The sequence below is a fragment of the Orcinus orca genome, chromosome 6, assembly GCF_937001465.1.
Source record: "Orcinus orca chromosome 6, mOrcOrc1.1, whole genome shotgun sequence".
Taxonomy (NCBI): Eukaryota; Metazoa; Chordata; class Mammalia; order Artiodactyla; family Delphinidae; genus Orcinus; species Orcinus orca.
The window spans coordinates 113,047,719-113,270,795 of record NC_064564.1 but is presented as its reverse complement, the minus strand read 5'-3'; the positions used below and the strand labels follow the sequence as shown (position 1 = coordinate 113,270,795).

The 223,077-nt window shown below is 54.1% G+C and overlaps 12 protein-coding genes, 4 long non-coding RNA genes and 1 other non-coding gene across 48 annotated transcripts; 9 read left to right on the top strand and 8 right to left on the bottom strand.

Moving 5' to 3' along the window:
• Positions 1-4,728: 4,728 nt before the first annotated feature.
• SLC27A4 (solute carrier family 27 member 4) lies at positions 4,729-17,632 on the bottom strand. The gene is made up of 13 exons (XM_012532822.3): positions 17,422-17,632; positions 15,935-16,101; positions 13,933-14,327; positions 12,489-12,647; positions 10,970-11,039; positions 10,771-10,862; positions 9,841-9,950; positions 9,362-9,571; positions 9,066-9,192; positions 8,363-8,500; positions 8,072-8,236; positions 7,835-7,981; positions 4,729-5,600 (listed from the first exon to the last, which is right to left on the bottom strand). The coding sequence occupies exons 2-13, from the start codon at positions 16,093-16,095 to the stop codon at positions 5,443-5,445; spliced, it is 1,932 nt and encodes a 643-aa protein (XP_012388276.1). The 5' UTR covers positions 16,096-16,101; positions 17,422-17,632; the 3' UTR covers positions 4,729-5,442.
• Positions 17,633-18,081: 449 nt separating this feature from the next.
• Positions 18,082-18,171, top strand: TRNAR-UCU (transfer RNA arginine (anticodon UCU)). Its single transcript is given in 2 exon segments — positions 18,082-18,118; positions 18,136-18,171. It is a non-coding gene; the product is annotated as a tRNA-Arg (tRNA).
• A 1,532-nt stretch (positions 18,172-19,703) lies between these two features.
• COQ4 (coenzyme Q4) lies at positions 19,704-29,737 on the bottom strand. The gene is made up of 7 exons (XM_004269155.4): positions 29,390-29,737; positions 29,154-29,285; positions 27,969-28,065; positions 27,341-27,443; positions 22,152-22,281; positions 21,444-21,537; positions 19,704-20,914 (listed from the first exon to the last, which is right to left on the bottom strand). The coding sequence occupies exons 1-7, from the start codon at positions 29,457-29,459 to the stop codon at positions 20,743-20,745; spliced, it is 798 nt and encodes a 265-aa protein (XP_004269203.1). The 5' UTR covers positions 29,460-29,737; the 3' UTR covers positions 19,704-20,742.
• A 24-nt stretch (positions 29,738-29,761) lies between these two features.
• TRUB2 (TruB pseudouridine synthase family member 2) lies at positions 29,762-45,859 on the top strand. 5 transcript variants are annotated; one of them, XR_007478192.1, is made up of 9 exons: positions 29,762-30,018; positions 30,505-30,636; positions 32,426-32,500; positions 33,637-33,698; positions 34,798-34,879; positions 37,344-37,416; positions 37,937-38,073; positions 42,446-44,106; positions 44,426-45,859. XR_007478192.1 is itself a non-coding variant. In XM_033427101.2 (9 exons), exons 1-9 carry the CDS (start codon positions 29,910-29,912, stop codon positions 39,347-39,349), a joined length of 732 nt encoding a protein of 243 aa, XP_033282992.2. In that variant the 5' UTR covers positions 29,762-29,909; the 3' UTR covers positions 39,350-39,483. The 5 variants fall into 5 exon arrangements, 4 of the variants coding, with proteins under 4 accessions (XP_033282992.2, XP_033282989.2, XP_004269204.2 ...); XM_033427101.2 differs by lacking the exons at positions 42,446-44,106; positions 44,426-45,859 and adding exons at positions 39,170-39,212; positions 39,331-39,483; XM_033427098.2 differs by having other exon boundaries at positions 42,446-45,859.
• Positions 45,860-49,354: 3,495 nt separating this feature from the next.
• SWI5 (SWI5 homologous recombination repair protein) lies at positions 49,355-56,375 on the bottom strand. Of its 4 annotated transcripts, XM_033427104.2 has the most exons (6): positions 56,056-56,375; positions 55,680-55,728; positions 53,825-53,946; positions 52,919-53,013; positions 52,061-52,132; positions 51,104-51,414 (listed from the first exon to the last, which is right to left on the bottom strand). In XM_033427104.2, the coding sequence occupies exons 1-6, from the start codon at positions 56,358-56,360 to the stop codon at positions 51,350-51,352; spliced, it is 708 nt and encodes a 235-aa protein (XP_033282995.2). In that variant the 5' UTR covers positions 56,361-56,375; the 3' UTR covers positions 51,104-51,349. The 4 variants fall into 4 exon arrangements, with proteins under 4 accessions (XP_033282996.2, XP_033282995.2, XP_033282997.2 ...); XM_033427105.2 differs by lacking the exons at positions 51,104-51,414; positions 52,061-52,132 and adding an exon at positions 49,355-49,867; XM_033427106.2 differs by lacking the exon at positions 52,061-52,132.
• Positions 56,376-56,437: 62 nt separating this feature from the next.
• Positions 56,438-72,807, top strand: GOLGA2 (golgin A2). Of its 4 annotated transcripts, none has more exons than XM_012532851.3 (27): positions 56,438-56,586; positions 57,873-57,995; positions 58,945-59,025; positions 61,899-62,015; positions 62,290-62,333; positions 62,435-62,498; positions 63,266-63,325; positions 63,524-63,604; positions 64,414-64,452; positions 64,727-64,789; positions 64,876-64,969; positions 65,073-65,179; positions 66,174-66,232; positions 66,534-66,675; positions 67,427-67,513; positions 67,620-67,727; positions 67,923-68,010; positions 68,515-68,852; positions 69,156-69,269; positions 70,004-70,228; positions 70,310-70,385; positions 70,595-70,686; positions 70,946-71,164; positions 71,254-71,356; positions 71,452-71,558; positions 71,632-71,782; positions 71,872-72,807. In XM_012532851.3, the coding sequence occupies exons 1-27, from the start codon at positions 56,503-56,505 to the stop codon at positions 72,087-72,089; spliced, it is 3,084 nt and encodes a 1,027-aa protein (XP_012388305.1). In that variant the 5' UTR covers positions 56,438-56,502; the 3' UTR covers positions 72,090-72,807. The 4 variants fall into 4 exon arrangements, with proteins under 4 accessions (XP_012388305.1, XP_004269205.1, XP_004269206.1 ...); XM_004269157.2 differs by having other exon boundaries at positions 56,451-56,586; positions 70,598-70,686; XM_004269158.4 differs by lacking the exon at positions 58,945-59,025 and having other exon boundaries at positions 56,451-56,586; positions 70,598-70,686.
• A 608-nt stretch (positions 72,808-73,415) lies between these two features.
• DNM1 (dynamin 1) lies at positions 73,416-118,374 on the bottom strand. Of its 6 annotated transcripts, XM_049711613.1 has the most exons (23): positions 118,098-118,374; positions 102,944-103,017; positions 102,580-102,729; positions 102,005-102,208; positions 101,621-101,719; positions 101,357-101,517; positions 100,178-100,320; positions 99,909-100,044; positions 99,649-99,716; positions 98,381-98,519; positions 91,071-91,157; positions 88,515-88,585; positions 88,291-88,342; positions 88,074-88,085; positions 85,593-85,706; positions 81,695-81,804; positions 80,846-80,957; positions 80,374-80,385; positions 79,829-79,999; positions 78,501-78,742; positions 77,919-78,134; positions 75,664-75,700; positions 73,416-74,726 (listed from the first exon to the last, which is right to left on the bottom strand). In XM_049711613.1, exons 1-22 carry the CDS (start codon positions 118,256-118,258, stop codon positions 75,679-75,681), a joined length of 2,556 nt encoding a protein of 851 aa, XP_049567570.1. In that variant the 5' UTR covers positions 118,259-118,374; the 3' UTR covers positions 73,416-74,726; positions 75,664-75,678. The 6 variants fall into 6 exon arrangements, with proteins under 6 accessions (XP_049567570.1, XP_033282983.1, XP_033282985.1 ...); XM_033427092.2 differs by lacking the exon at positions 75,664-75,700 and having other exon boundaries at positions 73,416-74,723; XM_033427094.2 differs by lacking the exon at positions 75,664-75,700 and having other exon boundaries at positions 73,416-74,061.
• Positions 118,375-120,403: 2,029 nt separating this feature from the next.
• LOC117201063 (uncharacterized) lies at positions 120,404-124,527 on the top strand. Its single transcript, XR_004482988.2, has 3 exons — positions 120,404-120,848; positions 121,133-121,270; positions 122,867-124,527. It is a non-coding gene; the product is annotated as an uncharacterized LOC117201063 (long non-coding RNA).
• On the bottom strand, positions 123,470-126,677 carry LOC125964869 (uncharacterized). Its single transcript, XR_007478153.1, has 2 exons — positions 126,530-126,677; positions 123,470-123,890 (listed from the first exon to the last, which is right to left on the bottom strand). It is a non-coding gene; the product is annotated as an uncharacterized LOC125964869 (long non-coding RNA).
• Positions 126,678-126,731: 54 nt separating this feature from the next.
• Positions 126,732-144,040, top strand: CIZ1 (CDKN1A interacting zinc finger protein 1). Of its 6 annotated transcripts, XM_012532882.3 has the most exons (18): positions 126,756-126,993; positions 127,553-127,670; positions 127,915-128,030; positions 129,800-129,871; positions 131,732-131,958; positions 134,313-134,406; positions 134,587-134,695; positions 135,196-135,532; positions 135,617-135,824; positions 136,085-136,206; positions 136,777-136,974; positions 137,735-137,859; positions 140,206-140,293; positions 140,743-140,856; positions 141,055-141,204; positions 142,910-142,979; positions 143,204-143,325; positions 143,696-144,040. In XM_012532882.3, the coding sequence occupies exons 2-18, from the start codon at positions 127,558-127,560 to the stop codon at positions 143,909-143,911; spliced, it is 2,481 nt and encodes an 826-aa protein (XP_012388336.2). In that variant the 5' UTR covers positions 126,756-126,993; positions 127,553-127,557; the 3' UTR covers positions 143,912-144,040. The 6 variants fall into 6 exon arrangements, with proteins under 6 accessions (XP_049567503.1, XP_033282999.1, XP_033283002.1 ...); XM_049711546.1 differs by having other exon boundaries at positions 126,732-126,833; positions 135,196-135,824; XM_033427108.2 differs by having other exon boundaries at positions 126,754-126,993; positions 135,196-135,824; positions 141,055-141,180.
• On the top strand, positions 137,866-139,488 carry LOC125964868 (uncharacterized). Its single transcript, XR_007478152.1, has 2 exons — positions 137,866-138,994; positions 139,028-139,488. It is a non-coding gene; the product is annotated as an uncharacterized LOC125964868 (long non-coding RNA).
• Positions 144,041-144,700: 660 nt separating the features above from the next.
• On the bottom strand, positions 144,701-148,740 carry BBLN (bublin coiled coil protein). Its single transcript, XM_004269166.4, has 2 exons — positions 148,465-148,740; positions 144,701-145,605 (listed from the first exon to the last, which is right to left on the bottom strand). Exons 1-2 carry the CDS (start codon positions 148,541-148,543, stop codon positions 145,433-145,435), a joined length of 252 nt encoding a protein of 83 aa, XP_004269214.1. The 5' UTR covers positions 148,544-148,740; the 3' UTR covers positions 144,701-145,432.
• A 99-nt stretch (positions 148,741-148,839) lies between these two features.
• On the top strand, positions 148,840-154,938 carry LOC117201064 (uncharacterized). Of its 2 annotated transcripts, XR_007478150.1 has the most exons (3): positions 148,840-149,025; positions 149,512-149,687; positions 154,442-154,938. It is a non-coding gene; the product is annotated as an uncharacterized LOC117201064 (long non-coding RNA). The 2 variants fall into 2 exon arrangements; XR_004482989.2 differs by lacking the exon at positions 154,442-154,938 and having other exon boundaries at positions 149,512-149,867.
• On the bottom strand, positions 152,087-155,942 carry LCN2 (lipocalin 2). The gene is made up of 7 exons (XM_033427113.1): positions 155,742-155,942; positions 155,080-155,216; positions 153,806-153,885; positions 153,491-153,610; positions 153,153-153,254; positions 152,377-152,406; positions 152,087-152,269 (listed from the first exon to the last, which is right to left on the bottom strand). Exons 1-6 carry the CDS (start codon positions 155,877-155,879, stop codon positions 152,384-152,386), a joined length of 600 nt encoding a protein of 199 aa, XP_033283004.1. The 5' UTR covers positions 155,880-155,942; the 3' UTR covers positions 152,087-152,269; positions 152,377-152,383.
• A 5,729-nt stretch (positions 155,943-161,671) lies between these two features.
• On the top strand, positions 161,672-173,719 carry PTGES2 (prostaglandin E synthase 2). 3 transcript variants are annotated; one of them, XM_004269167.4, is made up of 7 exons: positions 161,680-162,807; positions 163,994-164,191; positions 164,865-164,923; positions 165,295-165,444; positions 165,712-165,912; positions 166,250-166,367; positions 166,834-170,600. In XM_004269167.4, the coding sequence occupies exons 1-7, from the start codon at positions 162,538-162,540 to the stop codon at positions 166,954-166,956; spliced, it is 1,119 nt and encodes a 372-aa protein (XP_004269215.1). In that variant the 5' UTR covers positions 161,680-162,537; the 3' UTR covers positions 166,957-170,600. The 3 variants fall into 3 exon arrangements, with proteins under 3 accessions (XP_049567509.1, XP_004269215.1, XP_033283011.1); XM_033427120.2 differs by lacking the exon at positions 166,834-170,600 and adding an exon at positions 173,451-173,719 and having other exon boundaries at positions 161,683-162,807; XM_049711552.1 differs by lacking the exon at positions 165,712-165,912 and having other exon boundaries at positions 161,672-162,807.
• A 2,224-nt stretch (positions 173,720-175,943) lies between these two features.
• On the bottom strand, positions 175,944-209,078 carry SLC25A25 (solute carrier family 25 member 25). 9 transcript variants are annotated; one of them, XM_033427114.2, is made up of 12 exons: positions 208,592-209,078; positions 183,954-184,080; positions 183,774-183,861; positions 183,056-183,091; positions 182,683-182,794; positions 181,317-181,475; positions 179,556-179,708; positions 179,097-179,204; positions 178,830-178,997; positions 178,124-178,274; positions 177,903-178,012; positions 175,944-176,866 (listed from the first exon to the last, which is right to left on the bottom strand). In XM_033427114.2, the coding sequence occupies exons 1-12, from the start codon at positions 208,844-208,846 to the stop codon at positions 176,825-176,827; spliced, it is 1,509 nt and encodes a 502-aa protein (XP_033283005.1). In that variant the 5' UTR covers positions 208,847-209,078; the 3' UTR covers positions 175,944-176,824. The 9 variants fall into 9 exon arrangements, with proteins under 9 accessions (XP_033283005.1, XP_012388238.1, XP_004269217.1 ...); XM_012532784.3 differs by having other exon boundaries at positions 175,944-178,012; positions 208,592-209,076; XM_004269169.3 differs by lacking the exon at positions 208,592-209,078 and adding an exon at positions 192,651-193,766 and having other exon boundaries at positions 175,944-178,012.
• Positions 209,079-209,203: 125 nt separating this feature from the next.
• NAIF1 (nuclear apoptosis inducing factor 1) lies at positions 209,204-214,751 on the top strand. Its single transcript, XM_004269173.3, has 2 exons — positions 209,204-210,552; positions 212,199-214,751. The coding sequence occupies exons 1-2, from the start codon at positions 210,042-210,044 to the stop codon at positions 212,669-212,671; spliced, it is 984 nt and encodes a 327-aa protein (XP_004269221.1). The 5' UTR covers positions 209,204-210,041; the 3' UTR covers positions 212,672-214,751.
• Positions 214,752-223,077: the final 8,326 nt, after the last annotated feature.

Genomic DNA, 223,077 nt, shown 5'->3' with positions numbered 1-223,077 from the left:
TCGTCTCCTTGCTAAGCTGATTTTGCAACCCCACGTTCTTCCATTCTTCCACCACTGCCACCCCCATCACCTCTCACCTGCACCTACTTCTCTGGCCTGCCTGCCTCCCACTCCCTCCCTCTGGCCTTGGCTTCCTTGTATAATTCGACTCCACAGACATCCCTGAGCACCTTCCGTGTATCAGGCACGGTTCCAGGTCACTGGCAAAATGAGGGCAAATGAGACAGCCCTGGTCCTCGAAAAGCACAGAAGAATCCTGTGGTAAATGGAAAGGCCCCAGTGGAAACTGTGAAACTCAGTCTCCCCAATCTGTAAAGAAGGTTTTGGGGCCAAATGATCTCTTAAGGTCTTTTCAGCAAAAATATTCTAGGGAATTCCCTGGCGGTCCAGTGGTTAGGAGTCTGCACTTTCACTGCAAAGGGCCTGGGTTCGATCCCTGGTTGGGGAACTAAGATCCCACAAGCAGCACAGTGAGGTATTAAAACACACACACACACACACACACACACACACACACACACACACATTCTAAGATATTTCCACCGGCTCCTCCAAGGGCTGAGCTCTAGAAACCTTGCCTGATTCATCCTAGAGCCTTAGCTCATAATAAAGAGCTTCATACATTGTAGAGATCTGGTAGGTGCTTGCTGAATGAGTTAATGAATGAATGCATGAGCAAACACATATCAATCCCCTGCTCAAAGCCATTTAATGTCTTCTCTTTGCTGACAAGGTAAAGGCCTCTGAATTTAGCCCACCTCTATGAGTTGAATATCCTCTAACCCTGTGAACCGCTGCCTTCTGAGGCTGGAATGGGAAAGCTAAGGAGCTTTTGAAAAGCTTCATCCATTTGACAAACATTCACTGAGCACCTATTAAGTGCCAGGTCCAATGCTGGTGCTGGGAACACAATGGTGAACAAAACCAAGGGGTCCCTGCCTTCCTAGGGCTGATGTTTTGGAAAAGACACAGATGTGAAAATAGACTACACAGTGCAATCAGTAGCATGAAGGGGGAACACGGGGGCCTGCGGGAGCTGGAGGACGGCCCTGTCCAGCCCTGGGGTTAGGCAAGCCTTCCCAGAGGAAGTCACATCGAAGCCCAAGTCCCAAGGAATTGTGGGACGTGGAGGTGGGCAGGAGAGGGCATGTAGGGAGGCCAGAGAAGTGGGAACCCTTCCCACATTTCAACAGGCAGGGGGGCCTCCAGCTTCTCCTGGCAAAGCCCCAGAGACTGGGAGCTCACTTCTCGGTAAGTCAGCCCACTCTGAATGCCTGGCTCTCATTCTTAGAGAGTCCTTTCTCCTGACCCCAAGCCTACCCTACTCAACCTCCTAATTAGTAACAATAACAGTTTAACATGTTATACTCATTCAGCGAGTACTGACCCCCACTCTGCCTCTGCCAGGAGCTTCACATGCATGACCTGATTGATGCCTCACAGGGGCTACTATTAGCGCCATTTTTCAAATGTGAAAACTGAGGCTGAGAACCGGTGACTTGTTCACGGACCCCTACGTGTCAGGCCTCGACCCCAGGTTGTTGCGCCTTCAGGATCCCTGACCCTCGCTGCGTCCTGTTGGGCTTGGCTCACCCAAATGCCTTCCCCTGGGATCCACGCAGAAGAGGGGCTTGGGCCCCAACCCTGTCCCTCCAGCAGGCCGGCTAGCCGGGTGTTGGCCTCCATCCCCTCTGAAGCTCCTAGGGAGACAATGGCGGGGTCTGCAGGGGAGACAAGGGCGCGGGGGCCCCCCTGCCCGCTGCCCTTTGTCTCCCCGCCTGCTCCCCTCGTGCGCCCCGGGAGGCTGGGAGGCGCCTCTTGCAGGCTTCCACCTCCCATTCTTGTGCTAATTGGGTGTCAAGCTGAGATCAGTGAGAAAGAAATCCTCCCCGGCTCGGGTTAAACTGCCGCCAAAGATGAGGGCTGAGCCCAGAATATCATTAGGCTGGGAGGAAGCAGGGCCCCCTCCTCCAGGGGAGGGCTGGCCATGCATTCAGGCCCCTTTGAAAGTCACTCGGTCGCCCCTTCCCTTGCCGCCAGCGCCTCAATAGGCCCCTCAGAGGTATTTAACCTTCTTCCCAGGGATTGAAAGTGATACACCAAGCACTGGCCTGGGCAGCCACTCGCCTGTCTAAGGGTGGTAGGACCTCTGGGACGCTCAAGGCAGGCCCCTTCCAGCCTCCCCGGCCCAGCCTGCAGATGGGAACACTGAGGCTCTGGGAAGGGGGGCTTGCATCCCAGCACTGCTATTCACAGGCCCTGTGGTCTGTGGAGAGACTTAGCTTCTCTGAGCCTCAGATTCCTCATCTGTGGAGTGCGGGTAAAAATTGTAGCTGCTCTGTGTGACGGATTTAATGAAATAACGCACATCAAGTGCTTGGCCTCACGTCCTGCACATAGGAAGTGCTCCACACGTGGTGGCTGTCAGCAAGTCGAAGGCAATGGGTTTGGCCTGATACAAGGATTTCCTAGCTGAGCCCCCAGTCCTCAAGTGTGCAAGAAACGCCCACAAAGGATTCACTCTGCATACCTTGCCTCAACTCTCCCCCCAGTCCCACCGCTGCAGCCTCACTGCCCTTCTTTCATCTGCCCTGCTCGCCCTTCCCTGCCCTTCACCTCCAGGCCTTTATGTTTTGTGGCTCCTTCTGTCTGGGCCATTCTTCCCTCTCCTATTCTTGGATGATTCTTCCGTGAAAAGCCTCTGTGACCATGAAACGCGACTTCCTCACCTCCCCCACACGCCGAGCAGGGCTCTGGGTTAGGGTGCAGCTAAGCACACACCCTTTGCTTCTTGACTGGCTAGGACCCTCTCCTCTGCCCCAGATAGTGGGCTCCCTGAGGGCAGATCTGACCATGCCCCGCCCCCCTGCACAGAGTAGGGCTTTAGCATCTGCTCCGTTGATGTACTTACACAGTGCTTTGTAAACTGTGAAGTGCTATGTAAATGTCAGGAAATGCCCAGTAAACAGTAGCTATCCTTAACTTCACAAGCAGGTATTGGGCACCGACTGCAGGCCCGGGGGGGTGGTGGCGGGGGGGGGGGGGTGGCGGGGGATGACTCACACAGCCATGGTTTGGGATGACCAAAGGCAGACAGGAGAGCTGCAAGGCCCAGGGGCCCACCAGCCCCGTCCCTTCATGGAGGGGCTGGGGGCGGCTGCTGGTGCAGAAGTGGGAAACGGGCCTAGTCTGGGGTCTTAACACCTCAACACTGCTCCTTTTTTCTTTTAACTACCACGTACTGCACAGCTATCAGCATGAGACCCCGTGCTGAGAGATTTCCAAGCACGATCTCATTACACGTTCACAATCGTCCCGAGGTAGGGATTCCCAGACCACCATTTATGGGAGAGGAAACTGAGGCCTAGCCTGGCAAATGGACTTGAACTCAGGCCTGACTGGCTCCTCAGCAGGAGCTTTTAACCACCACTCCTTACTGCCTCTGGGTGACTGTGTTCAACCAGGGGAAAGGAACAGGGACCACTGGGGGGCTCCTTCCCGTCGGAGAGCAGTCATTGCTGCGGGTTAAAGACACAAAGCTTCACTGTCAGCCAAGTCCAGCCCCTTGGGAGCCTGATCAAAGGCCCACCACAGAGTCCTCTGGGATGAGTACCGCTGGGGGTGAAGTGGGGACTTGCACTCCCTCCTTCCAGCTTCCCTTGGCTGAGCGCCAAAGGCTGGACTGGATTCTGCAGGACCCGTGCGCCCTCTGCTGGTCACACTAGGGCACTGCAGCCATGCCTGCCACTCCCAAACCCCACCCGCATCAGCCTCGCTCTCCAGGGGCCAACTCCAGCGCTGCCTCCCTCTTCTCCCAAGAGTGGCACCAGACTCCACTATCTTTCAAAGGTCACTCCCCCAGGAGGCACCCCAGATTTCTCACCCTGGTCACCCACCACCCAGTCAGCTGCTGGCCTGGGGTGTGGCTCACAGTTGGCTCCACAAGCATGCGTGGAATGGAAGCCCATCTGGCTTTCCTGTTGCCTTCTGCACCAAGGAGCAGCGGGAAGGGCAAGGGGCTGGGGCTGGCATTCCCGTCCCCACTACTTGCTGTGTGACCTCAGTCAAGTGACAGACGGTGCTGAGGGTTAAATAGTGAAGATGATGCCCTGGGGCACACACGCTGCCTGCTGCCCTGGCTTGGGGTGGACCCCCTTTCCATTGGGCTGTGCACATTTCCAGCCTGCGTGCGACTCCAGGGGTTGGGCCCTAGGGGACAGCTGGCCCTCCGCTGGCACTGCTGACAGCTCTGCAAACACTGTTCCAGGAAGCTTTCCTAGACTCTACCCAGACGGTTAGGCAGCCCTGCTCTGCCTTGTACAGCCCCCCTGCCAAACCCTCTGGGAAAATGCACCCCTGGCAGAAGGAACAGCATGGGCAAGGGTCTGGAGATGGGACCCTGTGCTGGGTTAGGGTTTCCTCCCTCAACGGCTCTGAACAGCCCTTTCCTCATACTGGCTCCCTTTAGCTCTCTGAATCCTAACTGATCATTCCCTTGTCACAGAGACAACAAAGTCACTTGCCCAACGCGCAAGCTCGTGACACAGCTGGTTTAGACTCTCAAGATCATGCTGTTAAAACACCCTGCCAGGCTCAGGTGGGAACTGCCCCCCATCTAAGATAACCTGCTATATCCCTCAGTCCAAATGAACAAATGAATGGAGGAGTGAATGGGGCAGAAGCTGGGGCCTGAGAAGGATGGGGTGAGCTCAGGTGGCATCACACGGGCAGGGGGAGGAAGGCAGAGTTTATTGGCCCCTGAGCGCCCCCCACCCCTTCTCCCTTCATAGCCAGGCCAGGACGGAGACGGAGGAGGGGACAAGGACAGACCCACAAAGACAGAGAGGCCCTGCCTGAGGGACAGCCAGGCAGGTACCCAGAGAGAGGGGGATGAGACGGGTGCCCCGTCCAGGCTGCCTGCTACAGGTCCAGGCTGCCTGCTACAGGTCAGTCCCTCTCCTGCCCTCCTAGAGGCACCGGCAGGGCTGAGGACGCTTGAGTGGCTCCAGGGCCTGGATCCTATTCGGACACCTGATCAACGGCCACTGCTGCCCCCGCCCACTCTGCTGGCTTCCTGGGTCTGGGGGCTTCTGCCCTGGTCCCGTTTACAAGCTGCCTGTTCTCTGGAGAGTGCTTGGTGACCCTCCACCTCCCCTGTCCTGCCCTAAGACATCATCCTGAGGGGCCCAGTCTCAGTCTCAGCCTGGGGCCCAGAGGCCCCCTGAAGACACAACATGGAGATGAGGCTTTCACAGAAAGCCTTGGGGGGAGGGGGAGGCAGCAGTGAGTCCCTTGGCAGTTTTGAGGGGTGGGGGTCGGCACCTCGGGGTTGTGAGGCCAGGCCCTTCTTGCTTTGGTCTGGCTTTGCCCAGGAACCCTCTGGGGTGGGAGCTGGTGCTCTGGGTCCAGCATCCGGTGGCCCTCAGAGGGACTCGGGGCAAATCACAGCTTCTCCTCGCCTGCCTGGATGCGAGTGTAGGCCTCTCGGTCCAGAGGGACATAGCGGCCCTTCCGGACATCCAGGTAGAACAGTGGGTCTTTCACAACTGTTAGGTCAAAGCCCTCCTTCCGCAGGTCTGTCTTCTGTAGCTTGAAGGTCCCTGAGGGAGGGAGAAGACAAGGGGGAAGAAGGGTCAGAAGGGTGTAGGGCAGGGGCCTGAGCTCTCAGAACCCGCCCTCCCGCCAGGGTTGAGGAAGGGAGAGGAGGGCTGCAGAGGACACCGGAAACGGGAGGCATGGGAGGAGGGGCACCGCCCTCTACAGTTTGCAAAGGCTCCACCCATTACATTATGTATCACTCCTCAGAGCAGCCCCGGCGAAGGGGAAGGGGCCGAGTTCCCCACGCCTTTTTGCAGACAGGGAAACGGAGACCTGAAGAAGAGAAGCTATTCTTTCAGGGCCACATGCTGAGTGACAGCAGAGTGAGGACCAGACCGCAGGTCTTCCCTGATGGCTCCCCCTCATCTGAGCACCTCCCAGGTACAGGCGTGATCTCATGCAATCTGCACATCAACCCCAGGGGCAGGTGCACAACCATATTCTATGGATTCTAAGATGCACAAGATTTCAGATTTCAACATCTCTGAAATAGCTCAATTCGTGTTTTTTCCCCTTAATAGTATGTAATATAAATTATGCATCTTTCAATCAACGGTCTTAGCCCCTCTATATAGATGAGAAGACTGACGCTCAGAGGCACATATCTGAGCCAACGTCACACAGCTCGTAGGCAATGGAGCTGGGATTTGAACCCAGGTGTGATAGATGCCAGAAATGGCTACAGCTTCTCCCCAGGTACTCCTCTGCCGCGTGGACTGGCCACTTCTCCCAGCAAGACATGGAGTCTTTCTCAACGGCTGCTTGAATCCAGACTGGCCTTACAACTGGTTCTGACTCACAGAATGCGGAAGAGGCCATGTTGTGGGTGGTCTAGGCCTCAAGGGGCCTTGCAGCTTCCATCCCCACCCTCTCGGGGTGCCCTGAGACCAGTCTAGCCTCTGAAGGAGGAGAAACCACATGGAACAGAGCAGAACCACCCCAGGAAGGGCTGCTTAGATGGGCGCTAAGTGGGTAGTCACTGGCCATATGTGGCTACGCAAATTTAATTAAAATGAAACGAAATTTAAAATTCAGTTTCCGCGTCACACTGGTCCCACTTCAAGCGCTCGGGGCTGGTAGCTGCCGTGACGGAGAGCGCAGAGCGCAGCTAGAGCACACTGCCATCACCACCGTTCTGTGGACGTCACTGCAGAGCCAACCAGCCGGAAGCCCCACGTGAGGGTGGCCCTCTTACACCCGATGGCACTATTTGACCCTAGATGGGGCCAACAGAAGAACACTCAGCTGGACTTAACCCCAAACGGCTGACCCACAAATTGTGAGCAAATAAAATGGTTGTTCTGAGCCCTAAGTAAGTTTGGAGGCAGCCAGGACTGAGGAGAGTGGAGGGGAGGTCGGGGCATGAGCCTCAGAGCTGCCTGCCCAGAGAAGCTCCCGAGAGGACCGACAGACAGAAGGAGGGCACCACCCCGCCGTGTGCCGGTGGACCCACCACTCGCCCCTCCCCCTGGGCCACCTGCAGCCTCCCCCAGCCTCCACACAGGACAGGAATCTGACCAGGTCACTACCTTGCTCAAACACTTCTGTGGCTCCCTACTGCCCCCGGTATAGTCCAAGCCCCCTTCCCCGGCCCACAAGGCCCCCATGCTGCCCTTGCCATCCCACCTCACGCCGCTGCCCACCCCTCACTGCTCCAGCTTCAGGGGCCTCCTTTCATTCCTCTAGCAGCCAAGTGCCTCCCTGCCTCAGGGACTCCGCAGTGGCTGTTCCCAGAGCCCGGAAGGCCTCCCACCCCCACGAAGTCCTCCCTCTCTCCCTCCCTCTCACTCTCAGGTCTCCGCTGAAACCGCACCTCCTCAGGGGAGCCTCCCAGTCACCCCCAACCCCCTCATTCACTTTCCTGTCAGTTTGATCTGCATTCCATTCTTTATCTTTGGAATTCCTCATCCTGTGGCTGCCTCCCCTGCTGCTCTAGAAGCTCCCAGAAGGCACAGGTCCTGCCGAAATTTGTCACCTGTACCCCCAGGGCCTAGCACAGTGCCTGGAGCAGACTAGACACTCGGTCGGTATTTGTTCTCAGCTGTCCCACTGAGAATGGGTGCCCCCTCTCTCCCTGAAGACTGGGTCTGCCCACAGGTAGGTCAGGTTACCAACCACTTGGCAAGGCTGTGGGTGAAGGCAAAACGACAGGCACCCCGGCCTCTCAGAAGGACCCAGGAAGGGGCCTTGGCCTGGCACCTGCGAGTTGGAGCTGGGGTCGGGGGTAGGGACAGACCTGTTTTGTGCAGCTCAGGCAGGAAGCGCAGGAAGATGGGGCGGGCGTACAGGGGCAGCTCCTTCTCCAGGAGCTGGGCTAAGCGCTCCAGGTCACAGCTGCCAGAGGGGTTGGCCACAGCGGCCATGCCGGCCCGGCCCTCGGTTCCTGGGGGTGGCAGAGTGGGCAGTGAGCGGCTGGCGATGGCCCCTGCGGCCCCTCCGCACACACGCCGGCACCTCCCGCCTCCCCGGGTACCTGGCACCTCGACGCCATACACGGCCACGTCGGCCATGGCCAGCAGGCGGCTGAGCGCGCCCTCCACCTCCGTGGTGGACACGTTCTCGCCTTTCCAGCGGAAGGTGTCCCCCGTGCGGTCCCGAAAGTACAGGTAGCCCAGCTCGTCCATCACCAGCACGTCGCCTAGAGGGGAGCTGGGTGAGCTGGGTCCCGGGGGTTCCCGGGGAGGTGCTCTCGGAGGGTGGCGAAAGGCCCCTTCCCCCTCCACCCCAAGGGGCGGCAAAGGCCTAGGGAGAGGTGCCCACCCACCGGTGAGGTAGGCCTGGTCCCCCTTCTTGAAGACATCCTTGGCGATCTTCTTGTTGTTGGCGCCCTGGTTGAGGTAGCCGTCGAAGCGCCGCAGGGGGTCCTGCTGGACGATGGCGCCCACCAGCTGGCCCGGCTCACCTGTGGGCAGGGGAGGCGGGGTCAGACCTGCCCTGGGGTCTCTTTCACACTGAGTGCACCCTGCAGCTGTCCACAGAAACGCCCACTTCTCCCCGCCCCACCCCGGGAGCCCCGAGGGCAGGGAGCGTCTTGGTAAAGTCTGGTCACTGAACAGATGGATGGAAAGTCGAACAAACAAATGACAGGGTGGTCAAGCCCTACGCGGACGGCCTAACCAGAGCCAGAGCCGGCACTCCCAGGGCCCTGGCTCTGCTTAAAGAGCTTTACGTTCTGTACCACATGGACTCCTCAGGACAACCACGTGCAGGTGAGGGACTCAGGCACAGAGCTGGGGGGCTGAGGCGGCCTGGGCCCAGGGTCCACAACACGAAAGTGCACGAAGGGACTGGGTGGATGGGACAGTGACTGAACGGATGCACGGATGAAGAAATAAATGCCTGGAAGCCCTCAGAGAAGATGACTTCTGGCTGCTGACCAGGATGGGGCTCCCCACCCACCGGCCCCACCCCCCTCCTGAGTCAGCCCCCCTCCCACTCTCACCCCCAACTGCAACCCTAGGGTAGACCTGGCTGGCATGGAAGGCAAACGCCATCAGGCCCCCGGATCAGCTCCATGGTGTCCTCGTTGACACGAACCAGCCGGATGGGGTACACGAAAGACAGGATGCGGCTGTTGAATCCACAGGCCCCCACCTGCAAAGGCCGAGACTCAGGCCCAGCTGCTCCCACCATGGGCCTGAAACTGGACAGTCTGGGGGCTGCGGGGGGCCTCCAGCACCCACACTCCCACACTGGAACTCTGCTCTCCCCTCTGCCACCCGTGCCTTCCGTGGTCCATCTGCGTCCCCAACCTGGGCCGCACCTGGCCATCGAAGTTGCCCAGGCTGCAGTTGCACTCCGTGGCCCCGTAAAACTCGGCCACCTGGGAAATGTGGAAGCGGCTACAAAAGTTGGTCCAGATGGACTGCCGGAGGCCGTTGCCAAGTGCCATGCGCACCCGGTGCCGGTTTTCCGCCTCCCGGGGTGGCTGGTTCAGGAGGTAGCGGCAGAGTTCGCCGATGTACTGCACGATCTGGGGATGGACTTGGTGTGAGTCTGGGCCCCTGAGGCTACTCTTACTTCACTGCCCCCCAACCCCCCAAGCCCCTACCCCTACTACCCCAGGGGCCGGCTGTGCAATCCCTTCCCTCTCTGGGCCTCAGTCTTCCCATCTGAACAATGGGAGTGTTGCCCCAAATAAATGGCTGGCTGCCCTCAGCTGTCAGACTGATGTCCCTGGGTAGACCTGGCGGGAGGGTCCCGAGGGGATGGGGATGCTCATCCCCTTCCCCTCTCACTCACTGTGCAGTTGTATTTGATACAATCGTCCCAGAAGCGGGAAGCTGAGAACTTCTTCCGGATCACCACCGTCATGCCATGGAGCAGGCACTGCCCGATTCCCACGATGTTTCCTGAAGGCAGAGGGGTGGGCCTCAGAGGTCAGGTAGACAGGAGACCCTTCCCTCCAGAGCCTCCTCTTGTACAGCCCAATCTCCTCAAAGGCTCTTTCCCTTTCTCTCTCCTGTCCTGTCCCTCCAACACTAACTGGTCATATCTCTCTCGCCAGTCAGACACCTTCCATGGCTCCCCAGTGCCTATAGGATTGAGTACGCAATCCTTAGACTGTCCTCTGAGGCCTCTGGAGCTGGCCCCAAGCTCCTGCTCCCATACCCGTAACGCTACCATTCAGCCAGGGGGCACTGAGCTAGCCTGCCTAGCTTCTGCACCTCACATCTGCCTGCCTTGGGTGTACCTCCTCCAGGAAGCCTTCCAGGCCATCACTGGGCTCTTCCCTTGAACTGAGCTCCTGCTCCCTGCCTCTCCCCATACTCAATGCCATTTCTTGTATTAAGAGTCAGGATAGGGTCCCATCATTCATCCTGCCCCAAACACACACAGCCAAACCCTAAGCACCTTGAGGGCAGGAATTACATTTATTCCATCTCTGTCTTTCTAAAAGCTCCTAAGACCAAGCAGCTCCTAAGACTGTGCATACCTGTGGAAGCGACCTGAATGGTCAGACCAGCCCAGGTGCCCTGCGGGACACAGCCACACACACCACTTTTGCTGGTGTGGCCACTTTCATTCAGAGATCAATGCCCACGTCTGTATTTGAACCCAGATTTGACTCCAAAGCTCAAATGTTTCTACTGCAACATGCTGCCTGCCAAGAAGGGTGGGGCTTCCAAGACTCTGGGGGTGCTGGAGGCTGAGTGGACAGGCCTGGAATACCTGCAGAGTGGTAGAGGGGGAGACAGTCGTAGACGATGTCGTCGGGCCGCATGCGGAAGCCGTAGTACACCAGGGCAGCCATGCGGTAATACCTGGGAGGGCAGAGGGCCAAGGGCTCTGTGGGCCACTGGAAAGGCAGGAGGAGCGGCTCCGAGGCCCCACCATCCCCAGGCCTCCCCCCAGGGCACCTTCCCCTTACCTGCTGTGCACCACGATGGCAGCTTTGGGCAGCCCTGTGGTGCCTGACGTGTAGATGTAGAAGAGCTTATCTGAAGAAAACAGACACAGGAATGGCTGTGAGAGGGGGCAGCACAGGGCTGGGCAGAGAGTCAGGCAGGCAGACATCTGTAGGTGTACATCACTCAACACCCACTCCCATCACACCTCCTCCAGAAAGCCTACACTGATGACCCCAGGCACCACTCTCTGCTCTAATGCCTGCACTGCTTCCTTCAACGAACTTTTTCCGAGCCCTCGCTCTGTGCCAGGCCCGGGGAGACATCAGTGACTAAGATGAGCACAGGCCTTGCCTGGGTGGAGGTGAGAGCCAAGTGGGACAGGAAGATGAGGACACGGGTATTTCCAATACTGAGCGCAGAGTGTTGGGAAGCACAGGGCCTGCCAAAGCCCAGCTGCAGCGCTTGACCCAGGCTCCAGGGAGGAGAGGTGGCACCAGGGAGGGCTTCTCGAAGGAGGTGATGCCTACTGCGTGGGGAGGGTTAGCTGCAGGAAGCCGGGTGCAGAGGTAGCTTTTGCACCACTGACCATTTCTGTATTCCCCCACTGCCAGGACCAGGGATTGTCACGTTATGGTTTCTGTGTGAGGTCAGCTCCACCAGGCTGGAGGTTCCAGGAGGTCAGGAATGCCTCTGCACGTTATATAGTAACTATCTCAAGTTCTCAGGGCGCATGCAGTATGTCAGCCCTAGGCTTGGTGCCAGGTTCAACCAGCCAGAGTCCCGCCCTCAAGGAGCTTAAAAAAGCACCCGGCGGACCATATCCACACACGGCAGAGGTTAAACGATAATGACAATGACGGCCAGTTACTGAGCACTTCCGGTCATACCCTAGCTTTCCACTGGACCTTTTCCAACCCTCAAACACAGGTTCTGTTGCCATCCCCAATTTTATGGCTCTGGGAACCGAGGCTCAAAGGGCAGCTCAGGTGTTCAGGGTCATACATGGGAAGCAGTAGAGCTGGGATATGAACTTGGCCCAGGCTCTGAACACCCAGGCGATGCAGCAAGCCGTGGGCTGCAGGAGGCGGGCTGGAGTGGGCAGGAAGAGAGGTGAGAGGGCCTGGAAGGCTGCTCAGAAGTCGGGGGGAGGCAGCCCAGAGCAGGGAGGGGATCACAGACCAACAGGGGCCTGCGCTGAACAGGTGGTGGGTGACCATGCAAAGGGTCTCGCCCCTGGTCCAAGCGCAGCCCAAACTCAGGCGAGGCAGCCTCCTGGGTTCCACGTGATCCTGCGCGAGTCAGGCGTCAACGAAGGCTGTTCAAGAACTGCGTTCTGTGTGCCTGGCACTTTCACACACATCAGCTCATGCAGCCTTCGTAGTAAGCCCAGGATCACTGTCCTCATTTTCCCAGATGGAAAAGGGAGGTGACATGACTCACTCCAGGTCACGCAGCAAGTTTACAGAAGAACCCAGGCCTTGAGGCCACTGCTCTGTCCCTGGCCATCTTAGAACCCCCCCGTGGGGGTGAGGGGCCCACCTACGAAGCCCTTGTTGGGGCGGCTGGGCAGGTGCTTAGGGGCATCTTCTAGCAGGGGGTCCAGGTGCTCCGTGCCGGCGGGCACTGCGCTGGCCTCCCAGGGACCGGTGCAGAAGAGGCTGATGGAGGGGTCCAGGCTGGCACAGATCTCAAGGACAGCTGTCGGGGAAACAAGGCAGATCAGCAGGCAGGCCAGGACACCCCGTGTTCCCAGGACCTCTGCTTGTGCCGGGGCTGAGCATGTTGTCAGGGGAGGCTGGCTGGGTAGGGCAGAGACATGGGTGAAGCACCTGGGACCTCGTCGTAAGGAAGATGCTGAGAGGAGCAACGGCTCCCATTAGCTGCTGGCTAACTACACCACGGGCTCTTTACATGCATGCTCCTGTGCACACACCCCAGGAAACAGGTACCAATAACCGCCCATTTTACAGATGAGAAAATTGAGGCTGAGAATGGGAGGGATTCACTCACAGCTAGAATATGCTGGAGCTGGGACTCAAAGTCAGCTCTATCTCACACCAAGGCTTACTATGGCCCTACCCACTGTACTATGCTAGTCTATGGGGGACTGGTTAGGAGGGAGGAGTGGGGGGTCAGAGGCCGGCAGCCCTCCAGCCTCTTCAGAGGGTGGGAACCTTCTCTCAGGCTCTCCTGTGCACTACACATGTCCAGATACTCACCCGCCCTGAGCGTAGGCCAGTCTGGCCCACACGGCCACAACTCCTCTGGCTTCCTCTTGACTTGTCCAACCCTCTCCCCTCTCCCTGCTGCATCTTTCCTCCTCCCCTTTCAGCATCTTAAGAACCTCTCCTGCCCATTATTCCACAGTCACAGCAGCATGGGGAGAGAGAACAGGGACACTGTGGTCAAAGCCAGAGATCAAACCCCGGTTCTGTCACTTAACAGCTGTGTGGCTCTGGGTGAGTGCCTCACGCCACTCTGAACCTCAGTCTCCTCATCTGTGAAGCCAAGATGACAATCTCTACCTCACCAGGCTTAGTGGAGATTAGAGCTGCTTTTGTAAAGCCCCAAACTCAGCACGTGGTCAGTGCCCAACGCGGTGGCCAATAAACATAAGCTCTGCAGGAGAGCAGGGAACAGATTCTTGTCCCCATTTTATAGATGAGGCCTAATTAGTCACAAGAACAGTTACCATTATGTCTGAGGGGTCACCTAGCATCGGCCACTGTGTTAATACTTCAGGTGAAGTGTCTCCCTGGAAATAGCAGGAGGCAGGTGCTATGGTGAGGAGACTGAAGCACAGGGTCTCACTCGGGTCTCCAGCCTACCAGGGGCACAGCCCAGGCCATCTGACTCCAGGGCTCATGCCCTTAACCGGTGAGACACACAGACTCTCCCAGGGCTGGAGGCGGGGGGGGGAGGGGGGGGGGTTGTGGCAGTCCCGTGGGACTCCCTGCCTATCCCCTGCCCCTTCGGGGCTCACCTGGGGCCATCTCGCTGCCAAAGATGAGGGCCCGGGCCTGGGAGGAGGTCAGGCAGTGGCGCAGCGCGTCCCGCCGGAGGTTGGTGTTGATGAGCGCCGCCTCCACGCCCAGCTTGGCCATGCCCAGCCACAGGCCCACAAACTCATTGCAGTTCTCCATGAAGAGGGCGACCACGTCGCCCGAAGCCAGGCCCCGCGCCTGCAGGAAGTTGGCCACGCCGCTTGAGTAGTCATCCAGCTGGCAGAAGGTCCAGTGGGTGTCCGTGCCCTCGAAGATCAGGGCCGTCTTGTTCGGGTGGCGCTGGACCGTGGAGGCGAACAAGATGGGCACCGTGCGCCGCTCCCGCAGGTAGCGTCGGACCTTGGCCTTCACCTTCAGGAGCACTAGGCCGCCACTGGGTGTGGGGTGGGAGAGGGATGAGCAAGGGAGCTGTGACTGCTGGGCTTGGGAGTGGGGGTCCGGAGGCCCTGGTCTGATCACTTGTGACACCCCTTTCCCAGCACCTGTGTGCGGGGCAGCGATACATGCAGCGGCTCACTGATGCTGCACGATAACATCAGGGACCCGATAACACCAGGGACCCGGGCGATTACTCCCTCCCCGGTACAGAGGAGGAAACCGGTGCCAGGGTTTGCCCTGGGCTTTACGGGTGGAACGTGGCAGCGCTGACATTTGAACCTCAGTCCTGTCCGGCTCCAGAGTTCAACTCCAAGTACACTCTAAGCTCTGCTCTGAGTCTGCTGCTCTGTTGGGGACTTCCACGACTACAGGGCCCCAAGTCAAAGTCCAAACTCCTCCTCCTGGACCTCCCACACCCCCGTATTGTCCCTCTCCCCGTAACTGCTGCAGTGAAAAAGGACGAGTTTGCGATTTGTCCCGTCTCCCTCCCGGTGAGCCCAGCAAGGTCCGCCCTGTTCACAATCTTGCCCCCGGGCGCTGCTCAGTGCCAGGCACAGGGTAGATGTTCAATAAGTGTTTGTGGAATCACTTGGCAACATCCTCCTTTCCTGCCCCACCCGTGCCACCTCTGACCCCTGAACTCTCCTGGCCCCCCAGCCTCTGTGCCTTTGCTGATGCCGTGCCCTCTGGCTGGAGTCCCCCGCTCCCACTTCCTTGAGATGACTCTCAAGTACAACTGCTTTTCCTCCAGGAGGCCTCCTCTGATTCCCCAGGGCCCGGGCCTGAAGCCATCTCCCTTTGTTCACGCTCCCACAGCTCTCTGCTGCGACCACCCTTCCTGCAGTGGCCACTCGAAACCTCCTTTTGCAATCAACTCAGACTGACAAATGCCGAGCCACCTGTTCTGGGTGTGGGTCGGGGTGCTGGGCACTGGGATACTACCGTGATTAAGACTGCCAGGGTCTCTGCCCGCATGGCACTGCCAGTTTAGGGATTGACTGTGTCCCCTCCGGTCTCCCTGACCAGTCTAAGCTTGGCCCAGGTCTGGGGCTGCCTCATTCCCCTCCCCACCCCAGGCCCCAGAGTCAGCTCAGCGCTTTTCACAGAGGAGGTAGCAGCAGGTGTTTCTGGTACAGGATATCCCCATGGACCATCCCTGACTTTCTCTGGGAAGCAGATTCTCCCTGACATGATTCAGGGCCTGCTCTAGAACTCAGTGCCCTGTCAGACTCATGCCAGCTGGAGGACAGGGCCTCCTCCACAGGGTTCTTCTTCACCCTCTCACAAGTTAGAGCATGTTCTTAGGACTCCTTACAGATGTCTCCTCAACACGCCCGGTGTTTGATGTATGTCCCAGGACCCCAAGTCTGCTCCAGGATAAAGAGCACCAAGTTAAGGAGATTCCCTGGGAGGAGACTTTGACCTTGGCAACGGAGGTACCACATACTATTGCAAGGGGAAGGGTGTGGAACACAGACTGCTCCTTTGGGGCCTGGGTGCCCTGTGCTGGTAGAGACCATAGGGTCTGGCCTGGGGAGATTTGGGGGATTAGGAGCCCAGCATAGTGTAGGAAACCCAGGAAGGGTTGTACCAGGTACTCACAAGACATCACGCCTGACGGTCTTGACGAAGACTCGGACGAAGCGCCAGCCGCCAGACCCCAGGTAGAGGAAGAGCAGGGAGAAGCCGACTTGGGTCCAGGGCAGTTTCAGCACCAGCTTGGAGAACAGCAGCAGCCCCACCAGAGACGCCCCAAGCAGCATTGTGGCCTGTGGGCACAGGGCAGTCAGTGGACCCAAATGCCTGGATCCCCTACCTACTGGCTTGGGCAACCAGGCCACTATCATCTCAAAGGGTTAACCTGTAGTGAGGCCATATTGAGTAGGGTAGCCGAGGACTGGGTCCCTTTCTGGGGCTGTCGGGAAGGGTCAGGCTAGAGGCATGGGACTTGAGGTGAGGAGTTCCAGGGCTGAGAGTCAGAGGCTGGGTTCTAGCCCCTAAGTCCCATCTCTGCCTATGACTCTCTGAATAACCTTGGGCAAGTCCCTTTCCCACTTCAGTCCTTAGTCTTCCCCTCTGTGCAATGGGTGTAATGAGAATTGCTCTCAGAGGCCCTTCCAACCAAAAGAAGACAGTCCACTCTCCTGACATCCAGGATCCCAACCAAAATGCCTTGAAGCGGGTATGGACTTGAGTGCCTCGGGCTCGACTCCCCACCCAGAGACCTACGGAGTTTCTGTGGATGATCAGGCCAAGCCACAACACCCAAAGGGGCAACTTCTTGAGAAGGGGCCCTGCTCAGTCCCTGCCCATAGGTCCAGGCAGTGCCATGCCTCTGTTGGCCCACAGAGGGCGATGGAGAAAACAGGTGAGAGCCTGGAGGTGCCTGAGAGGTGACCGCACAGAAGGGAAAGGTGATTGAGGGAGAGGAAGAGGGGCTTGAAGTCACCCCCACAAACACACTCAGCAAGCCACTTAGATGAATCTTAGGGGATTGGGGCTTAAGGGGAGAGGAACGGCTGGCAGGGCTGAGATTAGGACTCTTGGACTCTATTCCTGGTGCTTTACAGACTTGCTCAAGGGGCAGCAGATGGGACTGTTTTCCTTCAGGTTCTCCTGTTCCTGGGGAGGGGCTGAAGGTCACGTCTATGAGGTAGCCTGAGATTCTCCAAGCCAGGACGAAGACATGGTCTGGACCACAGGGAACCCTTACACCATCTCTCCCTCCTCCACACGAAAAGCAAAAGCCGGGAGGGGGACGAACCAGCGCCTCCAACTCCAATGCCAAGGGTCTCCAAGGTCCTCAGACCTCTGGACTAACAGAGCCCGCCAGGGCAAAAGACAAGGACCCGTCCCGGAAAGCTGGGGGATGGGACGAGGAGGGAACGGGATGCCCAGATCTCCCGGGCCCCGATCCCGGGTCACTGCGGACCGCCTTGACCCCCAGAAAAGCCAGGGTAGCAGAGCGCCCGGCGAGGAGACAGAGCAGCAGGGCGCGCCCCCCACCCCAGACCGGTACCGCCACCTTCCCCGGACTCGGCCGGGCACATTCTCCCGCCCGGGGACCCATTGTCCTAGCCTGTGCTCACCTGCTGTCGGCCCCGCCGCGGAGCACGCAGTCCAGATGCGGCCCGGCTGCTGTAGCAGAGTGGGGAGCGCGGAGGAGCATCAGCCGCTCCTGGGCGCACAGAGCCGAGTCTCAGCAGCGTTTCCCCGGCTCTGCGCCCTGCACGGCCCAGCAGTTCGGCCGGCCCCGCCCGTCCGCGGGACTCCTCCCCTGCCCGTCTCCCGCCCGCCTCCCGCCCGCCTCCCGCAATCCAAACCGGCTACGCCGGCCGGCACCGCCGCCTGCCGCGCCTTGCCCAGGGTGAGCACGCCGCAGAGCTGGCAACGCCGCGCAGCCTCCGCGAGCCCTACGCCGCCCGACCCAGCCCGTCCTACGCGCGCGACGGCTCCTGGCGGCGCCCCGCGCGGCACGCTGGGAGTTGTAGTCCGCGCCGCGCAGCCCCGCCGGACAGCAGAGGCCCCCGGGGCAGTGAGGAGGCAGGCGGGCTCTGCCTGGACCCCGACCCCCAATCCCTGGGCGTCCGGACGTGGGGGAGAGCACCCCCACCGCACCGTTGGCGGGGAATCTGGAGTCCGCGCCCGGACCCAAGCAGAGTTCAGCAAAGGCCCGGCGCCACACCTAGAAGAACGCTAAAAAGTCTGTTTCAGGCAGAGGCGAGTCGGGTGTGAAGAATCTAGCAACTGGCTCTGTGGCGCAATGGATAGCGCATTGGACTTCTAGCTGGCCTCGTGTGGTTATTCAAAGGTTGTGGGTTCGAGTCCCATCAGAGTCAAATTTTGACAGCTCCTCCTTCACTTCCATTCGGAAATTTTACGGCCTCCAAGGCCACAAGGTTCAGAAGACCCAAAGGCTCCTGCAGACCTCAGATTGGCACCTGTGCTTCTGGGACAGCAATAAACTTGGTGTAGGGATTGCTGCGTAGGAACCCTTTCCCATCCTTGGTCTCTTGAAAGCAACCCGGCACACTTGGTGGCACGAAGGGCACGGATCTGGAGACCCGTAAGTATCTTTGGCCTCTGAATGGTCTGGACCCTGAGGGCTGTGACCACGTTTGTCATGCCACCCAGTTCTGGGCCATCTGCCAACTTCCCACCCACTGTGTCACTCTGGACCTCTGAAAACTGGGTTCCTTGATAATCAAACACGTTGGGCATCCACAGTTGCCACTTGTCCTTAAATAGATTCCTTAATCCCTTAGTCCAGTCAAAGTCCTTAAAAATGAGGAAGGACAGTTTTCAGGGTATGTTTATAGGAATTAAAAATGAAATTTTGGGGCTTCCCTGGTGGCGCAGTGGTTAAGAATCCGCCTGCCAGTTCAGGGGACAGGGGTTCGAGCCCTGGTCCGGGAAGATCCCACATGCCGCGGAGCAACTAAGCCAGTGCACCACAACTGCTGAACCTGCGCTCTAGAGCCCACAAGCCACAACTACTGAGCCCTCATGCTGCAACTACTGAAGCCTGCACGCCTAGAGCCCATGATCCACAACAAGAGAAGTCACCGCAGTGAGAAGCCCGCGCACCGCAACGAAGAGTAGCCCCTGCTCGCCGCAACTAGAGAAAGCCCGCGCGCAGCAATGAAGACCCAACACAGCCAAAAATAAATAAAATAAATTTATTTTGTTTTCAAAAAAAGAGGGCTTCCCTGGTGGCGCAGTGGTTAAGAATCCACCTGCCAATACAGGGGACACAGGTTCAAAATCTGGCTCGGGAAGATCCCACATGCCGCAGAGCAACTAAGCCCGTGTGCCACAACTACTGAGCCTGCGCTCTAGAGCCCGTGAGCCACAACTACTGAGCCCACGTGCCACAACTACTGAGCCCACGTGCCACAACTACTGAAGCCTGCGCACCTAGAGCCCGTGCTCCACAAGAGAAGCCACAACAATAACAAGCCCGGGTACCGCAACAAAGAGTATCCCCCGCTCACCGCAACTAGAGAAAGCCCACGTGCAGCAACGAAGACCCAACACAGCCAAAAAAAAAAACCCACCATAAAACAGCTCCTGCTTGGGCCCTTTCTTTGGGCATCACCTCACACACCCCCACAGCAACCCTAGGAGGTGGGTGCTGTTTCATCCCCCTTTTACTTATGATTAAACAGGTCTAGAGAGGTGAAAGGACTTGCCCTAAGTCCCTCAACTAGAAAGCGGAGGAGGAGTGGGGAATTTGAATCCCAGTCTGCCCGACCTCAGACCAGACAAGGGACAAGCAGCAGAAGCTCAGGCTGGAGGGAACATCTGCCCTCAGTGCTCGAAGGCCCAAGGCTGCCAGAGTCAGGGAGAAGCAAAGGCAGGAGAAGCAGACTCTTGACCTGATGGGAGCCTTTATTCAGACAGCAGAGACTCGCCTCTCCCCCTGCCTCCCTCTTCTCAGGCCTTGGGAGTTGGCTACAGCCCTCCCTCCTGCGAAGAGCCCCAGCCTGGCACCCAGAGAACCCTGGCTGGCAGGGAGGGGTTGGGAACAGGGGTTGTGGACCTGAGCCATCTGGGCATGAGCCTAGACAACTGATTCCTACGCACACATGGTTCTGAAACCGTGCACCTCAGATTGGAACTTGAACCCACATGCCAGGACTCGAACCCGACCAAAACCCACACTCTTCCAACTGAGATCACACACCTGGTTTCAGGACTTAATGAAGCTCAGGTTCTTGATGTTTCATTGCAGAAAGTATTCAATGAGACAAAGTGATAGGTAAGAGGTGGATTTAGTTAGAGAGACACATACTCCACAGACAGAGCGTGGGTCACCTCAGAAGGCGAGAAAGGCCCCAGGGTGTGTGGGTTGCCAGTTTTTACAGGGGTGGGTGATTTCATAGGCTAATGAGTGGGGGGAGTGTTCCAGCTATTTTTTGGGGGGGGCAGGGATTTCCAGGAATTGGGCCACAGCCCACTTTTTGATCGTTATGGATCCTTGGAACTGTCATGGCGCCTGGGGGTGTGTCACTTAGCTTGATGACGTGCTGCAGTGAGCGTATACTGAAGCTCAAGGACTAGTGGAAGTTGACTTGTCCGCCATCTTGGACCCATTTGGTTTTAATCAGTTTATGTCCTGTCCTCGGGCTTTGTTGTTCTTTCAAAGGTTGTGCCCTGCCCCCTTCCCTCCTGTTTCAGTTCTCTTTGGGCAGCTCCTGGCTCCCCTAGGAGCTCCACCACTGCCTGCTCCCTCCCGAGTTGGCCCTCAAAGCCACTGAGCAGTGGTTATGATAAATTATGATTAGTGGCATCCAAGGGTCAGTGTTCAAAGGTGATGGCAAAGGAGTGCTCCACCCCCAGGGGAAGCATGGGTGGGGGGTTGGGAGCCAGGCCAGGCCCTCTGGCTCAGGGGCTCAGGGGCTCAGGGCCTAGGCTGGGCCCTGGACGTGCATGGGGGGCTCTGTGATGCTCAGCTCCTGCCGTAGAGCCTTCAGGGGCTGCTCCCAGCGCCGCTCGTAGTACAGGTTGAGGACACACGGGGCTCTGCGCGCATTCTGAACTGCCCATGGGATCAGCTTCGAGACCAGCACTTGCAGGTTTCTGTAGGGCAGCAGAGGAAAAAGAAGACAAAAGACATAAGGTCCTGAGTGCTGGGCACACCACGTTCCCTGCAGTGGATGTGCATTTTCTCAGTTAATCCTCACACAGACCCAAGAAGGAGGTAGTTGCTATCCCCACTTTTCAGATGAGGAAACAGAAACTCAGTGAGGTAAAGCCCTGTGCCTAAAGCCACTCATTTTGAACATGCCAAAGCCCAGCTTTAAATCGAGGGCTACCTCACTGCAGAAACTAATGCCAGATTGCATCCCCCTGGCCCCCCCAGTTCCCTGACTCTACTGTTCTCAGCCGATACTGAGGCCTGGCCCCAAAGACCCTAGAGTCCTATGAAACGTCCAGGCTTCATTCATAGTCCTGGAGCCCCTGTGCCAGGCCAGTTTCACCTCTCTGCCCCATTCTTCCCATCCTGGATTCCTGAGAACCACTGGGGCTGCTCAGAAAGGCTGTGGGCTCTTCTCTATTTCCTGGAGCCCTGAGCCTTCCCCTGACCCCTCACCACTTGAGAACTTACTGGGCACTGAGCTGGATCGGTCCGAAGAGTGCACTCAGGATGCACATGGGCAGGCCGGTCTGGACAGCCTCAAACCACTTCACCACGATCTCCCCTGGCAGGCAGGGTGGGGAATGGGGTGGGAGGTGAGCAGGGGCCAGGAGGAGAGGCCAGTGATGCTGCCGCTCAGGGCAGGACACAGTGAGGCATCTGCTCTGCTCCGAATCTCTACTAGGGGTCAGCAGTGCCCAGTCCCAGCCTGTGCTGGGCCCTGGGGCACTTGGCTTGGGGTTGGGGAGAGGGTGCAAGAAAGAGCAGAAGGAAATAAGGGCTGGAAAGGAAGCTTGGGGTCAGAATGCAGAGGACTCCGAAAGCCAGGCTGAGGACTCCAAGCCTTAGGGAATTGCTGAGGGCTTCAGAGCGCAGGGAGCTAACAACCGGAACAGGGCAGGGAGCCCTGGTGTTTGGATGCTGCTACATCAGTGTAGGAGCCGTAAGAGGCAGTGGGGATGCAGGATAGGGGATGCGCGGCACAGGTGCACCAAGATGTTTGGGTAAAGCAAACAATGAGGCACTGGGCCAGCTGATTGGTGGGTGGCTGGACAGGTGTGCCCTGCCCTTGCCCTGAAGACAGACTTGGGAGACACGCTGGCTGGCCGGAGCGCCCTGCCCCACCCATGCCCCACGCCCACTCCAGATGCACTCAGCAGCTGGCTGGCTGGCACTCACCCAGGATGTTGGTGGGCATCCCCAGCAGTGTGTGGAGCATGTCGTGCACCTCCCGGTACCGCTGTATCACGTATGCCAGCTCCTCACTGTCCACGAACCGGGTGGGCGCTCTGGTGTCTGGGGAGACCCTCTGACAACCATGAACCTCCCCTAGACCCCTTCCTGATGGCTCCCAGGGTCCAATTTGCCAGCCTCTCCTTGACTCTCAACCACACCCACCAAATTCAAACCCCACCAAAAATCTCTGGGGACTTTGTTTCTGTGCATAGCTGCTGACAGGGGAGTCCTCAGGCAGGGAATATGGTGGATTGGCGCCCCCTTTGCCTACCCCAACTCACACATAATGTACACACCCTGTTGGAATCTATGGCAAAGAAACCCCTGGGGGTGGGGTGGGGGGAAGCAGGAGTTGTTTGTTTAATGATATAGAGTTTCAGTTTTACAAGATGAAAAAGCTCTGGAGATTGGTTTCACAACAATGTGACTATACTTAACACTGTTGAACTGCCCATTTAGAGATGGTTAACACAGTAAATCTTAGGTTATTATTATTTTTTAAAACCACAATTAGAAATAAAATGGGGGGGAAAAAACAAGAAGCACCCAAAGTCCCGAATTCGTCAGATGAGCTGCTCCCAGCCTAGGATGCTCTTTCCCTCCCCCCTCACCTTCACCTTGACAATTCCTACCTATCTTATGGTCTCTTGCAGCAACCCGTACCTTTTTGTGGCATTCGACATGATTGTATCGTGACGTTTAGTGCGTGTGATTGTTAACGTCTCTCGTCTAGACCTGCACTGTCCAGTACAGCAGCCAATCATGGCAGCCACTGAGCCTTGAAATGTGACAAGTTCCAACTGAGATGTGCTGTACATGTAAAGTGCACCCTGGATTTCGAAGACGGTATGAAGAGAATAATGTGAAATCTCAATAATTTAAAAATATTGATTACATGTTAAAATGACATTTTAGTATGCTGGATTAAACAAAATATCTTATTGAAATTAATTCCACCTGTTTCTATTTGCTTTTATTTATCTGCTAGCAGCAGATTACCTATGGGGCTTACACACTATTGCTATGAAGAGTGTTGCAGCAGGCTGTCAGCAGCACAGGATGCACAGGACGGGGGCTCACTGTTCTATCTCCAGGGCCTGGATGAATAAACATACCTTAAATGCAGGAGTAAAAGGCCAGCCCCAGGCACTTTTCTGACCTCAGGTAGGGATGGCAACTGTCCTCCTTTACCCACCCTCTCTGAGTCCTTGGCAGCACCCATGCACAGTAGGGACACCCTGGTCTTCCTAGTGCCAAAGCATGGCCTCAGCCTGTCCAGAGGCCAAGGGATTTGATGCCTTTATTGCTTGGGGCTGCTGGCCCTGTGCCATGGTCTGTGTCTGTGACTTCATTGGGTCCCAGGTCCTAATTTCTTCTACAGAGTTCTACCTGCTGTGTGAAGCTGAAGGTGGTCAGTGACGGCCTACATTTATTGAGTACCTACTATGTGCCGGCACTGTATGAAGTCCTTTACACATATCGTCATTCTGCATCCCTGAGACCACCTGGGCGTAGATACTGTTATGAGCCTCAGATACAGATAAGAAAAATGAGGCTCAGAGATATAAAGCAGCTTGCCCAAGTTCACACAGCTGACTAATCAAGTGGCTGAGTCAGGATTCGAAACAAAGCCTGCTGGATTCCAAAGCCAGTCGCCTTAGCGTCCATTATTAATCAGCCATATAAGTGCCTTGGACGATAAACATGAGGTTTCCTTACCTCAGATAAGGAGTCTGAGGCTCAGAGGTCAAATGATTTGCCCAGGGCTTTAAAGCTGGGAAGAAAGACAGACTTCTAACTCAGGCTACGCCAGAGCCCATGCCCGCCAGAGCCCATGCCCGTAATCTTGATGCCACAAGGACAACCACCCACCCCTCTGAGTCAGCCTCAGGGAGGGTGGCCTCACCTTGAACTCTGATCTCAAGCTCTGCTGGGACAAAGGTGTTCTTTTACGGTGTGTGGGCTGCTGGTTTCCAGGCTCCAGAAGTGTCACAGTCTCTAGGGCTGTTACCACAACTAAGGCTGTGGCTGAACAAGGCGAACCCAGGGGGGCCTTGGCAGTCCCATACCCTCCACAACAAGAGGACAAAAGGCTCTAGGAGAACTTCAGAAGATTCTCCATTCCTGGGTGGCACCTGGAGCAGGTCACCCTTGTGGGTTTCCCACTGATGAAATAAACTTGCATCTTGGTGAAATCTCCGGGTGATGGTATAAAATGGGGCAGAGGCAAGTGTTAGGAGAGTATGTGGAACAGATTATTTTCTCAGGGACAATAATCTCCTAAAGCAGGGGTTCTCAACTGTCCACCATGGGACATCTGCAATGTCTGAAGACATTTATGGTTGTCACAACTTGGGAAGGCGAATGCTACCGTCATCTAGTGTGTAGAGGCCAGGGATGCTGCTAAACAAACTACAATGCACACGGCAGCCCTACAACAAAGAATTATCCAGCCCCCAAAGTCAACAGTGCCAAGGCTGAGAAACCCAGTTCTAGAGCAACCTTTGCTCACTCCTTCACCTCCTCCAGCCTGGCTGGCTCCTGCAGCTGGACTGGAGAGCCACTTGACAGAGGCGCTTTGATGGGAAGTATTTGTGTTGGGGCAGGGAGGGGAAGGGACAGGGAAGGTGCCCTGCTATATCCTTGGGTCCTTCTATAAATCAGATCATGTTACTACCCTGCTCGAAACCTCGATGGCTTCCTATTGCTTCTATTACAAAATACAGACTCTGTCTCTAAGCAGATAGGGTAGGGGATCCCTGGAGAAAAAGAACGAGGCATGGCATTCTTGACATTAGAGAAGCCATTTTGACCTAAGCCATTTTGTGACCTAAGCCTAGACACAATGCTTGCCCTTCAACAGGTCTCAGTAATTAATGATCTTCAAGGAATAAAGGAATGTAGGAACAGAGGAAAAGCAGTCAAGAAACAATAGCTCAGGGACTTCCCTGGTGGTACAGTGGTTAAGAATCTGCCTGCCAATGGAGGGCACACGGGTTCGAGCCCTGGTCTGGGAAGATCCCACATGCCGCGGAGCAACTAAGCCCATGCGCCACAACTACTGAGCCTGCGCTCTAGGGCCCGCGAGCCACAACTACTGAAGCCTGTGTGCCTAGAGCCCGTGCTCCACAACAAGAGAAGCCACTGCGAAAAGAAGCCCGTGCACTGCAAGGAAGAGTAGCCCTCGCTCGCCCGCCGCAACTAGAGGAAGCCCGTGTGCAGCAAGGAAGACCCAATGCAGCCAAAAATAAATAAATAAATAATAAAATAAAAATAAAAATGAAAAAAAAAACCCCAATAGTTCAGCAATAAAACAGTGTCCTCGTTCCTCCTCAAAGAATATACATAACAATCTGATGTGTATCTTTAAGCTTTTCTATAGGAACGAAGGCCCACACCCAGGTGGAGGATGGTAACTGCATGCTAAGATCCCGGACTAGTCAGTACCTAAGAAATGATGATGTTGACCTTTCCTGACCCTCCTGACTTCAATCAACTAAGACTTGGACTTCGTTGACCTCTGCCCCAATTCTGCGCTGAATTCTCCTCTGCTCGAGCCCCTTTATGAATACGCATATACCCTTAGCTTAAAACTTCCCCAATTTTGCTGTTAACAGACACTGCTTTGGGAAAGCTCCCCAGTGTTCGCCTTACTTGCTGCAAGTAATAAATCCTTCCTTCTCCCCATCTTTGGCTTGATTGTTTCTTTTGGCTCAGCACCCACCAAGAGGCAAACGCAGTTTTCGGGTAACACTTCCCGTGGCAGGCAGGGTCTGGCTGGGCCAGGCTGACCTCCCAGCCCATTGCCTGCTTCCCCCCAACTCACTCCTCTAAGGTCATACTGGCCACATTGGACAGTTTTCCTTTTCCTAACCACCAGAGCCTTGCACTTGCCAGTTCCTCTGCTCGGAATGCGGTTCCCCATCTCTCCTCAGAACTGGCTCCTCCCCATCTTCCAAGTCTCCCCAGCAGGGGCTCCCATGACCACCCTGTTAGAAGTGGCCACCTGCCACCCCCACTCCGCCCCGTCCTCTATCATGTTGACTGCTGTCCTCACAGCACCACCCGCTAGAACAGTACTAAATAAATATTTTGCCTGAATTTTTATATGAAAATTTTCTTCTTTTACTGCTTTATAGTCTACCTCCCCAGCTAGAATATTAGCTCCATGAGGGCAGGACATTGTCTGTCTAGTTTGCCACTGTATCCCCAGCACTTGGAACAATGGATGGCACATGACCGATTCTGAACAAATGAATGAGTCCCTTGATAGATGGGACTCTGCCCCCAGTCCCTGTCTTCTCTGCCTGGGGTTGGAGAGTGCCACACTTGTCAAACCCAGGGAAGACACTGTCTCTAGAACAGGGGGACACAATGCAACAGTTAAGAACATAATCTGGGTTTGAATACTACCTCCATTAATACTGGCTTGTGAAATCAGTAAGTTGTTTAACTGCTCTGGGCCTCAGTTTCCTCATCTACGAAAAGGAGATGGGGACTTCCCTGGTGGCGCAGTGGTTAAGAATCTGCCTGCCAATGCAGGGGACACGGGTTCGAGCCCTGGTCCGGGAACATCCCACATGCCGCGGAGCAACTAAGCCCATGCACCACAACTACTGAAGCCCGCGCACCACAACTACTGAAGCTCGCGCGCCTGGAGCCCATGCTCCGCAACAATAGAAGCCACCGCAATGAGAAGCCCATGCACCTCAATGGACAGCAGCCCTTGCTCGCAGCAACTAGAGAAAGCCTGTGCGCAGCAAAGGAGACCCAATGCAGCCAAAAAATATATATAAATTAGGAAATTTATAAAAAAATAAATAAAAATAAAAGGAGATAATAATAGAACATACTTGGCAGGGTTGTTGGGAGGATTCAGTGAGATCATGTATGAGCCTGGCACCTGGCACGCAGTAAGAGGTTAATAAGTGCTGGCCAGTGTAATTGCTCGCAGCGATGTTCCCGGCCCATTTGCCTGTCCCATAGAGAATGACAAAGCCTTGGCGCAAGAGACTGCAAGGCACTCCTGCCCATGCTGGCAGCTCAGGCTCCTCCTTCCTCAGGACATTACTCCTGTGCCCTTCCTCTCCCCTTCCTGGTGACTCCCAAATGCACAGAAGCTGGAAACTCACATTCACATCCAGGAAACGGAGATACTCGCGGCCAAGGGAGCCCTCAGGCAGACTCCGGAGCTTGCCCAGGTCAAGGGTGGACAGCGAGATCCGGGGACGCTCCCTGTGGGGCAGAAGGCAGGACTTAGGTATTGGGAGGGCACCAGCAAAGGCAGGTGAAAGGTCCAACTAGATCAAGGGTGTGAAAGGTGAAGGGGAAGAGAGCAGCAATGGGGCCACAAGTCCCAATGGAGCACTTACTACTGGCCAGGCCAGTGGCAGGGACTGAGGAGACTACCACAAGCTAAGGCTATGGTTCCTGCCTTAGGTAAACAGGCCTCAGATGTGATCAGGGTATTCACAAAGGGCACTGAGGGGTGGGGGTTATAGGCAGCATATGTTATGGGACCTTAGTGAAGGCACAAGAGCCCTGTTGCTGGAACTGGGCTGAGGCCACCATATTGCACTACCCAGGGGTCATCACAGTGTCTATGTGAATGGTACCCACGGAGTTGGGCAGTGCCCAGCCTGTGCAATCATCCATGGCCAAGGTATCAAGAAGAGCTCCCTAGAGGAACACAACGTGATTCCAGAGAGACCAGAATCCCCAAAGAACGCCCTCAATCCCCCAGGCAAAGCTGGGACCTACTGCAGGATCTGGGCACCCTCCGGATCCCTCCTCATCTGGTCCCTGAGGACCTTCAGGGTACGGCATCCTGTGGTCTCCCCCAGAACTGCAACCATGTCTGAAAGGAAAGAAATGGGGACAAATGGAGAATATGATCTTAGGTAAGTTACCTGACCTGGTCTGAGCCTTAATTTCCTACACGATAAAACAGAATATCTACCTCTTAGTTATGAAGATTCAAGTTAGACACTTAGTGAATCACCTGGCACACAGTAAAAGCTCAATATATCTATAGTTACTACTATGGTTGTTAGTTTCATGGGGTGAGATGGCTCTGGTTAGCACAGTGCTCTAAAGAGTCCATAAATCACTTCCACATCCATCATCACGACAGAATACCATGTCTCCATGGATGGGTATAGGCTTTGGTATCAGAGAGAGCTGGGTTTGAGGGCTGGTGTGATCACTATCTAGGTGACCGTGTGCAAACGGCTTCACATTTCCAAGCCTCAATGTCCTAATTTGTGAAGCGCAGGTGATACCTTTCATATAGGGTTAATGCGAAAAATCAATCACAACATTCATATAAAACAGCACACTGAGTAAGCAAAACAAGGGCTCAGTGAGCAGTTAGCATTATCGTTTTTACTAGAAGGAGTAACAGTACTTTCCAGACTTAAGAATCCTGGAGGAGATGAGAAAAACACTGTAGGATCCCAAAACGTTCTATTAAAACATCCAGCAAACATTTATTGAGCATTTATTATGTGCCATGCACTATCTAAGATGCTAATGGGATGTTATAATTTGATAGGCCCTCATAAATCATCTAATCCAGAGGTTCTCAGTGTGGTTGGATGACAGAATCTCCTAGGAAGTTTAAAAAGTTTAAACTTTTTAAGTTTAAAAAGGCAGAAGCTCAGATTCCACGCCCCTTCCTCCCTCCCCTCCCCTCCTCTCCCACTCCCGGCAGATTCGAATTGAGTAAGTTTAGGGTGGGACCCAGGCATCTGCATTTTTATGAATGTTGCGGGTGATTATGAGGTGCAGCCAGGGTTGGGTACCCTGGACTACTCTAGTCTCCAGTTACCCAAAGCAAACGGAGGCTTTGACAGTGTCCGGGACCTCCCCGGGCTTTCAAGGCAAGGCAAGGGCGCGCCCAGACCCCAAGCCGCCCCAAGGAAGCGCCGGCGTGGGCTGCCTTACCGTGGCGATACGGGTCATAGAGCGCCATTCCAGCAGAGCCCGCGGCCAGCAGCGCCTTCTGCAGCGGGGAAGTGGGGATGTGTTCGGGGTAGAGCAGGCCGGTGCCATGGCTCGTGGCTCGAAGGGGAACATCTGCGGGGAAAGAAAACAGCCGCGGTGAAAGGAGCGGGGGGGGTGGGTGGGGGGAACAGCGACGTGGCGGGTCCCCAGCACTCCTTCCCGGCCCCACCACTTGCCTGCAGCGGGCCAGGGACGGCTTCGGAACGCGCGGAGCGGGCGCAGGACCCCACGCAGCAGCGTCCTCATGGCAGCGGGCACTGTAGGACTTCCCAGGGAGGATGGGCGGGGCAAGGCCGACTCCTCAAGCTCCTTTGGCGACGACGCGCAGGAGAAGTCACAAGGACTCGATCCCTACTGCGCTAAGTAGGGCCTTTTATGCGGGAAAGATAGCACGGACAGGGAAGGTCTCTAAGTATGAGGAAACCCAGGCAACCTACTTCCACAGATATAAAATTCTCCCCGTTTCACCTAACCCCAAAAAGTGTCTCCAAGTAAGCTCCGCTAGCTTTGGGGGTTCAGCTCCGGACCCTACTCCCTTCTCGGAAGCACGTTTTCCCCGAGGACAATAAGACAAGAACCTCTTCCGGCTGTGAAACATGGCGGCGCCCATTGGAAGGACCACATTTGGGAGCGGGACCATAAGGCACTTCCGTCCGGGTTCAGCTCTTCCGCGAACCCGGGACACGGGCTTCAGGCATGGGGTTAGACGGCCTGGCGCGGCTGCATGGGCTCTTCGCCGCCTACAAGCCCCCGGGACTAAAGTGGAAGCATCTGCGCGATACCGTGGAGCTGCAGCTTTTGAAAGGTGAGTGCCTCTAGCGAGACCCACGATCCCGCTCCCATTTTCCCGGGAGGCCATCTACGCTTCTGATCCTTGCTGCAAAATAAAGTCATGTGACCTAGTCGTCTGGGCAGAGCGGTTTCCTAATCGACTGTTCTATACACTCCTCGCCTTCCCCTGTGTTCATATGGGTAAACAGACTCAGTATTGTCCGTTGTCATAAATAGTTAATAAGTAGTAAAGTCAGGATTTAAACCCAAGTCTGTTTCTTAACCTTTGCTTTCAGAAGTAGAGTACTCTAAAATCTCTAAAACCCCTTGGACAGAAGCAGTCAGTGAGTTTACAGTATAACAACAATAACAAGGATAATGTGTTAAGGACCTACTCTGTACTAGGCGCTGTGTGGGCTTTCATCTGTCTTCTACATTTCCATACTTACCTGTCCCTCTATCCCCCACCCCCGGTGTTCAGACAGAATCGACAAGATGTTCTTTACTTGTGTGTGCTCAGGTCTCAATGCTGGGAAGCGTCCTGCCTCTGAACATCGTGTTCGCTTCCTGCTGGGCCCCGTGGAAGGCAGTGAAGAGAAGGAGCTGACCCTCACAGCCACCAGTGTGCCCACCCTCATCGACCATCCGCTGGGTAAAGCACATTCAGGAAGGGGCCTGGATGTCACTTCCCAGGAAATCCCTGCCCGGAGTCAGTGTCCTAGCCAGAGCTCAGACTCCTTCTGTCCCAAACCAGTGTAGGGCCACAGTGGGGATGAAGTATTTGACCAGGGATTGGCAAAATTTCCTGGAAAGGGCCAGATAGTCAATATTTTAGGCTTTGCAGGCTCACCTCTGCCGTAGTGCGGAAGCAGCAGCTATAGACAGTATGTAGAGCAATGAGCCTGGCTGTGTTCCAATAAAATTTTACTGGTGGATGTTGATATTTGAATTTCATATAATTTCATATGTCATGAAAATTATCCTCTTGATTTTTTTGAACCATTGAAAAATGTAAGAACCATTTTAAATTGTGGGCCATAAAAAAAAAACAGGCTTGAGGATTTGACTTGTGGACTATAGTTTGTTGACCTCTATTATTCTGGGACTCCAGGTAGGAATTGAGACCCTCAGGTGGAAGTCATAAGGAGGGAGTTTTGGGCTCCTGTGAAAGAGTGATTTTTTAAAAAATTTATTTTATTGAAGTACAGTTGATTTACAGTGTTATGTTAATTTTGCTGTGTAGCAAAGTGATTCAGTTATACATATATGTACATTCTTTTTCATATTCTTTTCCATTATGGTTTATCACAGGATATTGAATATGGTTCCCTGTGCTATATGATAGAACCTTGTTGTTTACCCATTCTGTATATAATAGCTTGCATCTGCTAATCCCAAACTCCCAATCCATCCCTCCCCCACTCCCCCTCCCCCTTGGCAACCACAAGTCTGTACTCTATGTCTGTGAAGAGTGACTTACTGTAGTCAACAAAGGTGCCCAACAGTGAAACTAGTTCTGACAATGAGCCCCTGTCATTAGACATGATTAAAGCATGCGTTGGGGAGGCTCTATAGGAGGGCTGAGGAGCTTGACCAGGAACCTCTAAAACCCCTTGGAGAGAAGTAATCAGTGAGTGTACAGTGTAACAACAATAACAAGTCTGATGTGTTGAGGACCTAGTCTGTACGGGGTACTGTGTTAGGCTTTTCCCAAATACTACCCCACTGAATCCTGTGAGGTGGGTCCTAGTCCCATTTCACAAATGAGGAAACTGATGCTCAGTGTTGACTAATGTTAAGTCATGTAGCCTGGATTCAGTAGGCTCTTAATCGCCCCATACTGGTCTCCCAGGTTCCTCTTGATCTACAGAAGTGTAACAGCATCTAGCTCATTCCTGCATTCATTCATTTTTTTTTCCAGCTTTCTTGAGGTATAGCTGATATACAAAAAAACTATACATACTTAATGTATATTAATTTGATGGGTCATTCATTCTTTCGGGAAATGGGTTATTTCCCGAGCAGTCAGTGAGTTCTGGGCTGTGGGGGCAGAACTGTGAACACAGAGACCCAGACCCCTGCCTTAAGGAGCTCACAGCCTCCATTTTCTCCCTGGGAGAGTGGCCAGGACTCTCCTTCCACAGGAGCTGGATAGGGAACCCCCCCCAGTCTTGATTCCAGTGTTCTGCCCAGTCCACTCAAAGTGTCTCATGGGGGGAATGGTGATGGACGGACTTAACAGGCCCCCTGGGTTGCCCTTTCTCTGGGCCCAAGAAACTGAAGAAGTGGTTTTGGGCCCCAAATTCCATGGTGAGGAAACCTGAAAGTCCAGCCTGATGCTGGTTTTGGACCTCATTCTAGGAATGAGGTCACCATGCAGCCCAGAGCCATCCTGGAGGCTGGATTCTTTGAGGAAAAGGACCTCGTTTGTTTCTTTCCAGTACGTGGACCAGCATTCACCAGCCTGAAGATTGGCATGGGGCACCGACTGGATGCCCAGGCGTCTGGGGTGCTTGGTAGGTGGTGTGGTGAGCCTGGGGTGCAATGATAGAGGCTTGGGAGAGGATCGGGGAGCTCCCAGGAGCGCAGCCCATTTCTAACCTGACAGCCATTTCCCGCTACTGCCTCACTCCCTTGATTCCTGCCAAGTCTGATCCCCTGGAGAGGTGACTGGTGGGAAGGGGGAAGTCGTGATCACCCACGTTTATCAAGTGATTCCTGCCTGTGACGTGTGGTTTGAAACTCTTTGTGCACATGCATTCACCATAATGACCTTATTTGGTAGATACCATATGATTTTAGGAAGAAAGTAAGGCTCCGGGAGCGTAGGTAACTCATCCTGGGTCATGTGACTAGTGAAGGTCCCTGGACCAGAGAGGGAAAACCATCATCGCTTGCATGGGGTAGCCAAGTGTGTGACCCTGGCCCCACCGGCTGGGCTCTGGATGTCGCTGGAGCTGGACACACAAAGCCCTGAGTCATGAGCCATCTGTGTCCCCAGGGTCAGGCGGCGGCCACATCCTTCATACACAACAGTCACAGCAACTTGTCTTGTTTCCTGGGACACAGGCAGGCGGACGTGATCTCATGCCCCGCTCCCTCCAGGAGTGATGGATGGTCATTCTTTCCTTCAGCCAGAGGGAGACACAGACCGGAGGAAAGGCAGGGAGTGGCCACAATGCCCCCATTTATTTGCCGGCTTCTTCCTTTGTGTGCATTGCCTCGATCATCACAATACCCACAGGGATCAGACAGTATTTTTATCCCCGTTTTACTGATGGGGAGCCTGAGACCCAAGGAGGTTAAAGGACATGCTTAGAGCCACCCCAGATGTGAGTGCAGGTCTGTGTGACTGGGCCAGTGGTCGCCTACTTCTGAGTGCATCAGGACCCCAGGGAGCTTGCTAAGGATCCCTAGGCTCCCACCCCAACCCAAGTCAGAGTCCGTATATGTGGGTGGGTCCCGGAAATCTGCATTTTCATATATGCACAGAGGAGCTCACTTGTTCCCTGTAGAAGCAGCTCTTCTTGCCTCCTTGCTGGCTTCCACAGCCTTGGAAGTGGGAGTATTCTGCTGGAGGGGGTGAGGGTTGGAGGACCCAGGGGAACGGGAAGGGGGACCCAGGTGTGAGACCAGGCTGGGTGCCTTTCAGTGCTCGGCGTGGGACGTGGACGAAGGCTCCTCACCGACATGTACAACGCTCACCTCACCAAGGTACGGGGGCTGGGGACGGCCTGCTTTTCCCTTAGCCCTTTCCCTGGGGGTCACTGGTACGATTCTGAAGCAGAGATGATTCCATGGAGAATACCCAGGCCATCAGCAAGCATTTTGTTTTCAGGTCATGTACCAAGGGAGGCTGTAACATCATAATGACAGCTGGCATTATCGCATGCTGGCTACTCTGCGCTGAGTACTGTACGCGCATCCCCGTAAAATGGGATCTATTGTTAACCCATTTTACAGATGAGAGAATGAGGCTCAGGAGACGACGCTTGCTCGGGGTCACACAGCCTTTAAGGGGCAGAGTTGGGATTTGAACCTGGTTCTGTCTGACACCGTCTGGGTGTCAGGAAGCTTACATCCATGCTGGGCTGCAGGCTCTGGCATCACGATCATGTGTGGAGACGCCATATTAGAAGGCCCGTGTTTTCAGTGGTTAAGAGCACAGATTCTGCAGCCAAGTTTTCGCTTCAAAACTCAGATTGTACCACTCTGCCAGTTCTGTCTCCTTGGGTGAATTACTTAACATCTGTGTGCCTCCGTTTCCTCATCTTTGAAATGGGAGTGATTGTAGTACCTCCTCTGTGCGGTTGCTTTGAATATTTAGTCAGTGACCGTATGTAACGTGCTCAGCACAGCCACTGGCACGTGGTGGATGCTCAATCGATGTCACTGTTGTCGTCCTCTCTGTTATCGTCATTACTGTTATTGGACGCAGAGGCAGGCAGCTGCCCAGATCAAATTTGGAGGGGAGAGAGAAGCTGACAGAGCATCCTGGGAGGGGCCTGGCATTACGAGTTGTCAGGTTGGGCAGAAGTGGAGAGGTGCGGAGGCCCGGGGTTGTTGCGGGGTGGCTCGGGGCACCCTTCGCAGGCTTCTGATGCTTGCTGTCATGGGAGAGGAAGTCGGGTGTCCTTCCCCAGGGGCAGCTGGGCAGGGGCTGAGCACCTGAACTCCCTGAGGGGAGACCAGAGGGCCCCCCAGCCTCAGTCTAGCGCCTCGGGGGCCTGAGCTGCTGGGCCACATCTCCCTCCTTGCCATGGCGCCTTAGAGCCGAGAGGCTGATCATACCTCCCTCTCCCTGTCCTCGCAGGATTACACAGTGCATGGCCTCCTGGGCAAAGCCACAGACGACTTCTGTGAGGACGGGCGGCTGGTGGAGAAGACGACGTATGGTGAGAGCCCACGGGAGTCCAGGGCGGGCGGGAGGGGCGGGCGCGGCTGCCTCTTCATTTGCTTCCTTTGGTTCCTCACCCTGAGGTGGGCTGTGAGGGCCCCCGCTCAGTTATTCTCAGACACACCAAGCCGGGGCTGGCTGTTGGCACGGACGTGTGATTCTGACTTCCAGGAATGCCCTGTGCTCCCCTGTGCTCTGCTTAAATGTTACCTCCTTAAGTGGTTTCAGTGTACTGTCAGAAAAGTAATCAACTAATGATTAGTGATTATTTAATATCTGTCTCCCCACCAGAATGTCAACCATGAGAGCAGGAACTGTGTAGTTCCACTCCTGTGGTCACACACAACACAGCGCCTGGGACATGGGAGGTGCTGTATTGATGGATGGATGGATGGATGGATGGATGGGTAGACGGGTGGATGCATGGGTGGGTGGATGGATGGCTTATTCTTCATTTCTCACTCTCCTCACGTTCTTAGACGTCCTATATGATCTGTTGTATTTGCTTATTTGACGTTTTTTGAGCACCAACCACGTGCCAGGCACTGGGGGCAGGGGCCGGAGGCATATGATGAATCAGATGGGGTCCCCAATCTTAGACCTCACAGTCTAGCAGGGAGAGCAGACACACACCTCTGCGTCTCCTGGAGAAGATTAAAAACATGTGGCGAAGCAGTGCTGTCTATATATTTGTACTTGTATGTGTGTGTCAACATCCAAAACATGTCTAAAGACAACTACCAAGTTGACACTTCTGAGAGGGAGGAAGCCAGAATTTGGAGGAGGGGAGATGTTTGTTGGTGTTGATCTAAATTTTTTGAAGAAGATTCTTGTATCAATTATATAATTAAAAATAGGACTTCCCTCGTTGTGCAGTGGTTAAGAATCCGCCTGCCAATGCAGGGGACACGGGTTCAAGCCCTGGTCCAGGAAGATCCCACATGCCGCGGAGCAGCTAAGCCCATGCACCACAACTACTGAGCCTGCGCTCTAGAGCCCATGAGCCACAACTACTGCAGCCCGCGCGCCTAGAGCCCGTGCTCTGCAACAAACAGAAGCCACCGCAATGAGAAGCCCACGCACCACAACGAAGAGTAGCCCCTGCTCGCCGCACCTAGAGGAGGCCTGCGCACAGCAGCAAAGACCCAACACAGCCAAAAATAAATAAATTTAAATAAATAAGTAAATACTATAGGGACTTCCCTGGCGGTCCAGTGGTTAGGGCTGTGCGCTTTCACTGACGGGGCCTGGGTTCAGTCCCTGGTTGGTGGGGCCTGGGTCCAAAAAAAATAAATAAATAAAATAATAATGACATAAACACTAAAGAAAACTAAGTGCTGGGAAAGAGACCCAGGTGCAGAAGGAAGAAGCCACGTGCTGTAAGAGGGGCTTCCTGGAGCAGGTGGCATTTGAGCTGGGCTGTAAATGAGTGGGGAGGAGGCTGCAGCAGGCGCCTCCAGATAAGACAACAGCATGAATGAGACCAGACAGAAGGGATGAGAGGCCCAGGCCCTTCCCAGCTGGCCAGGCCTTAGTCAGTTACCACACCTGCTCCCAGAGATTCTGGCCTGTGGAGTGAGAAGTTGGTGGCTGCCCCAGCTGGCCTGCAGGCTCGGCCTCCCTGCAGTCCGTGGGCATCCCCAGGCTTTGCAGCTGCCTGCTCCACAGTCACTTGGTTGGACCAGCAGGCAGAGGAGCCACTCCCACTTCTTGCCACCCATTTCTGCATTTGGACAGATGGCACCCTCCCTCCTGGTGTCCCTGGCCTGAAAAACCCCAGACTGGGGCTCAGGGGACCAGGCTTACAGTGTGGGGCAAGGCGCTTCCCTGGTGGTGCAGTGGTTGAGAATCCTCCTGCCAGTGCAGGGGATACGGGTTTGATCCTTGGTCCAGGAAGATCCCACATGCCGCAGAGCAACTAAGCCTGTGCGCCACAACTACTGAGCCTGTGCTCTAGAGCCCGTGAGCCACAACTACTGAAGCCTGCACGCCTAGAGCCTGTGCTCTGCAGCAAGAGAAGCCACCACAATGAGAAGCCTGCACACTGCAACAAAGAGTAGCCCCCGCTCACCGCAACTAAAGCCTGCGTGCAGCAACGAAGACCCAACACAGCCAAAAATAAATAAAATAAATTTATTAAAAAAAAAAAGAATATGGGGCAAATCACATTACATCTTTGGAGACTCATTTCCAGAAGGAAGTGTTCTTAACTTGGGGTGTGTGAGCCCCTTGAAAATGTCCTCAAAATGTTGAGTTCATGTGTATCTTTCTGAGAAGCGGGTCCACAGCCTTCATAAGATTCTCAAAGGACTCTCAACCCCCTAAATGGGAACCCTGGGACCAGAGGATGCTCTGGGACCCCAGCTAGGTTCCAAGGACAGGGCTGGTTGGTGGGAAGGGAAATTGCCAGTTTTGCCTCCTCAGTGCGCACCTGTGTGCTGACCATCCCCTGGCTTTTCCAGACCACGTGACCAGAGAGAAGCTGGAGCGAATCCTGTCCCTGATCCAAGGTTCCCATCAGAAGGCTCTGGTGATGTAAGTGAGGCCCGACCCACACCTCCCTGAAAGGGGACCCTCAAGGAAGTGCTGGAAGGGCAAGAAGTTGCCCACAAGGCTCCCTGTAGGCTCCGCCTACTCTGGGGCAAATTCCAAAACCAGACACAAGCACCCATTCCTTTCACAGCTTGCAGAAGTGTTTCTTTGTGCTGGGTCTTGGACCAGCCCCTGGGGAGACCAAGGGGAACAAGAGATCCCAGCTGGCCTCCTAGGGAGTATATGAGCTAAGGGAAAGGAGAGCTAGGGGTCCGCACCATCACGGCACAGAACCAGGGGGCGGAAGTGGTCAACACAGGTATGACCGTTGAAGCCAAGGAGAGTGTGAGAGGGGGTCAGAGCCTGCAGTTAGGGATTGGAGGGGACAGAACAAGGCTGCTGCAAAGGTGGCTAGAGGGGCAGGGAAGGTGGAAAGCGAATGAAGAGCTTCAGGAAAGGCATGAATAGGGCAGGGCCAGGGGTAGGCAGTCAGCTGCCCACTCTGGTGCCTCCTGATCCCCAGGTACTCCAACGTTGACCTACAGACCCAGGAGGCCTATAAGATGGCCGTGAGCGGCGTGCTCCGGCCCATGAACAAGTCCCCAATGCTGGTAACTGGCATCCGATGCCTCCAGTTTGCGCCTCCAGAATTCCTCTTAGGTAAGTTGCTCCAGGAAGTTGGGAGCAGTGCCACCGGGCTCCTGGGTTGGGGGCGGTCACTGTGGAAGGCCCTTGCAGAGGCCAGCACGTGTGAGCCCTAAGCTCCGCTGGCCAAGGCACCGGGGCCGACTTCCTTCCTAGCCTGAGGCTGGACTTGGCTGATCACACAGGCACAGAACAAATGATGTCCTATCTCCTGCCAAGTCCCCCTTTGAAGCCAGACCTTAACAAGCAGAGATTATATTTAGTGGCTCGTTTCCAGAGCCGCCCAGTGTTTCAAGGCATTGTGCGGCATCAGGCACCACTCTCCCCTCCCGGATCCCACCCAACTCAGCAACCCGACCACCACTTCTTTCTTTGTTTATCGTATTAACGAGGGCTCCTTGCTCCTTTTCTTTCTTTTTTTTTTTTTAACAGCTTTATTGCAGTATAATTGCTTTACAATGGTGTGTCAGTTTCTGCTTTATAACAAAGTGAATCAGCTGTACATATACATATATCCCCGTATCTCCTCCCTCTTGTGTCTCCCTCCCACCCTCCCTATCCCACCCCTGTAGGTGGTCACAAAGCACTGAGCTGATCTCCCTGGGCTATCTTGCTCCTTTTCTTGAGTGCTGACCAAGACTCTTCTGATGCTAAGTGCCTTATAGAAATTATTTCTTAGATTCCTCACAAGCACTCATTTTACAGATGAGCAAACCAAGCCTTAGAGCAGCACTTTGCGAACTTTAACCTGCCCACAATCACCTGGGGTTCTTCTTTCCCCCCGCCCCCCGGCCATGCCACATGGCTTGCGGGATCTTACTTCCCTGACTAGGGATTGAACCCAGGCCCCGGCAGTAAAAGCGCTGAGTCCTAACTGGTGGACCGCCAGAGAATTCCCAACCTGGGATTCTTCTTAAAAGGCCAATTCTAGGAATTCCCTGGTGGTCCAGTGGTTAGGGCTCAGCACTTTCACTGCAGGGGGGCATGGGTTCAATCCCTGGTTGGGGAATTAAGATCCTACAAGCTGCGAGACCAAAAAAAAAAAAAGGCAAATTATGACTCAGCAGGTCTGGGTGGGGCCTGAGATTCTGCATGTCTAACAAACTTTCAGGACCCACCCTGGGCTACACTTTGAAGAACAAAGCCCTAGAGAAGTAAGTTGTCTTGCTAAGGTTATTACATAGCCAGGAGGTCTCAAGGGATGTGGATCTAGATCAGCGGACACCAGAGGCTGTGCTTCTGACCACCACCTCTGTTGTGTGTCCCTGGCAGAGGTGCAGTGCATGCATGAGACGCAGAAGCAGCTGCGAAGGCTGGTGCACGAAATCGGCCTGGAACTGAAGAGCACCGCTGTCTGCACCCAGGTGCGGCGTACACGCGATGGTTTCTTCACCCTGGACGATGCCCTCCTAAGGACCCAATGGGACCTACCCAGCATCCAGGATGCCATCCAGTCCGCAGCACCCCGAGTGGCAGCAGAGCTGGAGAAGAACTTGAGGCCGGGGCTGGGCACCCAGTAGCCCTTCAGTCCAGGCTGGCCCTGGGACTCCGAGGGGCCAAGCTCTGCCTTGGGGCTGGAGAGCCATGCGGGACATTGAAAGGCCAGGCTGCTGGGGGAGCGGTGGGTGTATAAAGATAAGAATTGTTCATGAGCCAGAACTGATGACTGTGCAGAATGTGGGGGGTGGGCGGGAGCTTTTTAACACGTGACAGAAAACCAACAGGGACTTTCCTGGTGGTCCAGTGGTTAGGACTTGGTGCTTTCGCTGCCAGGACCCTGGGTTCAATCCCTGGTCAGGGAACTAAGATCCTGCAAGCTGCATGGCACGGCCAAAAGAAAAAAAAAGATCAACAGACTTGGCTTAGTTAAAAAGAAAAAAACTTCTGTACAGTGGAAAAGATGCTAAACGAATGACAGACTGATAAAAATATTTGTTATATACTTAAGAATTAATATCTATAATATATAAAGAGCTCTTATAAAACAATAAGAAAAAGATGACAAGAAAATGGGTCAAATGACATGCATTGTGTGTTTATACAGCAAAAGAAATCCAAATGGCCAGTAAACCTGAAATGATGCTCAACCTCTCTAATAATGAAAGACATTCAGATGAAAATGAGATGACTTTTCCTTGCCTTTCAAATAAATTAAGAAAAGATAACACCCAGTATTGGGGAGGATGTGAGAAGATGGGCAATCTGTACTGTTGGTAGGAATATACAACTGTGTAACCTTTTAGGAGTAATTTGGTAGTATGTATCAACATTTGAAATATTCCTGCCCCGGGGAATTCCCTGGTGGTCCAGTGGTTAGAATTCAGCACTTTCACTGCCGTGGCCCGGGTTCAATCCCTGGTCAGGGAACTAAGGGTCCTCAGCAGCCATGGCTCACGGGCCCAGCTGCTCCGCGGCACGTGGGATCTTCCCGGACCGGGGCACGAACCCGCGTCCCCTGCATCGGCAGGCGGACTCTCAACCACTGCGCCACCAGGGAAGCCCAATTTCCTCCTTTCTATTTGATAATTTCCACCAGAATACAAACGTGCTATTTAATCTCCTATCTTAAAAGCAAACAAACAGAAAACAGCATGGCAGGTCCTCAAAAAATTAAACATAGAATTACCATATGATGCAGCGATTCCACTTCTGGGTATATACCCAAAGGAACTGAAAGCAGACTCAAACAGATGTTTGTGTACCCATGTTCAGAGCAGCATTATTCACAGTTGCCAAAAGGTGGAAATAATCCAAGTGTCTATCGATAGATGAATGGATGAGCAAAATGTGGTCTATCCACACAACAGAATATTATTCAAACACTAAAAAGGAAGGAGTTCCTGACACCTACTACAACATGGGTGAACGTTAAAGACATTATGCTAAGTGAAATAAGCCAGTCACAGGAAGACTAATACTGTGTGATTCCATTTATATGAGGTACTTAGAGTAGCCAGATTCACTGGGACGGAAAACACAATGGTGGTCGCCAGGGGCTGGGGAGTGGGGAGTTAATGTTTAATGTGTACAGAATTTCAGCTTTGCAAGGCAGAAAGAGATATAGAGATAGACAGTGGTGATGGTTGCACAACAATGTGAATGTACTTAATGCCACCAAATTGTACACTTAATGACGCTTAAAATGGTAAATTTTATGTGTATTTTATGTATATTTTACCCTCAAAAAAGCTCCACACAGAAAAACAAGCATACTCTTTCTTAACCTTCCATCTCTCTCCAGTTGCTGCATTTCTCTGCCTCCTTTTTTTTTTTTTTTGAGAAGTCAGAAGTTGTTTTTTTAATTTCAATTAGGTAAATATGTCTGTAAAAACCTTGGAAAATGAATTTTTACCTAAGGTCTGTTTTGATTAAAAACAAGGATACATATATTCTAAATCATTTCAGAATTATTTACAGAACAAAAAATTCACGAACGACAGAACAAATACACTAGATAAGGCAAAATGTTATGGTTTAAATTCTGTTTATAGGAAGCAAACATTTGAGATTGTATCAAAATACAAAATTGGGAAAAAATCTGCTTCTAAAGAATTAGATTAAAACGGAATGATGTGGAAGAGCTTAAAGCCAAAAATATATGTTACAGAAACCTACACCCAATTAAGGAAAAGACAATATTAATATCCAGCAAAAATAATAGAAGAGAAGCACAGTCAGTGATGAATACCAATCAAACTTGAACTTCAATGCACCAAATTAATCGGCATGCAATTAAAAACAAGGTTAGGGACTTCCCTGGTGGCGCAGTGGTTAAGAATCCACCTGTCAGTGCAGGGGACACAGGTTCGATTCCTGGTCTGGGAATTTCCCACATGCCACGAGCAACTAAGCCCGTGTACCACAACTACTGAGCCTGTGCTCTAGGGCCCACGTGCTGCAACTACTGAAGCCCACACACCTAGAGCCCACAACAAAAGAAGCCACGGCAATGAGAAGCCCGTGCACCGCGAGGAAGAGTAGCCCCTGCTCGCCACAACTAGAGAAAAGCCCACGTGCAGCAACAAAGACCCAACGCAGCCAAAACAAAACAAAGAAAACAAGGTTAGCCACTGAAAGACAAACCAACAACTTTCTAATTTTACTGGCATGCTTTAACACATGACCTTATTTCACCCTACACAAGAATACCTGAATTTAAAACAGAGGATTTGGTTAATCCAATCAACATAATGGAACTAACGGATATGCAAGTCCTTATGCTTTACTAAGATTTTACTCACATTTTACATCTCTATTTGAACATATGTTCAATGGGCTATTTATATAACTTTTCTTTATAAATTTTTTAAAAATTAAAAATAATTGTGTACATTAAAAACCTAAAGTGCTTTTCTTTTTCTTTCTTTCTTTTTTTTTGGCCACGCAGCTTGCAGGATCTTAGTTCCATCACCAGGGATCCAATCCTACCCTTTTAAGAATAAAGGTGGGGCTTCCCTGATGGCGCAGTGGTTGAGTCCACCATGGGCGCTAAGCCTGCACGTCCGGAGCCTGTGCTCCGCAACAGGAGAGGCCACAACAGTGAGAGGCTGCGTACTGAAGAGACACATAAGCAATTGCACATCCAAGGGGAGAAAGATTCCAGAGAGTATATCTTTTCTTCCCTTCTTTGCCCTTATCCATCAAAACCAGAAAGGGGTATGAATTCCAATGATCAGGAATTGGCTCTCGAACTTGTTAGCTGACATCTCAGTGTCCGCTGGCTCTAGTGGCCTCAGGCAGCTTCTGTTCCTCGGCCTCCGGCTGCTCCCACATCACCGAGTTGCACAGCTGCAGCCTCGGCCTCCTTTAAAAGTAAAACTCCAGGCTTCCCTGGTTGCGCAGTGGTTGAGAATCCATCTGCCAATGCAGGGGACATGGGTTCAAGTCCTGGTCCGGGAAGTTCCCACGTGCTGTGGAGCAGCTGAGCCCGTGTGCCACAACTACTGTGACCACGCTCTAGAGCCCGTGAGCCACAACTACTGAGCCTGCGTGCTGCAACTACTGAAGCCCACGTGCCTAGAGCCCGTGCTCCGCAACAGGAGAGGCCACCACAGTGAGAAGCCTGCGCACCGCAACGAAGAGTGGCCCCCGCTCTCTGTCACTAGAGAAAGCCTGCACGCAGCAACGAAGACCCAACGCAGCCAAAATTAAATAAATAAATAAATTTATTTTTTAAAAAAAGAGTAAAGCTCCTGGAAAGATTGTCTCTAGTCGCTGCCCCCAGTTCTCACCATATGCTCCCTGGAACCCACTCTAATCAGACACTCACTCTCCACTGCTTTCCAGGAACCGCTCTTGCCAAGGTCAAGGACGACCTCCTCCTCTTTAAATCCAGCGGCTCCTTCTCAGCAGGGTCTGACACAGCCGGTCACTGCCTCCTCCTGGAACAGTCTCCTCCTCCCTCCCTGGCTCCTTCTCAGCCTCTTTGCTGGGGCCCCTCCTCCCCTGCTCTCCTCCGCGGTGCCCACAAGCTCCAGGCAGCTCTACTCTCGGCCCTCACTCGCTCCTTGAGGATGTCAGTCTGAAATCACATGGCTTGAATCCCATCAATCTGTCATGCTCCTGGTGCCCATATTTATGTTACCTCTCACCGGACCCTTCCCATGAACTCCATTCCTAAATATCTGTTCTTTAGCATTTCCACTTCCGTGTTGAGCTGGCATCTCAAACCTAACAGATCCCCAGACTGACTGCTTATCTTCCCCTGCACCCTGCTCTCCCCCAGAATTCCTCACTCCAGTAACTCACAGTTCCACCCTTCCACTCGCTCAGGCCAAAATCCTAAAAGCCCCCTTTTCCTCACACCCCATATTTAACCCATCAGCAAATCCTGCTGGCTCTACCGTCAAAAGACTGTTGTTTCCAGAATCTGACCCCTTCCTTCCTCCCTCCCTCCCTCTCTTTCTTTAGTTCCCCATCTGGGATGAACTGGTGCCCCCTGCAGTGGAAGCGTGGAGTCTCAACCACTGGACCGCCAGGGAAGTCCCAGAATCTGACCATTCACCTCGGTCCACTTACCCCCTCATTTTGCTGTACACCTGAAACATTGTAAATCAACTATACTTCAGTTAAAAAAATGCTATTTATAAAATTTAAAAAAATATATGTATTCGGCAGGGAGGGGAGGGAGGCCCAAATTTTCTGAGCTTCGGGTCCCAACCCTTTTTGGCCTCGTGGCATGCAGGATCTTAGTTCCCCAACCAGGGATCAAACCCGTGCCCCCTGCTGTGGAAGCATGGAGTCTTAACCACTGGACCGCCGGGAAAGTCCCTGGGTCCCAACCCTTTTTCATAAGTGCCAGCACTTACCACCATCTGAAGAATGATTTATTTTTTATTTGCTTTATTGTCTGTCTCCCCCACCTTAGATGAATGAATATCAATACCCAGATAACCGCAGTTTTCAAGGTAACGAATTTTCTCTTCTTACATTCCCCAGCTCACTCCCCCCACCCCACCCTATTGCACCAAGAATGTTAGCTCATTAAGGCCCCACTTTGAGCTGTAAGGACCTTGCATTCCCAGGGGAGCCAGGAATATGCTTAGAACGCCCAAATCTATCATCCTAACAATGAGCTGACATTTGCCTATTTCATTAGAGTCATTAATCCAGCTTTTATATCTATGATCATTTGTGAAGTGGCCACGGCAGGTATTATTTTACCTACTTTATAGATGAGGAAACTGAGGTCTGGGGAGGTCCCGCCACCACCAGCCCAGCCTCCTGCATCTGTCTACACATGGCATGGCCTGCTGAGCTTTAGCTCTGGCCATAGAATAAAAACAAACAAAACCCCGTTCCCACCACCGTATCATCATCTGATCTCTTCTGCAGTATCCAGTCAGACCCTGACTAACCCCCTCCTTCGAGCACTTCAGCAGGAGGCGTGGGACTCACCTGGAGGTGGGCTGGGTAACCAGAGGGACAGACATTAGTTACTCCAAGAAGTTTCCCTCTTGGTGAGACCTGGATCGGGATGCTTTCGGGGCAGTGGACATTGACTAAGAGAGACAAGCATCAGGTGGGTGGCCGGGTGTGATGGGTGGGGTGGTGGGCTGTCCCGGGGCCTTCCAGCCCCCTTGTGGTCTGCAAAGCAGCCTGTGACCCCCTGCCCAGCAATCTTCTCCAAGTAGTCCCCGCCCCCAACCCTACAGGTACTTCCTGAGCCCCTAGTAAATCAGAAACGAGAAGAGCCCTAAGATGGCAAAACAGGCCAATCTCCTTCCGGGCAAACCAGCTGGGCAGGTCTGCTGGTGCCAGGGTGGAGGTCGGAGGAGCAGAGCTAGCAAATGCCTGGGCCTATGAGAAGGCTCTGGGGAGAAGCCAGATACAATCTCACCTAGGTTTGATCCAGAGCTGGCTCTTAGGGTCTGGTGGCTCTGTAGATGGGCTTGAAGATGGCTGGTTTGGAGGCAGGATTTGATTGGATGTTATTCCTGGTGGTTAGAAGCAACCTGTCAACCATCCAGGAATGCTCACCGGAGAGGCCAGATATCAAAAACACCTGGGGAGCTTGTTACAAAAAATACAGGCCTGCCCCCCTACCAAAGCAGAATCCCTAGGGAGGAGTTAGGGACCCATATCTTTTCCTTTAAAAGCCCTCTCAGGTAATTGTGACACTCAAGAGGTTTGGAAATTATTACCTGGTCTTTAAAGAGAATGACTGTGGGGACTTCCCTGGTGGCAGTGGGTAAGACTCCGTGCTCCCAATGCAGGGAGTCCGGGTTCAATCCCTGGTCGGGGAACTAGACCCCTCATGCATGCTGCAACTAAGACTCGGTGCAGCCAAAATAAATAAATAAATAAATATTAAAAAAAAAAAAAGAGAATGATTGTGGAACTTCAACCTTGGAGTTGGCCACTTAGCTTTGTTTCCTTGGGAAAGTGACTTAACCTCTCTGAGCTTCATTTGCCTCATCTGGAAAATGGGGCTAATGATGTACCTCTTAGGGCTGCCATTGGAAATACTTGTTGTAGTCATGCTGAGCTCTAGGCTTGGGGCCTGGCACAGAGTATGTGCTCCCAGTGTTGGCTGCTATGAGTATCATTGCCGCTGAGATCCTCTGGGATTCTGGAATGAACACGAGAGGCTGAGGAAGCTAAAGGCCAGGAGAGGATCTGCTCCTGTTCAGAGTTCCCAATGTTGGGGATGAGAGGCTCCCTGGGAAGGGAGCGAAGTCTCCTGCTCAGAGGAATCAGGAGAGAGGTGCCAAGGCCAAACTCAAGGTAGAGGCCTCTAGGTCAGGGCCTTGGGCAGGTACAACTTCGAAGAAGCACAGTGAAGATTTGTGGCTAAGACCTTGGGCTTAAAGGCTCAGAGTTCTGGATTCAAGTTCTGACTTCTTTTATTAATGTATGACCTTGGGTGAGACTCAAGAGAGGCTGAGCCTTGGGCTTCCCTGGTGGCGCAGTGGTTGAGAGTCTGCCTGCCGATGCGGAGAACACGGGTTCATGCCCCGGTCTGGGAGGATCCCACATGCCGTGGAGCGGCTGGGCCCGTGAGCCATGGCCGCTGGGCCTGCGTGTCCGGAGCCTGTGCTCCGCAATGGGAGAGGCCACAACAGTGAGGGACCCGCGTACCGCAAAACAAACAAACAAGAAAACAAAACAAAACAAAAAATATTAAAAAAATCTCAAAATTTAAAAAAAAAAAAGAGAGAGGCTGAGCCTCGGCTGGGAGGAAGACAGCTCACCATCAGCCAGGCTCTGGAGCCAGACGGGCTCAGCTGCTTCTTGGAACTGTGACCTTGAGCAAGTTACTCTGCCCCTCAGACCTCAGTTTGGAAATGGGGATACTCCACCTAACCACACTCTGGTTGGGAGGTGCCAGTGAGATACTGCCCATGAAGCACTCATCTCCCTGCTGACCCACAGGTTTCAGAAATGTTAGTTATCTCCATCAACCCTTCTCTGGGGAAACCTTCAGCTTGTGACTGGTTTGAATGGTGGCCGTCACCTTTCATCTGGTGACAACACCTGACTTGACAGTACCCAGAGCTTTCATCACAGAGCCTCCAGGCGTCAAGGTTGCGGGCCCCTCAGGCACCACTCTTCCATAACAGACGCCCCCGATCTGGCCTTCCTCCCCTCTGCAAATTGTCCTCTGTTTCTGAGCAAAGCTAAAGTGGGGTGTTATTTGGTGACACTGCCTCGATGAGGTCAGGCTGCCCGGAAACGACCCCTTTCTGCCCTCAGGGATGAGAATACAGGCTGTTTTTCATTAGTGTTTTGAACTCTAGTATGTACCAAATGATGAATGTTTTGGAGTAAGGTTTACACTGAATGTGATCAAACAATGTTCCTGCACTCACAGTGTCAGTTGCCCTTGGTAGCCCGTTTCCTAGCACCATCAGGGCACGCCCTGACCAATGGCACGTGTCACTATGCACATCTCACCACCAGTTGGCTCCTTACTGCCCAGGGTGGCGGTTGGGGTCACTTCAGACTCTGGGAGAGGTGCTGCCATAGAGAACCCCCTCTTCTATGTGGGGCATTCTGAGGATCTTGTCTGTGGCCAGTGGCTTGGCAGGACCAGACCTTCCCAGGCAGAGCCCTGCCAGGGGCAGCTTCCCCGGCAGCTGGACGCATCTCTGAGCAGACACTGCCCCCTTGAGGCCTCTGCTTGCCATCACACCTGGGAGCGCTGACTTCACACAGAGGGAAGTGGACCCAGATGATGCTTTCCAAGCATCCTCCAGGGGTGCCTTAAAATTGGCCCCAAATGCAAAAGTCTTTGGAGCACTGGCAGTGTATTCATTCTCAATTTGAGAACCTGGAATCTACCTTAGTGCCTTTTGTTGCCTTCCAGAAGAATGCAACTCTGGGCGATCATCAGAAAACAAGTGCATAGCCACAGGAGGTCTGTAATTTGTAAAGAGGCAGGGGGATCTCCCTGACGGTCCAGTGGTTACGGTCCAGTGGTTAGGGCTCTGTGCTCTCACTGCCGAGGCCCCGGGTTCGATCCCTGGTTGGGAAACTAGGATCCCACAAGCCGCATGGCAAGGCGGAAAAAACGAAAAACCGTAGAGGCAGGGATTTTAGGGAACTAGTGAGAAGTGTCCTTGCTTTCTAGTAACATTTGGAATTACGGCTGGAATTAGGGTTGAGGATAAGGTTAGAGTTAAGCAAAATGACTAGTATAGAGTTAAAGAGGAAAAGATATCTTGCTATAAGTTTTTTTTAATATAAATTTACTTATTTATATTTATCTTTGGCTGCGTTGGGTCTTTGTTGCTGTGCACAGGCTTCTCTAGCTGCGGCGAGCGGGGGCTACTCTTTGTTGCGGTGCGCAGGCTTCTCATTGTGGTGGCTTCTCTTGTTGTGGAGCATGAGCTCTAGGTGAGCAGGCTCAGTAGTTGTGGCACATGGGCTCAGTAGTTGTGGCTCATGGGCTTTAGAGCACAGGCTCAGTAGTTGCGGCATGTGGGCTCTGCGGTGCGCAGGCTTCAGTAGTTGTGGCTCGTGGGCTCTAGAGTGCAGGCTCAGTAGTTGTGGCGCACAGGCTTAGTTGCTCCATGGTATGTGGGATCTTCCCGGATCATGGAAGATGATCATGGATCGAACCTGTGTCCCCTGCATTGGCAGGCGGATTCTTAACCACTGCACCACCAGGGAAGCCCTCTTGCTATAAGATTTGAAATTAGCTACCAAAACGAGGTGGGAGAAATAAATAAAATAAAAGGAAGGATGAATTAATTACAGGAAGGTCAACATTAACTAGCTAGATTGAGAACTAAGAGAGTAAGAAGTGGTGGAGGTGTGGAGACGTGGTCCTACAACTGTGGTACTGACGACAGTATAATAACATTGCATGCTGTATAGAGAAGTGGGAAAAAAAGGGGAAAACCACCAATAATCCTACCATCTTAACTAAGCTTTATTATGGTTCATTCCCTTTGTTTTTGCTTCCTACATGTCTGCTTTTAAAGCCTTTATTGGATTTTTTTCAAATCATAAGAGTTAAATTATAGGGACTTCCCTGGTGACACAGTGGTTAAGAATCCGCCTGCCAATGCAGGGGACACGGGTTCGAACCCTGGTCCGGGAAGATCCCACAGGCCACAGAGCAACTAAGCCCGTGCACCACAACTACTGAGCCTGAGCTCTAGAGCCTGTGAGCCACAACTACTGAGCCCGCGTGCCACAACTACTGAAGCCCGCGCGCCTAGAGCCCGTGCTCTGCAACAAGAGAAGCCACCGCAATGAGAAGCCCTCGCACTGCAACAAAGAGTAGCCCCCACTCACTGCAACTAGAGAAAGCCTGCGCGCAGCTACGAAGACCCAACGCAGCCATAAATAAATATAAATAAATTTATTTAAAAAAGTATTTAAATTATGAAACTTGTAAGTTGTGGAAAGTAAAAACCACACCCATCTCAAAAAAAAAAAAAAAAAACAAAGACTGGCCCAAAATGCAGAGTTGGGTTACAATTGTGTTTGGGAGAGGCTTCGTTCCTAATCACTCTGCAACCAGAGTCCCTTGGAGTCCTGGGTCCACTAAATTCTCGGCCTCTGGGCCTTTGTAAATAGTTTCCCCCCTGGAATACTACTCTCCCACGTTCTTGTCTGGCTGACTCCTTTTACTGTGCAGGCTTCGATGTCTCTTCTCCCAGCGTTTCCCCAATGTCCCGAATTGGCTGGTGCCGCTTAAATGTGCTCCTGTAACCCCATGACAACCTTTATCACGTTGCACTGTCATTGCTTCTTACTTACTGCTGGCAGAGAAGCGCTGTGTGGCAGAGACCCAGACACCGTGACTCCCAGCTCCTCCTTCTGCGGACAGAGGCAGGATAATCCAACTGTCTGCGATCTGCAACAGAACCAGAGCATGGGCCTGGGTCACGCCGTCCCCTGAGCAGGACGGGTTGCTGTCCAGCATTAAAGGGGAGCTGGACTGACGTTCCCAGGTGCTGGGTCCCAGGCAGTTGCTCATCAAATCCCTGAAGCACTCTCTGGAGGTAGGTACTTGTGGCTGAGACAGCAGCTGGTCCCCATCAAATACCTGGGTGCTCACCCAGAGCAGTTCAGGCCACATGACTAGTTCTGGACCACTGTCTGTGAGCAGAAGTGACGTCTGCCCATTTGGGGGTGAGTCGGTTCAGAGCTGACGTGTCTTCTCCATCTCTTTCCCCCAATTGTGGGTTCCAGTGGTGAAGCTCCAAAACGTAGGAGGGCCACCAGATCCTCATTGGACTTTGTGAAACAAAGGCACATTTACTGCATTTAGCCAAGGAGGTTTGGGGGTCGTTGAGGCAATTCATGCTAATTGCCCTGATGCATACGGCACTACTATCATTTCTACTCATCGAGGCCAAGACAGCTGCCCACGGTCACACAGCTTGTAAGCGGGCAGAGCTGGAACTCAAGCCCAGGCCTGACTTGCATGGCTGGTGTTTAGAAACTAAACGTACTTCACCTCATGAAAGCCTGTCCCCAAGCACTGCTCTAACTTCTGAAATCTCATGAGAATGTCCAGCGGGAGCAGTCAGAATACTTGGCGGGTCCGAGTGGACTCCTGCTATTCTGGATTGCACTCCGCAGTTGCAACACTCAAGCTGTACTTCTGCCAGTGATGGTCGTTCAGGATGAGCAACACGCGGTGAGGAAATGACAACAGCTCACCCATGCTTGGCAGAGAATTACAACTGGGGAGTGGAACCCTGATTCTATAGATCAGGGAAGAATTCCTCCCAATGTCACTATTTCACTCTCAGCTCTTACCCACTTGTTTCCCAGCCCAGAAAGGCAGTGTTGCACACCAGAAGCTTCAGAGTTAAGACCTGGGCTCAAATCCCTGCTCTGCCACTTACTGGCTGTGTGACCTCAGGCAAGTTACTGTGCCTCTCTGAGCCTCAATTTCCTCATCTGTAAAACGGGGATAGTAATACTAATTCCTCATAGGATGGATTGAAGCATTAAGAGATAATGGATATAAGGCACTTAGTACAGTGCTTGGCACATGGAAGTTTGTTATAATCCAAGGCAGGCTCTCTTTTTCCAGGGTAGGATCAGGGGGCTATCAGAGGAGAGGGAATCAGCATACAGATTCGCACCAAAATCGCTCATATGTTTATTTACAAACAGGATACATATACACATACACAGGTATCACTGGAACATTTCAGGAACCTCAGGGCTGGGAACACCCCTTCCTGACTCGGCTTGGGCTCTCTAGAAAAGGGCTTCTGACACTTTCTCACTGGAAAGCCTGTAGGTGCTCTGGTTGGGCTTTCACTGCTTCTCATGTCCACATCGGCCTCTCCCAGTGGGCCGTGGACAAGGGGCTGTGAGCTCAGTCATTCATGTCCAGGTCAAATTCTGGATACAACTCTTTGGTGGTGACACCTCGGATCACAGCTGAAAGGAAGGAAGGAAGGAAGGAAGAATGTCCAGTGGGAGAAGTAGGAGGGAAAATGGCCAAAACCCTGGCCTACCCAGGACCCTCTCCAGCACTTTCTTCCTGCTCCCCTAGTTGGCCCAGATAACCCTCCTGCTACCCCTTCCAGGCTCCTCCACGGTGGGCCCTGTCTGGTCCCTCCAAACTAGACTCACTTAACCCTCACCCACGTGAAGCAGCAGCAAGAGTCATGTGCTGAAAGTGTAAGTGTACACTCACATTGCATCAGTGGCCAGCTGCAAACCCTGGCCCATGTGCATGCCCTTGCCACTTGGTGATGCCCTTCCTCATGCCTCCTCACAGACTCTTCTCTCCTCCCAAGGGAAGGGGTCTCCTCAGAGGCCTGCCCTGACCACCCTGTCTCATCCCCACCTGCCACCCTGTTCATACCTCAATATTTTCCATCTGTCTTTTGTCTCCTTCACTGCACTTAACACATTTTATAATTCATTTATTTGTGTTCCTTTACTTCTTGACCATTCCCCTCCCCCACCCCAACACCAAAACGTAAGTCACATGAGAATGGAGACACTCAAGTGTCTGGTTCACCAAAATGTCCCCATACCCTGTTGAGTAGCACAGAGTAGGTGCTCAGGAAATACTCACTGAATGAATGAAAGAGGACACTCCGCCTGCTCCAGGTCCTATGACCTGGAAGGACAGGTCTCAAACTGGGTTCTGTCGAAACAAGAGCTTATTCCCCTTGGCCTCTAGGCGACAGTCCCCTCACATTCCTTTCTTCTTGGGCCCTGATCGTCCTCCACCCACTTCTGTTTTCTCCCTCCCCTCCTTTGAGACCCATTCCCCACTGACACACGGAGAAGCCCTTCCTGCCGTGGAATCCCGGATGCTGATGGGCAATTCTGCGACAAGAGCTACAACTCAGGCAGCCAGCGGGCAGACAGCCCAGCTCTGGGCACTGTCCCAAATGGTCCCTGCTGGTTGAACATCAGAGTGCCCACCGATCCAAGCCAGGTGATGGAACCAAGGCCACCTACACATTTCCTCACCTCCAAGGTGGGCTGTCCCAGCCAGCTCAGACACACAGGTGCCTGTGTCTCGGCTCAGCCCTCTAGATAGTGAGACTGTGTTCAAGGAGGAACAAAATACCCCTTTAAGCCACAGAGTTCCCCTTGCACTTTCTGCCTCTGTAGCATGTCGGCCACCTGAGGCGAGGCTGGGGTCTCCATTGGTCTGAGTAGGCCCCGGAGGACTGGGAACCCTAGTCCTCAGGCAGGCGGGTGAGCCCAGACTCAAACCTGCCTATAGCTCCAAAGCAGGCTCTATACCCGAGGGAAAAACCGCAGGCACTCAGGTAAGAGCTGTACAGCTGCTTCGCGAGGTGGCCAGGAAGGGGAAGGGCATTCAGGGAGCGTGGCAGCTGAGAATGGTAGGGGGGTTGGGTAAGTTTAGAAGGCCCAGGAGCAAAATCCCACCACCCCTGGGGCATGGGGACTCCCTCACCTAGTTTGCCTAGCAGCATCTGGCCTACATCCTTGATGTCATTATACTCATGGAGCTGGGAGATGTGGTCCTCCAGTTCATCGACACTGTAGCCTCTGGGGTGAGAAATGGAGAGAGAGAGAGAGGGAGAGAGAGAGAGAAAATATCGTTGAGAAAGCTGCTCCAAGGTTCAGAGAGTAATGAGGCATCTATTTAACAAATGTTCACTAAGGGCCTACTGGGTGCTTGGCATTGGGAACTAAGATAGTGATGCCAAGATAGACCCTGCCCTCATGAAGCTTAAGGTAGGGCAGGAGATCTGCCTACTCCCTCACTCCTGGCACATTCTCCCTGTACTCTTAGGGAGGCAGCCTCAGCCACGCTGGTACTATGTAACCCTGGTCACAGCCAAGGGATTCACAGATGGGCACATGAGTGGCTAATCAGATCCCCTCAAGGGTGACATGCACATTCAAAGGCTGCTCAGTCTGTGCCATGTGACTGGAGCAAAGGGCATGGGAAAACCCAGGAGTTGTGGAAGAGCCAGCTTCCCCTGGGCACTGAAAACCCCACCTGCGGAGGGAGGACAGAGCCCATGTGCGGACAGAAGCAGAGGTAGAGACCGTGGGCCCCAGAAAAGACTGGGAGAGCCATGGCTTTCCAGTTCCCAGGTCCCCTTATTCTCCTGGGAATTCCTGGCACAGTCCTGTTTTCATGCTAAGCTAGGTTGCAGTTACTGGGCACTAGTTAAATGTTATCTAGAGATTCCCTGGCAGTCCAGTGGTTAGGACTCGGTGCTTTCACTGCCATGGCCCAGGTTCAATCCCTGGTCAGGGAACTGAGACCCTGCAAGCTGCATGGCGTGGCATGGCCAAAAAAAAAAATAAAAGTTATCTTAAGCACACTGAGGAAGCCAAAGAGACTTACTCAGATATTAATTGGGAGATTTCCTTGTCCAGCATGTCCTTCTTCTCCTTCAGCTTCTGAACGTCAAGGTGCAGAGAATCCTCGCTGGCCCCATCAGCCTGGCCAGACTTGGGAGATGGCCGCTGCGTGGCACAAAGAGTCATAAGCCAGACTGACCAATTATCTACAATTCAGAACCTACACATTATCCCCCAATATCCACTCCCTGCTTCTGGTTGGTAATAGACACCCTCCACCCCAGAATAAGACTACATTTCCCAGCTTCCCTTGGAATTAGATGTGGCCCTATAACTAAGTTCTGGCAAGTGGAACTTAACTAGAAATAGCATATGCGATGTCTGGGAACTGTCCTTCCAGGGAAAGGGCATGCCTTTCTCTAGCCTTCCTCTTTCTTACCAGCTGGAGGGATGCTGGAGTTGGTGTCTTGGATGATAGAGGTTATGGGTCCCTGATGACTGTTGGTCCCTGAAGCCACCATTATTTGGGGTTTTCTTTCACTCCCAGCCAAACCCAACTTTAACTAAAGGGCCCATCCTGGTTCCCAATCTGACCCCAGAGAATCTTGGATTCTCCTGTCAAGTCTATGATGTCACTGGCTTTATAATCGCATTGGGTAGCAAAACCCATCCCTGGGGCTACAGTTCATCTTTGTCCTTTCTGCGTCTACAAGCTGTGAAGGGCGGTGCCTGGTACACTGCTAATTTTCAGGAAATGTTTGTTGGAGCAACTGTAATACAAGAGACCGAGGAAGATGTGGTTCCCATTCTTAGGACAGGGGATTTTAACCAGTCAGTCAACACATCGTGAGTAAACACTAGCTACCATGGCAAAGGCTCCAGGGGTTCAGCAATGGATAAGACATCAAGCCCGGCCCCCTGCCTTCACGGAACGTATAGCCTAGTCCCAGACATAGAACCCCCAACAGTCACGCTCTTCCTCCAGAAATTTCCGTTTAAAGCTCTGCTCACAGGTCACACGTCATCAGAAAGTCCTTTCCTGACCACCCCGTTTACATGGCCACACCTCAATCACTATCCTTTTGTCCTGATGTTTTCTAACATCTATCACCACCTGACATATTGTATATTTCATTAATATTATTTTCACTGACGGCCTTATACCACTGGAGTGTGAACACCATGATGGCAGGGACTCTGTTTTATTCACCGCTGATTGCCCTGCGTCTACAACAGTACCTGGCACATAGTAAGCACTGTTTCGAATGAATTGGTCAAATTGAATGAGTGAATGACAAATAACCAATCAACTAACTACCAGTCTGAAAAGCGCTTTGAAGTTGACGTACAGTGTTCTAGGGGAGCGGCTAACAAAGCTATTGGCCTGAGCCCGAAGTGGGCCTAAGACTTCTCCGAGGAAGCTCAACTTTAAAGGATGAGTAGGCATCAGTTTGGCAAAAAGCTGGAAGAAAAAGTATTCCAGACAGTGTATAGAAATGCCCTAAGGCAGGAGAGAGTACACGTATTCGAGGAAAACGGAGTGGTTTCCATGTGGGTAGAATGGGTGAGGGAGGGATAGTGGTGTGAAAAGAACAAAACCAACCAGCCACTTGTGGTGCTGTCAGGAAGGATGAGAGACAGAGCCCATCTGGAGAGCCTGGGGGGACCACTGACAAAGTACAGGACGCTGTTTCTTCTTTGAAGCTTGGTGGGCACGAGGAAAAGATGGGGAAGGACTGAGGAATGACCTAGAGTTTCTCAGCAGAATGAGGTCAGCTGGGGGAAGACCTGGAAGAGGACTGGGGGTGGGTCAGCTGCTGCTGGGGACGGAGAGGAGGGCTGGGAGCAGCAGTGGGGTGCAGGGTGGAGGGCAAGGAAGGGGGCACAAGCATACTCACAGGGGATCGGAAAGCCCCGCGGCAACTTTTGGAAAGTCCTGCTTGAGTCCTGTAGAGGAATCCGAGGGAAAAAGGCTGATTGGACCTAGAGGCCGCTTTGGGAGGAAAGGGGTACTGTGAGGGTGTGAGAGGAGGAACTGCTGTGAAGTACAGAGACCGGGACTGGATCCGGTTGGGAAGAGGGTAGATAAGGCTCCCGGGATCGGGGTAGGGATCCTGGAGGAAGGAGAGATTCTGATGTGGAGCAGGGGAAGGGGGGGGGTGGTCTCTGGAGGCGATCTCTGGGGAGAGAAAAGTCTGGGGCAGAGCTTCGGGGAGTCAGGAAAACTGACTGGGAAGAGATGTGCTTTCCCCCTGCTGTCCGCTCCTCGCCCACCTCCTCAGACCTGGGGTCCGGGGCCCCTGACTCGGGGAGCTCTGCAGCGCCGGAGGGTCCAGGGCGGGTGCGGAGAAGCGGCCCCTCAGGTCCGCCCGGTATTCGCAGTTCTCTGACGCACACCGAAACTCCACAGAGCTATAGCTACGTAAGCACGCTGCGAGATCCGGCCCCGCCCTTCCCCGCCGTTCGTCGACCAGGTTGACGAGGAGAGCGGCTGCGCACGCAGTCTTTATTAGGCCTTCCCCCGTCCCTCCTGGTAAACTGTGGTTTAGCCACGCCTCTTTCCCTTTCAACTTTCTCATCGACTAATAGGATTAGGGATTTGAGGCTCTGCTCAAACCGCTGCGGCCTAGTAACGCCCTGGTCCCTCCTCTTTTGGCTTCGTCTCACAGCGGCGCTGTGGCTGCCGGAAGCGGTTCCGCAGTGCTTGCCGGGATCGTGCTGATGTGGCCCCCCCCCTTTCCCCCGACCCGTCCCGGGATGTCGGAAGAAACCCGACAGAGCAAATTGGCTGCGGCCAAGAAAAAGGTAAAACGTGCGGGGTCGCGGCTCCCTGACCCAGCCCGAGACCCCTCCGACGGCCGGGCCATGGCCAGAGTCTGTGCTGCCTTCGAGGCATACGGGGCGAGCCTCTCGGCGCCCCTTGGCGTCCCCCTCCAAAAGTATTCTCAGCCAGTCCCGCCCCCCGGCAGCCCAGCCCCCGCCCTCGCTCGTCACCCCGGGGTGACTTTGGGCCGGTGACCCCGGGGGCTTCCCGCACCAGGCTCGGCCCTCGCCTCCTGCCGCCCAGAACCGGACCTCCTGGGTTCCCTGGGCTCCCGGTCTCAAGGACCTCGGTCCTGGCCTTGCGTTCCCCTCCCCCACCGCTGAACGGCGACTCGGGCATCGGTAGGGAGGAGTGGAAAGTAGTTACGTCATAATCCCCCTCTGAACTGTCATTACCGCCACGAGCCCGGTGTTTGATCTGACTACCCAGTCCCCCTGTGTCTTCACATTCTTTCCGGATTCTCTGGTCGCAGCACAAATTTCTAGCTTGAAGGGGACTTGGGACTATGGGACCTAGGTCCCACCTGGGTTTCAGGCTCCCTCACTCTAGACTGTACCCCATCCTTTGGTGTCGATAGCGTAAAAAGCCAGTGATCTCGAAACATTGACAATATCTCTGGGTGGCAGTGGGGAGAATGTGCTTTGTTTAGTTTGGTTTTTTCCCAGGTTTCTATCCAGAGAGACTTTCACAGTTTTAATCTGAATCTTCTACCTTACATTCTAATGCGCTGTGATTCTGAGACCAGAATGCCCGTCATTCAGTGCTCCTTTGGAGTGAGATCTGCTTATCCTCTGTGGAACAGATCGAGTGAAACTGAACTTCACAGCTGGGACTCTTTCCCAAATCATCATCTGAACATGGGTTGCCCTGAGTGCCACAGGATAAACATGGGACTGGAGCATCAGTTTTGCTTGATTCTCTTGAGAGAGAAAAAGCCTTTTATATTAATGTGCTTAGGGATGACGTTTGCATAGATTTGTAAGATTATAATAGACTTCTCTCTGAAATGGTGTTTGGGTTGTCCTCTTTCTGTTACGTTCCCAGATTCACTAGGGGTGTGTGCCTTCACTGCCTTCTGCCATTAGGATACACTGATGTAAAAGTTTGAGAAGCAGTGGTGTGCAGCTCTAAAAGAGGTGTAAGAAAGGACCCTGATGTCTGATTAAATGTTTACTTTTCCACCTCTGCTTCCTGTAAACTGTAAAGTAAGATGTGAATATAGGGGGCTTATAGGTCTCATGAGCCTCACTGCTTTTCCTTTTTGCAGTTAAGGGAGTATCAGCAGAAGAACAGCCCTGGTGTTCCTGCAGCAGCTAAGAAAAAAAGAAAGATCAAGAATGGCAGTAGCCCGGAGAAAACCACTTCTGGTGGTTGTCCCTCACCTGAGGATGTGAGTCTTGCCACCTTCCGGGGATGGGGTGCTCAAGGGACAGCAGGAGAGGGTAGTGGTTAAGATTGTGGAAGAAATGTCAGATATTGGCTAAGAAGTTTGGGTTTGAATTCTACCTCTCCCTCTGTTGGGGATATGGTTTTGGGCAAATTGTTTAAGCTCGTTGGGTCTCTGGTTCCACATTGGTAAAACTGGGGTAATACTGTCTTACACTTATGAAGTTTAAATGAGATTGTTGTTGTTTTTATAACAATCCCCTAATACAGGGCCTGGTGCAGAGTAAACATTCAGTCAAGAGTAGTTGCTATTTGACTTACTGCTCTGGTGATCTTCCTCAGCCCCGTCCTCAGTGGGAAGCCAGGCAGTGAGAACAGCCTCTTGTCCTCAGGCTCTCCATTTAGAGGCACCAACAAAACCCCAGGGTGTGGTGAGGAGAGTCCCTAGTCCCTTGGATTAGGAGATCATCTGAGTTTCAAGGCCATCTTTGCCACCAGCTTGCTGGGTGACTTCAAGAAGATCACTTCTTCCCCTGGGCCTCAGTTTCCTCATCTGTAAGATGACACTGTTGGATCAGATCCTTGTCTTTCAGACTTATTTTTTAGCTGTAGCCCACTTTGTTCAAGCGGACCCTTATTCTGAAGTCTGGTTTTTAAAAGTCTGGGCCTGAGGGTCTAAGAAGCTATTAAGAGCTGCACTGTTGGCCTAAGGAGCTATGTGACTGCATTGTTCCGGGGACTTTTCCATCTGTTTACCTTGATTTCTGCCTCTGGCAAGGCAGCAAGTGGCTGTTTGGATAATGGCACAGGCTGTGGTATTGATCCCTTTCTGTCTTCTCCAGCATTCCATTGCCCTGAACCCATCTCTTCTTCCTTCCCTGACTCTCTTGCCTCTCTAAGCCACTTTTCTCTTTCTCTCCCTGCCCTTGTTTTTCCCTTTTCGCCTCCTATAGATTCAGGACATTCTGAAGGTGCTGGTGTCCGACCTTAACCGCTCCAATGGGGTAGCGATCCCCCCATTGGACAAGTGGAAGGTGAGGCAGTGCCGAGACCCCCTCTCTGGCTTGCTCCCTCCCAGCTCTGCATGCCCTGAGGCTTCTCTGGTTTGGGGGATACTTGGCCTCTGGCTTATTTTATGTTGCTGTCATTAACCCTGGGCCTGTTCATGTCTGCTTTTCACCTGCTTGGTTGATTGGGTTCCCCCCTGACCCCCCCCCATCTTTTATCGTCTTGGAGAAGGTGAGATGCTCCTTGGAGGTTAAAGGTAACTTGGGAATAGCTTCCAGAGCAGGTGTGTGGGATTTGGTCTCTTTGAGCCTCCAGTCTGAATGTCCGTGGTGCTATCAAACTAGGAGAGGTTAAATAAAACCAAACCTTCAAGTCTTGGCCCCTGGGCATCTGACCCCAAAAGACCAATAGACCACAAAGTAGTTGGTGATTTTTTTTTGAGTTGATCAGTTCATTTTGGTTTGGCAGTAGGGAATGTAGGGTTAAGAGAAAAGGAGTTTGCATTATAGTTACAAGGATTGAGGTTATTTTTTTCAGTGGAGCTATCTGTAAGGGATGTGAGGTTAACCAAACACATGAGTGGTCAGGACATTCTGCCCCTATTCTCTTTTAAAAATTAACTGGACATTTAACCATATTCAGTGGGCCCTTGAGAGCAGAGGCATGTTGCTAGGGGCTGTAGAAAACAGATGAAAGAAACATTTGGAATATGGCAATATTCCAAATGCTCGACAAGGCAGAGCTTGGTTCTAAATGGACTCGAGGCTGGAGGGTGTGGCATTTGAGGCCGGTTTGAAGATTAGAGGTGGGTAGCAGTCATCCACATTGAGAGTAGGGGAAATGGGAGTCCCAGGCAGAGGGTGTAATACAGGTAACAGCCAGGATTATGAGCTCGCAGAGTACTTTCCAGAAAGGCGGGGAGCCTGGGGTGCCCCTGGACTAGGAGATGACCTCCTCCGGACATGATGTTGTCACTTCCTCCTTAATTAACTTCCTCGGGGGACATCTGCCAGGCTAGAGGAGTAGGGCTGGAAGGGGGCCAGGTCCTGCTGGAGATGGGCACGGGGAGAGGGGCTGGGACGGGGAACTGTTGGCTGGGGTTAGAGAGTCTTTCAATCATCAGGACTGCTCATGCCCAGTCGGTCGGGTCTGTCCAGGTGCTGTGACTCACCTTGTTGACTCAGAGGAGATGCTGGGTGGCACGGGGAGGGGAGCGCAGGCCTACAGGAGTCCCGAAGCTGTGCATCTGTACTCTTGTTCTAAGACCCTAGGCCCGCATCCTTCTGCTCTCCTGGAAATGAAGACGCAGATCCCCATATTCCCTTCTTGTCGTTTTAAAATTCTCTCTATATCAATAATTGTTTCTCACTTAAGTTTTCTGCTCTAGTAGTGCAGGCCTGTGATTGCAGTATCCTGGGCAGAGCTGATGACATTTCCAGAACTGAGGACTAGTGGATAGAAAAAAAAGGTTTTTTTTTTTTAATGGGATGGGACATTGGAGGGGAGTGGACAATGTTTTTTAAAATTCCATACTTAGCTATATGACTCAAAATTATGAAATAACTTGGTTGCTCACAAAATTGTCATATTAAGTATATTTAAGTCCTCAGAAAAAGACTTTTTTCCCCTTCTGAGCTTTCTTGTTTCTAATGCTAGGGATCCGTGGGCACCCAAGAGGCCAGGAGGGACCCAGGGCTCGCCAGGGCCCGTGGCTAAGAGTGTGCTCCCCTCCCCCAAAGTCTCATGCCTAGCCAGCTGCTGAACCCCCGCTCTTACCTATTAGATTCAGTAGTCCAGGTTGACAAGGCAACACCAGGTTCTGGCGTCAAAGGTCACAGCGTGGACAGTCACCAAGCAAACAGCTTGATTCATCTTCAGCTCCCCAGGCTCTGTGCTGCTTGCTCTAAGGAGGGCAGTAGCTTTGGGTTTTCAGAGGCCAGGGCTGAGGCTCCAGAGAGCAGGCAGCCCTTTCCCCCAAGAGAGGTGCAGCCTCTTCCTTCCAGACTCAGCTTCGTTGGCCAGGCCTTGGCTCCCCGGTGCTCTTCCCTCGTCAAGCTTTGGCTTATCAGCCCTCTTCCCCATCTCACCTATTGAACATTAGATCCCTCGAGCCAGAGGCTTGGACTAAGTGTCAGGCCTGAGCCTGGAGAGAGGCCGAGTGGGGCTCTGGTCAGGCAAGTGGATCCATTTGGGCCAAGAGAGAACTTCTCCGTGGCTCCTGGCCCTCAATCCCACGTTTGTTCTCCAGGATGACAGGAGTCAAAGCGTAGACGTCTTACCTCTTGTTTCTCAGATGTTTCTTGGTTGGGTAGGTGTTTTGGAGCCAGGAGGTTGGGATGGGTAGTGGCCATGGTTTTCTTTTTACCTGTAAGAGCAGGGAGAGCCTTCTCGTTGGGCAGCTTCTTTCCCAGCAAAGGCCTGAGTCATGGAGACACACCAGTAGTTGCAGGAAGGAGGGAAGGAAGGAAGGGAGAACAAGAAGAAAGAGGCAGATCGCTCTGCTCCTTCATCACTGCCACCCTCTGCCCAGCGTGGGGCCCCGGGTGAGGGGCCCTCTGGGCACAGACTGGCTTTCTGGAAGAGCAGGGCCTTGCTTCTCCCTGACTTGGCACACCTTCCTTCCACCTGCTGTAGCTGCCGTAGGTCAGCCAGGGAGCTGAGCTCCAGGGAGAACAAGGCCCTCGTGTTCTCGAAGGAGGCTGTGCAGTCCCGGAAGGCTGCAGACTGGCCCGAGGTCTGGGCGAGCCGTAGCCACCCCCCAGAGTGGCTCCCAGCATGTGTGACTGTCACTCTGACTGCAGCAACACCTGTCCTACCCGCTCTGCACCCCTCCATTCATGGCAGTGAGACGACTTTTGCCCTGCGTGGCCCCCTAACCCCCTGCTCTGTTCTGTGACAGGCGCCCAAAGACCGCGCCGCTCCTGTTACACCGTCTGCTGATGACACCGTGTCACCTGGCGGTGTCCCTTCCCCCTGTGCTAGTCCCCCCCGTGTCACTAGCATGGCATCAACTCAGGTTCGTGCCTCTTCCCCCTTGGCCTGCTGCCCCACTCTGTGCTCACCCCCTCCTCCTTCCTGGAGGACTGGACCTACCGTGGAGCCTCTTCCCCTTTCTTCAGGTAGCTTGGCTCCTAGAGCGAGGCGCCCTTCCTGAGGACTGGGGTGGGGGAGGCCAAGAGCAGGTTCTCCTTGAGGTGCGGGCAGACGGAAAGCGGTTGGAATGAGCTTGGCGCCATGGGTGGTTCTTACTGGAAACTGAATGACCGATTCATACGTTTCTTTCCAAACAGAACCGTGATGCTGACAATGATCCTAGTCCCGTTGACGAAAGCACGTGAGTGTCTCCCGCGGGGCCAGCAATCCCTAGGCCACTGCCCGTGACCCCCTCTTTCCCATCGAGCCTCCTGCACCCCTGACTGCTGTGTTCATCCTCAGATCTTTCTCATCCACTGAGAGCCTGCGACAGCTATCTCAGCAGCTCAACGGTCTTGTGTCCGAGGTACCACCCCCAAAATTGGAGCCCGGAGTGGGCTAGAGAGGGAAGGAAAATATGACGGAAAGAAACCGAGACAGAGGTTCCCAAGAGGAAGGGAAGGTCCTGGGACCAGGCAGCTTGGCTGGATGATGTTTAGCTAGTCATTACTTCTCTGAGTCTCTTTTTTTTTTTTTTTTTATAAATTTATTTATTTATTTGTTTGTTTGTGGCTGCATTGGGTCTTTGTTGCTGCACGCAGGCTTTCTCTAGTTGTGGCGAGCGGGGGCCACTCTTCGTTGTGGTGCGCAGGCTTCTCATTGCGCTGTCTTCTTGTTGCAGAGCACGGGCACTAGGCGTGCGGGCCTTAGTAGTTGTGGCTCGCGGGCTCCAGAGTGCAGGCTCAGTAGTCGTGGCACACGGGCTTAGCTGCTCCGCGGCATGTGGGATCCTCCCAGACCAGGGCTCGAACCCGTGTCGCCTGCATTAGCAGGTGGATTCTTAACCACTGTGCCACCAGGGAAGCCCTGAGTCTCCTCTTTGACGCTGTCCAAATGAAGGGGTTGGATCATGAGATTGGTTACATCATTTTATCCTGTAGATGAGAGCTGCTTGGGAGGGGGGGACAAGGGGGAATTAAGAACAAGGAGAAATTGGCACAGGAAGGGGTTAAGGGGCGGGTGGCAAGTTAGGCAGAAAAGGAAATGTTGCCAGTTGATGGGGAAGATGTTGGAGGGCTTAGGCCTTGAGGGGGATAGATCACGTTTCCATGTGAACCCTTTCATCTCTCCTAGTCTCCATCTTACATCAACGGGGAGGGTCTAGCATCCTGTACTGACATAAAGAATCTGGAGGTAAGGGGGCCTGCACCGTGGCCCGGTGACCCTGCAGGCCAGCCCCCACCTGCCCCCACCTCCCTCCTCCCACAGCGGGGGCTGGGTGCCCCACTACCAGCTGACACAGCCCAGACACCCCCCAACCCTAGTGATCGCTCTCTCTGCCTCCCCCACCCCTCCTCCAAGTCCTCCTCTTCCTCTCTGCATGCGCCTCAGAGCCGGTACCAAGAACTATCAGTAGCCATGGACTCCAGCAATCTAACAAACAAACAACTCAGTAGCAAGATAGAGCAATTGGTAAGAGTCCAGCGTTGTCCCCGGATTCCACGCTGCCAATCTGGGGCCCCAGTCTCACCTTGGGGCTCTGAAGAAAGGGGCTGGGGACCCCGGTGCCAAGGGAGAATGGGGTGCAGGGGGGCCTAGGTCTCAGCTGGAGGGACCCCGGAGCATGGCACGCAGCATGGCTCTCTCTGTGGCTGCCCTCTTTGCCTACTCTGTTCTCCAGAGACCCCCGCTTGAGTCCTCCCCACGCTTGCCCTGGGGCTGTTGCCTGTAGGGGGAGCACTAGCTTGACCGGTGTGTCCCAGCCCTGACTCAGCCCCTGATTTGTTCCGACTTGGACCTTGGACAAGTCAGCTGTCCTCTCTGGGCTTTAGTTTCCTGAGGAGGTAGGATTAGAGGGTGTCCAAGGTCCCTTTAAGCTCAAAAAATCAGAGATTTAAAGGTCCTTTTCGTTCCCATATGTTTGCTCTTAAGAACAGAACCTGGCCTGCAGTGTGTGCTCAGGAAACATTCCTTGAGTGAATGAATGCCCCCTTCCGTATTGTGAGCTGGCAGAGGGTGGTCTGACCTTCTCAGACTCCATTTCTAGAGGTTTATGTCATTGTCCCTTCAAGGGAATCAGATCCAGACTCTCACTACTGTAGCCGTGATTAAAACTTCCCAAGACCCAAAGTCTCTTAGCTTACGAAGCGTTCATCCATTTATGTCCCCATGAACTCTCCCTTTCTAACCCATTCCTGGCCCCTGCCCGTCCCTCCTCCTTGGTCTGAGGATCGTGAGAAAGGGGGACAATCTCAGTCACCTTCCTATGACTCTCCCCACAGAAACAAGAGAAACAGGAAACTTTGGATCGACTGGAAAAAGTAACGCGATTTCTTTGTCTGCTCCTCCCGTGGCTGATGGGTTTGGGGGAGGAGTCAGATGTAGAGGCCCATTCTCCTCTTGCCTGCTGGCAGCCTGGAGAAAGAGGGGGCCTACCCCCTGCCCCTCCCCGCCCATCCCCTACTCCCGGGGTGGCCAATTATCTGTTCTCATCGGTGGGCCTGTCCTGGGCCAGTGATGACATTCTGGGGGCTATATCCTTTGCTATTTCACCTCTGCCTACCAGTAAGAGCTGTTTCTTCTCTTTTCCTGCAGGAGAAGAAGGAATTTGAGAAGAAGCTCGTGAAGGAACAAGGGGCTCTGAGAGAACAGCTGCAGGTGAGTGGGCTGAACCAGGGTCCCTCACGGCCCCCAGGAAACATTGCTTTTCTGCTTTTAGCACTTGTTTGCCCTTTCTCCCAAAGGTCCACATCCAGACCATAGGGATTCTGGTGTCTGAGAAGACGGAATTACAGACAGCTCTGGCTCACACCCAACAGGCAGCCAGGCAGAAAGCAGGTGGGAATCTAGGCACCCTTTGACCCCTCGGCCCGAGGGGCGCACTGGCTGGCCTTCAGCGGGATTCCTTCTTTGGGCTTCCCTTCTCATGCTGTCATTTCAGAAGAGTTGGAGGACCTTGCTAATTGCCTGCGGTCATCCAGGCAGCGTGTGGGAGAGCTGGAACGGACGCTGTCTGCCGTCTCCACGCAGCAGAAGCAGGCCGATAGGGTGAGCCCAGCAAGTCTGCCCATCCGCTGGAGGTGGTACGTGGGTGGGGTGAGCCTAAAGGTCCCTTCGGCAGCATGGAGTGACTTGCTGCCCAGAAGGCAGCACTGGCCCTGTGTTGCTGCTTTAAAGTTGTGTGATTGTGAGAAGCAACCCCGGGCGCGAGTTGGTTGCTATGGCGAGTTGTTGGGGGAGGGGGGAGTGCTGTCTAGAGCGAGCGCTGGATGCAGAGCCCACAGCCAGAGCGCCAGCCTTCTCCTTTACTGGCTGTGGGCTCTGGCCCAAGTGCTAGGTGTTCGGGCTGTGAAGGTTCAGAACAGTATTTTTATCCATTACCGCGCTAAGAGAGAGAGAAGTACGTGTGTGAAATACGTATAAGACAGGTGGGAAAGGATTCATAAAAGCCCAGGGGACAGGAACAGGATGGCTGAGAGACGTGGCACTTCGGCACCTTCTGAGTTAGGGGCTGTGTGAGTGTATCATCCATTCAAGAAATGAACAAGAGATTACAATACAATTTAATCCCCCCATCATATCTGTGCTCCCGCCCCGGGGAGAGAACATGGTTCAAGAGTCCCAGCTCTAAGTGATGTTAGGCGAGCCACTTAACCTCTAATGCTCCGTGTCGTTCACCCGTAAAATGGAGGTAGTAATAGTAACTGCCTCCCAGGGTGATTGTGAGCTTGAAATGGGAATGTTGGCTGAGAGAGTGTTCAGGAAAGGTTCAGACGTGGGGCTGATAACAGTGAGAATGATGGCAGTGTTACCTGCTGTCCCTGGGCCTGTGAGCCCGCCGTGAGTTAGAGCTCTCCACCTGCCTTTTCCACCCTTCCCGAGTTCTTATTAAAACCAAATGAGAACGTGAGCTTGGAAGTGCTTTGAAAAAATATAAAGCCTGACACCAGGTGAGGACGTGTTGCTGGGAGTCGTCCTGTTGCTGCTGTTAGTCTGCATCTTCCACCTCCCTTCTCCTGACCTCGCCTCTCTGTGTTTGCAGTACAACAAAGAATTAACCAAAGAGCGAGATGCCCTCAGGCTGGACTTATACAAGAACAAGTAGGATAGGGATAGTGGGGGAGGGCTGGGAAGTGGGGAGGAGCCGAGGGAGCGGGTGAGGAGCTGGTACAGCTTCGCATGCGTGCAGAGCCAGGCTCTGCTGTCCCAGCTGTGCCACCGACTCCTGCTGTGGCCTCAGGCCACTCATGTCCTCTCTGTGGCCTGCCACTTGTGACTCTTGATCCTGGGGTCCCTTCCAAAGCAACTGTTCTGTGGTTCTGTGGCAAAGGTAGTGGGTTGGTCACCGGAGTGACCCTTTCTGTTCTTTACTCACGCCTCCCTCCACTACCGCCGGTCACAGCAAAAGCAACGAGGACCTGAAGCAGCAGACCTCGGAGCTGGAGGAGAAGCTGCGGGTCATGGCGAAAGAGAAGGCGGCCATGCAGCTGGGGATGGAGGAGCTGCAGAAGAAGGTGGAGATGTCCGAACTGCTGCTGCGGCAGGTGGGCCTGGAGCCCCAGGGAGTGCGGGCCCCACCTGGCGGGGCCCGGGCCTCTTAGGGTCACTGTGGGTGGCCTCCGGCCAGGAGCCAGAACATTTGGATCCTCGTTCTGGTCCTGCCATAGACTCCTCTAGAGATAGGAGAAAAACTGGGGCCTTGCCCAGACCTCTGGAATCAGAAGCTCAGGGATAGGCCTTTTTTAGTTTTATTTTTAAAGCATCCTGGTTGAAAACCATTGTTTTATGGATGACAGTTACAAGGCTAGCCCGAGAGTCCGCTCCCTTCCCCTCGGGGCCAAGCCTCCAGGTAGACAGGGCGCTCAGGTCTCAGAGAGCCTCCTCTTTAGTTTTCCTGCATGCACAGTGATTCTCTGCCTTCCTGCCCTCAGTAAGGGTACGGTTAAAGTATGACATGTTCATTTATTGGACTACTATGTAACCATTACAGAAATTAAGTATATCTTGTTTGCAGCAAAGTGAAATTAAGGTGCAGAACCATATATGATACACCCCGTGACAGCACAACTGCACTGTGCGTTAATTAAACGTGTTTGCGTGTGTATGGAGAAGGGTCGAGAAGGATACACACTGGATTGGGGTGGTTGGGGAGCCATGAGTATTTAGTAAAAATAAAGCCTGTGGACCTGGTTCTAATAACACGAGGACAACCCTGAGTTGTACGTTGACTTTTTGGGGGGCATTGCGTGGGGCAGCCTGGGCTTCCCAAATCCAACCTCGTTTTTCACCATCCAGTTTTCTAGTCAACCTACCGCTGACAGCAGCCAGCAGTTACAGCAGGCCCTGAACGAGCAGGCACAGCTGGAGACCCACGTGGAGCGGGTGAGATTGTGCAGGGAGAGGGGTGCGGGAGGACGATGACCCCAGGTGACCGGGAGCAGGTGAGGCCCCAGACAGCCCGTGGTAACTTCTGCGCCCACTCTCGCAGCTGAAGGATTCTCTGAAGCAGCTGCAGGCAGAGAGAGACCAGTATGTGGTGAATATGAAAGAAGAGAACGCCGTTTGGCAGCAGAAGATGCAGCAGATGCTGGAGCAGGTGAGAGGTGACCTTCTACCCCCCCTCCTTAGACAGGTCACCTGGGCATCTGTGAAATAGGAATCACGACACTTGCTGTGTGCAGCCAGAGGTGGAAGTGTGTATCTAGAGGGTGGGGGTGGAGAGGGAGGTGGTCGCCCGGCCTTGACCCCCTCCTGTGCTCTCCCCCCACCCCCCCACCCATGCTTTGGGCAGATGGGCAAGTTGAGGGAAGAAAAGGAGTGCAGCATGAGTCAGGTGCGGGAGCTGGAAACCAGTTTGGCCAAACTGAGGACCGAGATGGGTAAGCCAGGGCCAGGGGATCCGGGAGCAGGGTTGTGTCGGTGCTGGTGAGGGCGGCTGAGAATGGAGGTGAGTGGGTGGAAGGGCACCGTGGCCAAGGGAAAGAGGTCTGTCCCAGGAGTTGGCAAGTCTTGCAGTTTCCCTGCGCCTCAGGGTCCCCATCTGCAAAAAAGGGGTGAAGTGCCCACTGTGGTCTTGAGCATAAAGATGTGAGGAACTCTGTCTGAACGTGTCTTGAAAGATTGAGCCAGGAAGCCAAGATTTGGGGCAAGGAGGCTGAATCAGGAGCTGTGGACCAAGAAGAGGGTGTTTTGGAGGGACTTCCCTGGCAGTCCAGTGGTTGAGGCTCTGTGCTTCTGCTGCATGGGGGCACGGGTTCGATCCCTGGTTGGGGAAATAAGATCCCTCATGTCGCACTGGTGTGGCCAAAAAAAAAAAACAAAACCAAACCGGTTTTTGGAGACTGCAGAGGCGAGAGGCCCTGACGGTGTGCTCCCTTTCTCAGCTGTGCCTCCGCCTCAGGAGCCCCCAGCCGGGCCCTCGGAGGTAGAACAACGGCTACAGGCGGAGGCCGAACAGCTACAGAAGGAACTGCAGAGCCTGGCACAGCAGCTGCAGGCTCAGGTGAAGGACAACGAAAGTCTGAGTCGCCTGAATCAGGAACAGGAGCAGCGGCTGCTGGAGCTGGAGCGGGCGGCCGAGTGCTGGGGGCAGCAGGCCGAGGAGCGCAGGCAGATTCTAGAGAGCATGCAGAGCGACCGCACCACCATCAGCCGCGCGCTGTTCCAGAACCGCGAGCTCAAGGAGCAGCTGGCTGAACTGCAGAATGGATTCGTCAGGCTGGTGCGCAGCCCTTCGCGGCCAGCCTGCCCTCCTCCCTGGCCAAGTCCTCTGGGGGCGGGGCGAGGCACTTAACCTGTCTGGGGCCTTGGTTTTCGCACCTGTAAAATGGGTGATATGGACCTTTTGTGAAATGGTGCCCACGAAGGCACGCTGTGAGTCGGAGAGCCCTGCTCGGAGGGTTATGGGGGGAAGGGGCAGACTTTCCTACCTGCCTCCACCCTTCCCTGAGCTGTGGGTGGCAGACACCAAGTTCTGGGGTCTCCAGCTGCATTGGGTGGCCGCTGATTGCTTCTCTCTGTGCAGTCCAACGAGAACATGGAGATAACCAGCGCGCTGCATTCGGAGCAGCACATCAAGAAGGAGCTGGCCAAGGAGCTGGAGCAGCTGCAGGGGAGGCTAGGAGAGCTGAAGGAGACGGTAAGCCCTGCCCCAGCGGGAGGGCCAGGAGATAGGCACCAGCCTCTGGGGAGCCAGGGACCTGGGGCCAGGACAGGTGACCCCAGAGTCCTTCAGAGCCTGTGACTGCTTGTTGCCCCCTGGCCTCTGATTTTCAGAGTTGAGTAGCCCTGGGCCATAGGTCATTGTCCCCGCTAGAGGCATCGAGCCCCTAATTAGAGGGGAAGAGAGTGTGTACGGTGGCCAGCTCCTTGGGTTCAGCCCTGGATTCAGCCCTCGCATCTCTAAGCCTCAGTTTCCTTATCTTAAAAGGTTAGCGGGACTTCCCTGGCAGTCCAGTGGTTGAGACTCCACTGCAGGTGGTGCGGGTTTGATCCCTGGTTGGGGAACTAAGATCCTGCGTGGTGGTGTGGAGCTACCAAAAAAATAGAAAAGAAAAAAAAAAGGAGGTTATCATTTTCCTCCTAGAGGTGTTGGAGATTAGAGAATCATGCATGTAAAGCCTTAGGCGTTCAGTGTGCACCTCACAGATGTTGGCTGGAGCTCTACTTTTCCACCTGTCTGCGGCCTCAAGTTAAGATAGAAAGAAGCTTGCAATGAGGGCTGGGTGAAGGCGGCATGGGGCTCTGGGCAGCCAGCAGAGCCTCGCGGTGCCTGCCTCAGGCAGAGGGGTCTGTGCCCAACCTCCCCCGTCTATGGGCTCCGACTGCGGAAGTGAGCCACAGCCTGTCCTCACCCCCAGGGTCTTCCCGCAGGTGGAGGTGAAGAGCCAGGAGGCTCAGGATCTGCAGCAGCAGCGGGACCAGTACCTGAGCCACCTGCAGCAGTACGTGGCTGCCTATCAGCAGCTGGCCTCTGAGAAGGCGGGGCTGCAAAAGCAGGCGCTGCTGCAGACGCAGCTCATGGACCAGCTGCAGCACGAGGAAGTCCAGGGCAAGGTGGCGGTCCAGATGGCCCACCAGGAGTTACAGGAGACCCAGGTGAGGGCGTCGGAGTGCTGGGCCCCTGACGGGAAAGCCTGCAACCTGTGTCCCTCCTCACTTTCTTTCCTGGCCTCTTAGGAGCGCCTGGAAACAGCCAACCAGCAGAACCGGCAGCTACAAGCCCAGCTGAACCTCATGGCTATGCCTGGGGAAGGTAAGTAGGACGGCCCGCAGGGAGAACACCCAGCCTGAGGAGCAGGGGGACTTTTAGCAGCGTGGAATTGAGTTAGAAGAGACCTTTAGGACAGCGAATCCTCTTCCTGCAGCGAGTGAGGTGAGGGGCAGAGCTGGGCGGCACGCTCTCTTCCCGGCCTGCTCGCCCTGCCGTGTCGGGTTGTCTGAGGCCCCTCCATGTGTCCCCAGCAGGAGGTGGACCAGACGGTGAGGAGAAGGATGAGGAGGCCCCCCGGCCGAAGCTGAGCGTGCCGGAGGAGCTCGACAGCCGAGAGCTGCTGGTGAGCTGACCTCCTACTCCTTGCCTGTCTTACTTCCTACCTCCTCCTGTGCTTCCTCTCAGACACTCTTTGTGGTTTCCCTCCCTCTGACTTCTCTGGACCCCCAAGCTCCCCTGGGAGCCATAGTCAGATGCCATGTCATCCTTGAACCACAGGCATGCCCACAAAGACCCCGAGAGGAGGAGCATCCCTCCGCCCGCCGCCCCTCGCTGGTCCTCAGTCTCCCCCACAAAAGCATGCGCACACCTCTTGCCCGCAGGTGGCATTTTTTAACTCGGCCTTAGCCAGTGCTGAGGAAGAGCAGGCCCGGCTGCGCGGGCAGCTGAAGGAGGAAAAGCTGCGCTGCCAGCGCCTGGCTCACCTGGCAGCCGCGGCCCAGGACGGGGCGGAGAAGGAGGCCCCAGCTTCCGGGATCGGGGGGGACAGTGTGCCTGCGGAGACCCACCAGGCCCTCCAGGTGGCCATGGACAAGCTGCAGGTGAGTGGGTCGCCCCCAGTGGGGTCCAGGAAGGGTGGGGGCCTGCGGTCAGATCGCTGCCGAGCCCTGACCTGCTGTTGTGGCTTCAGGGCCGTTTCACAGCGCTCATGCAGGAGAAAGTGGATCTGAAGGAGCGGGTAGAGGAGCTGGAGCATCGCTGTATCCAGCTGTCCGGAGAAACAGACACTATTGGTGAGTGGAGAGGTGGGGGCCCGGGGCGGGGGGCCGAGGGCTGGATCGCGGCAGCCCCGCACCTGAGCCCTGTTCGCCCTCCCCGCTCCCCGCAGGAGAGTACATCGCCCTTTATCAGAGTCAGAGGGCGGTGCTGAAGGCGCGGCACCAGGAGAAGGAGGAGTACATCAGCCGCCTGGCTCAGGACAAGGAGGAAATGAAGGTAGGGGTCCTTGTGACCATCTCTGTGGGCGGGGGTGGGGTGGGGTGCGGGTGCTGAGCGCCTGTCCCTCCAGGTGAAGCTGCTGGAGCTCCGGGAACTGGTATTACGCCTGGTGGGCGAGCGAAATGAATGGTATGGCAAGTTCCTGGCTGCCCAGAACCCTGCTGGTGAGCCCACTACAGCGCCCCCAGCCCCGCAGGAGCCTGGCGCTGCCGACGACGGTGGTGAGTAGCGCCCTCGGGGAGGACCGGCGGGCGGGCAGGGGAGAGCTGGCACACCACTCCGAGCCCTGCCTCTCTCTTTCTCTACAAAGGTCTCCGCGAGGTGAGCCTCAAGGACAATGTGGACCCCACCCAGGGGGAAGCCCTGCGGGGCCAGACGACCCCTGAGAACCCCACTGCGCAGCAGATCATGCAACTGCTGCGCGAGATCCAGAACCCCCAGGAGTGCCCAGTCTTGGGTAGCAGCACCTGCGTCCCCTTCTTCTATGAGACTGACGACAACGATGAAGTGAAGATCTTGGTGGTCTAACTGCCTGACACTAGCGGGCAAAGACCGGAGACCTGGGGCTGGGGCGCTCTGCCCCTGTCCATACCTGCTGCCCCGTCCCTCCTTCCTGGCACCCCTTCATCCCTAAAAAAAACCCCTGAAAAGGGGTATAGCCCCCTGTCTAATGGGGGGAGACAAATAGGTGCAGACCCCTTGCCATCTTGGCTAGGGCTGTGTCTTGATCTCTGGGCTATTAATAGTTCCAGAAAAACAAAGAGCCGGAGGCTCAGTAAAGGTAGTTTATTTAAGAGGCTGCCGTTCTTGGGGAGCAGGGGCTCCCTGCTGGTCTCCTCACCCCCACCAAGCAGTCCTCCATTCAGAGGCACTTTGGGGCACAAGTGCCCCCCCTCCCCCTTGCCCAGCCAGACAACTGGGCAGCACTCTCACAGGCCTTGGGCAGGTTGGGCAAACCGAGGCCAGGCAAGGACATAAGCTGGTGGCGGGGTGGGCTCCCTCCCCAGTGTTTATACTGTAACTGTGTAACATTTTGTATATTCTGGAGGTAGGGAAGCCCCCTGTATCACATTGGAGGTTGGCGCTGGTAAATGGGGAGGACCTTCTATTAAATATTTGGGGCTGGGGAAAATTATTTATTGATAGTGTAGGTCGGAGAGAGAAGGTGGAGGCGGGGACGGGTTTGTGCCCGGGTGATTCGACTCCTGTTTCACTTTTTATTTCAGAATAAATGAATTTAGCCATACTGCTTGTTCTTGCGTGTTCCTTTTTCTTCTGTCGCTGGGTCCTGTGCCGTGAGCACTGAACAGGGAGTGGGTCCTGCCAGCAGAGGGCAAGCTTCTGGTTGTGCTGGTCCCCAGTGTGTCTGAGCACATCCAACCGGGCTGTTAAGAGATCTTCCAAGGCCTGTCACCTGCATGCTGCCTGGTGAAGACTGGGGGTTCCTGGGGGACCGCCGTGGGGCTCTCGGGGCAGTCCTGCCTTAATGACGGAGAGACTCAGAAGTCAGATCAAATCCAGGGAGGGAAAGCAGGGTGCCACAGCACCCTGAGTGCTGACTTGTGGTCCATCGCCCTGCCCCTCTGGTGGCCTGTTCTGCCTGTCCTTCCACAGTGCCTGCCTGGCCAGCACCTCACGGTCCTCCCTCCGCGCCCCCTAGTGGCCAGAGCAGGTTTCACAGGACGAGGATCAGCTGACTCCAGGTGCTTTCCCAGTAGGCCTCGGAGAGGATGCGGCTTTTTTCTCCACATCTTACAGCACCCTAGCAATAGCTGGGCCCTTCCCCATCCCTCACCCCAATGTTTAAACCTTTACCTCTCCCTGAGTGCCACAGAGAACACAGGCCACAGAGGACACGCTGTTCCCCATCATCCAGAAATGGGTTTTATTCTCAGCCAAGAGACAGCAAGACCGGTAGTGGTCAGAGAACCACACAGCTGCCAGTACGGCACCCCCGTGTTCGGGGGGGGTAGGGACGGGAGGGCGGCAGGGGGGGCTGGCTGTCCACAGGCTGCGTACGACGGGGGCTCATTGGAGGTGGCACGCTTTGGAGGGGGATGTCAGGGTGACAGCGTTCCCTTGTAGTTGGGCCACAAGACTCCTCAAGGACAGCATGGTGATTGATTCCCGACACTAGAGGTGAGGCTTGGCCATATATGTGTGTGTGTGTGTGTGTGTGTATATATATATATATGTGTATATATATATATATATATATATATGAGTATTTATAGATATTTATAGAACTGGGCAGGAGCAAGACCACAGAGGGGCACAAGTTTCACCAACGTCACGCCTGGATGTGTCAGCTCACCACTACAACAGACTAAGTCACAGATGAAGGGGAAGCTCTGGGGCCGGGTAGCCACTGTCAAGTCACAGAACAGCCGTCCAGGCAGGCTTGGAAAGGGAGGTCTCCGAGGAATAGGAGGGATCTGGTTAGAGGTCGAAGGGGGGCCTGGGGCTCTCAGGTCGGGATGGACTTGCCTGACCCGATCGGCTGGCAGTTGGAGAGAAAGCAAAGAGAGAACGGGAGAGAGAAAAGGGGGAGAGAGCTGGTAAGGCAAGGGCAGCCTAGCCCGGCAGTCAGGGGAGAGGAGGGGAGGGGCAGAAGACCCAGGTGTGGGCAAGGGTTCTGGAATAGAGAAGAGAGACGAGAAAGGGAAGGTAGAAGGGCAGGAGATGGGCAGGGGCCAGAGCCTCACGGGGGTCTGGGGTAAAGGCTGGGGCAGCGCCCACCCCTCCACACACGCTAGACTCTCACACACCACCAGGCAGTGCACCCACAGCTCCAGACACGTGCTCGGCCCCCTCTGGCTTCCCTCTTCTCTGGCCCCCTGTCTTTCAACCCACTGGCGCAGGGCCATCCCTAGCCTCAGGGAGTATGGGGCCTTGAGCCCCACGCGACAGCCACCAGGCCTGATGGAGAAACACACGAGAAAGAACACTGTTTGAACCAGGAGGGCAAAGCTAACAGAATGGCTGGAGGGAGCGCTAGAGGCCCCTCTGGGTGGGCAGAAAGCCCACGAGTCCTCTAAAGGGACCCTGGGGAGGCAGGGAGGGCAGGCGGCCGGATGCCAGTGGCCACAGGCTTATAAGTCTAAGAGGGGAGCCTCAGCTGGTCGGGGGGCCGCAGGTCGCGTAGGTGAGGCTGGGCCCTTCCTGCTGGGGAAAAGCAGAAGAGCAAGAGTCAGCGCAGGCGCGGAGTGGCAGGCAGGCTCGCTGGGCAAGTTTGGGGCCCAGCTGGGGCGGAACTCAGAGAAGCTGGCTTGCCCAGGTCCGCAGACACCGTCATCCCCTTAGCGGAAAAGTGGAGGTCACCCCTAGGAGCAACAGGCCCAGGTGGATGAGCCTGCGGGCCGGCTACGGTGCTCCACCTGGGGCTGAGGACGCTGCCTTCAGTCCTGCACCAGCAGGAGTGACAGTACCGCGGAGGCAGGGGAAGGGGCGGTGTGACCTGCCTGGCCTGTGAGCTGTGCTCTGGGCTGATGGTGGGGGGGACACTCAGGCTTTCCCAAATCATCAAATAACCAGAGCCTTCACCCCCAGCTGCTGCTCGCTTGCTGGCTTGATAAAGGAGGTGGGACTTTGACTTCCTCTGCCCTATCGTGGATTCGGTTTCCAGAGCTCCCAGGCTGGGAGCTGGCTGCCCTGCCCCCGCAGCAGGGCTCAGATCGGGGAATGAGTGTGGCACCCCAGGGTGAGATCGCACCCCAGGGTGAGACGCCAAGGCCTCTGGGTGCCTGAGTCCAGCCAAGCTCCCTGCCCCTAACACCACGAACCATGAGCTCTGCGCTCTTTCTGACGCCTCCAGAGAGCACCCAGCTTTGCCTGCTTGGGTGCGGAGCCTGTCCCAAGACCTCCCCAGGCTCAGCCATGGAGGTCTTGGGCAGTGGCACTGAGTCCCGAGGCTCGCTGAGAAGGGAGGTGAGAGAGCCAGCTGGCAGCGAGGACAGAAAGAGGAAAGAATAAGTCTGGAGCTGCAGAAGGGAGAGGGAGGGGGCCTGCCTCTGAGGTCCCAGGTTCGCCCTGCAGTGTGGAGCTGGTGCAGCAGGGGGCAGACACACCGGTTCATGCAGCAGGTGGAGAGGCCTGTACCTACCGTGGCTGACGCTCCTCAGGGGTCACTGATAGTGATTCTGAAAGACAGCACGAAATCAACGTGGCAGTTCACGCTCACAGACGGGTCAGGCCTGGGGGTGGGGGGACACGCACACGCACACGCCCGGGCGTGCACACACATGCGGTGAGGCCCCACGGCCCCGCATGCACACGCTGACACACATGCCCACAAACAACACGCATACACCCCACCCCCCAACACCCAGCAACCTCGCTGGCCGGCACGTGCAGCATGGATCTGGGGCATGCAGCCACTTGGCACACTGAAGCACACGCGGGGGCGGAGTCACAACACAGAAGCTCGCCCCCACACAGGAGGCATTTGCACCAGCTCCCTGCACACTCGTGCCTGGCGTGCTCAGAGGGCCACCTGCATTGCTCCAGAAGGGACAGGTCTTGCTTTCTTAGGGTCCAGCTGTCATGTCTCCACCCAAGAGCCTTCCATGGCTCCCTGCTGCTCACAGCACTGAGTCCCAAGTCAACCTCTTCTGTGGACTTTGAAGGTTCTCCTACCTGCCCCACCTTACCCAGGGCAAATTTGTTTTTCTTTTTTTTGGCCGTGCTGCGCGCCATGCAGGATCTTAGCTCCCTGACTAGGGATCGAACCCGTGCCCCCGGCAGTGGAAGTGCAGAATCTTAACCACTGGAACCTCCAGGGAAGTCCCCAGGGCAACCTCTTCTTATTCTTCCTCATTCTACCTGCACTCTGCTCTGGCCAGCAGCTCTCAACGCATTCCACACTCAACTTTCGCCCACCTGCTGCTCCTTACCCAAACGCCCTCCTGACTCCTCACCACCTGAGCCTTATCTCCATCAGCCCTGGGATCTCACCGAAGTCAAGCTGCCTTGAAGCTCCCCAGACTGCTCTCTCCTCTGAGGCTGTGACTTCCCATGTGTCAGCCAGACTAGAGCAGAGCAGGTACCAGATCTCACAGTTCTCATGTCACACCTCAGCACAGGCCTGGGCATGTCAAATACCCTTAAGAATCTGAACTCACATTGGAAGTTAGCAAATAGTTCCTATAGCCACTTTTGCAGTTAATGTGGCATCCCTATAGCCACTGTCTCCCCTGATCCCCACACCAACCCTGGGAGAAAGGCAGAATGTTAAATGTAATTTGGTGGAAGGGAAACTGAGGCCCTGGAAGGGAAAGTGACTCGCCTAAAGGCCCACTCCAGTCCAGTGCCCCTGACCGACACCACGCTGCCTGCGTTACCCCATCTGCCTTGGCCGTCAGGTCACCATAGAGCAAGCCCCATCTCTGCTTCACTGTAGGTTCATGGAGGTTAGACCCATGGCCCTACCCTCCAGCCATCTGGAAACATAAATGGATATTATTGGTCTGATGTGTTCTTCCTCAGAGAACATGGCCAGTGGAAACAGGGCAGACTGAGTTAAATATCAGAGTGAGCTTCCTTGAAAGAGGGTCATGGATCAAGAAGGCAAAGGCAAGGGATGAAGTAGAACCCTTTTCCCTGGAGATTTCTGGGAATGGGGCAGCCTCCACTCCTGCCCGCACACCCACCACGTTGGTCCAGGCCAGCTAGGGCCAGAGGCAAGGGGAAGGAAGGAAGCCATCAGGCTGTCCCATGGCTCCCAGGCCCCTTTCCCAGCTGCTCCACGTCCTACCGCATGCCTGGGTGCCATTCTTACACTCTCACATCCGTGTGCACGCCCACACACACATCACACACCTTGCTGGTCACACAGTCACAACCCTCGGGGACAGGTCCAAAGAGTCAGGACTGGGAAGTGCGGGCACCAGGGTAGCCCTGAGTGTAAGTGAATAAAATCTACCCATCCAGAGAGGATTTGGGTTCAGATCCTCAGACCTGAGGTAGGCTCACTAGGAGCTAGGAGACAGAAGTAGAGGACGGAATGGAGAACGGAGGAGAGCGGCTAGAAGGGGAAAGGAGAAGGGAGGCAACGCGTGGGAGAGAGAGAGTGAAAAAGGAGGTAAGCGCCATGCAAGTGCTGGAAAGAAGAGGGCAGGTGGGATGAGCCCCACGGCCCCCTCCCCAGAAACGACCACCTGCGGAACTCAGCGCTCCCTGGGGGCAGGCTCCGCCAGCCCTCGGCCACACCCCCGGTGGCTCTGGCACCCACGGTCCGAGTGACCCGGACAGAGAGGGCCGGCTCTGGCGACCTGGGCCGATTCTCCGGAATCCGGCCCCACCTCCCTCCCGGCCACGCCCGCCGGGCGGTCTCTGCCGCCGCTTTCAGCCCCTACTCACCTGGGGACCCCGGGCGGGGCGCGGTTGGGGCGCGAGGGCACCTGGGGGGGAGGACCGAAGGGGTCAGGGGAAGCCCCCGGCCTGGAGGGCACGGGGGGCGCCCCCCCTAGGGCGGACCCAGCAGGCGGAGGCCCAGGAGCAGGGCCCCGCGACCCGGGCCGGGCTGGGGGCACCGCGGGGGCTCGGCGCTGCGGTGTGGGGCTGGACGTGGGTGACCTGCGGGCGACAGGGAGCGAAGGACAAGGAGGGGAGATGAGCGGCTCCGCCCCACCGTGAGGCCCCGCCCCCAGCTGTGTGCCGGTCACGCCCATGCGCGCAAGCTCCGCCCCTCCGCGCCTTAGGTTTTCGCCGGAGTTTAAGCCCGCCCCCAGAGGCTCCAATGTTCCAGCTCCACCCCTCCCGGCAGCCAGCTCTCCACGGCAAGCCCCGCCCCGCGATAAGCCCCGCCCCGCGATAAGCCCCGCCCCTCGCTCCAGGTGGGAGCTATCCCGGTGACGCCGTCGCGTCACTGCCCGGTCTCGGCCCTCCTCCAGCGGGCCCCGGGCTGGGGGGCTTTGGGGCCGTGGGAGCCGGCCCTGGTACCTGCGTCCAGCCGGTACGCTCTGCACCTGCAGCCAGGAGTCGTCCACGGGCGGGGGCATGGGCGTGCTGACAGTGGTCGTGTTGATGTCGCCGATGATGCTGAGCGCCTCTTTCAGTGCGTGGTACATGCGCAGCATCTCGTCGCGCCGCTGCGCCTGCTCGGCCGACTCCTCCATCAGTGTGTTCTGGTCCCCGCACGAGTACAGGTTGGCCAGCAGCTCCGAGAAGATGAATTCCTTGGTCTGCGGGCGGGCAAAGAGAGGAGAGGGCTGGGACCTGACGCCTGTACCAATTTGCCCTCCCCGCCGGGCCCTACTAGCTCGGGGATGGGGCTCTGCCACTGCCTAAACTCAGAGATCTCCCTTGCTTCCCCGCCTCCCCGCTTGCCCTTTTTCTCAGATGGTCCAGAGAAGAAAAGTGAACTGTTCAAGGTCATAGATCTAGAACACTCAGGGCCTATTATGCACCAGGACACCTGGTTACTCAGCTTATTTCAGCCTCAGTTTCCTCATCTGTAAAATGGGGTAGTTACACCCTTTCCAAAGACTTGTATGCTCCACTGGACCAAAATAAGGAAGACGACAGTTTAAAATTTTCTGAACCCTTGAGTAGCAGGTGTGAATGTGTGCCTGGATCGGGTGAAATGTGAGTGTCTGTGTGTAGGGCATGGGTTAATGTTCTCCTTAAAAATTCCCAGATGTTACCTGGGCCAGGCTCTGGAATATTTGTGGAGAGATGCTGAGGTTTTTTATGCCGTAGGCCTGTGTCTCATTTATTCATTATCTAAATTTATGTTGAGCACCTACTACATGCCAGGCACTGTGTTGTTATGCACTTTATATTCATTTAATCCTCAACTCTATCATTATCCATATTTTACATATAAGAAAACAGAGGCTCAGAGAGGGTAGTTCGTTTGCTCAAAGTCACACAGGGTTGAGGCAAAGCCAGGATTCCAACACAGTTCTAATTCCCTTCAGGCCATGCTTTTTCACTAAGCCATGGGTGGAAGTGGTTCCGTGGGGTGTGTATCTCAAAACATGGTGTGGGAGATCTCAAAACATGGTCTGGGAGTTCTCAAAAGATGCATATTCCTAGCCCCTCCTGGAAAGCATTTAAGCATGCTTGGAACAACTTGGTTATGTGAATCTACAAAATAATATATGAAGCTCACATTACATTTCTATTGGATACCTCTGGCGTGGACCCATGCCTCCCTCCCCAGACTTGGTCCCACATGACTAGCCCGTGCCTACTCCAGGCCAACCTGGCCACCTGCCTCCCTGGTCCCACGAGAGCACCCGCCCCCCACGCGGTGGTGCACCCACATTGTTGATCATGAGGTGCATGATGGTCTTAGGCATGAGGTCCCGGACAGTCTTGTTGACGATGGCCATGTATGAGTCCACCAAGTTCCGGATGGTCTCCACCTGCCGCTCCAGCTGTGGGTCCATGGAGTGCATGAAGCTGTCTGAGCCATTCTCCTCCGTCTCACTGGCCTGCCATTGAGGACAGGGCATCAGGATGGCTAGGACCTCAAAGCCAGGTTCCAGGCATCCCCAGGGTCCCAGCCCCTTCAAGGATGCCTGGAACGCTAAGATACAGAGAGAAGCAACTGGCCTGTACACAAAGACACCAGCTCCCCCATAGCTCTGGGTCTCTGGGCTCTGTCCACCCCAGTGCCTCTCAGGACCCCAAACCCTCATTCAGCCTTATCTTGGCTCTGACTCTAGTACCTAGAATTTGCCTTACTTTCCCAGTCCATAAATTAGGAAAGGACATCTCCAAGGACCCTTCATGATTCTAAAGGCCTGGCCAGATCTGTCGCCAGGCTAGAGATGCCTGGCAGAAGATGAGAGAGGGACACACTCACTTTCTCTTTGTCCTGGGAGGCCCACACCAAAGCCATAGAGGTCACCACACCAGCATTGCCATCATCGCCGCCGCCACCAGCGAGCATAGCCATAGCAGACACACACAGGAAAAGAGGAGGGACTGAGTAAACCCAGGGCACTGCACCCCAACTGTAAGGCAACTCTAGACATTGTCACAGTGAAAGAGGGTAGAAAAGTGAAGGCAGTCAGAAGAAAGCATGATCATATGAAAGGGATGTCGGAAATGCCATCTGTGTCAGACAAAGAGTCATGTAAAACTGCACTGGAGAAGGATGGGAGGAAGGGTTAACTCTGATCCCACCCCAGAGCAGGTAGGGGGAGGATCCCTGCTATTTCTGAGCCCAATAAGAGCCGGAAAATATGGAATGGCTTGGCATCACTGTAGATGGCTTCCCCCGGAGCCCCTTATTTTAAGCAGCTTGCCCCTCCCCTACCTCCCCTGCCACTCACCCCAACACGCTCGGGGTACACGCCAGCTCTCAGGAAGGAGGCCTTCCAGCTATCCACCTCCTCCTGTGTCTCGCAGGCCAGTTCCAGCTGCCGATAATCCTTGTAGACGTTCCTGCAAGATGGGGCAGGTGGTGAGGGGAGATGGGGGGCAAAGCCCATTCACCTTGGTGGTTAAGGGCGTGCGTGGACTGGGGTCATCGTGCCTGTGGGCCAATCCTGGCTTTCTTACTTGCCAGCTGTGGCAAGTCCCTTCTTCTCTCCCAGCCTTAGATTTCTCATCCGGAACATGGGTTAATAATAACAATTCCTGCCTTTTAGGGTCATTGAGAGGATTTAGTGAAATGAGCAGTAAAATACTCTATTAGAAAGGGACTGAGCTCTCATGAAAGGGGGACCCATGACAGTGCAGCCCCTGGCTTAGATCTCAACCCCCATTGGCCCCCTCCCAGGCTATCCCCTCTTGGCAGCTGTATTGAACCCTCATCTCTGAGTAGGAGAAAGTCCACTAGAGTCAGCCCTGGGTTGGGAGGGGAGAGGCCTGGTACTGCCAGTATCTCATGCAGGGCAGGTACTAACCGAGTGATTGCAGAAGGACAGGAGGGGAGGAAGGAGGGAGGGAGGGAGAGAGAGAGACGGAGAGGGAGGGAGGAAAGGCAGGAAGGAGAAAGGAAGGGGTGGCGGGAGGGAGGCCAGGAACGAGATCTGGACATGAGTGTAGCACAGATTAGAAACTCAACAAATATTTGTCAAGTGAATGACTTGCTGGGGAGCCTGGGCAGATCTCTCTGTCTTCTGGATCCGTGGGCCCGTCTTTACTCCCCAGGGCCCCGTGGGAGCAGGCAGGCGCACCTCTGCTCCGTGTTGAAGAGGGCAAAGATGTGCTTGCTGGACATGAAGCCCTTCTCCACGTCCCGCAGCTTCAGGTTGTCCACGGACAGCATGTATTTCTTCTCTTTCTCCTGGGGGAGAGGGAGGAGCGATGGGTGAGGTTGGTGCTGTCTGTGCTACGCCTCACTCCCTAAGGATGCTCCATGTTGCGGCACGGGGGGACCTGGGGCTGTAGACCACCAGCCCCCTTGCACTGCGTGGGCGCTGTCTGATGAAAGCCTGGCCACGGGGCCCCGGGTCTGCTGGGCACCTTGGCTCCCCACGGCGTTCAAGCCCTTCCCGCCGCCTCCGCATCCATGCCAGAGCTCAAGAGCCTGGGGTGGCGAGGCTGAGCTTGGCTCCCACATCCCGCCCCAAGCCAGCCCTGGACGCAAGCCAGGCCAGCCCCAGCCAGGGACCCCGCACTCGGCCTCTCTTGCCGCCAGCCTGGCCGATGGGGCCTGCTCTGGATAAGCCTCTGACTTCATTTCCTGACTGGAGAGACGGGGAAGGGGGGCGGCCACCAGGCCTGGCAGCTTCAAAGGGCTGGCTCAGCCCACTCCCCACAGCTGCCCATGTGTTAGCGATCAGGCACACAGCACAAGCCTGGAGATGGTGAGTGTGTGTGTGCAACGTGTGTGGTTGTATGTCTGTGCAAACATGTGCATGTCTGAGCACGTGTCCTCTCACCACTGTGCGTGTGCCCATGTGTCCCTGTGTGTGCACGAGGGTGCCTGAGGAGGTGCCAGCCCGGCTGTGTGTGCGTGTGAGCATGTGTGTATATGTGGCAACTGTAAATGTCCATATGTCTGCATGAATGTACCTGCGGGACCTGCGCTGTGGGTGCACGTACTTACGTGCATAGAGTTTTCGTAATGGGCTGAGTCTGTGTGGTTTATCTGTATCGTCTGGGAGGAGTTACGCTTATCTGTGGATGGCATGTGGGTGCCAGGCCTGTGTGCACATGTGTGTACGTCTGGTGGGGGCTGACACGTGACTGTAGGCTCCTCTGTCCTACAGACAGAGGGGAGGAGCTCAGGGATCTTCAGAGGAGGTACCCCAGGATGGGGCTCTGGGAGGAGGGGAGGGGTTTCTGCTGCCTGTACCCCACTAGTCAACCCAACACCACAGGGCCCACACCCGGGGGCCCGGGCTGGGGTGACTGTGTGGGTTTGGAGGACTCGGGGCTTGGGCATGAGCCTCGCCACGGATCTCGGGTCGGGGGCTGGGTTTCGGAGGACCCTGCTCCACGTCCTGGCGTCATCCTGCCCACCTCTCTCTGCCCCCCGCACCCCCCTGGCCCGTCCAGCCACATAAAGCCCTCTTTATGCCAGGCGGGTGGCTGGGAGCCCCAGAGGGCGGCTGGGGGAGGAGAGGAGGAAGTTGCACACGCGGCCAGGGAACATCTGGAAGCATTCGAGGGAGGCCCCGCCGCCACCCGCCCTGCGCTCTGCTCTGGGGTTGGACACTAGGTAGGAGCAGCCCCCTCCTTCCCGCAGGCCGGCCCGTCCCCAGGCCCCTCCTCCCCAGCCAGAGCTCCCGCTCACCCCTGCCACGTCAAAGGAGGCAGAAGGGGAGTCAGAGCAGAGAGGGGACCCCGGGCTGGCTGGGCTGGGCTGGGGACCTTGCATCTCCAGGACATGGGGCTGAAGCTCTCACCCGACGGACAGACACTGCAGCCTGGATGGATCAGAGGACACCTCCACTCCGTCTACCCAGTGTTTAGACTATCTGTTCAGGACTTCCAAATTGTACAGTAGTCTGCACATTGGTTAGGCTGGGCTGGGTTAGACCCTCGGCACCGCCGCTGGAGAGCTGGAGCGGCCCCCGCGCGCCATCCCAGAACCGGAGCCTGGAGCCGGGGCAGGGGGCTTGGGGGGCACAGGGTGGGCTGGGAGGAGGCAACAGGGATGGGGGCACCACCATGCTGTGGGACGGGGTGGGGTTGCTGATGGGTGGCGGAGGAAGAGTGAGAAGATGGGGGGTCAGTGAGGGCTGGGGATGTGGGCGGCTGCCTGTCTGCCCAGAGGATCACCCAAGTCCCAAAGACCAGACGGTTGGTGGCTGGGTGGAGAAGGGGGACAGATCACCCTCCGCCCAGCCCGGACCACCTCCCTGTCCCCAGCTGTTTTAGGGCAGAAAGATCCACTCACAACCCCACACACACACGCAACTTTACCTCGGCACGAACACACCTACAACTCAGAGACATACATTCCCACACTCGAATTTTAAACCACACATCCGTGTCCCAAGCACACACAAGTGCATGCACACACATGCGCACACAGACGCACACACCCGCTCACAATGGAACACCAGCCCTCTCCCATCCTTACATCCCCAACACGTACAATACATATCCTCAAACGTGCCACACGCACGCCCTCCCTCCTCAAGTCCACTCGCCACACATACACACAGATGCTTACACACCGGGCACGGGCACACACGCCTCAGGCACACATGGTCTGCCCCCAAACACACATGCAAACCCTCAAACACCGAACACGCCCCGAAGCTTATACCCCAGACACTCTCCTGTCAAACACCCACACCCCACGTCCACAAGCCTCACACACACCCTCACCTCCCAGCACTCACTGCCCAGCCCTCCCCCACCCACACGTACACTCAATGCCGGGGTCACACTCGACTCAACTCAAATGTACACACGAAGTTCCACAGAGACCAGCCCCCCGATACACACACACACACACACACACACACACACATACAAGGACGGGGGCCCTGCTCAGATATACTCCCTCCTCCCCCCAGTGTAGCCCATCTCTAGCCCCCAGCCCCAGTCACACTGTCCCCTGGCCCTGTGCAAGGAACCTCAACACAGGAGCCCAAGGAATGGTGGGGCACGGGCACGTCTAGGAAGGCTGCCCAGGCGGTAGAGCAGGAAGCGGTCCCCACACCCGTGCCCCGCACAGCCTCACGCTCCACCCTTCGAGGGGCCCCATGCTCTGGGAGAGGCCAGGGTTGGGGTAATGAGGTCCAGATGGCTTGGCGCCCCCGCCGGTGACGACAGAGGGCCCCGCCCAAAGTGAGGAGGGGGGCCCTGCCTGGGGAGACTTGGAGGGGGCAGGGATCAAGGAGGGGGGCTTGGAGAGCGAAATCAGAGGCCACTGCCCCAGGCTCTGCTCCCCCATGGAGAGCACCTTCGCCTTCAACAGACCCCTCAGGAAGAAGGGGGTCCCTCCCCCCACTCCTTGGCCAGCTGGAGTTCATTACCACAAGCCCCCTCCCCCCCAGCCCTCCCTGCTCTCTCTGGTCACCTCTGGAATCCAGATGTGGAAGCCAAAGGGACTCGTTCTTAAAGGAGACCAGCAGCAGGGAAGGGGGGTGGCTGGGCTTCTCTGTGCCCAGTGGGCAGGGAGGGGTTTGGGGTGGTGCCTCTGTGGGGCCCCATCGCTCCTTGCCCCTCTGGCTGGAGGCACCCTGGGCATCCCCCTCGGACTGCTGGGGGCTGGGGGGCTGGGGTGCAGGGGTTAACAGCGTGTCTGGCAGCTGGACTCGTGTGTGTCATGGGCCTGTGGAGGCCACGGAGTAGGAGGCACGCCCTGGAGCAAGAAAACAGGAAGGCTGCGGGGCTGGTGGGGTCAGGGAGGGATGCCCAGAACCCCTGCCACCCCAGGGCGCTGAGCCCCAAGCTCCCCAGTCCTGCCAAGCCCTCTTCTCCATCCAGCCTGGATGAGCCCCCAGGATTGCCTGCCTCTGGTCCTGACCTCCCACCTCCACCCAGAGGTCTTTGATGAGAGTTTTAAATCCCCCTTTTGGGTGGTTCAGTACACTCCAAGCCTGTGGTAGGGTCTCAGCCTGCCTCTGGCCACCAGCCAAACCCCTTGATGACCAGTGGCCCTTTACTTACCTCGTCATCCTTGTACCAGGACAGATTCTCGGCGGTCAGCACAAACCAATACTCCTTGGAGCCCCCCTTCATGATACCGATGTTGTTGATGGTCAGCCAGCCCTTCCGGATGACCTGGAGGGTGGGGGGGTGCAGGAAGTCAGTGGACAGAGGCCAGGATTCCCCATGGAGGATGGGGTGGGCAAAGAGAGACCCTCAAAAGCTCACCCCTCCCCCAGCTCTTCAAGGCCTGGCTGGTCAGAGAGGGTGGGGGCCAGACCTGCCCTGGTTTGAACCACAAGTGAACAGAGAGGAAGACAGAGGAAGGCAGAGGTCAGCTCAGGATAAAGAGCCTTCTGACAGAGCCATCTGAGTAGGGGACTGGTGGCTTTGGTAGGGGACGAGCTCCCCACTGCTAAAAAGTATGCAAGCAGAGTTTAGGTGGCTGATTGGGCAAGATAACTCTGAGTATCTTTTCAGGTTAACAGTCAGTTTATTCAAAGACTTTTTCTGACCTCAGGGACTTTGCACGTGCTTCTGTTGACTCTGCCTAGAAAGCACTTCCTCCTGTTGGCCTGGCAAATCCTACTCATCCTCTGGGTATGAGCTCAGAAGTCACATTCTCAGGCAGACTCTCCCTGGCCCCCCATATAAGTCAGGACCCCTATTATAATCTCTCATCACTCCCTTAAGCTTTCTTCTATGACGATGACTGGAATTTTGAATTTGCGTGCGTGTGTGTGATTATCTGTTGATGTCAGTCTGTCTTGCTAAATTGTGAACTCTCTCCCTCACTGGTGTATCCCAGCACTTGGCAGAGTGCTAGGCAAACAGTAAGTTATCAATAAATATTTGTGGCATGAATACATGAATGCTGTGATAGTAGGGTTCTAAGAGTCTTTGCCTCCAAGCCCCAGGACAGGGGTGCGGTGGTAGAGCACAGACGCGGTGGGGAGGAGCTGAGCACAAATTGTCCAGACTCCTCTTCCCTGGAGAAGCCCAGAGTAACAGGCAAAGGTCTCTTTTCACAGCAGGAAGCAGCTGTCTCTGGGACTGTCCTGAGCGACTGACGCAGATTAGGGCCTGTGGATTCTGCTTCAAGGGCAGGGACACTGACCAGACCCTGGTGGTGGGACAGACTGAGGGGACAAGGGAGCTACTTCTGCTCCCTCCCCCAGCCCTGGCCTCCCTGGCTTCTCCCCTGAGCGTCCGGAGAAGACTGAGCAGCCTGGGGCTGGCAGGAAAGCCCTCTGGGGTCAAGCCTGCTTCTAAGGCCCTCAAAGCGCCCCCCCCGCCCCCCGCCCCCACTCCCAGCCCTCCTTAAACCTCTCTGGCTTCCCTGAGAACCTTGCGGAGAACCCAAGTCACACAGCGGATCACAGCTAGTAGCTGCCTTAGTCATTAACAGGGATGTGGTAGCCAAGTGCCTCATGACCACCCTCCCACCCTGTCCCGGTCTGGAGAGGATCCCCTCAGCATCTTGTCACTGTCTTTGGAATTGAGTCTGAATGCCACTCCCTGGCCCTCCATCTCCCCAGTCTGACCAACAGACCTCTCCACCCTGCTCCCGCCCTGACTCCTGTCCTCCCTCGGCCACCCCCAGCTCTGCCCTCCTCTCTGCTCACCCAAAACCCCCTTCCAGAGCCCCAGCACCAGGGACCTCCTGCTCCCCCTGCTTCCACCCTGCCTGGGGCCTGACTACAAGCCCAGGCTTCCAAGGGGCAGGGCCAGAGTCTGACTCCTGTCCAGGGGCCAGCACAGTACAGGCACCAGTGAGTGTTTGCTGAACCGAATTGCCCTGGGATATTGCATTCATTAGCTCCTTCATTCTATTTAGCACCTACTGTGTGCCAGGCACTGCACTGGGGGCTGAGGATTTACTGGTGAACAGGACAGACCCAGCCCTTCCCCTTATAGGGTTCAAGAGGGAAATGATATGATGCCAGTAATCACACAAACACCTATATTATCACAAAGAAACTACAGCTTCTGGAAGAGCTCAAACTCTATGGCTGGTGGTACAACCGGGGCTGAGAAGTGATGTTTCAGCAGAGATCTGAAGGACAGAATAGGTAAGGAGGCACTGGTCTCTTGACACTTCATTCACTCCTTACTCAACTCTCTGGTAGAGATGCCAGCTTAAAAACATTCTCTCTCATCCATCCGTCCATCTATCCAACCATCCATCCATCCATCCATCCGACCGATATTTAAAGAGCCCCTACTCAGTGCCAGGCCCCTGCCAGGCATTTTCACCCACCCCAGCCCACATGGTCTACCTCTGGCTGAAGTAGATGCTTAGTTCATGCGCAGTGATGGACAGATTGGTGGGACTCTGTGTGTGGCTAGACCCTGCCTCTGGCCTGAGCGCATATGTGGACACCCATGGGCTGGTGTGTGCAAACCAAAGGGTGCCCTCTTGACCCCTGCACATCCCCACTACAAATGGGTCCCCTCCTCCCCCTCACTACACAAACCAAGAGCCCCAGTCCTGGTACTCACCAGAATCTCATCCTGCAAAGAGGTAACCATAGCAACCACGAGAAGCACCGGGAGAGAGGAGAGAGGGTTACTGATGCAGAGTGGGAGGCTTGTGGCTGGCATCTGACAGGCTCTCTGGCCCCTGTGGGACCCTTCCCCTCGGGGGAGGGGGATCTCAGAGCTTGGCGTCCATCCGGCACCCTCCATCCCTCCGGCTGGGGCACTGGAGTTCACTCACCTGGTTCCCTGAAGCCTTCTTCTTGTTCATCTGGTTGCTCCTCTGCTGAGCACTAATGAGGAGAGAAAGAAGAGTCCCAGAAACTTCTCTCAAGAGGCCCGGCTTCATTGCTACTGCTCAGTGGGCACCAGACCCAGAGGCTTAACCCAACAGGCCTGGGTCCTACACACACATACACACACAGTCACACGAGGTGTCACCTTCTCTGACCAGGGAGCACTCACTTGGCAAAGCCTATGAAGTCCTCATGGTTGGTATTCATGTAAGCCAGTTCAATATCGATGAGGAGCATGACCTTCAAGGATACACAGGTCAGCAGTAAAGTGGAAAAGATACCACAGAGTTTTAAAATGCATGAAAAGCTGGGAGAAGCATACTTGCAGCATGTATAGAGTCCATAATAAATCAATGTATAAGCCACAATAAATAAATGTATCCATAATAAACAAAGAATTCCTATAAATCAATAAGTGGAAGACAAGAAACACAAATCAAAATAGTCCAAGAACATGAATGGGTAACCGATAGAAGAAATGCATACAACCAATAAGGATATGTAAAAAATGCTCCCTCTCATTGATAAACAAATGTAAGTTAAAGTGAGACCCCTTTTTAATCTATCAAACTAATAATAAATATTGATAATGACCAGTGTGGGCACAACTGTGGGAAGACAGATTCTCTCACATACCATTGGTGGACCTGTAAATTAGTATCACCTTCTTGGAGGGCAGTTTGGCAATATTTGACAACATTAAAATGCATATATTCACTTCTAGAACTATATCTCACAGATAAGCTCCTTGAGTGAGCAAAGATACATGTACCAGGGTGTTCAGTCTGGTGTGGTGTGTTGCAGAGAAAAACTGGGAACAAGCCAATGGCTAACAGAAGGTGAAATAGATTATGGTATCCTCTAAACTAAAAGGCACTCTACAGCTGTTCAGAAGAATGAGGATAACTTCCAGATTCTGGCATGGGAAAATCCCCTTTGCAAATAATTAAGAGTGATGGGATTTGTGACCAAATTGTGATGGGGGTGACATTCCTGATGCTCACTGCCGGGTTCAGACCCGGGCCCTGCTGCTTCCTGTGAGTTTGTCCTCACCGAGCTTCAAATTCCACAAATGAAGGGTTTCAGCCTCACAGGAGTGGTGAAGACACAGTGAGAGGAGGAAGGTCATGGGTCTGACCTGTAATAGGTGCTCAACAGATGTTAGCTACAATTATCTTCAGAGAAAAAAAGGCAAGACACACCGCAGGACTGTGATTCTTTAAGAGTAAGAGGAAATCTGGAATCTGTATGTGCCTAGGGAAAATGTCTGGAAGGAGACACACCACACTTTTAATAATGTTTCTTTTATGGGAGACTGCGGGCGGGGAAGCGTGAATGGAGGAACACTTACTCGTAAGTTAATGACTTCTATACTGATTGAATATTTTATTGAGTATTTCTCATTTTGTCATTAAAAAGAGACCAGTGAGGATTTAGAAACACAACATCGGCAACAAAAATGTGAGTGATTAGGGACAGCACCATTGTGGAGAAGGGGTGTATGAGGATGGAAGCTGGGAATTGGGAGCCAGAGGTGGGTATAGACAGAAGATGACAGGGAGATGGCCAAGGGAAAAGGACTCACCTGTGAGCTTTGTGAGAGCCATGAAGGAGCCTGCTCACCTCTGCCCCTCCCAGCTCAGAGGAGCATTCAGGGAATATGCTTCTTATTGAATGAATGAATGAATGAATGAAAGAATATTTGATAAATGACTACATAAAAGGAAGGGAGGGCGCCTATGAGGGGTGTATGGTGACCCAGAGAAACAGCAAAGAGAGAGAGAGAGGCCCCAAGTGAGATGACCAGAGTATAGATAGTTGAGAAGCAGATGGTGGGATTGTAAAGTGGAGCGGCTTCTCTAGAAAACTGTATGGCAGGTCCCAAAAAGTTAAACATAGAATTACCATATGATCCAGCAATTCCATTTCTGGAAATATACCCTAAAGATTTAAAAGCAAGCTCTCAAAGAGATATTTGTGCACCTGTGTTCATAGCAGCATTATTCACCATAGCCCAAAAGTGGGAAAAAACAGATAAACAAAATGTGGTCTATTCATACAATGGAATATTATTCAGCCTTAAAAAGGAAAGATATTCTGACATGTGCTACAACGTGGATGAAGCTTGCGAACATTATGCTAAGTGAAGTTAGCCAGAAACAGAAGGACAAATGTATGCTTCCACTTATATGAGGTACCTAGAGTCATCAACTTCATAGAAACAGAAAGGAGAATGGTGGTTGCGAGGGGCTGGGAGGAAGGGGGAATGGGTGTCATTTTTTTTGGTTTGTTTTTGGCTGCACTGTGGGGCATGTGGGATCTTCGTTCCCCAACCAGGATTGAACCCGCACCCCCTGCATTGGGAGCGTGGAGTCTTAACCACTGGACCACCAGGGAAGTCCCTAGGAGTCACTGTTTAAGGGGGACAGAGTTTCATTTTAGGAAGATGAAAAGTTCTGAAGATGGTTGGTGGTGATGGTTGCATGGCAATCTGAATGTACTTAACACCACTGAACTGCACAATTTAAAGCGGTTAAAATAGTAAAATTTATGTTATGTATATATTTTCTCACAACAAAAAAGAGAGCAAGAGAGAAGCAGAAAGTTAATACAAGGAGAGAAAGTATAAGAGAGACTGAGACAGAAGAGACAAAGTGGGAAGAAGGAGGTGAGCCCAAGGGCAGGAGTGAAAGGTGAGGGAAGAGGGGGTGGTGCGTGGGCTCACCTGCTCCTTGGTGCGGCCCTCGCGCTCCCGGATGTGGGTGGTCACGATGCGCTCCATCTCCTCCCGCAGCCGGGGGTACTGCTGGAGCTGGGGTGGGGGCAGGGGAGAGAGCCACGTACACTGGGGGCACGGGTAGGGGGCACCCAAACCCCACCAGAATCCAGGGCCGTGGGGTGGGAGGGACACACAGAATGCCCCACACCTGGGGGCCCAGGAAGCTGATGGCACCAAGCCACAGCCACCCCTTTCCCCCAATTGTGGGTTCCAAATGGCAAGTCAAGGGTCTTCCCAGTCCCGGGCCCTCTTCACTAGCCTACCTGGGCAACTTCACGGGGGCCGGCAGTTCCCATGAGCACAAATGCCTTGGGAATCAGCCTGGTCCTCGGCCGCCATCTTGGTGGCAGCCATCTTGGAAAAAGACCTATTCGATTGAGGCCTCTGTTTGGGGCGCTGTTAGCGCCCCAAACTTTCACTGATCCTCAGGGCTACCCCTTGCCTCCTCAAAGGCTTGGAGGCACAGTCAGGTGGGGAATCAGGCAGGTAACAGCCCGCAGATTACGATCCAGGGAGAATCTGGGGAGGGCAGGGCCCGAGGTGCCAGGTGGCCTCCTGAGTCAGGCTGGGGACAGGCTCCTTGTCAGAGCTGGGGGAGGGGAGCAGGGGAAGACCAGCAGCTACACAAAGGACATGCAGGAGGCACAGGCATGCGAGGGCATTGGGGGTGGGGTGGGCATGCGGAGTGGGAGTGCCAGCAGCATGAGCAGTACCCTGCGGGGGCCCTCTTGGTCGAATCCACCCGGCTTTGCCTCCCTTTGCATGCCCTGTCCCGGCACCGCTAACCCGACACATCTGCCTGGCTCAGAGCTGGCCGGCCAGCCTGTCTCTACCCCACTCCTCTGGGGGTAGCAGCTCAGCAGCACCCTTCTACCCACCCCCCACCCCCCGCAGTTTTTATCAACTGAGGCCAAAGGGAAGTTGCTCCAAACCCTTCCCCCCTGCCTGTGGACTCTGCCTTCAGCTCAGCCAGGCTCTGGACAAAACCCAGGTTGACTCCTTCTTCAGGACTCTGTTGAATATCGTGTCTTCCAGAGAGCCTACTGTGACCACCTCCATGTGCCCCATCCCTCTCCACCCCACTTCCCTCCCCAAACTGGACTGTAATTGCCCTGAAGGTAGGGCCCAGGGCTGGGCACACTGCCAGTGCCCAAAGAGGGCACGTTGAAAGAATGAGGGAATGAATGAAGGATGGAAGTCTTTGCCCTCCTTGCCAGGGTGAGCAGACATGGGCTCCTCTGCCCTCTGGCTCATGAACCGGCAGCTCCTTGGAGAGGGGGACTCGCTGAGCTGCTGATGGTGGGAGTCTATCCAAGGGGACTTCCTCCTCTGCCATGGAGGGGCCCAGGCTGGGCAAACTAGACCCACACCTTGTCCCTCTTCCTATCCTGGGTCAGGCCCCGCAGGTGGATCCCCCTATGTGGGAAGAGAGCTGGAGGTTAGCGTGCCTGGGTCACAGGTAGTGATTCTGAGGGCAAGATGGAGGCCAAGGGGATGGGGTGGGGGGCATCAGGAGAGGCAGGAGGATGGGGGAGAGAGCAGCGCCCTGGATGCCAGCCCAGGAGAGGCAGACTTGAGAGATGCCACATCCTCCCCACTCCCCCCTGACTGTTCCGTGGCTCTGCCAAGGGTGTGGCTCATGTGGCCAAGCTCAGGGGACCTGGAAGAGAGGCAGCCTGAGAGGCGGGGCTTAGAAACAGCACTGGCTGGAGGGACCCAGTGGACCCTTCTGCACCGAGAGGCTCAGGGATAGGCCATCACTCCTTCTCACGATCCCCGAGTTGGGGTAGATTTGGGACCGAGTCACGGCCAGCAGCAAAGCCTCCTCTGAGATGGTCCCAAGTGCTCCCTCCCTGGGTGGCGTCGCGGGAGGGGCAAGGAGGGAGGAGGAGGGAGCAATTTGCCAAAGAGCATGACCAGTTCTCCCACTAACGGCCTGGATATTACATTTGTCAAGTTTTCCATGTGTCACAAATGACAGGGCAGCCTCAGCCCCTTTGAGAAGTTCTGTTCCCTTTGAGCATCTTTTTCCATTCTGGCTGCCTCTGAGCATTTCCAGAACTTTCAGCCAGTTTTTAAAATGGAACTTTTCTCTCTCAGGTCTTGGCTAAGTGGGGCAGTCAGCCTGGAGCCCACTGTTTAGTGGTCAGGAATGCAGACCCTGGAGCCACCATGGCTCTGGGTTCAAAGCCAGCCCCCTACCCTGCTGACCTTCCTTGGGAAAGTGCTTGGACCCCTCTGAGCCTCAGTTTCTCCATGTGTGAAATGAGGTAATAATGGCACCTTCCCTCTTAGGGTTGTTGAGAGGACTGAGAAGCACACCCTGTGCTGGACATTAAACTCCAGATTTCATCCAGAGATGAAACTCTAATCCCAGCAGGGCTAGGAATAATCAGCAGGGGTGGCTTGCTAAATTTAGAAGATTTGGGGAGGGAAAAAAAAAGAGGAAGATGGGTGAATTTTGCTATGTAAACAAAAAACTACTATGCATTAAATCAATTAAAAGGCAATTTTTTAAAGAAATAATTTATAAGCTTTCCTTTCTAAAGTTTTTGTTGATCAATTTTTCTCCTTACAAAAATTTACTGACTCACTGTAAGAAATCTGAATATGACAAAAGTTTGTGAAGTAGAAATGAAAAAATTCCTGTGTTCTTTGCCTTCTTAAAATAATGGTTAGTAACTATGCCTTTGGAATTTTATCACTTATGTAGATTATTATATTATATATATTTATCATTTATATATATTACTTTCCCCCCCAAATTCTATACGTTCGTCTCCGAAACCTGCTTTTCCCCCCACAGTACATTGTGGAAGGACACGTGAATGGAAATAAATATCCCTTGCCCTTTTAACAACTATAGTCTTTCATTGTCTGTGTGATACCATAGTCAATCTCCTCTTGATGGACATCTGGGTTGTTTCCAAAATATTACCATTTACCCTAATTAGTGCTTTTTTGGAAGGCAATTCAGCAAAGTGTTCCACAGTTTTTAAATGTTTATATCTAGTAATCAGTCTTCTAGGAATCTATCCTAAGGAAATAATCCTAGAGAAAGAAAAATAAAATTCTTTATACACAAAGATGTCCATTGCCAGGGTATTTATAATATTGAAAAACTAGAGACTGTTTCAGTGTTCACCAATAGGAAAATGGTTAAGTAAACCGTGATAAATCTATTCAATAGAATATTATGCAATCATTAAAAATGTTCACATAGGGACTTCCCTGGTGGGCCAGTGGTTAAGAATCCACCTGCCAATGCAGGCGACACGGGTTCGAGCCCTGGTCCCGGAAGATCCCACATGCCGCGGAGCAACTAAGCCCATGCGCCACAACTACTGAGCCTGTGCTCTAGAGCCGGTGAGCCACAACTACTGAGCCCATGCACTGCAACTACTGAAGGGTGCGTGCCTAGAACCCGTGATCCGCAACAAGAGAAGCCACTGCAATGAGAAGCCCGCGCACTGCAACGGAGAGTAGCCTCTGCTCGCCGCAACTAGAGAAAGCCTGCACGCAGCAACGAAGACCCAACGCAGCCAAAAATTAAATAAATAAATAAATAAATAAATAAATTTATTTAAAAAAATGTTCACATAGACTATGTAATAACACCCACCAAAATGTATGTTATTAAGAGAAAAAGCAGAATACTAATATATTCACAGTGTAAATACCTAACAAAGTAAATAAACCTATGTATAGAAAAAAGAGTTTGGAGGAATAAATTGGTGAAAACTCTTTGGAGAGCAAATCTTGCAGAAGTTACCAAAACTGTGAGTGCTCACATCCACTGACTAGGCAATTCTATGCTAGAAATTTGCTCTAAAGAAATGACAGGATAAGTACTACAAATATATTTATAAGGCTATTCACTGCAGCACTGTTTGTAAAAGAAAAGAAAAAGTGGAAACAACCTAAATGTCTGTCAATAGGATATTGAATACATAAATCATGTCATATTTCTACAGTGGAATACAATTCAGCTGTTCAAGGGCATGATCTTTACGTAGCTACTACAAGGATTCCACTCCACATTGCTCAGTAAAAAAGAAGAGTTCACTATCAGTGTGGTCAGTGTGATCCCTTTTAGGTTAAAACCGGTGTATATTTGTCATTAGTTAGGAAGGGTGTGCTGCTAGCAGTCTTTATCTCTAGGGCTGTGAGCTTATAGGGACTTTTGCTTTCTCTGTGCAGTTTGAATATTTTGATAACAATCATGTATGATCAGAACAAAATCAATACCGATAATTTCATTTTTTAAAAAAAGGAGTGTATTTGCAGGAAATGTACAAAAATCTCAGTGTGGCTCTTGGAAAGGGAGTGTTGTTGCCTCCTTTTCACTCTTGGGCATTTTCCAAATTTTCTCTAATTGAGAGTGTGTTCCTTTCAAAATGAAAACCCAAAATTTTTAAAAATTTAGATATATTTTGTGTTCTTTTGTAAAGAGATTTGAGGCAGCTTAAAATAAACTCGGTATTTTTTAGTTTAACAAAAGTTAAGATTGCATTGCTTAGTATTCATGATGCAGTGGGACCATGATTTAGATATCATGATATATACTATGCAAGGGAAAGTCCAGCCCAGATTTGATTCCACCTGGATCAGGCACTGAGTGGATGCTAATTTGCTTAATCTATCCCCATTTGGCAAAAGTGAGATAGGATTGTGTAAGGGGCGCACAGGACTAATTATATATGAGCCACAAAAACCGTGATACTTATTTAAAACATGAAGTTAAGGCAGATGTTCCCCCATCTCCCAGTGTAGGGAGCTTTTGCAAATACAAGTGAGGCTGGGCTCATGCAGGCCCCTGGGAAGCACTGCTTTAGATGATCTGGCGAAAAGTCCCCAAAATGCCCCAAAGTAGACAAATAGGAAAAAGCCATCTAAAAGGTCACGGACGACTCAAAAGAGGCTGACCCTGTCAAACATGTATGGATTACAGTAAAGTGAGTAACCCAATATGCTTTTAGGCAAATTGGTTTTGAGGGGCTGGGATAGCTCCCCTGCCCCAGGAGGCCCTGATCCCAGATCTCTTCCCTCAGCCTCCCTAAATCTGAATCCCACCCTGCTGTTCTTTTCTGAGACTCAGTTTTGTCATCTGTAAAATGGGGATAAGACTACTCACTGCTTAGGGTTGTTAAAAGGATTAAGTCAGATGACAAGGGCAGGCACTTAGCCTAGTGCTTGGCACACAGTAGGTGCTCAATAAACAGCGGCCATTTCCTTATCATCATCACCATCAAAGCGGCCATTGAGGATGCTTGGGTTAGAGCAAAGTCTTCTGGGAGAGGTGGGGGCCTGAAGGAATCATGAGTACAGTAGACCCGGGGTTAGAAGCCGGCATGAGACCTTGGGGCCAGGAATCAGCCGGGCCGGCCTGGGCGTCTGGGTCCACCTGGGTGGCTGAGAGGCTGCCGGGCTTGCTCAGCAGTTGGCTCTTGCCCACGGGAGGCCCTGGCCATGAGGAAGGGGTGGCCAGGCCCAGCCCCTCCCGGGCGGCCATCATACCTTTTCGCTACACTTTCTGATGGTGGCTGTGAGCTCACTGACTACCATATCCACACACTTGATACTGGGCTCTTTAAGCTTCTGCACCTGCTTTTTCACTGTGGCTTCAAAAGCGAGGTCAGGCGTGAAGAGGCCTGTCCTGCACCCGGGGAGGAGGAGGGGAGCAGGGCGGGAGCAGCCGGGGTGGGCGGGCGAGCAGAAGGGGGGCAGTGAAAGCCGAGCAGAGCCAGGGGCCGGGGTGGAGGATGGCACGGACACGAGGGAAGAGAGAGACACCGACACAGAGCAAGAGAGACAGAAGAGAAGACAATGTGAGCGTGGGACCTGGCCCTCCTGCCCACCTGGATCGGCACCTCCCAGCTGCTGCCAAGCAACCCCCAGGGCTCTGAGGGTGTGGGAGGGGTCTGAGGGACCAAGCCCCTGCCCCGTCCAAGGGCACTTACTGAGTTCATATTCTCTCCCCAGGGCTTGCCTCCCTCCTCTCCCCCACTCTTCAGCTACGCCGAGCCTGCCTCTCTCTCTTTGTCCTTTTCCTATGCCATCCTGCTGAGGAGCTGACCCAGGCCACACCCACCCACCCACATTCTGTTCAATTCTAGGTTTCCCAGAACCTCCTGTATTCGCTTCATCCCGACTCCAAAGCCCAGCACCATTCCCTATTCTCCACCAAGGTTGTTGCATTCAGCTGCCCAGGCTGTGCACTGCACAACTCCAGGGGGCTCCATTTCCATAGACTACGGGGCAGATGATGCCTCCTGGAGTTGCTGTGTAGCTGCCTGATCGCCATTCTCCAGCTCCCTGCTCTACTCCTGCCCTTCCCTTTCTCCTCAAGGGGCATCCTTTGCCTCTCCTCCTAAGGAGTCTGGAGGAGCTCAGTTTGGAAAGACAGAGAGAGAGAAGAGGAAAGACAGAAAGAGTGGAGATGGTGATAGAGAGGGGCCAGGGCAGCAGTGGGGAGGGGAAAGGAAGGGAGTCTGGGGCACTGGACTTGGAGTCCAAAGCCTTGGCTCCAAGTAACAGCTCTGCCACCTCCTAGCTCAAGTCCTCGGGCAAGTCACTTGATCTCCCGAGCCTCAGTTTTCCTGCTGTGAAGTGGGCGCCATCCTCCCTTCCCTGCCGTGCCCTCCTTGAGTGGTTCTGTGAGGCTCAAATGACATAGCAGAGGGGGCTCTGTCCCTGGAAGGCTGGATGTGGATGGAAGGGACGGGGAAGGTCCTGAGTGAGGGTCCTGAGTGAGGATGGCGTGAGATGGGGAAGATGAAGGACAGTGGGGAGTCAGGGTACCTGCTTGACCTGGGTCCTCTGAATCCCTCTGGTGTTCCAGGCCCCTAGGGCAGCACCCAAGAAGGTCCTGTACTTCATCTGTCTCCAGGGACAAGACTTCCCCAAGACCCCTCCCTGGAGCCCCCAAAGATGACCCCATCTCCGAGAGCAGGGAGGGGGCTCAGGGTCCCCTCTTCTCCCTGAGCTGGGGCAGCTCTTGGTGGGCTCTCAGGGCAAAATTACCACCATCATACCTGTCTTTCCAATGTCTAATCCCTTGGTTCCCCTGGTCTGGGGGCCGGGGCTGGGTGAGGCCCCCTCAGAGAGTCCCCCTCTCCTGGACTGTGGTGGCCTGCCCCCCCCACCCCGCTGAGGTCTGTACATGCTACCAGGAGGCACTGGGGGAGGTGGGGAAGGAGCGCCTGGCAGCAGAGCAGGGCGGGGCAGAGGCAGGGGCTGGCCGGGCAGCTGGTTACCTTCTTGGTGCACTGTCTAACGGTGCTGATTAGCTCCGAGATAACCATGTCCACACACTTGAGACACGGTTCTCGGATCTTCTTCACCTGCTTTTTCACAATGGTCTCAAAGGCCATGTCTGGGGTAAAGAGCCCCGTTCTGAACGCCCGGAGCGGAAGAAGGGCACGGTGTCACAGACCGGCTCCTGCCAGGAGCACCAGGCCAGGGCCCCGCCCCGCCCCCCTGAGCTCTGCCCTCGGGGTCCTCCCACTACCCCTGTCTGGACTTCAGTGTCCCCATCTGTAAAATGGGCAGGAGGGATTCTGATGAAGGCCTTTCAATCGAAGCTCTTTAGGGCAAGACAAGGTCTGCTTATAACTGTTGCATTTGTCCTGCTTTGTCTTCAGATTCTGCTCATACAAAATGTTCTATGGCTAGAAATGGTTTGAAAACTGTCAAACTGGGTTTTCTTTAAGAGCCTTTCTGGGAATAAAGCATTTTATTTTAAGACTAGGAAAGAGATTTTTTTTTCTTTTCTGTGCCTTAGCCAATGCAGTCTGTAAATTCCATGCCAAACCTTGGAACTGAACCTGCATGAAAGCAGTGACATTTCAGTCTTGTTCACTGCCTGGCACATAGCAGGTGCTTTAAGTTTTCTTGTTGAACGGACAGTGTCGATCTGGGTCCCTGGAGCGGGGCGAAGCTTTTTAGGAACAGTCTATTTTCCAGCCTTTGTCCCGGCTCCACAGGCCTTGGGGCTGGCTAGCAGGAGGGAAGTGGGGTGGAATGGGGCCAACTTCGGGCTAATGGGACTGTGGCAGGGTCTGGAGGGTTGAGAGGCCTCATCCCATCATAAAAGTTTCACAGACTAACACCTGATGCACCAGCCCAGGCCCTACCCAGTGGTTTGGGCAGCTTTGTTCTGGATAGCACTGGGGGGAGCTGTCCTACCCTGGGGATGGGCAGGGGGCCCAAGCCCGAAGGGTGCTTCCCCAGCCACCTGTGTCTCGGGCTCTACCCCACTGTTCTAGCCTCCGGGCCGCTCCCAGGGACAAGCAAAGGAGGGTAGCAGGCTGCAGGTAGGGGGATGGCCTGGGTCTCCCATCCACCTCCCCTATCCAGAGCCTGTCCAAGCTGGGAGCCAGAAAGTCACGGTTGAGGAGATTGGGGACTAGGTAGGGCTCTTGGTCCTTCCTCAGGGAGGCTCACTCCATCACTCCCTCTGTCTCTGCACTAGACCCCTCCTGCCTTGCAGGGTTCAGCTCCCCTCCCCGGTCCCAATACGTGCCTAATGCCATGTATATTCTTGATGGCATAGCTGATCTCCCTTCGGAGTTCCTTCTCGTCAAACTCCATCTGTGTAGGAGACAAAGAGATGGCTGGTCAGGGCCTGTTCTGCTACCTGGGGGGTCAAACAGGGTCCACCTCACTCCCAGAGCTGGGCATCAGGGCCTCTAGTGGGGTCAGCACATGTACGCATGAGAGAGTCTTAGGTAGGTGGGTGGGAGGGTAGTCCTGAGCCCTCCTGCCCCTGGGGGGTCTGCCTACCTTGACCAGTTCAAAGGGGAAGCGCTCATGGAAGATCCGGTTGATGCGGGCTCCCCCCGACAGTTCATAGGTATCGATCTGGTCCCCTGAGCCCTCAATGCGCTTCTCAAAGTCTACAGCAAATTGCTGGACCATCCTGGGGAGAGAGTGGTATGACCTGAGGGGGCAGCAGCCACCTCGGGCAGGGAGCCCTGCGAGAGCCCTGTGCTGAGAGGCTGCGGGGAGTGGCAGCCCCATGATGGGGAGTCAGGAGTTGGGGAGGGCCTCACTGCAGCAGAGCCTTGGTCTTGCGCGCTGGGTCATCAGGGCGGAAGTTCTTGTACTCCTCCACCTCCTTCTCAATGGACAGCAGCTGGCTCTGAAGCTTGTTCCGCAGCCCTGGCAGCGTGTCCCGGATGTGGTTTGTCAGTTGCTGGCGGTGGGGGCGAGGAAAGGGTTAAGGCCATGGTCACAGACCCAGAATGCCCACAGGACCAAGCAGGGGCCAGGATGTCTGGGGCCCATGTGGATGTGGTGAGGTGCAGAGCCACAGCCCTGCCCACTGCTGTCCTGCCCACCAGAATGAAAGCTGCCTGAGGGCAGGGACTGGCACACAGTAGGTGCTCACAGAGGTGTATTAATTGAATGAATGAGTCAATAACTCCATTTTCAGTAGAAGCCAGAAATCTAGATTTTTATCTGAAATTGCCTGATCTTGACTAATTTAATAGTTTTAGACACCACAAGAGCCAGATGAAATGAATCAGGGGCAGTGATGGCTGGAAGACTGCCCCCTTGTGCCCTTTGGGTTTAAGGCCTCCCTTGAGGTAATTCTCAAGTTCTGAGGCTCACTCTGGTTAGGTCTCCACACGCAGCATCTCCCTGAACTGCAGAATGACCCTAAGAAACAGGTTTCATCTCCATTATCACCATTTTACAGATGCAGAAATAGAGGCTCAGAGAGCTGGAGAGTCTTGGTGGGTGAGTGACAAAGCTGAGACTAGAACCCAGGTATGTGGCCTCCAGAGACCCCAGTTTTGTCCCATGCCACACTGCCTTCCTACTGTCAATACACATACACACACACACCCCTCAGTAATTCTGGAAGCCCCATTCCAGATGGAGAAACATCCTAGGGAAGCCCCTGGGTTCACCCCCTCCGCAGATCAGCCTCTCCCCATTTCAGAAGGAGCAAAGGTCTTTAGCCAACCATACTCCAATCCTAGCCCCCAAGCCCAAGCCCTTGTCAATGCCACCGTCCACACAAGGTCTTGGACTTCTCTCCATTCTGGGGCGTTCCTAGGGCTCCCCTTCCTGGCCTTGGACAGGGAATGGTCAGCAAAGCTCTGGTGCTACCTCACTGTGGGACAGTGGGCAACCCTCACAAAATACGCTTAAATGATTCTGTTACGCTGGTTTCTTGAGGCCTCATCCTGGCCTGAGCCCCTACCTGGTTAAGGAGCCCCTACCTGGTTAAGGACCTTCTGCAGGTAGGGCGTGCCCATGCGGTCAGCCAAGTGGCGGTAGGAAGGGTGGGAGAGGAAGAACTTGCGTTCAGCGGCCAAGGCAGCCGTGATATCCTTCTTCCCATCGATGTCCTTCTGGCTCCGGTTCACCACTCCAATGTAGCCTGTGGATGGGGTGGGGGTCAGGGGCAACCAGCCTTGTGGGGGGTGGGGGGCGGTGTTACGAGGAGGGGCAGTGGGGGTGGGTCAGGTGTGTGGCCTGCCGACCTCTGCGCAGCGGGAGCAGCTTGTTCTCCAGAACATCACGGGCATCTGTGCCCTCGTCCATCAGGTCCAGCTTAGTGATGACCCCGATGGTGCGCTGACCTGGGGGTGGCAGGAGAGGGTTGTCTACACCTGCACTTGCCCTCACACAGGCGACCCCAGGCACTCCCAATCCCACCCCACTCCCCCATCTCCCAGCCCACTCCCTCCCTTACCCACTGCCTGCCTCTGCTCTCCCCACCTCATTCATTCTCCACAGTAGCCAAAATGATTTTTAAAGGCATAAATCTGATCCCACCCCTATTCGCTTAGACCCTCCAGTGGCTCCCCCTTACGCTGTGAATAGACCCCCAGGGCCTTGCGCATCGGCTACCTGTGAAAACCTACCCTGGGGGTCCACCTCCTTGGCGACCTTGAGGGCATCAGAGTTGGCCAGGTCGGAGTTGGCTGGGGACACGGCCAAGATGAGGCAATTCTCCTTGGTGACGAACTGCATAAGCATGTCCCGGATCTGGAACTCGATGTCGGGAGGTTGGTCCCCCACTGGGACCTTGGTCATTCCGGGCAGGTCCACTAAGGTCAGGTTCAGCACTGGACAGGGCGGCGAGAAGGCGTGTTCAAGGCGAGGGGCGTGGCCGGGGGCGGGCGGATTAAGGAACAGGGCCGGGCTTAAAGAGGATCTGTTTGGGAGCGTGGCCGTAGGTGGGTGGGGCTAGGGAAACGCGAAGGGCTAAACGGAGGCCTGTTAGAGGCGTGGCCAGGGGTGGGCGGAGCCGTGGCAGTGTGGGACTGGGGTAGGACGCGCAGAGGAGGAGTCGCTGTGGGGGCGGAGTCTACAGGAGGAGTGAAGCCCTTGAGGAGGTGCCAGCTAAGGGGCGGGGCCAATAAGATGGTTCCCAAGGGGCGGGGCTCAGAGACGGAGCCAAGAGGCTGGGGGCGGGGCCAGGGCCAGGTCTCCTCACCGTGCGGCGAGTAGACGCGGAGGTTGATGGGCACCGGAGAGATGCCCTTGTTAGTGCCAGTCACCCGGTCGGTCTCAGCCTCAATCTCCAGGCGCACCTCCTCGAAGTCGGTGAATTTCTTCCCCTTGCAGTGCAGGAACTCGGCATATTCTGCCCCAGAAGGAGGGGGGCAAGGGCGAGTAAGCATCATAATAGCCGGCACCCACCTGGGTCCCATCTTCCGCTGGGAAAAGACCCCCCCACACACAAACACACAAAACGTTGCCTTCTTCTCCCTCCCCCCACGCAAAGCCACCTCTCTGTTACGCATTTTTATCCCTGCTGTTCGGATGGGGAATGAGGCCCAAAGAGGGGAAGCCCATACCTGTGGTAGCATTGACCAGCTGCAGGACCAGGGGGCGTCGGGTGACAATGCCAGATCCTCGGGGCAGGAAGTCCCTGCAGTGAGTTGGGGGTGAGAAGAGGGGCAAGGTCTGAGGAGGCTCCCTCTGTCCCAGGGGCACTTGTCCTGCCACTGGGAGCCCCAAAGCTTGCCCAAAGTTCCCTGCCACACCTTAGCCTAAGGGCTTCACTATGGGAAGAGGGCAGCTGAGAAAGATGTAACAGATCACCCCCAAATCCTCTGGGTCACAGAATTTGTGCTTCTGAACTGGCCCCCAGACCTCTCTCAGGTCTTCCCTGTGTTAATTCTGAGCCAACAGGAAGTCCCTGCCCCAACCCAGCCACTGCCATTCAACTCAGGAGAAACTGAGGCATGGGGTGCCCCACCCCATGTGCCCAAGCGTCCAGTGGCCACAGAGTGGATGCCAAGGAAACGGAGTTGCACCTCCTCCCCCCCTTCCGCTGTGGGGAAAGGCAGCATCTCACTTCCCCTTCCCTGGCCCCATCTGGTTGGGGTTGAGGATGAGGGGGATGGGGGGAAGGAGGAGGCAAGGAAAAGAACTCATGCTCCTTAAGTACCTACTGCATGCCAGGCTTTTACGTGGGCAATATCTCCTGGACTCCACACAATAGCCTCATGAGGAAGATACTGTTATTATCCCCATTTTACAGACAAGGAAACTGAGGCTCAGAGACATTCAGGTTGCCCAGCCAGTATCTACCAGACCCTGGGCACAGATCTGTTTGACTCTCTGGTGAAAGCTTTCTGCCCTTCAACTCCCTGAAGACCCAGCTCTTTTTTTTTTTTTTTTGCGGTACGCGGGCTTCTCACTGTTGTGTCCTCTCCCGTTGCGGAGCACAGGCTCCGGACGCGCAGGCTCAGCGGCCATGGCTCATGGGCCCAGCCGCTCCGCGGCATGTGGGCTCTTCCCCGACCGGAGCACGAACCCGCGTCCCCTGCATCGGCAGGCGGACTCTCAACCACTGCGCCACCAGGGAAGCCCCCCAGTTCCCTTTGAAGGACTGGACTGAGACGTCCCAAATTCACCTCATGCCCCTAGACCTGATGTCTATTCCTCAGACATCTGCTGTGTCAACTTCAGCAGTCCTTTCAGCTAACTCTTGAGGGTGACACTTCTCTCTGTCCTGTCAGCTCTTCTCATCTCCCCACCCACACAACCACGGCCCCACCCAGGCCAGCACAAGAAGGAGGGTGGAGGCCTCTCCAGGGATCAGGCTCTTGGGATCACAGTTATGGGATTCCCAGGACTCAGGAAAGGGGGGAGGAGGCCAGAGCTTGAGGGACCACAGAGATCTGGCCAGTCACCTCATTCATGGAGAGGCACATGGAGGCCCAGGGAGGGGAAAGGATACACTCAAGATCCTATAAGGGGGACTTCCCTGGTGGCGCAGTGGTTAAGAATCCGCCTGCCAATGCAGGGGACACGGGTCTGAGCCCTGGTCTGGGAAGATCTCACATGCCACGGAGCCACTAAGCCCGTGTGCCACAACTGCTGAGCCTGTGCTCTAGAGCCCGCGAGCCACAACTACTGAAGCCCGTGCACCTAGAGACCGTGCTCCACAACAAGAGAAGCCACTGCAATGAGAAGCCCGCGTGCCACAACGAAGAGTAGCCTCCGCTCGCTGCAACTAGAGAAAGCCCACGTGCAGCAACGAAGACCAAACACAGCCAAAAATAAATAAATAAATAATTTTTAAAAAAAGAAATATCCTATAGGGCTGGGACACAGCCAGATCATGAACATGGATCCCCTGCCCTCAGCCCAGAGCCTGACCCGGACTCACAAAGCAGGTTTGGGGCAGAGGGTTTGGGGACAACAGAGTAGGCCCAGGTTTCTGGGTTCAAGGCCTCATCTGGGGGCCCTGGGGAGGCCTCTTTCATCCCCTGTTCTCACCTTGCCCCACCTCTGGGGAGAGCAGAGGCTAATTGGGAAGAGTCAGCCACCTTATGGGGAAGGAGAATGATAAATCCTGCATTTATCCATCATTTCTAGGTGCCAGGCAAATGCTTTTCATTTGTGCAAGACTCTGAGCTTCAGAAGGGTGGGCTTGCCTCTTTCCGTCTGTCGCTGTATCCCATGGCTCAGCACAAGGCTTAGCACACAAGACGTCCTTAATAAATGGGCACTGAATTCCCAAGTCCTCCAAAAGTGCTCTCATATGGAAATGATCATTTTCCAGATGAGGCAACTGAGGCTCAGAAAGGTGAAGTGACTTGGCCAAGTTCACCCAATTAGGAATGGCAGAGCTGGGATTCAATCCTGGTGCTGTTGGACTCCAGAGCCTGCGAACTTTCCCATCAAACTCTGCTGCCCTCGAAACCTGAGGAGCCAGACTTGGCTTTTTATGTAATTCAATTAAATTCAGTCTAGAATATATTTGGGAGCAGCTGCTCTGTGCCAGGCTCTGTGCTGGGCCCTGGGGATGGGAGGAGATGAGTCAGACAGTTCCCACCCCGAGGAGCTCACAGCATGGTGGGAGAGACAGAAGTAAACAGATAATGCAATGCAATGTGACATGTGCTGGAATGGAGGTGCACCAGGCAGCACAGAGAGGGAGGTGATTAACTGGGGGCAGGGGGAAGCGAGCAGGGTGGGAGCTTCCTGTCTCTGTCTCTCCCATCCTTTATCCGCTGATGCCTTTGCAGGGGTGACCCCCTAGTACTTGGGATCCCTCAGGGCTGTGGAGGTAAGACATCTATACTCACAGAGGCTGGGGTGGGCCTGGGGGCCTGGGGTCTACCTTCTTCCCCACCAGCTCCTCACCCAGCAGTACCATGGCAACAGTAGTTGCCATGGAAACTGCAGGAGGGTTTGGGAAGGATGGGACTCCCCACAGAGAGCCCCCTCCCCATGCAGAGACATGAACCTTCCCTGGAGCTCTTCCCTGAGAGCACCCCTCCGCCCCCCACACCGATGGGCCCACTTGGCCCTGGCAGGCCAGAGGGGTGGAGGTCCCTGAGGTGCCCCATAGAGGGTGTGGGGAGCCCAGGGCCCAGCTGGAGGGGTGGTCGAGGGTCTGCGCCAGCCTGCTCCGAGTTGCTGCCTCCCAGGGCTACTTAAAGGACAAGCAGCTTATGGGAAGCTGAGATTAGAGCACAGGGCCATGTGTGGGAGAAGAGCGCCTCCTCAGACCAGGATCTCCCAGGGCCAGGGTGGGGATGGGGTGCCCAGGTGGGGAGGGGCCCCATCTTGGCCCTGGCCCAGGTTCTCAAAGGGAGGCCCTCACACAGTCTGTGTCAGAGTTCCCCAGGCAGCCTGTTCAAATGCACATTCCTTGGACAGGCTGGGTTAGAATCTCGGGGCGGGGTGGGGGGGGGCAGGGGAGGGGAGGAGGGAATCTGGATTTTAAACACGATCCCCATATGATTTTCATGTTCCTGTCAAGTTTAAGGATCACTGGCTCAGTGGTGAGGAGCCAGTGCCAGGCAGAGGCCCTGGGTTCGAATCCTGCCTTGGCCATTCCCCGGCCTGGTGCCCCCGGGGCAAGTTGCTTCATGCTCTGGGCCTCAGGGGCCTCAGCTGTAAAGCACATGATCTAAGCCGGGCATCGTACACTGCCACACATGGCTGCGGGAGGAGCCCTGGAGCCCTTTCACCAAAGAGCTTAGCGCATGCCTGGTACAGAGTAGGGCTCAGCAGTCGCAGGGGCCTGTCAAGGAGGTCCTCCCGTCCTCGGTCTCTTCCCTCGGAGGCTCCCCAGATTTCAGCAAGGAATCCAAGATCCTGAAGAGCCCTCTGCCTCACCTCCTTCGGGCACTGAATTGGATCTTGGGATTCTGACCACAGAATGTTGGATGGACACGATGGACATCAAGGAGGTGCAGTTTTCAGAGAACATCCCACTCCCCTGTCATTATCCAGAGGGTGGAACAGAGGCCCACAGAAGGGCAGGGAGCTGTGAGGCCACACAGCAATGGGAGAGGTAGGAGAGGTGGCCGAGATGGGACCAGGACCGGGAGGCCGGCTCTCCGGCCCCACATGCCTGGACAGGCAGTGACAGGCACCGGCTGGTTCCCATGTCCAGACTGAGCGCCTTGCTCCCTGTTGGATTCCCACGCTGGGCACAGGCTGGGCTACAGCAGGGGCTCAGGCGACACTGGTAGGAGCGAGCACGGCTGAGCGGCTCCACAGCTCCTGCCTTTCAACCGGAAGGGCTGCCCCACGCCCTCTGTTAAAGTGTACCTTGGTGCCTCCCCACTGGGGATTCGGGCCTGATCTGGTTTCCAGCCAGAGCCCCCCCTGCACCTCCCACCCAGCTCCTGGTTAGCCTGAGGGAGGACAGAACAGGTGCCCAGAGAAAAGTGTGCCGGGCCCACCAGCCTCGAGTGACATGTGGGAGGGGTGGATGGTGACAGGCCAGCCCCTCCCACTCATCCTGGACAGATGGTGGTTTCCCGGGGAGGCCTTGCCTTGCCATCTGCAGAAGTACCTTCAAACCTGAAGCACAGGGAGGATGAAATAAACACGTCTCACGACCTCCAGGCACTACATACTCCCCGTCTGAATTGGCACTGTCACCCCAGAGGGGCCTGGAGAAATGACACCAAAGGGCTGAAGTGACCCCACCCCTACTCTGGTGTCCGAGATCCGGGACTATTGCTCTGGAACCCTGGTTTCCGGGTCCTGCTGAATGTAAACAACAGCAGAAAGTAGCATGCTTGGTCTGGCGTGTACCCAGCGGCAGTCATCCTTATAAGTCTCTTGTTTCCTGGGCTCTGATGTCAGACGGGCCAGGCGTTGGATGTCAGAGCTGCCACTTAGGAGCTGTGTGGCTATGGACAAATGACCAGGCCTCTCTGAGCCTCAGTTTCCTTATCAGTAAAATGGGTTTCTGTGAGGCTTATATAAATTAATGCCTGAATAAATGGTAGCATTGATTATAAATATAACTTGTTGAGCAATCTGAGAACACAGGCTGGGCTCCCACAACCATGTCACCAACTGATGCAGCAGGGAGGGAGTTGGAAGGTGGGTCTCCTGGGGGCTGGCCGGAAGAGTGGACGGAGGCTAGGATATTTCCTGCCAAACCTTGCCTTGGAGGTGGAAGGCAAGCGGGCCAGGCAGGCTGTGAGATGCCCTCTGAAACAGGGATCCAGGGTGGAGGTGAGGGAGTGGATGGGCCAAGAAACACAGTGGGGAGGAGGTGAGGCCAGGCAACAAGTCCTGCTCTGTTCCTGCTGCCCCAGGAGGTCCCAGGCCGGCCCACTTCGTTGCACAGCCCATGAATTTCCAGCTGAGGTTTGAACATTTTAGGGCAGCCCTGGCCTTAGCTTCCCCTGATATTCTGATGTCCAGTAAACAGGGCTGGTCCTGTTTACCACCGTATTCCCAGCACCCAGCTCGGAGCCTGGCACTGAGTGGGCACTCTGGACACCCCTGTCGACCAAAAGAATGATTTGATGAAGCTCCTACAGTTTTCCCACCATCGCCCTCATTGCACAGATGTGGAAATTGAGGCATAAAAAGGGGAAGAGTGTTGCCCAAGTTCACAGTGCAAGTTGGCGACAAGGTAGGACTGGTGCCCAGGGCTCTGGACTCCAAGCCCGGTGCTCTCTCCACAACATCCATTTTCTCTATTAAAGAAAATCTGTGGGGCTTCCCTGGTGGCGCAGTGGTTAAGAATCCGCCTGCCAATGCAGGGGACACGGGTTCGAGCCCTGGTCCAGTAAGATCCCACATGCCGTGGAGCAACTAAACCCGTGCGCCACAACTACTGAGCCTGTGCTCCAGAGCCCGTGAGCCACAACTCCTGAAGCCCGGGCACCTAGAGCCCATGCTCTGCAACAAGAGGCCACTGCAATGAGAAGCCTGTGCACCACAACGAAGAGTAGCCCCCGCTCACCGCAACTAGAGAAAGCTCGAGCGCAGCAACAAAGACCCAACGCAGCCTAAATAAATAAGTAAAATAAATTTAAAAAAAATGTTAAACATAAATTAATTAATTAAAAAAAGAAAATCTGTGATCTTTCCTTCCACCTTATCCTTCCATCCTTCCTACATTTCTTCTTTGCTTCTTTCCTTCCTGCCTCCCTCCCTTCTTTCCTCTTTCCTTTCCTTCAAGTGTTGATGACTTTATACTCTCAAAATGAAAATCAATTTCTCTTTTGCCTGTACCTTAAAAAATCATATGTTCTCCCTTTAAAAAAACTTTCGACTACTATATATAAAATAGATAACTAATAAGAACCTATTGTATAGCACAGGGAACTTTACTCAGTACTCTGTAATGACCTATATGGGAATAGAATCTAAAAAAAGAGTGGATACATGTATATGTATAACTAACTCACTTTGCTGTACGGCAGAAACTAACACAACATTGTAAATCAACTATACTCCAATAAAAATAAATTTAAAAAATAAAAAATTAAAATAAAATTGAAAATTTTTTTTCACAAAATAAAATGTTGAGATGGCCAAGAAGCACATGAAAAGCTGCTGAACATCACTAATTATTAGAGAAATGCAAATCAAAACTACAGTGAGGTATCACCTCACAACAGAATGGGCATCATCGAAAAATCTACAAACAATAAATGCTGGAGAGGGTGTGGAGAAAAGGGAACCCTCTTGCACTGTTGGTGGGAATGTAAATTGATACAGCCACTATGGAGAACAGTATGGAGGTTCCTTATAAAACTAAAAATAGAATTACCATATGATCCAGCAATCCCACTACTGGGCATATACCCAGAGAAAACCATAATTCAAAAAGACACATGCACCCCAATGTTCATTGAAGCACTATTTACAATAGCCAGGTCATGGAAGCAACCTAAATGCCCATCGACAGACGAATGGATAAAGAAGATGTGGCACATATATACAATGGAATATTACTCAGCCATAAAAAGGAACGAAATTGGGTCACTTGTAGAGACGTGGATGGATCTAGAGACTGTCATACAAGTGAAGTAAGTCAGAAAGAGAAAAACAAATAGCATATATTAACACATATATGTGGAACCTAGAAAAATGGTATAGATGAACCGGTTTGCAGGGCAGAAATAGAGACACAGATGTAGAGAACAAACGTATGGACACCAAGTGGGGAAAGCGGCGGGGGTGGGTGGTGGTAGTGGTGGGATGAATTGGGAGATTGGGATTGACATATATACACTAATATGCATAAAATGGATAACTAATAAGAACCTGCTGTATAAAAAATAAATAAAATAAAATTCAAAAATTCAAAAAAAAAAAGAAATTGCTGTTTCCAGCTATTGAGTCAGAAAAATAAATAAATAAATAAAATGTTGAAAAAATAAAAAGCAACCAACACCGCAACACCTGGGGCTCACCATTGTAAACATTTTATCATTTATAATAATAGTCATGGCAAACACTGATGCATTGTTGACTGCTGGCCAAGGACTCTGCCGGGGGCTTTGAAATCTGCATCATCACGAGGTTTCTTTTGGGGGTGATGGAAGTGTTCTAAAATTAGATTGTGATGATGGTTGCACAAGTCTGTAAATATGCTAAAAATCATTGAAGTGTGCACTAAAAATGGGTGAATTTTATGGCATGTAAATTATACCTTGATAAAGCTGTTTAAGAAATCTGCATCCTCTCGTTTGATTCTCGAATGGCTGTGTGAGGTTGGCATGTCCAGTTTCCCCAACTTAAAGGGGAAGAAACTGAGGCTCAGAGAGATGAAGTCAGGTGCCCCTCACGTGCCCACTTGTGCCCGGGGCTCTGAGCCACACTTGGGTAGTGGCTCTGCTTGCCTAACAGCTCAGCACAAACTTTTCCCAAGTCGCTCAATACAGAGCTACATCTGGATCCTTATTTCTTATCACCAGCAGCTTGCTGTGAAGGAATCTCAGCTCCACCACTAAATTATTTCCCTGCTCCTAACCTCAGTTTCCTCATCAGTGAAATGGGACACAATCCAGCAGCTCCCTCCTAGGGTTGTTGAGGGGATGCCTTGAGATCCTGGCTGTAGAAAGATCTAACATCTAACAGAGTGCCCATTGGTGATGCCATGAGCCACCTGAGTGCCCATCATGGGCTAGGTGCCTGTGTGTGCTAGAGAGCATTGCATTCACCTGCTGAGATGTTTCTCCCCGTCCTGGCTGGTGGCCTTGTTTCCCTGTGCTAAGACCAGTGATAAAAGAGTGACGCAGTAACAAACAGGTAAAATGTTCATAGTAACCCTGGTTGGAACTCGCTCTCAGCCCAAGGCCATGGGCCTCTTTCTCCCTCTATGGTCCCTCATTCTGGAAAAACTGAGCCCTACCATACACACGGAGGTCAGGGGCTGGAGGGTATCAGGGAAGGCATCCTGGAGGAGGTGTTGGCTGATGTGAGCCTTGGAGGTTGAGCCAGTGAAGGAAGAAGACAGAGGTGTGGTGAAGAGCCTTCCCGGAAGAGAGAACAGCACACGCAACGGCACTCAGGAGAGTGAGAGAGAGGGATGGCCCATTTCCCCATGAACTGCAAGATACCCACGTGGCCCAGCAGGGAGCAGCTGGAGGAGAATCCAGGCTGGGTAAGGCAGGCCTCAGGGTCCCAACTCAGGAGCTAGGGCTCTGGTTGGAGGGCAGGGGGGCTAAGGAGGGCTTCAAGCAGAGGGGATCAGATTGGGAAGCCATAGAGAGTTCTGTGCTGTCAGATGGAGAATGGCAAGAGAGGCAGATGCCCCAGGTGCTAAGGCAAAGGTGGTGGTGGCCAAGGTAGAGAGAGCGGGGTGGACTGGGGCAGAATACACAGGGCTTGTAGACTGAATGGATGCAGAGGATGAGAGAGGAGGGGGGAGCTGATCCCGGGGCCTCTGGCCAGGGCACTGGGAAGATGCCATTTAGGTGACTGTCTCAAACACCTTCCAAGGCCAATATTCCTCTTTTTCCTGTTGCCTGTAGTAATTCCAAGTTGCTAGAGCTGACTGCTGCAAACAGTTCATATTCCCTAGCCAGATTTCAGTCCAGGGAGGGGATAAGAGTGCCCGAGAGACAACCAGAGAGAGCAAAGGAGGAGAAGCTGAGGTGTATGGAGATGTAGGCACATGGGTTGGGGTGAAGATGGTGGACATTCACATGGAGGCAGGAGACCTGTGCTGGTTCCTGTCCTGCCTCTGATTCCACCGCTGTGTGACTTCAGGCAGGTCCCCTACCCTCTCTGTGCCATTTCACCATCTGAAAACTTGGGATGATGCTCCTCCTACTGACAGGTTGTTGGTTCCAAGAAGACAATAATCAGCGCTGCCCTTGGACCTGGGGAATCGGGGCCCTGACCTTGCACCCCATCCCAGTTGAGATCTCCGGCCTCACCATCCCCATGAAGCATGGGGTTCCCAAGGACCAAGGGAAGGTGCCCAACTGGAGCCTGTGCACCCCTCCTAGGGGTCCCAAGCCTACCTCTAGCTTCTGTCCCCACTGGGGGTGGCCCTCGCTTCGGGGAGGCAACCCTGGGGGGCTAAGGGGGATCCTTTCTGGGGACGGGGTTGGAGCTGGAATATGAGGGCGGCCTGGAGAGAGACGCTTCCCATCCCATCACAGAGCTCGGAGGAGTCTGAAATTCGATATTCAACACCAGCCTGCCAGGTTGCGTTGAAGGTGTGTTTGTCAAGGTGGGAGGGCAGAATGTATTGTATTTAGCAATTCCTTAGCTTGATTTATAACAGGAGTATTTAGACCTACGGCACGTGGGCTCCACTTCTGCTCTTGTTCCGGGGCTGATAACACCACGTCCGTGAATGGCTGCCTCCGCTCCCGCCCCGCCCCTCCTCACCCGCCCGCCAGGTTCCGACCCTCCGACCCCAGCCAAGGCCTGGGAAACTCGATTCTCCTGGCGCCGGGATCAGCTGCCGTCTGCCAGAGTCACCTTTCATTCCCAGCTCCTTGGGGCCACTGGGTGGGGCGGGGGTTTGGGGAAGACGTCCTCTGGCGGGGCTGGGCACGCGGGTCTGGCTGTGGGCGCGTGGCAGGTGCGCGCTCTGAGCAGGGAGACGGGGAGCAGAGTGTGGCTGCCCGGCAGCATCGCGGGCTCTCTGGGTGGGGATGGCTGAAGGGCCGGCAGCGCCTCCCCGACCCTCCTGGTCTCACTGTGACCTCTGCTCCTCACTGCCCTTCGTCCGGGTTCTCAGACCCACTGGGCTCCCTCCCACCTCGGGCCTTTGCTCAGGTGGGACCCTGCACCTGGAGTGTGTTCACTCCTTTGCCTGACCAAGTCCTGTTTTTGCTCAGGCCCAGACTTAAATGCTCAAATGCCTTCCCGGGCCCCCTGACGACTCCCCTCCCTTCAAAATCGAGGCTCCTGGTACCCTTTTTCCAACACACAATAAAAGAGCTCTTTGTGTGATGTAGCGTCTGTCTGTCCTGCTCAGCTGTGAGCCCCCTCCCCCGCAGCCCCCCCTCCCCCAGAATAGGGGTGGGTCTGGCTTCTTCAGAGCTGTATCCTTAGGGCCTGGCACGCTGCAAGTGCCAAGGAGATGTCAGTTCTCTCTGCCCCCTCCAGTCAGTGACTTTCTACTTTTGATGTCTCAATTATCCCCTAATCATCTTTGGCCTCAGTCTCCAAACCTGGGAAATGGGACCACTAAGATGTAGCCCGAAGTGTTCAGAGGAAGCGACAGATCTTAGTAGTGGGGAGTGGGCTGTCCCCCATGGCAGGAGCTGGGGCTGACCAAGAGAGGGGCTCTCTGAGGCCAGAGACCAGCACAAGTCTGTGCTGGGACGCGAATGCAGAGAAAGGGGCAAGGGGATTGGTAGGAGGCAGGGAGCCTGAGCAGGGGTAGGCAGAGTCACCAGGGAAACCCAAAACACTACCCCCAGGCTGCCCCGTGGGCTCTGGGCAGAGGCTCACTCCCAGGCTCCCTTCGCTATCCCGGCTAGAGGAGATTCTCCCACCTCCACCCTCACCCTGGCCCTCCTCCCAGCTGGTACCTATGCCCAGGCAGGAACAGAATGGGTGCATCCTCTGCGCCAGACCTTACCCCGAGTGCTTCACGGGTATGACGTCAACACTCGCCACAATCCCATGAGGGAGGTGCTATTATTATCCCCATTTTACAGATGAGGAAATAGAAGCTGAGCAGGGTTTAAGAAACATGCCCAGTGTTGCCCAGCTTGTAAGTGGCAGAGGTAAGCTACAAACCCAGGTCTGATTCCAGAGCCTGAGCGCTCAGCCCCTCTACCACACTCCCACTGGCCTTGGCCTCCCCAGGGGCCAAACGGGAGGGAAGGTGGGCACTGCCCAAATGTCAGCATGCCTGGGCACCAAAGTGAGTAAGGCCAGGGGCGTCGGAGGCTGGAAGCCTATCCCAGGACACCAGACTTGACGTAGGATGGGTATTGCAGGGAGGGGGCACGCAGCTGGGGGCAGACAAAGGGAAATCTAGGACACCAGACATCTGCTCACAAAATGCTGGGGTGTCCTGGGGCCCACACACACTCCTCTGTCTGCACTTACCCCCAAGATGATCTCATCTATGCTCACGGGTTTACATTCCATCTCTTCCAAATTTATATTTCCAGCCAGCCTTCCCCCTGAGCTTCCGACTTGCATCACCACACTGCCCACCTGACATGTCAGACTCAAAGAGTTCAAAACCAAACTCCTGGTCTTACCCCCACCCCCCAACTGGCTCCTCCTGTACTCTGTTAATGGCGCCAACACCCACCTGTGGTCAAAGGTGCGGAAGTCATCTTGGATTTTTCTTTCCTCACCTTCCACATCCCACCCACCAGCAGGTTTTGTGGGACTTTCCTCCAAAATACATCCGGAACCCCACAGGTCTCCTCCTCTCTCTGCTAAAGCCCTGGTCCAGGCCCTGTCACCTTTGCCCACCGCAGCAGCCTCCTCATGTGTCTCCTGCCCCCCTTCCCAAGTCACATACTTGCTGGAATCAGCTCAAGTCACTCCATTACTTAAAAGCTTCTGATAATAATGAAAACAAACCCAGCTCCTCAGCACAATCTGAGGGCCTTGTAGATCTAGCCCCAGCCTACTCCCCGATGCTGTGTTCGCCTTGCTCACAAAACACCAGCCCCAGTGCTTCCTTTCTGTTCTTCAAACACACCAAATTCATTACTGCCCCAGGGCCTTTGCATTTGCTGTTCCCTCCACCTAGAATGCTCTCCCCAGATAGTCACGTGGCTTCTCATCCCTCAGTTCTCCTCTCAGATGCCACCACCTCCTAGAGACCTTCTCTGACCTCCCTGTGGAAAGTGGCCCTTTTCCCTCCCAGCATTGACCCCATTCCCCAGTTTTCTTCTTCATATATCTGCTGACTGACTCAATGAATTAGCCTCAGTTTTCCCTTCTGTAAAAGGGGGACAAAGAAATAGCATAGACCCAGACCAGTCCTAGCGGGGTCCTGGGCAGCTGGTTGGGTCACCTCCATTGCAGAGCTGACAACAGGGTCCTCCTTGTTGCCCGGGAGCCCGGGCTGGCCTGGAGCAATCTTTGCTTCCTCTGTTGTATTTTCCACTTCCTCTCCATGGGGGGTTGACTGCCGGGAAGCCCCAGGAGGCAGAGCCACTGTTACCATGCTTATGCGTCTGGGGACCTAGTCCTAGGTAGAGAGGCTGGGACCCATGACAGACCAGGCAGGGCTGGCTGGGGGCCCCGGTGAACTTCAGTTTCCCGACTGCACTCCAACACTGGCCTCCTCACTAGCTTTCATGAGGCTCAAGTAATGCTTCCCTGCTCACTCCTCCGCCTCAGGCCCAGTGACCCCTGCTCTGCCCCTGGCCTGTGTCTGTACACCCCGTGCATCCTCCTGCAGGGCCACAGTCAAACGGTATTGGGTTGTGAGAGGGCCCAGGCCTCCTGGGGCAGAATCCACATCTCACTCCACCACTCAACAAGCAAACAGTTGCCCAAGTCAGCTGTGACCAGGCTGGCCTGCTGTGCTGTCTACTTACTGGCACCTCTCTCTGCTGGACAGTGAACTCCAGAAGGGCAGGGGCCTGGTCTGTACTGGCACATGAAGGCCCCAAACCTAACTGACAATCAACACCTCCCTCCCACGTGTTTACAAAAGGGGGCCTTTACACCCATGAACTCACTGGAGCCCCACGGCCACTGTCTCAGGAAGGCAAGGCAGCAGCTGTCAGTCTGCCCATCACTCAGCTGGGGAAAATGGGGACCCACACCCCTGCACGTCCCTTTGCTCAGTGCAGAGCTGGGCTCTTAGAGGCTGTGCAGGCTCCAGACTGGAGTCTAATAGATGCTGTCCTTCCTGGCCCTGTGACCTTGGACATGGCGTCTAACTTCAGTGTCTCAGTTTCCTCACCTGCAGGATGGGCATCATGGTACCTGCCTCATGGGGCTGTTGCGACCCATCTCATATTGCATGGCATGGGGCACATGGGAAGGGCCCAGCAGGTGGGAGCTGAGGTCACCTTCCCCTCTGTGCCCCCTGCCCAGAGCACGCAGCAGGCACAGAGCAGGCGTTCAGCAGATGTCCAGTGGATGAAAGGCAGGCCTGTGGCTTGTACACTGGAAAGTTCTGGATGTCCACGAGTGCTATATAAAGCACGAAGACCCCGGGGCTTTATTGTCTCCAGGGTCCTCCCACCCCCTCACTCTGACAGCCAGGCGTAGGGACGGGGACCATCTGTGTGTCTCTTGCCTGTGCCTCTGCTGCTCTGGGGGGTCACGTGACTAGGAGGGAGGTTCTTTGGGAGCCCGTCCCTGGGAGACAGACGGCGTCCCCCTCTGCTGACCAGATGGGTCTGGCTGCTCCCCCAGATTCATAGCTCCAGGCAGGATCCTTCCCTCTCATCCCTGGGGTTGACACTGGGCTTCCCAGGTCATTTGTGGGGCAGGAACAACCAGCTGGTCCAACTGTCCATATTAGAGATGGGGAAACTGAGGCTCTGAGAGGGCAGTGACTCGCCTGAGGTTTCACAGCAGAAGCTGGCTTGGACCCAGGATGTCTGGCCTGGAACTGCTGTCCCTCTGAGGGCGAAAGCCTCTACCTGCCTCCCTCTCCCACATGTCGTTCGCTTCTTTAGCCATGAAGGTCATTGGCACAAAGCTAGGGTTTCTGAAGAAGGCGAGTTCCGAGGGAGATGACACAGTGGGCCGGTCAGTGTCAATTCTCCCGCACCCCCCTCAGTCTGCCCAGCCCCCACTCGGTCTCCAGCACCGGGCCGAGAGCGTCATCCTCTCTCTCTCCTTCTCAGCACCCGAAAAAGCCATCTCCGCCTCCCCTTTCTTGGGGGACCCTGGGGTGGGGGTCACGACCCTGCCTGCCTCCCTAAACCCAGGACACCCTTTGTCTTTGTGGTTGCCCCCGACTCCTTGCCACCCGGCCCTCCCAGCGCCTTGTGGGATCAGAGACAGGAGGGGGATTAGGTTGTGCAAATGGCTCCCCCCTCCCCGCCATCCTGCCTCCCTGTCTTAGTCATCTCTGCCCTCCGCCGCCTTCTCCCTCCATTACAATCCCTCTGCCAGGCCAAGGGGAGAACGACATTGACAGGTGCCCCCACCCAGGGGCGGCGGCGAGGCAAGGGGCCGGCTGCTCAGTAAAGGATCAGAAGCGGTTTCTCCCCCACCCCGTCCTCTTCCTCATCCTGCAACCCGCGCCGCCCCCCTCTTCCGCGCTGCGCACGGATGGCGGCTGGAGCCGCAGAGGTGTGTGTGTGACGGGGGGGGGGGGGAGCTGCGTCTGCTCCCCGATGCCCACGGGGCTATCTCCTCTCCCAGGGGCTATGGGGGGGGTCCCCTGCCACGGGCCGGGAATTCCCATGAGAGGAGGGAGCTGTCCCCTGTAGGGCCTGGGGTTGGGGGGACTGCCCCAGGGATGCTGCCCGCCTCAAGAGACCCCCCAGAGCCGAAGGGAGGAGCTGAGTAATGCAGGCCCCTCAGTACGCAAGGGGGGTTGGGGGGACAGCCCTTTGCCAGGGTCTCGCTGTCTTCCCCAAAGGATGGGGCGGAGGAGGGGGGCGTGATCCCGCGGCCGCTGGCTTGACGTTTGCGGACAAGCCGGGGGCGCTGCGCCCCTGAGGGGCTCTCGTGGCGGGGGTGGGCCGCCTCCTTCTGGCTGGAGGCGGGGGGCGCGCCTTCCACGGTGCAGCGCCAGGGGCTGCCGTCGGGGCCGGGTAGCGAGGCCCGGAGGACCCGGGCGGGGGGAGTCCGAGTTCAGGGGCGCGCCGCTCCTACCTGCCTACGAAATTCTCGAGCACCGAGCTCTTGCCGGCGCTCTGGCCGCCCACCACAGCGATCTGCGGCAGGTCGAGGTCCGCGTTCTGGCCGATGGCGGAGAAGGCATCCTGCAGCCGGTTGACCAGCGGGATTAGATCCTCCATGCCACGGTTGCCCATGGTTGCGGCTGGCCCCACGGGCTGCGATCCGGCGGCCGCTTGGGCTCCCGGCTTTGGCTCTGCCGCTGCAGCGCGCGCTCTGACTGCCTGCGCCGCGGGCCCCCGCCCCTCGGGGATCGGAGCGGAGCGCTGTGCCAGAGTGCCGCTAGAGGGCGTCCGCAGCCCTCCGGGCCGGCAGTCATGCGCAGGCGCCGCCCGTGGCACTATGGGGACTGTAGTTTTCTCCTTCTGCGGCTTTTGGGGCTCTCGAGCCATGTCTGGGGGAAGCGCGGATGCTGCACCGCAGATATCATTCCTGGAAATGGTCAAGGTCTCCTAGGTACTAGGTACCGTTAGTACCAGGCCCCTCGGATAGTGGTCATGACTGCCTGACTCCATCGTACAGGTGTGGAAACTGAGGCTTGGAGACATGGGCCTCCTCCAAGGTCATAGTCTCCTGACCTTCAGTTCCACTTGCCCTCACTGCCTTCTACTCTAGGTTGTGACTAATTTATCTCTGGCATTTCCCTCCCCGACTTTGGGCCTCAGTTTCCCCGTTTCTAGAAGGAGAAGATATAGAACATTAATTCAACAAATATTTACTGAGCACCTACTATAAGTCAGACCCTGTTCTAGGCGCTGGAGATACAACAATAAACAAGACAGACAGTTAGAGATACAACAGTAAACAAGAACAAGAACAAGATCTTCCCTCATAGATCTTACAGTGGAGACAGACAGTAAATGAATAAACAGATAAATGAAACAGTAAAAGTGAAAATATACTAATAGTGATGGGAGAAATAAACATGGGGTGTGAAGAGAAGTACCTGTGTGGGTGCAGAGTCCTCTTTAGCCTGGGAGGTTAGGGGGGTTCTCTGAGGAGGTGACATTTGAGAAGAGACCTAAATGTTGAGAAGGAGCCAGCCAGGCCAAATGAATGGCAAGTACAAAGACCCTGACCCTTGGAAGGACCTTCATGGGACAGTTGGGACTTCTTATCCTGGAGACTGACAGTCTTTTCCCCAAACCATCAGGGTGGTGGTAAAACAGTGGGATGTGAATCCAGGACTTCTACAACCCTACCCTGTTTATCCTTTTCACATGGAGAGACCATGCGGCCCCAGGTCTAGGCATCCACGTCTGCATTTAAGGAACCTAATTTGGACTCCCCACAAGGCTGGAAAGAAAGGCCCGCCTACCCTGTGCTACTGGGGATCAGCAGGTTACTCTGTCTGTGAACAGAGTGGGGACACTGCTGGGAGATCAGCGGCCTGTGAATTGGGGACTGTTGTGCATTCACCCATTTAATGCATATTTATTAAGCCAGGAACTATGCTAGACCCCAGTGATAAAGCAATGAGCAAAATGGATAAAGCCCTTACCCACATGTGGCTTATAGTCTAGTGGAAAAAGAAGGACAAAGCACAAATAAGCCAATAAATATGACTGTCAGATGGTGATGAGTGCTTTGGAAAGCAAGGAAGCTGGGGAAGTTGGAGGAGGGGGTAGTGTTGCTATTTTGTATAGAGTGGTCAGAGGAGGACTCTGGTAAGGTAAAAATTTGAGCAGAGACCTGAAGGAAGTGAGGGAGCAGCTCATGTGGACATCTAGGGGAGGAATTTTCCAGGCAGGCAGAGGGGAATAAGCGGATCCCATCCCAGGAGCCGGGCCTGGGTCTCAGACGAGCTGTGTGATCCAGGTCCCTGCAGATCTTTGAGCCGCCGTTATCCAATGTGGGAATGACTGCGAAGGGCATGGCCCTGGCCTGGCACTTAGGAGACCCTTATTAAACTGCTGCTGTTGATCACAGCCTTCTAGATAGCTGGAGCATCAGTCACACACAACACACATCCCGTGCAGCTGCTCCAAGCCAGCCCATTATTATGCTCTGAGAGCCAGAGAGGGCAGAGATGAAGCCTGAATTGGAGCCATTAATTTGGAAAGAGGGTGCAGGTTACAGATGTCTGCCTAGAAGAGCACCACTATGGCTGGGTTGTTTTTCCTAATTACAATAGGGAAACTTATTGTAAAAATCAGACTTTACACAGTGTTTGAAAGCTTCTGGTCATTCTCCCACCCAGAAATAACCACTACTTATAGCTTAGAGTTTATTCTCTGGCTTATCCCATATATATTCATTTTGTTTCATTTTGTTTTCATAGAAATGGGATCATACTATAAATCCTGTACTGCTGTATCACCCATGCCAGACCAGCAGCCTGGGCATCACCGCGAGTTTGTCAGAAATGCAGACTCTCAGGCTTCACTCATGACCTGCTGGATCACAACCTGCATTCAACCAGAACCAAGGGCCCCTGGAGATTCCGGTGCACATCAAAGTTGGAACTCTAATACATATTATCACATGCAACTTGCTTTTTTAGCAACAGTATGTCTTTGACGTCTTTCAGCGTAAGAAAAGTTTGGTCACATTCCTTGTTCACGGCTGCATAGTTTCCCACTGTTTGGCAGTGCTCTGGTTCTGTTCCCTGGTCTGCTAAAAATGACTGTGCTGGGCTTGAAGAACGGATGGATAAAATGCCACTTGGAGGGGAGTGTGAATAGAGAAGTGCTGATGTTCTGGGCAGAGGAATCAGCATAAGCAAAGGTATGGAATCAGAAAGGAAACGAACCTGAAGTCTACCCTGTCTTTGTTCCCACAGGGCTTGGTGAGGACCGAAGGAGGGATACTGTAGATGGTTCTCCCGGGTGCTGAGAAGTTGGGGATCCAGAAGGCCAATGAGTTAAATGAGAGTCTTAGAAATGGCTTTGACCCTCTACTTTGAGCGCTGACGAGGGAGAATTCTCTCTGGAGCCCCTGAAGCTGTAACCACCACCTATGCTTGCAGATCAGTAGCAGGAACACTCACTGTGCATTTCTTCCTGGGCCAGGTTACTGTGCTGATTCAACCCTCAGGAGGGAGAAGTTCTTATTAGTTCCCCTTGACAGATGAGGCAACTGAGGCACAAAGAGGAATGTGGCTGAGGTCACGAAGCCAGAAAGTGATGGAGTGAAGATGTGAATTGGAGGTAGGTGAGACCCAGGGCTTCTATGTTTATATCCTATACTGCACCAGCCCTTGCAACCTATACACTTCTAATGCACATGAAATAAAACACTAGTCCCTTCTGATGGGGTTTTTGTTGGGCATAGAGCAGGTGCTTAACAAATGCTAATTGCATTAAATTGTGCAACGGCCTTATTGCGCAGCCTTGACCCTATAGCTCCTGGGTCAAGCCATTATATTTAGACACTAAGTCTGCTCAGGGTCTGGCCCTTTGGATTCCTTCATTCATTTATTCTTCAGCAGGTATTAATCAGTGGCTACTTCATGCCAGACCTCAAGCAAGACATAGGGGGATGAAGAGGTTAATAAGATGCAGGACTTGTCCTGCTAGGATGCGGATCCACTGTGAGAAGAAGACAAGCTAAGCAGACCTGGTGCACGAAGCCAAGACACCTGGCCGTGTCTGGGGCAAGGTCACTGCTGAAGAAGCATCTGGGCCAGGCTGGAGCACACATAGTGCCCTCCTCTGTGTGGCTGGGGGAAGGGCACCAAGATTTCCCAGGGGCTTTGGGGCACCAATGGTCCAGGCATCTGTGCTTGGAATTCCCCATCTTACAATGAGGAGCTCCCCATAAGCCTGGAACAACAGCATAAGCCCAGATCCCTTGTATGCTGAGGATCAAGGGCACAGCTCCAAAGCTAGATTGCCTGCTGTTCAAATCCCACCCCTACCACTGTCTAACCCAGTGACCTTGGGCAAGTCAGTTCACCTCCCTGGCCCTCAGTTTCTGCATCATAGGGTTGTGTGAGGAGGATTCAGTGATGTAATAATTCAGGTAAAACATGAAAACATGCCTAAAACAGTGAATCCTTAGAGCTACGATTAGTATAATTATAATCATCATTACCGTTGTACTGTCTGAAGAAACCTCAGCCTCATGAAGGTAGCAAAGCATGTCACCTCTTGGTGGGAAGGGTAAGGGATCATAAACGCGCCAGGATTTGTGGGGGAGAGACAGAGCTAGGTCTGGACGTGTGGATTGGGGGCCAGATGAATGAATGAATCCAAAGGGCCAGACCCTGAGCAGACTTAGTGACTAAATATAACAGCCCTGGATGGCTCAGCCTGTGGAAATCCCAGGCCCCAGGGGGCCCCAGATTACCCAAGTATTCCCCATGTGGACAGAGGCCTTTGAAGGTATATCCGGCAATCAGGAAAGGCCTCCTGAAGAGGCGATGTTTGAATTGAGCTAGGAAGACTGGACAGGGATCAGCCTGGTGACGAGTGAGAGGAGGGGGGAGCATTGTAAGGGAAATTTAGTTCCTTTGGGGATGGAAGGCAGCCACTGTGGCTGAACCTGGTAAGCGGTGGGGAGGCCCTATTACACATAAGCCAGTCCTGTCTAGAAGAGATGGCCAAACTCAGATCCTAAGTCGGGAGGGGTCCTGCCCCAGGTCTCTCTGGAAGGTAGGGGCAGCAACAAGGCTGTGCCCACCGTGCCACTCCCACCTCTGTTCTCTGTTCCCCTCACCCTGCTTCATAATAGGTAAAGGCGCAGGTGGATGACAGATACTGATACATGATAACCGTATGGCCTTATATTTTTCTCTGCTCTAGTCTGGCCGGGAGCTGTCGCTAAGCACGGACTATTCCTGGGGTTTCTGAGCTGGGCGTCTGGTTGTGGGTATACTCTGTGAGCCTGCGTTGGTGTGCTGTGCTGGGTGCCTTGCTGGGACTTGCTGCTGTGCGGTGATGGACGTAGATGTCAAGAAGGGAAGAGCTGCTGTGATGAACACCAGCCCGAGGATGGAAGGAGGAAACTGCATCCTGGAGTCATTCGTTCATTCGTTTGCTCATTAATCAACCTTCCCCAAGCAACCATGATGTACAGGGCTCTGAGCTGGTGTCCCAAGGACATGGGGACAACTCAGCAGCTGCCTTCTACTGTCAAAGGGCACGTGACATTACTGAGGGCAGAAATAAGAGGAGGAAGTAGCAGGTTACAGGATAAGGACACCATCATTAATAGCTGGTTAGGAAGTGTACTGGGAAAATAGCGACAATAGCTACTATAGAAACTGCACAGATGCTAGATCAAGAAGCCTGCAAAACCATAACGTAACGCAGTGCTTGAATAGATGGAGATGTGTACCTCATTCTTAAACTGAAAAACTTGGGATAAAGTTGGCTGTGTTTCTCCAACTTAAACACATTTCATGCAACACCAGTTGAAATTCTGATGGGATTTTGGCATGGGTGGGGGAGGGAGAAGGTTTGACAAAAATCATTCTGTAACTTACCCCCCAAAATCTACATGATTGGGAATTGGCAAATTTTAAAAAAAACATAACAGTATCAGGGGCTTGTGTGGTTAGGCATTAAAATATATTCCAAAACTATAACAATCACACTATGTGATATCATCACGGGAAGAGACAAGTAGATTCCTGGAGCAAATAGGTCTGGACATAGAGCCACGTGAGTATGAGTCTACTTCATGATAAAGGTGCATCTCAAAGTGGAGGCAGGAATGAGGCCTCCAGGTGATGCTACGTCGTCAGACTTCATTTGGGATGCAGAGAGATGGGGCCTTTCTTCTCCCTCGGAACATACTTTATTGGGGGGCTTTGCCTGTAAGGGACTGATTAAAAGCAATTAACATGAGTCTAGCCCCAAACAGTGTCCCCAGAGTGTTTCCATCCACAATCTAGTCTGGTCTTCAAGGAGGCAGCACAAGGTCATATACATTAAAAAAAAAAAAGTTCACTCCCTCCCCATGATAAAGTCATCCAACTGGTCACAGTAAATTAGTAAAAAAGGAGAGAAAGTGAATCCCCCCCAGCCCCCAACCCATGAGCCCACTACACACATTTATTCTTTCCAAAACTGGGGTCATAATGTGTATGCACTTTTGTAACCTACTGGGTTCAATTCATATCATATCATGAGTGTTTAAATATCCTTTGAAGACATACTTTCTGAAGGCTGTGTGCTATTCCTTAAGAGGCAGACACCATGATTTATTTAGCTGTTCTCCAAGTTGATTATTTTCCAGACAGCTATTATAAATAATGTTTCTGTGAGCGACCTGCTGGCTTTTTAAAAAAAGTATACTTTAATTTTATTGGAGTATAGTTGATTTATAATGTGTTAGTTTCAGGTATAGAGCAAATTGATTCAGTTATACATATACATATATTCGTTCTTTTCTAGATGCTTTTCTCATATAGGTTATCACAGAAACCTGCTGTCTTTTTAAAAAATAAATTTATTTAATTAATTTATTTTTGGCTGTATTGGGTCTTTGTTGCTGCGCGTGGGCTTTCTCTACCTGCGGCAAGCAGGGGCTATTCTTTGTCGCGGTGCGCGGGCTCTTCATTGCAGTGGCTTCTCTTGTCGCGGAGCACGGGCTCTAGGTGTGCAGGCTCAGTAGTTGTGGCTCGTGGGCTCTAGAGCACAGGCTCAGTAGTTGTGGCACATGGGCTTAGTTGTTTCGTGGCATGTGATATCTTCCCGGACCAGGGCTCGACCCTGTGTCCCCTGTATTGGCAGGTGGATTCTTAACCACTGTGCCACCAGGGAAGCCCAAAACCTGCTGTCTTTTTTTTTTTTTTTTTTTTTTTTTTTTTGCGGTACGCGGGCCTCTCACTGTTGCGGCCTCTCCCATTGCGGAGCACAGGCTCCGGAAGCGCAGGCTCAGCGGCCATGGCTCACGGGCCCAGCCGCTCCGCGGCATGTGGGATCTTCCTGGACCGGGGCACGAACCCGTGTCCCCTGCATCGGCAGGCGGACTCTCAACCACTGCGCCACCAGGGAAGCCCCCTGCTGTCTTTTAAAAGGTTTGTTTCTGATTATTTTCTTGGGCTAGATTCCTACAAGTGGGGACCAGGTCAAGGGTCAGAACACGTTCAAGAGTCTTGATAGAGAATTTTCAGATTGCTTTCCAGAAAGATGAATTAACACAGGAAGCCACCGCTGCCTTCCCTACCTTCACCAGCATGAGCATTATTATTATTTTTTTTACTTTGGCAATTTGCTAAGCTCCCCAGTGCTAAACATTATGTAATATCATACACAGAAACACACACACAGACACACACACACAAAATCCCCGGCAGGGGGTACTCATTTTACAGATGAAGAAACAGGCTCAGAGAGGACTCCTGCATCAGCCAGGGTCGCCTAGCCAGAAGGCAGTGGAGCCCCAATTCAACACCGGACCTCTCCAAGGCTAGCACCCAGATCTATTGGTTGCAAGCCTAGGCGATCTTGACTCAACCCACCCCTCCTTCCCCATTGCCTCCGTCTTGGTTCTCACCAGAGCCGAGTGATCTAATCTGGGCGGATATGATGCTGTCACACTCTTCCCTAGCCACTCCCTGCCCCTCAGGGGTAAAGCCCAACTCTTCAGGCCCGCCTTCAAAGCCCGCATAGTCCGGGCTTCCCTTCCACCCAAAGGCGCAAAGTCCCCTGAGCCCGAGCCCGCCCCGCCCTCCGGCCACGCCAAGCCGCGTTCGCGCCTCCAAGTCCAGACAGAGTTAGGCACCTGTGCTGCCGCCCGGGGCTGTAGTAGAGCCGGTCCCTAGCTTTAGGGCAGCGCTAAAGTCACATGACTGCAGTCACATGACTGCAGTAACTGGTTGACACTCGGGTCTCCGCTGCGCCGACCTTAAGTCTGCGCGTCCCTAGCGCCACCGTGCGCCGTGTGGCACACAGTCGGCGCTTAATGCAAAGTGAGCGCATTGCCTAGGGCTGTTACAGCTCTGGTAGGCTCTGAGCAACAGAAAAAGCAAAGGGAATTGTTCTTACTAACTGCGGATTGTTCGCCTCAGTGCTTGTGTGGGGACCGAGGAGAGGCGCACCGGGACGCGGGACAGAGTCGAAATTAAAGGGTCCTTGCGGGCAGGACCGTTCAGGGGCAGGATGAGCGCCGTTTTTACCATTAAACTCTGCCCTCCTCACCCGCTCCCCAGCCAAACCGGAGAAGCAAACAAACAAAAAAACACTTTCAAACCGATCTCCCCACCCCTTCCAGGGCTAATTCTTCTGCCCCGTTGTACCGGTCGTCCTCTCGCTGGGTCTCGGTCCCCGAATGTACAGCCGGCGGCTGCACGCCCCCTCCCACCCCAGCCCCGCGCGGGGTCTCCGGATCGCGGGACAGTGGAGGCCGCGGCAAGGTCCGCTGGGGATGGTCCCCCTCAAAGTCGCCCGCGATGTCCCTGCCAGACGAGAGACCCCTCTGGGCGACAGACGGACCTGGGGCTCAGAGCCGCCCCTTACCGATGCGGAGGACGCGGGGCAGAGGGTCTGCGCTGCCCAGGGTCCCCTAGCAGCTCGGAACCACTCCCAGCGCCGCCCAGCAGCTGGGCGAGCAGGTGCCGCCCCTGCAGCGCGAAGGGTGCACGGGGAGGGATCTCGCGGCGCGGCCGTGGGCACCCGGGCCTCCCGTCCTCCAGAGGGCGCTGCCCTGCCCTGGCCTGCAGACTGGCCTTCGGAGCGGACAGGCCGTGGCGGAGCAGCGGGGACCCCGGGAGCTGCGGGGACCGTTGGAGCCGCGATCCGGAGCTGCGGCCCACCCCCCACGGTGGGGGCTGCGCGACTGAGGAGGGGGTTCGGGGAGGAGGCTGTGTGGTTCCCGAGGCCAAAGCCGCGCTGGGAGGCGAAGTGCGCGGGCCGAGCGCGGCTGGGGGGACGCCGGAAGCCTTAGGGGCCACTTGAATGGAGGCCGAGGACTTCGTTGACAGGTGGGGACACCGGTTTTGACGTGTAGTGCTGGCTCTGTCTGTAGAGGAAGGGGTTCAGCGGAATGGGGGGGATTAGGGTGGAGGGAAGCCTTCCTCCTACTTTGTTCGTGGAAGAAAGGGAAAGGTGGGGGTGGGGCGACGCTGATGTTATTGACAACATGTGCGCAAGGGACAGGGTGGGCGTATCAGAGGTGTGTGAGTGGACAGGGGCTGGCTTCGCTACGTGATTGGCGCAGAGAAAGGCTGAAGGGTGGGGTGGGAGGTGTATTTCTGTCGGACACTCGTCCTGGAGCTGCGGAGCGGAGGGAGTCGGAGGGATGGAGGGTGCGGTTGGGCATTTGGAGGAGGGACTATTGGGAAGATATGGGGGAAATTGGCGGGAGGGTGGTTGAACTCTGCTGCTGGTGGAATTGGAGGTGTATGGAAAGAATGGGGCGCACGCGTGGCACGCTCTGGGCAGGACCGGGAGGGTAGCCGTGAAGCTCGGTCGGCAGCGTGTGAGGGCCGCGGGCTGGGGCTGGGCGACGGGGACCCGGCCTGACTCCTTCCCTTCCCGCAGCCGCCATGTTCAACCAGCAGCAGCAGCTCCAGCAGCTCCAGCAGCAGCAGTTGCTGCAGCTCCAGCAGCTGCTCCAGCAGTCCCCACCTCAGGCCCCACTGCCCATGGCCGTCAGCAGGTAAGCTCCCCACTGGAGGGGTGGGCGGCTCTAGACCTGCCCCTCTGACCCATGCCTTGGAGACCTCCTCCCAGCCCTTTCTCTCAGGAGCATCCCTGTCTGAGTCCTGGAGGTCATCAATTCCCACCCTAAGGGGATGCTCTGTCTGCAGTAGAGGGGGGCAGAGAATGGAGGTGAGGGGTCTCAGGGAAGAGGGAGGGTTTGACTCTCCCCAGAGCCCTCTGACACTGCTCTCAACACACAGGGGGCTCCCCCAGCAGCAGCCACAGCAGCAGCTCCTGAATCTCCAGGGCACCAACTCAGCCTCCCTCCTCAACGGCTCTGTGCTGCAGAGAGCTTTGCTGCTGCAGCAGTTGCAAGGTATGACTGCGGGCCCTGTCTCGCTCCATCTTAGCGGGAGATCCCCAGCAGCCCCACGGCACTGAATCTCATCAAAGCCACACAGTAACCCTGAGAGGGAGCTGTGTCAGCGTCCTGGTTTACAGATGAGGACACTGAGGCTCCAGGAGGTGGAAGTCCCTAAGTTGCTCAACTGAATGCAGGTCTATCTGATCACAGAGGTGTACCCTTGGCCATGGTGTTAGCTCTGTGGGTGCTACTCAGCACAGTTTGCTGACATTCAGATTAGATGATATGATGGATGGCAAGATCTATTTTGACCACCCTCCTTTCTTTGCATCCTATTTGACAGATGAGGATGCCGAGGATGTCAGAGAAGGGAAGTCATTTGCCCTGGGTCACATAGCATCAGCAGTGGCTGAGCTAGACAGAGGCCTGGGCCTCCTGACCCCCTGGGTCTCTGAGTGGGTGTCTCTAGCCCTCTGCGTTAAGCCTGTGTCCTTACCTGAGTTTCCCCATGTGGAGAGCAGTCTTTCATCTCTTCCTTACAAGAAGCTGCTCCCGATACCTTAGCCCCTGCAGGAGTAATCCAGGGGTCCAGAGACGTGGGGCCAGCTCATCTTCAGACCCAGCCTCTCCCGCACGGTAGCTGTGGCTTGCTGGCTGGTTCCTCAGGGCTGGGCACTGTGCTGAGGCCCTGACAAACCCAATTCCTTGACTCTGCTGACAACCCTAAGGGGAGATACACTCATGATCCCATTTTACAGATGAAGAAACTGAGGCCCAGGTGTTGATTAGTGGTCTTACTACGGAGCTATGTTCTGAGACACCAGGCTATCCTGCCTCCCAGCAGGGTATGCAGTCAGGTCAGAAGATGTGATGGTCATCACTCTTCAGCCCTCCTGGGGCCACATGGGTGTGGATGGTCCTGAGAGCTGGCTTATAAATGATAGATGATGAGTAGAGAGATAAAACCACACACAGGGACCCACAATGTATATATATTTTTTCACTTTTTCTTACTCATTCTAAAAGTCATACTCTTCAGGCTTCCCTGGTGGCGCAGTGGTTGAGAGTCCGCCTGCCGATGCAGGGGACGCGGGTTTGTGCTCCGGTCCGGGAAGATCCCACATGCCGCGGAGCGGCTGGGCCCGTGAGCCATGGCCACTGAGCCTGCGAGTCCGGAGCCTGTGCTCCGCAATGGGAGAGGCCACAACAGTGAGAGGCCCGTGTATCGCAAAAAGAAACCAAAAAAAAAAAAAAACAGAAACAAAATAAAAAGTCATACTCTTCAAAGAAGAGTGAAAGAAATATTTTAAAAAGAGTATAAGAAAACCCAAATTGTCATATGCAGATTCACTCCTAAAGAAAAAACCACCCTTTAAAGTGTTGGTGTATTTCCTCCCCTTTTTTTCTAGGCACAAACCTGGGGACTTGTATATGATTGTGGTTATTGATATAAGTGAAAGGCTGTATCTTGTTTCTTTTTCACTGAATATAGCGGCATGATCATTTACCAAATGATTTGAAAGTCTCTGTAAAGATTGTTTTTGAACAGCTGTTTAATATTCTGCTGGAGGTGTGTGCCCTTGGGTCCCTAAACTTTCTCAGCTGTTTTCTTCTACTTCTTTTCTTTTCTTTTCTTTTCTTTTTTTTGCTTTAAATAATGGAATGAATATCATGTTTCAGAATTTTCTCTTAGAATGGATTCCCAAAAGTAGAATGACTGGGTCAGGGGGGATGGGTATTTTATGGCTTTTGATAAGTATTGCCAAATTGCTTTCCCAAAGGACTGGACCAGTTTGCAATGCCACCAGCCACATATGACAGTGCCGGTCTCACCATGCCCACGGCAACATTGGGTATTATACTCTTGATATATATATATATGTATATATACATCTAACCTACTAATTTGCTTGGCAAAAGCTATATCATTAATTGTTTAGTTTACATTTCTTGGAGTGCTAGTGCGGTTGAATATTTTATATTTGTCTGTTAAACATTTGTAATTCCTTTTGTGACTTGTCCATGTGCTTTGTCTGTTTTTCTTTTAGAGTGTGCCACCTTTTATCTTACTGTTTTTAAGAGCTCGTTAGCATTCTCTCTGCACATATGTGTATATGTATTTGTTGTAAGTTAATGTTAATTAAACCCTTAGTAAATACCAGGCACACTTGTATATCTCATTGAATCCTCATAGAACATTGTGAGTCAAGCACTCTTACTATCCCCATTTTACAGATGAGGGAACTGAGGCTAAGAAGGGGAAACTGATTTGCTCAAGGTCACAGGTCTTGTACTGTGGAGTCTGCATTTGAACCAGTTCTCCCAGCACATCTGACCCATGCACGCCCTTAACCCCTGTGCCTCCCATCCCAGCACTGGGTCAGGGATTTAAACTGTCCTTTATTGGGTCACACAATTCCCAGTGCTGGATCTCTGAGTCAGATGAGGTACCTGCCCTTAAGGAGTTCGCAGGGTGGTTAGGTGGTGGGCAATGGGAAGCAGACAAGGAAATTGTGCAGGTGGTCCTAGAACAGGGAAGCTGGGGCCTCTGGGGATACAGAGAGGGTCTGGGAAGGCCACCCAAAGGAGATCACCTAAAGAGAGGAATGAAGGATGATTGGGATGTAGAACAGTCCAGACAGAAGAAACAGCATTTGCAAAGGCCCAGAGGCAGGCAGAGACCAGGCTTGTTTGAGGGATGCATGGGAGCATGTAGCTGGAATACAGTGGGCACGTGTGTGGGGAGAATTGCGAGAAAGGAGGTCAGGGAGGAGCGCAGGACTGGACCTTGCACGGTGAAGAATGGGCTTCGTTCCTGAGTATCAGGGAGCTATGGAAGGGCTTAGGCAGGGGGAGGGGCCAAGTCAGAATGTGGTTTTTGAAAGATCACTGTTTGCTGCTATCCAGTGCAAAATCTGTGGCTGAAATTCATACAGGGGATGAAGTGGCTTTGGAGGAAAGGGGGTGGTAGGAGTGGAGATTTGAAGAGGGGCCAGGCTAGACTGAGGAGAGGAGTAGGAGTCAGTGTTAATAGAATCTGGTGTCGGCTTGGATGGGGGAGGGTGAAGAGAGGGAGGAGTCAGGAAGATGCCCTGAATCCTCTCAGGTAGCCAGCTGTGGACAGCAGTGCCACTCCCAGAGACCCTGGACAAGCCACTCCTTCGCTTTGTGTCTCTATTTTGTCATCAGTAGAGAGGATAATGCTTACTCTGATGGTGGCTGGGCGGGGTGAGTGAAGCCATGCATAGAAAGTGCTTAGCAAGTGGCTGCTTCCCAGGAAACTTGATGAAGAGTAGCTTCTATTGGTAGGAGAGTGTCGTCTTATTCCAGGGACCAGTCATCTTGCTGGTTCTCCCTTTGGGTCCTGTGCTGAATCTTTCACATACCTTAAGGTGTACACTAAAGCATGCCTGAGGGTGAGCGGAGTTGCTGGGGGTGCTTAAGCCACTGACCAGGGAGGCATTTGGGGTGGGAAAAGGCCCCCTTCTCTCCCCAGCTGGAGCAGAAAACGCTAGCCCTAAAACCCCCTCTCCACCAGTGGTCCAGGTGGGACTGCGTCTTCAGCTCTCATCTCTCCCCTCTGGCTGCCCTTGGGTGGGGAGGGTCCCCTTGGAAGTTAACTGTGATGATGCTTTGGGGGACTGACCCCTGACCCTAGCCTCTACCACCCAACCACAGTTGTAATCCCTTTTCTCCCCTCTTTTCACACACAGGTAACCTCCGTGGCTACAACCTGGCAACCCCAAACCTGACAGCTCCCAGCCTCACACCCCCGCAGCTGGCCACCCCAAATCTACAGCAGTTCTTTCCCCAGGCCACTCGGCAGTCCCTGCTGGGCCCTCCTCCTGTTGGGGTCCCCATAAACCCCTCGCAGCTCAACCTTTCAGGGCGGAACACCCAGAAACAGGCCCGGTTCTCCTCTACAACCCCCAGTCGCAAGGTGAGTGGTATCTGGACTGGAGCAGGCGAGGATGGGAATGGGAGAGGGTGTATCTGGGGATCAGCCCAGCTCTGCCCTCTCTGGCTCACATTGGCCTTTGGGCAGGTCATACCCCTCTTTGTACATCAGTTTCCTCATCTGTAAAATGGGGAAGGGGGCAGGAGTTAGACTCGCTTAGTGTTTCCCAAACTTTAAATATTCCTGAACCCCGATGTAATTTTTGCTATATCCAAACACCACCAGTACTATTATTTATTCCCTTTTTAATTACTATTTATATTATTTACTAATATCTCTCTCTCTTTGAAAAAACTGATATGTGACTGACATATAACATTGTATTCATTTTAGGTGTATTCTACCAATTTTCTTTAAATCAGCTCTGTCCAGTGGAAATAGTGTGAGCCATACATGTAATTTAAAAATTTCTAGTAATCACAGTAACAAAGTAAAAAGAAACAGGTGAAATTAATTTTACTAGCATATTTTATTCAACTTAATATATTTAAAAAATGATTTCAACCTGTAATCAATATAAAAAATGAACACGGCATTTTACATTCCGGTTTTTTTTGTTTTTTGTAGTAAGTCTTTAAATTCCGGTGTATATTTTATGCTTACGTCTCAATCCGGCTTCCAACATTTCCAGGGCTCGAAAACCAGGTACATGTGACTAGTAGCTATGGTCTGGGATAGCACAGCTTTAAATGAAGTAGCTGCTTCTCTGCTACATTTAGTTAAAAAGGAAACATTATATCACTGTCTGAAAGTTAAAAAAAAAAAAAAGCTAAATTAATTGCCATACATAGAAGTAAAAGAAAAGTGACTGGGGGTAAAACAATGTTCTAAGATCCTCAACTCTACTCCGTTGCCAGCCGAAGATTCTCAGCCTCTACAGGCCTTTCCCTGACAAAAGCAGGAAGCCTCAGAGAGATTTTCAAAGGGAATAATATCCTCCCTGAGCCTGTCCTGTCCCTGAACGTCCTGGCAGCTCCTCACACACACCACACTCCCGAGAGCATCTGGCGGTGGAGGGCTGGAACACCCTCCTTTTCTGGCTGCTCTGGTGCCGGCCCACATCTGGAGGGGAGGCATTTCCCTCCAGAGGGGGGTCCAGGCGGCCTCTGACTTTACGGTCGGGCTTGTCCTAACACAGTCTGGCCTAGTGTTTACCTCCTTGCCCCCATTTTACATATGGGAAAACCGAGGCAGTGGGGTGGAGGTTGCCCTGGACTGCACAGCTGTCACGACAGACCCAGAGTCCAGCCCTCCTGACTCACAGGCCAGTGCCCATGTCGTGCAGGGTGAGAGCTGGGGAGCTTCTGAAGGGTGTGGAGTCCTGATGTGGTGCCTGTTTGCACTCAGCCCTGGTTCCTCGGGCTTAGTAGGAGGGAGGGAAGCTGCATGTGGATTCCTGAGGCTTCCTGGGGTGCCCTGGAACCATGTGGAGCTGTGTGTTCATTTCACAAATGTCTGTTAAGTCCTGCGGAGGACTCACTGGTGCAGAGAAGGCATCTGGAGATGCTCTCCTGGAGATCTTGGGCTGGGAAGGGGGTGGTGGTAGTGGTGAGACCTTAATGCAAATAATGCTCCAGCCAATGAACTATGACTATGAAAAACGCCACAGAAAGGAAGCCTGGGGCCCCTGGGGGCCTGTACTATGGGTTAGGAAGGCTTCCTGCAAGGAGTGCCTTTGAGGCTCTGGGAGAAGGCCTGGGGCTTTGGGGAAACAGAGAGAAGGCCAGTGTGGACATAGGGAGGGGGAGGGGGAGCGTGGGGAGAGCTGAGGCTACAGGGGTGGGCATGGGGTACGGGCCAGATTGTGCAGGGGGGTGGGGTGGGTGGGTAGTTTCAGGCTTGGGGTAAGGAAGGAGTCATCCAGGGCTATGGGAAATCACGGGAGGGTTGCAGCCTGACAGAGATGAGAGACATGATCAGGTTTGAGAAGGGTCCCTCAGGAATTCCCTGGTGGTCCAGTGGTTAGGACTCTGCGCTTTCACTGCCGTGGCCTGGGTTCCATCCCTGGTCCGGGAGCTAAGATCCCGCAAGCCAAGCGGCATGACCAACAAAAAAAAAAAGAGAGAAGGATCCTTCTGGCTGCTTTGTGGAGAACAGGGTGGGGAATCAGGAGGCAACACCGTGGACCACGTGAAGGCATTGCATCCCCCAAACCTGCATTTACTTAACCGGCAGGCAGCTAGATGGAACCCCCTGGACAGAATTCCTGGGGTGTTTAGGATCTTCTCTGGGGCCAGGCCCCGTCATCCTCTGGGGGACGTGTTGCAGCCGCTCTTGGGCAAGGGAGTATTGACTGGGGTGGGTGGCAGGTATAAATGGTTTCTGAAAGGAAGCAGGATTCTTCTTCTCAGACGATGCCTGTGGAGGACAAGTCAGACCCCCCAGAGGGGTCTGAGGAAGCCGCAGAGCCCCGAACAGACACACCTGAAGGTGAGGGAGGGAGGTTGCTGGCCCTTCAGAGGGGACGCGGGTTAGGGCAGTGGGGTGCAGGGGTGGTCATGGAGGCAGGGATCTTGCAGGGTGGGTGGGGGGGTGAGCCCAGGCCCCATCTCCTGGAGCTCGTACGTGCTATATCCAGCACGGCAGTCATTCACCTGCCCTCCATTCCAGACCAAGAATCTCCCCACTGCCTAGATTGCATCACTAAGGAGAAACGCACTGCAGCACCTGAGCCTGAGTCTTGTGTGGCGTCTGAGCCACCAGTTAAAAGGTCAAAGAGGTAACTGATGCTGAAAACTTGCCTGGGGCCCAGGTACCCTGTACCCTGATTCCTGCAAAGGCAGAGGGTAGGGGGTTGGTGGGGTGAGATCCTTCAAGGAAAGGGCCTTGGTTTCTGGCTTGGAGGAATGTCAAACCTAATTCTTCACCTTACCTGGGAAGGCCCTCAGCCAGATGGACTCTGGCATCTTCACTGTGACTGAATCACCTGGAGGCAGGTGAGGTGGCCAGCTTGGAGGGGTGAAGACGTGAGCCTGGAACCTCAGAGAGTGGGCAGAGGGTAGGCAGGCTTACAGGACCTCGGATACATATTAGCAAGCTGTGGGAGGTGGGAGAAAGTGATCCAATTTATTTAGGTGCAACTGGGACCCAGAGAGCCGAGGGGGCTCGTCCAAATCCCTAGCTTTGTATGTGGCATAGCTAGGACTGGAGCCTAGGTCATGGCCTTTCTTGGGACCCCCTGGGGCCAATTGAATTTGATCTTCTTTTGATCCTTCCTAGCTCAGAGGAGCCCACAGAGAAGGGGACCCCAGGGCAGCTGCAGGCAAAGGTCCAGCCACAGGCCCGGTTGATGGCACCAAAGCAGACACAGACAACCGAGCTGCTGCCTGAGCCACTGGAAGCTCGAGTGCTGCCACGATTTCAGCCACGAGTTCTGCAGATCCAAGCCCAGGTGCAGCCACAGACTCAGCCAGAGACTCAGCCACAGATGCTACCATTGAAGGCCCAGGTGCAGCCAAAGCTGCAGAAGCAGGCACAGACACAGACCTGTCCAGAGCACTTAGTACCGCGACAGGAGCATCTGCAGCTGCAGAAGGAGGCAGAGCCACAGAAACAGGTGCAGCCACAGGCACATTCACAGTCCCCAAGGCAGGTGCAGCCACTGCTGCAGAAGCAGGCAGAGACGCAGACGTATCCACAGGTCCAGACAGAAGCGCAGCCGAGGGTCCAGCCGCTGGAGCTGCCACTGGAGCGACCTCCAGTGCAGTTGCCAGTGCAGCCCCTGGAGCCAAACCAGAGACAGCCTCAGACTCAGCCACAGGTGTCGGTGCCGGCACTGGAGAAAGCCCCAGTTCTGGTTCACTCTACAGTGCTGGAGACGCCGCCCGATACAGTGGAAGCTGGAGCAGGTAAGCGAGCAGTGGCTCCCAGCCGGCCTGGTGATGGGACAGCTCTGCCTGAACCCTTCAGTCCTACCCTGGCACTGTCCAACCCTGACTGGGTGCTGCCTGGGACTGAGGGTTGGGCCTGGATCTAGGGTTCGGGGCCATCTGCACTGGAGGCTTCAAGGTCCTGGATGTGGGCAGAGAAGGTGGCTCTTGGGCCTGGGTCCCTCAGGATCCAGGTGGGAGATGGACCCTGGGGAAGCAGAGCACATCTGTCATTTCAGGCCTGGAGGAGGCCTCGCCGGAGCCAGTGGGCGCCCAGGTTGGCCTGGAGGAGAGCCAGGAAGAGTTGACCAGTGGCCTGGATGTGGGAGAATGTGAAGAAAGAGCAAGAGAGATGCTGGGGGTGGGTAGAGATGCTGATGAGGACCACATGGTGCACCCCCTCAGTGCCCCCTCGGGTTTCCCCTCCTGTGAAATGTGACAGCAGCCCTCCACCTGGGTTCGTGGGCAGACCAGACTGGGTTTGACAGTGGTTCAGTGACAGTGGTTCAGCCTTCACATGCCTTTGCTCTGATGACCTGGAGGTACTTTTAGTGATAAGGGTCCCTTCCAGCCGGCTCACCCCGAAACTAGAGCCCCCAGAGCCCCCCACAGGTAACGTTGCTCCAGCGGAGGGAGCGCAGCTGGAAGCCTGTGCCTGCGGCTGGGGCCCAGCCCTGCCTCCTGGCCAAACCCCCAAATCTGTCATGTGGGGGGTGGGGTGGGTAGACTTTTAGAGTGAGGCGGACCTGGGTTTGAATACTAACTGTGGTGCTTCCTGGCTGAGCGAGCTTGGGCAATCACCTGACCACTCAGAGCCTCAGTTTCCCCACTTGTAAAGTGGGCTGTCAGGACGGCTCCTAGATGTTTAGCATGGGGCTGGCCCACTGTAAGCGCCCAGCTGGTGGTAGCTCTGCTCCTGCTTCCGGTGTAGGTGTGGGGTGCCGGGGGCTCCCTGAAGGTCACCATCCTGCAGAGCAGTGACAGCCGGGCCTTTAGCACCGTACCCCTCACACCTGGGCCCTGGTCCGGCGACTCTACCTCTGCCACCCCTGCGGCGGCCAGCGTGCCCTCTAAGCAGGCCCTTCAGTTCTTCTGCTACATCTGCAAGGCCGGCTGCAGCAGCCAGCAGGTACCGCCCCCAGTGGGTGGGTGGGGAGGTCACGTGGGCGGGCGGAGGGTTTGGGGTCTGTATGTGATGCCTAGCCTGCCCTTCCCACGGCTGCCTCTGTGGCCACATGGGCCCTCAAGCCCCACCCCCAGCAGCTGTACATTTGCTCACAAAACATTTCCTGACCAGCCAAGGGGGCAGGATTTTAGAGTTGGGTGGACCTGGTTCAAATCAGCCCTGACTGGCCATGTGGGTTTCGGAAGGTGAATTCCACCCTTTGTGCCTCGGTTTCCGCATGTGTCAGAGGAGGAGACATTTAGAACCCGCCTCTAGAAAAAAAAAATAGAACCCACCTCACTGGCAAGTTCTGGGGATTCAGCGACTTGACACTGAAGTCATAAGCCCCAGGCCCGGCCCAGAGCGAGTCCAGCGTTAATAACAGCATCATACTGGTATGATTATTACTATCGCTATTGTTACCTTCGTCCCTCTGTGCCTCCCCTGAGCAGAGACATGGGGACCTGGACTTTGATCAGACTGCTCCTCGCCTTGGAGGCGCTCAGTCTCCAGGGGGAGCAGAGGCTCTGGCTGGCGTGTACTCACTCCGTGCCTCCATTCACCATCCTTCTCTGGCCCACACAGGGTTGTGAGAGAAATGGCCTCCCAGCGGAGGTGGGGTGAGCATGAAGCCAAGGTTGGAGGCCTCTTCCCCGGGCCGCACTCTTGCCCACCGTTCTGGGGCTCACTCCTCATGCCCCTTCCTCCCTCTCACCTGCCGCAGGAGTTCCAGGACCACATGTCGGGGGCCCAGCACCAGAAGCGGCTCGGAGACATCCAGCACATGAGCCAAGCCTGCCTCCTGTCCCTGCTGCCTGTGCCCCGGGATGTCCTGGAGCGAGAGGACCAGTAAGTGGGGGATCTCAGAGCCGCTGTAGGGGGGGTAGGCGGCCTCGCAAGCCAGCCCCGGCAGAGAGGGACCCTGAATCTACCATCCACAAGGTCTGCTTTTGGGTTAAGCATTGCCCTCCCTGAGACACCTCGTCACACCACTAACTGTGTGGCCTTGGACCTCAGTTTTCCTTATCTGTAAAATGGCCTCACGAGGGGTGTAATGCAGGAACTCATGAGCTAGACAGTCTCTTAAGGTTACATCCAGGCAGGAACAGTGTGACCATGTATGTGGGAGGGAAGTGGGTTGTGGGACACCCTGCTCCCCTGGCATATATGCTGACCCCAACCACGGGGGCCTGAAGGTCTGGATCTGCTCATCTTGTGGCTTGAGGTTAGAGCTTCCCTGGGTCACCCCCTTTCTTTGTCGTGGGGACTTGGCCCATCAGAAATGTCAGCCCTCCCAGAGTCTGGGACTGGCTCTTGGGGTGCTCTGTGGGCAATCACTGAGGCCTGCAGGGGCTGCGAGGCATCATCAGTGAAAGAAACAGGATGGTGCTGGCTCGGGACGCCCTGCGGGATATGGGCTGTGTCTCACAGGACAGCTGCCACTCAGCTCCAGACCTCCTGGTTTTTCAGAGGCATCTAGAAACCTAGATTTGTATGTGAGTCTCCCAATTTCAAAATGTTAACAGCTAGTTCAGATTTAAAACAAGATGAAACAAGTCCTGTGGAGGCCAAATCAGACCCTTTCAGAGGCTAGATAGGCCTTGGGTCAATGGTCGGGGACTGTGCCATGAGCATTTATAGAGGGTCACAGCTTGAAGCTGCCTGCATGGGGTGAGGGGACAGGAAGGGCCCTCGGGTAGCTTCAGCTTGCATCTCCTGCGTGACGGGAAGCACTCTCTCCAAAGGCTTCTGTGTCTCTGTTAGGCAGTTCTAAGAGAAGAGCTTCCCTGTGGCTTTGTAGGATGTTCTCCAGCCTTAAGGCTCCCTTTGCTTGCTGACCTAGGAGTTATACTTAGGCCAAATCATCATGAAGACAGGAGAAAGGTGACTCACAGAGTTGCTCCTTGCAGAGTTAATGCAATGGTGAAAAAATTTAGTTGGAAATGATCTTTTCAAAACTAGGGGGTCAGTCAGATCAGTTTAAGTCTTACCCACTTGGTGGTAGAACTAATTCTAGGGAATTAGTTCTTGGTGGTAGAACTAATTCTAGGGAATTTCTGATAATGTGGAAACATATGTGTGATGCAGTGTCAAGTTAGACCAGGATCCAAAATAGCGTTTGCAGAATGAGTTTGATTATATTCAATATAAAAATAGATCTTGGGCTTCCCTGGTGGCGCAGTGGCTAAGAATCTGCCTGCCAATGCAAGGAACACAGGTTTGAGCCCTGGCCTGGGAAGATCCCACGTGCCGCAGAGCAACTAAGCCCGTGCGCCACAACTACTGAGCCCACGTGCCACAGCTACTGAAGCCTGCGCGCCCAGAGCCCATGCTTCGCAACGAGAGAAGCCACCGCAATGAGAAGCCGCGCACTGCAACGAAGAGCAGCCTCCGCTCGCCACAACTAGAGAAAGCCCGCGTGCAGCAACGAAGACCCAACACAGCCAAAAAAATTAAAGAAACAAACTAATTAATTAATTAATTAATTAAAAAAAGACCTTGTGACGGAAGAAAACTGCAGGGCTGTAGCCCAAGCTATAAACAAGCTTCAGGTGGAGGGGATTCCGATTACACTGTCTTCTGATGACGTCTGCCCTTGAATCTGGACTTGGCTCTGTGCAGAATGTGGCAGTCCTTCCGATAGGCTGTCTGTCCTTCTGACACAGTCAGAAACTCTGGGCTGATCCCATGCCAGGCCCCGGGGATGCTGGGGTGGTGTCCTGGCTTCCCAGAGCTTGCAGTCCAGTACGGGCAGAGAAGGGATCAGGTCGTCCCGATCCATCGTGGAAAATGCTGGAGCAGTGGCACTTTGGGGTCCCAGAGGGGGGCCTGGCTACCTGGGATTGGGACAGGTCCAGAAATGGGGGGAGGTGGAAGAACAGCTCTGGGAAAGGGAGGTTTTATCTAAACTGAAGGATAAGAGGAGATCTCCAGGGCAGATATCCTCAGTTCTGTCACCGTCCTGGTGGCCTCCTGGTATCCCAGATGCTTCTAAATCTCATTCCTCCCCCCAAGTTTTCTCTCTTATTCCTATTTAAGTATTCTTCCAGATGAGCCTCAGGACCATTTTGTTAAGTTTCCAAAAAAAGGATTCTGTTGGAATTGCATTCCGTTTATGGAGCGTCTGGAAGAGCTGCTGTCTTTCCAGCAAGAATGCGGTGTCACACTGTACTTGTTTTGATTGTCATCATTTAGAGAGCCTCCACCCAGGCGCTGGTGCAACACCTGCCAGCTCTACTACATGGGGGACCTGATCCAGCACCGGAGGACGCAGGACCACAAGGTATGAGGGCCCACCTGCTGCGAAGGCGCCCAAGCCCAGGGCCGGGGAGGAGGGAGCCCAGGTTGGGAGCAGAAAGCAAACGTCAGCCTTTGTCACTGCGTGGCCGTAACTCATGACGAGTCAGTCACGTTTCCTCTTTGGGCTTCAGTTTCCCCATCTGTCCAGTGTGGGCAAGGCACCATCTCACCCTGCATTCAGCCTCGGGGCTTGTGGGGTCCTCAGGTGCCTGCCCTCTCTCCCTGTCTTCCGACGGTCCTGTCTCTGTTACCATCTGTCGTCCTTCCTTATAGCACAGGGACGGGAGGTGTTTGCCTGTGTTCTGTGCAGCACAGCCGGCTGATCACAGAGGTGGTGGGCCTGCAAGTGGGAGGCGAGGTCTCGCTGGGCCCTGCCTGGCTGCGCCTGGGGCTGCTGCCCGCCGCCCACTTGGCCTGCCCTCCTGTCCCCAGATCGCCAAGCAATCCCTGCGGCCTTTCTGCACTGTTTGCAACCGCTACTTCAAGACCCCCCGCAAGTTTGTGGAACATGTGAAGTCCCAGGGGCATAAGGACAAAGCCAAGGAGGTAACCCCAGCTCCCTCAGAGGACATGGGCCCAGGGAAGTAGAGACTTGGCCAAGGCCACACAGCAAGTTGAGGTGTATTCCAGTCCAAGTTCATAGCAGGTCCGGGCGGACTGGAGTTCTCTGGGGTGTGGGGAGGATGGGGTGTCGCACCCTGGCTGCCCAGAGCTGACTTGAGCCTTCACCCACTCCCTGGGAAGCTGAAGATGCTCGAGAAGGAGATTGCCAGCCAAGATGAGGACCACTTCATCACGGTGGACGCCGTGGGCTGCTTTGAGGGCGATGAAGAAGAGGAGGAGGACGACGATGATGAAGAAGAGATCGAGGTTGAGGAGGAATTCTGCAAGCAGGTGCTTGGGGGGAGGTGGTGTGGAACGGAGGCTGGTGGCTGGACTCCCAGCCCAGGAGAGACCTCACCCCGCCTCCCAAGGGCCAGGAGGCACCGTGCTGGCATCTTTGGGCACTAAGGCCTGCCACGATTTAGTATCAATAGGAACTCTATTCAATATGACGACACGTAAATATACATCATGACTCCTATAGGGTAGCAGGTGAAGTATGCAAGGTCTTCAAAGCCTGGCTGCTGTTTTTACTTGTGGAAGAGAAAGGGCATCCTGGGGCAAGAGAACAGCATCGTAAAGGCATGGAGAGGGCTCCCCTGGTGGCGCAGTGGTTGAGAGTCCGCCTGCCGATGCAGGGGACACGGGTTCGTGCCCCGGTCCGGGAGGATCCCGCGTGCCGCGGAGCGGCTGGGCCCCTGAGCCATGGCCGCTGAGCCTGCGCGTCCGCAGTGGGAGAGCCACAGCAGTGAGAGGCCTGCGTACCACACACACACACACACACAAAAAAGGCATGGAGAGGGGAGCTATGCGGTGCATACAGGAAAAGTCAGTGAAATATGATGATGAGGATGATGGCGAGAGCAGTGAACATTTTTCGAGCACTTACTGTATGCCACGCGTGTACCAAGCACTTTCCTGGCAGAATCTTACCCACTTGGATGCCAGGAGGCGAGACTGCAGAGCCCGTGCTCAAAATACCCCAGCTCTGCTGCTTCCCATGAGTGAGGAGCTGGAGGAGCTTTGCAGTTTAACAAGTGTTTCCAGAGCATCTGTTCTGGGCCAGGCCCTGGTGCTGGATACCAGGGGTACTTGGGGTTGAAGTTCCGGCCCCTGTCCTCACAGAACTTGTCTGTTACAGTCCAGGGTGGTGAGGGGGCAGCCACAGGGGGCGGTGCATAACGGGGCTGTGGATGGAAGGTTGCGTGGGTGGCCTCCAGCCCTAAGCAGGTTGGGGGAGATGCCAGCTTTGCTACTCAGTGGTCAGCAGTGGCATGACCCTGGGCAAGCCCCTTGGCCTCTATAAGCCTGTTCCTCTGCTTAGAATAGTCCCAACTCAGACTGTAAGGAAGGGTCACAGCCCAGGGGGTGGTCGTTATTCTTAAAAGCCAGATTTGTTTGCAAGGCACTGCTAGGCGTGGCCTTGTCTGGAAGGGGCTCATGTCCAGCCAGTGAGACAAGGGATCCTTGATCACTTGAAACCTACCCCCTAAGACTGTGATTGCTGCAGCATTAGGGAGCTGGCGGGGGGCTCATGGCAGAGTGTAACCGGGCTGGGGGCTCACCAGGGCTCACTACCCTGCACCTCCATAAACCCGCTGTATGACCCTGGGCAAGTGAGTTAATGTGCCTGGGACTCAGTCTCCTCTTATGTAAAATGGGCAAACCATAGAAAGTTGTTATGAGGATTCAGCGAAATGACACGTGTGATGTGTTGGGCATACCTGGCATGGATTATGGCCAGTGTGGGAGCAGGAGGGCTTCCTGGAGGAGGGGACTGATTGAGCTGAACCTGGAAAGTATAGATTGGGAAAGGCACTCGGGGGGCAGGATCAGCATGTGCAAAGGCTCAGAGCATGCCACCCACAACCTCCTGGAAATCAAGGTGGGGTTCCTTGATTGAAGAGCATGGGTGGGTTCCAGTCCCCGCCTGCGTTTAGGAGGAGGCTAGGGGAAGCCAGAACCAATGGAGGCCCACACCTGTGTGTGTTTCCAGGTGAGATCCAGAGATATATCCATAGAGGAGTGGAAAGGCTCGGAGACCTACAGCCCCGACACGGCATATGGTAAGACCCCAGCCCTGACCCCACCTGTGGGAGCTGCGGCCCTCAGGTTGCCTCCAGGCGACCCCCCAGATCCCAGCCACAGCATCCTGGCCAGGCATCCTGTCCCCTCGTCCTCTTTTCTTTTCCCATCTGGAGGGTGGGGAGGGGTAGCAAATGGGCCCCTAGAGAAGGGGGGACACCTGGCTGGTGAGGCATGTGAGTGCACAGACCCTGCTGTCCCACAGGTGTGGACTTCCTGGTGCCCGTGATGGGCTACATCTGCCGCATCTGCCACAAATTCTATCACAGCAACTCAGGGGCGCAGCTCTCCCACTGCAAGTCCCTGGCCCACTTTGAGAACCTGCAGGTGAGTCAGGCCCCCTTCCCGGCTCTGCCCTGCCCAGGGAGTCAAGACTGTGTCCTAGCTGATGGGGACAGCCAGTGGCCACCTCCCTCCTGTGTTTGGCCTCAGCCCCTGAGTACAGCCCCCAGTGAGAGGCTCTGCCCACAAAGGGAATCAGAGCCACGTTGGGGCCAATGTCTCTCTGCAGTTGTTCTGGTGGGTGCTGAGGGCTGGGCTGTTAGCTCTAGAGCTCTGGCCCAGAGAGGCTGAGCACATCACACAGGGTCACACAGCATGTCTGACGCTGTCTCACCTGGGCTGGGGAAACAGCCTCTGGCCAGGAGCACACCAGGTGGGGAGGAAGCCTGGCCTCACCTGCACTCTCTGTGTCCAGAAATATAAGAAGGCCAAGAACCCCAGCCCCACCACCAGGCCCGTGAGCCGCCGGTGTGCAATCAACGCCCGGAACGCCCTGACTGCTCTGTTCACCTCCGGCGGCCGCACACCCACGCAGCCCAGCACCCAGGACACAGCCAAAACGCCCAGCAAGGTGACAGCCCAACCTGCTCAGCACCCACTACCCCGGCGCTCAAGCCGCCTCAAAACCTGATGGAGGGAGCGGCCCACAGCTGCCCCGTCTGGGTCTAGATCTGCTACGCTTTTTAGGAGTCTGTGTGGAGACTGTGACATGGTTGGTGTTTTTACTCAAAATCCAATAAAAGAAGGTAGTTTGGCTGTAGTCCCCACCAGCACTTCCGTCTGGGTGGACAGGGAAAGGGGGCCCCCAGCTAGCTCTCAGTCAGCACCCAGCCCCTGCAGGTAGTGTGGTGGCAGAACTGGAAAGCTGAAGACAGGCTCCCTAACCAGGGACTCTGGGATTGTGAGGTGTTTCACCTCCTGAGCCTCAGTTTCCCTCTTAATAATGTACCCAGGCTAGGAAAGTACTACCTTCAAGTAAGATCTCATTTAATCTTCACAGTGTCCCTAGGAGGTAGGTCTTGTTATCCCCAAATTATCCCATTATCCCAGATGAAGAAACTGAGGCCTAGCAAGGTCAAGTGCCTGCTGAAGGTCATATATCTGGTGAGTGGCCAGGATTTGACCCCGAGCCTGAACTCTGGACCCCTGTCCTGGCCTCTCCCAGCTGGACCCTACGGAAGCTGAAGGGCAGGAGTGGGGGCCCTCACTGCTCAGGCCCTCTGGTTCCGAGTTCATGTTTATTAGCGGGGACCCCACCCTTCTTGTCAGGAGACCTTATGATGAATCATTAGTGAGTGGGGCCCAGGCTGAGCTGGCTCTTTAGTTCCACTTCCCCATTTGGAAAGACCCTTAGAGACAAGATAACCAGACCAGCCCTATTATTGGCCAGCTGGAGAGACTGAGGCCAGGAGAAAGAGGGTGGAACCCAAGGTTGCACAGCATGTCTTTATATTTTTTGAATTTTATTTATTTTTACACAGCAGGTTCTTATCTATTTTATACATATTGCACAGCATGTCTTGGTGTTGGTTGTCTTAGTGAAAGGCCCTAGAACCCAGAGAAGCTGAGCACATCACACAGGGTCACACAGCATGGCTGATGCTGTCTCAGCTGGGCTGGGGAAGCAGCCGCTGGCCAGGAGCACACCCGGTGGGGAGGAAGCCCTGACCTCACCTGCACCTCTGTGTCCAGAAATACAAGAAGGCCAAGAAGCCCGGCCCCACCACCGTGCCTATGAGCCGGTGTGTGATCTATGCCTGGGATGCCTCCACTGCCCTGTTTACCTCTGGCGGCCACTGGGGGTCCTCATCCTGGGATACAGAGGAGAGAGGAGGCGCAGTGGTATTGGAGACCAGTTTAATGTGGACGCTCAAGGCCTGGGCAGCGTGGGGAGCGTCCAGGAGTTGGGCAGACAGGCAAGGCGGGTGGGTCGCTGGCCCACACCTGGCCAGCAGTGGGGAGGAAGCCCTGAGGAGGGGGTGCCGGGAGGTGGGGCGGGCCTAGGTACGCCAAGTGAAGTACCAGAAGAGTGGCCTAGGCCGGCAGACACCACCTCCCCCTGCCCCGGAAAATCTGTAGGCCAGCCCTTGAGAAGGTATCTAAGCCAGGTAGTGAGTGCTCAGGCCAGAGCCTGGCCAGGGGCTCCCAGAGCCTAGGGGCTGGCATCGCTGGGGGCCTCCCCGAGCTGCTGCTGGAACTCAAGGCGTGTCTGCCGGTTGGATTCAAGCAGCTCCTGGAGGCGGGCGTGGAGGTGGTCATTCTTCTCCTCCAGGTGGTCCAGACAGGAGTTGATCTGGTCCAACATGGAGTTGATAGCAGCGTATTCTGGGAGGAAGGGGAAAGAGAGTCAAGGTCCCATATCTCCTCAGGGATCACAGGCACACACCCCGCCCGCTCCCCCCCACCCCGCCACTGTCCCCCAGCCTGCCTCTAAAGAGCTTTGGGCAAGTCCCTACTCCTTCCTGAGGCTCACTGTCACCAACTGGAAAATGGCTGGATATCAAAGGAGGAAAGGCTTTGGAAATACCTTAGTGTACCAGCTTTTTCTAGGGTTAGGTTGGTCACAGGGAGGTTAGCCAGACAATGTCCTGCCCGGGAATTCCTGCCAGGTGCCAGGTCTCCTCTCTACTTCCTGCACCAGCTGCCTAGAGGCCAGAGCCCATGCTCCTGAGCCAGGCAGTCACGGCCTCTGTCCCCAGGCAGGCCCTCCTCTCCAGCCCTTCTGGCTCCCCTGCCCTAGCTCCTAGCAGACTCCAAGGCCCTGCCCCCTTCTCTAGCCCCACCTCCCCTGCCTTTTCCTTTCCTCTCTCACACCTGCCTTTGCCCACCTCAGGCCCCTTGAACATGCTGTGGCCTCTGCCTGGAATGTGCTGTGTCCTCCTTCTGTCTTCCTTCCCTCCTCTCCTCCTGGATGAGCCCCACTCATCCTTCAAGTGTCAGCGTGGATGTTGCCACAGGGAGCCCTCCCACGCCCCAGCCTGATCGGGCCTCTATTCCTGATCCCCTTGCCCTCTCACACCTCCACGGCCCCCACCGCCGGCTCGGCTGCTGTGACTGTGTGCTAGTCTGTCTCCCCCACCAGACTACAGTGAGCGCTGTGTGAGAGGTGGAATGTGTTCACTGTGTTCACTGCTGTTTCCCCAGTGCCCTCCGTGTCACACAGTAAGCATCTGTTGAATGAATGAATGGATGAATGAATGAAGCCTGACTTTCCAGGCTTTCTGCCTTTCCTTAACTGCCCCTGCCATCCAGAATGCCTCGGCCGCTCAAGGACCAGCTCCAAATGCCTCCTCTTCCAAGAATCCTTCCCTGGTCTCCACCAGAAACCATCACTCCCTCCTCCAGACACTCCTGACCTGCCTCTCTCAGCCACACAATGTCCCCTAGGACCCAAGGTCTGGGCCTGTGCCCACTGCGGGACCCAGTTCTGAGCCAGCGCATGACTCAGATACACCCAGCTGCCAGCTTGGGACAAAGGGGAAGCGGCTGGTGGTGTGTGGAAACGACCAAGGCTAGAGGAGAGTGTCTGGGATAAGGGGGCAAATGTGTCTGCATTCTGGGGGAAGGGTACCCATTGCCCAGAGTTGTCCTAACTCACAGAGGACAGAGTCCTGGAAAGCCTCTGCTGGATCCTGGAGTCCAACTCCCTTGTGGTACAAATGGGGAAACTGAGGCCCAAGAAGGAAGAGACCTGCCTAGGGTCCTCCAGCTGGTTGGTGGCAGAGCCAAGATTCAGACTTGGGGAGCAGGGGCACTTGGGTTTCAGTCCCAGCTCTGCCCCATCCCAGCAAGTTACTACGCCTTTCTGGAAAAAGGGAATGAGAACTGGGTTATTGTGAAGATTCAAATACATATATCAAGAACTCAGGGTCTGGCCACAGCAAGCACTTAGTAGATGGTCGCGATTATCAACATTTCACATTCCGGTCAAGAGATACAAATGGGGAGAAAGACGGGGGAGGCAGCTCTCTCCGCTACTGGGGCTAGGCTTTGTCTGCGTCAAGTGTCACGGGTACCTCCCGGTTCCGAGTTTTTGCCTTCCATCGGGGACACCCTCCTCCCCAATGCCCTAAGTCCTGTGAATCTGCCAACTTCCACTCAGTGTGACTCCTGGGAGACCCTTCCAGATGCCCCCAGCACAGCTGCCAGCGTGATTACCACACCTGGCCTTTGTTCACCAGCAGTGCCCCAGGCAAACCGGGCAGCCCACCACTTACCCCACTTACTCTACCTCTTTATTAAATGCAGACCTTGAGTGATGAAGTGCTTTAAAACTATTGTGGTGATGGTTGCACAACTCTGTGAATATCCTAAAACCCACTGAATCGTACAGTTTAAATGGGTAAATTGTACAGTGTGTGAATTATAGCTCAATAAAGCTGTTACCCAAAACAAAACCAAAAGCAGACTCCAAACTTACCCCACATTTACTAAGTCCTGCCCTCTAAGTTAATAAACTAAATTTTATTACACTAAAGGGAATAATAACCACTTACAGAACACTTGCATGCAGAACACTTGCATGCTTGAAGTCTACTATTTTCCATTCACTTTCTCATTTAATCCTGATACATCTCAATGCGGGAGACACTAACCATCATTGTTATTTTACAGATGGGGAAACTGAGGCTGCAGAAGGGGAGAAGGGAGCTGATGGTTCTCTCTCCTTCCCCCCCTACCCCCACCCCCTGCAGTGCTGTGTAGGCAACAGGCCGCTTTGTAAGCAAGTCACATTCGCCAGGGCTCCAGGCCACACCAGCAAAGGTGCCTGGGGTTGCTGACTCAGCAGGGCGGCACGCCCACCCAGACAGCCCCTCCTGCCAAGCCAAGACGGTCCACTCCCGGCCCCGGCCCCTTAGGAGTCTCCATCTCCACATGGGCTGAAAGAAGTGTCTGGAGCAAATCCCAATCCCAAAGGGCGAGTGACCTGAAGCGGCCTCAGTTTCCCCATCTGTAAAACGGGGCCTGTCGCCCACAGTTCTCGAAGGCTGCGGTTTCCAGGGACCCGCTCGCAGGTGCTCGTCCCAAACCCCCGGAGGGCGCTTGCTGCTCCGGAACCACCCTGGGGCGGGGGGATGGGAGGGCTCTGCGGTTCCTTCCCGGTCCCTATCCCGGCCCCGATTCCCCTTCCCAGGAGGGCACCCCAGAGAAAGCAAAGTCGTTTCAGCAGCCCCCATGGGTCACCTGCTTCCTCGAAGCCGTCGTCCTCGCCTTCCGCGCCCGCCTCCACCGGCATGCCCAGGTCCCCGTTGGGGCCCGACATAGTGGGCTCGGGAGCCGCAAGGGCAGCGCGACGACTGATCGTGGCAACGGTCGCGCCGACAACCGGCGCGGGGCGGAAGAGGGAGGCGGTGGATGGAACTCGGGGCCGGAAGGGCGGAACGCCGCGGCGGAACGCGCCCAGTAGGCCGGGACCCCGCCCCCAAGGCGGAGCCCGGCGGCCAGAGCTCCGCCCTGCCCCGCCGCCAGAACCCCATCCCCTCCCGTCCGTAAGACTCCGCCCCCACACTCGAGCCCCGCCCACACCCTGCCTCACAGTCGAGCTCCGCCCACTTCCGCCGGTCCCCGGGCCCGCCTCTCTCCCGGCGGCCGGGTTGGACCACCCCATGAGAATCTTAGGGTTGGGCCACCCCATGAGAATCTTAGGCGGCGGGGGCTCGGCCCTCAGGTCGAGCAACCCGGCACAAGGGCAGGGCAGCCTGGGACCCCCCCACTCTGCCCCATCCTGCTGCTGGGGACCTGCGGGTAAGCTAGCCGGCGCCTCTGCATAGGAGAAATCTGAGACGAGTTGTTTCTGAGGCCCCCAGTGTGTAGGGAAGATATCCGTTCACAGCCTACTTGAGAGTCACGGTCAGCAGAGTGCAGCGTGTGGCTGTCAGTCAAGGAAGGCTTCGGGATAGTCTGCCCAGCTGCCGTCATACCCCATCCTTTTTACCAGCTGGGAAAGGGGGCCCTGCCCAAAGTTACACAGCCGGAAAGTGTCGCCCCTGAACTGGAACCAGAGGTGTGATCTTGGCCAGGGATACCGCTGAGTGAGGCCCATATCCAGGGGAGAGGGGCTCACTTACTGGGACTCCTGTAGCTGGGCCTCCTGGAGGAGGCCACATGGCTGCTGCAGCCTGGTGCTGGTCTCACACTGGTAGTTCCTGAGAGCAGGCCATCCCTGGGTGGCGGTCAGACCGAGCCATGTTCCCCGATGATGACAATGGGAAGGGATCCTCTCTGTCCCAGGAGCTGCCTTACCGTTTCACTGAGGAGCGTGAGCCACCACTGACTTGGATAACGGCAGCCCCACCTTCTCTATGAAGCAGGTTGAGTGGAGGCGAGGCCCACGCTGAACCAGTGCAGGAAGGATTGCAGTGAAAAACCCCTCACCCAGGTCAGCTGACCCTCCTTGACTATAATGGGTGGGTACCCTTCCTCCCATCCCCCCAGCTGCCCTCCTCCAGCCAGGCATCCACTTACTTCCCACCACCTGGGGCAACCACAATATTTCTATTATTTCTTCCCACTACCTGGAACTGGACACATTGGCCAAATAAAGTTGAAATTTTCTGCCAAAAAAAAAAAAAAAGTTACTAGGCCCATGGATGGAACAGGTGGCAGACAGCACCTGGGCCATTCCTGGAGAGGGATGAGTCTTTGGCTTCGGGAGGGTGATGGGAATGCGCCCGGGGGGTAGCCAGGCGCTCTGATGGGTGGACACGTGCATCAGGCATCCCCGTGCAGGCTGCATGCATGAGCGCTCGCATCCAACTGCTATGTCTGTGTGGTGTGTATCTGTACATGCCTCGGCATGTTTCTGAGAACCTGTATGTCTCTCTGAGGGTCTGTTGCCCGTCCCTGTGTGCCTGGGAGTCTTTGTGTTTCTCCCCTCGTCTGTGGGGTCCTGTGATCTCAGGTGTGATTTCATAACTGGGAGAAAACATGTGCCTGTGCTTTTATTTGGGTGTCCTATGCTTGTAGGGATAAACATGTTTGGATTGTGTCAGCATGTCCACATATGTGACCTGTGTTTCTGCCGTGTCTCTGCGCACTTGTGTGCTACACAGACACAGGTGTTTCTGCTTCCATCAGAGGACACAGGGCTCTTCTGTCTTAGTGAAATGCCAGGGTCTCAGGGAGGGCCTTTCACTGATCAGCCAGCCCTCCTTTCTCAGCCCTGCTCACACCTCTGCCAAGTGTTGACCCCGCTCAGCTCCTCTCTTTCTCAAGGAGACAGTGCAGCCCCAGAGAGTACCCCCTCCCTGACCCCGAGGTGCCTGTCCCATTGTGGGGACCAGGCAGGGGAGTCACTTAGCTTATCCGGTTGAAAGTCAGACTCCACGGAGAACTGGGCAGGGTCTGCAGGACGCTGCACAGCCCCCAGCAGGACCCCACCATGGCATTCAAGGAGTGGCCTTTCTCCTGGGCCTGAGCGTGTGCCCGGGGCCTGGGGCTAGCGGTGTGGGCAGAGGGAGGCAGGCGGGAGGAGAGGAGAGGAGAGCCCGGCCAAAGCCTCATCCCCCAAGTGGCTGAGTGAGGGTGGGAGGATGGAGAGCTGGGTGGCACATGTGGTGAGGCCCCTACCTGGCTGGCCCCTTCTCTGCGCCCAGAAGCCAAAGCGAACCTGGACTCTGCCCACCCCACTCCTGTGGTCAAGGTCCACATAGCAGACCACAGGACAAAACAGCCACTACCCCAGCCAGCCCTGATGGGGGGAGGGGGCATGCTTTGGTGCTGCCCCGCCTCTGGCATCGCTGTTTGCCTCTCACCCCTCATCTCACAAGTGATGGTGATGGTGAGCTGCCATCACCCCCTCTGCAAGCCCCGTGTGGAAGAGGCTGAGTAACAGTCCCCGAAGAGATCTGGGTCCTAGTGCTTGGGACAAGTGAATGGTGCCTTATTTGGGAAAGGGGACTTTGCAGACTTGCTTACACTGAGCCTTTGAGATAGAGAGATTAACCAGGATTATCACAGCTCCAGTATCTCCCCTTCCCCCAGCCAAGGGTGAAGGGGTAGGTGTGCAAGTTTGTGGGTGGAGAAGCCTGGGTTTCTTCAGAACCCCACCCTCTCTGACCTCTAACCTTGCAACGGAAGAAGAGGCCAGGGAGGGGGTTCCTGTGTGTGGTGCAGACAGGGAGGGGCTCCAGCTGCGGCCTGTGGGTGAACAAGGGCTTGCTGGGCCCAGCCAAGCGGAGGGTACAGGTCTGGAGCCCTCGAGTCTCCTGGAATCTGAATTCCTGGCAGCGTATTCCCCTCCCTGCCATCCCCGGCTCTGCCCCTGGTGGTCTGGAGGTCATCATAGAGGAGAGGTGTGGGTGAGGACGAGATGCTGAATGGGGTCAGCATGGACACTGCCACCCCCTAGGGGCAGGGGACCACCCCTGGCGACCCTCAAGCTGGGCATGCCTCTGCCCCACCCACTGTGCACCCCTCCTGCCCTGGCTGCTGTCTTCCAGCATCCACAGGAGTCCTGGTGAGTTGGGGGTTACAGCACCTCAGCCCTCGCAGCCCCCATCCAGCTCCCCGGCCCTGGCTGGGCCTCTGCTGTGGCACCCACTGCAGGTGATCGAGTGTGGGAATGAGGTGTGGCCCCATCAGTGTTTCTGTTGGACCAGGCATCCCTCAAAGGCAGGGGCCTGCCTGGGGGTGGGGTGGGGGTGGGTGGAGAGCTAGGAAGTGTCCAGCCATAGCTGGCCATGGGTTCTGTGGCCGCCATCACTTGCTGAGGACCACAGGGGGGTCCAGGAGTGATGCTAATGTGAGCCCATCCTTTGCCTGTCCTCCTCCCAGGTGGCCCAGGGGTCAAGGAGCACAGATTGGGGACCGGGGCATGTGTTTATTTAGCAGGCAAGGTGGGGCTTCGGAGAGCAGCTGGTGGGCAGTGCCATGAGAAGGGTCTCTGGACTCTCTCCTGTCACCGGTGTCTGGGCTGGTGGGGACAGCTGGGCACCAAGCCGGGCAAAGGCTGACAGGAGGGCGATGGGAGCAGAGAGACAGGAGGCACCTGAGAGGGAGACGGGGAAGTAGAGACAACAGCAGTCCTGGGCGGGGCGGGGGCAAAGGCAGGCCTGCACCCTGGCTCCCATCAGCCCCCTCCCCAGCCATACTCACTGCACCCTCACTGGTCATCGATGCACTTGTCTGTGGGGGAGAGAGTCTGTCAGAATGGGCAGGTGTGTGTGTGTATGACCCCTGCCCACTGGGACCCCTGCACTGCCCCTGGGCACCCCAGGCCCCAGCCTGGCCCAGCAAAGGCATATCTGGGGGTTCCCTTCAGGGCTGGGGGGCTGGGGCAGGGGATTGGGAGAAGGGCCTGAGGACGAGCAGACCTGGGGGACTCCCGTTCTGCAGAGGAGGCAGGTGAGGCCCAGCCACACATCTGCTCGGGCACCCGGGCCTCCTGCATGTTTACCTGCTGACCCTGGCAGCCCTTCAGCTTTGGGGAGCCAGCGGCTCCCTGAGAGGCCTAGCTGGAGCCCCCTGCCCAGTCCAGGCCACCTGAAGACAAGGGCACTTTTCAAGGCAGTGGTGAGCTGGCCTCAAGGCGAGGGGGAAAGTGGCCCCGGACGAGGGGGTGTGAGGAGGAAGTGGTCTAGGATGGTAGGGCCTGGGGTGTCGGGGAAGTGGCCTGGGGCAGGGAGACTGGGGGAATTTGGACCTGGGCCTGAAATTCTCATCTGTCAGGGAGGAACCCTTGGGGCCCAGATCCCCGGGTGCCCCATGGATCCTTGGGTGGGGCAGGGTCTTCCTGAACCCAAAGTGGCTCCCAGGGGCTCCAGTGACTGGAGTAGAGGACCGAGCCCCTGCTCCCCCCCTTTCCCTGGTGGGGCAGCATCAGGCCTGGGTAGTCCCCACATGGCCTTTTCCTCTCCCCAGCTGGCCATTACCGATTGGAACAGGGAAGAGGATGTACTCATCGGTGAGGCCCAGGGATTTGGCGAAGTGGATGAAGTTCTCCTTCAGTTGAGGGGTCAGCTCCTTGGTCCTCCCTGTGGCCAGATGGCCAGTGAGTGGCCGGCAAATACTCCATAAATATCGTTGAATGTGTGAACAAGGCCTCTGATCCCTTCCTCATGGAGGGTCTGCAGAAGGACCTCCCTCCCTGGCCGCCCACAGGGACTGCAAGCTGACACTGGAGAGGACCTTGGGGGGCTGGGTTGGCGTGGGCCTCTCCCCTGACAGTGTGACCAGGAGCCGGGTCCCCGAGGCAGTGGGGGAGACCCACCGTAGAGGGTGGTCTTGAAGTACTCCTGGTTCTTGTAAACCTTCTTGAAGTACACTATGGCAAACTGGTTGTAGTTGGTAGTCGCCACTCGCACGGTATAGCTCTGCACCCCGGGGAAGCCTGTGGGGAGGACGGCGAGGGGTCAGCCTGCCCAGGCTGGGAGGAGGGAGCCGTTCCTTTCTCCCCGGCCCATCTGCAGGGGCTTCTCCCACAGAACAGCATCTGTGTGGACGGGCAGGGAGGTCTGCACCCCTTCCTGGAGGACCCTGCCCCCCCAGAAGCCCAACCCCAGGGCCCGCCTCATTCAGGACTCACCCTTAATATTGCCCAGGGTGAACTGGCCGGGCCGGGAACTTGGGACAAAAGTTCTGATCCAGTGGTCACAGCGCTCGTCCCTGTGGGAGGGAGAGATGGGTGAGTGAGACCAGAGTGGACACAGGCTTGGACTCCTTGGGCTGGACGAGGTGGGGGCCAGGGCTGTAGCTGGAGGGGGTGGGACTCTGATGCCCCTGGCCTGGCCCAGCCCAAGACAGTCCATCCCCACCACAGCAGGTGGTCCCTACCCCACCCAGCTGAGATGGGCCTGGGTCTTCCCCTCTAAGCCTACCCCTGTCTGTCACTGCCTGGTCTGCCCTGGGACATCTGACCCTGCTCAGACCCTCCCTCCAGCACCCACTGTCCTTTCCTCTTTAGGGCTGTCTCCCCTCGGTGGCCTTCCCTACACACTGTCCCCCTACCCCCAATCCCAGGCATTTATCCCTGCTCCTATCTACCCTCTGCTGCTTCCCTGTCTGTAACCTCTCCTGGGGGATTCGCCCTCCAAGGTTCCAGTCTGCTCCCTGCCAAGGACTCCTCTAGCTCCTGGGCCAACCCTGACCTGAGTCCCACACTGTCTCCTGGTATTCCAGAGCTGATCTCCCCAAACCCATCCTTCTGCTTCTTGCTCCACAGATGCTCCAGCCTCAATCCCCCTGGGTGCCAGAGCCAGAGACTCATAGGGGCTGGGCGACCCTTGGCACCCTACCATTTCTCTCTCCACCACCCCCAGAGGGACGCTGCTCAGACCCACTCCTCACCAGATCGCTTCTGTGCTGGTGCCTGAGGCCCCTGGCAGTGTGAGGGCTGCCCCCCTGCCAAGCCACTCATCTGCTGCTCAGAACAGCTGTACGATGGCTGCTTCCTGAAGGAGTGCTTCTCTCTGACTCAGGGTCACCAGCCCCTGCCGTGGACGCCTCATGCCTCCTTCTGAGGCAGGTGGCTCGTTCAAGGCCCAGTTCCAGAGGCTACCTCCCTGTAAGCCCTTGATGAAGCCCTGGGTGGCGGGGGGGGGGGGGTTCCAGGCTGTCTCTGTCTTGTTTTCTGAATGACTGTTCAGCCCCAGCACCCTCTGTGTGTCTGCTCTGAAGGGACCAATAAATGCTGATCTAATGAAGGAAGAAATGAACAAATATCTGAATCCGGTGCTGAGAAGGATGAATGACTGTCTCTCGCCTTCGGTCAGCCCTTGACTGTGACATCAGTCTGCCGCTAGACCCTCAAGCAGCCCCTCAGGTCTCCCCCACTTTCCCCAAGGAGGTGGCAGCTCTCACCTGAGCAGGGTGGAGGTGACATTGTAGCTGCGGTCTTCTTTCAGCTCGTAGGTGGTGGCGTACATCTTAAACTGGCCTTGTTTTTCCTTCTTAAATGCATTCCCTGCCAAGCCTACGATGTACCACTTCCCCTGGAACTACAGGGGGCTGTAATAGGCAGAGCCCACGGACGACCCTAGGGCCCCTGCCCTGAACCAGGCCCTGAACCAGGCCCTGAACCAGTAACTAAGCAGCAGAGCCTGGGACTGGGCATTCAGTTCCTGCACTGATGAAGCCAGTGGGAGCCGGAGGCAGCCAGGCCAGGAGGGAGCCCCGAGGATGGCAGGGAGGGGGCGACCCTGGGCAGGGTGGCCAGCTGGCCTCCCTGTGCCTCAGTTTCCTCCTCACGCAGAGGGACTAAAGGTGTCCCCACCACGCATGGACTACAGCAATTATGGGAGAGAGACTGGACCTGGGAAGGTCTGCCCAGGTGATCCTCTTGTCAGCAAGGTCGGGGTCGGTGTGGGACAATGGAGCGTGGCTTCCATCGGGGGAGCCAGGGCAGGCTAAGCTGAAGCCTGGGCGTCCTGCCTTTACCTGTCTGCTAGGACTCTTCCCCTCTCTTCCCCTCTGCCTGCACTCTTCCCTGGGCACCCCTGCAGCTCTCCCTCCAGGGCCCTTACCTGGTCAGGCTGGAAGTTGGGCTGCAGCGGGACCCTGAACAGAGGTGGGGCTGGGATCAGGTTGGGGGTGGAATCCTGGGCTTGGGTGTGCAGGGCCGCCAGCAGGCTGAGGCCCAGCCACAGGAGACCTAGGGGCATGGCTTCAGGGCTGAGCTGGCTGGCGTTCCCTACAGCACCTGAGCGGGGAAGTGAGTGCGGAGGCTGCCTGGGCAACCCTATTTATGGTCCACCTGCCTCATAGCCCCTCCCAGGGTGGAGTCATTCATATTTTGCCATATCCGGGAAGGCTGAGGCATTTGCCAGCACTCTTGCTGAAACACCTGGCAAGATTTCTGCCCCTTTCCCCGCTGGTCAGGATTGTGCAAGACCAGGGGCAGAAGGTGGGGAGCGGACACTGCCCAGAGCTCTGCACGTCTGGCAGGCACAAGGGCTCCCTCCACTCTCTCTGTGCCCCTTCCCTTCATTCTGGTCGGCTCTGTATATGGTCGGTGGTCCCCGATCAGGACAAGCTGTCATCTCTGACTTTCAGGGGCCCCTGCTCAGCCCCAGCCCAGGGTGGGTATGTGTGGTGAGACCCCCTTCCCACATCCGAGGAACACAGACAATTGCTCACCCTGGCAGCCTATGTGCTGTGGCCTGGTTCTCAGAAGGGACAGGGAAGGGTAGGGCAGCTGAGAGTGAACATTTCTGACCAGGAAGGACAGAGAGTGTGGTGTGTGCCCTGAGCTCTCGGAGCCCAGATCCTGGCCCTCCCGGGGGCCGCACACCAGGCCAGAGGCTGAAGGAAGAGCCCCTCCCCTCCTCCATGCCTCGGACCTTAGCCAACCCCTAAAGGACTTGGTCCCTGCTGTGGCCCCAGGGGATGAGACCCCAAGCTGGGCATTAGAGCCCCACGCGTGGACCCTTGGCAAAGCAGAGAGCAGGTGTTGCGGTCCCAGCGCCATGCTTGTGGGGGGCAGCATGGGGCATGCGTCTGTGCCGGGTGAGGGGCGCTGGGGGCTGGGGCCTGAAGGTGGGCTATCCACCCAGCTGCTCTGGACACCAAGTGCTTTGGGGCACAGGGAATGCAGGGACTTGGACTTGTCTTTGAGAGGTCCTTGAGGCCAGCTGCTGTCTCTGGCCACAGCCGAGCCCAGTGCCCTGGGCGTGGGACCCCAGAATTGTCCCTGCCATGGCTGATCCCAGCTTTGTCCTTGGAGGGGTGCAGTTTCCTCACTGGGGGCCTGGCCGTCCTTGGGAGGCAATGGTGGGTCCCAGGCCCTGGGCAATGTCTCCCAGATAGCTTACCACGGGGGCCAAGGCTGTCTGGATGCCTGATCTGTGGCCGAACTGAGGATCCGCTGGCCTCGCATGAGACTGACGGGGACCTCAATGGCTCTGCCTGCCTGCTGCTTGGGAATCAGCTTCCCCAGCCTAGGCTCTGGGGTGCCGAGCCCTGAGGGGAGGGGCTTTGGAGGGGTCCTGAGCTGGTGGGTAGGACACATCCTGAGGCAGAGAGGCCCCCACAGGACCCCTGCCCTCTCAGGCCCTGACCTGCCGGCCTTTCCGGGTGATGAAAGCACAGGAAGTAGAGATGAGCAAAGCCTCTTCAGGGATGTTGCCACCGAAGGCCGGGCCCTCTGCAGGCACCCGTGGCCACCCCCACCCCACCCCTTTCATCCGTGCTCGCAGCCCCAGGGCCTCTACCCCTGCTATTCTCTTTGACCTTAAAAGGTACCCTCGAGTCTGTGGTGACTCCTAGACGTTGGGGAAACTCATGGATGGAGGCTCAAAGAATTTTAAGTAGGAGAGGGACAGTACCCTGGATCACCAAGGAGCCGCTGCAGGGAATATTCTAGATTCTAAAAGTCAGGGTTGGGACTTCCCTGGTGGCACAGTGGTTAAGAATCTGCCTGCCAATGCAGGGGATACGGGTTCGAGCCCTGGTCTGGGAAGATCCCACATGCCGCGGAGCAACTAAGCCTGTGCGCCACAACTACTGAGCCTGCGCTCTAGAGCCCGTGAGCCACAACTACTGAGCCCGCGTGCCACAACTACTGAAGCCCACGCGCCTAGAGCCTGTGCTCCGCAACAAGAGAAGCCACCGCAGAGAAACCCGCGCACGGCAACGAAAAGTAGCCCCTACTCGCCGCAACTAGAGAAAGCCCGTGCACAGCAACGAAGACCCAATACAGCCAAAAAAAAAAAAAAAAAAGTCAGGATTACTCTGAAAAACAAAAAGGAATGGGTCCTAAGAAAAACACTAACTGAATGAGATAGAAGGAGGAGTGGCCTGTTCTCTTCCGTGTTTTAAGATTTCCCATCGATGTTGATGAGCAATAAATATGAAGACCTGTTCACATTGAGCGATCTCAAAAAAAATAGAAAGTCAGGGTGAGGGAATTCCCTGGCGGTCCAGTGGTTAAGACTTGGCGCTTTCACTGCTGTGGGCCCAGGTTCGATCCCTGGTCCGGGAAGTAAAATCGCGGCAAGCCGCTCAGTGTGGCCAAAACTAAAATTAAATAAAATAGTAAAATAAAAATAAAATAAAATAAAATAAAATAAAGTCAGGGTGGCCAATGCTCCCCTGGTATGAATTGGGGACGGGTGTTTGGGCCAGGTCTGCAGCATGTGAAAACCAGGGCCAGGTGCAGGAGGGGAGACGGCCCAGCTGCCCAGCTCAGGGGCCCCTGTTGGAGTCCTGATGCCTCCGGGTGCTTGCAAATCTCTGTCCACCCCCCCACACACACTCCATCAGTCTCCCCGTCTGTAAAGAGAGCTGCAGGCGGATCCTGCGAGGCCATGCAGCTGGTGCACACATGGGGGGTCTCTACAGGACGTCACCTCTGAGTTTCTGATCACACCCATGCAGGGCCCATTCTCTCTGTGCTGGCTCCAGGCCTGTCTCAGACCCACTGGCCTTGTCTATCTCTCTGTCCTTGTCTCCGTGTGGTCTTGGCCTCAGCTGACACACCTGGTGACAGCCATCTCATCACCCCTTCCTCAGCTGGCTGCCTTCTGCCTTCCCTCCTGGCCCAGCCCTGGAGATTGGCCTGGTCCAGGAGCCGAGGGAGGAGTGAAGGGGACGAGGCCTGTCCAGGGATTTGAGTCTCAGCAGTGTGCCGTGTCCCAGCCATACCTCGTGGGGGTCCAAGGATGGTCCTGGCCTTGGCTGGAGCAGAGGTCAGGCCAATCCCAGCCAACAAGAGGTGGGTTTGGGGCTGTGTGGAGCTGGGCGGCAGGAGGTCAGCCGAGGGTGCTTGCAGCTGTCTGCCTTAGGAAGGGAAAGGGTCCTGCAGGGTGGGCTGGGGATAAAGGTGAAAAGCTCTGCCCACCCTCTTCAGAGTCCAGCTGGGCTTCAGGGAAGGGTCAGCTCAACACACACACCCACCTCGCACAAGCTGCAGAACTAGGTACTGGGAGGGCTGGGTGAGGACCGTGGTGTAGACCTCCTGTTTAGACTTGGGCCGACTCCAAGGACAGGACCCTGGAGACCTCGTTCCTTGCCCAGCCCCCTCCCACTGGGCCTGCGCCCCCGGCCAAGGAAGACACTTGCAGGTTCACACTGCCCAGAGCTGGGAGCAGTTCCTGGACTCCAGGGCTTCAGAAAGTTCTGCACTGCACTCGTGGCGCCATGTGGGGCACCCCAGGTGCTTGTTTGACTCCCCTTGGCCCCCCTCTTTGTTTCCACTGTGGCCCCTGGGCTGGTCTTACAGGCCACCCCTGCCGGCTTTCCCCGCTGTCTCTCTAGGAGCTGCAGACGTCCTGAGTGAGGCCACAACAAGCCACAGGCCGCAACAAGCCACACAGGAGTCTTGGGGCCAGGCCCCTCTTGGGAGAAGCCAGGGCTGGAACTTCCAAGTCCTGCTCTGGGTCTCTTTAGCAACGGCAGGAACTTAAAAACCATCCACACGTGGCTCTCTGTGGCAAGAAGCCAGGAGAACGGTGGCTGCTCTGAATCTGTTCTGGCAGGTGCTCTCCCCCTCCACGGGCCCCAGAGGAGAAGCTCCCCAGGGACTGCAGTGGCCTGACTCCCATGGAAGGACCCAGGCCATGCAGAAGAACCCAATTCTTAAGAGGCAGGGCTGGGGCTTCCCTGGTGGCGCAGTGGTTAAGAATCTGCCTGCCAATGCAGGGGACACGGGTTCGAGCCCTGGTCCGGGAAGATCCCACATGCTGCGGAGCAACTAAGCCCATGTGCCACAACTACTGAGCCTGTGGTCTAGAGCCTGCGAGCCACAACTACTGAAGCCCGCGAGCCACAACTACTGAAGCCTGCGCACCTAGAGCCCATGATCTGCAACAAGAGAAGCCACTGCAATGAGTAGCCTGTGCACCACAAGGAAGAGTAACCCCTGCTTGCCACAACTAGAGAAAACCCACATGCAGCAAAAATAAATAAATAAATACATTTATTAAAAAAAAAAAAAAAAGAGGCAGGGCCGCATAAGAGAGGGTGAAGGAAAACAAGGAGGGTGAGGTCACGGACTCAGAGTGACATGTGCCCAAGAGACTGGCTAGTCGGGTCACATACCAATGGGAGGTCACAGAAGCTACAGCCTAGAATGGGGCTCCTGGGCTGGCACGATCTGGGCTATGCCTGGACAGAGGCTCTGTCCTCTCTCCCGTGTGAGAACCCTGGGTCTTGGCCACCTGTCCCCAGATGTCCCATAGCAACAGGGAACAGCACAGCTACCCCTAGGGTTTGCTCAGACTTGGGCCTAGGGATCCATCCAGCTCAGCCACAGACAGAAGGTTCCTGCCTGGAGAGAACTAAAGAAGAGGCTGTATAGGGACCCAGCGCAGTGAGCATCGGCTGGCAGGCCAAGACACGTGGGCCTGCCCTTACGTCCTGCCCAATCTTGGCCAGGAAGACAAAGTGAGAATTTGCCAAGTATTTTGGTGGAGGATTGGGTTACTGGGTTTCCTTCCTGTATTTGGCAAAGATGGAGCAAGCTGCCAGGTGGGCAAAAAATAGGGGTCTCTAAAACACCCCAGCCTCACTAGCCTCCAGACTCTCCCCATTCATTTCCCCATTTAATTCTGACAGATCTCATTGCAGGAAACACTAACCATTATTGTTATTTTACAGATGGGGAAACTGAGGCTGCAGAAGGGGAGAAGGGAGCTGATGGTTCTCTCTCCTTCCCCCCCTACCCCCACCCCCTGCAGTGCTGTGTAGGCAACAGGCCGCTTTGTAAGCAAGTCACATTCGCCAGGGCTCCAGGCCACACCAGCAAAGGTGCCTGGGGTTGCTGACTCAGCAGGGCGGCACGCCCACCCAGACAGCCCCTCCTGCCAAGCCAAGACGGTCCACTCCCGGCCCCGGCCCCTTAGGAGTCTCCGTCTCCACATGGGCTGAAAGAAGTGTCTGGAGCAAATCCCAATCCCAAAGGGCGAGTGACCTGAAGCGGCCTCAGTTTCCCCATCTGTAAAACGGGGCCTGTCGCCCACAGTTCTCGAAGGCTGCGGTTTCCAGCGACCCGCTCGCAGGTGCTCGTCCCAAACCCCCGGAGGGCGCTTGCTGCTCCGGAACCACCCTGGGACGGGGGGATGGGAGGGCTCTGCGGTTCCTTCCCGGTCCCTATCCCGGCCCCGATTCCCCTTCCCAGGAGGACACCCCAGAGAAAGCAAAGTCGTTTCAGCAGCCCCCCTGGGTCACCTGCTTCCTCGAAGCCGTCGTCCTCGCCTTCCGCGCCCGCCTCCACCGGCATGCCCAGGTCCCCGTTGGGGCCCGACATTGTGGGCTCGGGCGCCGCAAGGGCAGCGCGAAGACGGGACACAGCGATTGTAGCACAGAAAGCCGGCACAGGGCGGAAGGTGGAGGTGATGGGTGGAACTCGGGACCAGCTGGGCTGAATGCCACAACTGAACGCGCCCGGGCCCCGCCCCCACCCGCTGTGAGACTCCGCCCCACGTCCCGCCCCACTCAGAGCCTGGTCCCTGTCGCAGCCCAGCTCTTGCGACTCATCCCGGGAGCGGAGATTTGTGCCCGCCTGGCCTTCAGACTCCGCATCGCCCCGCCCACAATCTGTCCAGCCTTCAGATCCCCATCTACTCCTCGAGCCCCACCCATCTCCCGGCCGCCGGGAGGGGCCATCCCGGGGCTGCCCGCCGAGAAGCCTAGGTAGTTGAGCCTGGGGCCCTCAGTTTGGGCCAAGGAGTCCGACAGAGGGGCGGGAGGGCTTGGAATCCCCACTCCGCCCTATCCTGCCGCTGGGCACCTGCGGGTCGGCGACTCGGCGCCTTCGGGTGGGCGAAATAAATATGAGACACGTGGTTTCTAAGGCCCCCTGTGTGTATGGAAAATTTTATGGTTCGGGCCACAGAAGAAACGGTGCAGCGGTGCGGGAGGGCAGAAAAAGCCCGATTCGAGGATTCCCACCTATTGTGGGTCGGGCTGGGCGGTTTCTGCGACTCTCCTGGACCCGACGCCGTGACGCTTTCCCTGATAGTCTGAAGGGTTCACTCTCTTTCGATTGGGTGCGTAATACGGATGACGCTGACGGCCACATGGCGAGCTACGTGGCCGAGTTCCTGCGTTCGTCTCCGGGTCACCACCGAGACCAGTTACATCTACACTTTAGAAGCCGGGGCATTTAGCAGACATCCCTAGGTGTGTTTCTTCGGCTCTGACGGATGTGTGGAACTGGGCTCCGAGGACTCACGCCCAGTCCCACGAGAGCTGGCCCTCCCCACTTGGCATCACTGTCACTCCGGCAACCTGCAGGGCGCCGGAGACCTGCTCCTTTAAGAGGAGCCTGAGCCCGGGCCATCTTTGTTTCTCGCGCCCTCCCGCTGCGCCGGCGGAGCAAACATGGCCCACGCTGTGCGGGCGCTGTGGCCCGGCGGGCTCGCTCTGACCTGGAGGCTGGGCGGTCGTCCCGCGCTGGGACTTCCCGCGCAGAGCCGGGCCGGCTTAACCGGGGCGGCGGGAGGCCCGGGCCCCGCCGCCACCACCCGCAAGGGGGCCCCACGGCTCCTGGGGGCGGCGGCGCTGGCCCTGGGAGGAGCCCTGGGGCTGTACCACACTGCACGGTGGCACCTGCGCGCCCAGAACGTCCGTGCCGACCTCTCAGCCGCGCAGGTAAGCCCGGGTCGGACCAAGCCTTGGGTAGGGGCGTTCGGGTCAGCGCCGAACTTCGGGACTTCTGGGAACCGGCGGTGTCAGGAATCGCCTCCTCCGTCCGCTCTTAACCTTGGACCAGTGACTTGGTTTTAAGCCCTCGAGCCCTCAGCGTCCTCATCTGTGAAATGGGGCGCTACTGATGCCTGCTGACTAGAATTCTCGTTGTTTCAAAGTCGTTTTTCTAACGTGTTTTAAGACTTTTTGATGGAAAGATTTGGAGATCACTGAAAAGGGAAAGCCTCTTGTACAGTGGATGGCTTTACAAACATTTTATCGTGTTCCTGCCACTGTCTCCAAATCCCGAGCTTGTGTATTTATTAGTACTGTTATTAGTATTTTTACGGAACTGATGACCCTTAGACTCCAGGCCCTGAGACACGGAGGAACAAGGGTATGTCCCCCAAGCCGGGTGGTGGCCCAGCTGCCCTTGCGATGCTTTGTACACAGCACCAGCACCCCACACACACACACACCCCCACAGGCGCCCCTTTCCTGAACCCATGGGAACAGGAACGGTAGATGGGGAGTGGAATTCCGTGTCTGCCTGCCCGCCCACCTCCATGGCCCAGCCTCAGTCTCTCATCTCTGAACAATGGGGGGGCGGTACTGCAGCTGTGGCTTTCAAACATGAATATGCTGTAAGCTCTCGTGAGGTGCTCCTGCTCTATGCAGGCCAGTGGCCCAGATATAACGCTCCCCGCTTGTAGATTTGAGGTAGACCCCTCTCGGAAACGCTGGGCTCTGCCTCCACACCCCTTGAAGGGGTCGGGGTGGGCACTCCCAAGTTGAAACAGTTGCATCTGGGGGGGCACACCTGGCGGTGTCTGAAGTTCCCTTGGGACAGGAAGGAGAGGAGAGATGTCTGTCTAGCGTTGGACAGAGATGAGAAAATTCCTCCTACACAGAACAGACTTTCTACCTGGGGAGCCCACTGGATGGGCGCTTGGCTGTCCACTGCAGGAGCCTGCTGCCCACCTCCCTTCACCTCCCTTTCTCCCTGTCACCCATCCCCCATTTCTCCTGAAGTTCTCAGGTCATCCTAGAAAACTCTCCTGGGAAACTTTTGCTTGGGGGTGGGGCCTGGACCTGGGGGCGGGGCCTGGGCACCAGGCCTCAGAAGCGCCCTCCTCTGCTCCTCATCCAGCTCTCCCTGTCCAGCCGCCTGCAGCTGACTCTGTACCAGTACAAAACGTGTCCCTTCTGCAGCAAGGTCCGCGCCTTCCTAGACTTCCACGCCCTGCCCTACCAGGTGGTGGAGGTGAACCCTGTGCGCAGGGCCGAGATCAAGTTCTCCTCCTACAGGAAGGTGCCCATCCTGTTGGCCCAGGAAGGAGACAGCTTGGTGAGCCTTGGGGAGCTCCCTCCCCGCCCCGTTGTCCAGGCTTGTCCTGAGTTGGGCCCTGCTCTGCAGCCCTGGAAGGAACTTGGGCTCTCCGAGCCTCGGCCGGGGCTTATGAACCCGTGAGTCTAAGGGAGACAGAGGACCACAGAGCTTAACAACGTGGCTTCTGAGGTCAGGGTGGACTGGGTTCAAGGTGGGGCTCTGTCACTCACTGGCTGTGTGACTTGGGGCCAGTCACTTAGCCCCTCTGGGTTTGCTTCGTTAATCAACGGAGAACCATACTCTCCAGGGTGTAGGGCTTGGCTCCTAGTACGTAGCTTCTGAGTCTTCCCGGCCCCTCAGTGCCCAGGAGGCCAAGCGGGTGAGTGGGCGGGGCTCAGATCCTGGGTCCTCCCCACATTCTCCTCCCCATTAGCCACATTTGGGTCTCCCTGACTCGGGACAGGCTTCCCTGAGGGCGGGGAGTGGGTCCTGGGGGAAGGGAAAGCTCAGTGGGCATCGATTTTAGGGGTGAACCTCCAGGGACAGACAAACAATGCCCAGGTTCCACCTGACCAGCTTCTGCAGAGTGCTTGGGTGTCAGGATTAAGAGCCCCTGGTGATCCTGCCAGTGGCCAGTCAGCCAGTACCCCCCGCCCCCCACAGTCTTGATCTAAACCATCCTCTTCTCCAGCAACAACTGAACGACTCCTCTGTCATCATCAGTGCCCTCAAGACCTACTTGGTGTCGGGGTAAGGAGCCCCTGAGGCCCAGGCTGGCGCTGCATCTCATCCTGTCTCCTATCTCAGGGAGGCCTCCCCTAGGTTCCTGCATGGGAGTGGGGTGGAGCTGCTGCTTAGATTTCCAGGATGGGCCACGGGCATCACTCTGAGACTCCCCCTTCTTCCGTGCATCTCCCTCTGTTGGGGAAGTGCTTCTGGTATCTGCCCCAAGTCCCTCTTGCTGCAGGACCTCCTGTGTCACCCACAGGAGGGTGGGAAAGCTTTTGTGGGTCAGTCCTGGGGCTGCATCAGGCTGGGGTAGATATTCATCCCGAGGAGGTGAGGGCTGAGTCTCCTGGAGGAAGAGGGAGTCAGGGTGAGGCTCTGGATATCTCCCAAAGGCAGCGCCTGGAAGACATCATCACCTACTACCCACCCATGAAAACTGTGAACGACCAGGGCAAGGAGGTGACCGAATTCTGCAACAAGTACTGGCTCATGCTGGATGAAAAGGAGGCCCAGCGGATGTATGGTGGGAAGGAGGCCAGGACGTGAGTGGGGCCAGGGCCGGCCCTGGGGGTGTGGGGAGGGGCTGGTCTTCCCCAGAGGGGACCAGGCTGCGCGAGATGCTGTGAGCCAGGAGCAGCATGGGAGACCACGAGGGCTGGGGCTGAGCCACAGGCGTGACTGACTCTCCTGCGGACCTCCTGCTTCCGTCTGTACGCTGGGCTGTCGAGATAGTGCGTCTGCTCCCTCAGCTCCCAGGCCCTGGCTCAGGGAGCCCACCTGGCCCACCTTCTGTCCCCCCTTGCCCGCAGGGAGGAGATGAAGTGGCGGCAGTGGGCAGACGACTGGCTGGTGCACCTCATCTCCCCCAATGTGTACCGCACGCCGACCGAAGCCTTGGCCTCCTTTGACTACATTGTCAAGGAGGGCAATTTCGGGACCGTGGAGGGCGCCATGGCCAAGTACATGGGCGCAGCTGCCATGTACCTCATCAGCAAGCGGCTCAAGAGCAGGTGACGGTGCACACATGTGTGTGTGCGCTCGTGTGTGTGTGTACGCTCATGCGCGCGTGCACCTGGGGGCCTGCCCTCCCCAAGTCCCCAGCGTTAGCCAAGCTGAAACTCAAACCCAGAACCCCTGATTGCCTCCCCCAGCCCAGGGCAAGCAGGGCTGGCCTGGGAGTCCAGAGCTGGGTCTCTGCCTTGTACCTTCCTCTGTTTCCCTCTCCATGGTTGGGTCTCTTGTCCCGCTCCATCCCCCGAAGTAGCCTTGGCCCCCGGGCCTTCTCGCTCCCCCCACCTGGGCCAGGTTTCGGAGTTCCCCTGATGGACCTCCCCCATTCCTACCCAGGCACCGCCTCCAGGACGACGTGCGTGAGGATCTCTACGAGGCTGCCAACAAGTGGGTGGCAGCTGTGGGCAAAGACCGGCCCTTCATGGGGGGCCAGAGGCCGAACCTGGCTGATCTGGTGAGTGTGGTGGTGTCAGAGGGTGCACAGACCAAAGGGTCTGTCCTTGGGGTTGGGGAGGCCCAGGCAGGCAATACCTACGTCTCACAGCTCCTCCATCCCAGAGGCATCTGCCTCCACTGGTTGTCAAGGGCTTAAGGAAAACCAGTGCTCCAGGCTTCTGCCCAGCAAGGTTCCTGGGACAGTGTCTTGTTGGCCTGACTTCAATGCCAATCCTTGAAGCAGTCCTACAGCCAGGGTAGAATATATTGATTGCAAGGCTCTGGTCTTGGAGCGAGTGGTGGGGTCCGCTCTTCCCGAATCCTACAGCCAACCCACACGCTTCATTCAAAGCCCTGCGTGCAAAATTGGCCCGTCAGTGGGTCACGGGGCTCCCAGAAAGGGGAGGTGATGGGCCCAGGGCACACACCGGGCAGAGGGCGGGGCAGGCATGGACACCCCCTCTGTACCCGCCCCCCTCCCCCAGGCAGTGTACGGTGTGCTGCGTGTGATGGAGGGTCTGGAGGCCTTCGACGACCTGATGCGTCACACTCAAATCCAGCCCTGGTACCTGCGGGTGGAGAAGGCCATCGCTGAGGCCCCCCAGTGAACTGAGCATCCCTGCCAGGAGGAGGGAGGGAACAGTGGAAGACACCGGCTGTGGGGGACCAGGGCCGCTGGGCCAGCACCTGCTGATGCTGTGATACAGTGCAGCAGGGGACAGGATCATTCGACCTCTTGCCCACCCACCCTAACTGCCCCCTCGCTTCTAACACTGGACGTCTGCTGGAGCCCTGGGGCGCTGGGGGACAAAGCCCAGGCTCAGTTTCCATTCACAAATGTACCCCCGCCCCCTGGGGCATGGAAGGCTACCTCCCTCACCAGCTGGACCCCCTCCTGGGCCTCCCTGCTCTTTAGCCTTCTCTGGGGCTCTCAAGGCTGCCGTGTTTACACCCCGTGGGTGGGAATCAGGTTGGGCTCCTGCCCTGGGCAAGGGAAGTAGGGACCGTCCGGTTTGGGGAGGCCCCATCCCTGGCTCCCCCTGGTTCCTGCTCTTCCCAGGTGTCCCCAGGACTGTGTGTCATGTTCACAATAAAGAAAAGGTTTGCTGCTCCCCGCGTGGCGGCACCATAGTGGAGGTCCGCAGCCGGTAAATACGGTTTGTCCAGTGCTTACTAAGTGTCAGGCCTGGGTGAAAGGCTCAGTGGGCTTTGTGTCCCATAACCCCTGGGACACGGCCATGGGATGTGCAGCAGGGAGGTGCAGAGATGGCCCAGGGTGCAGGTCCAGTTCTGCTCCCCACTGACCGTGGGGCTCTGGGCAGGGGCACCCCTCTCGGCCCGAGTCTCCTCATCTGTCAGATGGGCACAATGGTGGTCCCCACCTCAAGGGGAAGTTGTGAGGGCTTGATGACAGGATACAGGTCACGTGTGCAGAAGGGTGCCTGGTGCAGCAGGGGCCAGGGTTGTTCCAGTCTTGCTCTGGAGACCAGGAGACGAGGGTGCAGAGGACACAGTGCCTTCCAGGGGCCCCTCTGGCAGCACAGAGCCACCCAGGGCTTCAAATCCCAGGCCTGGCATTTCACAGTGGTGGGGGGGTGGGGGGGACGCTGGAACAGGGGGCTATAGAGAGAAGCGGTTCTGGGAATGAGGCAGGGCTGTGGGGTCCCTGTTCCCCTGGTTTCAGCAGATGAGGGGCACACTGGTCTGCTGACGTGGCCCTGCAGAGGCCCGACAGGCAGCCAGTGAGCTGAATTCTACCTCCTGGGCCCTCCCTACTGTGCAGTGACTGGGCAACCCTCTCAGGAGAGTTTAAATTTTTTCTTTGTTAATTTTTTTTTAAAAAAATTATTTTATCTATTTGTTTTTGGCTGCGTTGGGTCTTCGTTGCTGTGCACGGGCTTCTCTCTAGTTGTGGCAAGCAGGGACCACTCTTCGTTGTGATGCACAGGCTTCTCATTGCGGTGGCTTCTCTTGTTGCAGAGCATGGACTCTAGGCCCACGGGGTTCAGTAGTTGTGGCACGCGGGCTCAGTAGTTGTGGCTTGCGGGCTCTAGAGCGCAGGCTCAGTAGTTGTGGTGCACGGGCTTAGTTGTTCCGTGCGTGGCATGTGGGATCTTCCCAGACCAGGGCTCAAACCCGTGTCCCCGGCATTGGCAGGCGGATTCTTAACCACTGTGCCACCAGGGAAGCCCTGTTAATTTTTTTAAAACATAAAAACAATTCATGGTCTTTGGGGACTTCCCTGGCAGTCCAGTGGTTAAGACTCCATGCTCCTAATGCAGGGGGCACGGGTTCAATTCCTGGTCGGGGAACTAAGATCTCACAAGTTGCATGGCGTGCCCAAAAAAAAAAAAAAAAAATTCATGGTTTTTGTATTAGCAAACATTCAAATAAGGTAGAAGCGACAAGCACTCTGGAGGCAGACAGTGTCATTTTGGGAGCAGTGGCCTCAGCTTCTGCAGGGCTGTCTGCCACCTGCTTGTTTTTGTTCCCATGGCGAGCATCTGTCCTTGTCACCGTGTCACACTGGCTGGGTCTTCATGGCTGCAGAGTGCTCCTTCCTCTGGGAGGAAGGAGAGAAGCTGAGGCCTGAGGCCACACCAGTCTGGGTTGAGGAGCCGTGGAAGCTGCCTCCGTGGGGCCCACAGGTGTTGAGGTCTCCCGAGTCACCGCTGTGTCCAGGATGCAGTTCCCCCTTCATTGATCGGCCTTTAAGTCCCAAGGCGCCTTGGCTCCAAGGACCTGCGTTGGCCTGTGGACCCCAGAGCCTCCCTCAGCGGGGCAGGAACTAGGCCAGGAGCACCTCGGGGCTGCATCCCTGCCCCCCTCCCCACTTTGCCTGCTCTTCACAGACAGCCTTTTCCTTGTCACCCCCCAGGGTTACTTGGTGCTTTTCCAGCTGCTCAAGGAGGCCGACTCGCCTTTCTCTGTCTCAATCCCAAATTCCCCAAAGGGAGCATTTGATGTTACCTGCTTGGGATGAGGCGTCCACCTTCAGTCCATGGCACCGTGGCCTGGGGAGAGTCTCATGTCCCATAGCCCCACCCTGTGCTTCCTGCCCTTTCTGCTCCCTGCTAAATCCAGTGATCATGTCTTCCTCTTGAGGCCTGGTCTGGCTAAGGAGGTGCCAGGGGCAGGCCAGACCCCAGCTACTCTTCACCACCCCTCTCCTTGTTTTCACAGAGATGTTTTCTTCTGTCTTTGCATTTCTCAGAGGAGGATATAGTTGATGGCAGAGCCATGCCGGGGATAGGGGCCTCACTCCTGACTGGGGCTTTATCCCTGGGGCTGCAGCAGGCAGAGAGGAGCCTGCCCACACCCTCCTCACCCACCTCCACTAAATGGTCACCTTGATGAAAAGTCACCTTGATGAAAAGGACTGTGCTAACTAGACCCATTCCCTGTGACGGGCTGGAGAATGGCCAGTCAATGCAAGGCCACCACGGGGCACTGAGTCCTGCTTCTCTCATGGAGTATTCCCCCCCCACCCCCACCCCCCCGCGCCCAGGTGACAACCTTGCCTCAGTTACCTTTTCCCATAACCAGCAGAGGGCGGTAGAAGATGCAAAAGCCCTGTCGGGGATGGCCACAAGATCTGGTGCTGCCACCTTGTGGCAAATTCTGGGATTGCACCTTTGGGCCATCTTCATTTTCCAGGGACTCTATTTGCCCATCTGTAAAATGGGTTTAGCATGCAAAGTGCTGAAGATGGGTAGGTAGGAAAAGTCACACCTTTCAGGGGAAAAGGCCGCAAGCTAGGAACCCTTGCTCCATCTTGGTAATGCTTAGGTTATGGCTTGTGCCTGTGGGCATTGGTAGCAGCAGAAGGCCTGAAGTGGGAACTGTGCAATTGTTTGCTGTGACCTTGGGCAAGCCCCATCCTTGCCCATCCGTGGGCAAGCTCTCGGAGGTCAGTTACCCTTCATGGGGTTGTTGAAATCAGGGATGGGAAGGTTGCACAAAGTTGATGTGCATTGTTGATGTGTGAGGGGTGTTTTTCTGCAGCCGGTGGGGTCTGCTGTCTCTTCTCAGAACGCACTCCCTGCTGTTTCCTGCTGGGCTCCTGGAGTTCACGGCCAAGTGCTCCAGGAAGTAAGAAGGGAAGAGAGCCGTGAGAATGGCGAGATCCCTCCTCCCTGGGAGTCAGGGAGGGCTCCCTCAGGAGAGCAAGCCACAGCAGGGGCTTTAAGGATTAGGATTCTGGTTCACTATTTTTGTTAGATTATTAAATTTAAAATTTTCATTTTGATTATGCAAGTAATTGTTCATTGTGCATAAATAGAGCTTGTGGATAAGCAAAAAGATACCAGTTATTCACAGACCCATCACTGAGATTTAAAAATTTAAAAAGCTTTGAGACTTCCCTGGCAGTCCAGTGGTTAAGACTCCACGCTCTCAATGCAGGGAGCACAGGTTCGATCCCTGGTCGGGGAACTAAGATCCCACAAGCTGCGCGGCGTAGCCAAAAAAAAAAAAATTTTTTTTTTGGAGAATAGCCTTCTAGTTATTTTTTATGTATCTGCATATAGTGTGTATGTGTGTGTATATATATATATATATATATACACACACAAAATATTTTATATTTATATATATAATTTATATTTTATGTGCAATATTTATATCTAACAGTTAAATGGGGCCTATTTTGTGGCAAGCACCATTTTAAGCACTTTATGCATATTACCTCATTTAATCCTTTCAACATCCCTATGAGGTAAGTACAAATATTCCCATTTTACAGATGAGGAAGCTGAGGCATCAGAAAGGTTAAGTGAATTGCCTGGTGTCACACAGTAAATGGCACAGGCAGGATTTGAACCCAGATCTCCTGGCTCCAGAGTCGATGATCTTAATCACAATGTCACATTACTTCTCTCTCTCTCTAGATACATATTTTTTGAAATAAAAATTCAGATCACACAGTAGCTCCTGAATCACATTCCAGATCAGTGACTGTTCTCCCTCACCATTTCTAATGACTGTTCCACAGTATGCCATGCTCCACTGGATGACTCTTCCCTAATTTTTTTAACCAGTCCAATGGGAAGGATGTGGACGGGCAGAAGTGTCTAATGGGGAACAGACGTGGTAGTGGGGGGATGGTGTGGTGTGGGCTGAATAATGGCCCCCAAATATATCCAGGTCCTAATCCCTGGAACCTGGGAACGTTACCTTATGTGGTAAAGACACTCTGTAGGTGTGATTAAATTAATGATTTTGAGATGGAGAGATTTTCCTGGATTATCCAGATGAGCCCTAAATGTAATCACAGTCCCTTTATAAGAGGGAGGCTGAGGGAGGTTTGACTAAAGAAGAGGAGATGTGAGAACAGAAGTGAGAGGTTGGAATGACGCCAGGAAGAGGTCGAGAGCCAAGGAAAGCAGCCAGCCTCCAGAAGCCAGAAGAGGCAAGGAAATGAATTCTCCTTGAGAGCTTCTGGAAGGAACCAGCCCTGTGGGACGCCCTGATTTCGGCTCAGGTGAGATTGATTTTGGATTTCTGGCCTCTAGAACTGTAAAGGAATAAATGTGTGTGTGTCTGTGTGTGTGTCTCTGTGTGTGTGTGTGTGTGTGTGTGTGTGTCTGTGTGTGTTTCGCTGTGCCACGCAGCATGCGGGATCTTAGTTCCCTGACCAGGGATCTAACCTGTGTCCCCTGCAATGGAAGCACGGAGTCTTAACCACTGGACTACCAGGGAAGTCCTGCTTTTGTGTTGTTTTAAGATGCCACGTTTGTGACGATTTGTAGCAGCAGCCGTAGGACACTAATACAAATGGTACAGACCAGTGTAGTCAGGGAAGAGAAGCGGCTACAGGGAGCCAGGTGACCTGGGGGCAAGTCCCTTGCCCTGTGTCAGTTTCCTCCTCCCTAAAATGAGGGGCAGGGGCTGGGCTCTTTGGTGCAGCAGGGGACCCCCAACCCTGGCAGGCGTGGGTGGAGCCAGCTCATGGGGCTTTCACAGCTGCCGTGGGGAGATAATGTTTGGTCCTCAGCCACAGGGACCGTGCTGAGCGGAGATGGCAAATGGCCCGAAGAGACTGTTCCTTTGTGCCGCTCCCCCGCCAACCTCTGTGTTATGGGACGCTGACAGCAGGAGAGGCCTTAGGCTTGCCTGGCCCCTGGGGGCTGGGGTGGGCCTCTGGCCTTCTTGTTTCCTTCCTGCACTCCTGCATCACTCCCCTCCTGCTGGCCTTCCCACCCAGCACTGGCCAGCCTCTCCAGCCACTATAACTGGGACTCGCTGGTCTGCTCTTGCTTCTTGGCCCTGGAGGGCAGGGACCAAGGTCCACGCCTGGGCAGAGGGGCCTGGCAGGCAGGCTGTTCCTCTTCTCACCCTTCCCCTACATTCCAACCTGCCCAGACCAGCGAGATGCGGACTGGGGACAGCGTGGCCAGAGCTGAGGTTGAGAACAGGGCTTCAGAGTCAGCAAAAGTGGTTTGAATCCCGGCTCAACATGTGCCCTTTTCTGGGGGGTGGGGGGACGCTATGGCTTGTGGGATCTTAGTTCCCTGAACAGGGATCGAACCCGGGCCCTCAGCATTGAGAGTGAGAAGTCCTAACCACTGGACCGCCAGGGAATTCCCAACATTTGCCCTTTGTATGAACCGGAGGAGTCCCTTCCAGCTCTGAGCTGTAAGGCAAATATTGTGCCCATCTTGCTCGTGAGGAAACTGAGGCTCAGAGAGGCATGAGATTTGCCCAGGATCACGCCGCCAGGTGCCAGGATTCAAGCACAGGCCTGCCCCACTTTTCTCCGGCTCTCTGTGGCCTCCTGGCCAGGAGAGCAGCCAGACGCCAGGTGTCACCTACCTGAGGTGAGGCAAGGAGCACCTGCCCCTCAGTGAAGGTCCCTGCAGGTGGGTCGTGGCGTGGTTCCAGGCCGCTGGGCCTGCTCTGGGGGCAGGGGCCCCAACAGAGCCCATGGCATCTTCACCCCCCAAGCATGCAGCGGGAGTGGGGTCCTCTGACCTGCCTTCGAGGCCGCGTCACCTGCTCACCGTGAGGCCTTGGGCGAGTCCTTTCCCCTCCTGGAGTCTTAGTTTCTGCCTCTGTAAAATGGGGACATGGCGGCAGCAGCACTTGTGCCCTGTGTTTGCAGAGCCCCAGCTGGCGCGCAGCGATGGCGCTCCCATGACTAAGAGATGAGAAGGTCTGGCTTCAGAAAGGAAGCACGAAGAGGATGGGCCAGATCCCACGGTGGGAGCTGCCCCCACCCCCATCCCATGCCAGAAATCCCAGGCCTCCTCACCCCGGGAAGGAGGGAGGGGGGACTGGAATGAAAAGCATTTAGGGGAAATCACTCTGTGAGTTTGGAATCCAGGATGGGGCAGGGGAGCTGCGAGATAAAACTCTTTATTAAGGACCAGCCATTTCCGTTTCCTGTCTCATTTCAACTTTCCAGCAGCCCTCCCAGGCTCGTCTGGAGGTAGGACGGAGGTCTGAAATGCGTCTCGCTGGGCTAAAATCAGGGTTGTCAGCAGGGGAGCGTTCCTTCCGCAGGCTCTCCAGGACTTGGTCCTTGCCTTTTCCAGTTTCTAGAAGCCGCAGCATTCCTTGACTCGGGCCTCCTTCCTCCATCTTCAAAGCCAGCGACCTCGGGCTGAGTCCTCGCCCGCCTCCCCGCCTCTCCCTGCCTCTGTCTCCCACGTGGCAGGATCTTGTGACTCCATTGGATCCCCCTGGATAATCCAGGCTACTCTCCCTATTTTAAGGTCAGCTGATTAGCAACCTTAATTCCATCCGTGACCTTAATTAGCCTTCGCCATGCCACCTAATTCACAGGTGGTGGGGGTTACGACGTGGCTGTCTTTGGGAGGGGGTATAGTTCTGCTTCCCACACCATAGAACATGTGGATGGGTTTTATCCGATTAGTAACTATTCGTTAAGCATGTAGTGGGTGCCGGGCACCTACTGGGAGCAGCAGTGAGAAAGCCAGCCGGTACTCCCACCCTCTAGTTAGCGGGGAGAAGTGCAAGGGAGAAGAACAAACGGCGTGGAACAGGGCTGCCATAGGAAGCAGGGTGGCCAGCGACAGCCTCTGTAAGAAAGTGACATTTAATTAAAGACTGGAAGGAGGGATGAAGGAACAAAGGAGGGAGGTTGGCTTGGTGACACATCAAGTGTCACCCACCTCAGAGCACCTCCCAAAATTAACTTCTGTGCTGGAGAAGCCCCACTCCCAGCTGGAAGGGACTGAGGACCTGGGAACCTGGGACCCGGCCACCGTCCCAAGGAGAAGCCTGGACGGGGGCGGGCGGGGGTGGGGCGGGGACGACCAACTTGACAAGACCCAACCAATGGTTGGGAAATGGTTTATGCCCGTTACCCTGGTAACAAGCTGAGGCAACTGGCATATTTGTTTCCTGTGGCTGCCATAACAAAGCACCATGAACTTGGATGGCCGCAAACAATAGAAATGAATTCTCTCACAGTTCAGGAGGCCAGAAGGCAGAAATCCAGGTGCCAGCAGGGTTGGTTCCTTCTGGAGGGTCTGAGGGAGAAATCGTTCCTGCCTCTCCCCTCGCTTCAGGTGGCTGCCTGCAATCCTATTTTTTTTGGCCGCACCCGAGGCTTGCGGGGTCTTAGTTCCCTGACCAGGGCTCGAACCCGCACCCCCTTCAGTGGAAGCATGGAGTCTTAACCACTGGACCACCAGGGAAGTCCCAATCCTTGGCATTTTCTGACATGTCGATGCATCACTCCAACCTCTGCCTCTGTCCTCACGTGGCCTTCTCCCTGCGTGGCGCTCTCTTGCCTGTCCAGATTTCCCTCTTTTATAAAGACACCAGTCATTGGACTTAGGGCCCACCCTCACGCAGGATGACCCCATCTTGACTTGATTACGTCTGCAAAAACCCTACTTCCAAATCAAGCAACGTCTGAGCTTCCCGGTGGACAAGAATTTTGGGGAGACACTGTTGAACCCAGCACAAGTGGTATATGCGTTTCACGCAAGGGCACACTTCTGTGTCTCCCTACAGCCTCTGAATGCCAGAGCCCCCTGGCACGTTCCCCAGGCTGCTTCATACAGTGCCCCACCAGCCAGTGGCACCAAGGGCTGTCAGTGGGGGGATGGGGACGGGGGTGTCGAGTTATTTAATGAACATTTCATTGAGCACTCTGTGCACTGGGCACTGCTAGAGGTACAACTGCAGACACATTCCCTGTTCCCAGAAAGCGGATAAAGAATGTCCAGGGGGGCCCTCCAGCATCTCTACGTCAGAAGGATGGGCAGGAACCAAATCTGAGGCTGGGGAGGGGCACCCAGTGAAGTGAAGAGAGGCACAGTGGTGTCTGGAGGTGCTTCAAGCAGGAGACAAGGGGTCAGCTCGGCTCGACATGGGCTGAATCAGGTGAGGGCTGAGGAAGGACCAGACTCACTATCCCCTGGGGCACTGGAGACCTGTCAGAGCACCCCAAATACAATGACCATCCATTCTAAAGAGGGAGTGCGTCCAGAAGCCCAGAGCGGGTAGCTACTCTGAGGGGTAGCTTTCTCATGTTCTCTCATGAGAAAAAGGGATTTGTATTCTAACATGTAAACAGCCCCATGCCGCCCAAGCCCAGGTCAGGAAAACCACGGCTCCATCATCAGCTCTGAAACAACTTTATTAGAAGGCTGTTTTAAATGACAACTTCCAATTCTTTCTTAATTTGCTTTGTCACCAATTCCAGTTATAACTCTATTTATATATAACAATAAATCTTGCATTGATCTTTGCATCCTATTTAAATTGTCCTCATCAGGCCGTTCTGGTGAATGGAAGTGTGGCTGTGCAGTTGCACGCTGACCAGCATTACTGAGCAGGGGTAGCGGGGGGCCCAGGACAGAGGGAGCCCGCTTCACAGGTACGGGTGGGGAGCCGGCCGCCCTCTCCTCTGGCCCCCACCCCAAACTCACAGTGATAGGCACCTCACTGCCTTGTCTTTCAAAAACGGTGAATAAAGAAATCCCTCCCAGTCTAAGAAATGATTTGGACTTCCATCCTGAACAGGGTTGAGATTTCCCCCCCTCTTCCTGGCCCCTGATCAAACCCTCAGATCCTAAGGCTTCCTAGGTGCTGGCCCTGCCCTGACCCGCCGAAGGACCGTCTCTCCGTGATCAGGGCCCTTCTGCCTTCTTGCCTTTCTTCTGTCGCCAGTTCCGAAAGAAATTTCTTTGGACAGACATGGTGCAGCAGCGAGAAGGGTCACTGCCACGGCCCCCTCCTTCCTCTTCCCACCCCACCTCACAGGTGTTGGGAAGGTGCAGTCAACCAGGAACATAAATATGAATAAAAAATGAACTTGAAAATGACAGGCTATTAATTAAACACATCTATAAAAATAGTTAGGACATAACTCTGTTCAAATAAATACAAAATAAATAGGCTCCCAGCAGTGTGATACGTTGCGTCAGTGGAATGTGAGGCTGGTCCCACTTTGCCCCAGTTGGGATTGGACACGAATCCCCGGGGCGTCAGAAACAGACTTTAACACGGTCGGCCGAGCCACTGGCTCTCTTTGTCTTCTCCCTGGAAGAGCAGAACTTGTACATTTGTCCGGCTTGTCTTTCTGAACAAAACCCTTTTTCCAACAATACATAATTAAGGCCTTGATCACCTTTTCCTTCTCTCACCAGGGCGTGCAGACTCAGGGCAGAAACTGCCCTTCCTGCTTCAACACAATGCCCACTGCCCTCATGCCAGCGGGAAGGGAGAGGGAGTTAGTTCTGAGCTGGTGCCAGTCCTGCCAGGGGCCGGGGCCCGCTCGGAGCCCCACGAGCCCCCCAGCAGCAGGGAGCAGAGGCCCTCTGGGTCCCAGGACCCATGAAGCCATGCGCCAGGACGCCAGGCAGCCTTGCCCTCGTCACGCACACGGGCATCCAGGTGCCCGTCTGCGGAGCAGCTCAGAAGCCAGACTCCTCCCTCTTCCCTGCCAGTGGCTGCGCTGCCGGTTGGGAAGTCGGCCTTAGGTCAGGTAGAACCACCCTTCCCCACGGACTGGGCGGAGAGGAGCAGCGTGGCGGGGGGAGTGGGCTGCGGGCCCTCCTCCTACCATTTAAAACAGCAGCAAGGAAGGAAGCAAGGTGGGCCCGGGGAGGACGCTCAGCAGGCCCGAAGGCGCCCCGCGCCAATGGTCTGGCTGCGAGGACGCGATGGAAGAACTAAGCCAGCCTCCCAGCCCAGCTATTCGGCAGGCAGCACAGGAAATGTCCTGTCCCCACGCACGCGAGCCTGTGTCCTGCTGAGCCCTGGACCCTCAGGAACACCCACAGGTCTTCCCTGGAATGGACCCGAGGGTCAGCCAGGGTCAGCAGGACAGACCCAGCGGGCCTGCCGGCTCTGCCCCCACCCCTGCAGGTGCGTCCCAGGGTCTTCACAGCTTGGCTTAAGTCAGCTTAGTGTTGGCACATTCACAGAATGAGATGGCTCCACATCCCGGGGCTGCAGGCCCAGGATCAGCGAGTCCGCGGGCAGGCTGGCCTCCCTCCCGTCACCGCGACTGCACACCCAGGGTGATCTTCAGGTTCTCGTACACCACGTAGCTGATGCTCACGGCCGGAATCACCTTCATGAAGTTGGGGGCCAGCCCCCGGTACAGGCCGAAGGCCCCCTCGGTCCGCAGGATCTGTCTGAAGAGGCTGCTCATGGTCACCTCCGGGGCGCCCTCAATGGAGGCTGCAGGGAGCGAGGTCGCCCGTCAGGGGCCTTTCGCCGGCCCCTCCCTACGTCCCAACCTGCCCGGGGAGACGGGCCCCTGGGGACTGACTGGCCTAAGACCAGCCTTACCTTGGGCCTGCATCCGGGTCCTGACCAGGGCCAGTGGGTAGCTGGCCAGCTGGCCACAGGTGCTGGACATGGTGCCACAGGCCAGGAGCACAAACACGCCGGGGTCTGCACTGTTCACTGCATAGCGCTGCAGCCAGGCATTCTTGAGTGTCTGAAAGGGCAGAGGGGGGAGGGGATGAGCCAAAGGGCCTGCAGGCCCCAGGAAGAAAGGGCTTGTGAGGCAGTGAGAGACTGGGGCGCTGAGGGGACAGTTACCGGATCCACACAGGAGGCGTTGCCCCATCACATGGGATCCGCGAGGCCACTGTAACCTGATTCACTTGGCCTGGGCCAGCCTGGGGCTGGCTGGGCTCCCGGCCTGCCTGACCTTTGTTTCTGCTGTCACTGGGGATTTCTGGATAGGATGGGGATGCCGCAGGGGCAGCCCCTCCCTTCCCTCCCCCGAGAGCCGGACTCCTGTGCTCCGGAGTCTGCTGGGGGCCCAGGAAGTCCCCAGGGCATCGTGCTCTGTAGATCTGCCTGCCAAGCCCCTGGGGGTACAGAACCTGGGGGCTGCCAGGGGCAGGCAGTGTGACAGGACACCCCTGCAATGGACAGGTGAGTCTGGAAGGAGACAAAGGGGGGGTGGAGGGGTGACACATGGCCAGGAGGGGGTTTCTGAATCTCTCCTGCTGCTCAAGGGGGCCTGAGTCCTCTAGGTCCTCACCTCGTAGACGGCCAGGTCTATCCCAGCGTAGGGGATGATCCCCAGCATGTTGGGAACATAGCCTTTGTAGAAGGCGGCCATGCCCTCTCTGGCCAGGATCTTCCTGGCGCAGTCCAGCATGCCCGAGTACTGGCCTGTTTTGCGCAGGGCCATCCGGGTCTTCAGGACCTGCAGAGCCCAACGGAAGTGACGGAAGTGTGAGCCCGGCCCACTCCGCACCCTCACCTCCACGCACACGGCCCGCCCCAGGACCACCGTGGCCCTCACCTCCATCGGGTAGATGCTGCTCTGGGCGATGGCCCCTGCCAAGGACCCTGCCACAAGCCTCTCGTGAATCCTCAGAGTCTCCTGGTCACTCCCAACGAGACGCTTGATCTGGAACAGGGAGCAAACAGACTGATACCCCCCAGAGACCAGCATACCTGCTCCTGCCCCGCCCTTCCTCCCGGGGCCTGTCAACTTTAGCCAAGACCTGGTGTCCCTGGCACTTTTGATGCTGCCCAGAAATGGAAGGAACTGGCCCCCCGTGAAACTGGTTGCTGGCAGAGCTGGGGTCAGGCTCAGGCCTTCCCACCCCCCACCTAGCCCTGCTGTCCCTCAGGTACAAGGACAGGTTCCAGGTTCCAGGGAATCAACAGGGCAGGTCCAGGGCAGGGACCTCATTCCAGGGGAAGCTCAGGAAGCAGCTGCTGATGGGCGACTCTCCCCGGGGAGCTGGGTCCTCACCTGTTCATAGGCCATGAACTTGATGGCCGACTCGGGGGCAATTTTGAGGACGTTGATGCCATTGCCGCGCCAGAGTGATTTGGCCCCTCCTTCTCGAATCATCTGGGTGAAGCCACCCACGATGCACATGTTGTTGCTGCGGGAGGCGTGGACCTGGCGGGGGGAGGACAAGCGGTCAGAAGGAGCTCAGCGGCCACAGGGCCACCGCTGCCTGACAAAGAGCCGAGATCGACGGCAGGCAGGCTCCGCCCTCGTGGCACTCTGAGGCCAGCTCGGTACCCTGAGAGTCTAATGTGGCTGCTCTACGTCCCACTAGATTCTGCTGTGCACCTGCTGGTGCCAACCCCATGCTAAACACCTCCACAAGGACTGCTTTAAAAAAAGTTGAGCTTTTTGGACTTCCCTGGTGGCCAAGGTAGGGGCCATGGGTTCCAGCCCTGGTCCGGGAAGATCCCACATGCCACGGAGCAACTAAGCCCGTGAGCCACAACTACTGAGCCTGTGTGCTACAACTACTGAAGCCCGCACGCCTAGAGCACGGGCTCCGCAACAAGAGAAGCCACCGCAATGAGAAGCCCGCGCACCGCAACGAAGAGTAGCCCCCACTCACTGCAACTAGAGAAAGCCCGCGCGCAGCAACGAAGACCCAACGCAGCCAAAAAATAAATTAAAAAAAAAAATTGAGCTTTTTATTATGGAAAATTTTCAAACATATATAAAAGTATAGAGGATTACATAATGAGCTTCCATGAACCCATAATGAGCTTCAACCATCATCAAACCAGCCAACTGATGCCCCCCACCCCCTCCCCCTGCTCCCCCTCCCCCACCCCCATTAATTTAAAGCACCTCCCTGGCATTTCATCATTTCACCCAAGGACAGCTTTTAATCTCTACAGCATTCCTGGGGATTTGGCTAAGAAAAACATACTGATGAGGCAATTTGTTCGAACCCCTTAGTTTCCAGAGCAGTAGAAGTCCTGGGGCTGAAGTGACTCGCCTGAGGTCACCCAGCTGGGACAGTGGGACCCCGGGTCGGGTCCCAGGCCCAGGGCTCCTCTCCCTGAACCACTCGCCTCCCTGATTCAGCACCAGAAGGGAGTTCTCATTCTTCCATCCATAGACCTCAAACCGAGGCAGGCCCAGGAGGCGCTGAGGGGGTAAGGAAAGGATGACACCTTTTCTGAGCAGGGTTCCTGGCACGAAAAGTGCCAGAACGCAAGTCAGGGGACAAGGGGGTGACTGGCCACTGTCCAAAAGACACTGGAGTCCACTGGTGTGTCCTCAGGCAGCTCGATTTCACAACCTTGCTCCCGACTTGGGTTCAGCATGAGCTGAACCTGCCCTGTGGACGTGGAGCTGGGTGCCCAGCCAAGGGAACGGTGTCCAGGCCAGGTGAGGATCTGTTCGCACTACCCCCCACGTGGTGGCCTATGTAAGATGCGCCTAAGGAAACAGGTTCCTGCCACACCCCAGTTCTCACTGGGGTCATCTGCCTCCGGTATGGCCCTGTAATGTGACTCCTGGCTTAAGGGCCTCAGATAAAATTAGATCAGGCCACCTAGGCCAGGATCTAATGTGCAAAAGGCCACCTAGGCCAAGATCTAATGTCATCCTTGTCTGAGCAATAATTCCAATCTGATTTACTGGGTTAGGAAAGTATGGGCCCAAAGCAGGGCCCCAGATAAGGGAGGGGAAACCAACCCACCAAAGAAACCCAAGGTGGAAACCAGGTGGCTTGGGGCCTGTTTTCCTGCGTACCTGCATGAGCACCTTGAGTCTGTCCAGGGGGGCCGTGCAGGTTCTCGATACGGCCCCCGCCCCACCGCCAGCCACCAGGTGTCTCCACCACATCCCCGTCTGCCTCTCCTCCACCGTGAACTCATCGGGGACCGTCAGATTCTCACCCACATCAAAGATCTGTGAGGAAGACCAACAACGATAAATCTAGCAGGCTCCCGACGCTTGTGGCAGAACTGCCGGCAGACAGCTAGGTCCACAGCCTTCTGCCGCCTAGAATGGACCCCCTACCCCTTCGCTATGTGGAGGCAGCAAAGCTCTGAGCTGTCTGTGGCTTTGGAGAGGCCCAAGTTAGAACTGAGAGCACAGCTGGAAGAACGCAGGTAGAAAACCATGCGGACAGCCCTTCGGGACACTGCCAGGGGCTCCTGCAAGAACAGCTGACAAAGGCACTGCAGCTGAGGATCACCAGGTTGGCTGTACTGGAAGGATCAAGTCAGGGATAAAAATTCTTCTGAAACCTGATGTGTAACCAGATCACGTTGGCAGAACATTATGCAAGACTTCTGCAAACACAAGAGGTTGTGCTGCCTGTGCAATGCCCTCTCTCCCAGGCGGCCTCCCGGCTCGGCAGGCAGAGCCAGCTCTGCTCCAACCTTGGGGCTGCAGGCCAGACCCACGGGGCCGCGGCTCCTACCCGCAGAGCATTCACCTAATTTCAGCCAACGAAGATGCCAGGCGTCCCCTGAGGGCACCTCGGGAGACAGAGGAGGACCTGTGGCCTCCTCTTCTGGAGTCGACGGTCCAGGATGGATAAGACTGCCACCAGGGGATACTCAGCAAGGACCAGCAGAAAGAGACGCTCATGCGTGAAGGGGGCTCGCGGGCGAGGGGTCAATGGGGCCACTACCAGTGAGGGTGCAGAGCTCTGTGTGTTTCTGACCGGGGGTGAAAGAGCAGTGGGGAGGTATTCTTTTGCCATAGAGAGAAATGACACAAAAAATGGGGTGGCCGGGGGGAGAAACTGAACAGCTCTGCTACTGGATCTCTGCAGAGCGGCCCTCAGGAGGCTTTGGAAGAACAAGGAGGCTCAGGGAGAGGGTGCTTACAGTGGACCCTGAAGAACAGGCAGCACGTGGGGACAGGAGGGCATTGTTTCTAGCAGAGGGAGCCCCGTGTTTGGGGCATGGGCGGGCCGTTCAGGTTGGCCGGCATGAGGGAGATGGAGGGAGCATGTGGAAGGCTGGCAGAGAAGCAGACAGCCCCACCACTGAAGGCGAGGTGGGCTGGGAACCCCCACCAGGATGGGGGCTGATGCTGGGCGAAGGGGACCCTATGAACGGACGAGGGAGAAACCACCTTCCGGCCCCGGGAGCGCGGGGCTCACCGTAGAGTGCTTCCAGTACAGGATGATCTCAGGGATGTTCTCCACGGGATGCAGGAGGTGATAGTCTCGCCACTCGTTCCAGTCGATGGTCATTGTGCCATTCTTGTCCATGCTGCAAGACAAATATGTGGGTCGCCCAACTGTCAACAGGCCCCATCTGTCAGCCGCACTTCCCACCTCCAGGGGAGCCGAGGGCAGGCGCGTGGCCACCAGGAAACCACAGAAGGCGCCTCTGCCCCGGAGGAGAAAAGGCCAGGTGGCTCCACATCCCACCTGGTCCAAAAACGGGATCTGATGGCCCACGAGAACCCCGTCCTGATCAGGCACAGAGGTCAAGGAGGGAGGCGGTCCCGCGAGTGACACGGATACTTACTAGGTGACAGGGCCCCAGAAGTGGCCCGTTCGTATTCTGACAGACAGACAAAGGAAGATGCAGAGGAGAGAGGAGAAACAACACAAATAAGTGCTCTGAGCGGAGGTTAGTGACGCAAGCACATGCCACGGCACAGCACGAGGACGCGCCCTCCACGCGGAGGGGAGCAAGGGCCAGAGGCTGCCGTCCCTGGCCAGCCGGCTTCGGGCCCCTGGGACTTGGGGAGGCTCCGGAGGACAGGAAGTGGCTCTGGGGCTGTTCTGTGCGAGTTCCCAGCACAGCAATGATGCCAGTCCCCAGGACCACCCCTGGCCTGCGGGATGCCTTTCGGGGCAGCACATCTGAGCGTTGTGTTAAGAGGAAGTTCCCCACAGTGGAGGGCGGCCACGTGAGCCCTGCCCCTGAACGACCGGGCAGAGAAGGGTGTTCCTCACTGGCCTTTCACCTACTAAAATCCCCCACTAGTCTTCTCTCTCAGCGGGTGGCTGGCGCTCAGGCACTCTGCCAGGTGATCTGTGATTCCACCACCGGAGCTGACCAGGAACCCGGGGAGCAGCTGGTCTCTGGGAGGGGTTACTTATTCATCCCTTCCAACCACCAGAAGCCAAAGTTCACGGAAACAGGGTCAATACAGTGAACGGCACGAGGGAGTGAGTCCAAGAAACCTTCTTTCGTCACACTTTTGTTCAACCAAACGCAGGGGCGGCTACGCACTCACCTCTTGAGGATTTTTTCTGCCTGCTGTTCAGATATCTTGACTCCCAGGTCCCGCAGGGACTGCATGATCTCCTGCGCGTCGATCCGTCCTGGAACAACAAAGGCCGTGAGCCGGAAGCCAGCCCTGCGGAGAGGCCCAGGACCGCTGGGCCCGCCGCTGGCCCCCGGGGGCAATGCTCACCATCATTCTTCTTGTCCAAGCTCTTGAATACCAGCCTCAGTTTCTTCTCATGGTCTTGGAGATAATGGACAAACTCTTCAAAGTCTAGCTGCCCATCGAGGTCTTTGTCGCCAGCTTGTACAATTTTCTATAAAACAAAAGTAAGGTTTTGTCCTTCAGCTTTTCGGGTCCCTCGTGGTGTCCCGTTCCCAGGAAACAATTGCTCAACTGTGAACAGAGGTGGCCCCATGATCCGAGACACTTCCCCTCTTCCACTCCCAGGGCCACCACCTGGATCCCCTAGGGCCGGCCAGAACCCAGCCAAGGGCCCACCGTGTTTCCCTCATGAGAAAGAGGAAAAAGAGGCCGCAAGAGGAGCCCTTCTGACAGAGGCCGGCAGCGGTGGGCTTGGCACTTCCACCAGGCCAGCTGCCCGGCTCCCCTGCAGCTCTGTCCCTGGTGCCAGGCCTCAGCCCCACATGCTCTCTGCCCAAATGTGGGGTGGCCCTGGAGCTCCAGATTCCCTCAGAAACTCTGCAGCTTGCTCTTTTTATCCCTAAAAGTGGCACTGGCCCAAGAACAATTGGGGGCGACCAGGGTAAAGGTACAGGGCAGAGCTGGCCCCTGCCAATGGCTGCTTGGCAGAAATACTGCCAGAGAGAACTCTGGAGGACGGAGAAGTGGTAAGAGCAATGGGAACTGTTCTTGGGCCTGTGCGTGATGGCGCTGCCTGTCTCTGATCTCAGGGGAGCCAGGTGCTATAACCAACCTCAGCTCCCTTAACCAGGCACTGAAAAGCTGGGCAGCTCCACTTAGGAATAGTTCAGTGACCCAAGGAAGCTTTAAAAGACCCTTTCCTGGGCAGTGAGGTTCCAAAAACCTGCGCCTGCCCTTAGACACGAGCTCTGTTCAGCAGCTGCCGTCCGTTTTCGATGCTCAGCAACTGGAACTTTTCCACAAAAGCACAAGCACTTGGTCTGTGCCCGGGGTCCTGCTAAATGCTTTTCCTCTAGTAACCCGCTGAATCCTCGCAAACAGGCCTGGGAGGTGGGTACTATCATTTCCCCCATTTTCCAGAGAAGGAAACAGAAGCTCACAGAGGTTTAGTAATTTATCCAAGGTCGCACAGTTAGGGAAGTCGGTGGGCAGGATTCAAGCCAGCCCTGATGGACTCCAGAGCCACCTCTGTATAGCGTCTGCTGCCATTCTAAAGGTTAATCTCAAGCAGGTGGGGAACATACATGAGTCACTCCAACCCAGCAACACCCCAAAACTAGGACCAAAAACCTCCTAAGGAAAATGGTTAGAGTCTCCCTGCGTTGCCCAATTCTCTCAGCAAGAAATACAGTCACTCTCCACAAACCAGTGTGGGTTTCAAAGTCTTCTGAGCCAGTGGGTTTGGAAATTGATGGGCCATTGGCTAGCTGGTCCTCTCCAGATACTGTGTCACCTAACATGATCCAAAGAACAGCTCAGGGAGGGTGTGGCTGGAATGGGAGACACAGGCTGGCACGTGTTCTGTCAGCTGTCTGGAGTTACGTTAACTTCCTGCAGACGTTTGTGCTCTCCACCAAAATGCAGATTACATATAGGTTAAGCACCCTAAATTTATGAGAGGAGGGGAAATAGAATCTGCACGTCACTTAGAGAGGAGGCGAATGCTAGGCACGAAGCTCGTTGGTATCTGGGTTGCTCTGGCACCAACGCGATCCATGTGCCTTGTTGGGTGGGTGCCCGTGACACAGACAACTCAAGGACATGCTCATGCAGCTGATTTCAAAATATTCTAAGTCGTTGCTTCCACCTCAGTCCGGTCTCCTTCCTAGGATATGCAAATCACCACCCCCTGCACACCATCTGACCCGTCACTGCCATCGTGAGCACTGGGGGATAGCACAGGATCTGATTAACGGAGAAGTTGGGGTGTCCCTTTAGGAGGCAGGCGACCCCCTCAGACTCTGTAGCTGTTTCCCCATATTTAAATTAGTAATGATTTCTGCTGCCTCCTGCTCCAAAGAGACGCCTAGGAAGGTCCCCTCACCCCTGCCCGTTGGTTTGTTTCACCCAGGGCACAGCCCTGTCACCTCCAGCCTCCGCAGCCACAGTTCCAACTCCTGGGTCTCCAATGAGGGGCCTCTCCCCTCCCCTCCTGCCCCCCAGCTCAGATAAAGCAGCTAGACTGTGCCCCTGCACTTCCTGGCCCTGCACTGCTTAGAACCCCGCCCTCCGCAAGAAAATTCCTTTCCGTCTCCCACAAGTGCCTTCCCTATAATTCCAGCCTTCCTTGGAAGTCACATGAGAGCCGGTCACTCCCATGACGTAATAGCCCTTTAGCTGCCTATAGTTACGCGACAGCTGGGGAAAAAACTGGCACGCTTAGAAATGGTGGGGACCTTTGAGGTATGCGGACCCTCTACCAGCTCATCCATTCACTCAGCGAACACTGATGAAACGCCCGCTGCCTTCCACGGTACAGACCTGCTTCCACTGGCGGTAGGTGGAGAACTCCTGGGAGGGGATAAAGACACTGAGTTTGAAGATGGACTTCAGCTCGGCGGGAAGCCCCTTGGACTCGAAGTACTGGAACTCGGTCTGGGCCTCCCCGATGAGGGGCACGTACAGGCACAGGCAGAGCATGCTGGTGGGAGCTGTTTCAGGCGGCGTGGAGGCAGGAGAATGCTGCCCGGCCCAGCACACTTGCACAAGGTATGCTGGGGCGCAGCTGTCATTGGCTGCCTCCACCCTGTCCTTTCACTTAATTGAAAAAAGTCTGCTCACTGTACCTCCCGCCCACAGCCAATGAGCACAGAGCCCGGCAAGGAGGCGTGCGTGGCCGAGTGCAGAGGGATAAAGATCAGGACTGACGTCACCTGCTCCCCAGTTAACCCTTCGGAGACGGGCAGAGCACTCTGCCCTGCCCTGGGATCTGCCCCAGAAACCTTCACCCTCTGGCTGCCAATCCCTCCAAACAAACAGCCTTTGGCCTGTTTTTCCACAAGGTCCCCAAACGCGTCACACAATACAGTGGTTTCTCTCCTTGGTAAATCATTCCCAGCAGAAAAATAAGTGGGTGGAGGTAGAGAATGAATCAATGCTCACCTGAAACGGCCCCATTTCGCTGTGAGGGTAGAAGTCAGTGGGGGGGAGGGGGAGAAGTCCTGGAAGTAGCCCCCGGTGGGGGTGGGGAGGGGTCTTTCACTTGCAGGGGAGCTGCCCCTCAGCCGGCTGCCTGGGCCACAGGGCTTTCCAGGCACAGCTCTGGCTGGCTCTAGTGACCCTCCCCAGGCCACCCTGCACATGAGCAGCCCCTCCCCTGTAGGCTTTGCCTGGGGACCCCACAAGCACCGAGAGGCTGAAATGATGGGGGCAGGAAGAGGACACTCTAGGCCACAGGTCATGGTGCCGGGGCACTCCTCAGCAGCACCAGTCTGGGGTCAGCCTGGGCCTCACTTAAGATCCACGGATGTGGTCTTCAGAGCCCACATTCATTCAGGACGCTCTAAAGTTCAGTGCAGCAGAGCTTTCTGGTCTACAACTGCGCTGCTCAATACTTTTATTTTATTATGCCACGCCACACAGCATGTGGGATCTCAGTTCCCTGACCAGGGATCGAACCCGCGCCCCCTGAACGGTGGAATCTTGACCCCTAGACTGCCAGGGAAGTCCTCAATTTTAAATAAACGAAAATCCAATGAAACTAAGAGTTCATTTCCTTGGTTGCATGGCCACACATTATTCCCATCATCACAGAAAGTTCTACTGAGCAACACTGCCCTAGAACGTCCCTTTTAGGTGAGGATGAGAGGAAACTTCAGGTCTTGGAGAGTCAGGATCTGATCTTTATTTAAGGGCCACCCTGCCACCTCCACCTCATTCCTTCCCAAGGAAGATGTCAGATTCATGCTGCAGAGGAAGAGCCCACGTCACAGAGATGAAAAAGGAATCCATCTTGCTATGTTCCATCTACAGTGCACCACTTCCTAATATAGACGAAACCTCGCGACCAGGATGGATTAAAAACAGATGGATGTCATTTGGGGATCCACCAAAGTAAAAGGAACTTCTTAAATTCACTAAAAAGCTTTTTGTGGAGAACTTGAAAAAGGTTCTGAAAATAAGATGTTGATGCTTATACACATCATTATGAAACAGATTTTAATAACTTATATGATATTTCAGCCCTTCTAAAAGAGATCTGATGGTGAGTCTGTAAAAACAGGTCTTGGGCTGTTTCCTCCATCCACTAGGGAGGATCCGATGAGGTATCCAGAGGCAGCTCAGGATTATTCAGGCAAATTCCTGCTCAGCCTCCACCTAAATCCATGATACTCAGCTGTCTCTTAAGCTACCCAATCCAGAATGTTCTGCTTTACGGCTATTTTTACGTACATCTTATCTCTACTGCTGGGGTCCTAAAGGCAGGGCCTTTGTACCTCCTTGCCTGGAATGAGCCCTTGCCTTGATCACGGAGGTGCTTGACATAAGCAGTTTCTGAATGAATGAATGAATCGTGCTTGGCAGGCCTCTGAGACCCCAAAAAACAAACACGACCACTCTTGATGAAGACCTTAGGTTTGGTTTCCCGAGTGCCAGCAAATAGAGTCCTCAGGGTATTTTGTCCACCTCAACTCAAAAAGATACTGTATTATTATTTTTATTTTAAAGGAAGTTCACATTTATAAATAAAAGAGCTGAATTTTAAATGCTGATCTTCCTTTTTAAAATTATTCACGATTGCTTCTGAAACGAAAATAAATTACACAGATCTGTTGAAGTGTCTCATTTCAATGACAACTGCAGTGCTTCCAATACAAAATGGCAAATATTTTGACTGAATAAATAAGTTGTTCAACTGGAGATGTTCCTTTCCTACTAAACTATGTTTTTCAAATAATGTTGGTAAACATAATTGTACCATTGAGGGGTTTTTTTTGGTACCACTGAGTTGTATGATGTATTTACAAGACAAATCTGAGAAGAGATTTGAAAACAATACCAAATGAAAGTGAAATCAGCATTCAATATATAAGGAACAATTATTAAAGCATTATCAAACAAGGGCAACTATCTTCTAGAATCAACAGAATGGAATGTCCTTGATTATAACAGAGCTCATTACTCTCCAGACCAATGGTATCACAGGGCCAGGAAATGTTCTCTGAAAAGTTCTGCATGTGCTTGTCAAGATGTTATTTTACAACGCTTACATTAATTCTATTCCAGTGTTAATCTTAAAGGGCTCCAACGTATTTCTATTTTGCAACTGTGTTTGAGTCCAACAGAATGTCTTCATTGGACAAACGTAAACTGGCGTTTGCTTATTTATTTAAACCACCCATCTTCCTGAGTTGCATAGGTCATGCAGAACTCTGTTGTCACACAGAAACCTTTACTTCCCAGTTGAGCCAATCTCCAGGCACCTGGTGTCCAAGGCAAATGCTCTCTCCCTGGAATTACAGACACTGGGCCCCACAGGGGCCCTGGGGTCATCTCTGAATCTCCGAGATGAAGAAACAGACCAGGAGAGGCCACCTGGTTTGCCCGGGCCCCAGAGCCAGCTGGCGGAGGCTCACCAGAGCCTGGCTCCTGTTACAATGGCCACTTAAAACAGCATCCAAGCCTGACACTGCCATAAAGAGATTTTAGAATTCAGCTTCCAAAGAACACTTGTCAGCCTGACCCTGAGAATTACAGTGAGCAGTACCTCACATGGGAAGGCAGCAGATGCGGGGGAGTAATTTTAGCCTTAGCTAAAAAAAAAACCACACAAAAAATGTATCTGTTACAGCTCTGAACACATACGTGAGAAATACAAATAAGGAAGACGAATATGGCAGGGCTCAGGACTTCCCTGGCGGCCCAGCGGATAGGACTCCGCGCTTCCACTGCAGCGGGCACGGGTTCTATCCCTGGCTGGGGAACTGAGATCCCGCATGTCACGTGGCGTGGTCAAAAAAAAAAAAAAGTTCATAAAGCAGGGCTTGTGCTCCGTTCCTGATGTTTCACACCAGCTCCCGGTGCTTCTGGAGGCCCGAGTAAAGTGCTCTCTCCCACTCCTGCCATCGACACGTCTTCTCTGCTATCTTTACCTGTTCTAATTTTGTGACCCAGATCTACTTTTGTTTCCTTTCTTCCAATGTCCATTCCTGTAACAACCAGTACTCAGAAACAATGGCAGCCACTCCAGATGCCTTAGAATTCAGTGGCATTCGATTTCCCTTAATCTGCTAAGTAGCAGTTCCTCTCACAAGCATCTTCTCACCCTCAGATCTGCACATGCCCCCACCCCACCAGCTTTCCTTGTTCTACCACTGTTTCATGCCAAAGATCCCCGTAAATGCCGGAATACCATAAGTAACAACAGGGCAGGTAGAGTACCTCTGGGAGTGTGGCATTAGCTCATACAGTATTTCCACCGCCCCGCCAATGACTCAGACCAAGCCAAAAATATTAATATATTGCCAGCATCCAGCTATTCTAGCCCCACCCACCCGTAAGGCCCTCGAGCCTCATTTGCTGCTGTAGCCGTAGTGTCATTTGATGATCGGGTTGCCATGACAGCCCAGTGGAGCCGGTTTCCAATGAAACCTGCCTGCACTTGGCAATTAGACACACAATGAGCAAAATTCTCTGAGCTTCTGAGAAGACGGCCCCTCAGGATTTGCAAGCTTGAATGCTGCTCAGGGCACCTCCCACTCCAGACTAATGGCTTTCTTCTCCAACTGCAGATCGACTGTAAGACAAAGATAAGGGGGGAACTGGAACAGTTCTGAGAATAAAAGCTGGCCGGAACCTGACTCACCAGCAGACATATTTAAGAGAGAAATGAGAGTCGAACAAAGTAGCGCCCCTGGGAAACTTAGAAGGCTGAGAACCAAAGTGAACGTCTCTACGAGGTTCCCACGAGGCTGTGGCAGCGTCTGCCGGAGAGAAATGGCGAGCCAGGCCCCACCGGCCCACGATCCCAACCTCCAACCCCTACCTTCAAGAGCAGCTGTGCTGGAAAAGGACGCACGCTGCTGAAACATTCTTCCAGTTCTTAATTTGTCTGCCTTTAAAGGGTCCACACCGCCCAGAAGCGCTTTCTTGCTTGTTTCAAACCAAAACCAGCTGACGCACCTCCCTCTTGGGGCTCCCCACACCCCCAGGCAGCTGATCCATCTCCCTTCTGGGGAGAAGTGTCAGTGAGAGGTGTGGGTCTCAGGTTCAGCCCGCCTTGCTCCCGATTCTGTAGGCCAGGAAAGAAGCCGTTCAGAACAGTCCTGATGCCAGGCCAGCCCAGGGGGAGGGCTGACAAGAGCTGCCAGTCGGTGTGAGTCTGGGAAGTGGAGCAGTTAATTATTAAAGTCAAAAGTGGGTGAATTTAAAAGGATCCAGCCAGTCCCTTAAGCCCTTGGCCATAAGGCAAGCAGGTCTGGAGATAAAAGTTCCTCATAATAGATAACGCCACGGCCATTTCCGAGCTCCTGTAAAATGATCAAAAGGTAGAAAGCGACACCTGTCACATCTCAGGCACAGTACAGATGCCGAGACCCCTGTCGCCCCGGATGAGCCCGTCACAGACTAAGGATTCTCCTCAGTGCTTAACCTGAAACCACTGCAAAAGTTGTTACATCAAAAGTCCCTCCCACTTAGCAAAGGAAAAATGAACGTCCATTTCTTAAATGCAGTAGTTCAATTCAGCAGAACCTTTTTTGGACTCTACAGCGTGCCACACACAGGGCAGAATCTCCTTCCTTCTTCCAGTTCATTTTTATCCTGAGAAAGGAGAAAAGATTCAAAATAACCAAGCCTCAGGAGGTGAACAAGGTTCTCCTACCACAGGCAGGAGAAATCACAGCCAAGTAGCCTTTCTGTTCTAAGCCTGAGAACTCGACTGGTCCCATTAAAAACGGCTTTCTTAAGGGAAGATGAGGGCAGTACATGGCAAAGTTCCAGGTAGGCTGAAATGAAATCTCACCTCTACCCCTTCTTAACTGTTTAATCCCGGGCAAATTACTTAACCTTTCTGCACCTCAGTTTCCTCATCTGTGAAATGGGGGGTGCTACCACTTACCCTGGTTCTTGTGAGGATCAGATGACATAAGCCACGCTCAGGGCACGAAATGGACGGAAGGCCCCAGCGCTCAGCAGACCCGCAGACCCGTGAGGAGTGCCGGCCTCCGTGCACTGAGACTCCAGCCTCCACTCTGCCTCATCGCTCCCCTTCTCCCAGAAAGAAAGGCAAGACGGGTCCCCTGCCCACCAAGGCAGAGGGTCTGACCTTTGGGATGCAGGGCAGGCTGGTCCTCCCCAGCTCCCGGCAGCTGGGTTCACCTTGGAAGGTTTGCTCTGTTGCCCGCTGAGCTCCGTCCTCCCTGTGCTGTTTAAACAGGCTAAGACCAAGACACGGTGTAATTGTTTGTCCCTGCCTTTCAAATGGCTTTCTGGGGCCAAAGAGACAAATCCTAAGGTAAATCTTCCATTGCATTCAACCTTCCTTCTTCAAATGGCCGCACTGAAGTGGTCACAATTGGGTAATAAAGCTTTTGCAGTGGCCACAGTAAGATTCTGGACTGGAGCTGGGCTTCTTCATTGTCTAACACTTCTCCCCAGGCCCCCGGTACCAAACGGATTCATTCATAAGTCCTCTCTTCCTCCCCCACACTCCAGCTTTCTCCAGGAAAATGATCCTAGGCTAGCCCCTAACCGAGGAGGTCCTCTCGACATTGCCATTACCTTTGGAAACTGCTCTGCGGGTCCGACCACCAGCAAGATGGTGGGTCTCTTTTCCGTGGCCTCAGCCCTTCCGTCCTGTTTCCCCAAAAAGCTTGGCATCTGGGCTCCCCGCGCCGGAGCCGGGGTGCCTCTGACTTCATTCCCGCTCCCCTCTCTGGAGCCTTGGCACCTGGCCCTGGGGAAGAAGCTAGACAGAAAATGCCACAGCATCTGCAACATCACGGCTTCCTCCCCACGCCGCCGACGGTGACCGTTCACTTTTGAGGAGGGATGTGACCACAATACCAAGGGTCTCTGGCTACACAGCTGCTTGGACGACTAGCCTGGGGAGTTGTAAGGCTGGCAGCTCTGCATGCAGTGGCTGTTTCCTGCCTTCTCAAATTTGCTAGCACTGCTGTCGTGCCTGGCCTGAGAAGCAGCTCACTCTGAAAGCCCCGCCGGGTCGCTGACAACGAGAGAGCAGCTGGAGCTTCTTCAATAAAAACTCACTTTTGCAGGTGGACGGTGATCAAATGCTTGGCTTTTTGAAAAAAGGAAAAAAGCGATAGCCCAACAGACCTCTCCCGGAGGCAGAAGCAACTTCGAGCTCCCAATTATTCAGCTGTCCTCGCTCAATTAATGATCATCACGCAAGTGAGGACCCGAGCATCCAGCCTGCATTCTCACTGCAGCAGGGCGCGGCCAATCACCTCTGCCGACACTACCGAGTTCATTATCCCCACCAGCAACATCCCTCCAATCACAGCCGACCGATTCCCTGCATGCAGCCGGCAGTTCTGCAGGGAGGTGCCCGCGGTAACCTCCAGAGGAGCTTCCAGTCTCACAGAATCCACCTTGAGCTGGCTGGTCCTCAAGAGTCCAACTTCCTTCTCTCCACCTGGCTGCTTCCGGGATGACATTCCCCATCAAGTTTAGCACAATCAAGAGATCCTGGCAACACTTCCTAAGACATCTAGCAACACTTTCCCTTGTTCCATTATCCCATTCTCTGCAACTGTGTGTAACACGAGGCACACCGTATCATAGCCACTTCTCTGTGTCTCGCTCTACAAGATGAACTTCCTGGGGACAGGGACCAAGTCGCAGATCTTTCTACCCCTAGTGCCCAGAACCAGGCACAGATGAAGGCTGTGGGCTGAAATGAGTAAATGATCATGAACAAAAGGGAATTCATCTTTGGTCATTTGTTTCTTAGTTTCCTGGCAGACAAATGCAGTGCCGGGTCATCCCTCACAAAGGTAACCCTTTGATACGGTGTTCACAGCCATTATTTTGAAAACAAACACAGCATGAAAAAAGTTTAATAGACTGTGTTGGGGAGAGTATAGAGAAACATATACCCTCATACGCTGCTATGAGAGTGTAAATCAGTATAATCTCTCTGGAGAGCAATTTAGTCACAGCTACCAACATATCAAAAGCACAAACGCTCTGACACAGCAATTCCACTTTTAGTGATTTATCCTGCAGATATATTTGCACATGTGGGAAATCACATATACAAATGTGATATATATGGGATACATACGTGTGATAAAATATAAGGATATTTTTTGCAGCCTGGTTTACAATAGCACAGGTTTGGAAACAATGTAAAATTCTTTAGAAGGGGAGTACGTCGTAAATTAATGCACAACCACAATGGAGCCCTAGGCAGCTGTCAAAAAGAGGAAGGCAGTTCTACACCTACTATTATGGAATGGCTTGAAAATATCTTGTTAGATGAAAAGAGCAAGGTGCAGAAGAAAGGGGATCGTTTGCTGCCATCTGTTTCTAAGCTTGTGTACGTGAAGAATCTCTCTGGAAAGACGAACTAAAATTGAAGAGACGGTTTGGGGTGGGGTGGGGGGGAACTTGGGGGTTTGAAGGAAGAAAGATAGATGGGAGGTTTATTTTCTTTGAATATCCTCTTATATCTGGTGAAACCAAATCATGTGCATGTATGACCAGGCACACATGTGTGCATACATACGACCGTAATTTAAAAAGAAAACACGACAAGGGAAAGCAAGGCAGCATGCTTGTTTGAAAGCTGAGGAGCCCGCATCAGTTGCCCTCTCACTGGATATACAGAACAACTTTACCTGGAAGCAGCTTTGTGTGTTGATTAAATGTCTAGTCTTTGGAGCCAGACCCCAGGTTCAATCCTGGCCATCACTTACTGGCTGTGTGATCTTGATCAAGTTACTTAACCTCTCTGTGCTTTAATAGCCTCATGTGCAAAATGAGGATAGTAACAGAACCGTATCATTACTTCACAGAGTCGGTTAAAGACTAAATGAAATAATGTACAAAGCTGTTAGAACAGTACATATTAGCTATTTTATCTAGAAAATGATTGTGAGGGACTTCCCCGGTGATCCAGTGGTTAAAACTCCACGCTTCCACTGCAAGGGGCATGGGGTTGATGCCTGGTGGGGAAACCAAGATCCCACATGCTGTGCGGTGCAGCAAAAAAAAAAAAGAAAGAAAAAGAAAAGAAAATGATTGTGAGTTCAGGGTCTTCCCTGGTGGCACGTTGGTTAAGAATCCACCTGCCAATGCAGGGGACATGGGTTCAAGCCCTGGTCCGGGAAGATCCCACATGCCACGGAGCAACTAAGCCAATGTGCCACAACTACTGAGCCTGCGCTCTAGAGCCCGTGAGCCACAACTACTGAGCCTGCGTGCCACAACTACTGAAGCCCGGGCGCCTAAAGCCCATGCTCCACAACAAGAGAAGCCACTGCAATGAGAAGCCTGCACACTGCAACAAAGAGTAGCCCCTGCTTGTAGCAACTAGAGAAAGCCCACGCGCAGCAACAAAGACCCAACACAGCCACGAATAAATAAATAAATAAAAAGAAAATGATTGTGAGTTCATAGAAATAAATAGCTTGAATACTAAAGAAGAGCCAGTCCAGAGCAAAAATCCCTATATAAATAAGTAATCGTTTAGTGAAAATTAATCTTTTTTTAGGCACTGAAAATCTGGTGAGTTGGGGGAGATAGTGATGTTTTAGGCCCCCATCTACAAACATGAGATAAATCCCTTATTGAGGAGGTTACTGGTTTTTCATTTAATGGACTACTCTGTACCACGGAACTGAGTTATGAACTCGGGGGGTGGGGGCGTTCTAGCCAAGATGGAGTTCTAGCCAAGATGGAACCAATTCACCTTTCTGCCTGTAACAACTTAAATTTCTGAAAAAACAAATTAAATTTCTGAAACCCAGTGATAAAAAGGAAAATCTTAAAAGCACCTTAAGAAAAAGACCCATTACAGAAGAACAAAAACAAGAATGACAGGGGGCTTTCCATCAGAAACTGCTAATCCAGAATTTTATACTTAGAAAAATACCTTCCAAAAGGAAGGCAAAACATACGAGAATGATTTTCAAGACACTGGACATTAGGCAACGAAGGGCAGTGATTCCTGAGATTTCTAAACACATGAGCCCCTCAACCGCCCAGGCTTCCTGCCTGGAGTTTCCAGGATATGGCACAGAGAGTGGGTACCCAGCAGAGCCCAGTAGTCTCCCTATGTGGAAGAGAAGGAGCTGGGAGGCCAGGACAGCTAGAGTTTGCAAGACAGAGTACCAGAGAAGACAGAGCTACACAGAGAGCAAGCTCTGGAGCTCTGCTGAGGGCCCCCCAAAATCAGAGCAAGTGAGTATGAGGAAACTGCCTGTGGGTGGGGAAGGAACCAGCCAAAGGCATCACAGGGCTAAGAATAGTTCCTGTTCCCACCAGCTGGAGTGGAAAAACCTCATAATATAGGAAGGTTCCGGAAGGGTACTCAGAGGGTTTTGCCTCAATAGTGGGGCAAAACTGGCCCCAGACTAAATGCTGTTCTTGCCTGACTAACAAAGCTTTAAAAAGCAGGCTCAGGGCTTCCTTGGTGGCTTAGTGGTTAAGAGTCCGCCTGCCGATGCAGGGGACGCGGGTTTGTGCCCCGGTCCGGGAAGATCCCACGTGCCGCGGAGCGGCTGGGCCCATGAGCCATGGCCGCTGAGCCTGCGCGTCCGGAGCCTGTGCTCAGCAACGGGAGAGGCCACAACAGTGAGAGGCCCGCGTACCGTAAAAAAAAAAAAAAAAAAGCAGGCTCGGAAAGGGTCAACCTGTTTCTGAATAACTGCATCCCAGAATAAAGCTCAAGAATATTTATAGGAATACAAAGATATCCAAGATAAAAATCCCATAAAAAATTAACAGCCTAATGCAAAGAAGCAGGAAAAGATGACCCATGATGAGAAGAGAAATCAGTCCATTGAAACTGATCCAGAAGTCACATGTATGACAGAATTAGTACACAAGGATACTGCAAGTCATAACTGTATCCTACGTGCTCAAGAAAGATCAAGAACGTTAAACAGAGACATTGCAGGTACTCTAGAAGAAAACTACAATGTCTGAGACGAAAAACACACTGGATGGTTTTAATAGCAGATTAGACAATGCAGAAGAAAAGATTAATGAACTTGAAGACACAGCAATAGAAACTTTACAAAATGAAACACAGAGAGAAAAAATAAAACAATACAAAAAAATGAAAAATGCATTAGTGAGCTGTGGGAGAACTGCTAATAGACTAATATACACCCAACTGAAGTTCATGGAGGTGGGGACAGAACAAATATTTAAAGAAATAATGGCCAGATTTTTTCCAAATTTATTAAAACCTACAGATCCAAGAAGCTCAGCAAACCCCAAGCATAAAAAACATCAAAACAAAACAAAACAAAACAAAAAACTACACTCAGGCACATCACAGTTAAATTTCTGAAAACCAGTGATATAAAGGAAAATCTTAAAAACACCTTGAGAAAAAGACCCATTACTTACAGAAGAACAAAAACAAGAATGACAGGGGGCTTTCCATCAGAAACTGTTAATCCAGAATTTTATACCTAGAAAAATACCTTCCAAAAGGAAGACAAAATAAACACTTTTCAGACATACAAAAGCTGAAAGAATTTACCACCAGCAGATCTGCATTACAAGAAATGTTAAAGGAATCCTTCAGATAGAGAAAAATGATAACCAGATGAAGAATGGAATGAAAGGAATGAAGAGCACTAGAAATGGTAATTGTGTGGGTAGATAGAAAGAACTTTTTCCTTATTATTTAAATCTCTTTCAAAGATAAGTGACAGTTCGGACTTCCCGGGTGGCGGGTGGCGCAGTGGTTAAGGATCCACCTGCCAATGCAGGGGACATGAGTTCGATCCCTGATCTGGGAAGGTCCCACATGCCATGGAGCAACTAAGCCCATGAGCCACAACTACTGAGCCTGCGCTCTACAGCCCGTGAGCCACAACTACTGAGCCCATGTGCCACAACTACTGAAGTCCGCGTGCCTAGAGCCCATGCTCAAGAAGAAATCAAAAGAGAAATTGGAAAGTATTTTGAATGGTGTGAAACCACAACACAGCAAAACTTGTGGGATGCAGCCAGAGCAGGACTTAGAAGGGAATACCTACATCAGAAAAGAGAGGTATCAAATCAATGACCTCAGTTTCCACCACAAGAAACCAGAAAAGAACAAATTAAACCCAAAGTCAGCAGAAGAAAAGAAATAATAACTAGGCGAGGAAGAGACCAGGCCTTATTTATCCTAAAATCTCCCTTGACCAGCACCTAAGACAGGGATCAATGAAAATCTGTTCAATTTGCATACTTTGCCAATATTTTTATTTTAAAGCACCTTTGATCTCCTTGTGGGTTAATGCAGTACATCTCTTTCCTTACACCACAGCATCGCCTAAACCACCAATATCTGGTAGAGATCATTAGTTTCTTTTGCTATTACTATAATACAATTCCACCTCACTTAACTTTCTTGGGTATGAGGGACCACCCATATCCAGAGACAGGGCTGGCAAGTATAACGCTCCAGTAACTGTAGACTTATAAACGTCCACAGAACCTGGTTAAGCTGAGGGTAATCACCTGCAGAAGCAACCCACTCTTCCAAGAATCTAGAAAATAGAGACTTGGGGATAAAACTGTGTCACAAGATCTCCCGTACTTTTCAGAGAAAACAAATTCTAATGGAATGAACCCCCGGCGGGAACCCATTCCAAATTATCCTGATGAATTGTCCAGGGTATAAAAGCCCCTGGGACATCACACAAAAGGACAACTGCAGATTCCTGAGGGCATCTTATAACAGGGCAGAGAGCTCTCCCCATGTCCCTTGTTTACAAGTTTCACTACCTACTACCCATCTATCTATCTTAGAATTACAATTAGCATTCAGAAGAGATGTTGTCAAAGGGAAGACCACTAAGACTTTCTTTTTTAACTGAAAAATGAAGTCAGATTTTATTTGACAGAGAGTCAAATGGATTTGACTTGAAAATGAAGACTGGCTTGGCCAATAGGTTATATGGAAGGCATTTTCCATAAATTGGATGAGTCAAATCTGCAAAACTCTAAGGTTTTGATCAAAACCCAAACTGACAAACTAAAACATTTAAGGCAGATACACAGTATGCCAGAAATTATATCCTCTGCAGCTATTAAACCTATGACAAAAATGTTTAGATGTCAACTTAACGTGCAACGGGGTACACTGTTTTTTAAAATCCTTTTCGGGGACTTCCCTGATGGTCCAGTAGTTGAGAAACTGCCTTGCTACGCAGGGGACGCGTGTCCGATCCCTGGTCAGGGAACTAAGATCCCACATGCTGTGGGGCAACTAAGCCTGCGAGCCGCAACAAAGATCCTATGTGCCGCAACGAACACTTGATGCAGTCAAATAAATAAATAAATAAATATTTTTTCAAAAAAAGAATGAAATAAAAAATAAAATCCTTTTCGGATGGTACAGGAGCAAAAGAGCTTGAAGGATCTCTTTATACGTTGGTAGTAACGATTTGTTATTTCAAAGGCACCACTGTGGCAGGTGACTATCCTTCTCTGAAATGAATCAACCGGAGAATTTAAACACTTAGATCCTGGGTGCTGTCCTGTGCCGTCCCATGGCAGCAGTGGTTTCAGGGTGTCAGGCAGGACTATTAAACAGCCTCATGCCCTCGACTCAGCCCACAATTAGACAATGAAGAGGAGCCAGGCACCAGCCTCATTTGGCACTGAAGACGACAAAACTGCAGTAATGAAAAAGGTGAAATCCCCTAATCGATTTCCATTTTAGGAAGTAAAACCAGAAAATCTAGCTTTGGCCAAAACTCCCTGAAGGGGACTCCTGTGACTGTGGAAAAGAGAAGTGCCCCACCGAGAAAACAGTCTCTTGGATACTTATTTATTCCTGGTGAAAAGCCAGTCTCCATTGAGGTCCCAAGTTCAAGGTCAATGCCTGCTAACAAAGATGTCTTTTTCTTTTCTCTAAAAGAAAGTTAGGGGCTTCCCTGGTGGTGCAGTGGTTAAGAATCCGCCTGCCAATGCAGGGAACAGAAGTTAGAGCCCTGGTCTGGGAAGATCCCACATGCCGTGGAGCAACTAAGCCCCCGGAGCAACTAAGCCCGTGCGTCACAACTACTGAGCCTGTGCTCTAGAGCCCGCAAGCCACAACTACTGAAGCCTGCGTGCCACAACTACTGAAGCCCATGCGCCTAGAGCCCATGCTCTGCAACAAGAGAAGCCACTGCAATGAGAAGCCCACACACCGCAATGAAGAGTAGCCCCCTGCTCGCCACAACTAGAGAAAGCCTGCATGCAGCAACGAAGACCAAAGGCAGCCAAAAATAATAAATAAATTAAATAAATAAACTTCTAAAAAATAAAAGAAAGTTAGGGGTGTACATAATTAACCTGATTTTAAGTATAGGATTTTGAGATGTAGCACATAAATTAAAGATCTGTAGAAACAAGAGACCACATAGAAACACAGCATACTTTCTCTTCTTTTTCTGCTCTTATAGGAGCCTGATTCTCCTTTCAGATTAGATAGATGCCAAGGGGAGCAGGGGGAGAATATGGTATCGAAGCCGGCATGTAAACACCCAATCACCTTAAATAATCAGAATTTCCCAACCAACCCAAAACTGACCAGTGGGAGCCAAACCACTGGTACATGTTCAGCCCACTTGTGGCAGCCACGCTTTCCTTATTCGCTCTTTCTCTGCTCCCACGTGAAAAGGCAAACTAGCAGATTTATTATTAAAGCAACACTAAATGTTTGTGGTTTCTTAAAGCTGACTTCAGGATCACACTCTAAAACTGAGATCATCTGAATGAGTGAGAATGGAACTGTCACCAGCTGCTTACTCTGTCCTGGGGGAGGACCTCAGAGAGAAGAGCCCAGACACAGGCATGAAGCCCACCGGATGGACAGCTGCCTTCAGCAAATATACATCAGAGCTGCTCAGGGTGTGAAGGGCAGCTGGGAGAATTCTGTGTAAGAATGACTGGTTTATATCGTCAGCACTTAGAAACAATTCAGAAAAGGCATTTTTTTAGCTGTAGAACTATTTACCAGATCCTATTTTTACTGCTTATATAGGTTAAAGAAGAGACTCTAGCAAAAAAAATACATCCAAGACATAAAGGAAAAAAGTTAACCACGTCCATAAATGCATCACTAAAGGCTTTTATAAGAATGTAATCTCTCCCTGTAGTGCTTCTGTAAGACCCTGGACAAGTCATTTAACCAGAAGCGACGGTGGGGAAAGGCCAACAGGATGGTGAAGGTGGGCACAGTAGCGAGTTGGTTTTAACCAACAGGAATCTTCACTGTTACAGATCAAAGACAAGGATTCAACACTTTGTGCTTATTCTGGGTGATCTAAACCATTCCCTGCCCGTTTTTTCCCCTTTTTTTTTCATCACTGGCATTTCTTTTTTTGCGAGTTTTCTCACACAATGGAGGTGGTTTTCCCTGTGTTTGGTAAGAAGAGTCACATCAGACTCCAGCCCAGGAGGAGGGAGGGCTGGAGGAAAGGAGGCAGGAGGCCAGGGGTAGATGGAATGTGGAAAGCTTCACAAAGCAGCAGCAGGAACAGGGACAGCCACTGGCTCCAGTTTCCCCAGGACCCTGGGAAAATAAGCCATGACTCACCTCCTTTTCAAGCTTCCCAGCCAAGAGTTTAAAGTAGATAAGAAGCTCCTTCTGTCCTACCTTTGTTATTCATTTATTTTAAAGGAAGGCGCACTTTAAGACAACAAATTCTTTTTTTAGGTATTGTGTTGAGTCTTTTATAGACCAGAGCATACCTATCATTTCAGGCCCTGCTTCCTGAGCACTATGGGGGTCTTAAAACGCTCAGCTGGTGTCATGGCACAGATACTTCCTTGTCACAAACTGTGAAAATAAAGACCTCAAAGTTTTATTATTATTATTTATTTTTATTTTTTTTGGCTGTGTTGGGGCTTCGTTGCTGTGCACGGGCTTTTCTAGTTGCGGTGAGCAGGGACTACTCTTCGTCGAAGTGCACGGACTTCTCATTGTCGTGGCTTCTCTTGTTGTGGAGCACGGGCTCTAGGCACGCAGGCTTCAGTAGTTGTGGCATGCAGGCTCAGTAGTTGTGGCTTGTGGGCTCTAGAGCACAGGCTCAGCAGTTGTGGCGCACGGGCTCAGTTGTTCCACGGCATGTGGGATCTTCCCAGGCCAGGGATCGAACCCATGTCCCCTGCATTGGCAGGCTGACTCCTAACCACTGCGCCACCAGGGAAGCCCAGGCCTCAAAGTTTTAAGGATTAGTTAAGTACCTCCAGCCACGGAAGGAAGGAGGCAGTGTATGTTGAGCTAAATTGGGCAAAGTCCAAATCCTGGGTTCTGCCACTGCCTTTGCTTTCAACCAGCCTCAGTCCCACTTCTACACACTAATGAGGTGAGTGACATAATCTCCAAAGGTTTTAATTAAGCTCTACTTGAAGCTTCCATTTTCACAACCTCAAAGTGAACTCTATATTTGAGAAAAGACCATCTATGGCTCATGAAACGGGCAACAGGCTGACAAGAATGGTGCTCAAGGGGGCCCATTTCCATCCAGGGAAACATTTGGGCCAAAGACATCATTGGGTGTAGAGTGACAAGACCACTTCTTAGAAATCTCCTGCCACTGGGGTTTCTTTTTCTTTTCTTTTTTTTTTCTGTTTTAATCTTCCTTAAAGCTATAGGGCCCGGGCTTTCCGCAGCCCTGTCAGCTGACAGGAGACTGTGCTCTCCCTGGGTGCTACACACCCTTTATTACTGACACACCCTTTATTACCCACATCCCCCAGGCCTTCTCCTTCTTTCTAGCCCACTTTTTTTTTTTTTTTTTTTTTTTTGCGGTACGCGGGCCTCTCACCGTTGTGGCCTCTCCCGCTGCAGCGGAGCACAGGCTCCGGACGCGCAGGCCCAGCGGCCATGGCTCACGGGCCCAGCCGCTCCGTGGCATGTGGGATCTTCCCGGACCGGGGCATGAACCCGTGTCCCCTGCATCGGCAGGCGGACTCTCAACCACTGCGCCACCAGGGAAGCCCTCTAGCCCACTTTTCACCTCAGCAACCTAAGAAAAAAACGTAGAGGATACGACCAACTGTGGGCATCTTATTTTCAGACTCGATGGGGGGGACAAGTCACTTTGTATTGAACCCTGTCCCAGGTTCTTTGTACTTCTTCTAATTCAATCCCACAAAAACCCACTGAAGTAGGTATTCCTACCACCAAGATAAGGAGGCTGATAAGACTTGGAGAGGTTGGGTAACTTGCTCAAGGTCACACAGCTCGCAAGCAGCACATACAATACTTGAACCCAGGCTTACATTATACCACAAAGACTGTACTGGGTTATTTAAAGAAGTCTTATTGAGATATAATTTACATACCATACAAATCACCCATTTGAGTGTACAATTTGATGGCTTTTAGTATATTCATAGATATGTGCAACCACCACCATGGTCAATTTTAGACCATTTTCATCACCTCAAAAAGAACCCTTGGGCTTCCCTGGTGGCACAGTGGTTAAGAATCCGCCTGTCAATGCAGGGGACACGGGTTCGAGCCCTGGTCCGGGAAGTTCCCACATGCTGCGGAGCAACTAAGCCTGTGAGCCACAACTACTGAAGCCCGCGTGCTGCAACTACTGAAGCCCGTGGGCCTAGAGCCAGTGCTCTGCAACAAGAGAAGCCACCACGATGAGAAGCCCACGCACAGCAATGAAGGGCAGCCCCCTGCTCGCCACAGCTAGAGAAAGCCCACACGCAGCAACGAAGACCCAACACAGCTGAAAATAAATAAAATAAATAAATTAAACACCCCCCAAAAAATAAACCCCAGACCTATTATTAGTTATCCCCTTCCTAGCTCTCCGTTCCCCTCTGCTCCCAGGCCTAGGCAACCATTAATTTACTTTCTGTCTCTACAGCTTTCCCTATTCTGGACTTTCATAGAAAATGGACCATGTAATACATATGGTCTTTTGTGACTGGCTTCCTTCACTTCGTGTTATGTTTCCAGGGAAAATCTGTAGTCTAAACTCCAGGGCACACTGCCTCAGGGAAGGGACCATGGAGTGTGGACAGCATACCATGGAAGAAGTGCATGGTGAAATCTACTGCTTTGAGCAGCAGCAGAGATTACAGGAGGATAGCTGTTTTCAGATAAGACAGCTGTTTTCAAGGACCCTTGGATCACGTTTCTGGGCTGCTCCTGAAGGTACCCTTGGGGCAAATGGGTAGCAGATGCAAGTGGACGGACTTCAGTCTGACCTAAGAAAGAACTCACAAGGGCCCCAACTAGGTCCACAAAGGAATGGGCTGGGTGACCCTCTGTGAAGGATGCCACAGGAGGAATGCCTCCCACACTGGGTGGGAGGCTGGCCTACGATGGCCAGTGACCTGGCCGAGACGAAATTCTTCGGTTCTGCGAAATTCACACTGGTAGAAGAAACGGTTAACAAATGAAAAGTCTGCTCAGACTTAGTTTAATGAGACTAGTCCTCTCTGAGTACAGTTTTGTTCACTGAATTCATCCCGCGGCTGTGTACTCAGCTGGGCTAGAAATGAACACCAGCAAAATATTTGTTCTTCTCATTCCCCCGTGGTTTCTGTGAGGCTTCAACAATTGATGGCTCTTTGAACATCAAAGGAATTCATCCACTGAAGGTCCAGATCAGGCCCACTCTGGTAGGTTCTTATTTATCACTCAGTCTTAGGATCAGGGTACTTGGCTCCACCTTTGCAGATATCAATTAATTTTTTAAAAAATATTTATTTATTAGTTATTTTGGTTGCGCCGGATCTTAGTTGCGGCACGTGGGATCCTCGTTGCGGCATGCGGGATTCTTAGTTGTGGCATGCAGACTTCTTAGTTGCAGTATGCGGGATCTTTTAGTTGCGGCATGCATGCGGGATCTAGTTCCCTGACCAGGGATGGAACCCGGGCCCCCTGCATTGGAGTGTGGAGTCTTACCCACTGGACCGCCAGGGAAGTCCAGATATCAACTAATTTTTTAAAACATCCTCTAGTTGACTTGATAATTCCTCCAAGCCAGGAATTTTACAATACAACACAATCAGTTTAATATGTGAACTCAATCCAGTCCGCAAAGAGCATTTTTCTTTTTCTAATGTGTCATTCTATTATACCAAATTATATCTGCCCCTTTTCTACGGAAAAGGCTCTTTTTCTGTAGACTGTCTTACCTAAGTCCAGCTACTTATGCAAATACCTGCCCCACAAATGGCCAAACACTGAAAAGGTATAGAGTTCAACAGTATTGTTTGATTAAGCAATACCAACTTGATATTAATGACCTTCCATTCGATTATTTCAGGTCAACAGAGACTGCCTCCTATATACTGCTCTGGTCAAGGAGAGAATTAGGGCAGGGCAGATTCTCATTTTTGACAGGATCATCTCTGGATAATCCTGAAACCTATTTTGGGAATAACAGATGTGGTTCTAAAAGGATTGCTCCTCAAGTTCTCCCCAAAGCCCAGTTTGTGAGGCTCAAACTAGATGGCGCATATGCAACCTCAACCCCTCCATCTTCTAGAATCCTCACCTGCATCAAACACCAGCCCCTTACGAGAGCCCCACAAGCCTCAGCTGAAGGAACAACTGATGACATGTAACACAGCTTGTGTTCTTTCCCTAACTGGTTGCCTGAGTTCTAACCTATGTTTTAAATTTGTTTTCAGACAGAGATTTTGTTTGGTCACATGAAAATGCCTTAAATAGGCAATGCTATAATTAGCTCTAGCTGAAGTCTCATCTCCTAAAGTTGCTACTGTTGTCATCATCTTTTTTCTGTCTTTAATAAACTCTTCCCTTCTTTAGTCCCAGGACAGGCTTCTTGCTCACATGCTCTTTACAAAGAAAATTTCTCTGGCTGGCTGCCATCGGTTTCTCTGCCCACTGCCATTTTTAAAAAAAAATATTTATTTATTTTTGGCTGCGTTGGGTCTTCGTTTCTGTGCGAGGGCTTTCTCTAGTTGCGGCGAGCGGGGGCCACTCTTCATCGCGGTGCGCGGGCCTCTCACTGTCGCGGCCTCTCTTGCTGCGGAGCACGGGCTCCAGACGCGCAGGCTCAGTAGTTGTGGGTCACGGGCCCAGTTGCTCCCGGCATGTGGGATCTTCCCAGACCAGGGCTTGAACCCGTGTCCCCTGCATTGGCAGGTGGATTCTCAACCACTGCGCCACCAGGGAAGCCTGCCCACTGCCATTTTAAGTAAATTTTTCTCGACTGTCCCAATTTCTTCTGAAACAAAGGCAGATGCCAAAAATCGCTGGTCTTTTCTAAAGAAAACTTGACCCAGTGGTGGTTAGCTAGTGGGAGGCTTTGTGTAGTCACAAGGCCTTGGTTCGCCCATCACCCACTGAAAAGCCCTCACAGCTGATTCCTGTGCAAACCCTAGCACCTCAGACTGGTCCTGTGGGTTATCTGAAGCAGCTACCGAAGTTTGATGTTGTGTTTTTCAATGCCTATTCCCATGGCAGATAACCCATTTTGAACTGGAGGGCCCCCAAATTCTCTTTTGCCTTTGCTACTTCTGCAAAACTGCAGCACTACTTTTTCTGCATGTGGCTAATTCTGATACTACTGCAACAGGAAGTGGTATGGGTTCGTGAGGCAGGGTGTCTTCCTGTTGCCCAGCTATTCACAAAAAGGCAGGTTCTCTCTCTAATACTTAAACCATTCGCCACAGACTAGCCTGTGCTCCGCCACAGGTAATAAACAAATAAAATGGGTCATTCCCAATCTCTCAAGGCTGTATAATTTCACATTCATAAGCTGAGAGTAGACGTAGTCCATACTAAAGCCATACAACGAAAGGATGAAAAAGAATTGTCTCAGATGGTAGAACTTCGTCACAGAGTTAAAGATTTTAGAGCCAATGTGACCCTGACGGGCTAGGCTCCCTTTGGTTAATCTAAAAGGTTTCCTTTCAATACTGGAGAGAAAAATGATCACCTTCTCCTTATTTGCCCTTAGAAATTTACGCCAAAAAAAATGGATTAGGATCAATATCAGATGTGCCATGAACTGAAAACACACTGTGACTCCAGATGAGGCACAAAGCATGGTATAAACACTGAATACACTCCCCTAGCCAAGAGCCCTCGATGCTCCTGGTGGCATATGCCAGGTGGGTAGGTTCATAAAAGCAGAAAGGCTCTCCTAGGCCCACACCTCCCCAAGCCCATAAGACACAGACCCTCTGAGTTCAGCCATCCTATCTTTCCAAGTGATTTATTCATCAGTTATGGGTTGGAAAATATCCAGCTCACAACACTATTTTGTGTAAAACTCACTTGAAAAGACTTAAAAAAAAAACTTGTCTCTAAGCCTGTTGGACTTAACCCAATGATTCTACCTTGCACAGTGTTAACCTTGGTCTTCCTAGGTTTATCCTAACTAGGTTAAATAGCTTGGGTGTTGATCCAAGATATTCTGGACATGAGTTAAAAATTTTATGTATACCTACCCAACAAACTAATTGGTTTAACTCACTGGCGTTTTAACAAAAATTTTTTTCACACTTAGCTATGAGATTCTGTAATTGCGGTATGTACAAATGGACCAAAGGAACTAACTTAGAAGAGAAACAATTTACTTAAAATACTCAGTAGTCTTCCTCCAGGCTATACATCAGGCTAAGCCACAATAAATAAAATACTGGAAAAGGGCAGCTACAGCTACAAAGTCAGATAGGAAAACATACCATGAGAGACAGAAGCGGAAGAACCAGCCTCTGCTCGAGGTTTTTATACAGAAAGGACAACACATCTGTGTCCCCTCTTCCCCCTTGGCCAGGTGCCCACTCTAGGACAAGGGGAAAAAATCCCCTCCTAGGTGGGCCACACTTTCACTTTTACGAAGAATTTTCCCCTAGATTCTTTCATGCTAATCTGCAACCCTGTAAGAGATCACGATCCCATTTTCTGGACAGGCATGTCAAATTGGGGATGAATCTAACCCATGAGAACTGTCAGTTCTCACCACCCACATGTCACGATCTGCCTGAAACCTCAGTTCCCATTTTTTCCAACTCCCACATGCTTCTGAGAGGAACGAGATCAGGGCCCACCACTGGCATGGAAACGAGAGGGGAGGGAGGGGTGCTCCTGGAGGAGGATGGATGAAACCATTAACGATGGGTAGAGGGGAGCATCAAAGCTTAGTCCTGAGGTCAGAAGGTGACATAAGCCGGACTCTTGAGACTTGGCCTTCTACTCTGGGGAAAGCCCCAGCAAAAAGGGGCTTTTCTACCATCAGAGTGCCCAGAAGGTGCCCACCTGTACCCAGGGAGAGCCTTTCCCCCTGGCCCAAGCGCCCACAGAGGCCAAGAAGGAGCTCTACTCCCCACAGGGCATAAATGGGGTGTCCGTCTGTCACTCAGGAGGTCCCAGCCAGTCCGAGAGGCCGTCCACCAAGCCTGCCAAGCTCCAAGGTACTGCCAAAGAAGCCGGTCGTGCAGACCAGACCTGTCACCTGGACCTCCCGGAGGTGCGGGGGCACGAAGGGGTCCCCTCCCCGCCCATGCGGACGGTGCGTGTTGCCTACCTGGAGCTCGCCCTCTGTGCGGTGCAGTCCCAGGCGCCCAAGTCCCACGGCCAGGTCGTTGACACACAGGCCGCCGTCGCGGTTGACGTCGAGAGTCTGGAAAAGGCTCCAAAGGCGCAGCCGGTGGTCCGGGCCCCCGCAGACGGCGCCGCCGCAAGGGTCAACGGACGCCGGCGATGAGGTGGACGACGAGGCGGCGGCGGCGGCGTCCGGCGGCGGGGAAGCCACGCAGCGGCACAACACACTGCTCACCATCGGGCGCGAGGCGGGGGTGACGGGCCGGCGGGGAGAGCGCGTTAGACACGCCGGTGACCTCAGTCCACTAGCGCGGGCTCCGAGGTGCCGGCAAGCTGGCGGGATGGGCAGCTTCCGGGAGCCCCGCCCCGCCGCGCGCAGCCTGGATGGCCATACCCCCAGGCACGACGCCGACCAGTCACAGACCCGGAGGGCCACCCGGAGGGGCGGAACCTCCCACCGAGGACTGCCCACGCAGGCCTTGACTACCCGAATCAATGGAGAGGGCGGGGCGATCCCCGCTCAGCGTGGGGCAATTCAAACTGAGGGAGGCGGGGATTGGCTGAGCCGGGCAGGAGAGAGGAAATCACGGTGCGATAGGCATAAGTCATGTGATTGGCAGGCGGAAGGCCCCGCGTCCTATTTCCATTGAGAAACGCTGTTTAGACGGCGAAATCGTAAGGATGGGAGGGGCCGTCGTGTAAGGAGAGATCGCAGTCTCCTGTGGGAAGTAGGATTTGCGTGAGGAACAATTGTGAGCTGCGGTTGCAAGGCAGAGTTTGCGCCATTGGGTGGAACTGAAAATTAACTGGCTAACGGCTCAAGACCGAAAGCACTAGGAATCCTCAGGAAGCCGGGTTTTGGTAATCTAACTCCCTAAAACCACCAATAAAATAGCTGAATTTAACGGCGTAAAAGTCGTAATACTGATGATTGAACGACAGGACAACTTTCCAATGGAAGTGAGCAAAGGCTAGGTTGGGTGGAGCGCTCTGTAGCGACAGACACACCTTTAGACCAATGATCAGGCCAATTCCAGTAAGTAGGCATGCTCTTTAGCTGAGCGACAGATCGAAAGAACTAGTGATCGACGTGATATCTGAGCCGCGACCAACCGGGAGGGCGGGTCCCCCTGGAGAAGGGCTGCGAGGCGGGAAGAGGGGAAGTGGGCGGATCTCCGCACATCCCGGCGGAAGAGGCAGATTCAGGAAGCCATTACGCAGCTGGCTGGCAGCAGCTGGGCCGGTCGGGGCTGGGCCCTACGCACTTTGCGTAGCAAGGGGGGTTACCAAAGGCCTGGTACTTGGCCTTGGACAAGGCCGGCCTATCCCCTGTAGGGGGGGGTGGGTGAGGAGAAAGGCTGAGGAAGGCGAGAAGGGGAATTGGGGCAGTTAGGGGATTATAGTTTGTTTAAAAAGCAAGGTGGGGAGAGGCCATGGCCGTCCCAGCCAAGAAAAGGAAAATGAACTTTTCTGAGCGAGAGGTGGAGATCATCGTGGAGGAGTTGGAACTGAAGAAGCACCTGCTGGTGAACCACTTCAACGCTGGGGTCCCTCTGGCTGCCAAGAGCGCGGCATGGCATGGCATCCTGAGAAGGGTCAATGCCGTGGCCACCTGCCGCAGGGAGCTGCCTGAGGTCAAGAAGAAGTGGTCTGACCTCAAGACGGAGGTCCGTCGCAAGGTTGCCCAGGTCCGGGCGGCTGTGGAGGGTGGCGAGGCCCCAGGGCCCACTGAGGAAGACGGAGCTGGTGGGCCTGGGACAGGTGGTGGCAGTGGCGCTGGTGGCCCAGCTGTAGCCCCCGTACTGCTCACCCCCATGCAACAGCGCATCTGCAACCTGCTGGGTGAGGCCACCATCATCAGCCTGCCCAGTACCACAGAGATCCACCCCGTGGCCCTTGGACCCACGGCTACTGCAGCCGCAGCCACGGTCACCCTGACACAGAGTGAGTGACCTCTCCCACCCAGTCTGGCGTGCCTAAATGGGAAGGGCCAGCAAGAGCTGGGGCAGCCCAGGGAAGGTTGGCTGCCAAGGGTCAAAGGTCAGATGGGAGTCTTGGAAGACCATGAGGCCTTCCAAGAGATCCCCAGACAGAAGTGATCCTGTTCTCTCTGGGACTTCCTCAGCACGCAGTCTGGACTTCTGACGGGCTGGCTTGCTCTCCACTGTTTTGCCACCATTCATGTCCATGACTGAACTGTGTGGTCCTTGAAGACAGAGACCATGTTTATATCTCCACAGGACTTAACACAGGGCCTAGCACCTAGTAGGCAGTCAGGACATATTTGTTGAATAAATAGGTAGGTGGACATCGATTCTGGACAAAGACATTCCGGTTTTCAGTGTGGTGAACGTTCATCAGGCACAGCTGAGGAACCTCATGGTTCCAGGTGTTAATCTACCTTTCTGTTCACTCATCAACCATTAGGGCAATTCTGTGCCAAACCCTGGGCTCGGCACTGGGATTACCAAGGTGTCTAAGAGATAGGCCGGTTATATTCTAGTAGGACAGATAAGACGAATATATGAATAACTGTACTGTCAGTTGGGAGAACCTAAGGACTCAGAAGAGAAAGGGGGCTTCCTGGTGGGGTTGGGGGCACACAGTGGATGTTGGCATTAAAGGGTGGAGAAGACTGACCTTTCCCACATGCTTGGAGGCCCAAACAGCCCAGCTAGAATGGCTTCAAAGGTTCTCGCCTATGAATGACAATGAAACTGGTTGGTTGGACTTTTTAGTTAGATAAAGGTTTGCACCAATGACTGTTAAGTGCTCTTTGTGATAGGCTGGGAACTGTTTCGATCCGTGATTCTCAGTGGGGCTTGGGGGAATTGGGTGTGTGTGTGTGACTGCCATAACCCCACAGTGTCATATTTCTCAAGGATATGGAGGTGGGAAAGGGGATCAAACACTGGTCTAAATCAGTTGCTATTCTGGAAGAGGGAGGACCTTTAGGTATTCCATTGACCAAGGTGGTCAAGGAGACAGGGAGGCATTTATTGGGCACTTTAGCTAGTGCCTTCCCACTCCCACCTCCTTTTCTGCTTAGCTGTAAAAGACATGGAAGTCAAGAAAACACTGAAGAAGGCCGGACCAGTGGGGCACTTCGGGGAGCATGTGGCTCTGCCTTTATTAGCCAGAAGCAGCTCAGTGGGGTGATTATGAACACATTGGACTCTGGTATTGGGGGAGACCTGCATTTCTTCCTGGACCTGATGAATCAGCTGACCTTAGGCAAGTCATTCCATGTTTCTGAGTCTACCTCCTCTCTGAAAATGAACGTGACAGTATCTACCTCTTGGTGTCATTATGGGGATTCATGGAGCTCATGAGTGCAAAGGGTTAGCACGTAGTAGGCGCTCTGCATTTTTTGCTAGTCTTACTATTAGCATCTTTGCTTTTGCCAGATCTGGGGCTGGCCCTTTGGTTATTAAGTAGATTAAGATTCTAAACCCCTTCGATTCTAGATTTATACATGAAAGGCTATAAAGCCAGGGGAGGGCTTAATGGCCTCCTCCCCACCCCGCATGGCTAGCCTCACTCTTTCTAGAAGGTGACCTGCCACTGCCTTTGCTCTTTCTTCCCCACAGTCCCCGCAGAGACCGCCTATCACACGCTGGAGGAGGGAGTGGTGGAGTACTGCACGGCCGAGGCCCCCCCACCCCTGCCAGCGGAGGCCCCCGTGGAGATGATGGCCCAGCATGCCGACACCGCAGTCAAGCCACAGGCGCTCAAGAGCCGCATAGCCCTCAACTCAGCCAAGCTGATCCAGGAGCAGCGGGTCACCAACCTGCACGTGAAGGAGATTGCCCAGCACCTGGAGCAGCAGAATGACTTGCTACAGATGATCCGTCGCTCCCAGGAGGTGCAGGCCTGTGCCCAAGAGCGCCAGGCTCAGGCCATGGAGGGCACCCAGGCGGCCCTGAGCGTCCTCATCCAGGTCCTCCGGCCCATGATCAAAGATTTCCGCCGCTACCTGCAGAGCAACATGCCCAACCCCACCACTGCCTCTGACCCTGGACAGGTGGCCCAGAATGGGCAGCCGGACAGCATCATCCAATGAGGGCAGGGGTCGAGCCAGCCTTCCGCTGTGAATGGATGACACCACATGGTCTTGTAAGTGGGTTGTGTGGTTGGCCTCAGTCTAGGCCTGGCCGTGTGGACGGCTCCCAGTTTGACAGACATTTAGGGGTCCACGGTTTCCGAGAAATGAAGCAGACTGGGAAGAAGAATTTGTTGGGTTCCTGTGACCCAAACTCTCTTCCCCCTACCCCTTGAGCTGTCCTGCTAAGAACCTGAAGATTGGATAGGTGGGGGTCAGGTGCTGGTGATGGGACCCATATTGTCATGAGCCAGGGCTTGTGACATGACCCAGACTTGGACTAGGACAACTGTCGGCCCTCACTGGGGACCATCTCACAGCTTGGGGGTCTGTGCGGAAATACCCGCCCCCCACCCAGGTGCCATCCTTTGGAGTAAGATAACATCAGTGGTGCTGGCAGTAGCACAAAAACATCTTCTTCCTCCCCTTGGGAGGCAGAGTGACAGCTGGGCCTGAGGAGGAAACCCCACCCTTTTCTCCTTCTCACTGTGCCTCAGTTCTCAGGGGACTCTAGTTAGTGCCGTGCTGTCCCCCCACCCCACTGCACCCGGGCACAGCAGGGGCCCTGTTAGTGCCCTGGGCTGCCCCTGCTGTACACCCAGGCTGCAGCCCGTCGGGCTCAGGAATTCTGTGTGTGGTGGGGACAGCTTGGTCGCCATCTGGTCTTCCACTGCGTCCCCGCGCAGCCCTCTGGTGGTTTGTCCCAACAGCTTTTGACTCAGGTCGAGTATCAGGCTTTGGGTGCTGTAAATTTTACTTATTGCCCCACTGCAGTGGGTCTGAGGTGACCTGTTGGCTCCTTCCAGAAGGCTTGCTGCAAGCCGGTTGTATTTATTCTGTTCACGAACCCCTCTGGGAAGCCTTCCGAGGGCAGCTCTGGCCACGCCCTTCCTCCTTTCCTCTCTACTGACTGTGCATTTCCAAAACTCAGTGCAGAAAACAGCCTGCTCAGCATCGCACCCTGGACTCCCTTCTCACAGTATTCAGCACCTTGTGTTCTTGTGAGACTCCCACTGACTGGTGAGGTGACTCTGAAGGCCTGATTGGCCCTGAATGTATGCAGTGGGAGAATTGAAACTGACCTAAGAAGTGGGACCTTGGACTTCTGTGCTCGGGGAAGAGCAGACCGACCTCGGAGTGCCGAAGGAGGTGGTGTTCGCTGTTCTGTCTTCATGCGCTTCCTCCCCATGTGTAAGGACTTTACCCAGATGGCATTTGTCTGTTTCATTTTCAGAATCGCCATCAATTACCGAGACCCTTGCATCTTTCCCGATCATTTCCCAAGTTTGCCATTTTGCTGTCGAGGCCTTGGCCACACGTGACCGATGGTTAAAACTCAAGGCTCCAGGGCTTCCCTGGTGGCGCAGTGGTTGAGAGTCTGCCTGCGATGCAGGGGACACGGGTTCGTGCCCCGGTCCGGGAGGATCCCACATGCCGCGGAGCGGCTGGGCCCGTGAGCCATGGCCGCTGAGCCTGCGCGTCCGGAGCCTGTGCTCCGCGACGGGAGAGGCCGCAGCGGTGAGAGGCCCGCGTACCGCAAAAAAAATAAATAAATAAACTCAAGGCTCCAGATCTCAGCTAAACAACAAAGGTGCTGCCCTTCTGGGCACGTTAAGAATCGCTCAGCTCCACTGTTGCAATTACGGGAAGATGCCCCCAAAGATGGTTGGGAGGTGACTGCTTTACCACCATCCTCTCTGCGGGGTACATGTGCAGTGCCAGCTACAGAGCAGTGGAGAGGAATCAGGCCAGTGAGGGAGTTGGGTTGCAGAAGGAAAGGTCTTCTCAGTGTGGCTGGAAAGCAGCAGCCCCTGGCAGCCTGGGTGCCCTCCCTCCGTGGAGCCTGATGGCCCCATCAGGGTAGCTTCAGGGACTTCCTGAGGGTTTGCAGCTTGGTTTCGTTTTTCTCTGGGGTTGGCAATCTGAGCCAGTATTGTGTCTGTTCCAACTGGATATAAAGAGGAAGCTTGGATCACTTCAACTGACTGGTTCTTTCCAGATCATAATTTTAAATTAAAGAAATATCACCTTTTTTGATATACATGTCTGTGTCTTCATTGGTTATATATAGAAGAGATAGGGGCTGGCAGAGCAGAGGCTCACAGGTCAAATCCGGCCCGCCCACCTGTCTTTGTAAATAAAGTTTTATTGGAACACAGCCATACCCCTTCTTCTGCTTAATGTCTGGCTGTTTTTCTGCTACAATAGCAGAGTTAAGTAGTTGTGACAGAGCATCTGGCCCACAAGCCAAAAGTATTTACTCTCTGGTCCTTTCCACAAAAGGCTGCCTATCCCTGGTTTAGGGCAGTGTCTCAAACTCTGGATGAGAATTAGATGGGGTGTTTTTAATATAACCAATCCCTGGCCTCATCTAAAACCTAGAAGAGACTCCTGGAGGGAGAGCTCTAAGAATATGCATGGTAAACAAGTTCTCTGGGTGATTCTGATATTTTCTGAAGGTTAAGAACTTTGGCTCAGAGACTGGAAGACAAACTCAGATGGAATCAGGATAATGCCCCAGGGAGGGCTGGTTCTCAGGAGTTTCTGTTCAACAGTTGAGCGGTCCTGCTAAGCAGAGATTCTCACTTGAGATTGGCCTTCATTCTAGAGGGAGCCCAGCCTTTCTGGACACAGTTATCACTCTCTCCAATATTTAGTGATGATAAAAACTGACAGTTACCGAGCCCAGGTGTTATAGGCATTACCTTATTGACTTCTTGCAACAGCCCCATGAATCAGGTACTAATGCTGTTCTCAGTTGACAGATAAGGTCACTGAGGATCAGAGAGGTTGAAAAATTTGCCTAAAGTCGTACAGCTATCTTATACCCTGGGGTGGCCCATCTCTTTAACCGCTGCTCTTTTTTTTTAATTTATTTTTTAATTTTTATTTTTGGCTGTGTTAGGTCTTCATTGCTGCGCGTGGGCTTTCTCTAGTTGCGGTGAGCAGGGGCTACTCTTCATTGCGGTGCGTGGGCTTCTCACTGCAGTGGCCTCTCTTGTTGCAGAGCACGGGCTCTAGGCATGCAGGCTCAGTAGTTGTGGCACACGGGCTCAGTAGTATGCCTCACGGGCTCTAGAGCTCAGGCTCAGTAGTTGTGGTGCACAGGCTTAGTTGCTCCGCGGCATGTGGGATCTTCCCGGACCAGGGCTCAAACCCATGTCCCCTGCATTGGCAGGCAGATTCTCAACCATTACGCCACCATGGAAGCCCAACAGTCAAGTTTTTAATCACTTACTGTGATGATATAAGCAAGAGGGGAAGTGCCAGCTCTCCCAGTGTTGCATTTTTCCCCATGGGACAGTGCTGGGCAGGGTCAGATGTGTTGCAGATGAGGAATCATTTCACTGTTGAGGGAAGCCCCTGCTTTACAGACTTGTGTGTGTGTTGGGGGAATGAGAGCAGGAAGGGACAGGAAAGAAAAAGTACGGAGTCAGAGCAAAGTGTCTCCCCACTCCTCCTGATATGAAGGTCTTGGCCAAGGCAACTGAGACCTCAGAGTGGAAGCTCCGGGGCTAGGAATGCAGCTTTGCATAAGAGCACATGAGGCCTTCCACATAAAGCCTTTGAAATGGCCTGTGATTGGGCCTGAAAGATCACACATTGGTTTGTGGCCAGGAGCTAAACTCCTCACAAGTGTGTCCCAGGTCTTTGGAGTCAGCCTGCTTCTTACTGGCTGTGTGCCCTGGCATGAGGTCATTTACTTTCTCTAAGCCTTGGCTTCCTTACCTAAAAATCCTTCTCTAACGAGGTTGATGTGAGAAGTTAACAAGTTAATGCTTACAGAATACTTAGCACAGTGCCTGGCACATAGTAGGTGCTAAATAATGGTAACTGCTTCAGTGAGCTATTACTGTGTAACAAATCACCCTAAAACTTACAGGCTTAAAACAATAATCATTTATTTGCCCATGATTTTTCAGGATGAGCAGGGCCCAGAGAAAACAGCTTGTCACTGTCTTGTCAGTGTCGGCTGAGGCAGTTTTACTGGGCCTGGGGGCCCATCCACTTTCAAGATGGCTCCCTCACATGTCTTGTAAGCTGATGCTACGTGAGGGCTGGGCACTCTGCTGAATCTGTCATCTGGAGCCAGGGGTGGGGTAGGCACCTCAGTTCTCCTCTACCTGGGCCTCTCCATGCAGCTGCTTGGGCTCCCTCACAGCATGGTGCTTGGGGGTTCCGAGAATGAAGAAGTGGAAACTGCTGGTCCTCTTAAAGGTTAGGCTTAGATCTGGCCAGCATCACTTTGTCATATTCTCTTGGTCATGCAATCCTAGGCTGGCCCAGATTTGGGGGAATGAAGGAATAGACTCCATCTCTCTCTATTTAAAAAAAAAATTTATTTGGCTGGGCCAGGTCTTAGTTGCGGCACGTGGGATCTTCGTTTGCCGCATGTGGGATCTTCGTTGCGTCATGCGGGATCTTTTTAGTTGCGGCATGCAGGGTCTAGTTCCCTGACCAGGGATCGAACCTGGGCCCTCTGCATTGGGAGCATGGAGTCTTAGCCACTGGACCACTAAGGAAGTACCTAGACTCCACCTCTTGATGGAGGTGTGGCTACTGATACAGGGAGAGGAGGACCTGATGGTGGCCATCGTTGGAAATAAGCTAACGTGCTGCTGTTATTATAAATGGGTGTCAGGACTCCAGACCCACGAAAGATAACCTCTCCTCCTCATTGAGGACTGCTTGCAGTGCACCGATCAGGAGGCAAGGGAGCTCCCCAAGTTTTGCAAGGGAATCTATTGAAGTTATTCCATTTCCTGTAGCTTTGAGTCAAGACATTAGAGGGAGAAAGTAGGAGAAAAACGTTGGCAAGACCTGGGTCACTTTGACTCTTTTTACTCTGGAAATCTTTATACATTAGAAAGGAGTCCGGGGCTAAGGTGGGGACCATCTGTGCAGACCCACTTGGAAATCTCACTGAAAAGACTTCCTGACTCCGGGAGACATTCTAGACAATCGGTTAGGGCCTTGGAGGGTGGCAAGGTGGCTGTTGAGAGGAACAGGCAGGGACAAACTCACTCTCTTGGTTAGAGAAGATGAGCTAAACTTGGTGTGGTATTTACAAAGGGGTACGTGGTTCTCAGAATGACCTGTCCAGAGACAGAGGCCTAGAGGCTGAGCTGCAATGTACTGGTTCTCTGCTGACTCAGGACGGTCACCCTCTCTGCCCGCCTCTTCCTGGGCAGCCCTCAGGGCTCAGCCTGGATGTCACTAGCTCAAGAGACCCTTCCCCACCCCACCCCCAGCCCAGGTAGGCTCCCTGCTGCTGTGTACTCCCATAGCCCCTGCCGTCGGCTCCCTAACTCTCATCCCACGTGGACTTGCTTGTTTTCCAACTGACCCCTCACTGGGAGCCTCTGGGCTTCAGCGACCTTGTCCACTTTGTTACCAGCTATAGCCCAGCTCTGCGAATGGCACCGTCCTTCCCCCGGTTGCCCAGGTGACATCCTTGGTTCCTCCTACTGCCTCGCCCCTCACATCCACTATCTGTTAAGAGTCCTCCGGACATTCCTTAAATCTGTCCAATCTGTCTCTCTCTTCCCAAATCCAACCCTGCCTTCTCTCTCACCTGGGTTGCCCACAGCAGCCTCTTCACTGGCCTCCCTGCCTCCAGGCCTTTCTGAGGATGGTCTTTTGAAGCAAATCTAACCAGGCTTCTCCCTGTTCTATCCCTTCAGTGACTTTCCTCAACTCTCGAATTGAAGTATAAGCTCTTGAACGTAACTTACAGACATGGTCTGATGCTGCTTCCTACTTTGTACTCCTTTCCAGCCACACTGAAAGTTTACTTCCTTGTCATTTATATCTCAATAAAACTGGGGGGTATGGTCGGGGGCGGAAACAAAAGAAAATTTACTTCCTTAAAGATGCTGGGCTCCTTCTACCCTCCAAACCTTTGTCTCTGCTGTTCCTCTTGCCCAGAACAACTTTCTTGCTCATCCCTTTCCTAATTCCTATTCATCCTTCACATCCAGCTTGGGCGTCAGGGAGCATTATTCGGTCACACCCTGTGTTTCCTCCCTCACACTGTGCTGTAATCGCACTTTTATTTTTTAATTTAATTTTATGTTTTTTTAAATTAATTTTTATTGGAGTATAGTTGATTTACAATGTTGTGTTGGTTTCTGCTGTACAGCAAAGTGAATCAGTTATACATATACATATATCCACTCTTTTTTAGATTCTTTTCCCATATAGGTCATTACAGAGTATTGAGTAGAGTTCCCTGTGCTGTAGGTTCTTATTAGTTACCTATTTTATGTATACTAGTGTGTATATGTCAATCCCAATCTCCCAATTTATCCCTCCCCCCCTTTTAAATTTTAATTTTATCGCACTTTTAAATGTTTGGGTCCTGCTATAGGAGGGTTTCTCAAGCTCAACACAATTGTCATGTTGGGCTGGATCATTCCGTGTTGTGGGAGGCTGTCTTATGTGCTGTAAGGTACTTAGCGGCATCCTGACCTCTGTACACTGGATACCAGTAGCATGTCCCCCCGCTCCAGTCATGATGATCAGAAATGTATCCAGACATTGCCAAGTGTCCCATGGTGGGGAGAGCAAAATCACCCCCAGTTAAAAACAGCTGTCCTGGGAAGTTCCTGGCAGTCCATTGGTTAGGACTCGGCACTTTCACTGCCATGGCCTGTGTTCAATCCCTGGTTGGGGAACTAAGATCCTGCAAGCTGCCCAGAACAACCAAAAAATAAAAAAGAACAACTGTCCTACGGCAATAACATCTGTCTTATAGTTTCCTGTCAAGTACATGGCACAGTCCCTGGATATCTATTTAATCCACATTTTTGTAAAGTAATTTTATTTATTTATTTATCTATCTATTTATTTATTTATGTTTTGGCTGCGTTGGGTCTTCATTGCTGCTTGCAGGCTTTCTCTCTAGTTGTGGAGAGCGGGGACTACACTTCATTGCGATGCATGGGCTTCTCACTGCAGTGGCTTCTCCTGTTGTGGAGCACAGGCTCTAGAGCGCAGGCTCAGTAGTTGTGGCACACGGGCTTAGTTGCTCCACACCAAGAGGGATCTTCCTGGACCAGGGCTCAAACCCGTGTCCCCTGCATTAGCAGGCAGATTCTTAACTACTGAGGCACGAGGGAAGTCCCTAATCCACTTTTTATTGCGGTGTGGGTTGAATTAAATGTCAACAGCATTCCCATAAGATGTTTTGCATTTCCCCATTTGATAGATGAAGAGACTAAAGCCAGGACTCACCTGGTGGCACATCGTTTGTAAAAGGCAGAGCTGGGAGTCTATCCCAGGTGTGTCTGGCACACAGCCTCCTCCTTATGAGTCAGCCTCTCATGAGAGGCTGAGCGTGAATCAGCCTTCTGGAGCTGTGGCCTGGACCCTGGACCTGTGACAGATGTGTCAGGAACCCCACCCTGAGTGGCCCTGCCCCACCTGAGTGTTGTGACCTTGGGCGGGTCACACCTCCCCGCTGGGCTGTGGGGTTTCCCCTCCTGTGCAGCCCCCTTCTGCTGAGAGCTGATGAGAGGATTAAATGAGATAAATGGAGTAGGTGGGTGATGCAGGGGCTGTCTGTGCCCAGGAGCTCCACACAGAGCCTGGCCTGTGAAAGGTAATGGATATGAAGAGAGGAAGAGGCAGGAAGGGGCCTTCCTGAGGACCCCTGACAGCACATTCTCCAAGGATTCTGTGGATCCTGAGGCCTACAGCCTACAGCCACTCAGGTAAGAATCCCTTGGCTCAGATAACAGGTTCCTGCCTGCATCTGCAGGAGGTTAGCTAGATAGAGGCTGTACTCTAGGCTTTAGGCAATCCTGACAGGCAGGAATGTGGGCCCGCCCTTCCAGGTAGTCCCTTTTTACAAAAGCAGCCAGAAATCTGGGCTTTTATGAGAAATCTCCCAGTTTAAATATTTCAACTACTAAATATTTGTAAAGCCTGTGCAAGGCAAGTGAAACACACCTGTGGGCTAAAGTCAAGCCATGGATGTCAGGTTGCAAGCTGTACGTCACCCTTTGGGGACCAGTCTGTACCCCTCAGGAGGAGCCAGAGGAAGGCAGAGGTTGGTAGGCAGGAGGTCTGGGCACCAGATCCCTCTTTCTCTTGCGCCTCAGTCTCCCCATCCATATGATGGGTGTGGGCCATCCTAGCTGGAATGGTTCCTAGGAAGGTGGTCCCTCCTGGATACCCCTCCTTTGCCCAGGCTAGGCCTGACTCAGTGGGAGGATCTGACCTGGGCTCTTTACTTGGCTCCGAGCTGAGTCAGTCATGACACACGTGGCAGTGATAGTCACGTGCCACCTGCCTGTCAGGAACCAAGCACAGACGGGGACTGGCCACTTTCCAGCCAGGCCTCCAACAGGGTCCTGTCCAGGTGCGAGTTTGGACCAAAAGGCCTCCATGATCTCCTATGGCTGTTTTTAGTGCCTGCTCAACACCCAGGGCTCCTCCTGGCTGTGGTTTTTCTTTGAGGAACCATCCCTCCTCCAGTCTCAGTCCATTCAGTTTGAGGGAGAGATCCCAATTCTGGCTGCAGTGGTACGGATGTGGTGCAGGACTGGTCCATGAGAGGAACAGCATTCCTCTGTCCACAGTGATTGGTTAAGGGTGAGCATGTGACCCAATTGGACCTATGGGAGTCTGCCCTGGGACTTTGGCTCTTTCCATTGCTGTTTCCAAGCTGGTGGGATGAAAACCCGAGGCTCTGGGAAGGTCACCTAACCTAAGCCCATCTAATAATGAAGCCAACCAAGGAAAGGCTAAGCAGCTGAAATCTAAGAAAGATTTCAGCCGGGGTTTGAGTACTTGAATGCAGCAATTTCTTTTTTCTTTTTTAATAGATCCTTATTGGAGTATAATTGCTTTGCAATACTGTGTTAGTCTCTGTTGCACAACAAAGTGAATCAGCCGTATGCCTACACATGTCCCCACATCCCTTCCCTCTTGAGCCTCCCTCCCATCCTCCCTATCCCACCCCTTTACGTCATCACAAAGCACTGAGCTGATCTCCCTGTGCTATGCTGCTGCTTCCCACCAGCCAACTATTTTACGTTCGGTAGTGTATATATGTCGATGCTACTCTCACTTCGTCCCAGCTTCTCCCTCCCACCCCATGTCCTCAAGTCCATTTTCTATGTCTACCTCTTTATTCCTGCTCTGCAACTAGGTTCATCAGTACCTTTTTTTTCCTTTCTTTTTTTTTTTTTTAGATTCCATATATATGCGTTAGCATACGGTATTTGTTTTTCTCTTTCTGACTTACTTCACTCTGTATGACAGACTCTAGGTCCATCCACCTCACTACAAATAACTCAATTTCATTTCTTTTTATGGCTGAGTAATATTCTATTGTATATATGTGCCACATCTTCTTTATCCATTCATCCGATGATGGACACTTAGGTTGTTTCCATCTCCTGGCTATTGTAAATAGAGCTGCGATGAACATTTTGGTACATGACTCTTTTCGAATTATGGTTTTCTCAGGGTATATGCCCAGTAGTGGGATTGCTGGGTCATATGGTAGTTCTATTTTTAGTTTTTTAAGGAACTTCCATACTGTTTTCCATAGTGGTTGTATCAAGAATCCAGTAATTTCTGAAGCTAGATCTACCCTCCTGGATGTACCAGCTACAGCACCGGCAAATCTCCAGTCATTTTAAGCAGGTGTTTGTCATTAGCAGCTGAAAGAGTCCTAATGCTTTTGCCAGCCCTAAGGGTCTATGATTCAGATACCAGGTCAAAGTGTCTTCAGAGTACTGGCCTAGACTAGTTGTTTCTCATGCTATGACCTGAGAAGATTTACTTTAGGATCATCTGGGCTGTTAATGCACATTTCTGAGCCCCACCTGAGACCAACTGAAACAGATACTGGCGGTGTTGGAGTGGGAGGAGGCATGTGGATTTTCAGCAAGTTCCCACTTGACTCTGACTAAACCTCAAGGTGGAGAACACTGGCGGCCTCTGTCCCTCCTTTCTCCACCCTCCTCCCTCCACGTTTGAATCACGTGATTCCACCAATCTGGCCACAGCTGATTGGATGAGGAGGGGATACCTGGTCCAAACTGGGCCAATTGGCTTCCTTTCCCCCAAATTTGGAATTGGGATCTAGAAACCCGCTCAGTTTTTGTGGCTATTTGAACTTTCTTCCACCTCGCACTCCAAGAAGTAGAAAAGGTTGCTCAGGGAATTCCCTGGCGGTCCAGTGGTTAGGGCTGTGTGATTCCATTGTAGGGGGCATGGTTCCATCCCTGGTGGGGGAACTGAGATCCTGCATGCCTCGTGGCATGGCAAAAAAAAAAAAAAAAAAAAAATTGTTGCTCAGAGGAGGGAGAGGAAGGAGAGAACACAGGAGGGGAGGCGGGGCTGAGAGAGTT

Excerpts from the sequence above, each read along its gene's own strand:
- SLC27A4 (XM_012532822.3), bottom strand. The coding sequence starts at position 16,095 with ATGCTGCTTGGGGCGTCTCTGGTGGGGCTGCTGCTGTTCTCCAAGCTG. Across the intron at positions 12,648-13,932 it reads TGGCAGCGAGATGGCCCCAG|CTGTCCTTGAGATCTGTGCC; the intron begins GTGAGCCCCGAA and ends TTTCCCCGACAG. Across the intron at positions 10,863-10,969 it reads GCCATCGTGGTGCACAGCAG|GTATTACCGCATGGCTGCCC; the intron begins GTAAGGGGAAGG and ends CTGCCCTCCCAG.
- COQ4 (XM_004269155.4), bottom strand. The coding sequence starts at position 29,459 with ATGAGGACGCTGCTGCGTGGGGTCCTGCGCCCGCTCCGCGCGTTCCGA. Across the intron at positions 21,538-22,151 it reads GATGCCCACCAACATCCTGG|GGGAGATCGTGGTGAAGTGG; the intron begins GTGAGTGCCAGC and ends CCTGCCTGCCAG. Across the intron at positions 20,915-21,443 it reads CCGATCCAGCTCAGTGCCCA|AAACCTGCAAGTGCTGGTCT; the intron begins GTAAGTTCTCAA and ends GCTGCCCTACAG.
- TRUB2 (XM_033427098.2), top strand. The coding sequence starts at position 29,910 with ATGGGGTTAGACGGCCTGGCGCGGCTGCATGGGCTCTTCGCCGCCTAC. Across the intron at positions 30,637-32,425 it reads CCTCATCGACCATCCGCTGG|TACGTGGACCAGCATTCACC; the intron begins GTAAAGCACATT and ends GTTTCTTTCCAG. Across the intron at positions 33,699-34,797 it reads ACAACGCTCACCTCACCAAG|GATTACACAGTGCATGGCCT; the intron begins GTACGGGGGCTG and ends CTGTCCTCGCAG.
- SWI5 (XM_033427103.2), bottom strand. The coding sequence starts at position 56,360 with ATGAGAAAGTTGAAAGGGAAAGAGGCGTGGCTAAACCACAGTTTACCA. Across the intron at positions 53,947-55,679 it reads GCGGGGCTTTCCGATCCCCT|CGGCCATCTCCCAAGTCTGG; the intron begins GTGAGTATGCTT and ends TGTGCCACGCAG. Across the intron at positions 52,133-52,918 it reads GATGCTGCTAGGCAAACTAG|AACCCAGTTTGAGACCTGTC; the intron begins GTGAGGGAGTCC and ends TTGTTTCGACAG.
- GOLGA2 (XM_012532851.3), top strand. The coding sequence starts at position 56,503 with ATGTGGCCCCCCCCCTTTCCCCCGACCCGTCCCGGGATGTCGGAAGAA. Across the intron at positions 56,587-57,872 it reads TGGCTGCGGCCAAGAAAAAG|TTAAGGGAGTATCAGCAGAA; the intron begins GTAAAACGTGCG and ends TCCTTTTTGCAG. Across the intron at positions 67,728-67,922 it reads TGCAGCAGATGCTGGAGCAG|ATGGGCAAGTTGAGGGAAGA; the intron begins GTGAGAGGTGAC and ends TGCTTTGGGCAG.
- DNM1 (XM_033427092.2), bottom strand. The coding sequence starts at position 118,258 with ATGGGCAACCGTGGCATGGAGGATCTAATCCCGCTGGTCAACCGGCTG. Across the intron at positions 88,343-88,514 it reads GACTTCATAGGCTTTGCCAA|TGCTCAGCAGAGGAGCAACC; the intron begins GTGAGTGCTCCC and ends TCTCCTCATTAG. Across the intron at positions 81,805-85,592 it reads CCTGGTACAAGGATGACGAG|GAGAAAGAGAAGAAATACAT; the intron begins GTAAGTAAAGGG and ends CCTCTCCCCCAG.
- CIZ1 (XM_049711546.1), top strand. The coding sequence starts at position 127,558 with ATGTTCAACCAGCAGCAGCAGCTCCAGCAGCTCCAGCAGCAGCAGTTG. Across the intron at positions 129,872-131,731 it reads CATGCCCACGGCAACATTGG|GTAACCTCCGTGGCTACAAC; the intron begins GTATTATACTCT and ends TTTCACACACAG. Across the intron at positions 140,294-140,742 it reads GGAGGACGCAGGACCACAAG|ATCGCCAAGCAATCCCTGCG; the intron begins GTATGAGGGCCC and ends TCCTGTCCCCAG.
- BBLN (XM_004269166.4), bottom strand. The coding sequence starts at position 148,543 with ATGTCGGGCCCCAACGGGGACCTGGGCATGCCGGTGGAGGCGGGCGCG. Across the intron at positions 145,606-148,464 it reads CGACGGCTTCGAGGAAGCAG|AATACGCTGCTATCAACTCC; the intron begins GTGACCCATGGG and ends CCTTCCTCCCAG.
- LCN2 (XM_033427113.1), bottom strand. The coding sequence starts at position 155,879 with ATGCCCCTAGGTCTCCTGTGGCTGGGCCTCAGCCTGCTGGCGGCCCTG. Across the intron at positions 155,217-155,741 it reads CCAACTTCCAGCCTGACCAG|TTCCAGGGGAAGTGGTACAT; the intron begins GTAAGGGCCCTG and ends AGCCCCCTGTAG. Across the intron at positions 153,886-155,079 it reads GTCACCTCCACCCTGCTCAG|GGACGAGCGCTGTGACCACT; the intron begins GTGAGAGCTGCC and ends TCCCTCCCACAG.
- PTGES2 (XM_004269167.4), top strand. The coding sequence starts at position 162,538 with ATGGCCCACGCTGTGCGGGCGCTGTGGCCCGGCGGGCTCGCTCTGACC. Across the intron at positions 164,192-164,864 it reads CCCAGGAAGGAGACAGCTTG|CAACAACTGAACGACTCCTC; the intron begins GTGAGCCTTGGG and ends CCTCTTCTCCAG. Across the intron at positions 164,924-165,294 it reads AAGACCTACTTGGTGTCGGG|GCAGCGCCTGGAAGACATCA; the intron begins GTAAGGAGCCCC and ends TATCTCCCAAAG.
- SLC25A25 (XM_012532784.3), bottom strand. The coding sequence starts at position 208,846 with ATGGTGAGCAGTGTGTTGTGCCGCTGCGTGGCTTCCCCGCCGCCGGAC. Across the intron at positions 183,862-183,953 it reads CTTGGACAAGAAGAATGATG|GACGGATCGACGCGCAGGAG; the intron begins GTGAGCATTGCC and ends TTGTTGTTCCAG. Across the intron at positions 181,476-182,682 it reads TGTACTGGAAGCACTCTACG|ATCTTTGATGTGGGTGAGAA; the intron begins GTGAGCCCCGCG and ends TCTTCCTCACAG.
- NAIF1 (XM_004269173.3), top strand. The coding sequence starts at position 210,042 with ATGGCCGTCCCAGCCAAGAAAAGGAAAATGAACTTTTCTGAGCGAGAG. Across the intron at positions 210,553-212,198 it reads CACGGTCACCCTGACACAGA|TCCCCGCAGAGACCGCCTAT; the intron begins GTGAGTGACCTC and ends TCTTCCCCACAG.